General features: G+C 39.0%; 3 protein-coding genes across 7 annotated transcripts; 2 read left to right on the top strand and 1 right to left on the bottom strand.

The window, feature by feature from the left end:
- The first annotated feature begins 10,889 nt into the window (after window positions 1–10,889).
- On the top strand, window positions 10,890–66,269 carry ZC3H7A (zinc finger CCCH-type containing 7A). Of its 4 annotated transcripts, none has more exons than XM_072609456.1 (23): window positions 10,890–11,014; window positions 28,799–28,900; window positions 32,282–32,321; window positions 32,952–33,149; window positions 34,456–34,614; window positions 34,861–34,941; window positions 35,036–35,071; window positions 35,253–35,286; window positions 35,724–36,007; window positions 40,312–40,510; window positions 41,854–41,918; window positions 42,433–42,619; window positions 49,045–49,167; window positions 50,804–51,000; window positions 51,259–51,359; window positions 51,849–52,030; window positions 52,436–52,512; window positions 53,740–53,873; window positions 54,315–54,420; window positions 58,274–58,382; window positions 60,136–60,269; window positions 62,266–62,429; window positions 64,912–66,269. In XM_072609456.1, the coding sequence occupies exons 2-23, from the start codon at window positions 28,833–28,835 to the stop codon at window positions 65,099–65,101; spliced, it is 2,868 nt and encodes a 955-aa protein (XP_072465557.1). In that variant the 5' UTR covers window positions 10,890–11,014; window positions 28,799–28,832; the 3' UTR covers window positions 65,102–66,269. The 4 variants fall into 4 exon arrangements, with proteins under 4 accessions (XP_072465557.1, XP_072465550.1, XP_072465565.1 ...); XM_072609449.1 differs by having other exon boundaries at window positions 49,006–49,167; XM_072609464.1 differs by lacking the exon at window positions 49,045–49,167.
- Window positions 66,270–75,910: 9,641 nt separating this feature from the next.
- TXNDC11 (thioredoxin domain containing 11) lies at window positions 75,911–133,801 on the top strand. Of its 2 annotated transcripts, XM_072609403.1 has the most exons (12): window positions 75,911–76,258; window positions 79,835–80,051; window positions 81,960–82,057; window positions 86,975–87,104; window positions 108,996–109,089; window positions 118,107–118,219; window positions 120,041–120,241; window positions 123,679–124,459; window positions 126,815–126,957; window positions 127,134–127,243; window positions 129,208–129,288; window positions 133,060–133,801. In XM_072609403.1, the coding sequence occupies exons 1-12, from the start codon at window positions 76,011–76,013 to the stop codon at window positions 133,685–133,687; spliced, it is 2,844 nt and encodes a 947-aa protein (XP_072465504.1). In that variant the 5' UTR covers window positions 75,911–76,010; the 3' UTR covers window positions 133,688–133,801. The 2 variants fall into 2 exon arrangements, with proteins under 2 accessions (XP_072465504.1, XP_072465513.1); XM_072609412.1 differs by lacking the exons at window positions 75,911–76,258; window positions 86,975–87,104 and having other exon boundaries at window positions 79,915–80,051.
- Window positions 133,802–135,725: 1,924 nt separating this feature from the next.
- Window positions 135,726–154,020, bottom strand: SNN (stannin). The gene is made up of 2 exons (XM_072609434.1): window positions 153,894–154,020; window positions 135,726–137,062 (listed from the first exon to the last, which is right to left on the bottom strand). The coding sequence occupies exon 2, from the start codon at window positions 136,974–136,976 to the stop codon at window positions 136,713–136,715; it is 264 nt and encodes an 87-aa protein (XP_072465535.1). The 5' UTR covers window positions 136,977–137,062; window positions 153,894–154,020; the 3' UTR covers window positions 135,726–136,712.
- Window positions 154,021–243,793: the final 89,773 nt, after the last annotated feature.

The raw sequence follows: 243,793 nt of genomic DNA, 5'->3' as shown, positions 1-243,793 counted from the left end.
GATCCCAGAGTCTAACTTCTAGCTAGAGAAGTTACAGGTTCTCTTTCACTGAATATCTTCAAGAGAAAGTTGGCTCACAATCTATTGAGGGGATTTTTCACTAGGTAGAAGCTCTGGTCTTCCTAAACAGAAAATGTAAAATTCCTCTACCACTTAATATCTTGTCCTATTTTTTTCTAAAAGTCAGGCCACCATATTTTAAGCATTTATATTCTGTTACCACAGTAAGTTTTATATTTTTATGTATATATAATCTGGAATCATAGATGGGACCTTAAAAGACCCTGTAACACAACCTTATTTTATAGTTGGGATTAAGTGACTTGACCAAGATCATACAGGTAAAAAATGACAAAGCTAGGATTTGAACCCAGGTCCTCAGATTCCATATCTAGCACCCTTTCCACTGTGCCACATTCCTTTTATACAGGTCATATAAAGAAGAATGACAATAATAACAGCTAACATTTTCCTAATACTTTAAGACTTGCCAAGTATTTCACATATCTAACATTTAGAAACATGTTAAGAATTCAGAGGCTGGAATACTATGCTCCTTCTCTGTTCTATACTCATGTATGCAGTTTGGACTTTTAGGGGTGGGGAACCTCAGGCAGCCTCAAGGCTACAGGTGGCCTTCTAGGTCCTTGGGTACAGCCTTTTGACCTAGTCCAAGTTTTACAGAACAAATCCTTTTGTTAAGGGGATTTGTTCTGCGAAGTTTGGATTCAGTCAAAGGGTCCCACCTGAGAAGTGAGAAGGCCACATGTTCCCTAACCCCAGACTAGGTTGTATACTATACCTTGGGATCCCAAACCTAAATAAAACTGCATTAAGACCCAGGAACTGTACTAAGCTGTGGGGATACAAAGAAAGGCAAAGATACAATCTCTTCCTACCAGGAGCTCACATTCCAATGGAGGAGTTAATATAGAAAAAAAAATGTACAGACAAATTTTTACAGTGTAATTGAAAGGTAATCTCTGAAGAAAAGTAGATCAGCAGAGACAAAGAAGCCTTGGGAACAGAATATCAAACACAAACACATTACAGGAATTTACAACTTCTCTATCCTCTGAGAAGTTTTCATTAACCATAGTGCATACGCATGTGCAAACACACACATTTATCACATATTTGTACAGGTGTACATATATGTATATACATGCCATATATACATACATGTACATTCTACAAATTAAGTTTAATGATTATTATGGTGATATCTGAAACTCAACCCAAGAATGTTCACCATGAAATGTACATGCAAACTGGATTGCATGTTGATTGGTGGTCTTAATATGTCACATTTTAGGGTATTTGTGCCATCCTGATTCATATAGAAATTTATGTAGAAATGACTTGTATAGAAATCATAGAAATGCCACAAGTAAAAAATGGTATTTATTCAAGAGGATCTTATAATTTCAGGAAAATATGTTTCAATATTTCAGTACTTTGAGACTGATTTTTTTAGAAAATCTAGGCACTCTTTCAACCAATGTGAATTACATCCCTTCTACAACTTGGCAGATGGTCTCCCAGAGCTGTAAGAATGATCACTCATCACCCCATAACCAACCTGCTGATGAGCACCTCTGAAATTAATGAGACTGGTCCTTCAACAGCAGGCATTTAGACTGTTTTTGGAACTGTGCTCAAACCTTTCCTAGCTTGGTAGACTTTTCTAGACTTTTAGAATCCAGGATGACCTTGACACCACAGACATTGGATTAGGTCCTTAATAAAGATTATCATATTGAATATATGTAACTCTACATTTGTAATTCTTTGAATTTAATAATTCATTAGGTAAATAGGTTGATAAATATAGGGGTTGTGTTATTTTGCGTTATACATCAGGTCTATACATTACCCATTTTGTAACAAGCTGAAACTATATACCAACAAAACAAAGTTGAAAGATTACATAAATCAGTTAGACCTGACAAGATTATGAATTGATACAGAATGAACATAACAAAGGTAACAATTTATATAACAGCACCAACACCATAATGTAAGGTACATTATGAGTGTCCTTGTGGGTATATCTAGATATGGCTCCAAAAGAAGTATGATAGTTATCTCGAGTCTCCTTCACCTACCCTTCTCCAAGACAGAATGATTCTTACCAAGAGAGGAGCAAGAGATTGGTGCCACAAGAATGGATACTCTGCTCTCCTCAGAGAGGGATATTGGACTAAGATGATATTTATGCAACTCCCTAAACGTTGTTTATCTAGAAGGAATGCTTTTTAGGTTCAAGTCACTTTTCTTATCCTTTAACAGGGAAGGAGTACCCCAAGCTATTGTATCCAAAGGCTTGACTTTCTTCTTTCGAAATAAGAGAGAGAGGAAACACAGGTAAATTCCCTAGAGTCTTTAGTGAGGATAGCTACATGACCAAGTTGCTAGGAGTTTTTTTTCCTTCCAGGGACCTTCTCTCACAGAAGGCACACAAAAAACAACCTTTCTTCTCTCCAAGCTGGAAACCAGAAGAACTAGGATCTCTTCTCTCCCAGGCTCTGCCAATTCCTCCCATTATATAGGTATGGAGCACTGAGTGATCATTCTCTATCATTGAAGAGGGATTAATGCAAGCAAGTTGAGTTCTGGGTCAACAATTTTGAATATCTAAGAATTCTGACCAATGCAGTGACCAACAATGATTCCAGAGGACCAGTGATGAAGCATGCTACCCACCTTCTTGAAGACAGGTGATGGAATTGGGGTGCAGAATGAAACATACTTATACATATGTGTTTATATATATGTTTATATACCCTTCTAAATTTTCTTTGTGAAAACCCCCAAAGTTTTTCACAATTGGATAAACATAGGCAAGGGTCATTCTTTAAGACTTGCTTCCTCCCAAAGGCAAAGGTTGCCCCTACTTTTATTGGCTATACAATTTCCTCTCTTCCTCTGAGGTTTAGCTTTTATAGCCCATCTCCAGGGCTCCTGTTCCTCTGTCTCTCTTCTCAGGGGAAGCATTTGTTCATATGTACCTCATTCATTCTAACTGATATACTCCTGGAATGTAGATACACATTTGGACATGGTCAATGAAGGAATTTATTTTCCTTGGATATGCATATTTATTATGAGGAAGAGGCAGAGAAAATAAGTTTTTATTAAAAAATTAATTTAGAAAAACCAGTGACAATTAACTTATAGAATCCAGTAAGGACTGCTTTATAGGAACATGCTAGGGTTTGTTTAATGTTTCTTAAATAGCTCCCAGCAGGAACTATTGAAAAACAGTGCCTAATAAGTCTACATGGGTCAGTAGCTATGGGGGGTGTTTGCTGGTGATTTGGTACCCTTTGCCAGGATTTGACTTAATAACAATACGTGTCTCTGCTATACAAAAGATTTAATAGAATCACTTTGATAGAGGATCCAAAATGAGCTTTCCCACTGATCACTGGATCAACGATAAATGATCTTAAGTGCTTAATTTCAGTTTTAAATACTAAATTGACTTTTCCCCATTAATGCTAAGGGGATTTTGTTAGTTGCTTATTAATTTCAGTAGTAAGAAATCAATCAATGTTCTTGCTGGAAAAGAAGAGACCTCACTCATTTGAAAATGATGAAGGGTTAAGTCTGACAAGTCAGGGCAGTGGCAGAAGTATCATCTTTAGGACTTTCAAGTTTCTCATCCTCATGTCACTGTTGTTTAGTCATTTTAGCCATGTCTGACTCTTTATGACCTCATTTGGGGTTTTCTTGGCAAACATACTGGAGTGGTTTGCCATTTCCTTCTTCAGATCATTATACATATGAGGAAACTTAGGCAAATAGGAATAAGCGACTTTCCCAGGGTCACATGGCTAGTATTTAAGGCTGAGGATCTGAACTCAGGTCTTCCTGACTCCAGACCCAGCACTCTATTCACTGTGCCACCTAGTTGCCCCTAATGTTTTAATAGTCACTTCTATAGTTATAATACAGTCTCACATTGTTTTCTGGTCCGAAGTCCAAAGCTTTGTCTTGTGAACCTTTGTCCATAGTTCTTCAGGTACTCTTATCTACCCTGATCTAATCCCTTAAATCTCTTTTATCATTTCCACTTCATATTCATAAAGGATGTTATTCAGGTTATACCTATGCAATCTGATTGCTTTCCCTACTTTCTTCAATTTAAGTCTGAATTTTGCACTGAGAAACTCATCATCTGAGGCACAGTCAACTCCAAGTCTTGTTTAGATTGTTTAGGACTTAACCACCTTTAGTTGCAAAATATATAATCAATCTTATTTTGATACTGGCCATCTGATGTCCATGTATGTTCATGTCCATGATGTCCATGACTCACTTTTTGGGTTGCTGAGAAAGAGTGTTTGCTATGACCAGTATGTTATCTTGACAAAAATCTATTAGTCTTTGCCTTACTTTATTTTGTACTCCAAGGCCAAGCATGTCTATTGTTCCAATTATCTTTTTATTTCCTACTTTAGCATTCCAATCTCCTATAATGAATGTATCATCTTTTTTTGTGTTATTTCTAGAAGACATCATAGGTCTTCATAGAATTGAGCAACTTTGACCTCTTTGGCATCAGTGTTTGGAGACAAACTTGTATTACTGTGAGGTTAAACAGTTTGCTTGGATTCAAACAGATATTGTCATTTTTGAAATTACACCCTAGTACTGCTCTCATCCTTTTGACTATAAGGGCGATTCCATTCCCTCTTCTAAGGGATTCTTGCCCACAATAGTTTATGTACAGTTGAAGAAACTGAGGCATATGGAGGATTAGTGATTTGCCCATGGTTACATAGCTAGTAAGTATATAAAGCCAGATTTTCTTGACTCCAGTCCAGCACTCTATCCATTGCGCTATTGATGTATTTTTCTAATTTAGTATATGCATTAACATATTGTGCAGCCATACATACACAAACATTGAGTATTCCTTTGCTCTCTTGGTTTCTTTTAGTATAATATTTTTATTTAGCATATATATTTTGGTGTTTTTTTTTATTTTGAATTCAATTTTGTCTGATCTCATTGGTGTTGCTTTTTCAGTTTGGGAACTGCATGGTAAATTTTTTCATCTTTCCATTTTGGATCTATTTAGATATTTCAGGATTTCTAGTTAGAAAAGATTATTGGTTTCTGCTTTTGTAATTAATTTTTTTATTGGAGAGTTTAGTCCATTTACATTTAATGTTACAAGGAATAGATTTTTTTTTTCTTCAAAGGGAACACATTTTCTCATTATGTTTATTATCAATGCAAGTTAAACTGCAAGCAAAATTCCAGGGAGGAGCTAGGTGGCATAGTGGAGAGAGTGCCTGGACTGGAGTTAGGAAGACCTGAGTTCAAATCTGCCCTCAGACACTTACTAGCTGCGTGACCCTGGGCAAGTCTCTTCAGTCCCTCATCTGTAAAATGAGCTAGAGAAGGACATGGCAAACTCCTCTAGTATCTTTGCTAAGAAAATCCCAAATGAGCTCATCAAGAGTCAGACACAACTGAAAAATGACTGAATAACAACAAAAGAAAGATTCCTCTATATATTACTGAAACAGTGATTCAGTCAAACCAGTGCTCTGAGGTTTGTTGGCAACTGATTTGTCTTGATTTAAGAAGCTGTTTTTAATTTTTTGCAGGAGGCTAATTGTTCAAAGACTTCTTTGAAAAGATTTGTCTCTCTGAAAGATTTTAAATGTTTCTCAAATGTCCTTCTCTCACTTTGAATTTTCCCTAGTCTCTTGAAAAGCCCAAGGTGATATTATTATTCCTTAGTAAATGACAGGCAGCTAGGTGGTGCAGACGATAGTGTGCTGGCCTGGAGTCAGGAAGATTCATCTTCCTGAATTCAAATCTGGCCTAAGACACTTACTAGCTGTGTAATCCTGGGCAAGTCACTTAACCCTATTTACCTCAGTTTCCTCATCTGTAAAATGAGTTGGAGAAGAAAATGGTAAACTACAGCAATATTTTTGCCAATATAACCCCAAATAGGGTCACAAAGAGCTGGACATGACTGAAGAAGTAAATATTCCTATTTAGTTGTTTTTTTGTCTTAGCTTTTCTTCCCTCAGGGTTGGAATTTAACTATGATACACCTGGGCACATTGAATCTTAGGTTTTGCCTTGTTAGGGTGCTAGGGAATTATTGTGCATTTTTGTAGTTTGTGTTTCCAATTCTTGGAAACTTTTGACAATTTCCAGAAATGTAATATTTAAAGTCTTTTTCCTCCCACTACATTTTCTAGACTACAGATTTATAGTCTGGCCCTAGAGATCTAGTCCAGTCTTCTTCTTGTGTAGATGAGGAAACTAAGTCCTAGAGTGGTAAAGGTACTTGTTCTCTAAGGTTAGAATTTAAGATTCTTTGACTTCAGATCCAATACTCTTGACACACAATCAGTCAGCTTTCCTTTATGCCTGCACCATAGCTTTCATTTTCCTATTTTGGGAGAATCAATTTTTAAATTTCTAAAATGAAGGTAAAATTGTTATTGGAGGCTTCTACCTTTAGTGTTTCCATCTATGATCTTCCTATAGGATCTCATTTGTAGTATATAGATTGTTATATTGTAAGCTGCTCTCCAGGTCTATCTCTTGGATCTGTATGTTTTTCATAGTTTGGATAATTTATTGTCTTTCTCTGAAAACAGTATTTCCAAGTCTTCAGTATTGTGTGTGTGTGCAATTCTATTTTTCACTGTACTAGGTCTGCTATTGGTTCCCCGTGGAGTATTTTTTGAGTTTTTCTACTGTATTCCCTATTCTCCACATTGGTAAGTTTTATTTCCTCCCAATCCTTTTAAAATATTTTGATTTCCTCTTGTGATTTAAAAAAAACTCTCTTCAAGCTTTTACTGGTCTATTTTAAACAGCGTCAATTGGTATTTATTGAATGTGTCATTTGACCATTGGAAGAGGTTTCTATTGAATGTCTTACATGGTTAATTTTTTCATTTAGTACTTTAATTTCATTGCTCTATAGCATTTTTTAAATATTTCACTGGTATTTGACTTCACTCATTTTTAAAACTTTGATTTTTATTTTCGTGTGTTTTTAAAAAATGTTTTTCTTTTCGGTCTCTTTTTTAATAGGGTGTGTGAGAAGCCTTTTTCTCTTTGATTCTCCGACTTCTATCACATATCAATATTTTCCCTTAAGTCCTGAGATGCCACACTCCTCTGGTGGTTTTTGTTTTCTTCCTTTTGCTGGTGCCACTTCTTCCTCCCAATCTCTTAAGGTGGATGGATGTTCCCTAAAATTCTGTTTTCAGTTTTCTTATTTTCTAGATCTATACTCTCAGCTTTGTCAGTCTCATTTACTCCCACATTTTCAACTATTATCTCTGCATAGATGACTCCAAATCTATATTTAAAGCTCCAACTTCTCTTTCAAGTTCTACACCCACATTTCCAAAGATTAAGAGAACATTTTCACCTGGATTTCTGACATCATACCAGAACATTTCAAATCTGAACCACTTATTTCCTTTACCCCCAAATCTGTTCCTTTTTAATAGTGGGAGCATTTAGTTTCTTATAATATTTTTGGTCCTTCTCTTTCTCTTATATCTCTTTTCTAATCAGTATCATCCTCTTGTTTATATCACTACCCTATTTCTTGAACCTGTTTTTTTCTCTTTCCTCCTAACGTGACTGAGTACATGCCCTGCCTCAACTATTATAATAGTCTAACAGGTCTTCAAGTCTTTAATCTCTTCCCTCCTTCAATCCCAAAATTTCTGATATAATAGCTAGAATAACTTTGTGTTCAAAATATTTTATTCACTTCCTAATGCCTACTGAATAAAATATAAATGCCTGGTCCAAATTTTCAAGTTCTTTCACAGTCCACTACTATATTTTTCTTTTTAATGAACTTAACCTTTATCATCAACAAACATTTCAATATACAAAGAACTACCTTTGTGATCTTGGACAAGTTACTCATCTTCTGTAGTCCTCATCTCCTCATCATGAACTCAAAATGCAGAATGAGGCACATATTTTTGGACATGGACAATGAGAAAATTTGCTTCAATTGACTATGAATGTTATTGGGAGTTTAAATTTTTTGTTGTTTTATGGGGTAGAATTAGAGAGAAAATGCTTAATTGAAAAGAACAGATTTTAAAATGAAGGGCTTAGACTAGGTATCTTCCAGCTCTAAATCTTTGATCTTATAGACAAATAAATATCTTTCCATTAGAAAAAATGGTTGTCATGTTCTGAAAATTCCTTCAACAGAACCATCTCTTATAAGGAAAATAAACTGAAAAACTGATTATGACATTTAGCATAGTCTTTTACCATTCTACTAAGAGGAGGAATGTAGTTCATCATTAGTCCCCTGAAGTCAAAACTGACTTCCATTACTCTGATTCTGAAGACTTTTAGTTTTTTCCGCTGTATATTATGGTTATTATGTACATTTCATTCTTGGTTCTGCTTTCTTTGCCACCCACCCCCATCAGTTTATACAAGTTTCTCTGGATTCCACATTTTCATTGTTTCATATAGAACAAAAATATTTTGAAACACACACACAAAATATACATATACACATATATACGAACATATACTTTCTGTCATAAAGGAATGACCAGTAACCATCTTGGAAACTGTATATCCCTGCCTTTACTTTTTGGTCAACTTGGTCCCTATGAATAAGCATAGTGCTAAATACTGAGGATACAAATACAAAACTGAGATAGTCCCCTTGCTGTACAAGCTTACAATCCAATAGGGGGATACACATATAGGGGATTAGAACCCAGAGAATTGATTTTTTTTTTTAAACAAGGGGAGGCACTGGGATTATGAGCAAAAGGGCAGTAGATTGCCTCACTCTTTCTAGTAGCAATGATTTCACTACTGTTTCTACAGTAAAATCAAATAGATAGAAAGGAAAATGGTCATGGTGGTATGAGAAAGGGCAGAGATATCCATGCTCATAAGTTCCCAGTTATCTGGTGAATGGTACATGACATCTCTGGATCTGGTCTCCTTTGTTCCTTCATTCCTTTTCTTTCTTTCCCAAAGGCTTAAACCCAGTGCACTCTGAAGCCCATAGATTGCACAGCAATAGGTCCCAGTCCAAACTTCACTTAATGGTTATTTTCTGAACCCTCCTGGCTTAAGAGTGATTATCAGTAGTAACTGTTGCTCTTTTCCTCCCAGATTGATCTACATATATATTTTTTTCTTTTGCTCATTAAAAGGGTCATTTCCTGATTACTTCTTAAAGGGGCCTATTCCCTGAATGGGCATTACCTCACTCTAAGTAAGTTCCTGAATAGGGCTTAGCCAAAAACGGCCAAGGTTGCACAATGCATCCTGGGCCATCTCCAGTCATCCTGATGAATATCTGATCACAGGCTCCAGATGGCTCAGGAGGAGAAGTGAGGCTGGTGACCTTGCACAGCCCTCCCTCACTCAAAACAAAGTCAAGTGAAAGTCACATCATGGTTTCTCTGATGTCATGGTCTTCTTCAAAAACAAATAAAAAAAAACATTCAGGTTTGGGATAGATATATAAAGCCTGAAGCATTATATTCTCTTATTTCTTAAGTGTCTACCTTTATACAGTCCTTTAAGGTGTGCAAAGTACTCAGCATTTGTAATAATCATTTAGTCATCAGTTTCACTTTACAGTGTTCTCACACCCATTTTATACTTTTCCTATGGATTACTTCTCTCCACTCAGTGTAGAGCCACCATAATAGTCCACACCCTGTTTAACCTCTAGCCCTGCTAACGGCATCTTCCCCTCCCCCCCAAAAGTCCTCCACACAGCTGCCTGATGGTCCTAAAGTCTATGCTGCTCTTCTATTCAAAACTCTTTGATGACCTCTTATTTCCTCTAAGACAAAGTGTGAACTTCTTAGCCTATCCTATAAAACCCTGAGAAATCTGGCTTCCCCATACGTTTCCACAATTATTTCCTATCACACCCTTTCCCACTACTTTGCAGTCAAACTAACCTAGAGGCTCCTCGCTGGACCTTGGAAACACGACCTCCTTTTGCCCAGGACCTCCTCCATGCCTACTCTCCCTTCCTCATTTTTGCTTTTGCTATTTCTTGCCTCTTGGCATCCTACCCCTATCAAACTCAGGTCAATTACCACCTCCCACAGAGCAGGAATTTCTTTGTATTTACTCCGTATCCCTACATTTCCTATCGTCCCCTCCAGAACAATGTAAAAGCTCCTTTGGGGCATAAACTTTCTTTTTTTTCTTTTTGTAATGTGTAATTCCCAGGGCCTACCAGCTTGCCAAGGACCTAGTAGGCATTTAGGAGCTGTTGGTTCAATCGATCGATGAGCAAACATTAACTCCCACTACGTGCCAGGCTGAACGAATGAATGGCCCTTGTGCAACTGAAGAACCCGAGGCTTACACGGGTAGCCCGCGGTAGATTCGGATTCGCACCCGGGTCTCTTCTGACGGGCAATCTTAGCCGCGTGCCCCTCGCCCGCCCCGGCACCTCGGACAGCAGCGGTCTGCGCGTCTCCCCAGCCTCATCCAGCCTACTTTGGGTTTCAGGTCATTTGTGTACACGTCTTCCGCCCTCCCCCCCCCCTGCGGCCCTCGTCTCCCCCAGCGCGGGGCCAGGCCTTCAATGCGAGCGCCGGTCGTAGTGGCTGGAGATGGGGAGAGCCAGGTGGGAAAGAGCCAGGCTTCCTCCCCCGGCCTGGCCCGTGCGGGCCAGGCGCCAGTGTACGTGGGCCGGAGACCGCAACATGGCGGCGGAGCCTCTCCAGGGCCCAGTGGCTCCCTGGGTTCCGCCGTCGTCCTTCAGCCAATGAGGTGGTGTCTCGGTTGGCGGGAAGCGGCCTCCTGCCGCCAGGGGGCGTCTTGGCAGGGAAGCCAAAGGCCAGGAGTCGTAGTCTCCGCAGCCGCCGCCGCCGCCGCCTTTGGGGTGGGAGCCGCCAGAGAAGGCACCGAGGCGTCCTGCCGCGCTCCGCCCGATCCTTCGCCGTCCCGGTCTCCGGCTCCGTCCCTGGACCGGCCCGCTCGAGAGCAGCAGGTACCGCGCCCCGGCCGCGGCTCTTAGGGGGCGGGGGCGGCCTAGATCCCTTCCCCGGGACCCTTCCGTGTACCGGGACCTCCAGCCCCACCACGCCTTTTAGGCCGGGCCGACGTCTCCGTCCTCCCCTGGGCTGCGATTCCAGCGCGCCCCCTCCCTCCACGCCGGAGCGCCCGCCGGGAGCGGTTAACCGTCGGCCCTTCCCCGCCCCCCCCTCCCCCCCCCCCCCCCCCCGGTCTGGAGCTCGCGCCCTGGGGGTGGGCTCCGGGCGCCGGTGACCCGAGGCGGGCCTGGCGGGGGTGGGGGTGGGGGATTACAAAGAGGGACGCCTCGGGCCCTGCTCCCTAAGCCGCTTTCGATTTCTGTGTGTGTGTGTGTGTGTGTGTGTGTGTGTGTGTGTGTGTGTGTGTGTGTGTGTGTGTGTGTACGTGTGTGTGTGTCTGTCTGTCTGTGTGTGTCTGTGTCTGTGTGTGTGTGTGTTGTGAAGGTGAAGGGGCTGTGAGACATTGGCAGGAGCGAGAAATAAAGTTGAAGTCCAATTACCCGGCGTTTATCTATCCGGCGCCTGCTATGTGCGGGGCATTGTGCTCAGCGCTTTGGGATGGAAAGAAAGGCGAAAAACTGGGCCGGTGTCTTCCGGGGGCCCACGGTCGGGCCGAGGGGAGGGGCGGGCCTTGAGCTACACAAGGACCCCCGTGTGTAAACAAGATTGATGCGGGATAAATAAATGAGAAGTCCCCTTTTTAGCGGGCCCTGGAGGACCTCGAGGAGGAGGAAGTATTCTGCTTGAAGAAAAGGACAGAACACTTGTGAACAGTGCATGAGGAGGGGGATACCTACCTGCTATGGAGGCTGGATGGCCAAGGGAAGGGGCTGGAGTCCAGGAGACTGGTGAGGAGGTTATTGCCCAGAGACCAGCTGAAGTGATCAACAAGCTTTTGTGCCTGGTGCTGTGCGACGGTGACAGAAATGAAAATAGGCTCTCAAAGTTAACATTCTGTGGGGCTGGAACCACAACACGTACATTACGAAGTGTGCCAAATGCATACAAAACAAACGGAAGGTAATTTGGGGAGGGAGTGCACTAGTAGTAGTAGGGGCTTCATATACACCATAAATGTACTAACAGATACACGCATAAATATATGTGTCCGTGTGTGTCTCTCCTGACGTATAGCATACACACAAAACCAGGGGATTCCAGGAGGTGGAGATGCTGTGGAATAATATAGGATTGATTGTGTGGAAGTGGAAAGAAAAGAGGTAGATGAGAGGAAGAATTGTCTGGAAGATTCAGCAGGATTTACTATCTTTGCATGTTAAGGGTGAGGGTTCACCCCAGCTTCCTCTTGCCAGGAGAACCTGTTGTCTCATTTGGATGGATCCACCTCATACTTTCCCTTTTCCTCTCTTCCCTCTGCACTTTTGATTAAGAAGTCATTTGCAACAGACCAAAGTCACAGGGTTATGCACTTTCTAGCTGGAAGGGATCTTGGGGAGTCACCATTTATGTCAGGCCCCCTCCTTTTACATAGGAAGAAACTGAGGCCTAGAGAGGTTGCCTAGTGTCACACAAGTAGTAAGTCACTGGGATGTGATTTGAAGGGATTTTTTTTCTCACTTAACATGTAGTGTCTGTTTCATTTTACTAGACTGAAAAGTGTTTAGAGCTACACTTTCATAGGGGGAGGGGTAGAAAGGAAAAAGAGGAAAAAGTTAGGGGCTTGAAAATTAGAGAGCCGAAGAGGTTGAGATGCTGGACAAAAGTGACATTCCCCAAGATTTTGAGGCCTTTACTCTGATTTTCCCTAAGTTGTGACAATCATGTTTGTTAAGCTAACATAAAAGCTAAGTTTGTTAAGAATTTTAGGGCTTGTCCCTCTAATTTTTTTATTATTTCCATTAGCTGTGATCCTACTTGACTAATTATGTTGGTTACTAAAAGATGCACTGTCTCTTTGGAATTTTTTGCTAGTTATTTTGTGGCAACTTTTTGATTTTTCATTTAGCATCCACTTTTCTAGGGCTGCCTTTACATACTTGGGGTTTGGGTGATCACTTACTAGATTTTTTTTTTACGATTTATGTATTGTGAAGACTAAAGTTATCCTGACCTCAGTCAGTTACAGATAATTAGTCCTATATTTTGGAAAGATCACTCAAGGGGAATGTTAAAGTTGTAATGTGTAGTGAAATTATTAGATGTGAAATTGAAGATGAGTTCTCAAGAGACTTTTGTCACTTACTAGCTTTGTGACATTAGGCAAATTATTTAACCTTTCTGAGCTTCAGTTTCCTTATTCATCAGATTCCTATTTGGCTTGTCAGGGGGAATACATAAGACAATATTTATAAAGAGATGTACCTGTAACCTAACTATTATTAAATAACAAGACCTGCTTTGGTTAATGTTGAGAATAGCTTCTTGAACAGTCAGATCAGTGTTTTTGTTTGTTTTCTCGCTTTAAGGTGTTGTAAGTCCCTTCTCTAGTTAAAGACATTCAGCTTGTAGATGATTTGAATAGGTGATCTCCCACTTCCTTCCACTTATCCATTTCCATTTCTTTGCTAGAAAACAAGGAAACTAGGTGTTAAGCCAAATTTTGTAAAACAGGCTAAAAATATACAGTCAAATTTTAAAAATAAAAATATCTTTCCTTTAATACATAAGACTAGACTTGAATTTGACTTTCCATTTTGGTATGCTTTATGAACCAAAACATTTAAAAAGATATTTCAAATGGCAAAAAAATAAGACAAAACAACAAGTTGTCCAGTTCAATTTTTTCATATATGGATCGTTATGAGAATTTCTTTTGAGTGGTTTTGGATTTCACTGAGAATATTAAAAATATTCTGGTATTTGATGTAATCATGAAAATGTCATCTCTATAAAATCTTTCTGAGGATGGTCTGTGTCTACATCAAGGATTTAGTAGAAAGGGCGGTGGAGTTGGAGTCAACAAATCTGGATTCAAATCCTTGCCTCTGCCACTCATTAGTTGTGTGATCTTGGACAAATTATAACTTCTCAAGGCCTCAGTTTTCTCATTGGCAAAATGAGGTATTTATCTGTCTATCCCTGCAATTCTAATTATGATCATAAGGATAGTGTTCTTAATGGAAAGTGGTAAATGTTTTAATCTGCTGAAAAGGTCAAACAGTGAATTTTATACATTGGATTTTTTTTTCTATATGAAAAGAGAATAGGATATCATATTCTAAATTTGTTCGGTTATTTTTGATGTCTCTCCAGAAAGAAAATGACTCTGTTTTAGTCTAGAAAAATCAAACAAGCCAGGAAATCAGTGGTCACATTTACTCATATTTTACTTTACTCATATTGATTGCTGTAGGCTTAGTTCGAAGTTCCGAAAAGTGACTCAGTTATTCTCATAGTACCTTTTGAGATAAAAAAAAGATTACAAAATAAATTTGGTTGTCAGTACAAGAATGTTGAATAATTATAGTGCCCCTTATTTCCTATATGTAACATTTTTAGTTGTATTTTAAAAAAATCCTAAATGTAATTAAGCCTTCCAAAATGTAGAGTTTTGAGAAGTAAAATTGAAATCTGACTTAAGGTGTTATATAGTAACTCATCAATAATTTAAAAATCATTGCATCTGTAACATTTTGAAATCTTTATGAAAGCATAGTGTATTGGGTAGAGAGAAAGCTCCCACCTTTGAAGCATACTGGGTGTGTGATCCTGGGCAAATCTCTCCTTGCCTTAAGAAAGTTGTAAAGAAGGTGCTGATTGGCATTGGTAGAGGGAATTTGCTCTTTGAGGAGTTTCCTATGCCAGTGAAGTCACAGATCTAGCCACTGCCCTAAGTGATTACAAATCACTTTTTTCTGAACCGTATTATTCAAAAAAAAGGGGGGGAGAAATCACACATAATATCTGTAAGTATCTTGAATTGTTGCAAACAAAATAAAACAGTTCTGTTTCAAATCAGTGTGTTGCTACAATACCTGCTTTGTAGTCTGTTTTTTCTCTTCTAAAGGTTACATTGTGTCCTAAAAGTACTTTGCAAGTGTTACTAGAGTAAACTAGCAACGTTGCAAGGCTTAGTGCTGCTACTTTGGAATTTCTTTGCATTTTCTTAACAATTTTTACAATATGTAACTTGAGGCTCGAGTATAGAAAAAATATTTATAGACCAAGTAAAACTTACATTAAGTTTTATTTCTTCTTTACTTGGGGGTTATGAATACCTTTTTTGAACAAGTAATAGTCTGAGTTTTTTTTGCTTCACAAAATCATTACACTGAAGCTGTTTGGGGTTGCTTTTAAAGTAAGACTTTTATATTTTTGGTTTTGAGATAATTTTGATGTTTCTTAATTAAACTTTTGTGGATGGGATCAGAGGGAGACAGGTTTTTTATATTGACTCCTGCTTTGGAGCCAGATGATCTACATTCAGATTTTTAACTCTGCCACTTAATACCTATATGACCTTGGGCAAGTCACTTAATTTCTCTGGGCCTCAGTTTCTTCATCTGTGAAATGAGAGGCCTAAGGTGGATGGTCTTTTTAGGTCCTTTTCATCTTTTAATCTGTAATGCTATTTCCTATAAAGAATAATATTTATTGCTTATAAGGTAATGTCCCCTTGTTTATTCTGAAATTAAGTCCCTCCATAACTACACACCTACCTATGTTTTCAGCCTTCATTTCCCAGCACCATCCCACCTGAACTTTCCATACAGCCAGATTTGTCTATCTCCTCTTTCTTGATGTATTTTGCTCCATCTTTCCATCTTTGTTTCTTCCAACAATCTCAGGTTTATTGAAAGTGGCTGTCTTAGGAGACTCAGCTCAAACGGCACCTTGTTCAATCCATTCTTGATCAGCCCAAGCCAGAAATGATATTAATTGTTTGAAACACTTAAATTATTGCTTTTTCATCTGGGTGACTCTGTATTTGACATTTATTTGCTCCTGTTGGGGATGGATGAGATTCATTTTTTCAAGACATTGCTCTCTGACTCAAGTACAAACTTATAATCATTGCCGTCAAACTATGTCTCACTCTAGGTTTGATGCCAATACCTGTTATTCTGTTTAAGTTATCCTTAGTTAACTTCATTGTGGGGGGGTGTCTGGACCTTATTTCCTAAGTTTCTCAGCTTTTGCACAAAGTATTCCATACATAAAATATTCTTCTGCCCTTTGCCTTTCCTTTAACTCAGGAAATTTTTTCTGATCAACCCTGCCATGACTGTCTTGTTACTACTATCCCTCCCTCCCCCTCTTCTCCTGTCCTTTCCAACTCCTGTAAGTACTATACTAATAAATTGCAGATATAGAGCTGGGTCAATCCTCTACAGTCATCTAATCAAACCCCTTTTATTTTAAAAATTAAAAAAAAAAAAACCCTGACAAGGAGACATGGGGAGATAGATATGTGAACTGAAGCAAAGCAAAATAAGCAGAGCCCGGAAAGCCATGTACGTGACACCACTAATGGAAATGGAAAGAACAACAACAAAAATTCAAACACTCAAACTGAACCCTGTTAGTGTAATGACAAAACTTGATGCTGAAGAAAAGGTGTGAGAATGTCCTTCCCTTCCTTCTTGGCACAGTTGAGGGACCGTAGGTTGCACGCAGTATTCATATACTGTTGGACTGAATTGATATTATTTTGACTATTTTTTCTTTCTATTCCTTGTCATGAGGGGTACTTTCGGTGGGGGGATATGTTGGGAAATGAAGATTTGGTAAAAACAAGATTTTAATTTTTTAAATAAAGTCAGAGGTGACTTGTGTAATTCACAAAGGGAGTCAGAGCTGGAGTTGCATCCAAGTCCTTTGATACTACATGTAGTACTCATTCCATTCTGGTATGCTTCTTAAAAAAAAAGGATTTGTTGATATTTTCTTTTTATTACATATTCCTATTCATTCTTTCCCCCCAACCCCATCCTTCCCACTCCTTGAGATCCATCCCATATGACAAATACTATTTTTGAGAGAGGAAGAAAGTCAGCACATCTGATGATACATTGAAAAAGTCTAAAAACGTGTGCAATGTGTAACTTGTGGATCTCCCAACTCCACTGAAAGGTAGGCTGGGGGTGTTCTTACACCTCTTCGTTTGAGTCCCACTTTATCTTTATAATCTGTTACATTGACTTGATTTTTTGGCAAGTTCTTTCCATTTATGTTATTGTAGTTACTGTGTATACTTGTTTGTTGGATCTGCTGATTTTACTCTGTATCAGTTCATATAAATCCATGTTTCTTTGTATTCATCACACATCATTTCTTACAGCACGGTAATATTTCATTACATTAATGTCCCACATTTTATTTAGCCGTTCCCCCGATTGATGAGCATCTACTTTATTTCCAATTCTTAGGTATCACAAAAAGTGCTACTTAAAACATTTTGAAATACATAGGAGGATTTTTTTTTCTTATCGATGGCTTCCTGGGGGCATAAGCCCCAAAAGGACGTCTTTGTTTCAAAGGGCATGGGTATTTTAGTCACTTTATTTGCATAATTCCAAATTGCTTTCCCAAATGATTGTACCACTTCACAGTTCCATCACCTAGGGAGTCGGAGCTGGAATTTGAATGAAGGTTTCTTGACTCTACATGCAGTACTTCTTCCTTTCTACTATATTTCTTCATGTTTATTTAGAGTCACTTGTAAAGGACTTATTTTTGTCTCTTTTAATACGTGCTCCTAGTACCTATTGCATTTTTTGTATCTAGTGTGGATTCTTTAAATACTTGCATAACTGGCAGAAAAAGCAGCAATGCTGTAAAAAGAGAATGGAAAACTACAGTATAAGAATTCCCTGAATAACTCAATAATTGGTTTTAAGTGTAAATGATTCCAAGAAACCTTAATCAGCTATACCCAGTAATGCCTACAGGAGGTTGAAATTTTCAAAGATGCTTTTTTCTTTTAAAGAAAAATCTTTATTTAGATTCCAATAATTCTTCCTCTAATTTCTTCTCTACTCACCTGAGTTATGATTCCTCCCCTCCACAGTGAAGCATTTGGACTGTCTATGAGAGGTAAAATTTCCAGATTTGGTTGAACATTTTCTGTGAAAATCCTTTGTCTTATTATTAAAGAACTTATTCTATTTTGTGGGAGCCCCTTTTCTAGGCTTTAGGTTTGCTTTGGCATTGAACTGATTTCTCAGTTTTGGGAGAATGGTTTATGATTGAAGGGAATGTAGAATTATTTTTTATTTAGACTTTTTTGTCTCCTCCTAAATGGTTGAACCTTGATTACCACTGTCACTTCCTTAGGATATTGCCTCTCTGCCCTAGTGAAATTAGTTCCTAAGTAAATAATATTTATTGATAATTGTTTTACACAACAGACACTCTTGACCCAAGTGAGTGCCTTCACAAAATGTTTTTTTTTTTAAATGGATGAATGATTATTAACTGAGTGGAGGGATATATAACTTTAACTTTGGCAATTACGATTAATATCGAGTATTGTATTTGACCAACATTTTGTTGCCTTTTCGTATTGACTTTGTGTGAAGACTGTGGAACATCTTTTCCTCTCTACTCTGCAAAAACCTGTTCCTTTTTCTTGCTGGACACTGTGCCTGTCCTGTACACCATATTGGTTGTTGACATTTAAATGTTTCTCTTGGTTTCTGTTTTTTTTCCCCATTGTTGCAGTCACATGTAATGTTTATTTGGCTCTTTTTTCTTCTCAGTGTCACTTCATATGAACCTTCCCATGTTTCTCTGAATTTGTTAGTCTGTTCTTTAAATGTGGTAGTAGTGTAATACATTGATGTGGTATAATTGTTATCTTTTTATTTAAAGATCTTTATGTAAATTTGTTTATACATCATTAAGTCATTTTAGGTCAATTCAACAGATGTTTATTAAGTACCTGCTTTGTACAGAATTATGGGACTAGGGAGGGGATTAGGAGATGCAAAGATTAACTGAAACAAAATCCCTGCTATGTAGTTCATAATCAAGTAAGGGGATATTCGTATCATAATTAAGTCCATTAGATAGACTGCATCCCTGAAATGACATTCCTTTGAAAGAAGAAAAATACATAGATAAAAATGAAAGAATAATATTATAAGTTGCACTATGGTTTTATATTAACTGAATTTTAGGAACAGTTCAGTTTGTATTCAGACCAATAGAATAAACTTATTTAACCAAGAATGTACCTTAAGTAAAGGACTCTGATATTATTAGAAAACACTGTAGTATCTTTCTAGTATATAAAGCATTGAAGTATTTTTGTATATGATGATTACATAATAGGAGAAAGTGTCTAGAGCTCCATCTTAGGATGACAGGGTTATACTTCCCTAACACTTTCCATAAGAATTACTTTTCTAACCTTCAAAACAATGGGAATTCACACTCTTCTGCTCTAGTTTACTGGTACTGGTTTCTGTGCTTTAGGGTAGGAACTGCAGCAGAATTGAATTAAGGTAGAGGAGGAGAGCAGGATGCAGAGAGAGATGACAGAAGTGACTAGGAAGCCAGAGAAGTCCCAAGTGAGCGCAGCCAGGTGGGAAGTGAGTGTCCCTTTGTTAGCTGGAACTAATACTACTTTATTTCCTAATTTAAAAATCTGCCATAAAAGAATTGCTCCCAATATCTTAATAATTATGAAGGCCCACTTTCCCCATCTTTAACTTCATTGGCATATGTTCAGCAGTGGAATTTTTTGTCAAAAGGTTTGGTCATTTTTAGTCATTTTCTTTATTAAGGAGACATTTAGTCTTTAAGGCAAAAGGTGCAGAGAAGGTGCGAACTAGTATTGGTGGAGGGAGTTTCTTCACCCAAGAGTTCCTTATACCAGTGAAATCACAAGTCCAGCTCCTATCCCTTTTTCCTTTCCAAGGAGAATGATCTTTGGAGGAAAGACAAACAATGATAGCCAATAGGAAGTTGATAGGCAAAATAAACAAGGAAACAATAAGAGAGTGCCTAGTTCCCCTTGATGAATTCAAGATACTGGCCCTGATGAATTACATTGGTAAGAAATTGAAAGAACTGGCTGATGTGATTATGAAGAATAGGAATCATATTAAAGAACTGGAGAAGCGTGAATGTCATGATTTTCTAAAAAGAGTTTTCAAACCGTAGGTCAGGGAGCTTGACTTTAATTTCCAGCAAAACTCTAAAGCAAATTATTAGAGATAAGGTGAGCGTCTAGAAAAGAAAATGGATTATAAATAGCTGCTTGTATTGCTTCATCAAGAACAACTCATGCTAGACTAATTTATTTCCTTTTTTGACATGATGAATAAATTGATTCATCAGGGAAGCACTGGATAGTTTATATAGGTTTTTTTCAAAGCATTTTTATAAAACATCTCATACTATCATGAAAATAGGGACAGATTTGGGCTAGGTGATAGTATAGTTAGATGGATTTGTCATCTTGGAAGGAAATCTCCATTGAAGTGTGTCAGGTATTTGTGCTTGGCCACTTTTCTAACATTCTAATGAGTGACTTAGATAAAGGCACACATGGCGTGTTTATCAAATTTGCAGATGACACAAAGTTAGGAGGGATAGCTAACACTGGATAATAGGATGCAAAAAGTTCTTGACTCTCTTCATTGAGTTCAGTCTAATAAAAGTGAGGTTTATTAAGGATCAGTGGGCAGTCTTGGTTTTAAAAAGTCAGTCTTGCAAGTATGATATGGGAGAAGTATATTTAAATTTTTAAAATGTAAATTTTATTGAAGCCTTTAAAAAATATCACATTTGTTTCCAAATCTGCCCCTTTCCCCTCACTCACTTTGTAACAGACTTTTAAAATAAAAAGCAGGTTAGAAAAACCAACCAGACATATCTGATATCACATACCAACCTTCCATACTATGGTGTACCCACCTCTACAAGGAAAATAGGGAAATGCCTCTTTCTCATATCTTCTTTGGGGTCAAGATTGTTATAAGAGGTACAGTTTCATTTTATTTTTGCTTATACTTAATCATTGCATATTTACATTTCCTGGGTCTGCTTACTTCACAAAGTTATCTAATCCAGCGTTATCACTTTACAGATGAAGAAACTGAGGCTGCGAGCTGAAGTGATTTGCTTATATTCACAAGAGAAATAAGGGGCAGAATTAGGATTTCAACCTTAGTTCTTTGACTTACATATCAGTGCTATTTCCACTGGACTGAGACACCTCAAAATTTCTCTGAATTCCTCATAGTTGTAGTCTCCTATAGAGTAACAGTATTCCATTATATCCCTGTATCAAAATTCATTTATCTATTTCCCAATCAATACTTACCTACTTTTATTTCCCTTGTTTTAAACTACACAGAAATATTGCTGTAAATATTTTGATACTTATAATATCTTCCCCCCTCCCCCATTAACCTCATTGGCATATTTTCAGTAGTGAAATCTCTGTCAGAAATTATGGGCATTTTTGTCAAGTCAGTAAACATTTATTAAGTGCTTTCTGTAAGGTACTAAACACTAAACACTAAACTAAGGTACTAAACACTGGGAATACAAATACAATCTAAAAGACAATCTTTTCCCTCAGGAGCTTACATTATAATGAGGAAGACAACACATAAAAGGAAATGGAAAATGTGAGAGGGAAGGTATTGGGGCAGTGGCATGGTGGAGAAAAGTCTGCATATTCAGTAGTGAAGCTGTTAGAAAAATGAAGGTATGAACATTGTGGCATAGGCACTTACTTTCTTTTATAATGGTGGTTTCACCTGGGAAGGCAGAGTGAAGTGAGCAGATAGTACATAGTAACAGCGAGATTCCAACAATGATCAACTGTGAACGTGCAAGATTTAGCTGCTGTGATCAATGCAGTGATCCAAGACCGTTCTAAAGAACTCATGATGTAAACTGCTATCCACCTCCAGAGAGAAAACTATGAACTTCGAGTGCAAATTGAAGTGCAATTATCCCTTCCACATTATGATTTCCCCTACCTCAGTTTCAATATATTGTGGGTTAGCATAAGAAAGTTTTTGGAATTTTGGGGGAGTTTTGCAGAAACTGCAGATGACTTGTCAAGGCAACACAGGAAATGTTTAGAAATGAAGAAATACATAAAATATATGTATAGTATTGTATAATATCAACACAAACTTGACAATAAGGTACTGTAAACACCCCATAAAAGAAATAAAAAAGATTTTTGACACCAAGGGAGGACCAAAAAATTTTACTTAGATTTTCCAGATGGAGATGTGTGTGTGGTGCCATGCCCCTAATCCCTTTGATGTGGAAGGGATAACTGTATAATACTTTGACTTTCTTTGTTTTTTCTACGGTAGCTAATGTAGAAGTGTGTTTTGCATGATTTCACATGTATAATGGGTATCATATTTCTTGCCTTCTCAAAGGGTAAGGGAGAAGTTAGAGAGAGGGAGAGAACTTGGAATTCAAAATAAAAAAAATGCTAAAAATAAATAATAAGTTGGGAGGGAAATCATGTTTTCAGGAGGAGCTGTCCAATTAGAGAAAAGGGCTACAGGAGCAGAGGGATCTTTCAGGATGCTGATTGTATAATCACTTTTTTTTTTAAAGCATGATTCCAGATTTGTTTTCGAGAATCATTGGAATCATAGTTTAGTGTCTCAACATGTTTGTCTTCTCACCACTACCTTTCCAACATTGACCATTTTTATTTTTTTTTTTGTTACCTTTGCCAATTTACTAGATGAGATGAAATGAGTTATTTTAATTTTTAATTCATCTTACCAGTGATTTGAAATAATCTTTCATATGATCATTAGCAATTGGCAGTTCATCTTCTGAGAACGATTTGTTCACTTGCTTTGACCACTTATCTGTTTGGAACTGACTTTTGCTCACATGTTTAATTCTGTACATACCTTGACTGTGATATATCCTTTATCAGACATATGATGCAATTTTTTGACAGCTCTGTTGGATATTTCTTTGTATCTTCAGGGTTTACTCTAGTACTTTGTAAATCATTGTGATTTACAGTGAATTTTTAGTTCTCTGGAAAGCAACTATTTTAGTAGGCCTTTTAGCTTCAGCTTCAACACATTGTTCCTGTTGTGTGCCAGGAAATGCCATACCCCTACTTTGAAAATCACTGGTATAGAGGGCTGAGAAAGATTGTATGAAGACTTGTCAGGAGGCTTTTAAAGTGATCCAGGCTGGGGGTCCTGACTGTCCCTAATAATAGTGTGGTAGTAGGAAATGATTTGATGGAGACTGTAGAGCTTGAATCAATAGGACTTGATATAGGGATATCAGGGGTGAGAGAGAGTAAAAGTCAGGGGTAAAACCAAAGTTTCAAATATAAGGATCTGACAGAAATTATGAAGTTGGAAGAAATAGTAAGTTATGGGGAAGAGGTACTAAATTTTAATTGAAATATATTGAGTTTGACCTTTAAGTGGGACATGCAGGTAAGGCACCCTTGGAGGACAGTTCATTTGATAGAAAAGCAAGGGCCTAATCTCATTTGCTGCCATAAATGGTTAAATCCTTTTCTTTCATCTCTTGACATCAATCAATCAACAAACATTTATCAAGTACCTACCGTATGCCAGGTACTGGGTATACAATATGAAAGTGAAGCACTTCTTATTCTTAAGAAGCTTACAGTCTAGTGGAATGATTCACCACATATAAATATAGGCATATTTGCAAAATAGATACAAGGTAATAGGGGTGGGGGAGGCACTAGCATCTGGGATCAGGAAAGACTTCCAATAAAAGGTGGCACTTGGGCTGAGCCTTGAAGGGAACTAGGGATTCTGAGAAATGGAGATGAAGACAATGCATTCAAGGCATGAGGATAGCCAATACAAAGGCATGGAGATAAGAAATTTAGCACTATGTGTAAGGAGCCATAAAAAAGCCAGCAAATTTTGCTGGAGGATAGTTTGTGTGAAGGGTAGTATTGTATAATAAGTCTAGAAAGGTAGGATGGGTATAGGTTGTGAATGCCAAACCAAGAAGTTTATATTAGATCTTATAGATAATAGGGAGCCTTGGAGTTTATTAAATAGGGAATGACATGACTAATCCTATGCTTTAGGAAAATCACTTTGACAGGTCTATGGAGGATAGATGAGACGGGAAGAGATTGAAGGAAGGAGACCACTTAGAAACCAGGCAAGAGATAAATAGGACCTGAAATCAGGTAGTGAGAGGATAGAAGAAGGGGAAGATGGGAGAGATGTTGAGGAGGTAGTAATTACAGGACTTGGCAACTTCCTGGATATATGGGGTCTATGAAAGTGAGTGCTTGAGGATGTTGCAGATCTGAGTAACTGGAAGGATATTTAAGCCCTTGATTGAAATAGGGAAGTTTGGGGAGTGGGGTGGGATTAGGAGAAAAGAATGAATTATATTTTGAATATATTGAGTTTGAGATACTTATGGAATGTCCAAGTCAAGATATACAACAGGCAGTTTGTGATGCATATTTAGAGCACAGGAAAGAGACTTATCATGGATATATAGGTCTGTGAATCATTCATAAAGGTAATTAACTTCCTGTGAGCTGAAGAGGTCACCAAGTGATAGAGTACATAGAAAAAAGAATTCCAGGATAGAGTCTTAGGGTATACCTGCAGTTAGGTGCTGTGATATGAATGATGATCCAGCAAAGAAGAATAAATCAGATAGGTAAAGAACAAAGAGAGAACAGTGTCATGAAACCTAAAGAAATGAACACATCCAGGAGAATGTAGTGGTCAACAGTGTCATGTTACAGAAAGATAAAAAATAAAGAGGATTGTGAAAAAGCCATTGGATTTGGCAATGAAGATATCACTGGTAACTTTGGAGGGAGCAATTTCAGTTGAGTTGATGGGACTGGAAGTCAGAAAAGTTTTAAATAAGAGAAGAGCAGGATGATATCCAAAAAAATATTAAGGTATGAGAGAGAGGAATGTACTGGGAGAAAGAGAAAGAGAGAGCTAGAATGGGATAAATTATCTCATACAAAAGAGACAAGAAAAAGTTTTTACAATGGAGGGGAAGAAGAGGTGGGAGGGAGTGAATGAACTCTCATCATAATTGGCTCAAAGAGGAAATAAGATACACAGGCAGTAGGGTATAGAAATCTATGTTACCCTACAGGAAAATAGAAGGGAAAGGGGATAAGAGAAGTTAAGGAGGGCAGTGACAGAAGGGAGGGCAGATTTGGGGAAGAGGTAGTGAGAAGCAAAATACTTTTGAGGAGGGACAGGGTGAAACAGGAGAGATAGAATTGAATAAATGAGTTTAGGGGGAATAAAATAGAGGGAAATACAGTTAGTAATAGTAATTGTGAAAAAAATTTGAAGGCTCATTTCTCTAACATTTAGAGAACTGTCAAATTTATAAAAATAAGAGCCATTCCCCAATTGATAAATGATCAAAAAATACAATCAGTTTTCAGATGAAGTAATTAAAGCTATCTATAGCCATATTAAAAAATATTCTAACTCACTATTGATTGTAAAAATGCAAGTTAAAACAATTCTGAGGTAATACCTCATACCTTTTAGATTGGCTAATAGGACAGAAAAAGTAAGTAACAAATGTTGGAGGGAATGTGAGAAAAATGTGACATTAATGTACTGTTGGTGGAGTTGTGAATTGATTAAACCATTTTATAGAACAATTTGAAACTATGCCCAAAGGGCTGTAAAAATATGTAATACCCTTTGACCTAGCAATATTACTACTAGGTCTATATCCCAAAAGAGATAAAAAAGCAAAGAGGAAAAGGACCTATATGTACAAAAATATTTATAGCAGCTCTTTTCTGGGGGTAAAGAATTAGAAATTGAGGATATGCACATCAATTGGGGAATGGCTGAACAAAAGTTGTGTATGTAATTATGATGGAATACTTTTGTACTATCAGAAATGATAAGCAGGATGCTCTCGGAAAAACCTAGAAAAACTTGTATGGGTTGAAGCAAAGAGAAATGTAATGGGTACAAAGTAACAGAAGTATTATTGTAAGGTGATCAGCTGTGAATGACTTAGCTGTTCTCAGCAATACAATGATCCATGAGAACTCTGAAGGACTTAGGATGGAAAATGCTATCCATCCCCAGAGAAAGAACTAATGGTGTCTGAATAAAGATTGAAAGATACTTTTTTAAATTTTTCTTGAGATTTTTGGTCTATGTTTTCTTTCACAGCATGATTATTATGAATATGTTTTGCATGATTACACATATGTAACCTATATCGAATTGTCTGCTTTCTCAGTAGGAGTAGGCATGGAGAGAGAGTAAAGGAGAGAATTTGAAACTCAGAGTTTTAAAAACAAATGTTAAAAATTGTTCTTACTTGTAACTGGAGGAAAAATTAGAAATGTTTAGAACAATTTTTGGAAAAATTAAAAATTAGAAAAATTAGAAAAAAATGAGAGGAGAAGAACTATATAAATGCAGAATAAATGCAAAATAAATATAATGTAGTTCAGACAGGGAGGGCACTAGAAGTTTCATGGGTATAGGTGGTGGTGGTGGTGGGAATGAGGAAGATATGTAGAAGGTGGTACTTGAACCAAGTCTTGAGGATGTAAGAGATTTTTTGAGGTGTAAGTGAAGAAAGTATGCTCAGTCATGGGGCATAGCCAGTAGAAATGGAATGCCACATGTGAGAAAGAATAGACCAGGTGGCCTCAGTTGTAGAGTACAGGAAGGTGAGTAATATATAAAAATGAAGCTGGAAAGATAAGTTGGAAGAAGGTTGTGAAGGTCTTTAAAAGCCAAATAGAGAAGTTTATATTTTATCCAAGTAATAGGGAGCCACTAGAGGTTTATTTAACAGGAGTAGGATGTGATCATACCTGCAATAGGAAAGTATTGATGTTTTATTAAAGTGTCTTTTTTCTTTTATAAGATTTTGAGTTCTAAATTTTTCCCCCTTCCTCCCCTCCCCCCCTTCTCCTTTCCCCAAGACAGCATGCAGTCTGATATAGGCTATACATGTACAATCATATTAAACATATTTTCATACTAGTCATGTTGAGAAAGAAGAATCAGAACAAAAGGGAAAAATCACAAGAAGAAAAAAAGAGAGAAAATAGTATGTTTCAATCTGCATTCAGACTCCATAGTTCTTTCTGTGGATATGGATAACATTTTCCATCATGAGTCTTTTGGAATTGTTTTAGATCATTTCATTGCTGAGAAGAGCTAATTCTATCAAAGTTGGTCATCGAACAGTGTTGCTGTTACTATGTTTGATTTTCTACTGGTTCTGCTTACTTCACTCACTATCAGTTCATGTAAATCTTTCCAGGTTTTTCTGAAGTCCTCCTGCTCATCGTTTCCTGTGGAACAATGGCATTCTGTTACATTTATATACCTCAACTTGTTCAGCCATTTCCCAATAGATGGGTATCCCCTCAATTTCCAGTTATTTGCCACTACAAAAAGAAGTGCTATAAATACTTTTTACATGTGGGTTCTTTCCCCTTTTTTATGATTTCTTTGGGATATAGACCAAATAGTGGTATATCTGAATTAAAGGGTATGTACAGTTCTATAGCCCTTTGGGCATAGTTCCAAATTACTGTGATGCATTTTCTTTTGCCATAGCAGTCAATTTTCAATAAATACTTCCCAACATAGTATCTTCCAGTAAAAAAAAAAAATGAAGCATAATCAGTTGTCTAAACGGCAATTGCAAGTGATAATATATAAAACTTTTTACCCTTAAAGTTTACCATTTGTAATAGCAAGAAAAAATATTTTTACCTCAGTACTGTGGAATCAAGATTGGCCATTGTATTTTACTTAAATTGTATAAAATTTTAGTGTTTTTATTTACGCTGTTATACTCATGTACATAATAGCAGCTAGGTGATGCAGTGAATAAAGTGCTGGGCCTGAAGCCAGGAAGACTGTCTTCTGAGTTCAGATCCTGGGCAAGTTACTTAAACCTATTTTCTTCAGTTTCCTTATCTGTAAATGACCTGGAGAAGGAAATGGCAAACCACTCCAGTGTCTTTGCCAAGAAATGGTGTCATGAAGAGTTAGACACAACTGAACAGCAATACAACCCAAATATGGCATTCATGTATCCTGGGCCTTTCTTGACTAGCAGTTAATATAAACCTTTCCACATTTTTCTGAATTATATTTTTATTGTTTATTACAGAATAATTATATTCCATTACATTCATATGCTATAATTTTTAGCCATTCATCAGTCATTGGTCATATAAATTGTTTCCAGTTTTTTTGCTATTAAAAATAGTACTGTTAGAAATATTTTGCCACATTTTTTATTTGTCTGACATTGACTTCCTTATGGTATAAAACCAGTAATGGGATCACTGGCTCAATTTAGGAACTCTGTTTGTCTAATTCCACATTATTCTCCAGGATACTGGATTGATTCACAGCTCTGCTGATAGTAAATTAGTATTGTTGAATGAAAAAATAAGAAAGTATTTATTAAACACTTATTGATGAGAGGCACTGTGCTAAGCACTGGAAATAAAGATAGAAGCAGATAAGATGACCTCTGCCCTTAAGTAGCTTACATTTTAACAGGAAAGGACAAAACATAAGTTCTAGTCACTGAGCGAATGATTCTGGTTTTGCTAATTTCATTTTCTGTCATTTCATATTGGCCTTTCTATATTTCCAAGTATTTGTTTCTCCCTTCTTCTTAAATTATAAGTTTGAAATTGTCATTTTAACTTATAATTAGAGGATATATTGGTTTTAATACTTTATCCCATAATCTCTTAATTTAACTCTGGATAATTACATTAATCAAACCCTGATGACCTGTGTGATTATATGCATTCATTTTTATTTCAGAGGGTGACTCTAGAAATTGAATGTGCAAGATAACATGTCCAATGTTTCTGAAGACAGAAGAAACAGGCAGCAGGATATTAAAAAAGGACTGCAGTTTATACAGTAAGATCTTATGCCTTAACATTATTTTGAAAGGCAACGTATATGTGTATGTCATAATTATAGTGCTTCTAATAACATACATTTGTGTTTATTCCTAAGAAGTAAATGTAAAGTCTGAGTTTATTCTGTGACTTCATGGTAAAAATGTTCAGTGCTTGATACTTGTCTTATAATTTTCTTTTCTTTTTCATCTCTATCATAGGAGATAGAGGTCCTTAAAGATCAATCATCATTGAACTCCATTATTTTACAGATGAGGAAGCTAAAGTCCAGAGAGTATTAAATGGCTTCCCTAAGGTTATACAGGTAGTAAGTAGCAGAAGCAGCATTTGAACTCAGTTCTTTTGACTCTTAATACATTTTTCTGTGCATTTTATCATCACCCTTCATGACTTTAGTATCTGAATTTATGAACCTCCCAACACTTTGGCCGTATGGTTCCTTGCTTTCAATTCTAGTTATATCTTTCTTTTGTTTACTTTAGTAGAGAACTACTAGGAAAGCTTCATTTCAGACCTTATTTGTTATCCCTTGGTTTTCCATCTCCTCAAAGATTTGAATGCTGAAATTCACTTCGCTTGTCTTAGTCTTCTGATCTACCCTTTCTGTGTTTTGACTTTTACTGAAAACTGCTTATCATCTTTATCATGATCTCTAAATACTTAACTTTTCTCTGTTCTCCAAGATCATCACCCCTGTTCTGTCTTTACTTTTTTTTAGTAAGTTGATTCAATTGTCAGACTTCAGAAGTTAAAAGTTGCTTCGGTTCATAATCCTTTACTGCTTTACCTGCTTTATTCCTGCCACTAATTCCCGCATTTGGGTAGCCTTCACCATTAGCCTTGTCTGCTCCTGCTACTGGGTCATCGACACTTCTGGAGAAAGTTACAAGACTACACAGTCTGGGCTTATTACAGATTCATGTTTTCCAGCTTAAGTGGGTTCCTCATTGAGTGTCAAAGCAGTCTTTTTAACTCCCCATTTATTGCATTCTCCACAACAACTGTTCCAAACCCTTTTCTCTCTTCTGAAACCCTTAATTCCTGTCTCTCTGACTGACCTCACCTCTCTTTTGCTCTGTTACCTTTTCTTCCCTACCCCATAAATGAAAACATTCTCTAAAACTCTGTCCTTGACATTTTCTTCTCTCTGTGCTTCCTCCATTAGCAATTTCATCTCTTTCCAAAGCATCAAAGATTGCCTTCTGTGCAGGTGACTCAGTTCTGGATATAGGTCCACCTCTTTCCTGATCTCCAAATGCACATTTCAAACTGTTCAGTGGCCCTTTCTAAACTGAACACATCTTTTTCTCATAACTTCTCTCATCCTTACTTCATTGTTTGTGCTAATGGCACTACTATTCTCCCAGGTACCCAACTTGACAACTTTGAAGTTGTTTTGATTCCTCCCTCACTGTTATCCTCCATATCTAACCAGTTGTGAAACCCTGTTAATAAGCCTTTCATGATACCATTTGCCATCCATCCCCTCCTGGTTTTATTCTTGCTGTTAGCTTAATTTAGGTGCTCATTACTTTAAACCTCTAACTGGTTTCCTCGTTCTAATTTCCCTTCTTCAGTCCTTAAATTCTACTACCAGAGTAATTTTGCAAATAACCAACTTTATTGGTCATGTTGTCTGTCTGAAATAATTCAGTGCCTCCTCTAGCACTGTTTCATAGACTTGTGGAATCTTAGCATTAGAAGGGATATTAGATGTCTTTAGGTCCATCTTTTGTCCTGAATGTAAATCCCTTTTAAAACATCCCTTATAAATGGGCATCCAGTCTTGTTTCAGTCACTTTCATTGGTGAAAAACTACTATCTCACAAGAGAGAAGGGGAAGAGAATAAGCTTTATATAGCACCTACTTTGTGCCAGGCACTGTGCTAAGCATTTTTAAACAAATATTATATCATTATTTCAGATGGTACTCTATTACATTTTTGAACAGCTCTGGTTGTTGAGAGATTCTTCTGTTATTGTGCTAAAATTTGCCTTCCTGTAACTTCTGTTCATTGATCATCCAGATCCTCCAGTTTCTGTCCTCCAGAACCATGTATTTAAATGTCTCATTGTAAATGCTTCACAGATATCTCACTTGATGCTCACAACGGTTTTGGGAGTTAAGTGCTATTATTATCCCCATTTTACAAATGAGGATACTGAAGCCAGCAGAGGTAAAATGTCTTTCTCAGGGTCACACAGCTAGTAAATATCCGAGGCTGGATTGACCAAGTGTCTGGAATTTAGTCAGGTCTTCCTGACTCCAGGCCCACTGCTCTATCCACTGAACCACCTAGTGTTTTCAGTACTAAATGCTTTTGCATGAAGTCCTAACTACTGAGTTTGGAATTAAAGGCTCTCCATGTTCTGATTCTACCCTATACATCTAGACTTGTTTCACATTATGCCTCATATATGCTATTCTCCAAGTAAAATGGACTGTTCAGCCATTGCCTGAACTTAATCTTATCCTCTCCTATCTCTATATATTGCATACGTTGTCTATCTCTTTGTATTCTAACTTATATTTCTATTTATGTGTGTGAAACCTACCCATAGACTGTAAATTACTAGAGGGCAAGACATGTCTTACCAAAATACCCTGCATGTAGTAGATGCTTAGTGTGTGCTTGAGTTGGGTGTTTGTCCATTTAGGAATAGTACTTTTAGACGTTATTGTTCTTTCCATTATTTACTTTCTGTAATCTCATTCGTTTTAAGTTGAAGTGGAGCCTTCCTTCCCTATTTTAGTACTTAGAGTTGGTCTTTTTGTATTTTCTAAAATATTGGATTGAAGAATGTAAACATGTTCTAGTAATTCATGAAAGCAGTTTTACTGAATAAACTTTAATGAAATTATTTTTGAAGTTATTTTCTTTTTACTTGCTAGTGTAAGTCTTATATTCACATAACGACAACTTGTCAAAGCATAGGCGATCAAATTGTTCGTTGAAAGCAACCAGATGAATAGACCATTATTAGCATAATGAATTATAGTCTGATGGACTCTTACTTGTAATCTTCTAAAGTTAAAATCTCAGACTTAGAAATTAATATGAAAGCTGTTGGAGCAAATAAAATGAATGTATGATTTTACGCTATCTTTAAAATTTTTCTTTACATTTTAAAAACTAGCCTTTTCTTTTAATAGTTGCTTCTGGTATAATTTGAGAGACCCAAATTCTACATTCTTGGAATATTTGGCTAGAGGTGTGAAATGTGAACGGTGATTGAAAAAAAGAATTTAGTATAGTTGTATTCTTAACATAGAAAAAACCTAGCAATTTTAATGTGAAATTGAAGACTAGTGAAATAAATGCTGGAATAGATTGGTAATGAAACCTATGGGGAAATTAATTTTGTTTCTCTTTCTTAGGTCACCTTTGCCGTACCGAGGGACCCAGGAACAGTATGAGGTAAGAGATGCCTTAAAGCTTTGAGGTTTCATTGCTTTATCCTTCAGTGTTGAGGTGTTGGGATAATTTTTTTCATACCAAATACTTTTGTATAAATTGGGAAGTAAGCTGAGGAAGATGATAATAGGGGATGAGGGGAAGAGGAAGAGACCATCAAGGAAGGGGACTTAATAGTTAGAAAAAAGAAGAAAGCAGTGATATAAGGGAGCACAGTCCACATAAATACTGCCTTTAAAGTCTTATTGGTCCAAATGTGGATTTTTCTGTTTTTGACTTTTTTCATCCTTTTAAGTGCCATGTATTTTTTAGGTGTAGGAGCTATTCATAAGATTAGTAGACTCTTAGGAATCATTGGTAAAGCAATGATTAGTCTTTTCCAATTTACTCATTTTGTAGATTGGAGAACAGACCTGTAGAATCTGAGTGACCAAAGTCACTTATAGTCTCTCTATAAGCCAGATCTCCTTGTCCACATTGCCATCAATAATTCACTCAAACAAGCTTGATCTTTTTGATCGTTAATAAAGTTCCTGTAAATTTTTTATGTGCATGACCAATTTTGTTAAGTTGTGCCCCTTTAAATATTAATCATTACAAAATATTGCCATTTAAAATTTTCTCCTTTTTTAGGTGTTTTTATGGACACTTATAAGACATCTTTTTAATGAAGGAAATGATATATATCAAGAATGTGACTGGAGTGGCTCATTAAGTCAGTATACAGAAGCTTTAAACATAGCTGATTATGCACGGTCTGAAGAAATTGCAATTTCTAATGAAATATTGGAAAAGCTGCATATAAATCGTATTGCATGCTATTCAAATATGGTAAGTTGTTAAATTTTCCAAGGTGGGAAAAAAATAACCAGTCCTGTGGAAAGCTGATACAATATAAAATACTTTTAGAAGTAATACAGAAACTCTCAAAAGTAAGCCTATTTTCCCCATTTTCCTTATTTCCTTTCTTCTCAATGGAATTATACTAGCTTTTGTAGGCAAAGAAACTTAAAAAAAATTTTGGCCATAATGTTGAAAGATTTTATATTATACATGTCTCTTAACTATTATTTCACTCTGGAAATGGCCCATATGTAGGGATTCTGAGGATGTATTTGTATGGGGAGACACATTAGAACATTCTCCTAGTTCAGCATTGATTGTTTTATTTTGTACCTGATTGAGACTTCGTTTAACTTAATGATCTATTTGGTCAGCTATTCTCACTAGGAGTTCTTGGCATATCAACAAAGGTATCAGCAAAAAACAACAAAGAACAATTAATCTCATAAACTATTAGTCTCAAAATGTCACCATTTTAATATATATAGCCTCGTTGTTTAACTAGTTAGGTCATGCAGTATGTAGAGTTAGACTTGGAATAAGGAAGATATAAGTTTGAATCTTGTCTTAGAAATGTTCTACATGTGTGATCCTGGGCAAGTCATTTAACCTCTCTCTATTTCCTTATCAGTAAAATAGGATTGATAATAGCATCTCTAATAGGGTTCTTTTGGGGATCACATGAGACACCATGTAGGTGTAAAGTACTTTTCAAATCTTAATCTTATAAATGCTATTTATTAACTAAACCATGAATTGTATAAAGAAATATGTCTAATATTTTAGTATTAATAGACATTGATCATTAGATGAAAGATATTTAGTATAATGGAAAAAACACTGAATTACAATCTGAGGACCAGGATTTAAATTCTCCCACATCCTGCCTCAAGTCCTTTAACCTTTTTGAGTCTTAGCTCGCTCGTGTCTAAGTTGTGAGAAAGTTAGATTAGTTGGCCTTTTAAGTACCTTCTAGCTCAAAATCTATGATTGATTCTGTGTTTATTACTGAAATTAGTACTTAATGATTTTCTTGGCTTCATAAATAGATCAGCAAGTGGATCCGTCATATTGGTTCTTTGTTTTGATATTCAGCCCCTTCAAAGAATAAAAAATAACTTTGAAAGAAAAAAGGTGTGTGACAGATTCAGATGTTATTCAAATGTAAATATGTAGTTGACTGACTTTTTAGTACTTTAACATTGGCGTTTTATAAATTTAGTGTTTTATGAATATTTTGGTGAACATAAGTTTGTTGTTAATTTTAAATACCCTTTCTCATCTTGTCCCTTAGGGATTGAATGATAAAGTTCTAGAAGACTGTGATAAAGTTTTAAGTTTAAATCTTAATAACTGTAGAGCCCTGTATCGGAAAGCTAAAGCTTTAAGTGATTTAGGAAGATATAAAGAAGCTTATGATGCAATAGCAAAATGTTCTTTGGCAGTGCCTCAGGTATGGAATTTTTAAAAAATTTATTTGTTTATAATTAGAAAAATTCATTCCTCATAAAAGCGTTTTTCACACTAAGACTGCTTAAATAATTTAAATGTTAACAGTTCACACAATTTTTGTTTGTCACAAATATTAAAGCAAGCATATTACTGGAAAATGGTTTCCAGTTATTTTTCATGTTTCTCATTATCTTGTGTTGTTTCCACTCCTTTCTTTTCTTTCTCAGTTTACTTCTTGTCTTTTCAGGATGAGTGTGTAATAAAATTAACTCAAGAACTAGCCCAGAAATTAGGATTTAAAATAAGGAAAGCGTATGTCAGAGCAAAGGTAAGGTATAGGATTGAACTTTTGTTATTTTGGCTTTTGTTTTCTAACTTGAAATCAATTTTGTTTTAAATGAAGTATATTTAATTTATTTCAGTTCTCAAATTCAATTCCGGGCGAAGTGACAACCAAGGTAAAGTTAAAGCTTATTCCAAAAATAAAGTGTCTTTTTTTTACAACACCCTATTCCACAACTTTATTTTCCAATGTTTTCCTATGACAATTGCATTACCATACCTTGTACATGGAAAACACTTCAAATAATGAATGAATACTCTTTAAAATATTAATCTATTGTTTTCTTTGTTTTCCAGGGTTCAAAGAGCTCTGTAGAAGATATAGAGTTAGGTAAGCTTTGAGCTATTGTACCAAACTGAAAGGAAACAAATTTTGCAAGTCATGTGAATTACAAAGTATTATCAAACTAAATTGCTATATTCATCCTTATATGTTATATATTTTAAATTTCATAATCAGTTTTGTGCTACTAGGAGTTAAAGAGAGTAATTGAAATCTGACTTGTATCTTCTTTCTCTGGTTTGACCCTGTTTTTAGTAGTGGTATTAGCAAACACTTAGCTATATGTCCAAAAGATAGGTTATCCACAAGTGAAATAATCAACTTTTGAATGTATAAGAATTATCTTTTTATTGTACTTTCCCCCCCGTCATTCCATTTATTTTCTGGCACTTGTCTATTAGGATAAATGATATGTAACATTAGGAATATTTACTAATGAACAAAAAATGAGATTAAAAAAACCCTCAACTCTTTTACTATTACAGATTTATCGGATCCAAAGCAAGAAGCTGCTCCTATTATTTCTCTACTTCCTCCTGACTTTGCTCCTGAATTATCAAATGAATTGGCTCCAATTCCTATTACACCTTTAACTCCTGTTTTACCATTACAAATGGAAAAGAGTCCTCTGCCTTCTGCTATGTTGGCAAATGGAGGAAAGATTTCCTTTACTTTGCCTGGAACATATTTAGATGATGGAGATATTGTCCTTGGTGATGAAATAGATGAACTACTTGATTCTGCACCAGAAACTGATGAAACTATTTTGGTAAATTTCAAAATTTTGCTTACCTTGTTTCTCTAAAGGTGGGATCAGTAAAATTTTTTGGCAATACAAATTAGCAAAAATCTGTATATCTTATCTTTTAAATTACTTCTCTTTAATAATTTTAGTATTTTTAGACTTTTGCAAAAGACTCATTACCTATTATAGTCATGTTTTTAAACCATGTGACAATTTTATGTGGTCTCACTTGTTGAATGGTAACGATCAAAACAGTATGAACACCATTGGAAGCACAACTTTATTGGTAACACCCCATCAACCTTAATCAGAAATGCCCAAGATAGGTTTGTAAATCTTAAAGTTTTCATTTTAAAACTTTTACCGTTTTTCCTTCTTCCATTTTCTGGCATTCCATCTTGTCTAATACTAATTGTCCTTTCATTCGTACTTAGTTTCCACTCTCCTTCCTTCTCTGTATCATCCGCTTGGTGAATCACTTCAACTCTAGTATCCTCTACTTTAGACTGACTAGGTTCACTTTAAATATTTTACATTACCTCATTTGGGCCCTCAATGCCCCAAGACCATACTTTTAGACCTCTCTGATCAATTTGCTATCTATTTACAAATGGCAGCTGTTCTGTACATTGTTATCTCTCCTCAGTCTGCCCACAGCATTCCCTTTAACTGCCCTCTCAGTCGAGGAACTCCCCTCATACTGCACTGAAACATCTCCCTCTCCTACCTTCTCCCTTGTATCACATCAATTCATACATCATCACCCCTATTTCACATGAAGAAGTGGCTTTTTTTCCTTGCCAATATTCTAAACTCTCTAGGCAGCTGGGTGGCACAGTAGAGAAAGTGCTGGTCCTGAAGTCAGGAAGACCTAAGTTCAAAAGCACCCTCAGACACTTATTATCTCTGTAACTCTTGTTAAGTCATGTGACTTCTGTTGACCTCAGTTTCCTCAGCTGTCAAATGGTAATAATAATAATAATAATAATAATAGCACCTCCCTGCCAGATTGTTGTGAGACTCCAATGTAATAATATTTGTGAAGCATTTCACTGGATCTTCATCCAGGTTGTGCCCACTCACTGGTCATGCCTCTAGGTTCTGGCCTGGTCCCACTTCTCTCCTCCCTCGATATCAGGGGGTCTTAAGCTAGGGGGTCCATGAACTAGTTTTAAAAAATACTTCTATTTCAGTGTAATAGATTTCCTTTGTAATCCTATGTATTTCATATTTTATGCATTTAAAAATATCATTATGAGGAGGGGCCTGTAGACTTTATTAGACTGCCAAAGTATTCTATGATACAAAAAAGGTTAAGAATTCCTCTTCTATTCCTTTTCAGTTAGTGATCTCATTGACTCCTGTGGGTTCAGTGATTATCTCTACTCAGGTATTTCCCTTAGCTAATATCCAGCCCTATTCTGTCTCCTGAGCTAGTCCTGTATCACCACCCGCCTTTTGGACATTCTTTTCGGATATTTGAATGTCCTGTTGACTTCTCAGACTTAACGTGTCTCAAATAATGCATTATTTTTCTCCCCTAAACTTTCTCCTCTTCACAGCTTGCCTGTTAATTCTGAGGGGAAAAGCCTTCTCATCCTCTGTTCCTCACTTGCATGACTAGTCAGTTAAATCTTGTCATTTGTACCTGCACATATCTCATATATGACCCATTCTCTCCACTTACATAGCCATCGCCCTGGTTCTGGTCCTCATCACCCCACTTTAAGTCTCTCCTCACTTCAATCTATCTTCCATTCAGGTGCCAGGATGATTTTCCTAAAATGGAAGTCTGATTATGTCTCTAGGATCAAATATAAAATCTACTGCTTGGAATTGAAAACCTTTTTGCTTTAATATTCCCATTTCTTGACTATGATACTTAAGCTTCCTGACTCCAAGTCTTTTCACTTGTCCTTCATGCCTAGAATGTCCTCCTTCCTCACTTCAACCTCCTGCTTTTTTTTTTAGCCTCTTTCAAGACTAAGCTTAACTACCAGTTTCTACAAGAAACCTTTCTTGGTCTCCACTAGTGCCTTGCCTTTGCACATAGTAATTTATAAATTATCTCCCCCATTAGACTGAGTGCTTTGAAGATAGAGAATGTATTCTTGCCTTCTTTGTATTTTCAGGGTTTGGCTCATAGCTTAAGAAATGTTTAGTGAAGGACTTGTTTGTAACAAACTTGCCAGGAAAGCAGCTCTTCTCTCCAGAGTTTGTATCCCCATCATATCTGCATTTACATTTCTTTTTTTTCTTGTTATATCTCAAATGAACAAGGCTTTCTCAGTCTCTCTCATATATTAAGATTCAAATCCACGTGTGTCAGGGAGTGATGCCTTAGAGGCCTATTGGAAACAAAAGGGAAAACATCAAGCAATGGCTCTTTTGAGAATTGGAGTTTAAGGACTTCTATATATCTTTGGTTTTGTCTCTTTTTCCTAGGTCCTCATTTACTTTCCAGACATTTTAGATATAAATTGGGGATGGCATTTAGAATATTTAGAATATTATTTAGAATATAATCTCAAAGTGTAGAGCTACAGCAATAAACTTAGACTCTCCACGTAAAACATGAACTTACAACTAAATCTATCTGAATGTTTTCCTCAGATGCAACCTCTTTGCATAAGAGATTTTAATACTGCATGCTATTAGTACTTCTGTGTCCTTATGGGCCTTCTTCAACTTCACAGAATTGTTCCCAGAAGCTTTTTTTTCCCCCTCACATGAGCTCTTTAGGGAATATATAAATGACCCTATGTAAATGTTGTTATTACAGACAAAAATGAATTTAACTTTTGGATAAAGTAACATTTGCATTCCATTAGACATTCCCATAAATCCTTTGTGATCCTTTGTGTAAATTTATTAATATTTTAAATCTGAATTTCAAAAGAAAACTCAAACTGGGTCATCTGATATATAATTGGTATTCTTTGATTAAGCTTTATAGCACATATTCTTAATCTAATGACTGTTAAATGTTATGCTTCTTACATTCAAAATTATATGCTATAAAGTATATGTAAGCACATAAATATAGTAGCAGCAATTCCCTTTAAATCATCTTCTGATCTTCTTGGATAAAGTATTTCAGACTATTCTTGTGGAGAAGATGGAGATAAATGAATTAGACAATAATACAATTAAATGTATTCAGAAATGGTTAGATGGCTAGACTCAAAGAATAGTTGTTAATGGTTCAGTGTCAGTGTGACAGTAGGTTTCCACTGGAATGCCATAAGAATCTGTGCTTGACCTTGTTCTGTTTTATATTTTTGTTAATTACTTGCATAAATGTAATTTGCAGATGACAGAAAGTTGGATGAGATAGCAAACATGTTGAATAATAAGACTCAGAATCCAAAAGCATCTTGGTATCAGGTGAAATTGAATAAGATAAAATTAAATCAGTGACAAATGTAGAATCTTGTAGTTTAGTACCAAAAAAAATAAATACCACACGTAAAAGATGGGGAAGGCATAGTTAGATAGCAGTTAAATACTAGGTTTTAGTGACCTGCAAGCTCTGTGGGTCAGCAGTGTTATGTGGCAGCCAAAAAAGTAGATGTAGTCTTATGCTGCATTAAGAAACTCACAGGTTTCAGGAAGAGAATAGTGTCCCTGTATTCTGCCCTCAGTCAGGCTTCATCTTGAGTATTGCATTCGGTGTTGAGTTCAACAGTTTAAGAAAAACATTAATTAACTGTATGTATGTATATAGTTTAGTATTAGAGGATTGTTATGTCTTTCTCATTCTTTTTTTTTACTTCATGTTATTTCACATGTACCTCCAAATTTCTTCCTATTTCTCATTTGTCATGCTTAATAGAGATATACAGCTCTGTTATATCCATATACCACAGTTCAGTCATTTCCTTTCTGTTGTCTAGGAAATAAACAGGCTATAAATTAACAGCTTTTCTGTTTAGATAAAACAACTTTGACACAGTTTTCTTTGTAATTATATCCATGGTATATGTTTCTAATAGTGAGATTACTAGAACAGATATGCAATCAGTTTGGTAACTCTTGTTCTGGTACCAGGTTGATGGAAGTCAGTGCAGTCTTTTTGTAGACCAATGTATGACATCTGCTTCTTTTCTCATAGCCTTATCACTATTGAGTTTTGTCATTTTCATTTGTTTTTGTCAATTTTATTGGTGTAAAGTATTATTTCATGATAATTTAAATTTGCATTTCTTTGTTTTTGTGAGGGTGAACACTTTCATATATTGCATATCACGTTTCAAACAGTTAAGTCTTAAGTATTTTTCTTTGTGGATACTTTGTAAAAATATTTTTCTTTTTGTTTTCTCCTTTAGACAGCCACAGTAGTCAGAGGATCCATTCCAACATCTAGTGTAACTCCTAGTATACCCTTTTCTGCACCTTTATTAGGAACGTGTGCAGGGTATGTTCCTGCATCTTCCTTTTCAGAAATGTATCCACAGCCTTTGACTTCATCATTGGAAGATTTTTGTTCTTCTTTAAATACATTTTCAATGAGTGACTCCAAAAGAGGTAAACACTGAGTCACATTTGAAGTATTTTAAGTTTATTTTCTAAATAATGAAATTGTTGTTTGGTAACTTTTCCTCCTGGTAGTAGATACTAGGGAGATTATTCAATTTTAAAGTATAGAGACTTAGACCTAAGTTTTAAAGTTCTTTTTTTTGAAATGCTAATTTCCAGTGTAGTTATTTGAATTAAATTATTGTGTAGCTAATATTTTGTTTTTATCATTTCTGCCTTATTTCCCCAGAACAATTTATTCTGAAAAGTGAATAGAAGTGATTTAACAATTTATGTGTACTAGTTTGAATTAATCCAAAAAAATCACTTTATTTTATTTAATTCATTTAAAGAAAAAATATGAAGCAAATAAAGTCCAGAAAAGTCAAAATAAAGGAAATAAAAAAAGGTCTGTTTTACTTGTTTAGGATAGCAAAATTTTAAAGCTTTGGTATTGTGTTTAGAAAAACAGGGAACTTATAGATTTTTCCCTTCAAGCAGAAGACTCTTCATAGTGAGTTATATAGGTGTTATGTGTACTATAGGTAATTTTATAAGTTGCTAAATTAGGTTACAAATTAGATATCACTAGTAGAGAGAAAAACTTACTACATGAAAGCAATGTATTTTAGACTTCATTTGCATTTAGCTAGCAAGTCAACCATGGAATTAGCTGCTGTAGTGGCTGCTTATCTATCCAGGAGCATGCTGTCTTTGTCCTGACTGGGATTGTATGAATATAGGATTTAGAGCTGGAAGGAACCTTGATGACCATCTCATCCATTTCTCCTCATTTTATAGAAGAAGCCAAGTACTTGCCTCAGTTACTTTCAAAAGACTTGAGTTACAATATTTTTATATACATCGATAAAAATTAAACTGACCAGTCTTGTAGAGGGAAGAAAGGAAATAGGGCTTCACCATTAATGAGAGAAGGAAAAGGAAAACAACTATGAACTTTATGCACTGTTTGTTACAGAATACATTCATGCTTAATGGTTTTTAGAGAGGCACTCTTGTACTTTCTACTTTTGCCATTTTGGGGTTGTAGTTCCTAATGGTATATCAGGTACATCCTATAGTTTTTGAAAGCATACCAATTACATCTGGAAACTGCTACTCATTCATAAACTATTGGCATGATTTTTACATGATTAGGTTCCAAAGGAAAGGCAATAGTTATTAAAACAGGAAGATTTAATTACTTAGAAATCTGTAAGACTCAGTATGTCTTAGATTTCAAATACAAGAAGGCAAATATGAAAAGAGATATCTGCACTGAATTAGTATCACTGTGTTCTTATTGCATGATAGGAATAAAAAGTCCATTGAAGCTTTTTAATTATTTTTAGATCTGCCCACATCAACTTCTAGAGAGGGAGCACTGCTTAACAACAATAATTCTTCCATTTTACTTGTAAGTACTTTTTATAAATGTGTTTATTGTAGAAGAATAGAAGGAGCTTAAATAGTTGAATAAGTCATTAAACACACTGGAGTTTGTTTATGATATGGACAACAATGTAAAAATCGTGTTGTTTGAGGATTTCGGTAGTAAACCCTCTTAATGTAGGATAGTCCTATTATACTGAATTATGTACTTTACTTAAAGGCAGAATTGTTTAAGCACAAACTTTAAAGTATATAAAAATTTTGTTCTTGACAGAAAATTCTCTCTTTTATTTTTCAAAGAGAATGAAAAGTTAAATGAAGTAATTATTTTTAAAAAAAGGGAACAAAAAAGTAAGCCCCTATAATTATATGAGAGTTTGAAGTCTAATTTCAAAAGTTTAAGGGGCTTAGTAGTTAGCATGAGGCATTGACAAGTGGACTATTCATAGAGAATTTGGTTTATTTTAGTGCTTTTTACAGTGACATTGAAATAATAAGCAGATGACAGTGTATCCTTAAATTCCTTATTTTTCTCACAGATGAATGGACCAGCTAGTTTGTTTGCTTCTGAGAGTTTCCTAGGAATTCCAAGTCAACCTAGAAATGATTTTGGAAATGTTTTTAGTAGTGGGTCTCCTAAAGTATCTTCATCTGTAGCTGGAAGAAATCCACTTGAAGGAACTCATGAATTGCGACAAGCATGTCAACTCTGTTTTATAAAATCAGGTAATAATTAGATTATGGAAGAAATTGTATTCTCTTAGAAAAATTAAAACTTGCTGATGAAAACTGAATTGATTTAATTAATATATAGTAAAAAGTACTGAAACTGTTCTCTCCAAAGTTATCAGTGACCCCTTAGTTACCAAATTTAATGTCTTTTTCTCAGTCCTCTCTCTTCTTGACCTCTCTGCAGCCCTTGACACCACTGATCCCCCTATTTTCCTCAATACTTTTGTCTCTCTATTTTTTGGACACCACTCTCTCCTGGTTATCTTCCTTATTTAATCGATTGCTTCTTAGTTTTCTTTGCTTCATTCTCAACCAAGTTAGGATCTCTGGCATTAGGTGTCCCACCTGGTTCTGTCATGGATCCTCTTTTCCCTCTACACTGTTTCGCTTGATAGTTTTATCAACTCCCGTGAATTTAATTCTCATCTCAATGGTGATGATTCCCAAATCTACCTTTCTTGTCCCAATCTCGCTACTGATCTCCATGCTAGAATCTCCAATCTGCCTTTCAGACCTCTCAAGCTGGGTATTCAGTATACATCTTAAACTCGACATGTCCAAAACAGAGCTTATTATCTTTCCCTCCTAACTTCTCTATTACTTTTGAAAAAAAACACTATCCTTCAAATCCCTTAGGCTGGCAACCTGGGTGTCATCACTGACTCCTCACTCTCTGTCCCCATTTCCAATCTTTTGCTAAGGCTTGTTGATTTTACCTTTTCAATGTCTCTCAACTATGACCCCTCCCCCTCCTGTAATGTTACTATTACTCACTCTGCCTGTCTCAAGTCTCTCTCATCATTCCAGTCCATCCTCTATTCAGCCACCAAAGTGATTTTCCTAAAGCACAGGTCCAGCCATGTCACACTCCCTCTATACAGTAAACTCCAGTGGCTCCTCTTCCCAAATACAAAATCCTCTATTTGGCATTCAAAATCCTTCTTAACATAGACTCCACCTACCTTTTCAGTCTTCTTACTTGTCTTACCGTTCTTGTGACACTACCCTCCTTGCTGTTCGATGAACAAGATTCTCCATCTCTTGACTCTGAGCATTTTCTCTGACTGTCCCCCATGCCTAGAATGCTCTTCCTCCTCAACTGTACCTCTTAGCTTCCCTGGCTTCTTTCAAGTTCCAACTAAAATCCCATCTTCTACAGGAAGCCTTTCCCAATCTTTCTTAACTCTAATACTTTTCCTCTCAATTATTTTCCTATTTTCCCTGAATATAGCTTGTTTGTATGTTTCTGTTTGCTTGTTTCCCCAGATATTAAGCTTCTTACGGTCAGGGACTGTCTTTGTATCTTGATCTCTTAGCTAATTAACGTTTATCAGCTAACTATAGTATAATTGGGAATAACAAGTAACGTTCATGTACCATATGCTTATTGTATTCTTTCCAGTCAGTTCTAGGTAATCATTAGGCTTTTTGACTGAAACAACAGTTATTTACTTTCATCTTTTAAGTCTCCTTTACTTTTTTTTTTAAATTTACTTGAGGCTTAAGAAGCTAGTCATGAAAGATACTGTTTTTATTTGATAAAATATATACATGATGTATATTTTAAAGAATTTAATTGATTGAGACATTGTCAAAATATCTCCTATTTTGGTTTTCTTTTTATTCTAGATCTATTAGTGATGCCGCTCTTATTAAGTGCGTCATGTCAGGAATGATATAGGTTTTAGGGAGGAAAGGACAAAAGTGATAAAAGGACAAAAGTCTTTGCTCTTGAAGAGCTTATATTCTCTCAGGAGAAGTATGTACATGTATAAGTATATTCATAATATTTACAAATAAAAATCAGGTGATTTGTAGACAGTATTAGCCGTTCTGGAGCCTGTGATCAGGAAAGCCTTCTTGGAGAAAGAAACACTTGAGCTGAAACTTGAAGGAAGGTAGGGATCCTGAGTTGGAAGTGAGGGTGGGGTGCATTCCAAGTATGGGAGAAAGACTGCAAAGCCATGGAAATGAGGAATATATTGATGTTTGTAGCAAAAAGTCCATCTGGCTAGACCACAAAGTTCAGGAAGGGTAATAATGACTGCAGCAAGGCTGGAAAGGTAGGTTAAGGCAAGGCTGTGAAGGTCTTTAAATACCAAGCAGGACATTATATTTGACACTAAAGGCAATAGGGAGCCACTAGGGTTGGTTTAGTTTCAGAGTTACATGGTTAGACCAGAACTTTAAGGAGTTCACTTTGGTAGCTCTGTGGAAGATAGATTGGAGTGGGAGAGACTTCTTCGGCAGCTATTGCAATAGTCTAGGTGAGAAGTGATGAGGTTCTGAACTTGGGTGGTGTCTATATGTGTGGAGAAAAGGGAATGAGTACAAGAGATCTTGAGGAGAAACAAAAATATTTGGAAGCTCATTCTCCATACAGGGTAAGAAATTGAAGATAATGTCAAGATTGTGAGCTTAGGTAACCAGAAAGAGGTACAAGATAGAAACAGTGAAATTTAGAAGATGGGTACAGTTTGGGGAAAAGATTTGAGTTGTTTTGGTCATGTTAGTTTTAGATGCCTTACCAGAACATCTATAGTGTCCAATAGGTAGTTGCAGATGTGCAACTGAAGCTCAGGAGAGAGACTTGGCTGGAGAGATGGGGGTGTGTGTGTGTGCAAAAATCTGGCAGTCCTCTATATAGAGGTAATTAATTTCCTATTACCTGATGAGAACACCAAGTGCACAAGTATAGAGAGAAAAGAAAAGAAAAGTGGACTCAGGACAGACACATATAAGTATATACCAAATATGTGCAAAATAAAAACAAGGTAATCAGGGTGGGAAGGGGGCCACTAGGAGCTGGAAGTGTATGATCAGTACACACTGCACACCACCATACAGTGTATGTAGAAGGGTATTGAAGGAAGCTAGGAATTCTAAGAGCTGGAAATGAAGAAAGAGTGCATTCTAGGTGTGGTGAGAAGCCTGCTGTAAGAAAGGGTATGCCCCATGGATGATGATCCAATCAAGGGGACTTCATAGGAGTAGCTCATCAGGTGAAAGGAGAACCAAGAGGAGCCCTGTCATGAACATTCAGAGAAGAGAGTGTCCAGGAGGAGAAAGTGGTCAACAAGGCGGAATGCTGCAGATAGGCTGAGACAAATGAAGCCTGAAGAAAGGGTGTCAGATTTGGCATGTATAAGAAGAGAATGATGTCACTGGTGATTTTGAAATAAAAAATAACCTAAAAAGCAGTATAGGAACTAAAGGACAGTCCTGGATATATAACTGGTTTCTTGTCATAACTACATTACACATTGCTTTTAACTTATTTTCTCTACTTTTTTCTGAAAAAAGGTAGTATAGTTTTTGTCTTTCCTGGATTGGAAGTTTTTTATCACCAAGAAAAATATGGGTAGATGATAGATATTTCATTTTATTTGTCCCTTATTGTATTATATCAGGTGTATGAATTACTTGTTAATTTTTCATTTCATAGGATCATATATTTAGAGCTAGAAGGGACCTGAAAGGCCATCTACATCTAGTCCAGCCTCCTTCATTTTACAGATGAGGAAACTGAGGCCCAGAAGAGGTTAAGTGACTTGCTGAAGTTCATATAGTAAGTGGTAGTGCAGGATTTATGACTGGATCATGAAGTGACAATCAGCGAATTTACCTTGTTTAAAGACGTGGTTTTGAAGGGATATAAGCATAATTAAAACATATATACTTCGTCTGATTATGTTCTATAACCCAGTCTACTTGAAAGAATTATTTTAGCAAAATTGTGTATCCGACCTAGTCACAGACATTGTATAAAATAAGAGCCATATGTCCATAATCAAATTTAACACCTGCATGCCCTTTGTCAAATTTAATTTTTTTTATCGTTTAACAAAAACCTATTTTTCTCCCCCCTCCCTCTTCCTAAGACTCCCCCTTCCAAAAAAGAACCCATTTATAACATATGCATAGTCTAGTAAAACAAATTTCTTACCATATCCCAAAAATGTATATCTCAATTTGCACTGTGATTCTTTGACAGCTCAGAAGGTGGGTAGCATATTTCATCTTGCTTCCTCTGGAATTGTTGGTCACATGTGCCCATTGTCATATATTAGATCTCTTAAGATTTACAGGCAGTCTCTGAAGTAAGCAAATGTGAGAAGCACTTGTGTACTTTGCTGATAATCAGCTAAGTGAGAGTTTTCACAATAAATTAATCATACATGATTCACATATTTGGCAGGGAAAATATCAATAAAGTTAGTTTGGTTGAATTTGAATTGAATCCAGAATAGTTCATTTAGAGTACACATTGATATGTCTGGACATTTTTTACTTTAAGTAGTAGGCCTTTTTCTAGGAATATTTCCTTATAGTTTACATTTTGGTTATGTTTTAATAGCTTCTCATCCAATGCTTTGTATGTTATATTTAGGAATAATTCTTAAGTATTAGAGTGTTGATGAATTGTTTACTTCATCTATATGAATTTGAATTCTTTTGATCCAATTCAGCAAACATTGCTTAATTGTCAGTTGTGTACAATTCACTGTGCAGAGGCACACAGGTTAGATAAATCAGAATCCCTGCCCTCACGGATCTACCATGGTGCTTTTGACACTTACTGTTTTGTGTGGTGGTTATTCTACCATATGCTTATTAATGGGTAAACAGTATTATATGTACTCTGGTTTGAGTAATGATCATTACCAACTGTAGAAATTGGAAAATCTGTCCTGGCAGAGCTGGCATTTGGGTTGGACTTTAAAGGAGGATGTTTAGAAATAAAAGAGTGGGGTTCTTAACTTGGGGTCTGTGAATTTGTCCAAAATATTGGTAATTGTATTTTGAATTGGTTTCCTTTGTAATCCTATGTGTTTTAATGCATTTAAAAACATTCTGTGAAGGAATTCCTAGAATTTACTAGATTGCTAATGGGGTCCATGACACACAGAAGGGTAAGAACTCCTGCATTAGTCTGAGAGTGGGAGATTAAAACAAAAGAGGAGGGTCAGGAAAATGCATGCTGTTTTGGGATGGTTATTAGATGTTTCAGTTTGGCTGAAATGTGGAAAGGAAATAATCCTAAAGGAGTCTTAAAAATACAGGGTGCTAGCAGATTGTGAGAAAATTTTGAATGCCTGGCCAAGAAACTTATACTTACTTGGCAGGCAATGAGAAGCCATTGTAGGAATCTGAGCTGAGGAGTTACATAACCAGATCTATGCAAAAAAGTAGATAAGGAGAAAAATCCTTAGGAAGAGAAACATAGGGAAGAGCAGTGGGAGACTTGTGATAGATAGTACGTCATACATAGCCTGACTCACCTTGTTGGTTTTATTTAACAGTTTTTCTCCATTCAGAGGGATTGTTCACAATGTAGGGGGGATGGGATGGATATCTGGAAACAAAAGATGTCATTTAGCCTCAGTTTTTTTAAGAAGAGCAAGCAGAGAAGCACCAGAGGGCAGCACCTCTCAGACCCCCCTCCCAGCCATAATCTATGTGTCACCTGTGCTTAGCATATACTGAGCATTTAGTAAATGGCTTTTTCATTTATTTTTTCATTTACTCAATAAGGGACCACAGGTGTTGATGATGGGGCTAATTTATTTTTAGCTTTAGTATGTATCCTGTGGAAGAGAACATACAAAGTGATATGCTTCCCCAAGCTCCCAGAGGGAAAAGCAAGTGAGTGGCAGCTTGGTTGGGGATCAAGTAGAAGGAGCCATGTGGCGCCAAAACTGAGCAGGTAGAAAAGTGACAAGTACACAGCAATACCTTTAGGAAATAGAATTCAAATTAAGTGTAGAGGATGACTGATTCCAAGCAATCAGGGGAATATATTTAGGAAGTTTTTTGAATGCTTTCTCATGCCATTGATCTGAGGCATTAGTCTGTCAAAAAGTACAAGAAAATACTTGGTTTTCTTCAAAAGAATATTGAAAATAAAACAAAAACATAAGCTATCCTTATTTAAAAGATGCTGTGGGAAATTCAGGTTTTTGTATCGTAAGAAAAGCAATGTAGTTGGAGAAAATTAAAATGGTATGTTAAGTAATCAGTGAGATGGTGGTGCTGTCATGTGAGAGCAGACTTGAATTCTTAGATAGCAGACTCATATTGAGCTTTATCCCATTATGTTTAAGTTGTTGAGGACTGTAGAACATGAACATTTAATTCGTTTTTTCTTCATACGTAAGGTGGAATGATGTTGTAAGGTGTCCTGTGTAAATCTGACATATATTACAGTCATCGTTTAGTTTGAGAGCTGTTTTTTGGAATTTCCATTTGGGAGTATTAAAGATAATTTGGGTATTTTCAATGGGAATTTCACAGTTGATATGAATTCTACCTTTATGTCAGTTTGTGATTGTAACTAGCTTAAACCATTTAAAATCTTATATTTCTCTTTGTTTCTTTAGGTCCTAAATTAATGGATTATACCTACCTTTCTACTTTAGATCATAAATGTAAGAAAGACATGTTAATTGGTAGAATAAAGAATGTTGAAGATAAATCATGGAAAAAAATACGTCCACGACCAACAAAGACAAATTATGAAGGGCCTTATTATATATGTAAAGGTATTTTGTTAGGTTATTATTATTATTCATTGGGTTGAATGAAGAGAAATGAGTGTTCAGTTACTGATGAAAATGATATTGTGTTTCAGAGTTAGCAATCCAGACATTTTGATTACAGTCTTAATTAGCATTAGCAAACAGAGAAAGAAAAACAGCTGTGAGGTAGTGCAGCAGACAGAGCACAAGACTTGGAATCAGGAAGACCTGAGTTCAAGTGTGGCCTCATTTATGTGCACTAGCTGTGTGACCCTGCCCAAGTCACTTAATCTCTAGCAAACAGAGAAAGAAAAACAGCTGTGAGGTAGTGCAGCAGACAGAGCACAAGACTTGGAATCAGGAAGACCTGAGTTCAAGTGTGGCCTCATTTATGTGCACTAGCTGTGTGACCCTGCCCAAGTCACTTAATCTCTGTCTGCCTCAATATTCTCATCTATGAACTGGGAATAATAATGGTACCTACCTCCTTGAGATAATAATTGTAAAGTACTTTGTTTAGACTCCAAGCACTATGTTAGTGCTAGAGATTGCTACTACTACTGCTACTACCACCACCACTACTACCATTACTACTACCACCACTACTACTACCATTGCTGCTGCTACTGCTACTTATTATTATTGTCACTATCGTTGTACTATCCATCGTTTGCTGGCAGAAAAGCACCTTTGTCACTATTTTAAAGTTAGTAACTAGAAGCAAGTTATGTGAAGTGGGTTTTTAATATTTCTTTATTCTATTTGCCATGGTGTTTAAGTTCTCTTATGTGTTTTACAGTCCACATATGTTCACTGAGTCCTGATCTACTTCAAGAATTATCTAGGAGGAAATGGGGGTGGTCGTACGTGGCTGTAATCGCAGCTGTTAATGAGGCCGATGCTAGTGAGCTAGCGATGCTAGTGTTGAGCTCAGGAGTTCTGAGCCAGTCAGATATCTGCAGTACACTGAGCATAAATACGCCAAACCCCCAGGAGTGGGAGAGCTTCCAGCCAGTCTTAGGAGGGGAGAACCAGCCTGGGTCACAGCTCCCATCCTGACCATCATGGGACTGGGCCTGGGAGTAAGGCCTTTCCATTTCCATCCAGTATGAGGTAGGGAGACCCAGCCCTTCAAAAATAAATCAGTAAAGAGAACTATCGAAGTCCTATTGCCTCTGACTGGAACTACGCTGAATAACATCTGTGAAATGGTTTGAGGTATTGGTGAAACTTAGTAGCCGTGAGACCTTTGTTGTTCAGTGTTTAGGGAGAAACACTCCTTTCATAGCCTTTATTTCTTGTCAACCCTCTTTTGAAATGTATTGTCCCTTCATATCAAATGACCCTGAGTAACTCTTTGAATTTGCATAGGGCCAGTAACAGTTAGGATTTAGAGACTTTCTTCTGACATATTTAACATGTAAAATTGTATTTAACATATTTAAAATATAAACACTTGATTCCATTATGGGGAGCATTTTTTAAGACTTGTTAGTGTCATGCTTGTGAAATATATGGGGGTTGTATGTAGGTTTAAACTGTCTCTGGACTGTTCTACAAAGTCAAAAGGTGATGGTGTAGTGTTGGAGGTTTGTCCTGAATTACACTAAACTTCTATAAGTTGTTTTAAACTCTTACAGTTTACTACTTTTAATTATAGATGTTGCAGCGGAGGAAGAGTGTAGATATCCAGGTCACTGCACTTTTGCCTACTGCCAAGAAGAGATTGATGTGTGGACACTGGAACGAAAAGGGGCCTTTAGTCGAGAGGCTCTTTTTGGTGGCAGTGGGAAGATAAACTTCACCGTGTTCAGACTTCTTCAAGAACATCATGGAGAATTTATATTTCTTTGTGAGGTATATTTCTAAATTTTTCTTCTGCTACAAAACTTGGATGAGGCCTCTTGGCAATCATCAGTTTAAATGTCCATTTTCTTTGCAAGCTTTTATAAAATTGAATCTTTTTTTTTTTAAAAAATATTTTGAATGGAAAAATTAGTGAATATCTACAGTGGGTCATTGGAAATACTGTAATGATAAAATAAAAATCCTAGGTAGGGAATTTTTATTTTAGATTTTGTCTTTATGATAAACCCTAATTCTTGTCTCTTGCAGAAATGTTTTGATCATAAGCCTCGAATAATAAGCAGGAGAAATAAAGATATTTCTTCTTCTTGTTCTCATCCGGTTACAAAGCACGAATTTGAAGACAACAAGTATGTTGGCAGTTTTTCTTCTCATTTCTGTCGTGGAAAAGTAGAAAGTACTTAAAGTTTCTTTCTCACTACCAAATAGAAGCAGTAGTACTGTCATACTATTTTGTTCTTTGTTGGTATTATTTTGAAGAATAGTCCATAGAAAGGAATTTTTAGTGACTTTCCCAGGTGAAGAAAAAATTAAATTGATTTTTCACTAATACTTTTGTATTAGTGAAAATATTGAATCTTGTTATAAGTGCATGAATTGGGATATGCCATAGGTCAGAGCATATTCTTTAACCTAACTACTATATATAATAAAAGCATTACGTGACATAGATTGCTTATTTTTAAGGCGTTCAATCAGACAGTTGTTTTTAAGTTGACTTTTCTTATAATGACTTGAAATACGTTCTCAGTAGAGACTTTTAATTTTGCTTAGGATTTATTTTTCAAATATACATACTTTTGCAGAAAATTGAAATATTGCCTTCTTTTTCACATCAGGTGCCTCGTTCACATTTTACGAGAAACTTCAGTCAAGTATTCTAAAATTCGTGCTTTCCATACTCAGTGTCAACTTGATCTGTGTCGGCATGAAGTTCGCTATGGCTGCTTAAGGGAAGATGAGTGTTACTATGCACATAGCCTTGTAGAACTAAAAGTCTGGATAATACAAAAGGAAACAGGTGTGTGAGAAGTGGAAGTATGCTTCACCAGAAACAGTAAGGCCACCTTATTAAATATTATGTGAACATCCATATAATTGTAGGTTAGAATTTAAGAACTGTGGAAGTTGTCATTTTGGTAAGTTATACCATTGAGTTATGTTTTAAAAAAATGCCTTCATTAAGTCTAATTTAAGGTTATTGCTACAGATGAGTTTATGGATTTCTTAGGAGGAAAGATTTCTCAGGAATTCATCACGATTGCTGAATCTTTTTCCCCCAAATACAGTACTTCCTTGTTTGCTAAGCGTTAGGTGAGCAAGTAACTATAAATGAGCATTTAATTGGTTGATGTATTTGAATTTCTGCTAAATAAGTGGAGGTTATTATGGAAATAATTAAAATAAAGGCTTTTGTACATCCTAGGCATAACACATGATGCCATTGCTCAAGAATCTAAGCAGTATTGGCAAAACATGGAAGCAAAAGCACATGGAGCACAGGTATTTCCATTTGAATACTCTGCATTTGACATCCTATTTGGGACTAATATAAGAGAACTCTCTCATTAAATTGGTTTCAGTATAGGATAGAATGGGAAGCAGGATGGTACAATGGAAAGACCATTGGCTCTGGAGTTGGAGAACCTGGGTTCGCCTGCCTCTTCTGATGCCTACTACCTGTGTGATCTTGGGCAGTGAATGAATGAATGAAAAATCACTTCTCTGTACTTACTATGTGCTATAATAAGCACTGGAGATGCCAATATGTACAAGAAGGGCAGTCCCTTGGGGAACATTTATAGGAGAGCTAGAGTGAGAAAGTGGGCAACAAACTGGATTTTTGTGTTAGGAAGGAGGACTGCAGGCAGTAACTACTTAACCTCCCTGGCCCACAGTTTCCTCATTTGTAAAATGATGTCATCAGACAAGATCGCTCTGAGTACCCTTCTAGCTCTGAAGCTATGATGATGTGGTAACTAACATTATGTTATTTTATATGTTATATTAAATTAAATTAAACATATATTTAATATATTATAGTAAAGTCAAGTTAAAAATTCATGTGAAAAAAGTTGTTTTTAGTTTACTATCACGCAGAGTATTTCTTGAGCATCTACTTCTGTTTGTTGCGTTGGTGTTTACTGCATTAGTTTTATTTCCTTATAAATGGCAACACATCTTCTATACCTTAGAGATGTGGGTAAAGGTTGTATTTGTGGTTACTTATAAATAAATACATTTTACTTTGTAAGAGCGGCAGCTAAGTGTACAGATTGCTGGACCTGGAGTCAGGAAGACCTAGTTAAAATCCAGTCTCTGATACGTAGCAGCTGTATGGCATTAGACAAGTCATATAATCTCTGTCTCAATTTCTTCAATTGTAAAATGTATATAATAGCACCTACCTCCCAGGGTTGTTGTAAAGATCGAATGAAATAATATTTATAAAGTGCTCAGCACAATGATGGCACATAGTAGGTGCTCTACACGTACTAGCCGTTTTTATTGTTGTTACTGCTGCTGTTATTATAATACAGAGGACTGTCATATCTAAATGTTTTTCTTTATTTTAGGGTGAGTTATAGATGTTATCAGTGTTATTAAAAAATCATATTGTTTAGTTTGCATATGTGGTGGTATCTTATTGATTTGGGGAAAAATTCTAATAATTTTCCTATAATTTATTTTTTGTCTTTGTTTTTCTATAATTTTTTTTTCTTACTTAAGGTACCTGGAAACCAAATAAAATATGGATCTCTTAATTTAAAGATAAAGTTTGTATGTGCCCAGTGTTTGAGAAACGGCCAAGTCATTGAACCAGATAAAAATAGAAAATACTGTAGTGCTAAAGCAGGGCACTCGTAAGTAACATGTCCAAACCAAATGTTAGTTTTATTTTTATCCACTTTATAGGTTGAGAGATACGTTAAGAAATTTTGGGAGCTACAGCATAGGAAGAAAAGTTAAAGCATGGAAGAGGGCAAGGGGAAAGTAAATAATTTAGGAAGTCAGAAATAAAGAATTAATTTTTAGGACTGTCACTTTAAAGTTCTTAAATTTGATTTTTTTGTGTGTCTAATTTTTGTTTTTCCTTTAATTTTAAATGCTCAGTAGCAAAAGTTTTCATGTAAATATCAGTATAAAGTGAGGTATTATTTTTAACATTGTGAAATGTCACAAATTTAAGCAAAATAAATAGATAAATTCTCTGATGGCCCTTGAGGTACAAACCATGTATCTATTCCTATATGTTGTACCTATTGCCAGTGTATCTTTGTTTTTCTGAACTCCATTTTTCTTAGGTGGACCAAAGATCGTCGAGCGATGAGAGTGATGTCTAATGAACGTAAGAAGTGGATGAACATCCGTCCTCTTCCCACAAAGAAACAAATGCCTTTACAGTTTGATGTACATACGTAATTTTTAAGCCACTTTTTTTATTAGGCACCTCAAATAATTGCGAAATGACATTAATTTGAGGGAACTTTAAACCTTTTAAATAGTAATCTTTATTAGTGGACTTACAGTGAAATTAAAAGCTAACATTATTTGTTGTTATACCTTTTTAATTCTTATGAAATTCAAAAACATCTTTAAATAATGTCTTAAATATTATTTAATCAGTTTACTTAATTTATCAAGTAGTCAAATACTTTGACAGTGTATTTGGTCACGGTCAAGTCATTAGCTCAAAAAATTAGCTTGGTTAGTGAGCTATAAGGAACTCATTAGACAATATGCATGTAAGAACAGTTTATTTTACAGGGCTGGCCTTGAAGTCAGGTAGACTTGGTTTCAAATTCTGCCTTTGTCATATACTGTCTCTATGACCATCAGCAAGTCACTTAACCTCTCAGTGCCCCAGGCAACTAATATTGCAGATTTGGATCTATCCCCTTCTGTCCCCACCCCACCTCCCATTAAAAACATTCCAATTATCCTAAAAACAATTTTTGGAGGGGAATAATTGAGAGGCAGCATAGTGTGGTGGCTGCAGAGCCAGGCTTGAGAGTCAAGACCTCTACTTTGTTGCTCCAGTTGGCTGTTTAAGACTGAAGCTGCCCACGTACAGCATTGGTAGAGAATTTCTTTACTGTGAGTTCCATACAGCAATGAAATCACAAGTTTGGTTTCCTCTCATTACCACCTTTCCCCCTACCAAAGAAAGGTAGATAGAAAGAGATATCAAATCTGGGAGGTAAAGTTATCAGATAGCCTTCCCATATTAACTATGACTTAACTTTTAAAGGAATTACTTATGTATTCTGAATCATGTCTCTCACTTGGAGACAATGGATACTTGCTTCGAGATACACCATATTAGGATTCTGAAATTTTGTCCTTTGGTTTTTTGTTGGTTTTTTTTTTTTTAATATCAGAAACATAATTATCTAAAACTATTATAATGAAAAAAAAAAACAAACTGACCTAAATAGAGCTGGGTTAATATTTCATTCAGATTATTGTCTAATGTCCCTTTCAACCTAAAAACAACTTTTAAGTTCTTTCTCTTTGTGGTTTTAATTCACCTATGCTGTATCTGGTAGACAAGAGCTCTTTGTCTTTAGGATTATTAAAAGGATTTTTTTGACAATATATATTTTCAGAATCAGATTTCAAGTATTGTTTATATTTAAATTACTGATACCACACAACTTTAGCTATTTGGGTTGCATATTTTTTAATCTAAGAAGATTTGGTGTGGTCCAGTTTTGTCACAATCTGTGTAATTTGGAAAAGAATTTTTAGTAATGAGAGAGGAGTACTGTCTGTGAGAAGACAGCATGAGACAATATGTTGTAGAGTAAGCTGGTATCTCTGGGATTGTAGGTTCATAGCTTGCATTTGAGAGTGAACTTGGGAATCTTCTAGTCCAACACTTTCATTTTATAAATGAGGAATCTGAGGCCAGCTGAACCTTAGAAGGGTTAAAGGGCTTGCTCAATATCAGGCAGATTTTAAGTGGTGCACCTGCACCTAGTATTGAACCCAGGTCTTCTGACTCCAAATGCAGTTCCTTTTCCATGGCGCTATGCTGTATACAATTCTCAGTATACTGTGGCACGAGGAAGAGCCTTTTACACAGTAGAGATGCTGTTAGCAAATTAAGTTGTAGTAGGCAATAGATGCTGAACATGATAAAGACTGACTTTTCATTGTTTTATAGAACTTTGCAGTTCTGTGACATTTATACTTTGCAAATTATGATATAAATCAATTTAGGTGTTTATTGAGCTTTTTCTGGTGTTTTACCTAGAACCATTCTGTGCTATAGACATCCAGTGAACGGTTGCTGAATTAATGAACATTGCGAGTTTATTTAGTATGATAGGAAAAACCTTCAACATTTGTCTGTGTTTAAAGGATAAATTTTAGGTGAAAAATAGTGATTGAATTGGATTCGTAACTGTCCCAAGTTCCTGTGACAGCTAACTGGAAGAACCACTTACTCTTTATTTTAGGAGAGATGTTCCCTTATCCAACATTTATCGCTAATTTTTCCTTCTCCTATAATAAACAGACACTTCACACCCACATACATAGTACATCTGTGTATATATGTGTGTAAATTTAGAAAGTTATTCTATACATGCGTATATGTGTATATACACACAAAATATGGCAAAAGAGTACTTTAAAGTACTCTTCTGTGAGCACGTTTTGGTGTATTTTATGAGGCAGATGCATCTGTTAGTAAGAGGTTGCAGAAGTGAAGGTCTTATCCATCTGGCTCTATGATAAAGGAAAGGATAAGACATGGACAGATGTTGAAGGCACCCTTGTGTTTATCATGTTCTGTCTTCAAACAGACACAAACCTATAGCAGGAGGTAGGCAGTTGATCTTTAAACGTACTGTTACAGGTGGGCATGAAATTGATGAACTTGTTTTCTCCTAATGCTGTGGGCTTGTTCATTTTCAACCCTTAACCACTGAGGTCATTAGGTTTGTTACTGTCCAGTCTATAGTTTTCAATCACAGAAATGTGGCTGATAATACTTTATCTATCTGAAGGCAGGAGGTTGGACTGATTCATTGAGGGCTTGTCCAGCTCTGAGATCTACTTAGGAGACTATCCTTATTCTCTGAATATCGCTATCCCTGAAATGTTTTTTCTCCTCACTGTCACTGTTGATAATCTTGAAAACAAACTGTTAAAACACACCCTTGTGGCATCTGGCCATCGTATTTATTTATAACCAGTAATAGAATGTAATGTGGCCCAAGTGAATGATGATACTCAGCGTGGAAAAGTAGTTTTTCTGTTGAATAATATGTCCATGTTGATTTTAACTAATATTTGTTAATTACCCTTCATCCAAGTGAGTGGGCATAAACAGTTAAAAGTTTGACAACTGAAACACTTTTAAAATTCCAGATAAGCAAGTTATATGCTTTTAAAATAACAGGTTAAATAACGTATTAAGTGATGTGGGCACTGATCTTTCTTATTCAAGCAAAAAATAAATTGGCGTAAACTTACCAGTAGTTGTATTAGAATGTATAACATAGAAAAATGAGCATAATTATTTGATAGCTTTTTAATTCAGGTTTTTAAATAATGGCAAATATTTTCTTGTTTCTTAACAGACATGATTCTAAGGCAAGTCTTTAGATTTGTACCTGTCAGTATAGCACCTATATGTTCTACAAAATAACAGAAAATGGTATTATAGGAAAGCTATAATGTTCTAATTAATGTAATAATTATCTTCAGATAATGTACATCTAGTGAGATGGAGGTCATCTGCTATCATTTTAAGTAAGTTAGTTGGTAAAGGTTTTCTGAAAACTTATTAATTAGTAATTTTGGGGCTAGTATATTAGTATTTCTTCACTACCCTGATATATTCAATTTATATACTAACAAGCTCAATTTTCTCATTGTTCAAATAAAGTCAGAAAAAATAGTGTGTTGTAAGGAGACTTGGAACTATAAAACCCTAATGGCCAGATTGTATTAATTGTTAAAGTGATATGCTCCCTGGAAAACTAAAACAACAAATTTGAGGATTTAGATATTTGCATGTAAAAATAAGCCCCATAATTTGTGGCATATTTGTTTTAAAAAGCTGGAGACTTAATTGTACATTTTAGATTACTATTTAAAGTTAAACTCTCACCTAAAAGTTTTTATTTTTTCAATGTTATTTCTGAGTCTAGAATAGAATATGTAGTTATTGTATCCTGACTGAATGTAAAAAATTAAGTAGTTTTGCTTAGAGCTTCAGGCTTAAGGAATATTTTTTTCTTTCATGTAGCTGTGCAATCATATTGCGTCTGGCAAAAAATGCCAGTATGTTGGAAATTGTTCCTTTGCGCATAGTCCTGAGGAGAGAGAAGTTTGGACTTATATGAAAGAGAATGGAAGTGAGTAAAAATGAAATTTAACTTAAATATGGCCTCAGAACTAAGGTTTCATTTCTTCTGAGTTTTTTAAAGTGTGCTTTCCCCCTTTAATTATATTGTAGTTTATTTCTTTTTGCATATAGTAGATTACCAATATTTCTTCTGCTTTCATTTTTTTCTTGTGAGGTCATATATTAAGCACATTAGGAAAACTCACTAGTTAAAAGATACCAGAAGTAAACTTTTCAATAAATCAGAGCATCTAAATACATTGTTCTACAACTGGATTTTTATGTCTTAGAGTTTCAAAAACCAATGCATTCTTTTAATATGCCAAGCTAAATTTTTAAAGATGTCATTTTACCTGTAATGGTCACAGTTTAGTTTCCATAATTAAGTTCAACATATATTTCCTGAACACTTACTTCATGTGCAAAAGACACTGTCCTAAGTGCTGGGGCTAAATATAGTGACAAAAAGAAACCCTTCTATTGTGACTAAGAATGTTTAAGAGAAAACTCAGGTTGTATTTTGATATTTAACTGCAAAAATTGCAACCATGAAGTTCATCCTATTAAGTAAAAATCCTCTAGTAAGCAGACAGAATTTTATCAAATACTGAAGACCAACAGTCTACAAGTCACCATTTTCACTTCATTAAAATATTAATTATTCTATTTCAATTCTCTTTGAATGCTGGAAAGTACTGAAATCCTACCATATCTTTTTTAGAAGGTAGTGCATTCTAGCCTCTCATGTTTAGAAGAAGGTATTTATCAAGGAATTAAAGACAATAATAGAATTCTAGACCTATTAGAAGACACTTCTTCATATACTTGAGTCCTTATAATACTTCCTTCTGTTTTTTTTTTTAAAAAAAGCAAGTTATTCCTAGGTGCCATTGGGGAGCTAGGAGGTATAGTGGATACAACACTGGGCTTGGAGGCAGCAAAATCTGAGTTCAAATCTGTTGTTAGACACTTAATAGTTGTGTGACCCTCAGCATGTCACTTGACCCCCATTTACCTCGGTTTTTCTGTAGAAGGGAGATACACAGGAGAAGAAAATGGCAAACATTCCAATCTGTTTGCCCAGAAGGTCCCGTGGAGTCACATGTGACTGAACCACTGAGTAAGAGCAGCAAGGCTGCCTGACCTTAGTCTATCAAACCACTTGGGAGAAGGACTTCATGAAACTCTGCTAACTTGTTCTCACTAGATTGTGTAGCATTTGGCAATAAGGCCAAAAATAGGTATTTTTTTTGCCAGAGAAAGTGACTTTCAGCTACTGCCCAAGCTCATTACTGATGGTTGTTATGATAAGGTACATTCCAGTTTTTGTCCCTTCTGGGAATATTTGTTTGATTCTTGGATTTCAGTCAAGTTCAGAAAGCTGATCAGACTTCAAACCATGTTAAGTACATTTGCCTAGGTAAGGTGGTGATAAGAGCTTTTAATATCAACAAACATGATATAGTGCTGAAGTTGTCATTTATGGTAGTATCTCCTGACATTTTCTGATTTGAAGTCCAACTAATTATTGGAAAGTGTCTTGCAAATGCATGGAGGATTTTTAACATAGGAAGCTAACTTTCGAAGTCCTGACAATCTCAGATTTAGTTTTTAAGCCTGTTAACTTATTTATTACTTTCTATTTATGCTCTTCCAAAAGTAGAGTCCATTATCAATCCTTATGCTTTTCTATTGTTATATGCTTAAAATTGTGTGTATTTCCACTGTGGTGTGATTGTCAAATATGCTTCTCTTTTCTTCAGTACAAGATATGGAGCAATTTTATGATATTTGGCTAAAGAGTCAAAAACCTGAAAAAACTGATGATGTAGCTGGCCAGTCAAACAAGGAAAATGGGAAACAAATTCATATGCCGACAGATTATGCTGAAATTACTGTAAGAACTACTTAATAACTATAACCTTTTTAAGTGTGTGTGGGGGCTCTGAATCTGTGATTTTATCTGTAGGGAGAACTTTTAGTATGACAGCTCCTTTCACCAATAAAAATCAACAGTTCATCTATGACTTGGAGTCTTAGAGTGCTAGCTAGGGATGCTGAAAGGTTAAATGCTTTATCCATGTTCATAGAAACAGCCAGCCTATATCAGATATGTCTGAAACTGTCTTCCTCTCTACCTATTCCCTTATATAATGCTGCTTTGTAATGATAAACAGCATATTAAAAAAACATTGCTTTAATTATAGTTTCAATTTCAAATTATTTGCATTACTTTTAAATTGAAACAGATAAATCTAGTATTGGCAGAATTGGAAATATACTGGGTGAGCAATCAGAAGACTTTTGCTCCTCATTCTAATGTTTTTATCTCACTTTATGATTTCAGGCCAGTCACTTTTTTGATTCTGATAGTTTCTTTAACTGTAAAAATGTGGACAAACCATTACAGCGCTCAGGGTATTTTTATGAATACGGTTTGACGATTACCTTTCCATTGAAGTCCTATTTGATACCTCATTGTATCAAGAAAGTAATCCTGTATTTTCAAAGACTTAGCCCAGAGTACACAAGCTTGGCAGCTGGAAAGTGTTCAGGCATTGGCCCAATAAACTGACTCAGCTGAGAACTAGTTAAGTTGAAAGAAGCTCTTCCCCAGACAGCTGGTTGAAAGAGGACCAGTTTTCTTGTAACGCCTGTTATTCAAGCACAGAAGGATTGCTGTTAGCCTGCGTCAGCGTGTCTGCATTGATAAAAACATAAGTCCTTGAACTACTCAGTTACCATTAAGTACTTCAGTGATACCTGAAAGGGTAAGAGTCAGAAAATCAAACGGTGACATAGCAAACAAACTGCTGTGTGGTTCTAGTATCAATTTTTTTCTGCTTGAGTGCTCTCAAATAACAAATATACATTTTAAAATAGCATTTCTGCTCATTATCATAAATTTAACTTTTTCCTGTCTTATTTTTTTAGAATTCTCCCTTTGTCATTTAGTCTTTCTGAGTAACATTGATCTCTGTATCTAGTCAATTTAAATTTCTTAGTTTTTCTTAAGTTGGCATTTTGTATACTTTTCCTTGTCTTTAGAAGAACATTTTTGTTCTAGGACTTTCTGGATGGTTGTGAGCAAAAAGTACTTTTAAAGGTCTATACTTTTTATCTTTGTTTTCTCCATTATCTTTCTTACTGTCATTGCTTGTTAAATACTAGGAATTGACTTCCTTTTATGAGAAGTGTAATACTTTTGCTCAAATCCTTTGCTCAAATCCTGTTTCATGTCCTAAGTTATTTTTGTATATAGTGAGTATTATATCTGAGTGACTTTTACTGTAAATTGACTCACAGTAAGGGAGAGAGTTTAATAGAGATATTTCAATTGGACCTTACTAGGGTTCTAATTTATCACTAACCAGCATATGTTAAGGGTGTTTAGAGTTGATAATGTGAGTAGCCTTCCAAAGTTGACTAGAGTTCTAGGTTGGAGTAGATCACATTCTGGACTTAAAAGTCTTTGAGAAGCTTGTATGTAGTATTTTCTTTTTCAACAGGATCATCTCTCATAATTGACCATGTATACCTTATAAGTTGAAGATTAAGTGCCAAACATGCCTAACTCATTCTCATCTTGAGGGCTATTTAAGATTTAATAATATATCTTAGAACATTTTCTTAAAGCAACAAACTTTTTCTTAATGCTCATAATTCTTTAGGGAAGGTAGAGGTTGGGAATTAGACTAGAGCAAAATGCTTTAAATTATCTTTGAACGAAAAGAACATTATTTCAACATCTAAGCCAATCACTTTTGCTTGGGATAATTAACATAAAGCCTGTTTGAATAGATTTCTTTAATAAGTTTAAACTTTTTAAAAAAGCAGCTTTTATGTTATTGAGGCTAACTGGGTAATAACTTTCATTATTTTTCTGTAAATAGGTAGACTTTCATTGCTGGATGTGTGGGAAAAATTGCAATAGTGAGAAACAGTGGCAAGGTCACATTTCTTCAGAGAAGCACAAAGAGAAGGTTTTCCATACAGAAGATGACCAGTACTGCTGGCAGCATCGTTTCCCAACAGGATATTTTAGTATTTGTGATAGGTATGTAGGTTTTAAAATTTCAGACCTGAAAATTATTCATCTCATAGTTCCTTTCTTAATTTATTATTTTTCTTTTTTGTTTTCACATCACCATTATATCTGAATATACCTTTTCCTCTCTTCCAACCCAGCAAACCATCCTTTTCAACAAAAACTAATAAAGAAGGGGGGAAAAGCACTTCAGGAAAAGTTACCAACATATCAGTTGAGTTTGATAGTTAATGTTCTTTTCCACATCTATAATCCTTCAGCACTGCAAAGAAAGGAGGAAAATGTATTCTTTCGTCTTTTCCGTGCTAAGCCTATCATTATAATTACATAATATTCAGTTTTGTTTAGTTCTTTCCATTTATATTGTTTTTTAATGTTTATATTGTTTCCTGGTTCTGCTTACTTCACCTTACTCCAGAGCTCTAATAGTTGGAAGAATCAGGGTAGAAAATGTAGAAAATGGTACTTGAATTGAGTCTCAAATGTTAGAGATTCTGTGAGGCAGAGTGAAGGAAGGGAGTGCATTCCAGGCATAGGAATTGGTTAGTGCAAAGGCATAACAATTGGACAAAGAGTATAGTGTATGAAGAACAAAAAGGAGGCCAGTTTTTCTGGACTGTAAATTTCAGGAAGGAGAAAAATAAGATTGAAAACAGGTTGAGATCAAGTTGTGAAGGGCTTTAAAACTCAAACAAGAGTTTTATGTTTGATTCAAAAGGCAACAGGGAATCACTGGAATTTATTGAGTAGGAGAGAAAAACAGACCTATGCTTAAAGAAAATCACTTTGACAGCTGTGAAGAGGGTGGATTAAAGCAAGAGAGTGGAGACCTGGAGAACCATAGGAATCCATTGTAATAGTTCAGGTGAAATGAAATGAAGGTCCGAGTTAAGGTGGCAACTGTTTAAGGAAGGAGAAGGGATTAAATGCAAGAGATACAGAGGTAGAAACAGCAAGATTTGATGTTTAATTAAATATGTGGAGCAAGGGATAGTGAGGCGTTAGTGATCATGCTAAGATTATGAACCTGAGAGACTGGAATAGTGGTTGTCCCTTCCTCAGAAACAGGGAGGTTCTATAAATGTGGCAGGTTTAGGGGGAAATGTGAGTTCTATTTGGATATATTGAATTTTAGATGGATTTGGAACTTCTGGTCTGAAATGTCTAATAGATAATTGGTGATATGGGACTGGATGGAGCTCAGGAGAGATTTGGTCTGGATATATAGATATTAGTCATTTGCATAGAAATGCTAATCAGACATATGGGAGCTTGACGAGGTCACCAAGACTGCAGAACAAGAGACAGAAAAGAAGTAATGTGCCCATCTTTCTCTAATCCCTCTATCATTAAGCATTTCCATTTTTTGTTGATTTTGCTTATTTTCTGGGTGTGAGATAAAATATCAGAGTTTTCTGATTTGTATTTTTCTTTTAGTGATTTAGGATAGTCTTTCATTTGGTTAATAGTTTGCAGTTCTTTGGAGAATTGTTCATATCCTTTGACCATTTACTACTGCTGAATGGTCCTTGGTCTTATATATTTCTGTTAGTTCCCTGTGTATCTTTGATATCATATCCTATCAGAGCTATTTAATGCAAACATTTTTTTCCCCAGTAACAGCTTCTTTTATCCCATCCGTTTGATTTTGTTAATAGAAAAGATTTTCAACTTCATGTAATTGAAATGATGACCAGTATTTAATGATAGAGAAGAAAGAATGAATATTAAGAAATCAGAAGGACCTGGGACCATTTCCACGATTGATATAAATTGAATCAGAACTAGCAAAACAATATGCATAGTGACCACACCTGTGGAAACAGAACAAAAATCCCAAACTGAACACAGTGTAATTGTAGTGACCAGCTTTGCCCTTACAGAAGAGTTTAGAAAAATGCCCATCCTTTCTTTTGTAGAAGTGAGGGACTGTGGGTGTGTAACTTCATATATAAAGATGCCTGGTGGATATATTGGTTGTTTTTCTGAAGTGTTTTTCCTCCCTCCTTTTTAATTCCTTGGTTCATAGGATGGTGGAGGGGGAGGAGGGATATATTAAATATGATGTAAAAACAAAAGTTTTCAGTTAAGATGCCAGGAAATATAAGTAGGATATCTTTTTTTGGAATGTTTTATTCTTTACCCATTTTTATCTGGAGAGTTCTCCAGGATAAATATATGTATTTTATAAAGTATTCTCTGGGGTGACTTTTTATATGCAATTTCAAAAGCTAGAATATTGTGGTATAGATACACTAGAAAATTTAAACTGTTTAAGTATTTTATGCCCTAAGTATCTTCCAGTCTATATTATGTGTTTGAAATCAAGATCACAATAATTTTTAAGCAGTTCATTAAATTTTTGAGCATTAAGAATCTTTGCTAAAGGTCTTGTACAAAGGAAGAATGTTAATTATATAAATCCTTATTTGACAATTTGACATTAGAACAAGAAATTGATTAATTTTCAAGCACAAACTTCTTTTAATAGATATGTGGCTGGTACTTGCACAGAAGGAAACAACTGTAAATTTGCCCATGGAAATGCTGAACTTCATGAATGGCAAGAACGAAGAGATGTTCTAAAGATGAAGCTTAGCAAAGCAAGGAAAGACCACTTGATTGCACCAAATGATAATGACTTTGGAAAATATAGTTTTTTGTTTAAAGATTTAAACTAATACTAAAAGTGATATGTATGTTTCCTAATCAAAGCATCAACCTGAAAATTTCAAAGTATTCAAAAGCATGTAGCAGAGAAGCTGCAAGTTTTCTGCTTGTATTGGCATATATATTGTTCCTCCTGAACAACATTCTACAGTGGTTATGAAAATGGGGTGTTTAACAGATCTGGCTGAGCCGTCATGAAACCAGATGGTAAAGTGACAGGCTGCCATAAAGTATACCAGATTTGCCATCTGTTGAACATAATTTTGGATGGAAGGTTGTTAGGGGGGAAAGGATGAGGAAAAGGAAAACCTCTCTTGAGTTGGTCCTTAAGTGGAGACCTTTAAGGTAAGATAATAAACAAATGTTCTGGAATAAGAAGAAAATGATGGATGAAATTCTTTGTTTTAATGGAAAGAGTTTGTTTAAAAAGACATAAAGTTTGCTACTTATCTGTATGTAGGTTGCTAAAAAGGATTTTCTTAATAAAGATTTTAAGTAAAATAACCATTTAACACTAGTTATATGTTGAATGGGGTATTTTTTCTCTATTTGTATGTTTCACTATCACTTACTGAAAAGAATCATGGAGAAAATGTGCACTAAGAATTTTTGGAAAATCAATTGGCTGAAATTTTGATTTTTTTGGTCTTTGCTGTTAAATGATGATTTTGAAAGATTTTACTTGTATTGTTGGTATTGTGTATTGTATGGACCAATATTGCCTGTAATAAAACTTTATATAGATGCCTTTTTGCGGGGAGGGGGGTCAGTCCTTTTTAATGAAAGAAGTATTGATGAAACATTTTATTTTCCTAATCAACATTAAGGTTCCTCAGTTTTTTTTGTAGTCAGTAAATTATGTACTAAATGCTTAAACATTTAGCTTCCTCTTTGAATGGATACTTTTTCTTTTGCTGTACACTTTCCTTTTGGATTAATAAGAATCTTGTGTGTTATTGACTTACTTGCTATTTCTTATATTAGCGCTAGTGCTGTTCCATGTTTTATCCTAAAAGGAGTGCATGACGTCTTCTGAGGAGGTGAAACTCAATATTACGTCGTTCTTAGCTTTTTACAGTACCAACTTTCATATCACTTTAGGAGGCCGTCCTATCCATGCTATTTTGAAATACAGCAGTAATGTAATTAAAGAATAAACTACTTCTACTCTCTGCTAAATTGCTACTCTCTTTCTTTATAAATAGATGATGGTTGTATGTAGTTCATGTTCATGGTTGTATGCACATTTTTAGTTAATGTTTTGAACCCAATAGTGTTTTCAGTCTGTCAGCAGCCATTTTAAGTTCAGAGATTACAATTAATTTGAGGATACTGAGGAAATATTTCACCAGTATGTGGTTTCTGTTGAAACTTTTGTTCATTAGAACAACACATTCTTTTTTTTTTAATTGAATTATTTTATTTGTTTTCAGGGTTCGGCAATCACTTTCACATATCTTAGATTTTTTTCCACTCCCTCTCATTTCCCCCCTTCCTCCCCCTGTTTCCCCCTTACAATTTTATATAGATTCTACACATACATTCCTATTAAATACATTTTCACCTTAGTCATGTTGCATAGAAGAATTAAAATGAATGGGAGAAATCATAAAACAAAACATAATACAAAAGAAAACGGTCTGTTTCTATCTGTGATCCAATTCCATAGTTCTTTCCCTGGATGTGGAAGGCATTTTGCCTTAAGAGACCATTGGAAATTATTTAAGTCCTTGCATTGCAGTGAAGTACTAAGTCTACCAGAAATATTCCTTGCACACTGTGGTTGTTGCTGTGTACACAGTTCTCCTGGTTCTGCTCCTTTCACTCAGCAGAAGTTCATATAAGTCTTTCTAGGCCTCTCTGAAGTCTTCCTATTCATTGTTTCTTATAGCACAATAGTATTCCATTACATTCATATACCACAATTTATTCAGCCATTCCCCAATTGATGGGCATCCCCTTGATTTCCAGTTTTGGGCCACCACAAAGAGAGCCGCTATAAATATTTTTGTACATATGGGACCCTTTCGCATTTTTATGATCTCTTTGGGATAGAGTCTCAGAAGTGATATTGCTGGATCAAAGGGTATGCACATTTTTGTAGCCTTTTGGGCATAGTTCCAAATTGCTCTCCAGAATGGCTGGATCAGCTCCCAGCTCCACCAACAATGAATTAGTGTTCCAGCTCTCCCACATCTTCTCCAACATTTATCATCTTCCTGTTTTGTCATGTTAGCCAACGTGATAGGTGTGATGTTGTACCTGAGAGTTGTTTTGATTTGTATCTTTCTAATCAAGTGATTTAGAGCATTTTTTTATATGATTATAGATAGCTTTCATTTCTTCCTCTGAAAACTGCCTGTTTGTATCCTTTGACCATTTATCAATTGGGGAATGACTTGTATTCTTGTAAATTTGTCTCAGTTCTCTATATATTTTAGAAATGAGGCCTTTATCACAGACACTAGTTGCAAAAATTCTTTCCCAGTTTTGTGCTTCCCTCCTAGTCTTGGTTGCATTGGGTTTGTTTGTGCAAAAACTTTTCAATTTAATGTAATCAAAATTATCCATTTTGCACTTCATAATGTTCTCTATCTCTTGTTGGGTCATAAATTTCTCCATTCTCCATAAATCTGACAAACACACTATTCCTTGCTCCCCTAATTTGTTTATAGTCTCAATCTTTATACCTAGATCATATATCCATTTGGACTTTATTCTTGTGTATGGTGTCAGGCATTGATCTATGCCCAGTTTCTGCCATACTGTTAACCAGTTTTCCCAGCAATTTTTGTCAGATAGTGAGTTCTTATCCCAGAAGCTGGGGTCCTTGGGTTTATCAAACAGTAGATTGCTATATTCATTAACTACTGTGTCTTGAGTATCTAACCTATTCCACTGGTCTACCTACCCCTCTTTTTCTTAGCCAGTACCAAGTGGTTTTGATGATTGCTGCTTTATAATACAATTTGAGATCTGGTAGGGCTAGGCCTCCTTCCCTAGCATTTCTTTTCATTAGTTCCTTTGATATTCTGGACCTTTTGTTCTTCCAGATGAATTTTGTTATTTTTTCTAGCTCTAAAAAATAATTATCTGGTAGTTTGATTGGTGTGGCACTGAATAAGTAAATTAATTTAGGTAGAATTGTCATTTTTATTATTTTATCTAGGTCTAGCCATGAGCAACTGATGTTTTTTCACTTACTTAGATCTGACTTTATTTGTACTTAGAGTGTTTTGTAATTGTGTTCATATAGTCTTTGGATTTGTTTGGCAGGTAGACTCCCAGATATTTTATATTGTCTACTGTAGCTTTAAATGGAATTTCTTTCTCTCTTGCTGTTGGGCTTTGTTAGTAATATATAGAAATGCAGATGATTTATGTGGATTTATTTTGTAACCTGCACCTTTGTCAAAGTTGTTTATTATTTCAAGTAGTTTTTTATTTGAACAACACTTATTCTTGAGGCATGTACAAGTCTAGTATTTTTCCAAAGGCTGGACAATAGGGGCACATTTTTGCCAATAACTTTTTGTAACTGAGTTCATCGAATGTAGTATCCTTGTTTGAGGTCCCCATTTTGACGTTTTTCCATGAAGTATTTATATTTATTTTCTGTGAAGGAAGTCTAGAAAGTGCTTTGAAATTCTTACAAGAAATATACCATGTAAATAAATAACACATTTCTGTTCAACCAGACAGAATAGTCTAGGCCAGTGTGAAGCAGCTAAACTGTGTAAGGGATACTTCCATGGACCCGGAGTCAAGAAAACCTGACTTCAAATGTGTCCTCAAACACGTACTAGCTGTGTGGCTCTTGGCAAGCCAACCTTTGTCTCTTTCAGTTTCCTCATGTTTAAAATGAGGATAATAATAGGAACTATGTCTCAGAGTTGTTGTGAGGATCCAATGAGAGAATAACTGTGAATTGCTTTGCAAACTTTAAATTTCTACATTGTTATCATTATGCCATTAGCTTTGTTCTCATTCTCATGATAAAATACATACCTCCCTGTAGAGTTGTGCAACACTGGTGTCAGGCTCAAAACATTTCTATAGGAAATAATTTTTAGTGATAAAGCAGAAAAACGTATAGGTCAGGAACCAATGAGAACATAAGGTATATTGAAAGCAGTGGTATGATTTGATATGGAAAATAGTCAATTCCCAATTTAGTTGTTTTGCAAAACTTCCAGTGACTATTGAGGCTGTGATGAAGCCACTATATAATGCTATGATATAGTATTACATATATATTATCATTAATGATGCTTGCTATCTTCAGAAAAACCTCAATAACTGTTCTTTCATTCCGGCTTAGTGACCCTTTGCCTTTCAAGATGACTGCCTCTCATTGTGCTCCTAAACCCTGAGGGAACTGCATAGTAGCTTAATGTTTGATATTAGAGTAATGATTATGTGCCTTTATATCAGATATAGTCATTATAGGTACATTTTTAGTAATACCTCAATTTCAATATTAGATCCTTGAAAGCAATCAGAGGATCTCACTTCAAATCCTAGTTTTGCCGCTTAATACACCTGTGTGAAGTCACTTCTCTAGACCTCAGTTTCCTCATCTGTAAAATGAGGGGATTAATGACTTTTGTGGTCTTTTCCAGCTTTAAATATTTGACCCTATGATCTTTCAACATATTGGTGATCTCATTCATGTGGAGTACTCCTTCCTCCAAGACAGATTGCAACCAACTCATGAACTCATGTTCCTAAATCTTGCTTTCTAACTTCTTTCCTGATTATGTATCTTACATATTTTACACTGCTTCCCCTACGTGTAATTCATTGTTTGTAATATGTTATAGTTTATTCATGCCTACTGGTGCCTCTCCGTTGTCCTTTGAGTGACCCTTAACCTTAAACTTTGTGGATGATAGTAGTCCCTATCACTGTAGAAGTCATAAAGCATCACTGAAGAATATTATGAAATAAGATGGGGCCTTTTGTTTATTGCATAGTTAGCATTAGTGTATTCCAAGCCACAATTACACCTCCATGAAGAGAAGTTTCTGTTGCATTGAAGTGACTTTGGTAGGGAAAGTAGGGTTAAGGGGAAAAAAGTTTTTAAAAATCAAAATACTAAAACTCATAAGTAGTACTATTAGAGGGCACAAGCAATAGATAGCTTACATGGTAGCTTTGACATAGGCCTCAGTAAGGCAAACAGTGGAGAGAGACAGCTCTGTGAATTATTGCTTTTTTTTTCAAAGTGCTATCTCGTGTGTGTGTGTGTGTGTGTGTGTGTGTGTTCATCCTTCATTCCCGAAGGAGACCATGCCATCAGAGAAATGATGACATGACTTGCACTTGACTTTGTTTTGAGTGAGGGAGGGCTGTGCAGGTCACCAGCCTCACTTCTCCTCCAGAGCCATCTGAATCCAGTGACCAGATATTTATCAGGATGACTGGAGATGACCCAGGATGAGGCAATTGGGGTTAAGTGACTTGCCCAAGGTCACATAGCTAGTGAGTGTCAAGCTGCTCCTAAGTAGCAATTAGGGAAAAATGAAAAGATTGCCATTGAGCAGATGTAGATCCCTGAGACAGAGATTGGATAGCAAGTTTGTTTGGAGGGGGGTCTCCTGTATAGTTCCCAATCTCCCCTGATATTATCAGTCACCAAAGTAGGACTGGCCCCACTCCACTTTTCACATATACCTAGCAGGATATATGGTGCCCCCTTGTAACTCTGTTTAAGGCAGCTTTGTCTTTACTTAATCTTATTTTATTTGAATGCTAATGATGGTTCGAAGGCATAATGGTTCTTTCAATAAAATTTGTTATTCAAGAATTAAGTACTCATTTTCCAGGCACTAGGTTTATGTGTTTGGGATTTAGGTACAAATAATGAAATAATCCCTACTCCCACATTCTAATGGTACTTATAAGATACACATTTACAACAAAAATAAAGTTAGTATATACATACACACCAAATAATTAAATATAAGCAATTTTAGCATAGAGGCACTAGCAGTTGAGATTAGGAAATGCTTCATTCAAAGGTGGTTTCTGACCTGCATCTCAAAAGAAAAGACAGATTTAATTATATATGAAAAGGGAGTGTATTCCAGGTAGAGGAATGGCCTGAACTAAGGCACCAGGCAAGCGTTAGTGTCAGTCAAGGTGAGGAATGAGGAGATAAATTCGGCTAGTTCACCAATTTTAGGGGGGAAAATAATTACCAGTGAGGCTAGGAAGGATGGGTTAGAGCCAAGATATGTAGGACTTTAAAAGCTAAACAGCTTCTATTTTATCCTCGAGGCATTAGAAAACCATTGGATTTGACTGAATAGGGGAGTTATATGTTCGAACCTGTACTTAATAGAAATTACTTTGGCAGCATAGCGTAGGAGTGGTGATATTGAAAGTAGGGAGACCAGTTAAAAAGCTATGGCAATGACCTCTAGGACAAGTGATGAGGGCTGGAACCAATGGGAGGGGAGAAAAGGCATCTGATTTGATAATGTGGGAGATGTGAAGGCAGAAATGACAAGATTTGGCAAACTGGCTGGATTTGTGCGGTCAGAGAGAGTGAAGAGAGCAGGATAATGCTACGATTATGAATCAGAGATACTGGAAAAATAGTGGTGCCTTCTACAGAAATAGGGAGGTTTGTTGAGTTCAGTTTTAGACATCGCTTAAGTTCAGCTTTAGACATTTAAGTTTCTAGGATTATATGAGAATAATACTTGCCATACTACCTCACAATAAAGTTGTAAGGGTCAGATGATATGAAGGTTAGGAAATGCTTTAAAAAGTATGTCTATACACATGAGATAGTATTTTTTGAAACCAGCAGATAACAGCAACTAAATGTGAATCTTAAGACTTTTTGTCATCTTTCTTAGGGTATTGTAAAAAGTTCTGCATTTGTAGTCCTCCCAACCACTCCCTACCCTCCACCCCGCTCATATTGACTTGCTCTGGACCCAAGAATAAATCACTATGCCTTTGTTTATTTGCAAAATGGAAGTAAATACTTGCCCTCACTACTTCATAGAATAATTGAGGATAAGATGAGATAATGTGTATAAAAACATTTTGTAATTTAAAAATGGTTTATAGACATGAAATGCTTTTATTTCCTTGGAAGCACATATTTATCATGCTGTTTGATTTTTCACTTATTTTCAAAGGGAAATTGAATCATGAAATTAGGGGTATCCTGTTGTACTTTGTTCAGTCGCTACGATCTCTGTCCCCTTAATTTAGTGATTATACTTTACATTTCTGAACAATATAATCTTCAGTTTTTCAAAATCTATGTGTATTTCTCATTTGATCACATGGATTTCTCTGACCATCTTTTTTTGTTTTTCATTTAACAATCTTTAATAGAAAATGCATGGAATTATGGAGAGAGCATTGTTTTAGGAGGGTAGGGCATGGATTCATGGCTGAGTTCTGCCAAGATTACTAGCTATTTGACAGAATGGCCTCCATATCCTCATCTGTAAAATGGGGGGAGTGGTAGAGTTGTGCCAGAATCCAACTGCAAATGATCTCTAAGTTCCTTTCAACTCTGACATTTCATGATTTTTCAGTGATGAATCTTTAACACTTTTTTTTTTATTTGGACCCTTGGTGTAGGAAACTTCCAAGGTGGAACCCACCGCCTTCCCTCCCCAACCAATGTAGAAAAAGCAACTGCTGTGCTACCTAGTCCCATATGGTCGTTTGGGGGCACTGAGAAGGCAGGCAACCAATGTGGATCTATTATTTTTCCTCCTTTCATAATATCCACTTCCCCTAAGTGTTCCTATAGCCAAGACTTTATGAAGCATAACCTGCCATCTAATAGTACTTCTAAAACTATGTTCTCCTAAGCCTAAATATATTTGCATTTCCATGCACCTCATTTACGCAGGCAACGGGAAAATGTGCCAAGTGTTAAATTGGTTCACAAATTATCTGGGTCAGCTATGGTGAAATCCCTTTTGGCTCCGCGCATCGCTATTCGCTATTTGTACTTCCCTGCTTCCATCTGAGTTCAGCTTGTCTTACTTCCCAGCCAATCTCCAGGCAGAGATTTAAGGATCTATGCGAATTTGTCGGTCAGCAGAAAACATCCCCGGGAGGTCGTGTAAAAATAAAACCCGACACTGGTCGTATAATAATCCTGCCGTATGGTGTGCCTACATTTCATTAATAGGACTTGGGGGAAGCTTAAGTTTGTCGATCAGTTTAATATCCAGGCTTTAAAAAAAACTTTTTAAATACCTTAGTCTCAAAAATATTTCCCTTTACTCTTTAATACAAAAATACTCCCCTATAGCCTTCGACTCGGCACTCCACAAAACTATCTTTTTGTCCTCTTACGTTGTAGAGGTCTCCAGTCGTAATTGTAAAATGTAATGCCGATCTGCATTAGGAGCGAGACTTCATGAATCAGAGAAACCACAGGCTTCGTCTCACAGGGTTAAAAACTTAATTTTTTTTGCTTGTATTCTCTAGCGTTGGGTGTTCAGGGCTTCTGTGAAAATCTTAGAAAGAGGGTGTCTCAAAAGTTTTAGTTCATTTTCAAGCACTTTTGGGGGGAACACCCTGTCGAGGTGGATTTAGGGCAACTCACTGAAGGGGTCCCGCTTTTTCATCCGCAAAACCAGGACTTCCCAAGTCCCTTCTGTTCCTGACCATAAAGACTCCGCGCCGTTCTCCAGCTTTAGCTCCGGTTATACCTTTCCCTCTCCCCAAGTCCCTGAAGGCCAACGAGCCTCTTCTGTCCTGGGGGCACCCCGGCTACGAGAGGAACGGAAACAAACTGGGGGAAGGGCGGAGGATCCGGGCACAAACCCGGACAAGGAAGCCTTACGAGGGAGGGCCCGGACATCCCCGTCCTCAGAAGCAGCCCAAGGACCACCGGGCCGAGCTGGGGACCCTCGCTCCCTGCCAGGCCACACGACCCCGGCCCGGCTTTTCGCAGGCTGCCTTCCCTCTCCCGGGGCTCCGGCCAAGGGGCCACCCTCCGTGGCCCTCCACGTCCTCACTACTAAACGGACGCCTGCAGCGTGCGGGAAGTCCCTCACACCCTTAAAACTCCACTCCTAGGCCTCATTTCTAGAATATATAGAGAACTGACCCAAATGTATAATCATACAAGTCATTCCCCAATTGATAAATGGTCAAAGGATATGAACAGGCAATTTTCAGAGGAAGAAATTAAAGCTATCTATAATCATATGAAAAAATGCTCTAAATCACTATTGATTAGAGAGATGCAAATCAAAACAACTCTGAGGTACCACATCACACCTATAAGATTGGCAAACATGACAGAACAAGAAAATGATAAATGCTGGAGAGGATGTGGGAGAGTTGGAACACTAATTCATTGTTGGTGGAGCTGCGAGCGCATCCAACCATTCTGGAGAGCAATTTGGAACTATGCCCAAAGGGCTACAAAAATGTGCATATCCTTTGACCCAGCAATATCGCTACTAGGACTATATCCCCAAGAGATCATAAAAATGGGAAAGGGTCCCACATGTACAAAAATATTTATAGCAGCACTCTATGTAGTTGCCAAAAACTGGAAGTCAAGGGGATGTCCATCAATTGGGGAATGGCTGAATAAATTATGGTATATGAATGTAATGGAGTACTATTGTGCCATAAGAAATGATGAACAAGAAGACTTCAGAGAGGCCTGGAAGGACTTATATGACCTGATGCTGAGTGAAAGGAGCAGAACCAGGAGAACTTTGTGCACAGCAACGACCACAGTGTGCGAGAGTTTTTTCTGGTAGACTTGGAACTTTGTAACAACACAAGAACTTCTTATAAAAAAAAAAAATCCCAAAGGTGGACCTCAAGGCAAAATGCCTGCCACACTCAGAGAGAGAAATATGGAAGTCACTCACATAATGTAGCAGATCATGTTTGTGCATGTGTATCTGTTTGTGTATCATGTTCTGATTTGTTATACGGATTCTTTCATTTATCTTAGTCTGACTACATAGCATGACTATAGTGAAAATATACTCAATAGGAAAGTATATGTAGAATCTATACAGAATTGTATGCAGTCGTGGGGAGGGAGGGGGATAGTGGGGGGGTAGATGGGGGGGATAAAATCTCAATTGTATGGCAGTGATTGTTAAACATTAAAAAATAAAAATAAAAAAAAAAAGGAAAAAAAAAAAAGGAAAAAAAAAACTCCACTCCTCTAGTAAGCCTGGGCAGTGCCGCTCCGGCCCCAACGCCGCCCCGCCCAGGCGCCCGCTGGGGGCGGGGCTGGGGCGCCCGCTGGGGGCGGGGCTGGGGCGCCCGCTGGGGGCGGGGCTGGGGCGCCGGACGGCTGGGGACGGGGCTGGGGCGCCGGCTGGGGGCGGGGCTGGGGCGCCCGCTGGGGGCGGGGCTGGGGCGCCCGCTGGGGGCGGGGCTGGGGTCGGCTGGACGTAGACGCTGTTGGGGCGGGGCTGGCCCGGGGCGCAGGTTCAGTGGGAGCCGGGCCTGGCTTCGAGACTAGCGGCGGCGAGGCCCCGGCTTAGACTCTGTGGGGGCAGGGCCAGGCCTAAGTTCTGAAGGGGTGGGGCCGGGCTCGAGGCGCAGGCTCCGTGGGAGCGCGGTCGGGTTACAAGTTTAGTAGCAAGGCCTGGGTATAGAGTCTGTGGGGGCGGGGCCGGACCAGGGGCGCAGGCTCAGTGAGAGCAGGCTTAGTTTCAGGTTCGGGGGTGGGGGCGGGGCCGCGGCCTAGGTTTCCGTTAGGGCGGGGCCAGGCTCGGGCTCGGTGGGGGCGGGGCCCGGTGCGGGCGTGATGGCGGGGCTGACGTGGCGGCCCCGGGTTAGCGAGCGCTAGCCGCTGCGCGCTAGGGGAGCGGAAGGCCGGGCTCGGCCCTCCCTGCCCGGCCCCAGGTGGCAGCGCCTGAGCTGTATAAAGCCGGCGGCTGGGAGAATGTAATGTCGTTATGCGGAGGCCGCGGTGGCGGCAGCGGCGACCAAGACGGCGGGGACGGCGGCGAGGGCTCCGAGGGCTCCGGCGGCGGCGGCAGCGGCGGCTCCCCCAGCCCGGCCCCTCCCGGCCCCGCGGGCCAGCTTTGCCGGAGGCTGCGCGGCGCCTCTCTGATGGCCCGGCGGAGGCCCGAGCTGCTCTGCGGGGTCGTGGCGGTGGGCTGCGCGCTGCTCCTGGCCCTCAAGTTCACCTGCAGGTGAGGCCCGAGGCTGCGGGGCCGGGGGAAGGGAGGCGCCCGGGTGGCCCCGGTGACGGCCGGGCCGGGGAGATAGAGCGAGCGACCCCGGAAGAGGCGCCGAGCCTCCCCCCGTGCCCCTTCACCTGGCAGCAGGTGGCAGGAGCGCTGGCTGACAGTGAGCCACTGGCCGCCCAGGCCGGGCACCTGGCTGCTCTCCGGACCGACCTCAGCGGGACGGAGAGGAGCGGCCCCGAGGGTCGTCCGGCCGTGGTCACCTGCCTCTCGCCTTATCTCTTCCCTCTCCGTCTCCCTGGTACCCTCTTCTGTTACTCTCCCGTCTCTTTGCCATGTTTCTCTATTGCCTCCCTCCCGATGGTGCCCCGTTCCCTGTTGTCTCCCCTTCTGTTGCCACCCCTCTGTCTCTGTTGCCTCCCCCTCTGTCTTTGACCCCTTCCTGTTACCCTCTTTCTCTGTCTCTCTCAGTTGCTGTCTCTTTCCGTGTTTCCCCCCTCCTTCTGTTTCCCCATCTGTCTCCCAGTTGCACCCATTCCCTGTTGTCTCCCTTTATTGCCCCCTCTGTCTTTCTGTTTCCCCCAGTCTCTGTCACCCATCTCTATCATTGTTGCTCCTCTTTCTGTTGTCCTTCTGTCTCACATACACTCGTGTCGTTCTAAATCAGGAACACCACAGGATTCCCTTTGCTCTTCCCTCTTCTGGTCACCCCTCTCCCCCAGCTAAGATCGCTGTCGCTCGATTTACCTTCCCTCCTCTGAACTTTCTTTCCATATGGTGAATTAAGACTTGAATGGAGGAAGTAAGAGTTCTTACGTTTGGGGAAGTAGAAATCCTGCACTTGAGACTTTCAGACTTCTATTCAACGCTTGTTCATGTACATTTGAGGTGCATGGGGTTGCCTTTTTCAATGGTTGGGGATGCTTCTCTAGTCTGTTTTTCCACGTCAAATACCAAATATTCGTAAGCCCATTCTTTTCTCCAGTATCATGCCCACTTGTATAATCTTGTCGTTATGAGCCAGGCACGTTACTTAACCATATTCGAAAAAAAGCAAAAACAGCCCCCAGAACTCAAGAACCTTACATTCTAGTAGGGAAGAAATGTAAATAACCGGGTATATACAAGATATATGTGGAAAATAATCTCAAAGAAGAAAGACCAAAATGTGGGTGGAGGATAGAGGACACCAAGAAAGGACTCTTGAGGAAGGTGGGATTTGAGCAGAGCCTTGAAGGAAGCCAAGTTGCTTAACTTCTCTTTGCTTCCTGTTGGCAAAAATGAGGCTTAAGAATGCTTGTCCCCTGTTAACTAAAGATATATTTTGAAATAATCGTGTGCTACAGTGGAAAAGAACCGACTGGCTTTGGACTCAGAAGACCTCAGGTTCAAATCGTGAGGGTGAGGACGTTTGGCATGTTACCACCTGACCTCCCTGTAAAATGAAGAAGGAGGACTGTGGTATCTGAAGTCCCTTCTAGGTCTTAATGTATGAGCCTGTGAAAGCACTTTAAAATAGGGAGAGGAAAGGTGCTTATAGATCTAAGGAACTATGTCATAACAAGCAAAGTCTGCATTTTAAAAAATACATTAACATCTAGTCAGCAATTTCTGTGATAGAAAATTAGAATAAATAATTATCTTAATTCTTTTTTGTTCTGGAAATAACTTTAGTGATGCTTTATTTGCCAGCCTAATCCAGGAATACAAATGTCCTATACACACAAATTGTTTAGGGAATTGAATACCTCATTTAAATACTAATTTTTAAAAATCATATGATTTACCCATTTTTGATGGAAATTATCTGCTAAAGTCCTTCTCCAAAGTCTCATCATGATGTAGGAGTTACAGTGTGTTTTAAGGCCGTGTCACCAGAGCACAAACTCTAACAACCCTTACCCAGCTGCAACATCTGATTATGAGCCCAACGATGGACTATATCTAGACCTGTGTTTGAAGGCCCAACCTAGCTAGGTTCAAAAAAATTGCATTACTAGATTGGTTTCAGAGTAAAAAATTTTGCCTAACAGCAGCTCTTGCACACCATCAGCTTAGTTGTGGAGCATTTGAGACCTGCCTTCTTGAAAGGATTACTGACTCAAAGAAATAGTTATATCCTAGAAGTATTGACAGAAATACCTTAGTACAAATGTATTACTATCTTTCTCTGCCTCCTTAAACAGAGTATAATGAATGTAACCAACCATGTTTTGATAATATAGGGTAACATCAGTTATTTTAATGTGCTATAATGTAAGAATTAGTGTGTGGGGAACATTTATTTGTGTTTTAATGGGCAGGAATGCTTTATGATCCATTTTGAGTTCTTATAACCCCTGTCTTACAGTATTTCTATATCTTCTTGATTTCTGGCAGTTATTTCCCATTTCTCAGGGAGTCTGCCTCTAATAGCACCTTTTCATTGATTAAGTATGGACTTATAAGCAAGCTGCATGATCCAATTTGTCATAATTGTAAAATAAAGATGGCATTTGGGAGGACTTGAAAGGGATACTTTTAGGAGTAAAGTATGCATAAGTTTTTATAACACTTATTTTGACTACCCACAGAACATTTTGAAATTTTGGAATTGAGAATCAGTTGGCAAATATTTATTAAATATGTATTACTACTAGGCACTGGTAAAAGCTGGGAAACTTAAGTCTGAGTGCTATGTAAGTGGGGAATTCCTATCTATTAAATCTCTCTTTTCAATCTTAAAACATAATACCTTGAATCTGGAATGTTATATATTCCAATGTAATCTTGCCACCAATCTTCATCTAATATTCAGTGTAAATGGTTCGTATATACTGAACTTCTTCATAGGTATACTGTTTGCAAAGATGAACATTTGTGATAAAAAATATAATTTTTTTATTGTACGCTACAATAATGTTCCTAGTACTGGTATTTTGTAGTTAATTGACCTTTTTTTCATTTTCTGAGATAGTGTCTCCTCAGGTTATCTTCATTGTCTGTCTTGATTCTGATTAGCATGTGTGAGAGAGAGGAGACATGAGTTAACCATTAAAAACTCTTCTAGCCTTTTAGAATCTATGGAGGGAGAAAGAAGTGAAATGTTAATCATACTACTTAATTCCAAAGAATCATTTAATAAATAATCATTAATGGCAGCATCATGTTGCCAATATTGACTTTAAAAGATTTGTGATGAAGCATACTCTCTTTTCTTGACGGAAAGTAGTGGAATGTAGGTGTAGAACGAGACATATATTGTTAAAGTTGGCCAATATATTGTGTTTGCTTGTAAATCTTTGTTACAAAGGAAGTTCTCTTGTGGGAGAGAGTCATTTGGAGGTGATACAATGTTGTTTTTTTAAAAGTATCAATAAAACATTAATTTTTTAAAAGTTACATACTATTCTCAGTTACTGTTACAATATAAAATATTAGGTTGGTTAGTAACAGTGCCCCTCCATAACTTCGTTTACTTAGTCCCAACTGAGGGCACCTTTTTAAAGATGGAATTTATTTGAGATTGTTTTTTTGAAGCTAAAGTTTATTGAAAGGAAATATTCTAATTTTTTTTTTTGATGTGGGGATTTTTTTTTTTAGTCGTGCAAAAGATGTCATAATACCAGCAAAACCACCAGTAAATTTCTTCTCTTCAAGATCTCCTGTCCTTGACCTCTTCCAAGGGCAGCTGGACTATGCAGAATATATTCGTCAAGATTCAGAAGTGGTGGTGTTGTTTTTCTATGCTCCATGGTGTGGACAGTCCATTGCTGCAAAGGGAGAAATCGAACAAGTTGCAAGCAGGCTTGCAGACCAGGTAATTCCAGTGAAGGTATTTTGGGAAAATAAGAGTCATAGAATTTTAAAACTTGAGCTTTAAAGAGACTTTACAGACTTTAAAGGCCTTAGAGAAAATCTTGCCTTCACTTTATTAAAAACAAAAAAACAAAAAACGTGTCAGTAGTTAATCCAGCATCAGCCTTAGATGGCAGAGACACCATTGGATAGTTGGGTTTGGAAGAAGGGAAGGGAGATATACCATGAGTAAATTAAAGATTTTCTGTAGCTATCTAGATTAGAACTCCTTAGGTATTTTAAACTGAGGAGAAAAATGGCATTTTCCACAAGGAAGAAAGCTCTGGTTTGGGACTGCTCTTACTCACATTTTGCCTGTATAAGTTGTTTGTAAGTTAAGTATTTCTAAATAAAGGACTTCTGTACCTCGAAATAAAAGTCCCCTTGCATGGCTGTGCATTATAATGATGCTACCATTCTTGAAACATTGTTAAAACTTTTGGAATTGTCTTCAAGGTCTTAGGAACATTCTTTGGAATATTCAGTGGTAGCAATTTGTTGTCTTTTAAAGATAGATTTGATTTTTGGAATGTCAAAAGGCATTTAGGAATCAATCAGCATTAAACACTTGCTGTGTGTCAGGAACTGTGCTAAGTGCTGGGACTGCAAAGACCAAGATGAAACAGCCCCTGCCCCCCAGGAGCTTAAATTCTATTGGGGTGATATGTAGGCGTGTTGTAATTTGGGGAGAGAGAAGGCTGGGGAGAGCAAGAAAGATTTCATGTACAAGGTGAGGCTTGAACTGAGCTTTGAAGGAAACCACAGAGATTCTGAGAGGCAGAGTTGCTGAGGGATTATATCCAGAAATGAGGGGAGGAGAAGATGGATGAACAGCCAAGCGAGGGGTGGGAAACCTGCTGCCTCGAGGCCACACAGGGCCCTCTAGGTCCTCCAGTGTGGCCCTTTGACTGAATCCAAACTTCACAGAATAAATCTTTTTATTAAGCCAGTACAGAGGCTTGGAGACAGGCATGGAACATCCTTTGAGGAAGAGCAAGAATGCCTGTTTGGCTGGATAAATTTGGTGTGAGTGAAGGGGATTAATGCATAATAAATCTGGAAAGGTAAAGGTTGGAGACAAACTGGTGAGTGAAGTTAGATGATCACACTGAATAATACTTCTATTGATGAGTTCTTCTAGAACCTCCATTTTTGGGAAAGGGCCTCAAGGGAAGAGGAATGAACCATCCTTCATTTTCTGGACTTTACCACTGTACTCTCACCTGGGTATCTTCTTTCTCTCATCCATCCCTTTTTATGTGTTGCCTTCTCTCATTAGAATGGAAGCTACTTGAAGTCCAGAACTATATTTTTGCTTATATTTGGAACTCTAGCATTTAGCAATCTGGCATATAGTAAATGCTTAATGAATTCTTGCTTACTGACTGACTTTTAGGCCAGAAAAGGATCTCAACAAAGCAATGAAAGATTTTTTTAACGGGCAAAAATATTCTGTTTTTAAAAGTATGTTCCTAATAGAACTTTTTTCTAATCTCAGATGCAGTTTATTTATGTTCTAATGTATTTCCTTGGTATGAGATGTATTCCTGTTTATAGTAGATTTCAGTATATATTAGAAAATCTGATCATAGTAGTTTAGCTTTTAAAGATAAGGCCAGTGGTTTATTAAAAATAGTAGAACAGTAGCAATTCTTCTCTGAGCTACCAGTCTCTAAAATGAATGGTCTTTGAGTACTCAGGACATGTATGTTTCATTAATTTTTCACCAGTATATGGTCTTGGAACTGTTATTCCCTGCCAGTTGAGTGGCAGAATATTTTCATTTTTTTAAACTTCATTTTCAAAGACTTTCTTTTCAGATGTTCTAGTTCATTTTTTCTAATTCAGCTTGAAAACTGTTGTTCCACAGGTGTTATTTGTGGCAGTTAACTGTTGGTGGAACCAAGGGAAATGCAGAAAACAGAAACACTTCTTTTACTTTCCTGTGATATATCTGTACCATCGGAGGTAAGATTTTCATGTAAAGTTCAATTGGAATTAGTTTTCTAATATCAAGGTTATTTTGGTATTTTGATAATATTTTGAGACAATAAAATATATGGGCATATATCCTTCATAATGATACCCTGACAGCCTTTCACACTAACATCATTAGTACATTATGTAGTTGCTTGCACATAGTATATGATTAATAATTATTTAATTATAACCAAAACTGTCTGTAATATTATGAGACTCTCTTGGAATGTCATTTGAGTGCCTGTTCATCATACAAATCTGATAGTGAGAGACAGTGCAAGACAGTGCTCAAGCCCAGTAACATTACCTTTCATGGGTATCATTATGTTTACCATTCATGCCATTTATAACATGATAACTAACTGTCCTTGTAACATTGTTTATGATATTCTGTTGTTTTTGAAAGCAACAAGTAATATGAGACAGGCTGTCTTTATGGAAATTCTAATCTTTCCATCTGTGAGTGCCATTGTTAAAAGTATTTTATTATGCTTTCAAATGTAATGCTTTCTGTTATACTTACTAAAGGCTTAGGTAGTATGAAACTTATTGTTGAGGGTGGTATGCTTAAAAGTAAAATTAAACTGGCAAATCATTTTTAGTTTTGTCCTGATTTTTTTCCACTAGTAGTAGTTTATTATCTCCTATAAGCAAAGTCTCTTCTAGAAACACTGAGTATTAGTTTGGTATTTTTCATATTTGTATACTCAAGGTTCAAGTATAACTTTTTATTTTAAAAAAATATTCTATGGAATATTATTGTTTTCTGAAGAATGATAATAAGTGAGAAATGGATTTGTTACCTCTCTCATCATTTCTCTTTAGCTATTTAGTCATGCAGTTAAATTTGTAAAATGATTTGGCTACAGTCTTTATTTTGAGGTTGTTGGCCAACTCTATTTTCCTGGTCCAGTATTCTGACTTTCAGATTAAAGTGCAAAAAAGGAATGCTTTCTTAGGGGAAGAGTTAGTCATTTGGTCAGCAAGCCTTTATTAAGAACTTGCTATGTGCCAGGCATTGTGCTCAGAGTATGCAAATAATTATATACTTATAAGATGAAAGATAACCTCAGAGGTAAGACACCAGCAGTGGGTGGGTGCCGGGGCTAAGGGAAATGAGTAGGGGCAGGAACCCCAGGAAAGATCACTTACAGAAGATAGCATTTGAACTGAGTCTTGAAGGAAACCAGGAGTCAGAGGTAAGGAAGCCTTGGTCAGACCTGTGCTTTGGAAAAATCACTTTGGCGACTGACTGATAGATTGGAAAGAAAATTGAGGTTGGAAGACCAATCAGAAGACTATTGCAATAATTTAGGTTTGAGGAAACGAAGGCCTGTATAAGGATGGTGGCAATGTCAGTGGAGAGAAGGGGATATATAGGAAATATGTATGAACATAAAAATGACAAGTCTTGATAATAGCTTAGTTGGATATGTGAAGTGAGTGTGAGAGAGGGGTTGAGGTTGACACTGAGATTGCAAGCCTGGGTGACATGGATGATGGTGGTACCTATATTTCTGTGAGGAAGTTTGGAAGAGGGAAGAACTTTAGGGAATTGATGAGTTCTTTTGGGTAAAGAGTTTTAGATGTCTTACAAGATGTCTTTAGATGTCTTACAAGATGTTCAAAAGGCAGTTAGTGATGGGACTTTAGCTCAGTATGGAGGCTAGGGTTGGATAAATAGATCTGGAAATCACCTGCATAAAAATTATACTTGAACCCATGGGAGCTAATGAATTCACCAAGCCATAGTGAGAAGTACAGGATGAGAAGACAAGAGGACCCACGATTGGGTGTGACCTAGATGAAGATCCATGAAATTGTATCAGATCTTCAAGGTAAAATCCAACGTATGATACTTAAATTACTAAGTAAGTATTACTTAATCCAGGTTTAGCAATAAAAATGGAGGCTGAATTGTATAGCTTTGTAATCTTTCGTGTGACAGCAGTATATGAATTTCTGTAGCAAGTTCAGGAACATAACCTGTTAGAAATATTGTTTTAATAGTAATTAATATTTACATGACACTTTCTAAGTTTGCAAAGTACTTTTCATGTAGTATCTCATTTGAGTCTCACACCTTTGTGTATTAGGTATAGAATCAAAAGCGATAATATTTGTAAAATGCTTAGTACAGTGTCTGGTGCGCAATAGGTGCTATATAAATGTTGATTCCCTCCCCATCCTCCTATTATTAAGTCCGTTTTACAGATAAGGAAACTGAGGCTCTAAGGTTTAGAGAGGTTAAATGATTTGTATATGGTCACATAGCAGTAGTAGTAGTTGGGATAGTAGAAGTGGGATTGGAACTCTGGGTCTTTTTTTTTTTTTACTTTAGGTTCAACCCTGGATTCACTCTGCCTTACTGGGTCAAAATAGTTCAGTTTTGAATAAATAGTGTGGTGGTACTCATTACCCTTTATAATAGATTCAGATGTTTTTGAGCTGGAAGGATGAAACATGAATTTCTCTACATTTAACTACAAAACTACTTTCTTATTAGTATATAGGAATTCTTAAGAACCTTAAGAACCAGTCATTTTAGTTCTGTCTGACTCTTCATTACGCTATTTGGGGTTTTCTTGGCAAAGACACTGAAGAGGTTTGCCATTTCCTTCTTCAGCTCATTTTACGGATGAGCAAAGAGTGTTAAGTGACTTGCTCAGGGTCACGCAGCTGGTAAGCTCTTAGGCCAGAATTTGAACTTAGATGTTCCTGACTGTCTCTGTATAGTTACTTTTACAGGTAACCTTGTACTCAAGATCTCAGGCTTGTTTATTTGAAACTAGATTGTCCAGGGCAGTGTTGACTGATAGTGATTGCAAATATAGCTCCTGATTAGCTAAGAGTACTGGAGTCAATATTTCTAATGAATCTTGTAGCAACAAATGCTCCATGTGTGCATGTGTCTACATATGTGTATACATGTACACACATACACACACACCTCCCACACACACAGTGGATAAATTTTCTGTTTTATTACAGCAGAAAAGCATATTGCTAACTTTGAAGGAACTCTATAAATGCCACTTATTTGATTTTCTTCTCTGTAAGATGGGGATCATAATATTATCTCTACCTACCTCACAGGGTTGTTGTGCACTTGATGGTGCTAGATGTAAAGATTTAAATTGGGCTGAAGCAAAAATTTGTTTTTGAAATTATTCCTTGTGAGAATTCTCCTTGGAGACAGTTTGGTCCCATGGTATGGTAAATTTGGTAAAACAGATGCATACCTTGCATTCTGGGAGTTCTCTCAGTTTTGCAATAAGACATTCAGATTGTTCTGATATACTGTTAGATTGGAAAAAAAAATCTATTGACTTGAAAGATGTTTCTAGATTAGATGTTAAGTTGGTGTTGTTACAGCATGCTATTTCATTTTCACATTTCACTTTTTTCAAATTACTGTTTTGAAGTCTGAACCATAAACATATCCAACTTACATAAAAGCAGTTAATAGGTCTTCATATATGTAAACTTATATTTAAATGTTCTAAGTCTTCTTGTGGTATACTTGGAATGGTATTTTCACTTTAGAAATTTCTTGATACACAGAATGTGTTTAATATGGCATTATTTTGTGTAATGCTAATAACAGTATGTATATTCAGAGAATAGTCAGAATTTATCTTTTTATAGTAAGTTTGTTTTCTGGTAATGAGTTACAGTGTGATTTCATCATATGTGTGCATGCTAATAAATCAGTTTGTTAAGTTTATTATGACCTATTAATTTTTCCTCCCAGTTTGTGTTTAGTTAGTGGAAGGGCTTTGGAATTGCTGATTTTAAAGTTTCAGAGTCTTTAGTTACGTTAGATGAGTATATAAGATTTATGATAACTGTGTGAGGAGCCCAAGCGTAGTCCAGGAAAATAGGCTGTTGAGTAATTGTACAGGCTAAAACATAAAAAGAAAAAAATGGAGGTCATCAAAGTTCCATGATTGAATGCCAGAATCAATTTCACTTTTTTTTTTGTTTCAACAAAACTTTAAGTAGATGGTAGACCTTAAATATCCTGGCCATTCTATGTATGTAGTTGTAGAAATATCTACAATTTATTAGTTTATTTGCTGACTTTATTCTTTCGTTCAAAACATGTTGTAAAAGAAAGATTTGTGCCTATTTTATTGAACATTGTACTTTAAAAAATATATGTTTCGAAATCTTTGTTAGCACGTACTGTGTGGCACAGTAGCTAGGATTCCTTAAAGAGGGACATGGCATGGTGGATTTAGTGTTGAACTTGGGATCAGGAACACTTACATAGTTATGTAACCTTGGGGAAATCTCTTAATCACTCTCTGAGCCCATTTCTTTGTCTCTAAAATAGGGGTGGTTAATAATAATACCTACCTCCTGAGGCAGTGGTGAGGATCAAATGAGAAAACGGGTAAAATGTTATACAAACCCCTCAAGTGCTATATAAATATGAACTCTTATTTCTAGGTTACATGAAGTAACTTGCATTGTATACATTTTGTTTTTGCTTTGTTACATTAATATGAAAAAATTTTAAATGAAATTTCTGAAAGGGTGCTATAAAATCCTCCTTCCTTGGAACAATTAGTTGGTTATTTGCTGGTGCTATATTTCTTTAAAGATGAAATATTTTAATAATTACTTACGAATATTCTTTCATTGGAATTCAATCTTCATTAGTCCATTTCATAGTAGAGTCATAGCTACTCAGTTAAACAGTTAGTACCTCCTCTTATACATAATATTCGTTATTTATAAGGTCTACACTATCCCATTATCTCATGGGATAAAGCAGGTTGCCTCTCCAATATATGCCTGCACCTCAAAGTAAGAGCTTCTCCTTTTATGTTGGTGATTTCATTTGTGCTTCACAGGCTTAATACTTAGTATGGTTTTTTTCTTCCTTCTTGGTTCTAGTTTTGGACCAATTGAATACAAAGGCCCCTTGCGTGCTGTTTACATTGAGAAGTTTGTTCGCCGGGTGATGACGCCACTTCTCTACATCCCCACTCGGTCAGAATTACTAGATTTTCTATCAAATTATGAGGTATCTATTTCAAATTGATTTTTTCCTAATTTTAAAAGTCTTTACTCTCTCTTACTTGTTACAAAGTAATATCTGTTCATAGCTCCTGTTTTGCAGCAGTTAGAAAACACAACTGCATTCAGAATAGATAAATAAAATCCCATTTAGATAATTCCAGAAGTACTAATTTTTGAGACTCTCTTCCAGTTCTAAACTTTTTGGTGTTTCATAATAGGACAGTTGTAAAATCTCATCAGAATTTATTTCTGACAGCTTTTAGCTTGTTGACTTCTAGAAGTAAAGCAGGTTATATGAAAATTGTTATGCAGTCTAAAATTTTGTTAATTTACTCTATAGAATTTTGTTATATATCTAGATTTCTATGTGTGAATTATAGAATAGCTGCAATTTTCATAAAAAATGCTTTTGTTGCATTTTTTTTAACTTTGGGGAAGTTAATCTCTACTTAACAAATTCCTAGAGTGGTTGACATATATGATTCCTTCCCCCCCCTTTACATAGACATTTTCTGTCGCTGATGAATTAACAATATCTATGTGATAATTAACCACTGGGAGACATTTTCTAACAAGCAATTCATTAAGTACCTACTTTGTGCCAAGGACTCTACTATGTATGAAGGATAGCAAACAAAACAAAATAGTCCCTTCTCTCAAGGAGCCAACATTCTCTTTAGCTAAACAACATATACACATATAAGTAAATGCAAAATGAAGACAAAGTAAGTTTAAGATATAATTGAGAGGAATCAGGAAGGGCTTCGTGTAGGAAATGGTCACTGAGCTGAATTTTGAAGGATGCTAGGGATCCAGAGAATTGGCAGTGAGGAAGAAGTAGGGTACATTGAAAGCATGAGGGAGAAGCAGGGCAAAGCCATCGAGACAGGAGATGGAATATTTGTTTGCAGAACATCAAGAAAGTCAATTTGGTTGGACTATAGAGTAGGTGAAGGGAGTAACATGTAATAAACCTGGAAAAGTAGACTGGAGCCAGATTATGACAAGGAGTTTGTATTTTGCCCTAGAACCAGTGGGAAGCTGTTTGAGTTTTTTGAGCAGGGGAGTGATATGGTCAGACCTGCAGTAGTAGTACTTGTTGTATGGAAGGTGGATTAGAGAGGGAAGAGACTTGAAGCAGAGGCATCAGTTAGGTAGGACCTGAACTAGAGGGCTGGCTATGTGAATGGAGAGAAGGGAACTGGTGCACGAGGTTTTGTGAAGGTAGAACAGATAGAACCTGGCAACTGCTGATATATGTGAAGATGAGGTGGATAGAGAAGTCAGGGTTGTGAACCTTGGTGACTAGAAGGATAATGGTACCCCGGACAAAAATAGGAATGGTCAGAAGGATGAATTTGGAGAGGAAGGAGTTCTGGTTTAGACTGGTTGAATTTGAAATACCTAAGGCCATCAGGTTTTAAATGTTTTGTAGGTACTTGGTATGGCTGCATCTCAGGGATAAGTCTGAATGAGGATAAGGATAAGGCTTAAGGCTGCATATGTGTTCCTAGGACTCATCTGTATAGAGATGATAATTAAACCCCTGGGACATGATGAGGTTACCAAATGAGAGTGTAGAGAGTGGCAGGACAAGGATGAGGATCCAGCAGAGGAGACTAGAAGGAGTAGCTAGGCAGGTAGAGAAATAGCAATGTCACGAAAACTCAGAGAAGAGTGAGTATCCAATAGAAGAGGGTGATCAGTAGTGTCAAATGCTGTAGAAAGGTCAGGAAAGATGAGGACTGAAAAAAATCCTGTTGAATTTGGCATTGTTAGAGACATGATGAGAGCAGTTTCAGTTGACTGATGAGGCTGGAATCAAACTACTTGGGATTGATAAGTGAATGTGAGAAAAGGAGACTTAGAATAGAGATAAACAGTTTTACAGAACTTAGATGCAGTTAATTAAAGACAGTATTAATTGTAGGGTAATGGAAAAAAACATTGGATTTGGAGTCATGAAAGTGGATTGGAATCCTGTTTGTGACATGTAATCTTGGCTAAGTTACTTAGTCTCTTTATGCCTCAGTTTCCTCCTGTATAAAAATTAGGGGGTTGAATTAGATGGTCTCCAAGGACTCCCTGCTTTAAAATCCTATGATCCCATTCTAAATATAATTGGTAGATGTACTTATGTACCAGAAATATACAGAAATGTAGACTGGGTAAAAACCTACAAAGTTTCATAGAACCTCACGAAGTCAGACCCCCTACTAATTTACAGTTTATGATAAATTTAAACTTTTTATTGTCTTTAAACTACAAGTGAAAAAATGAGTTTGCTACGAATATTAAGCATTTTCTCCAAAATTTCCCTAGTTTTCAAATGTATATTAACATACTAATTACAAATCATTCCTATCTATTCATTAAAGAAGTTATCCTAAATAACTGTCTTAATAGTCACCCAGTTGCTTGTACTCAGTGCTTGAAAGAAAAAACAAAAAGCTACCATTCCTTTAAAATTTATTTTAAAAATTAAAGTTTAAGATTCTATAATAAAAAGAATTTCATTAATTCATGTTTGCTTTTCCCAGTTGAGATAGTAGAAGGATTTTTGCTTTAGGATCCAAAGATTATATAGTGTTTTACCACTGGAAGGAATCTTAAAAATCACTGTCTCATTTTATAGATGAGAAAAGTAAGGCCCAGAAGGGTTGTGAATTGCCAAGATTACACCACTAGTTGGTGGTGGAATGATTCACAGTCAAGTGCTCTTTCCTCTACAGTGTCTAAACAGCAAAAATGATCAAAGTGAGAAGAAACAGGTCCTGTCAGGAAAGGTTAAAGAAATTAGGATTATTTAGCCTAAAGAAGAGAAGACTGAAGGGTGAGTGACATCGTTATAATCTTCAAGTATGTGAGGGGACCTGTGTGAAGATGATACATGCGTTTGTACTCTGTCTACAGAAGAGGTGGCATGGTGCAGTGGAAGGAGCATTAGACTCTAAAGTGACCTGGGTCTAATCCTAGCTCTGTCATCATCTTGTGCATCTGTGAGCAAGTTACTTAGCTTATATCTATAGTCCTATTTCATCTATAAAATGAGAAGACTTGACTAGATGATGTCTAAATATCCCTTGCAGGTCTAAGGGTCTATAATTTTGTGATTCCAAATGTAATTAAAGCAGGAGAGATTTTGGTGGCACATAGGATAGAATTCCTTCATTATCATGTTGAAGGATAGACCTTAGTGGAAAGTGTTAGTCACCCTTCCTATGTACCTTCTGGAAGAGAACATACAGTATTCTGTCTTGATTATTTAGACATTAACCTGCTTGTAGACTAGACCAGAGGTGCCAGATATGTAGTCCATAACACTTCCAAGTACTGCTATAACCATATTAAAATGTTAATTGGGAAATATTTAGCAAAATAAATAAAAAATATAATAAAACATCAATAATGCTAATATGTATTTTTCTCAGGCAGTATCATTTATTTCATCTTTTGGTAAAACAAAAATTTAATTATATATTCTATAAAGTTGCTTCCATTTCTAAAATTTAATAACAGGTTTGAACTACTGTTGAGGTAGGGAGGAAATAAAGGTAGAGAGGTTCATGAGTGCCACCTAAAGAGAAATAGTAGGAGGAATGAGCTGCCAGCCATAAATACCAAAAGAGCAAAATCTTAGATGTGTTTAAGGAATTTCCTGGAGGACCTAAAAATTTTGAATGTTTTTTTTTTTATAAATTGGAATTTGGCATATTAATTATATTTCTGTTATCACTAAATGTTGGTGAAATAGCTAATGTTTTTTAGAATATATTTCACCAAAGAAGAAAATAGTCTTTTGTCTTTTTTTTTACATTTAATTATTTTCTATTTTCTCAGTTACATGTAAATGAAAACATTTAACATTCATTTTTTAAAATTTGTAGTTCCAAATTCTTTCCTTCCCTCTCTGCCCTCTCCCTTCTTTGAGAAGATAAGCAGTTCAATATAGATTATACATGTACAGTCATTTTTGCATTTCTTATTAATGATTTATTTTTCAATAGTGCTTTTAAATGTTGCTTTAAAATTTTGTTGGATATTTCTATCAAGTTGAGTTCATGTTAGCATGTGATAGGTAATGCAGTGACAACAAGAACAAAATATCACTGGCTTTATTTAAGATCTTTCTGTACTTTGATTGTATAGTTAATTAGAATTCTGAATTGTAATTGTTAAGGATTATTATTATCAATAATCAAGATTATGCCTTTTTCCTTTTAAAAAATTTTTATTTTATTTATTATTTTATTTTCCCCATTTACATGTAAAAATAATTTTTAACATTTGTTTCTAAAACTTTGAGTTCCAGATTCTCTTCCTTCCTCCTTTCTCACCCCAACCCCCCTCATTGAGAAGACAAGCAATTTCATATAGGTTATAAATGTGCAGTCATGCAAAACATATTTATAATATTGTAAAGGAAACATAGACAAAACCTCAGAAATATAGTTAAAGAAGTATTCTTCAATCTGTATTCAGACACCATCAGTTCCTTCTTTGGGGATGGATAGCATTTTCCGTCATCAGTCCTTCAGAGTAGTCTTGGATTATCGTATTGCTGAGAATAGCTAAGTCGTTCATAGCTAATCATTTCACAATATTGCTGTTACTTTGTGCACAGTACATTTCACTTTGCATCAGCTCATGCAGTTCTTTCCAGGTTTTTCTGAGAACATCCTGCTCATTACAGTAGTGTTCCACCATAAATTATTCTTTGTTCTTAAGGTTGGTTTTAAAAACCAAAACAGAGTTCCAGTTCTATCTAGATAAACTCATACGTGGCACCTGTAATCTTGCAAAATGCTTGCTAAAAATCATGGTTTTCTCTTGTAGTCTTGTTAGCATTTCTTCTTGCTGTAATTCAAAGAAAAAAATTATTTGGTTTGGATGGTTAGCATGGCATTTGTGGTAAGATCAAGATATAAGCAACGTAAAATCACAAAATTAGATTATAGTTCCATCTGTGGTTCAAAGTGTGGTAGCAGTGGAATAGGAACTTCTTTGATTTTGCTATAGTGCAGTCAGATGAAGGGCATTAAATTGCGTTGGTCAAAGGAGTTGGCTCCTAGGTACATATTGTTTATTTGAATTTCCTATTAAATAAGTTTTCCGAAGGGAAGTTAAGAATACATAGCATCTTCTCACAATCATGGAAGCCAGTAGCAAATGTTCTCCACATCTTTCCTAGTATGTTACATTGTGGTCTGGCTGTGTTGAAGATGATTGGTGACATGCAGAACCAAGAGAACTCTTTTGACAGCCCAGTTCTAGTATGATACCTATGGCTCTGTGGATTCAAAAGTAATGTTGTCGTTAAAGGAGCTACCCTATCACTAAGTCTTTGATTTTTCTCTGTTATGTGGTGATATTCAGAGTAGCTGTCTCTTTGCATGTTTGCATATATTCTTGGGGGCAGAGCCAAGATGGCGGAGTAGAAAGATGCATATACACATAGCTCTGAACCCACAACCCATACAACATCAGTAAAAAGGAACTCACGGCGAGATCTAGAGTAGTGGAGGCCACAGCACAGTGGAGCAGGGGAGATTTCTGTTCCAGAGGGACCTGCAGACCTCTCGCGGAGGGTCCGTTGCGCTGCGGACGCGGAGCCCAGCCCAGCCCTGCCGCGGCCGCCGCACGGAGAGGAGCAGATCTGAGCGGGCTTCAGGGATGGGATCTCCAGCGGCTGTGCAGGTCCCTCCACCCACAGGTGGCGGGGGTCAGTGAGAGGGTCTTCTTGGCGGGTCGAGAGGGGAGTGGGGTGCCCCCATGGCTCAGGCCCCCTAGGGAGGCAGTGGCTGGCGCAGCGGTAGACCAGGGCTCCCCAAGCAGGCAGGAGCCTGGATCCATTGTTGAAGGTCTCTGCATAAACCCCCTGAGGGAACTGAGCCTGAGAGGCGGCCCTGCCCCGACCTGAGCACCTGAACTTAATCTCACACTGAATAGCAGCCCTGCCCCTGCCGAAGCCCCGAGGCCGGGGAGCAGCATTTGAATCTCAGACCCCAAGTGCTGGCTGGGAGGATCAGGAGGAGAGGTGGGTGTGAGGAGAATATTCAGAGGTCAAGTCACTGGCTGGGAAAATGCCCAGAAAAGGGAAAAGAAATAAGACTATAGAAGGTTACTTTCTTGGTGAACAGGCATCTCCTCCCTTCCCTTCTGATGAGGAAGAACAATGCTTACCATCAGGGAAAGACATAGAAGTCAAGGCCTCTGTATCCCAAACATCCAGACTAAATATTCTGTGGGCTCAGGCCATGGAAGAGCTCAAAAAGGATTTTGAAAATCAACTTAGAGAGGTGGAGGAAAAGCTGGGAAGAGAAATGAGAGATATGCAGTCAAAGCATGAACAGCAGGTCAGCACACTGCTAAAGGAGACCCAAAAAAATGCTGAAGAAAATAACACCTTGAAAAACAGGCTAACTCAATTGGCAAAAGAGGTTCAAAAAGCCAATGAGGAGAAGAATGCTTTCAAAAGCAGAATTAGCCAAATGGAAAAGGAGGTTCAAAAGCTCACTGAAGAAAATAGTTCTTTCAAAATTAGAATGGAACAGATGGAGGCTAATGACATATATTCTTTCATTGACTGAGATTGAAGAAACTGCTTATTTTTGTATGAGTCCTGCTTTAGGCAAAATACAAGTATAACTTTTGAGAAGTTACGGGTAAGTAAATTATTTTTCTCCATAAAAGAGATAATAATCTGTTTTAGTGGCTAAAGTGCTGGTCTTGAAGTCAGTAGGACCCAGATTCAGATTCTGAAGCAGACGTTTATTCGCTGTGGGACCAGGGACAAATTACTTAGCATCTTTGACCCTTGATTTCCTTCATTTGTAAATTAATACCTATCATAACCTACCTGATAGGATTGTGAGATATAAATGGGATAATATATGTAACTTGCTTTTTAAACTTTAAAGCCATACTGAATATTGCTGTTAGTTCTTGATAAATTGATTTAAGTTCATTAGGAAGCTTGCTATTTAAAGCCATCCTCTTAACTTTTTGTTGTGCCTAGACATGCATTCCCTGATTTCTTTTTTTGCAAATCTGGATCTTTATGTAATAGGTATGCTTAAATTTAGGCATCCTGGGAAATAAAAAAATAAAATAAAAAATAAAAACTAACTTTTGCTAATAGTATATACTCTTGTGGTTTGTCATGGTTTCAGTTTTGGGGCTTAATTTACATTTGTAGTTATATATAATACTTTCAGGAATACATTTGGTCTTGTTTCTTCTTATTTTTAGAAGATAATTTGTTTGCTCATAATAACTTGTAAACAGTTTTAGAAGGTAAAAATTATCCAACCATATCTTTATTACATGAGAAGGAAAATAATCCAAACTAAATAATTTTTAATCACATCAGATTTTTGTTTTAAAGTTTACACAGACTGACAAGTGTTCATTCATACTGTTCTTTAAAGTAGATTGTTTTTAATTGAACACGTTATATTTCTTTGAATTCATTATATACTTTTGAAAATATAAATCATGAAAAAATATTTTAATTGAATATTGATGCTTCTCGGCATTGGTGATGCTTCCTTATTGGGAGCTTCCAGTACTCACCAAAAGCATAGATCTGGTTCAATACTTCACTTTAATGGCACTTACCCAAATCAGTTCTCTAACCAAAGACTTTTGTTTTTCAAATATGATCAGGAGTTCAGATCCAATTTATAATCATTTGACCTTTAACTTATTTAAATATTATAAAAACTGTCAACAAATATTTATTAAGCACTTGCTTTGGGACAGAAACTGATATCAGAGAGTGAATATTGCTGTGCTGCTTATAGGCTCATAGATAATTTCATGATGGGTACTAAATAAAGTGCTCAAGGACACTGTATTAGGACCTACAATATCAGTTTGTAAACTTCAAACCTTGTACATTTTATATAGTTTTCAGGTTTACATAGTTCATGCATATAAAGTTAAACAGTGACAATTTTCTGAACTTTGGCCTATGAATTATCAGTTAGGTAGTGCAGTAGGTCAACCTGAACTGAAATCCTGCCTCAGACAGCTGTGTGATCCTGCTGTATATTATTTAATTTCTCCTAGTCTCAGCTTCCTTGATATAAAATGGTATTTACCTTACAGGGTTGTTGTGAAGATAATATAATATGTGTAAAACTCTTTACAAAAATTAAAATTCTATATAAATGTTAGCTATCACTTTATCTTTGCATCTTTGCAAAATTATTTTTATGTTGGATTCAAATTTTTTTTTTGGAAAATTAGTGGAGGTGGATGACTCTTAGTCTAGTTTTTTAAAAAATTAATGAATTTTTAGTTTTCAACATTCAGTTTTACAAGCTTTTGGGTTTTAAATTTTTTCAGCCTCCTTCCCCTCCTCACCTCCCCAAGATGGCATGCAATCTGATAGAAGCTCTACATATACATTCATATTAAACATTTTCACATTGATTATGTTGTAAAGAAGAATTGGAACCAATGGAGTGAACCACGAGAAAGAGGAAACAAAACAAAACGCTAGCAAACAGTCTGCTTTAATCTCTGTTCTGCAGTCAGGTCAATCAGTCTGGTTTTTGTAAGACTGATATTTTCTTCCTCAATGAAAGAGTTGAAAGTATTCCATAGCGTCCTGAATGGTAGGCGCATCCATGGATGTAAACGCCTTACCGTGATGCTCTTGGTGGACGCTGCAAAGGTAGCTGTTATTGACTAGTCCTCATTCAAAACCATGTAAGAAATTTGTCTTCCTTCAGATTATCTTCCTTGGATTGAAATGCGCATGTCTTTTCCTGTTGCTTTTCCCATCTAATTAAAGCAGAGATGGACAAGTTTTCTTTGAAATTTAGGATATCTTAGCTTTCAAAGACATCAAGGGCAGTATTTTGTAGGAGGGCATTAGTTAACCAATTTCACATGAAGTCCCAAATTAGGTTCATTGTGGGGCAAAAAGAATAGTTAAGAAATTCTCTGGAAAGGCTCAGAGAAGACAGTGGACACATCTAGCCAGGGTTATCCTGGACCTTGGTATAGAGCAGGTAGAACCTCCCCACAAAGATCCTGTGATTCTTCCTGCCATCCTTTCCTTTTGTACAGGTCATGGAGCCTGATCTGAAGCATGTGCCAGTTACTTAAGGAAAGTTGCAATGAATCTTGCTTTTTGGTTCTTTGGTCTTAAGAGTTAGGTAAATTTAATGGTGAGAAATTAAGTTTTTGAACAAAGCCTACTGGAGTTTCTTAACCCTTTAGCCTATCCTACACACAGATTCCAATGTGATATTCCTCAAGGATAAGTCTCCTTTGCAGTGGCTTCCTATTGCTTTTAAGCTGAAATGCAAACTCTTTTTTTTGTCATAGAAATTCTTAATCTCTTTCTATCCTACCTTCATTGACTTACTACACATCACTCCCTTTCCACACTCTGAGGTCTGCTTGCTGTTCCTTGCACTCAGCCTTTGCACAGGTTGCCCCCCACTTTTGGAATACTCATCCTTTTTACCTTCACTGGCTAGAATTCCTGACTTCCTTTAATGCTCAACTTAATTGCTGCCTTGTACATGAGGCCTTCCTTGATTTCCTTCCTCTTTTCCCTCCCCTTCCCACTAGTGCCTTTCCTCCAGAGACTATTTTGTTTATGTTTTGTGTTTTCTTACATGTATATATGTTACTTGATGCCTGTAGAATATTTTGCCCAGAACACACACACACACCTATTCATTCATCTAACCATCTGTCTTTCTGTCTTGTCTGTCTGTCTATCTATCTCTATTATTACTTGAGGTCAGGGACTATTTTGCTGTTTTTTTTATTTGTATCCTACATACCTGGCACATAGTAATTTAACAAACGATTTTTAATTGAAATAACCCAGTACACTGTATTTATACGTTATCTGTCAGTGCAGTATTGCTCTAAATGCTGGACAGAGGGTGGTAGCATAGTTATCTAAATTTGAAGTTAAAGTTTAATAGTGTTGGTGAATAAAATGACTTCATACTTTTAAAAATGTGATGTGTAAGTTTAGTTAGGAGTGACAAAAACTGAAAGTAGAAAAAAAGGCCAGGAAAAGGTGATCTATTCCTAGACCACAAGAGGGTGTACAAACCATCTGCTAAAATTTACAAATAGCTACAAGTATTATACATTCAAGAGAGAAGTTTTTTTGCTAAGCTATAATAATGAACATTTGTTGTCCTGGCAAGCTTTAATCCTTATAAAACAATCAATGCATAGTAATGGCTATTTTTTATCATGTATAAGTTAAATTTTTAAGAATTTTAAATATGAAAAGTTTCACATAAATTTGAGTCAATATATACAGTGGATATTTTGGAAGTTGAAAGACTATTTTACCTGTATTTTTGCAGCTAATAAAGTAACTGTTAATGGATAAATGAATAGAACTGGAGTACGGAAGTCAGATATGGATGATTTTGACCCATTAGCACAAGATTAAGATGAGGGTTAATCTCATAGCTAGTATAGCCCAAAGCCTAATTTTTTTTAAAATGAAGAAAACAGTAGGTTGACATATACCTGAGCAGTCTGATTTGTTCTTAGACTAATGTTCTAAGATACAATTAGTGTGAAATTGAGAAAGAATTCATTTTGCTTTTTTTAATTCATCAGTTTATAGATATTTGCAATTGAGCATACAAGAGTAATAGAATAATCTGCATATTTTGTGGGTGAGTGTGTTCGCTTTTTTTCACATCCCTCTTTCTCCCAGGGGAGGATAAAAAAAGAGCATTTGCCAGAATCTGTGATATATGTTTTGAAGCTGTTGTTTTCATTTCTCAAAAATAATCTAGCCTCATGAGAGGGGCAGATTTAAATCTGGCAGAGAGTGTTGCAAAATATAGACTTCCCCAAGGTCCAAGTAGAACAAACTCAGATACTTCTTTTGTTTTCAGGTATCTTCTTTGTATATTTGGTCTGATTATAGGTTTGATTTCCTTGATCTTTTTCTCTATTCCACCCCAAATATGTAATTTTGATGGTTTTTGTTATTGTTGTTGTTTAGTCATTTCATTTGTGTCAGATTTTTTTCTTATAAATAGTATTTCATTTTTTTCTGATTGTTTATAAAGGCAGTTTTTAACATTTTTTTAAATAAAAATTTTGCTTTCCAAATTTCTCCCTCCCTTCCTACCCTTAAGCAGTTTGATATAGGTTATATATGTGCAATCATGTAAAACATATTTCCATCTTCGTCATTTTGTGAAAGAAGAAACAGAACAAAAGGAAAAAAACAAAAAATTAAAGTGAAAATAATGTGCTTCGATTTGCATTTAGACTCCCTCAGGTGTTTGATTGGTTGTGGATAGCATTTTCCATCATGAGTCTTAGAATTGTCTTGGATCATTGTATTACTGAGAAGAGCTAGGTCAATCACAGTTGATCATCTCACAATATTACTGTTATTGTGTAGTGTAGTGTTCAGTTCACGTAAGTCTTGTTCAGCCATTGCCCAGTTGATGATTGTCCCCTTAATTTCCAGTTCTTTGCCACCAGAAAAAGAGCTGCTATAAATATTTTGGTACAAATAGGCTTTTTCCCCTTTTTTTATGATCTCTCTGGGATACAGACTTAGTAGTGGTATTGCTGGATCAAAGGGTGTGCACAGTTTAATTGCCCTTTAGGCATAGTTCCTAAGTGCTCTCCAGAATGGTTGGATCACTTCACAGTTTTTTCATATCTTCTCCAACATTTATCATTTTTTTTCTGTCATATTAGCCAGTCTGTGAGGTGGTATCTCAGGTTGTTTTAATTTGCATTCCTCTAGTTAATAGTGATTTAGAGTATTTTTTCAATTGACTATAGATAGCTTTGATTTCTTCATCTGAAAACTACATTTTTATATACTTTGACCATTTGTCAAATGGGGAATAACTTGTATTCTTATAAACTCCATTCTCTATATATTTGAGAAATGAGAACTTTAATTGAGATACTTCCTGTGAAAATTGTTTCCCAGCTTCAAACTCAGAAACTTTTAATGTTGACTTACCAGGAAAATAAACAGACCTTTGTCTCTTCCCCCCTCTTGTATTGCCCTCTTTTTTATGTCTGTATTATGTTTTAATCTCAGAACTGTTATGTTTCAAAGCCACATACAAATATGACATTATCATGAATGTTTGCCAAATAGTCACCACTTAAAATTGTACAGTTAGCATTCTTAGTTATTAGTTAAATTTTATGGAATTTTTTCCTACTGTTTTTAACTCTCACGCCCTGTGAAGCATCTAGAATAGTTATTTAATCTTGCTCATTATTGTCATTTCTTTGGCAGTGAAGAGAATATGGCCATGGGGTGCTCTTTGCATGTACTGGCTACTGAATTCACTAATTTGAAAGTTTTAGCCCCACCTAAAGATGGTTTCAACCGCAATATGAAGTGTTATTGAATAATAAATGTGTTATCTGTTTTGAACTGTAGCAGCTTTTTCATTCATGCATACCTCTCAAGCTTTGCATTGTAGCAGTATAGCTGTTAAAAATCTATTTTTCATTTAACAAAGAGAAATGGAGTAGTCTCTTTAAAATTTTACTTGGGACTTGGTAATGAAATATATTCCACTGTTTTCAAATGAATATAAGAAAATAGATACCATTATGATGCTCTGTTTGGTCATAGTCACGTTGATGATGTAAAGGAGATAATCTTGTTTAATGTCTAATCGTGATATTTTTATCATTATTCAGAATGAATTTAATGGTTTATGTAGACCTGTAAAATGAAAGCACAGTAGTTTTGCATTTTGGGGTTATCAGAAGTCTGAGGAAACTTTATTGTTGATCTTGCTAGGTTTAAAGTAGGTTTCTCTTCTCTTTCATACGGAGTACTAGTAATAATTGTTTACATTTAGGTGGATAGTCTGCAGGACAACCTAGGTTAAAGTCCTGCCTCTGATGTGTGCTGGCCATGTAACTTTGGATAAATCACTTAACCTCTCTAACTCTCTAAAGACTGTAAGTGATAGAACAGCTGTGGGTCTGCATTGATAGAAGTAATTCCCTCACTTGGAATCCCTAATACTAATGAAATTACAGCTCTGATAAAAAGTAATTTTAGATTAGATTCCTGGACAGCTCTCTGAACCATTATTTCCTGTTTCCACTGAATGATGATAGCTGATGTTTATATAGTTAACCCTGGGGCTCTACAAAAGCATAAAATGCCCTCTAAGTTAAAGAATAAATTATGTAATTTTAGTTTTAGTGAGAGTTAGTATTGCCTAGTGGGTAGAATGCTGGCCTCAGTAAGGAGGTGTTGGTTCAAGTCCCACCTGTGCTACGTGCTGACTGTGTAACCCTAGCTAAGGCACTTGAACCTTTAGTGTCCCCTCCCCAATAATTAATCAACACTCTTGAGTCACAGAGCAGGTTCCTTCAATTACATCTTATTCTCATAATAATCTTGAGGGAGTAGACAGAGCTGGTAATATTATCCCGATTTTACAGATCAAGCAACTAAGACTTATAGAGCTTAAGTGGTTTGCTCAAGTACATGGTTTCAAACCTAGGAATTCTGCCTGTAAATCCAGAATTCTTTCTATTCTGCCACCTCATTCTGTTGAGGTGTGACTAGTAGGCAATTAAGTAGCAAAGGGCCACAATATGAACTTAATATATTAAATCAGTGGCTGATAATTTTAGGTAGCTAAAGATCCTTTGGGTTTCTTTTCTCTCCTTCACATGGCCTTTGTACCTTGTTGTAATGGTGGGGATGGTATCTGAAGCCCCAAAAAGGAAAAGCCCTTGGACTTTCCCATGTGGCCCAGGTCTCTGGCATTCACCTGGGGCACCTGGACCTTCCAGGTCCTTCTCTGTTACTTCCCAGTCACTCCCGGCTACTTGGCCACTCCTAGATCCTTCTCACAGTCTTTCCGTATGTAAGGTCCATCTTCTCCCCCATTAAATTGCTCAGATTCTTAAGAGTCTTGCACTAGCTATACAAAGACAGACTCAGTCTAGCCTGCTTGTCAGTACAAGCATCATAGTAGTGTGGATTTTTAAAATCTTGCCCAGCCCGATCAGTGTTCAAATAAATAATATAATAAAAAATAAACGAACTTGTCTTTGGCTGAAAGAAGGCTTGGGCCGAATTCATTAGAGGCAGGACCTGCATTGCTTGCCCTTGAATTTCTGGGTCCCAGCACCTCTAAACCTAATAGTACTATGATGCTAGGAGGCAGTAGGGAGCACAGTGTATAGAGCACAGGAGCAGGAGTTCAGATATGGTCAGATCTTTCCACAGATATTTACTAGCTTTGCAACTCAGGGCAAATCACTTAACCCTATTGAGCCTCAGTTTGTTCATCTAAGAATCAAGAGATAAAACAGAAAAAGTGCTTTGCAAACCTTAAGGCACTATATAAATGCTATTATTATGATCATTATCTATTCAAATACTGCCTCTGATATATAGCTATTTAAATGTTATTATTGTTATTACTATTGCTACTTCTGGGCTGCTAGCAGAAGGACCTGAGTTCGAATGTGGCCTCAGACACTTACTAGCTGTGTGACCCTAGACAAATCACTTAATCCTGTTTGCCTCAGTTTCACATCTGTAAAATGAGCTGAAGATAAAAATGGTAAACCACTCTAGTAACTTTGCCAAAAAAATCCCAAATGGGTTCAGAAAGAGTTGGACACAACTGAAGACAATTGGAACACTACCACCACTACTATATAGTTTTAAACTAGTTTGTCAGCTCCATTAAGGTATTGACCCTAACGAAACTTTCTCTCCCCCAGCTTCTAGCATAGTATCCGTGGTAGTATAGCAATGTATATAATAGCAAACCACTTAAACTCTATAATATGTAATAGTAAATGCTTGCTTAAATGAATTGAATTTAGAGCCCAAACAAGGACTTAATCCTAAATGAATGTCAGGTTTACTCATTGGATTTTTTTTTAGGTGAGTAGACTTGAGAAGTTAATTCTTTGAATGCGAATGTACCTTCCTAATTCCTTTAGCTGATCTGGAAATTCGATAAATTTCCAGACATTTGTGATTGCTTGTATTTGCACGAACATATGCATGCAGACCTTAAATGTATTTAAAAGAAGCACATGGTTTGCTTTAGAAGTGATTCTGGGCTCTGTTACAAATCAGAATTTTAAATTATTTGTAAAGTAGGTCAACAAGTGCTAAATTGTATGTGGCTGCTGATTTTTATAGGAATTCATTTGAGCTAGGAGGGATAATTAGTGCATGAATTGGAAGAGAAGGGAAAACATTATAAATTGGAAAAATCAGCCTAAACAAAGGTACAGAGGTGGGAATAAATGTGATGTATTATAAAAGAGCATGGCTGGAGAGACTTGTGTTGAAATTCATTCCATGATACTACTTTTGTGATCTTGAGCAAGTTACTTCACCTCCCTGGGCCTTGGTTTCTTCATTTTTCTTCATCAATCATTTAACATTTATTAAGTGAATACTATCTCCTATCTACTGTGCTAAGTGCTGGAGATGCAAAGAAAGGCAAAAAACTGCCGTTGCTGTTGAGGAGCTCACAATCTAATGGGGGAGACAACCTGTAAGCATTGATGTGCTAACAAGATCTAGATTGAACAAATTGGGGGTAGTCTCAGAGGGAAGGTACTGAGTTTAATTAGGAAAAGCTTCTTGCTTTTCAACCTAGGGTCTTTAACTTCAACTTGAAGGAAGCGAGGAGGGAGAGTATTCTAGGCATGGGGGAAAGCCAGTGAAAATGCAGAGTCTAGGAATGGAGCAAGGAGACCAGTGTTGATATATTGCATAGTATGTAGAAGGTGGAAAAAGACTAGAGAGGTAGGAAGAGATCAGGATATGAAGGACTTTTGAAAACCAATTATATTTAATTATAAGTAAAGCCATTATATTTAATCTTGGAGATAATAAGGAACTACTGGAATTTATTGAATGGGAGAGGAAGGAGAAAGGTCAGATCTGCGCTTAAAATTACCTTGAGTAGAGAATGGATTGGAGAGCGTAGAGACTTGAATAAGTGATTTCAACCCTGAAATGATGAGAGCCTGCACCAGGTGGTGACAGTGTGGGAGAAGAGTAAGAGGTGTAGGAGATGTTGCAAAGGTAAAATCAGCAGGACTTGACAACTGATTGGGCATGGGGGAGGTGAGAGTCAGGAGTTGACTATGATACTTAATTATATGTCAGGGAGGATGGTTGTACCCTCAACAATACTAGGCAAATTCAGAAAGGAGAAGAACATTTGGGGGAAAGATGAAGAATTCAGTTTTGGACCTGATGAAGAATGCATGACCCCCACCCTTTTTCCCAAATGAATTTGGGTGCCTACTTCTGGAGAGGGGAAGATGATGAGATTCAAATAGGGTCAAAATGGGTACAATGAGAAGCCCATTATCTTAAGTACCACTTAAAGACACTTTAGGAGACAATGAGATTGTAGTAGGCAGGTCTCTGAAGTACCAAACTAACCTTGACCCCTCCTGGGGTCCCTCTGACTAGGGCTGAACTATGGAATAATGGTAGTGCTGGAAACTCTGAACTGTCTCTGGTTTCCTCATCTCCCTGCCCACATAAGGTTTTACTCTGTAAGAATCCCTAACCTCTCTTGGTTGGGGACCACCCTCCTTAAGCAGGGGGCATTCCCCTTACTTGGACATCTCTCATTAGCAAGTATTCCCCATACTCAGTGTCTTCCTGAAATGGCCAGCTTCCTTGGGAGGCACTGCCCCCTCTTAAACTGGACTCTCCATGAAACTGGGTCTCCCTTAAGGGGTGGAGGAGCCTGCTTCGTGTCTATGTTATACCCTCAATAAATTCCTTTACGTTATTTAGAAACAGCCTGAGCAAATTCATTTTTCTTTTTTTTTTCAATTTATTAATTTATTTACTTTTAGTTTTCAATATTTACCTCCATAATTTCAAATTTTCTCCCCCTCCCTCCCCAAGATGACATGCAATCTGATATAGGCTCTATACATAGATTCCTATTAAACACCTTTTCACATTAGTCATGTTGCATAGAAGAATTACACGAATGGGAGAAACCGAGAGAAAGAAAGCAAAATAAAACAAAAAAAGAAAATAGTCTGTTTTGCTCTGCATTCTGACTCCATAGTACTTTCTCTGGATGTGGATGGCATTTTCCATCATGAGTTCTTTGGAATTGCTTTAGGTCCTTGCATTGCTGAGAAGGGCTAAGTCAATCAAAATTAGTCATCGCACACTGTGGCTATTTCTGTGCACAATATTCTCCTGGTTCTCTGAGTAAATTATTTTGAGACAGCCTTGTACCTCAGTATTTTAGGGTGTACCCTGAACCTCAGCAGGCCTGTTGAGTTGAAGATGTCCAGGGAACATACGGCTTGGGATATCCTGTTAGCAACTGGAGATGGGAGACCAGAGGTCAGGAGAGAATATAGGTCTGGACAAGTAAATCTGAGAATCATCTTCATAAAGATGATAATTGAAACTGATGGGGTACAGGCTCTGGGACCCCCCTTGAACTCTCCTTGAATCTTCCCACTTGATTTGGCTTTTCATGTTCAAATCTGTTACCCTTAACCTAGCCTACCCCTCCATTGTCTGTTACCCCTGTATTGCCTCCGGCTATTTCCCACCCTTGATCCTATCAAAATACCTATGCCATCTGTTACCCTTAAACTAATCCTAACCATTGTCCACATCAAGATCCTCCTTAAATCCCTCCTCTAGTTACCCCAGACTAGACTACATGGCCAACCCTAGATCCCTCCCACAATTTTTTTGTATATAAGTTCCATTTTGCCTCCATGAAAAGGCTCAGATTCAATCTAGTTCAGATTCTGTCTGTTTCTGGTTGTCAATACAAGCATTACAAATGCTCAGATTTCTTAAGGGCCTGGCCAGTATGGCAGATCTTCAATAAACTTTGTTTTTCTTTGGCTGAAAGAAAGCTTGAGTCTAATTTATATGAGCAGGACCCAGCATGTTGGTCTTTTGGGATCCTGAGCACCCTTAAACCTCAAAAAAACCATGAGACCATCAAGTCAAAAAGTAGATAAGAGAAGAGGATCCAGGACAGAGTGTTGGGAGATTCCCATAGTGGGCATGAAGTGGATGAAGATCTCTCAAAGAAGACAAAGAAAAGGGCTGTCAGAGGGGTAGGAAAATTAGCAGGAGAGAGCAGTGTCACAAAACCCCAGAGAGAAGAGAGTATCAAGAAGAGTGACTGGTAGCGTCAAAAACTGTAGAAAGGTCAAGAAGTGTAAGGACCATTAGAAAAAAGGTCCCTTGGAGCTCTCGATCTGTGATTCTGTGTAGGGGATGTAGATAGAGCAAACGGGGGCACAGCATCAGCAGGGGTCTTGGGGCATCATTGAACAGGGAGGAAGACTGGCTTAGATAGCATTATTTAGTGGAGGCCCATGAATTTCAGGAAGAAGAATTTTGACCTGATTGAAAATAAAAACCTACCACTTTTGATAGCAAGGTTATCTTAGAGATGACAATATTACGATTCAGAATGATCTTAGAATATTGGAAGATGAAACAGTGAGATATTTAAGCTTGGCAAAGGAAATAGAATGATATAGTTAAAAAAAATAAGTAAATTGGACTTGGGAATCAGAAAGCCCTGGATTCAAATACTGCCTCTGATACTGATGTATACAGGCCTTGTAACCACCCCCCTGCCCACCTCCTCTTGAACTTTCCTACATGGCAAGTCTCTGGTGTTCACCTGAGGCATCTACCCATTCCAGTGATCCTCTCAACTGGCCTTTCATTGTGGCCTACACGAAATCTCCCAATTCTCTGTTACCTCAGGATTGCCCAGGCCACTTCCTACCTTTGATCCTATCTAGAACTTATTTTCCCTTGGACATGTGATCCAGGTTCCTGGTGTTTTTCAGTCCTTCTCTGTCACCTCCCAATCACCCCAGATTATTTGGCCACTCCTAGATCCTTCCCACAGTCTTATATAAGATCCATCTTGCCTCCATTAAGGCACGTAGATTCCTTAAGAGTTTAGCCAGTGCTTATGTTCCTTAAGAGTCCGGCAATAATGGTGGATTTTTAGATTCATGCCCACCTTCTATTTGTGTTCCAATAAACCTTGTGTTTTGGTGAAAGAAAGCTTGGGTTGAATTCATTTGGGCAGGACCTGTGTGTCGCTATTTTGGTGTCCCAGCACCCCTAAACCTCAACAATACCTAATTACTGTATTACCTTGAGAAGTCTTTTAACTTCTCAGAGCCTCAGTTTCTTTATCTGTAATATTTGTATTTGAAAAAGTGCCTTTGAGATTTGGGTATAAAGTGCATTGTAAACCTTAAAATGCTATTTAAAGGTCAGTCATTAAAGAGGGAAGTTAATGGCAGTCCATGGTATCTATGTTTAAATTACTGTCCTTTGGAATAGGCATTAAATTTATTCTGTGTTGCTAGAAGATAAGTAAAATAAGATTTGGCTCTGTATAAATAAGAATTTTCTTGTGATCAGAGTTCTCCAACAGAAAAGTAAGCTGGCTTATGAATAAATGACTTTCTCAACATATACATTTTGAAACAGACTGGATGATCATCTGTCAGGAGTATTTTGGAAAGAGTAGCTTACTTTATTGAATGGATGATTGCACTATGTATAGTCTCCAATTCTCTGATTCTGTATACTCGGTAGATTTTTAACTTGACTCTAACATAGTGATGTCATTTTGGTCCTCTTTGTTGAGGTTTAGGGGCACTCAGGACCCCAAAATACCGACATACTGGGTCCTGCTCAAATGAATTCGACTCAAGCCTCTTCCAGCCAAAGAAAAAGTTTATTGAAGATCTGCCATATTGGCCGGACTCTTAAGAAATCTGAGCATTTGTAATACTTATATTACAGTCGGAACTGATAGAATCTGAGCTAGATTGAGTCTGAGCCTTTTCATGGAGGCAAGATGGATCTTATATACAGAAAGATTGTGGGAGGGATCTAGGGTTGGCCAAGTTAGTCTGGGAGGAGTTTAGGGAGGGTCTTGATGGGAGTGGTCTGTAGACTAGGGTAACTAGGGAGAATTAAGAAGTAGCTGTAGGCTACCTGGAGATAGCAGACAGTGGAGGGCTAGGCTAGGTTAAATAATCGATGATGGAAGGCTTATGGCCAGATCAAGTAGGAAGATTCAAGGAGAGTTCAAGTGGGCTCCCAGAGCCCATACCCCATCACTCTTAGAGAATAAAGGACAATAACCAACAATCAGAGGAGGAGCATCATCAAGGAAAATTAATCTGGAAGCCACGTACAGGAACAGCTAACCCAGGGAGAGCAGTAATTCAGAGATGAGAAGAAAAAGCTGAACAAGGAGGGATGGAGCTAGGAAGGAAGAGCAAAGTATGACTCTTAAGACACCGATGTCACACTCACTGCTCACATCCAGAGAAGGATAGAGTCCAGATTAAAATGTCACTGGGAAATGTTTAACAAAATGAATAAAAATACAATACAACATAGGTAATGTTAAGTTGTGGTTTTCTAAATCAATATGTGGCCTCCAGGAATCATTTTCTAAATTGTAATCTTTTTTTTTTTTAAAAAGAAAATTGGATCAATGATTTTATTATTTTTTTGAAACTGTCTTTGAGCAAACTCACTCTCCCAGTCCACTTTGCAGCTTAAAAAGTCTTAAAAGTTACTTAAAATACTAACTAACATATTAAATAACTTGCTCAGGATCACACAGACAATATGTGTCAGAGGAAGGACCTGAAGCCAGATCTCCCTGACTCCAGAGGCAACTATCTCTACCTACTGGATTACCCCATGTTTCTATTAGGTTATATAATTTTAAAGTTAGAGTATTTCCATGGGAGAAGCAACACACACACACACACACATATCCTATTTTGGCCTATATAATGAAATACAAACACGTCTTGGTATTTAAGACTTTCTACAGTCTGTCTCTAAACTATCTTTCTGGCTTTATTTCACATTATCCTGGCCAAGTTGTTGCCTACATTTGGCATGCTATTTCTTGCCTTCATGCATTTCATGGAGGGTCTCCTCCATGCCTAGAGTATACCTCATCCTCATTTTTCTTTAAAGTTCAACTCAAGAGTAAGTCTTTCTATAACCCATCTTCCTGCATGCAAGTGCTCTTTTCCTCTTGAAATTTTTGAGAGCACTTTTGTCTCCTTTTGCCTATATTACAAGGGAACAGGGCTGTGTGTGGGGGTTGGGGTGGGAGGGATTAATGCCACTTGCCACCTACTACCCCATAAACTCCAGAGGTTCCCTGTTACCTCCAAGATAATGTATAAGGTCCTCTGGCATTTAAGTCCTTGTGTTTCAGTCATTTTGCCAACTATGTTCTGTTGTTTTGGGCCCATCTGCCCTCTTGCCTGTCCCAGTCTGTCCATGCACATTTGATAAAGCATCTTTTCTCAGAGCTCACTATGGTCTTTTCAGTGCTTTGCTTCTCTTCTGGGTCTGATCATTTATTTCTTTTCGGTTTCGCAGGAGAAGCAAGAAACCTAAATGTGGCTAAATGTCGTTATCCTCCACCTCTCAGTATATCTTGGCTTCTTGCCAAGTACTTGAAAGGGGCCAAAAGCCTTGGAAACCTAGGGGATTTTAATGATGCCCATCCACAGGCATTCTGCCAGCCCACCACATCTCAACAGCAATGTCTCTGGAGGAAGAGCAGTCCAAACTCAGCAGAATACTTATATTTATGTGATAGTCCTTCTAATAAATTTAAGGGGAAACACTATGTTGTATTTTATCCCTAAGCCTAAATGCACACAGTGCCTTAAAATGTAGTAGTATGTGCTTAATGAAAGTTTGTTGAATTGAATTGTGCATGGTTCTTACTTTAACAATTCCTACATTTTCACATTAAATGTATTTATGATACTATATGAGTATCTAGCTAACTAATTTTCATTCTTATTTTTGCAGCCTGGAGTACTTGGATATTTTGAATTCAGTGGTTCTCCCCAGCCTCCTGGTTATTTGACATTTTTCACTTCAGCTTTACATTCATTAAAGAAAGGTAAAAAGTTTAATATAAGACATTAAAATACTCAGAGTGATGCCACTCTCCTTTTTATGATGTGCTCTAATTATTTGATTTTGAAAATTTGATGGATGATTTGTTACTTCAAATGATTAACTGGATCTAAACGTGTCTGTCAAATAAATAGCTGTTTTGTATGCAATTACTCAACAGTGAACAAAAAACAGTATAGTGATAACATCTGACTATAATACTTCATTGACAAAGTACCTATTTTTACGCCTTGCTGTTGCAGTTGTGTTCAATCAAGTTTCTTTAAAAGTGGGAAAATCTGTACCATCAAATAGTTATCTCTTCTGATGGTTTTTGATGGGATAGGTGTTAAAAGACTTTAAGATAATAAGCTATAATATAATAAATTATATGTATATATAATATATTATAATAAATAATAAAAATGTAGTAGTGCCAGATCAAATCAAGTAAAGAAAAGGTTTTTAAGTCTCATTATATGTAAACTTAAAGAGACATTTCTAAGTGGATAAAATTAATTGAAAGCCATATATAAATATAGGCTAGTGTAATGTTAGCTGTACAATTATTCTTTTTCTGTTGCTAAAACTTTTTTTTTTTTAAGGATTTTGGAACCATGGCAACCATAGACAACCATACCTAATAGGCTGTTGTGTTTATTTTTTACAAAAGAGAAAATATATGTCTTGAATTATTTTCATTGATTATCTTTAAAGGGGTTTTCATTACATTTAATTGTAATCCTGTTTTAGGAAAGCTTTTCAAGTGTAGGACAGACTTTTTCTTAGGAGTAGTTATAGTTTTGTACTATAAAGCATTTACATAAATGACTGTTTTCTACACTATAAAACGCACCTCTTCAGTTAAATGATCAATCTTGAAGAATCCTTTATTATAAGAAAAGTATTTGATACTTTAGAGCTTTAAGCTTATTGACATGGGTATTTACAGATTCATAAAATTTAGAGTTAGAAAGAATCTTGGCATCCTTCTAGTCCAACCAGTATCTAAAAGTAATCCCTGTGGTAACTCACTGGATAAATGGTCATTTGGCCTCTGCTTGAAGACCTTTAGATTAGGAAAGAGGATCTTCCCTCATAAGGCAGCCCATTCTACTTCTGGACAACTCTGAATGTTAGGACATTTTTCCTAATAGCGTCCTGAACGTATATCTTTGCAGATTCTAAGCATTGCTTCTGATTCTGCTGTCTATCCAAAGGGAGCAAGTTTAATTCCACTTTCCTACAACAGCCCTTTATGTGTTTGAATATAGCTATAGAGTTCACTTTTACGGGCTAAATATTCCTAGTTCCTTCAACTAATCCACCTATGACATGTACTCAAAGCCTTGACTCTTCTGTTTCCTGTCCTTTTCAGTTTGTCAATATTCTTCTTAAATGTGCCACTCAGTACTGAGGAGAGTGTTCCATATGTGTTCTGACGAGGGCAAACTACAAAGGGACTGTTCTCTCCTTATTCCTGCTACATAAACCTCTTGTAGTGTAACCCAAGGTGATGTAGTTTTGTTTGGCTGCCGTATTGACTCTTGTTGTGCCTGTGGTCCATTAAAATTCCCAGACATGTTTCAGACAAAATTTTGCCTAATTAGGTCTTCATCCTGTACTTGAAAACCTAACTTTTTGACCTTGAGTGACAGACTTTACATTGATATCTTATCAGTCAGCCCCTTGTTCTAGACTGCAAAGATCTTTTTGCATTTTCCCTTTTTCCTTCAATAGGTTACCTTTCCCTTTGGTTTTGTGTCATCTGCAAACTGGATAAGCTTGCTATCTATGCTTTTAATCAGGTCACTGACAAAAATTTTAAGTAGCCCAAAGCCAAGGGCAGAAGAACTCTGGGCCACCCCACTTCTGACTTCCTGTCCCATCAGCATTGTGCTGTTGCTACTTTTTGACATTTGAGACCAATTGACATTGCTACGCTTTGAGTTCAGCAGTTTAACAGTTCAGAATCTTATTTGATTGTATTACCACCTGGTGGACATCTTTCCATCTTCACAAGGACTGTGTAAGGATATTTTATCAAGTGCTTTGCAGAAATCTAGGTAAACAAAATGTGCGTGTGTGTGTGTGCGTGTGTGTGTGTGCGTGTGTGTGTGTATGTGTGTGTGTATCTGTATGTATATATATCATTCCCCTGACTATTGGTTTTGTAAGCCTGTTAAAAAAAAACCATTAAGGTTAGTCTGGCATGACCAGAAGAAACCGTGCAGGCTCACAATCATCATTTCCTTTTCTTCATGTTCGCTAACGATATTTAAAATTGTCTGTTCAAGAATTTTCCCAAGATTAGAGGTCAAGTTCACTGGCCGATACTTTGTATGTTTTCACTGCTGTCTTTAAAAATGAGAACAACTTTGATCCTCTCATTTCATAGTACCTATCCTGTTTTCTGTTACCTTTCCAATATGGCACCATCAGTCACACCCACTAAACTCTTTCAGTGCCTGAGGATGTAGTTCATCTGGGCCAGATGCTTTGAAGTCATTAAGAGCAATTAGATTCTCTCTTCATTATTATAGTTATGGTGTCAACGCCAACATTTTTGTTTCATCATTTCTAGTGCCAAAGCCATTCTTCTTGGAAGAAAAATGAGTAGCCAAATGAGGATTGAGGGTTTTTTGCCTTTTTATTCCTTGTTTTAATTATCCCTTCTACTTCAGACAGTGGTAATGTCACTTATTTGATCCTCCTTTGTCTCCTGGTATAGCGAACAGAAATTTTTTTCTCTCTTTAGTGTCCCTTGATAGCCTTTAATCATTTGGAACTCTGAAATTCCTGACCCTTTTTATAGCACCAGGCCACAGTCTTGTATCTATCCTCTTTTAATTGCCTTTGCTTCTGTCTTCCCAACGTAGCTTTTAAAAGTCCAAGTTGGTTAAGAAAAGACCCTATGGCTCTACACTGATCTCTTCAGACAACTTCTCACTGGAGGTTGCCTCTCTGTCCTCAGTCTTTCAGCCTTTCACTCGTGATGAACTCTTCTGTCCCACGCTGATTCATTCCTCCTCCGCTGATTTTCCTTATAGAATTTGAGTCCATGATTTCTTGCTTGTCATTCCTCTGAGCCCTTGGAAGCTGTTTTCCAAGCTGAATCTTCCTTACTCCAGACCTGGCACTGTATGCACTGCACCTCCTAACTGCCCCGAATAATCATCCTACCACACTACTCGGACCATGTATCTCCTGTTCCGAGGTTTCCCAGACCTACCATTGCTTATGAAATAAGCATAAAATCCATGTTCTTACATTTGAGACCTCCCATGGTGTGGCACCAGATGACCATTTCTTAGGTTATTTCACATAGGCTGCGTTCTAGGCAAAGTGACCAATCTTTTATTTTCAGTTCCAAATTCTCTCCCTTTCTCCACCCTCTCCATCTACTTATTGAGAGGACAAGAAATGATTCCCATAAGAAGTCACACAAAACATTTCCAGAGCAGCCGTGTTGTGAAAGAAAAGCAAGAAAAATAATGAAAAAAATGCTTTAACTGCACTCAAAGTTCATCAATAAGAATTGCCTTTTTTAGAGAGAAATGAAAAGTGTGATCTTTCATGGAGTCTGTTCAGTTGCACTGTGACCTGTTTCCAAGTAGCTCAAAGTACTATTGAATTAAAATCTAGATATAATGCAAAAAGTTTTTGAATTAGGTTTTGGTATAACTAGCAAAGCATAATGTCAACATTATTATTAATAATAATAATCATAAATTGTGTTTGTTCAGGCCACTTCTTGGACCTTTGATTTCCCTGCCTTACTGAGGTATGCAGTATACAATAGAAAGCCTGGGGTATGGAGTCAGAGAATCCTGGCTATCAGAATTTGGCAGTTTGTGTCTAGGCCTCCATGACTGAACAAAATGTATTCTTTGATTCAGAGGGTACTTCGTGTTCTTAGGGTGCCTCAGGGTTATTTTTATGGACATCACTTACTATTCATAGGAAACAAAGTATTAGAATTTCAGAGCAGCAGCGTTTACTGCTAACTTTTTACTTTATCTTCAATCTTTTAACATGGATAAATGAATATAAACATGAAATGGGGCATTTTTTCTGATGGATTTGATACTGAATTATATTTAAAAATTTTTTCCAACAAACCAGCTGTATTACAATATTGAGGCTTCATTATTTTCAGAACTGAATATCTTAACTCGTTTAAAAAGCTGCTGTTGTTTGAAAGCCCTGGAGCCTAACTTATCAGAGTTCACCGTTAGGAAGATGAAAATGCCCAGTGATGTTTGTTGGTATCACTTTTCTTCGTTTAAGAATGTCCTGGCTCTCTCTCGCTTCGGCCCCTTCCGGTCAGTGGAGCGCCTGCTAGCACAGGCTGTGGTATAAAGATGGCCAAGTCTAAGAACCATACCACCCACAACCAGTCACGAAAATGACACAGAAACAGCATCACAGAGATACGAGTCTCTGAAAGGGGTTAACCCCTTTCTGAGAAACATGCGTTTTGCCAAGAAACACAACAAGAAGGGGCTGAAGAAGATGCAGGCCAAAAATGCCAAAGCCATCAAGGCCCGAGCAGAGGCCATCAAGGCCCTGAGCACCATTGCCTCCAAGGCCAAACTCCTCAGGCCCAAGATCCCCAAGGGCAGTGCCCGGAGTGCAGGCCGCAAGATGGCCACAAAGCGTCCAGGCTCTAGGGTCAGCATCAAACATCCAAAGCCTGACTCTAAGGTTGCCAGAACGATTGACCCCAAGACCGCCAAGCCCACTGACCCCAAGGCTGCCAAGCCTACTGACCCCAAGGTCACCAAGTCTGCCACTAAGGTCAGTAAATCTGATCCCAAGGCTACCAAATCTGGCCCCAAGGCTGCCAAGTCCAATCCCAAGGCAGCCAAGGTCACAAAGCCCAGTGATTCTAAGGCTGCTAAGCCTACTGACCCTAAGCCTGCCGAGTCCAAACCCAAAGATGCTGGTGCTAAAGCTGGTAGTCCCAAACCTTTAAAATAGATGTTTCAGGACAGAAGGACTTGTTTAAACCCTAAACCACCAGTTTTTCCCAACTGGGGTATGATTATTCACTATTTTGTACAACTAAAGGAAATGGTGAGTCAAAAAAAAAAAAAAAAGAATGTCCTGTACTCAAACAAGAACTATTCACATGGGATTTTGCAAATTTGAATTTCCTTCTCCAATAAGAATTCTATTAAAGATATTCTAAACCATATTTTGGGACTTGCTAGAGTTTATTAATTTCTCAATGTATGAGGAAACCAAAAGACTTTGCATGGATAATAACATAGCTGAGCTTTCTGATTTTGGCCTAATTTAGATGAACTATGAGAGTTAATTAGTAGAATTAAGTTGTTTAGTCATTTTTAGTTGTGTCCAGTTCTTCATGACCTCTTTCGGGATTTTCTTGGCAAAGATAGTGGATTGGTTTGCCATTCCCTTCTCCAGCTCATTTTACAGATGAGGAAACTGAGGCAAACAGTTATGTGACTTGTCTGGAGTCACATAGCTCATTTCTGAGGCCAGATTTGAACTTGGGTCAGGAAAACTTCTTCAAATCCAGCCTCAGATACTTACCAGCTATGTGATCCTGGGTGAATCACTTAACCCTTGTTTCAGTGAACTCATCTATAAAATGGGGATAATAACACCAAATTTGGATCATTGTATTCCTGAGAGTAGCTAAATCATTCATAGTTATTCATTGTACAGTATTCTCTTGGTTCTGTTTACTTCACCTCATGCATCAGTTCATGAAAGTCTTTCCAGACTCTTCTGAAATCTTCTTGCTCGTCATTTCAATAGTATTCCATTACATTCATGTACCATAACTTGTTCCGCCATTCCTCAATTGATGGGCTTCCCCTCATTTTCCAATTCTTTGCTACCATAAGAAGAGCCACTATAAATATTTTTGTACACATAAGTTCTTTTCCTTTGTTTTTTTAATCATTTCTTTGGGATATAGACCTAGTAGTGGTATTGCTGGATTTTGATCTAAACTGTGCGCACAGTTTGATTGCCTTTTGGGCATAGTTCCTAATTGTTCTTCTGATTGGTTGGATCAGTTCACAGTTCCACCAACAGTATCCCAGGTGTCCCATATCCCCTCTAACATTATCCTATTATGTCATATCAGCCAATCTGATTGATGCGAGGTGGTACTTCAGAGTTGTTTTAATTTGCATTTCTGTAATCAGTAGTGACTTAGAGCTTTTTTTCATATGGCTGGATGCTTTTATTTCTTCTGAAAACTGTCTGTTCATTTTCTTTGACCATTTATCAATTGTGGAATGATGTGTATTCTTACAAATTTGACTCAGTTCTCTATGTATTTGAGAAATGAGGCTTTTATCAGAGATGCTTGAGGTAAAAAAAAATTTTTTCTCAGCTTTCTACTTCTGATTTTGGTTGCGTTGATCTTGTTTATGCAAAAACTTTTAAAAAATATAATCACAATTATCCATTTTACATTTCTTAATGCTCTCTATCTGTTGTTTGGTCCTAAATTCTTATCCATATATCTGACAAGTAAACTATTCCATGCTCCCCTAATTTGCTTATGGTATCACTCTGTAGGTCTAAATCCCATACCCATTTTGACCTTATCTTGATATATGGTGTGAGAAGTTGGTCTTTATTTACTTTTTGCCATACTTTTTTCCAGTTTTCCCAGCAGTTTTTGTCAAATAGTAAGTTCTTGTCCAAAATCTGGGGTCTTTGAGTTTAATCAAACACTAATAAATGACTATAGTCATTTACTACTGTGTCTTGTGTACGTAATCTTTCCCATTCATCCACCACTGTTTCTCAGCCAGTACCAGATTGTTCTGGTGATTACTACTTTATAATGTATTTTGAGATCTGGTACACTAGGCCACCTTCCTAATTAATTGTTTTTTAATACATATAAAATCTATATTTAAATGTGTGTAAAAATCTTTATTTAAACACTCCACATTTAGGGTCTTTGTACTGACTGGGGAGTCCATTGACCCATTTATTGTGCTTGTTTTGGGAATAAATTGTTTAGCTAAGATTGTTTCCTTATTGTCAAACACACAGTCTAAAAGTTGAAGTAGTTACCTTCAGTCCAAGGAAGGAACTTTTGTGAGGCCGGAACAGGGAGAAATCAAGTAACCAAAGGTTTAGAAGAAGGGAGGCCCAGGGACAGCCGAGGAGAGCCATGTAGCTGTCACGGCTGTGCTGTGAGAAGCTGCACCGTGCAGCCTGTGCTGTCTTCGGGATAACCTTTCTCATTCCCTCAGGCTCTCCCCCACCAACCTTTCACTGAGTTATTGAACCCTACTGACCCGCCCCAACATTTCTTAGATTTGACCTTCCTTTTCATTGCCACCATCCTAGCTCCCGGACCCTTATTACTTCACACTTAGATCACCGGAGCAGTTTCTCAGCTGGTCTTCCTCTCTCCAGTTTCTCTTTATTTCATATTATTCTCCGCACACGACAAATTAGTTTGCTGGAAAAACATTTTTTGTTACACCAAGAGCTTAGCATATCGTTGATGTTTATTTCTGCTTTATCCTGATCCTAAACTCTTTGTGCATTAAAAGGACTCTGTTGCTAGAGGACTAGACTTACTTGAGGGTAGATTGGCATGTTTCAGAAATTTGCATCTGGTATGCTAATATTTATATCTACACATTTGGACATCATTTAGCATGATTAACATATATAAAATATAGTTTCTGTTGGTCTCATCTCAAAATGACAGGTTGAAAATGAGGCTAAGAAAATCAACCATGCTTCTGTTTTCCATTCTGAGTGTGTCTGCTTATCTTTCAGAGTGAGAATTTGAACTAAAAATTGCCTAAACTTGGATTTATACATTACGGTTCCCCAAAAATATAAGGCATTTTAGAGCACATGGATAAAGAGAATGACCAAGTGAGAAAAAGATAATCAAAGTGCTGTGAAAACTGCTGAGAACAGATTCAACCAAAAAGCAGTATTGTTACTTTTCCATCTGAGAAGAGAGTGGCAGTAACTTAGAGATGAAGTGTGTGTGTGTGTGTGTGTTGCAGCATTATACCCCAGTTGAGTTATTAAATAGCAGTTGCTTATCTTAAATTTTTTGTCCTCAGATTTAAATTTAGAAATTGACCCTGGAGCTTTTAATCATGCATTTAAATATGCATACATGCATACATATATATGTACATGCACATCTTATGTAAACATTTACATAGGCGTTCAAGTATGTGTGTATTTATATACATGTGTAAAATCCTGTTGTGTAAGGAAAAACAACTTTAAAATGTGAATGATTGCTCTCCAACTGGCCACACATTGGTATTTCTATTAAACTGTAGTTTAGTTTTGCTTCTATGTTTTGTTTAGTTTTTAAACATTAAAAAATTATGTGTAAGAAGGAACGTGTCTGTTAAATTCAGTATTACTTCTTTGTGTGTGTGTGTGTGTAGTATACTTGTTTTTGTGTGTATATATTTATTTCTGTTATACTATATTTTTGCCTCTCTGGTTTACTTTTAAAATATTTGTTAAATAGATTTATTAATAGATTTGTTAAATTCTGGAAATATTGGCTATGGCCATAAAAATATCATGGCTTTTTGGTTTTCTAAATATTTATGGAACTTCATATTGGCTTTTATTTTCTTGCTGTATTTTTTCCCCAATCAAAGCAACTGCAGTAGAATATAATCTATTCGTTTTACTCTTAATTGTTTAGAATTTGGATAAGAGCACTAAATGTTAATTATTGTGGTTATGCTATAAGAAATAATGCCTAGGATATACTCCAGTGGGAACTTAATTGCCAGAGGTGGCCACATACATGGATGTGTTTTTGTCATAGATTTCCTCTCTAGACTGCCTGCAGTAAAATACCTCTGCTGCCACTCAGGGACCTGCAGACTTCCGTTGAGCTCAGGCCCATTTTATTAAAAGCAGCTCTGTTTTTAAAGGATCCATTCATCCAGATGTCACTATTCTTTCTGGTCATTTTATTTTTTACATGCATTTTTTAAAATAAAAGAATACCTTCTGTTTTAGATTACCTAGGAACATTGCGCTTTGGTGTTATCACAAATAAGCATCTTGCCAAACTGGTGTCCTTGGTGCACTCTGGAAGTGTGTATTTACACAGGCATTTCAACACGTCACTTGTAAGTATTCAATATTCATTATTGATGCATTGAGGTGCCTTGATTTTTATTGAACTTTGTATTTTTGTGCTCTTGGGATTTTCATGAAGCCTTGTGTTTCATTTGGGGCATATAATTGCAAAAATCTGTGGAACCTTTTGTGCTTAAATTCCCAGGAGTTATTCCCTAGTCTTTATGAAGAATAAACTTTGTGCCATTTATCAATAACAATAAAAGAACAAGCTTTTCTCCCAAGATGGTCTGATAGACTTTAAGCCTTTTCAGTTCACCCTAGAAAACGTCTAAAGTTTATGGCTACTTGCTCTGTGGACAGCTTTAAGGAGCCCTTAAATTTGCTTTTCAGCCTAATGTTTCTCAGCCTTAGCTGTATTTTGGAGAGACCACCTCAGCGTAAAGTTATTCCAGAGCTTTGACGTAATCTTTCACAGCTATTGTTTTATTTTTATTTGCTACTTCACTTAGTCTTCTTATCCTGCAGATAGTACAGTTTTCATTTTATTTTTCTTAGAACTGTGTAATTCTGTTAGCTCTATTGACATTTTTACCTTAGGGCATAAAGATATTTCCCTGTATTTGTTTTCCTATGTCTTTTACCAGCCGTCTGCTTCTCTTTCTCTACGGTAATCTTTGTTTCCATCCCTGTTAGTATTTTTGTATAACAGTAAGGATCAGATTATTTTTCTGCCAAAAGATTCTGAGATAAAAATTCATTATTAGAAGGTATTGACACAGGCAGAATTGAGAATAACTCTAATAAAACTGAACTGATGGAGTAAAGCTTTCATCACTCAAGACTATTTTAATTTACAGTTGTTTAAAATGTATACTTCTTTATTCTGAAAAAGAATTGCAAAATATGTATACATTTCCCCATATTTCATCACACATACATTTCCTGTAAAGAATATTCTGTATGAGTTTCTGGTCCTTTGGAGAGTTTTTGAGGATTAGGATAAAGATGTCAGCTAGCCTGATGGTTGTTCTGCGCAGTATATCTTAATTCTGTACCTAAGAACCAACAGGCGGGAGCCCCAAAGGTGGGGAACCACATGTGGCCTTCCAGGTCATTGGGTGGAATCTTTTGATTGAGTCTAAGTTTTACAGAAGAAATCCTTTTATTAAAGGGATTTGTTCTGTGAAGTTTGGATTCAGTCAAAGGGCCGCATTTGAGGACCTAGAGTGCCACATGTGACCTTGAGGCCACAGGTTCCTCACTCCTGAGTCAAACCATTTCCATCTTCCCTGCAGCTGAACCCTGCTATATGTGTTGTCTCCTCCAGTTAAAATATGAGCTCTTGTGATCAATGATTGTCTGGCTTTTCTGTTTGTATCCCCAGTGCTTGGCACGCAGGGAGATTGAACAAATGTTTTTCTTTCATTCATTCAGTATAATCAGCTCTCCACCTGCAAATGCTCTGATGTTATTTGTCCTATTTCTAACACTGTTCATACGGAATTAACTTGCCCCTGTAATGTTGTTTTGCCTAAAATTGTTGTAGAACAATAAAATTAGGAAAAGTATCATTGGTTTTATTTTCTTAGATGTTATAGAGATGTTTATTGGTTCATTGTGCATACTTGACAACTTTGTGAAAATTGCATCTAGGTAAGGTGTTAGAATAGTTACCTGTAATATCTGATAAAAATGTTTTAATTTTAATAAGAATCAAGAGTGAGATAATCAGTGTGAATGAATACACCCTAGCACTATCAAATTTACGTTTTCAACTTTTGAGATAAGATTTAGTCTCATGTACAGTTTACATAATACCTGATAACGATATTTGTTTGGTTTTCTCTCATGTATCCCTTTATACAAAGGTCTTTCCCAGAGAGGTAATGAACTACACCGCTGAAAATATTTACAAATGGGCTTTAGAAAACCGAGAAATGCTTGTGCAGTGGCTGCGACCACATGGAGGGAAGAGTCTTCTTCTGAATAATGAACTCAAGAAAGGACCAGCACTTTTTTTATTTATACCTTTTAATCCCTTAGCAGAAAGTCATCCTCTGTTAGATGAGGTAAGACGCGTGATATCAAAGTATAACTCAGTACTGTTTTTTGTATAACAAAACATCACTATTTGTACTTTATTTATTTGTAATTTATAATAATTCAGTGAAGTAGCTGATACGGTGCCAACAAGAGTGTCCATGGCTTTTCTCTGTCTGGTTAAAAGACTGGGGATGAACCTGAACCCAAGGCCAGTGAATAACAATTCTTGGGTCAACTCCAACAATGTAGCTCAGCAATGGTTAGATACACAGAACTATTTGGTAGTGGATGAGGTTAAAGGAAAGCAAAACCATTCCTAATTTCCCTCCTGAGAAGAACTCAAGCTAAATAAAGTGATTGAGATTATTATTCTTGCCTTTTATTATGAATCATTCCCAGCACTATTGCTGTTATGGCTGAGAAGATGGACAAGAAGGACAAGCACAGAATAGATATTGGGATACAGAAGAGAAGGCTGCAGAGCACAGCAGGAGTGGCTTGTTTTCAGTTCCACTTATATATCCAGAATGAGAAGTACAACCTTAGCACCAGCGGCAGCAACAATTTCCTGACTTTTCAACGTTCAGATCAGACACCCAAGCCCGTTCTCAGGTGGCTGCTGACCAGCAGCAGGGTTAGGTTTCCACTCTCCCACCTGCTTGGCTTCACCCAGTTTATTCCTTTTTCTGTAAGTTTATTTTATACACGGTTCGTTTGCAGTCAGTTATAGGGAGCAATAAGATGTTGAAGAAGGCCTGGGGATAGTTACTAAATTGGATTTACTGTCTGTTTTATTTTCCTCTTGCCTACGGATTGCTTAATTGGTTAAAACAGATTTCAGAGAGTCAGTATACTTTACTCTAAACTATCTACTACCTCTGTGTCTTCAGAGTGAACCTAATTTATCCCTCCAAGAAAAGCAGAACTTAATATTTCTTGTCCAGCTAAGACCATCATTTTGTTTCTGGAATTTTCTCATTTAGATCATTTGTAGGGATCAGTTACATTGTGTGGCACTACTTTGTATTGTGTGAAAAATGAGAAAGAAATGAAAGAGGAGCAAATGGAAAGCTTCCTTGTTGTTTGTGCCACTGTGATGGATTGATCCATGAGTAATAAAATTTAATTTCTTCTAAATATTTGGCCATTCAAACTTTATATGCTCATCTATATACTTCCGCCTTCTGAATTAACTAAGATTTTATTCATTTAGACCAGCAGTAGCACTTTGAAGAACTGTGGCAGAAAAAATTATATGTTCACCTAAGGTAGTAGCAGTAGTTGTAGGATGTGGATATACCTAGTGACACAGTAGAGCATATGTTGTCTAGTAATATTTTTTCTCAGACAAGCACCCTGCCTCTATTTGTGTATCTGCTTTGCATTATAATTACTTTTCCTATCGAATTTTTAATTAGAGCCCACAACATTCCTGTGAACTTAATTAACCCCATTATATGGGGTTGGAAAAACAGGCTTAGAAAAGTTGTGATTTATCCCTGGTAATGTAGTGCATTGTGGGTGGAGCTCAGACTAGAATCCAGATTTTGTGAATCCCAGTCTAAAGTGTCATTCACTCAATTCTGCTGCTCTGTTCTCAAAGTGTCAGTTATGTGAGCAGATTTGATTGATAAAGGCTATACAGCTAACATCTAAAAGGAGTTAATTTGTTAGCCCTCATGGATGAAACTTTTCCCTTTAGTTGTAAGGAGCCAAAAGTTATCTTCATGTTTTAGTACCTTGACCAAAAAAAAAATATAGGCTTAGCCTAATCCAGTATAGTATTTAGCAATTTTTTTTTTTTGCAAAGTAGGTGATAATTTCTTTAAAAATTTTTGGATATATTTTGTTTTTAATATTCACTTCCAAATATATCCCTCCTTACTAAAGTGAGGTATGCTTTATTACAAAAAAATTTAAAAAAGAAGAGGGGGGAAAAGTAGTTAGCAAAATTAACAGATACATCAATAACCTCTGTGAATATGTGAAATATTCTACTTTAACAATCCCTCTCCCTCCCTTTACAAAGAAAGGAGGGTGGGGCATTTATTTTCTCAGTTCTTCTCCAGGCCTGAACTTGGTCATTATAATTAGACAAAATTTAGCTTCCTTTGTTTGTCTTCCCATTTACATTGTTATAAGAAATGTATATATTATTTTCTTGGTTTTCTTTTATTCACTCAATATCAATTCAAAAATCTTTAAGGTGATGTGATCATTCTTTCAGTCAGACCTTGCAGATTTCACTAAAGTAAATTGGAAACAATAATTACAGTGCTAACATTTTAAAGTTGCCAAGTCTTCCTTATTTGTTCCTGTGTAATAAAATATGGCGTCAGACACTGACATTAGATTCATACATATCATCGTTTAACCAAGATTTTAAAAATACTGCTTATAAAATAGGACAAAAAAAAGAATCTCCTTTCCTTGTCCATTTTCTTCATTTTATTCCATTTTTTAAAGAAGAAATTCCATGTGATTTAACATCTTAATATCTTATCTAACTTGCAAGATTTAGTCCATGTTCACATCTTTCCCATTACTGTAAAGTGATATCCTCCATGTTGAGTTATTTCTCTTTCTTTCATAACTAAAGAAAAGCAAGATTCATTGTGCTGTTGTATCTTATCTACAATAGGATGCATTCATGTTGAGCCAGCTCATCCAGCCTATCACTTCTTAACTAATATTTTGTATGTGTGTATATATGTGTGTGTATATATATATAATTTATGTATACACATATACATATGTATGTATGTGTATAATTACTATAAATGAAATTGAGTAATCCTTAATTCTAAATTGCTGGCATGTAGTATTATGGTGATCATAAACAAGTGACATAGGAAAATAAGAGAAGTAAAATTACCAAATCAATTCACACTGTCTTTGTGAAAAGGAACCGAATTGAACTCTACTTCACTTGTTACTAGTGTTTCATTAGGAGTTATGAAAATGTTTAGGATGAAGTTATTTTGGAGTATTAATGGCAATTAAGATGAAGAATATAGCTCTCAAATTGTAAAATATCCTGTGTAACTTGAAGCTTAACAATACATGTGAAGAGCCTGGACAGGATATTTGCTGCTAATTTCCTCTGTGACCCTGGGCAAGCCACTCAAACTCTCTGGGCATTGATTTCCACACCTGTAAATTGAGAAGACTGGAGTAGATCTCTTCCAGTTGGAAAAAATATATGTGATTCTTTGATAGTAGCATGACATGGGACCTTAAAAACAGTCTCTTCTGGAGCCTGCATATTGTCATGTTTAGTAGGTTTTTGCACAAGTGATAAACATATACTTTCAAGAATTTATATTCAAGGCAGTAATTCTTACCAAAACTTTCTGATGGAACTTAATAAATGTTTTGTTTACACTAAAGTTGGAAGGGGCTTTATTGTAAGTCCATAGCATATATCTCACTGATGCTTTTTCTCCCATGACTTTTCCTTTAGATTACCGAAGTGGCCTTGGAATACAACAACTGTAATAAAAGTCAGGTAGTTGAACAACTACTTCAACACCTGAGACATGTGGATTCATCAACATTGGATTCTCTGGTATCCAGCCCCCCAATCCAACCGGCAGAATCATCTTCAATAACTGAGTCTCCATGCTGCAATACTGTGGTGCTTCCTCAATGGCATTCCATCTCAAGAACCCACAATGTCTGTGAGCTTTGTGTCAACCAGTCAGTTGGGATTAAGCCAAGTAAAGTCAATGTGCCACAGTGCAGTTTTTTTGAGATAGCAGCAGCTCTGGACTCCTTCTACCTCAAGGAACACACCTTCTATCAAGTTACATCAGATAGCATAGAATGCAGCAATTTTTTAAGTTTCTATAGTCCTTTTAGCTACTACACTGCATGTTGCAGGACTATGAATAGGGGCTTGACTAATTCTGAAGAGGATATCTTTCAGTCCCCTACCATCGCATTTTCTTCCCATGAGGAGAAATGCAAGGTTGATAACCCAAGTTCTGTTCCTCACATTGAGGAGAGCATCCCTCTCTTTCCTGATGTTGATATCAATAGCACAAGTATCACAGGCCTGAGTTGCAGGACCAACAAGACCTTGAACCTTTATCTCTTGGATTCCAATTTGTTCTGGTTGTACGCAGAAAGGCTGGGTGCATCAAGTTCAACTCAGGTTAAAGAGTTTGCCGCTATTGTTGATGTAAAAGAAGAATCTCATTATATCTTGGACCCCAAACAAGCTCTTGTAAAGCCTGCTCTAGGTACTGTAGGTAGTTTTACTTCTGCAAATATTTTATGTAATACTCCTGAATAGAGGTGATCTCTTAATGTTGTTGGTAATGTACTGTTTCTTAACTCTATTATGTTGATGTTAGTTAAAAGGATGCTGTCAACCTTTACATAGTTTTTCACTTTTCTCTTTTCTTGTAACGTAGTGTCGCTTGCTAAATGACTAAATTGGCTTAATACTAAGGTGACAGGATTTGGTAGTGCTGGAAGGGACATTACAGGTCTGATGATGACAACAAACCCAGAGATCTTAAGGGACATTCCCTTGAACACCCAGTTAATAAGTGGAGAGATAGCATTTGAGGACAGGTCTTCTGAGGCCTAATCCAGTGTTATTTCCATTGTGTTACGCTGCTTTGAAGCTTCCAAATTCTGGGCCTATTTGTTACTCAGTCCTGTCTTTCATTAATAATTAAACCAATGCATTGACAGTGATTGTGAAGGAATAAGGTTTTGTGAAAATTTTCTAAGATGATATCCAGTGGGAAGAGAAGACCCTCGTTAATTAAGAGATACCAAGACTGGCAAAATAAACAGAACCTCTTTTGGTGGGAATGTCATATAAATGAGAAATGTAACCAGCTACATCAACTTCATTCCTCAGAAGAATAATATAAGTACTTTGTTCAGGTTATCTTTTGTCTCTCTTTGCCCAGAAAGCTCAATTTGTAATAGTCCAGACAAAACTATATCCTGACCTGATTTGACCAGTGGCTATGTTTATAGCATTGCTTGCCATTAAGTACCCTCCTAGATCATAAGAATAAACTCCTCTCGTGGGAAGTGGACAAGCAAATAGGAGTCATCCTTTTCAAAGATCTAAAGAAGAAGAAATACTTAAATTTAGCCTATCTCTAGCACCAGTGAATTCATCAGGCCCTGTGTGTAGGACAACATTGTTACTAGTATTCAAACCTATGAATTCCAAAGCTATGTTAATTAACTTCATTGGAAAGTCATCCTTTTCCTGAGTAGACAGGGAGGAATTTGTGAAAGAGAGCTTTTAAATTTTGGTTCTTAAGTGCTAGAGACCATAAAAGACCATGAAGAGTAAAATTAAGCCTTTTCCCCATAGATGGTAGCCATTTTTAGTAACTTTCTTTAGGCATGTTTGTGACACGTTGTATATATTAAACTTTTCCAAGCAAAATATAGTTTAAAACCCTTTAATCAAATACTTTGTAAAGGGCTTGAAATCCATTAGTAATTAAAATAACAATCCACTAATCATGTTTTCTAAACTATTTTGGCATATTAAATTTTATTAGAGTAAAGAACACCTATATAGTTTTAAGAATCAGATGAGTGTTCAACAGTGAGACCCTAATGTGCTAACTTTGAAACAGGTTCTTGGACAGAATCCTTAGGCAGTTGTTTCCTATTTTCTTGCACCTACCCTAAACATGCCAGCTGACAGCTGATGGCGTAGCTGACAAAATCAGTAGTGAGTTATGGGAGGTCACATGTTGCACAACATTATTACATGCTCAAAGAATTTATTTGGAGTTGTAGAATTTGTGTTTCATTCAGATTTTTTTTGTTTTTGGTTAAAGTATAGTCATTCAGATTCTGGGAAGCTACTCTATGGAGTATTCATCCTTTCCTCTTCATCTTCTTCCTCCTATGGCTTGTTTTTGGATATTTTCACTGAAATATGGAGTGAAATAGATACTTAACTCTCAGAATGAAAGAGGATAGAGAGCAAAACTGTTCGATAATGAGTTAATAGGGTAGCTACTATTAGCTAAATTTAGGTGTTTGAAATATTTGTGGATTTCATTTACCCGTTTTATCTTTTAATCCTTAGGAAGTGTAATCAGAAGTTTAATTTGTTTCACCAAGCCAGAGGTTAGGGAGGGAAAAAAAATCCAGTGTTTTTAAAAAAAAATTTTAACCCCCAAAAGCCACAACTAGAAGACTTATTTGATTTTATGCATTGTCATCGTAATGCATTTGAAAGTCGTTGTATTGTAGGTTGACGTATCTTAGAGATTGTGTTATTTTGGAAATTCTTTTATATCTTTGAATTTGTGAATTGACCAGAAAATGGCAGAATCCCTAATCCTAATCCCTAATTGACAGATCATAACTTTATGGAAAATGGTCTTATGTCAACTACTAGTACTCATATTGTGCTACAAGGTAACCTTGGTGCCATTAATTCAAAATTATTATCACCTTTATGAATTTTCAGGGTGGGGCAGTTTTAAAATCTGAGCCTAGAAATATATTTCAGCAATAAAATTTGTAAAGTGTCAACATTAACATAGACCACCTATTGATATTCAAACTGTGAAAAGGAATAATCTTATTGTTTCTTTTTATAGAGTCTTTTATTCAGAACTTCAGTGTTCTCTACAGTCCATTGAAAAGGCACCTTATTGGAAGTGACACTGTCCATTTTCCTTCTCAGCACCTGATCTCTGAAGTAACAACTGATACCTTTTGGGAAGTAGTCCTTAGAAAACAGGTATTTAAGTGCAGCATTAATTTGCTGTTTACTCCTCTATTAATATCCATACAAAATAAAAATTAACCTCCTTTTCCCCAAAGGTTGAGATGTCTAATTTGGGATGATTTAGTGAAGGAGATGAGGTTTATGTGTCTTTCTCTGGTTTTAGTAAATCCTGTATTTCCTTCTCTTAGGATGTTTTGTTGCTGTATTACGCACGTTGGTGTGGCTTCTGTGCATCTCTCAATCATATTTTCATCCAGCTTTCCCGTCTCCTGCCTCCAGATAAATTCACTGTGGCCAGGTAAAATAAACTTGTTTTCTAACATGTATGCCTCTTAAGTTTTCTTTTTCAATTTGCATATGTTAAGTTGTAGATTCTGTTCAATTTCCATTGTTTATGCTAATTTATCCATTTAACTGTAGTTTGTTTTAAAAAAATTGTAGTTCTGAGTACAAATTCATTATGACCAAGATTATTATAACAAAATATGCTTGATTTCTAATACTGTACGTTTATGTGGCCATATTTGCCATATTGTTTAATGTATTTAGGAAAAAAATCCAATTTAGACAGCTCAGTTCTGAGTTATCTACCCTGCCATGTTGTAAGCATCACGAGGGCAGGCACAATGTACTTTGTATTTACCCCAGTACCTAGTGTAGTGCTTTGCACATAGTAGGTGCCCAATAATGGTTATTATTGAGTTATTATGAATAAAGTAATAAAGATGAAGGGGATTAAAAAGAAGCTTTGCTAATATATAGTGCCCTTAGTTTACCTTAAAAAAAATAGATTGAATATTAGTCTCTATTAAATTCAGAGTACATCATTTAATTTATTTTATTTTGCATATCTTTAATTGGGTTTACTTCTTTTTTAAAAAAAATGTACTTTAAGACAAAAAATGTAAGACCAATTTCTTTTTAATATACTTTGCTACACTTAGAGAGATGGCTACCTTAAAAATTTTGTTCTGTGTATAGATTGTAGAAGCTAATGGAGTGAAAAAGCTTGTTTTTAGAAAAGGAAGGAACTTTTTGGCTTTCTTGATATGCATCTGTATGGTTTACTTCATTTATTCAGCAAATCTGTGAACTGTCTGCTACAAGCATAGCTCTGTCATGAATACAAATAAATAAGTATACTTCAAGATCTGCAGTTTTGGTTGTATGGGTCCTCTTTCTGCCAGAGCAGACTGCAGCTCATCATCAGATCTACTAGAGCTTTTGTGGCCAAAAATGCCATCATTCTACAGCCAACGTGGTGTGCATTTGTCTGAACTGAGTTTGAGTTTGTCTAAATGAAAGCTGTATAACCCATCACCAGGCCCGTACAGACAAAGCGTTTTAGATTGGTACAGAATCTAACCGGTTGTGGAGTAGCCCATGCCACAAGGAAGAATCAGAGTGGGATTCTGATGGAGGACATAAAGGGCAGTTCTATTTATTTTCTAAAACATTTTAGATGCTTAGTAGTAACAATAGCTACATTTGGCAACTAGGTGGCGCACTGGATAGCATACAGGGCCTGGAGTCAGGAAGACATCTTCCTGTGCTCAAATCTGGCCTCAGACACTTAGTAGCTGTGTGACCCTGGACAAGTCACTCAACCTTGTTGGCCTCAGTTTCCTCATCTGGAAAATATGCTGGAGAAGGAAATGGTAAACCACCTAGTATCTTTCCCTAGAAAACCCCAAATGGGGTCACAAAGAATCAGATTCCACTGAAAGATAACTGAACCAAAGTATTTACGATAGTAGCGCCTTCAGTTTTGTAAAGCTCTTTTAATATATGTTTGTTTTCTATTTGACCTTTAGTTGCAAGTCAATTTCTGTATAAGAGAATGAATCTGGAATAACTGATAAAGAAATGACTTTGCCAACCCATGTAGATTTATCAAATACGTGGTGATTTTGCTTTCTAGTTTTTCTTAAATTGCTAAATATTGATGTAATCATACACTATTCTAGAGATATTTAACAGGGGAGAATATTGAGCCAGATCCTACCAAGTGAGTATAAGAAAGGCATTAATGGAAGTTAATTTATACTTACGTGGTACTGGGATCCTTCCTAAATTAGGTTTATATGGGCACACAATAGTATTAATACCTAACTTCTAGCTAGTTGTGTTCTCACTCATAAGGATCTGGCACAGCCTTTTTACTTCTCCATATTCTTAAGGTGTGTTAGGCGCTTTTTTGTTGTCTTTTTTTCTGTTCTTTTATTATTTTTCTATTCTTTTTCCCTTTTTCATCACTAACAGGATTGATATAGCTCAGAATGATCTTCCCTGGGAATTTATGGTTGACCATCTCCCTACTATTTTGTTTTTCCCACGCAACAGGTAATTTTTTTTTTATTACTCAAGGTTGATTTGTTTGGTGTAGTCTAAAAATCGATTGTTGAGATACTTTTGAAGAAGCTAAATTAATAGCGATAAATATTTTTGTGACTTTTTCTAAGATGGTATTCATAAAGTACACCTTAGGAAAAATCAGAAATTGAGCTTTAATCTCATCTTTTGAGTTTTTACATACAATTATAATTTTATATGCACAATCTTTACAGTTATGCATCAGAAATTTATCTGTATTTCATTAGTCCAGTTTTTTCAAATGTGTTTCCCTATTGAAGTTGTTAATCATGGTCTTGTGACATTGACCTGTATGAGATAGTAATAATTTCTAAGAGCAACAGCTTGATTCCGTTGTGAGCTCTAAGGAAGGGAAGGAAGGGAATCTTTGAAGAAAAAGCAGTAAAAATACTTCTTCAAGTAGAATTAGCAAATGTCAATATGTTGTGGCTCATATTGAGCCAGCAGTCTCTTACTCTTTACTGTTCTTACTGTTGCTCGTATAAGTTATAAGCATTTTAGGATAAATTAGTAGCCTTGTGTATGGAGTTAAGTTACAGGGCAGCACCTTATTTGTGGAATAAAGACACAGTGTTATTTTGGGTCAGATGTGCTAGTGAGACTCACATGTGAACCATTATGTGATAATTTCCTGTGCTCTTAATGTGGTAGTAGAAGTGGTTACCTCAGCTGTTTGCATCCTAATATTTTCAAATATAGCAAAGTCATCATATTTTTGTAGAATTATTTCCTTGCTTTGCTCATGTACTTCTTTATTCTGAGTTAAGCTCATCAGGATAATGTCTGCATAAAGTTACTTTGGGGAACTTTGGAAAAATATATGAAAAGAATATTTCTTTCTAAGGAGTTTTTATATTGTGATCTATTTAAAATTAAAATGGCATTACCTGGAAAATCTTTCAGTAATATGAGTTTAACAGAACTACATAAACATTTATTTGAATGAATATGGAGAAAAATTAGGAAAAGAATTGTTTGGAACCCACAAGTATGGACTAAATGGCTTCCAACTAAAGAGTTTTTGATAAAATATTTACATAACATCAATATCTAGTCATAATAAATATCATTTCAGTATTTTTTTTTCCTATATGAACTGAATGTGAGAAGGCTGTCAAGTTCTTTTGCAAACCTTAAATTTTAAAGTTTAATGTGGCAGAATGATTTTCTTAAAATTATGACCATGGAGGTTTTTTTTTAACTTCCCTAAAGAAAAAAAACAAACCTTAATAGTGATAAAGTGGATTATAAGGAAATCCAGAATGAATGTGGGTAACTTTAATGAGGCGAGTGTCCTTGTGGCCCTGGCTGTGCCCAAGTTAAGGTTTCCCTTTCCTTAGACTTTTAATGATTATAATTCTTAGGGAGGAGATTGCATCCTTGTTGTCACAGTGATGATAGTTATCATCTTAAATTGTTTTAAGGCTTGCAAAGATACAATGTGTGTTTCCTCTTTTGATCCTTGTGAAGTGGGTGCTGTTATTATATCCCCATTTTAAGACATAAGAAACTGAGGCTAAGAGAGGTTAAGTGATGTGCCAAGGGCCACACAGCTAGTAAATGTCAGAGGCAGAATTGGAATGCAGGTCTTCCTCTCTCCCAGTTCCGCACTGTGCAGTTACTCATTTCAGGAACTGTTTGCAGATTTACTTACCGTTCCTGGGGTAGGTACTTACACCACATTGGTAAAGTCTCTTATACAGTATTATTCATTCTAGATATGCATTAGAATGATGTATGATAAATTTGTCCATCTGAGATAAACAGCAGAATCTTTTTAGATGAAATTTCCATAATGTTTGGCCTTATCACCCATTGCCTTCCTAAGGAGAATGAGTCTGCTTGGAGCAGTAAACTCAGTGGGATGACAGGGGGCTATTAGACTATATAGTAAATATGGCATTTGAGTATTTCCTTCCAGCTGTTACCTTAATATTTATCAGTTTTTCTATTGATAGCAATGCTTTACTTTAAGAAAAATCTTTTTTAAATCCCATACTTACAAAAGAGCTACAATAGGTGAATATTCCATGTTTTAAAAGAAAATCTGTACCAGATGCTTTTATAATAATGCCATTCATTTAACACAGTTCATTTTGCATAAAACTCTTAATGAGACAGCTGTCCTTTTTTGCTTATAATTTTTGTTTATATTGTAGGGTGATTAGTTTCTCCTATATGATGTCTCCTCATGATGCATTGAATTTCTCATGGTTTCTTACGAGGTTATTGGTTTTAATAGTAATTGGCATTTGACATTTCTTTAAGATCTTGTATGAATATCACTTGATAAAAGTACAGTTTGACTCCTAGTAACAGCTTTATACAGTGTGGATAATTTTTACAGTGATTTCATTAATTGAAGTGCTAAAGTTAAATACATATTTATTAGAAATGGTGATTGGCAAAAAGAAAAAAGGTCTAAAAGGAACCTTCATAACAAGTTTGTGGAAAATTTCAGGGAAATTTATGTGTGTGTCATTATTTCTTATTTGGCATTCTAAAAAGAGAATACCTTTAATACATCATGGTTTGTTTTTCTAAAAGAGAATTGAAGATGGGATCAATGGATGTTAATGACTTTTTAAAAGTAATGAATAGATATCTTAATTCCATGTGGTATGTGTGGTCGGTGCCAGAAAATTCTAAGGTTTTCTCTTGTTTTCTGTTGGGGCTAGGAGAGGAAGCAAGTGTGAGAGCTGTTTGCGTGCTTTCTGTGGGCTTGCACCTAAGTTCGTTTTGCTCCTGCAGTGGGGAGCAGGGCGTGTTAATGAATAGATCTGAGATCTTCTAACATGATTGCTCTAGAAACAGAGTGGGAAGCTTTTCTGAGCTATCTTCTTGAGCGATTTTTAAAAAACTTCTTAGCTTTATCTGAAACCATAAACTCACCTCCTCAGCTCTATTAGGAGAGATAAAGTACTGTCCTAAATGGGTTGTGCCCCTGGCTGTAATAAGTAATGTCCGGAGACCTCACACTGTGGCGTTAGTGTAGATGCGCCTTATGCTGCTTAAGTGTGTTCCTAATAAGTTACATTTTAAAAAAATCTGGATCGTTGCCCTAGGAGAAATTATTGCTAAAAAGAATGCAGCAACAATCCTTTATTTTTCAGATTCTAATTTTCATATGCTTGGTGCTCCTTGACTTTACCTAGAAAACTGGTAGCTTAATTATAGCGTGACACTGTGAGGCCTCCTAAAATCCTGCAGTCCTCATGTCCAGGGATCATCCTAAAGAGGTCTGATTAATCATACCAGTTCCACCCCCGACCTCCCCCCAATGTGGTGGAACAGGAGGCTCCTTAAGCCAAAGCCCAACGGCACTAACCCCATTATTCATAGGAGCAAGATTATAAACATGTGGTGTGCATCGAGATATAATAGGGTAGAAACAGACACTTCAGAGAAAATTAAAATTGTTCTGTTGCATTAACTCACCACTGTCTAGCAGCATCTGCAACATTAATGTGTATCATTAATAACTTGTATGCTTTGGTTTTGTAACCTGGAGAAACACTTTTGTTGGAGAAGCTTATATCATAATTTTTTTGCTTATATAATAATTAATAGCACAGCACTCACACTGTGGAGGGTCTGTATCTTAAGGATTTTTGCCCCCAATTATCAAGTGTAAACAAGAAAAAGTTTTAAGTTCTTAGGTCAAGTAAGTAAACTTTAATGGCAGGTTGACTTTAGGTCTGTCTGTGTCAGCTCTAACACAAATACTTCCTTCTTTTCTAGGAAGGACTTGAGTGTGAAGTTTCCTGAGGACTCTCCCATAACCCTTCCCAATCTGCTAAAGTTCATCTTGCATTATTCAGATCCCATTCCTGCTGCTGAGAGCACAGCTGACCCCCAAACCAAAGAACGTCTTCAGAATGAAGCAGTGTTACAGAAAGGACACATATCCCACCTAGAGAAAGAGATTCACAAATTAAGAGCAGAAATCACTGCTCTTCACCAGGCTCAAGCCCAAGTGGAATCCCAACTTTCAGATGCCAGGAGAGATAAACATAGACTTCAAAAACAAAAACAAACGCTGGAAAAGCAACACAGCGTTCTTCAGCTTCACAGTGAGCAGTTAGAGGCCCTCTATGAGCAGAAAACCCGGGAGCTGGAGGAGATGGCGCTGAAGCTTCGAGAATTAGCGGATGCATCAGAAAACCTTTTAACTGAAAATGCTTTACTGAAAATCCTGGTAGCAACAATGGAAGGAAAATTAGAAAATAAAGAAGAGTCTGAAAAATCTAATACTCTACAAGAGATACTTTCCCATGAAACTGAACTCCAGTCACGAGAGAACAAACTTGCCACTAATATGAGTTCTCCTATGGCTTCTGAACAGAATAATGAAAATAGGACAGATTGATTTTTAATTTAATATGAAGAAATCAGAAGGGACAGTTGTATACTGGGAAGATAATTTATGCAAATTTTATTGAAATTCATTGTAAATAAAAATTTTTCTCAGTGGTCTAGAAAATCAAAGTGGATGATCATTCAACTCGGGGAAACATTCCCTATATAATTTATTGCACAAACTTGGTAGGTTTGAGACCAAAACAGTAGTACAGGTCCTTGAGGATAAGAAACTGAAAAAAAAAAGTTCCTATTTGTGACAATAACAAACAATTCTAGCATTTCCCCTACTATGGTTTTCTAATCATTCCTTGTCACCTGTTCAGGAGGTTTTAAGATGATAAACCATTTAGAGTTGCTTTGGGAGGTTAGTCAATCCTCAGACTACGCAAGTGATTGAAGGGCTTACAAGCTAAATATTTATTGATTGGTGAGCATGGCAAAAGCTGCTTTTTTTTGCCTGGCCTTTTTACTGGCCAGTTTTATTGGTATTTCCATTAAGCAGAGCTTCAGTCTAGAAGTGGTAATGCTACTATCCATGAAATACTGTCTGTATTTAAGAAGTCTGATTTTAAAAATAAAAAGCAAAGGTAAAACTTCTCTCTGGTGAGCAAGTGAAAGAAAACAAAGTATATCCCTAAAATCTGGAGAAATGAACAGTATTTTGAAAAAGCCAGACATGGTTTTAAAAAACAGAGCAGTTAAAGGAATTTGTTAGATGACCTCACCATGCTCCATAATATGCAAATATGAAGTTGCCTTTGGATTACCTTGCTAGCTACCTGAATCTAGGGACTGTTTTTCCCTACAGAGCAAATGACGAAGAGGTAGAAAGCTTAAGAAGTTTTTGATGTAATAAAGTAAATGGCTCTCCATTCTAGGATTTGCTCATCTTCAGCTTGCACACCTCCCCACCCTTTTCCTTTAATCCTTGGGCTTGGATGTTAGTTCTGCCTTTAATTCATGAGCCATAAGTAGCCATTATATTTGCACTTACAGTTGTTTCTCTTAAACCTAGAGTACTTTCCAGCATCCCCAACTTGGGACTCTAATGAAGTGTGACTCTATTTGACTAGTATCCCAATAAAGCCTTTACTGCAAACAGGAGTTCTTAACCATGAACTTTAAAAAAAAATTTATTTGGTAACTATTTCTATATAATTAGTTTCCTTTGTAATCTTATGTATTTTATATTAGGCATTTAAAAAAATTCTGATGAAGGATACCAAAGGTTTAAAGAGACTTCCATAGGGGCCCATGATAAAAAAGGTAAAGGACCCTTGCTCTAAAATCTCAATCCCTCCCATCAAAACAAAATTTTAAAAACAAGAAGGAATGATGGAAATCCATTTTAGTTTGATTTTTTAACATTACTACTATTTGCTTAGTACATACTCAGCCTTCCCCACCACAGTTCTGTGCTCAGGTCACTTTCACATTTTTATTTGCTTAATTCATAGTGGCTAATCTTTAGTGATTCTTAAAAAATAAAGTTGGGCACTGATTTTTTTTAATCACTAATGCTTAAATTAACACTAACATTAAAATCCTCACTGTGCCTGGTCAAATCTATACTATTCTACTGCAAAATTCACACCAGTGTACATAAAGTGACTTAGACAATGGGTTAAAACTTTGTTTTTTTTTTTTGTTGTTGTATTTTTTTTTAAGGCGGGAAGCTGGTTAGATTGTGATTAATGTCATTATTTAGAGAACAGAAATCTTTACCTCCTAAACTTCATTAGTTATCCCTATAGTACTTGATAAGCATTAAATTGCATATACACACACAGAAAAGTGGTTTCTGAATGAACATCAGGATGCTTGCCTGTAGCTTATCACATGCTTACTGAATATTTGAAGCCTGATTAGAGAATCCCAGCCATGCTTATGCTGATTTGCTGAGGACAGTAAAATTCAATACCTATTGGTGGGATAGTAATTAGAAATTTTGTTTCTGAAAAGAAAAAAAGACTTAAGCCTCTTTTGCCATTCCCTTCCAGTTCAGAAAACATTAAATAGCAGGAAATAGTTTGTTGCTGTCTATACTGGGACAGTTGAGTTTGTTTAGACTAAAAGTAGATTTCCTATCTTCACATGTAAATTATAGTAATTAAAGCAGGCTAGCACTAAGTAATGCCTGTTGTAGGGAAAAGACATTTCTGTACTTTTAACATGCTTTGAAAAACACACAGGAAAAACTGCTCTGCTGCTCTAAATTAGCCTGGTAACCTTCTGGACTCTCCTTGTGTAGATTACATCCTTCACTGGCTCCCAGATAATACAGCAGCTTCCTTGCAATAGTTATACAGCGAACGTTAACAATATTCATAGTTAACAGCCTAATCTACCCAATACAGGAGAGAGGCATGTTTTTTTTTGTTTTTGTTTTTTGGCCCACTGCTTCCTGCAAACAGAAGCCAAATTCTAATAATAATAAGCATCATCTCTTGTTTTCTACAAAGTTACCCACGGGACTTATAAACAACAGCTCTTTCTTTACATATTTACATGTGAATCCTAACTAGCCAGCCGATGGCAGCTTGGGCTCTCCACGATTAGAACCTTGTCCATGGTCGTGGGGCTCAGTCTTTAGTACTGAGTTTACCATTACAATAACTTCAGACCAGCAGCTCCATGTGCTATATTATTTTTTTAAAAAAAGGAAAAAAACCCAACCAAACCAAGTGCTTCTGGTGCCTATTTGCAGTTCACAGCTTTGTTAGCTAGTTCACATTACAGTAGTAACTCCATCCAAAACGGCTCAGCTAAACATTCAAGTAACAAAAACGCTTGATTCCTTTTACACCAGCAGGGCCTGGTCTGGCCACTGCCTGCAGTGGCCAGCACCCACCAGGAAGGTTAGCCAGCTCCCAGGGTCAGGACGCAAGTCTCAGTGCATGCAATGACAAAACCCATAATGTGAAATTGAAACTCAGTTCTGAGAGAGCAGCACGTCCAGATTGTGGTTCTCCACTCTTTCTGCTGGTTGTATGCAAGGCTTAGTACCCACGAGCATCTGTGCCAAGGTTAGCTTAGCCATGGACTTCTGTGCCATTAGGGGTCAGCTTCGCTTTTCTCTCCACACAAGGACCTTTAGCTGAATACTGGACCAAAAGGAAGGGTTCTTTGGTTTCTCCATCACCTACGATGCTTTCTTCGTCTTCTGACTGGCTGATACGCTGTAGGCGCAAGTAACACCAACAGCCAAGGATCAAGGCCCCCAGGGCTGCGATGGCGATGAGAATGACGATAACAGTAACCACTCCAGTGGTGGGGCTGTGGTCCATAATAGACATGGTCAGTTCTTGGTCAGCTCACAAGTTAAAATGGTAGTCCTACCACTTCTGTGGGTTTAACGTGGTCCGGTTTGCATAAGCATGTCCTGAAACAGAAAGCAAGATAGGAGTGAATGGAGCTACATTTGCATCCCATTAATTTCCAAATGGTAGCAAAAACTATTACAACAACTGCCACTCCATTACTCCAAGAGTCTTGATTTGAGTCCAGCTTTATAAAATAACCACTTTCTAATCACAGCTATCCATAGTAAGTTGCTCCAGAATGACTTGATTTGAGTCCAGCTTTATAAATTAACCATTTCCTAATCCTGGCTATCCATTCACAGTAGGTTGTCCTCACTATGGGTATCAGATGATTTGGCTTTTTTTTTCCTCTGGAAGAGAAATCCTAGTCTTTAAACGATTAGCTTTCCCATTCTACCCAAATGCCATTTTCTTCCTTCACTCCTGTTTTAGTTTAAGGGGAATAAAAAGCCAGCTGTTCACCACCAGAAGCAAGATTGTTCAATCTACTTGGTAACTTGATCACTTTTAGCTAAATAACAGACCATTAAAAACCAGATAACTGGAAAGATCTGATAGCTGTGGAAGTTTTCTGTGATTTAGTGCAACCATGCAGCTAGCTTCAATAAATGGAGACAGTGATGGTTTTTACATTACATTAGACATAAATAAAACTTTGATTCAGTGGCATTTAATGTCATAAGGAAAAAGGTCAAACTTCTGCCTTTGGTCCTAAAATAAAGCTACATGTAAAATTTTTTTTTTGCAGATCAGTCAACAAGTAATTTGAGTATCTGGTACATCATATACAAAAATAAAAAATATAGTAGTGGCCATAGTCTGACTGGAAACACTAGGTTTGCTAAATCAAACATTTATAGAACACAACTGATGTGATACATTATCACATATAAATATATAGTAATATGAAAGTAATATAAATCAGGAGAGTAAGGGAAGGCTTCCAAAGGAGTAGGGTTAAGAAGTCTGACTGAAAGGTAGGTAAATCGCACCTATAGATAAGCAATGAGAGGATGAGAGCATTATATTCAATGTATCATATTCAAGCACAGGGAGTGACAATGTCTGAGAAGAAAAGATGTCAGTTTGACTAGAACTGAAGATTCATATTAGAGTGTGGAAAACAGGTTTGCCAAAATTTCTGATATTAGGTTGTTGAGGCAGCATGGCATAGTGGATAGAGAGCTAGCCTTAGACAGGAAGAACTAAGTTCAAATCCTCCTGACATACTGTGTGACTCTGAGCAAGTTGATTAACCTCTGAGGATAGAGTTTTGTCTCCAGAGAATAAGGAAGTTATTTCCTATCCCCTGGTTTTTACTGTAGGAATCGAAGCAAGCAGGGAAGCAGCCAGTTTCCAATCACTGTTCAACAGGGAATTTCCCCTTAACCAGGAAGTAAAATTACCCAGGAGCTTGAATTTGCACTAATAGAATCAAGAAAGGGACAATCAGTCAGGAGCCATTAAGTGTCTACTGCGTACCAAGTACTTTGCTAAGCACTAGGAATGCCAAAACAACAGTAACAAAAAATGAAAGCCCCTACCTTCAAAGAGCTTACATTCTATCAGATGAAATAATAATACATACACACAATTAAGTGTGTATATAGACCAAGTAAATACAAATAATTTTCCAGAAGGGGATGCTAGAAATAAGAGAAACTTCAAGTGGGAGATGACACCTAAGCTGAACTTTGAAGGAAACCAGGTGTCCCAGCAGAAGGGAATGCATTCAAGGGATCCATGTAGTATTGTGTGTGAAGCACAGCATGGTTAACCCCTTTGGCTAGTCTTTAGTGCACAAAGAAGGGCAAGGTATAAGAGGTCTAAAAAAGTAGTCTAGCAACAGATGACAAAGGGATTTCAATGCTAAATTGCAATATCTATTTCAGTAAGAGAGAGCCAATGGAGGTTTTGGTTGAAAGAGCGACATGGACTTGTGCTTTAGAAATATCACTTTGGCAGCTGTGTGGAAGATAAACTGAAAAGAAAGTGACTTGACAAGAAGACGAGTTGGGAGGCTGGCATAATAGCTTAGCCAAGAGGCTGTGTGAGTGCAAAGAAGGGGATGCATTTCTTTGATGGCATGAAAGTACAATCAACAAGAATGGATAATTGACTGGATGGAGGAAAGAGTTGAGGGTAAACAAGGTTACAGACCTGGAGGAATAAGAGTCAGTAAAGTTAGGAAGATGAATATGTTTCTTGAAATAACAGCAAAAGTTGGTATTTTAAGGCTTAACTCCAAGGAACTGCTGCTGTAAAATATTCAATATTTTAATCAAATCATTTTCATATACCTCAAAGAGATCAAAGAGAAAGGATCCATATGTACAAAAATATTTATAGAAGCTTTCTGCACAGTAGCCCCAAACCGGATGGCTTGGGGGTGTCTGCCTATTAAGAAATGACTAAGCAAATTATCATATATGATATAATACTATTACACCATAACAAATGATGAAATGGACAGTTTCAGAGGAAACTGGAAAGATTTGTATGAACTAGTGCAGAGTGAAGTAGAACAATTTAGAGTGACAAAAACATTTCAAAGAAAAACAATTACAAAGAAAAACAACCTTGAAAAACTAGGACTGTGATCAATGCAGTTATTAAACACAAGTAGAGAGGACTGAATATGAAACATGCTCTCCACCTCCTGTCACAGAGGCGAGACTTAAAATTCAGAACAAGCATATATTTTTGAACATGGGCAATTTGAGAATTTGTTTCGATGGGTTATGCATCGTTGTTATCAGGGTTTAATTTTGCCTTTTTGTTGCTTAATTGAGTGAACAGTGGGACAGAGACATAAATACTTGTATAAATAAATTTTAAAAAACAACCCAAAAATCATTTTCACATCCACCATCCCCATTTGATCCTCACTCTGTCCCCACTGTTTACTCAATTAAACAACAAAAAAGCAAAAGGGGAGACAGGGCAATGGGGTTCTCAGTAGGCTTCCTCACAAGGACCCTGTGAAGGTAATCTGTTCATTAATTGGTCTCATTTTACAACTGGGGAAACTGAAGCTGTGACTTGTCAAGGAAAACACAAGTATCTAAATTCAAGCCCCAATCTGATTCAATCTGGTGCTCTTTCCATGGTACCACACTGTCTTAGTTTCTGACCTGTCACACATGGTTGCTGTGGGCAAAAACCTAAGATAAATATAAGCTGTTGTTTCTTTACCAAGTGCCTCAGGTTCTGGAATCATTCCTGCCCTCAAGGAACTAACATTCTGCTAGGGAAAAACAACATGAAAACTGGTATAAATAAGACATAGTAAGACATATTCTTTAATATTAGAGCAAAGTAATCTAGGAAAACTTGAAGGAGAATGTACTAACAATTATTGGGGTAAAGACATGGGGAAATGTGGTACCTGAACTGAGCCCTGGAGGAAGAAAAAGGGAGTCCAAATGAAAGAGATGAGAAAAGAGGATGTGTACTCCAGGAATGGGAGAGAAGTTTGTAGAGAAGGAGACTGAAATGTTAAGTCAAATCGTGCAGTCTAACTACAAATGGAATGAGCAGGACAGGCGATAGATTGAGACCATCTGGAGAGAGCCTTCTATGCGAGGCTGAGGACTTTTGTATTTGATCCTAGAGGCAACAGGGGAACAATGGAGGTTTTTGAAGAGAGAAACTCCATGCTTAGACATAATCTTAGGAGATCACAGGGTGATGTCTATACTCATGGGTGAACTGAATTTAAGCGAGGGAAAGCTGCACAAAATTGTCAGTCTCATTCTTTTTTTCAGAGTCATCAAAGTCCACTGGCAAGGTAAAAAGTCTTGGAAACTGGTGATGGCCCAGGATGCAGCGGATGACCTTGGCATCTTTGATCTCTGACCAAGCACTAAGCATTCCAGAGCATAAGCTTCTGCTGCCTTCATAACTGTTGGAACAAACTCTTCTCATCTGTCCAGGCCACCAGGAGAAGTCTTCACATGCTTGGGGGAGACACCTCTCCAACTCACTGAGGGGTTTTTGAGGCCTGCTGATTATTTTCAACTTGTTTTAGCCTGTCTGCCAAAAGAGTTTTACTGCACATGCAACACTTCCTGGCGTCACAGGTGAGAGCTGAGTGCCAGGTAGACACCAAAGATGGATGAGCAGCCCTGAGAAGGACTCAGCAAGCCTTCACACCAGAGGTACTAGTCCTCCCTGAGCACCCCATACACACCAGGAAGTTACTGTATGAGCTGCACGAAAGGTGGACTAGAGAGGGGCACATTCCCCTAACAAAAAAGGTTGACATATATATGAAGAGGAGGGTGTGTTTCCCTTTCCCATGTGAAAACTGGAGGAAGCCTTTTCATTTCCCCATCATCACATATAATCCAAACACTATTTTTAAAGCATCCCCTAAATTCAAGGCATTATGGGTACAATGAAAAAAATGTTTTAAAAAGATATTGTTCTTACCCTCAAGGTGTTAATCTTGAGTGGAGTCCTTCCTAAAAGCAATAGAAGTAGTTATGTAGGGAAAGAAGTGTTGATGCTAGTGACTTTCATTAATAGTGGAGAGACCTACTTTTGGAGGTAGAAGTATTATTGTATGCAGTAATTTTTCATTTAAAAAGGCTTACTTTGTTCTCTTTTGCCCTAAAGCGTCCTTGACCCCCTTTTATTCCAGGGAATGCGCCATCCTTCCCCCTCTCCAAGGTTCTGTCTGTATATTTCAAGCCCAAGGATTCTGAGGCCAAATTAGTTTTGGAAATGCTGAGCTACATAAACCCCTTCTGGGTAGCTGGTAACAACAGTCTCCAGTTTACCACAAAAACACAATTTGGAGCTCACTTAACTCAAGTCAAAAGCATTATGGGCATCATGTGTAATAGTTGATGTCCAGGATGCTTTTGACTTAAGTGAGCTCCAAATTATTTTTTGGATTTTTAATCCATGAAATTTAAGAAAAAAAAATGGACAGCGTTAAATTAGACATGAGGCAGAACTTCCCAGTAGGGTTATCAAACCAGATAATGGATAACATGCTGACTTTGAGACACCTATAGGACACCAAGCAGCCAGCTGGGACTGCAGAATTACAATGCATGACAAAGATTAAAATTACATAGATTCAGATCAACAAACCCATGGGAGCTGATGAAATCAATAAAAGAAGGTGTAGAGTACCCTCAATTGTTTCTGCCTCTTTGACTGGAGGGCTGTAAGGGCAGAACAAAAAATTCCTTTTATAGCCTCTTTTTATAGAAGGCTCAAAATTAAAGCCTTCATTTGGAATCAACTACTCTGCTTGGTTTCAACTCCACCACCACCTTCATCCAGGGTCCTCCGTAGCCACTTTTCTCCTCTCCCTTCAACTTCCTTTTTCCTATTGTCTTCCCCCCATTCAACTGTAAGTTCCTCGAGGGTGGGAGCTGCTTTTTATTTTCTTATTTGTATGCTCAGTGCTTAACACAGTGCCTGGTAAATAGTAGGTACTTAATAAATGTTTATAGTATGTAAGATGAAGCATTCTAAGAGGTGCCAATGATGAGGGAGTACATTCTAAGCAGAGAAAATGTTCAGAGCTGGGAGACAGTAGTACTATGCCGGGGAACAGCAAACAGGCTAGTCTGGATGTGATGGAGAATGCCTGAAAAGGAGTCATGTGCAATTACATTTGGAAAGATAGGCTTGAGCCAGGTTTTGAAAGACTTTAAATTCCAAGCTAAGGTATTTGCATTTTATTCTAGATGCGGTAGGGAACCACTAAAGTTTCTGGAACTGGGTGTGGAGTTGACACGTTCACCCTTGTGCTTTAGGAGTCTGGCAGATGCATTAGAGGAGAGAGACTAAAAGTAAAGACAGCACTACTGCTTTTGCAATATGGAAAAGGATAGCTATGTAAGCTGAGAAAAGAGGACAGACAGGAGATTATAGAGGTACAAGGAACAAGGTTTTAAATCCAACTGGATGTGGTGGTGGTGGGGAAGAGTGGAGAACAATTCAGGGAATTTGGGTATCTAGAAGAATGGGGGTGTCTTCAATGAAAGAGTGAAAGGCTGGAAATTTGGAGGAAAGGAGGAGCAAGATAACATGCTGAATTTGAGACATCTATAGGACACCAAGCAACCAGCCGGGACTGCAGAATTAATGCAGGAGAAAGATTACAATTAGACAAGATTCAGATCAACAAACCCATGGCAGCTGATGAAATCACTGAAAGAAGGTGTAGAGTCAAATCAGATCAAGTAATAGACATTTGTTAAAGAACCTACTATATGCCAGGCACTGTGCTAAATGCTAGTGATACAAAAAAATGGCAAAAAGCTGCCTAGCTCTCGAGGAGCTTACAGCCCAGTGAGGGAGACAGCATGCAAACTATGTACAAACAGGGTGGAGATGCAGTAACTTGGAGATGACCTTGAAGGGAAGGCACTAAGATAAAGGAGGACTGAGAAAGTCTCTTGGAGAATGTAGGACTTTAGTTGAGACTTGAAGGAAGCCAGGAGGTGGAGATCAGGAGGCAGAGTTCCAGCCATGTGGAACAGACAGTTAAAATGGCTGGAGTAGGGAGGAGTGCTATATTCAAGGACAAAGGTCAAGACCAAAGTTTTAGGGATCAGGACACAGATATGATCCAGCAAAAGAAACTGAGGAACAGAGGGTAGGAAGACTAGGAGGGATGACTGTGTCATAGAGACTGAAGGAGGACAGAGAGAATCCAAAAGGTCAAAAAAACAGAGAGGTTAGAAAGAGGGGGCAGGTTTCCAGGGAAAGAGAATGAATGAGTTCTGTTCTAGATGGGTCCAACGTAAGATGCCTGGATGACAGCCAGTTGGAAATGTCCAATGGGCATTTAGTGATAGATGCCTAGAGCAAAGGCTGAATGTTTGGATCTAGCTATTGTCTACATGGAGATAACTGAACCCAAGAGAACTGATGAGGTCAGTAAGAGGGGATAAATAAAACATGAGAGGATCTAGAAATAGGGCCTTAGGGATTACAGGGTAGCATAGAGAGGTTGATCTCACAAAGGAGACAGAAGGAGCAGTTAGAGAGGTAGGAGACCCAAGAAAAAACAGTGTCATAAAAATCAATAAGGAATAGTCAGTGTCAAATGTTAAAGAGGCATGGACAAGGAAGAGAAATGAAGGATAAGGATTGAGAATTAAAATTAAATTAATTAAATTAAATTAATTAAAAGATCACTTGTAACCTTGGAGAGTACAGAGATTGGTTTTTTTTGTTTTTTTTTGTTTTGCCCTTCTTGGAATCCCTTAATAAATACTTGCTGAAGGAAATTTTCAGAAGAAGAAATCAAAGCTATCAATAGTCACATTAAAAAAATTGCTTAAAATGAGAATTAAAACTCTGAAATACCATCTCCCACCTTTCAGACTGGCTAACATGACAGAAAAATAAAATGACAAATGTTGGAGGGGATGTGGAAAAACTGGGACACTAATGCACTGTTGGTGGAGTTATGAAGCAGTCCAACCATTCTGAAGAACAATTTGAAACTATGCCCAAAGGGCTACAAAACTGTATATACCCTTTGACCCAGCAATACCACTATTGGGTCTATATCCCAAAGAGACAAAAAAAGGAAAAGAACCTTTATGTGCAAAAACATTTATAGCAGCTTGTTTTATGGCGACAAAGAACTGGAAATGGAGGGGGTACTCATCAACTAGGAAATGGCTGAACAAGTTGTGGCATACAATTGTGAAGGGATACTCTTGTGCTTTAACGAATGGCAAGCAGAATGGTTTCAGAGACACCTGGGAACGTTAATATGAATTCATGCAAAGAGAAGAGCGCAGAACCAAGAGAACAGTGTACACAGTGACGGCGATACTCTAAAATCAACTGCAAATGACTCAGCTATTCTGATCTACGATAATGATCCAGGACAATTCTAAAGGACACATGATGAAAAATGCTGTCCACCTCCAAAGACAGAACTGATGAACTCTGAACCTAGACTGAAAATCTTTACTTTTCTTGCTTTTTTCTGAGTTTTCTTTTGCAATGTGGCTAATATGGAAATAAATACATTTTGCATGATTTCATATATATAATAGTTATCAAACTGCTTGCCTTCTCGAGGACAGGGGAAGAGCGGAAGGGAGACAATTTGGAATTCAAAATTTTGAAAACTGAATGCTTTTTTTTTTACATATAATTGGGAAATATTTAACATAATAAAAATATATTTAAGAAATGCTTGTTGGTGAGTGATGAGGTCAGATTTCCACTTGGACCATGAGGAAAGTAGAGAACAACTTTCAGCAGCTCTGTCTTTGCTCACTTGTGACAGGAAATTCTCCTTGGGAATCCCTTTCGGATTCTCTGCTTCTACAGGCCAGATGGCAGCTGGGTCTAAAAACTGAGATGTTCAGCCAATCATGGGCTGAATGGCATTAAGGGCTCATTTCACTGCTTTGCTTAGGTCACCTCTGTCCTCTTTCCCAAAGCTGCTGGCCCTAAATTTCACATACACAGCTCCAAACCAGAATAGCTTGCGGCTAAATATCAGGTGCTTTGGAATCTTGGGATAAGGAAGGGACACTAAAAAGACACCTCTCTGCAGAGCTACCATCAACCTATGTGGAACAGCTTTTTACCAATTTGTATAAAACATTATTTCCTAGTATCTAACCCAAGTCCCTCCCCCAATACTTTATACCCACTTCCTTTTATCTTTCTTTTCTTGGCCCCGAAGCAACAATCTTTTCACATTTCACAGAGACAATCATGACCCCAATCTTTCTTCTCTTTGCTGGGCTCACAAAAGCAGTGCCAGGCCTTGCCTTCAATAGCACGACAGGGCATGCTACCCACCCCCCTGGAAAGAGAAGCAAGTTAAACACCAGCCTGTTTCTATTTGGGAGGCAAAGGCGGGGAGGGAAATCAAGCATCCGTCCCAGAGCTGGCAGGAAATGGGAAATCAAACAATGGAAATAAGATGGGCAAGGACAGGGGAAAACCTGGCCAAAACTGTCTCCAATTAAACCAGTGTCTTCCATGTCACTAGCAACTAGCTGAAAGATACAGGCATCATCTAAGGAGCTAGGGCATGGGGGAAGAAAAGGAAGGGACTCAGTGGAGGAGGGGAAAGGAGGCATTCAGTCAGGCAGCACGGCTTGGATCGGCTTCCCTGGAGTCAGGAGGGATGTGGACTCAAGCAGGGTTCAAAATAGACTGGAGGATTCTCATTACATCAAGTCTCACTGCCGCCTCCCATTTGGAGGGAGAGGAAGGGAGCATTCCACCATCCCATAGGGAGCTGGAAGGTGAGACTTTTGAAGATTTATCCTGACCCATCTGACAACCCCAAGCAGCTCAGTAAAGGCTAATTCCTTCAAAGTAGGGATGCTTAACTTCCTTCATATCATGGTGGTCTACTGAAGCCTATGGACCCCTTTTCTGAATGTTTTAAAATGCCTAAAATAAAATATGGTTATCCTTTCCACATTGAGACTTTCCCCATCTTGGTTTGATATATCATGGATCGGCATAAGAAACTTAATGGGAATTTTTGGGAAGTTTTGTGGAAGTTGCAGACAACATGAAAAGGGCAGCAGACGACAAAGAAAAAAATCTGGAAACTCAGAAATAAAAATATATGCATAGTATTTGTATAATATCAATTCAAATTTTACAATAAGGCACTGTAAACACCCATAAAAGAAAAAGAAAAAATTCAGATTTCTCTGGTATGAAGGACCAAAAAATTTTACATGGATTTTCCAGATCTAGGGGAATGTCACATCCCTCAACCTTTCGATGTGGAAAACATAACTGTACACAGATTACAAAAGAAAGTAATTATAATTGATTATAGTTATAAAAAAATATATTTTTTTAAATTCATGGATCCCAGATTAAGAACTCCTAATTTAAAGATTCTATCTTGACTATCATGACAGGCATCTGAAGGGTGGGGACAAGGAGAGCTCAGGTTTATGCAAAATAACCCTTTGCCTTCCAAAGCCAGGTAACATAGAGGGTTGATATTTGAACTCCAATGCAGGTCCCAGCTGGCTTTGGGTTCCCTGCTAGCAGAGGGCTGGGGGTGGTTTCAGGAAACCTCTCTGATCTCCTCTCTGGACAAGGTCCTGTGGCTAAGTGGGCTTGTCTGCACTGGTTCCCTTCACACAGAGGATGAGGCAACCATTTAGAATCACGCCTTGTGGCCTTGTGTTCGCTGAGGGTCCTGACAATCTGTTGCTACAAAGCATCTTAAAAGAGGAAGAGGGGGTGTGAGGCACTAAGAGCTAAGCAGCCTTTTGGCAAATGGCTTCTTGAAAAGGCTGCCTGAACAGCAGGCAGAGGAACTAACCACAGGCAAAGCTAATTGGAAAGCTCAATCAGCTGTTTCTCCCAAGAGAGAGAAAGGGAGAGCACATGGCCTTCTGTGAGAACCTCTGAAAAAAATCCTGACCCTTCAGAATCAATGCTGTGGTGGGGGAGGGGAAAGGGAAGTGGCAGAAGCAGAAGCAGGCATACTGAGGAGGTCACCACATAGCTTATCTCAAAGGCTTGCCAGGTTTGAGATGCTATTAGCCATCACCTAAAAAGCGAAGGTGACTTTCTCTTCCACCAGGGCTTCCATTCGGAGTCAGAAGATGTTGGTTTAAATAAGTCTCTTTATCCCTCTGGGTGTCAGTTTCCTAATTTGTAAAGTAAAGTTAGATGGTCTCTAAGGTCACTTCCTGATTTAATAAAGAATAACAGGTAGGATTTTTTTTTTAGCACTTTTAAGATTTGCGAAGTGCTTTACCTCATTTGATCTTCACAACAACCCTGCGAGGCAGGTGATATTATCTCCATTTTACAGATGAGGAAACTGAGGTACAGAGAAGTCAAATGAATTGTCCCAGATTACATAACTAGTGTTCATGGGGAGAACTGAACTCAGTTCCTCCTGTAATCTATCCTCTATGGAGCTGCCTGCATTCCTCCACAGTGAAATGTATGCCAAGTATACATTTGGAATTGGAGGACTCTGGTGAAAATCTCAGCTTGGCCACAATGTGACGTGAGGCAAGGTACTTTTACCTCAGAACCTCAATTTCCTTATTTATAAAGTGAGGGTTTGTACTGCATGACTGCTCCAGGCCTCTTCTGTCTCTAAATCTAGGACCCTGACCCACCCCTTAGTCTGTTATTGCAAAACCCTTGTAAGACTGGACTTCAGGCTGCAAACAGTTCCCGAAGGACCTGGAAAACTGGGGCCTTTTTCTGGAGAGACTGCAGAGATCAGACCCTGAGAATGAAAACCAAACTTGACACCTGGGCCTGCTCAGAAAAGACACCAGTCAGAAACAGACACCACAGATTCTAACTCAGGTTGCATTAACTACATAGCCTGCAGAATTGTTTTAATGTGAGTTGTGGCTTTTTTAAACTGTGAAATTCTGTGCTGCCCTCCTATCCATTTTATCTTCATGAGTTGCAAAAGAAAAAACATAATTGCATCCATTTTTAAAATGTGAACTTTTAGCACCTGAGTTATTTGCATGTGGTTGTATTCCCCACCCCCTCATTAGAACACGAGCTCCTTGAGGACAGGAACTGGGTTTGGTTTTTTTTTTCCCCTTTCTTTGTATCCCCTAGAGCTTAGCAAAGTAGCTGAGCATTTAATTTAGTTGGTGGCATGCCAACTCAGGTTTAAGGATAGTGGTAAAACTCACCACCACAGAGCTGGCACAGGAAAAGATGAATCTTGAGGAACCATTTATCAGGGACTCTGTCTCTCCGTTTTCTGTCTTCAGAGATCAGGACTCTCCCTGCTGAATGCAGGGGGGAGTGCCACTTCCAGCCAAGCTCAGGACTGAGCATATATATTCTCTGGAATTATGAACTCAGGACACTATTGCAGCAGAGGGGGACAGATTGAAGGGGGAGCCCTTTGGCTCTCATGACTCTCTCCCAAGTTTCCTGATCCTTTGGAAGAAGACAGTGTGTGTTCGTCCTTCGTTGCCAAAGAAGACCATGCCATCGGAGAAATGATGACATGACTTGCACTTGACTTTGTTTTTGAGTGAGGGAGGGGTGTGCAGGTCACCAGCCTCACTTCTCCTCCAGAGCCATCTGAATCCAGTGACCATATATTCATCAGGATGACTGGAGATGACCCAGGATGAGGCAATTGGGGTTAAGTGACTTGCCCAAGGTCACACAGCTAGTGAGTGTCAAGTGTCTGAGGTGAGATTTGAACTCAGGTTCTCCTGACTCCTGCACTGGTGCTCTATCCACTGCACCACCTAGCTGCCCCATAGAAGACAGTAGATGTAGTAGGGAGGAAGACAGCCCAAAAGACTAGGGTTCTAGCACTGGTGCCTGAGGCCCAGGTAGTTTAAATGCCTGGCCCAAGATGCCACTGTTAAGTGTTAGAGGTGGGACTGAAACACACACCTTCTCACTCCAGAATCAGTTCTCTTTCCACCACAGTGCACTGCCTGCAAGTATTTGGGTGAAGAAACCACAGGGCAAGGAAAAGAAACAAGTTAACAAATACAGAGGGGTTTTGATTGTTGGATTACTTTGGATAAAGTGCCCCCCTCTTCCCACTTTTAGAACATTAGACTGTAAGGTCCTTGAGACCAGCCTCTGTTTGTATCCCGCGCACCAGACATATTTTTGTTGTTCAGTCATTTTCCAGCATCTCTAACTCTTTTCATTTGCTATTTCCTTCTCCAGTTCATTTTACAGCTGAGGAAACTGAGGCAAACAAGGTTAAATGACTTGCCCAGGGTCACACAGTTAGTGTCTGAGGTCAAATTTGAACTCAGGTCTTTCTGACTCCAGGCCCAGATTTCTAAGCACTTCACCACCCAGCTGCCCCTCAGGCACATAGCAGACACTTAAGTGTTTGTTGACAGGCTACACTATACTAGCAACCAGGGTCTCCCTCTTCCCGCAGGAATGGAAGTCCAGGAATGGCCAGTTAGGATGTAGGTGTAGATGGCACATCACCAAATTTCAGAGTTAGAAAGTTCCCCCAGCAGCCCTATAGTTCAACTTATGCTTGTTAAAAAACTCTTCTACAATAAACTCACCCAATACATGGCCATTCAACCTTTGATTGATGACCTTTAGTGATTTTTCCACAAAAAAGAGCATTAGACTTTTATTTTTTTTAAGCAAAGCATTGGGCAATCTAGACAAATCTTTTCTTTACAGAGGTAAGGGACCTTAGAATATTTTTATATATTTTCAAATTGTTGGTGTTGATTGGTTTTAAGAAATGATTTCCTCCTCCTCCCTTTATTCCTGCTAAAAGGATGGTTCAGAAATGAAGGTAATATAAAAACAAAAGATATCCAAGAAAATAAGATAGAAAAAAACTGTATCTATAGTATTCTCCTGATCTACTAGTTTAAAAGGTTTGGTACGACCGTTCTGGGTCAAGCCATGCAGGCTCTCTGTGATTACTTTATCCTATGCTAGATGCTGGTGGACCTAGGTGTAGCAGTGGATAAAGCACTAGGTCTGGAGTCAGCAAGACTCTTCTTCCCTGAGTTCAAATCTGGCCCCAGACACTTACTAGCTGTGGGACCCTGAGCAAGTCATTTAACCCCATTTGTCTCCCTTTCCTTACCTGTAAAAGGAGATGGCAAACCATTCCAGTAATCGTTGCCCAGAAAAACCCCAAAGGGGATCACAAAGAGTCAGACGGGACTGAAACATGACTGAGCCACAATGCTAGATATTGATTACCATCTCTGTAATAATACATTCTAGAATTCTGTCAGGATTCAAAGTCAATCTCACTGGCCTGGAGTTTAAAATGTCTTTTTTCTATCCTACTCTGCCCCTCTGCTAATTTAAAAATTATGAAACAGAGTTATGACTTTATCTGTCAATTTCTGTGAAATCCTTCTGAGGAATTTACCAAGTCAATTGGAACAGGGGACAGAAAATGGAGTTTTGCAAGTCACACCACATCCATCATAATAGCCAGGGTTAGATCCCTATGTTTCCTGGGGAAGGACCAGAAACGATGGAAAATATATACTTATGCTACGTACTTCATAGGACTGTTGTGAAGAATGGCCTTTATTAAAAAACTACTGTAAAGTGCTTCATCTATGTGAGTTATTATTAAGATATCTAATGGTATATGTTCAAATTCCCCAGAGGAGCTATAAATCTAGTCATAGCAACCAAGAAGTTTGAAAGGAAAAGGGATTTCTTCAAGCCAGGCCAATATTGAGAAGGAAAGCAGTTTATCATTCCCTTCACATTGACCCGAGTATCTTCCTTAGCCCCTTCCTCTAACTGCTCCCCCCAAAAAACTAAAACAAAACAAAATAATCCTAATGTTCAGGACTTCTCAGGGTTACTATACACGTCCTTTCTCCTACCTTTTCCAAAGCTTTAGAGTTGGAATGGATTTTGCTAGGAAATGTATCCCTAACTGTGAAACATAGTTGCATTTTATCTGGGGGCTCCAAGAGACAGATTGAATAGTTGTCTGAATTGCTGGAGGTTAACGAAAGATATAATTGGGAGAAGAGATGGGGTCTGACACCTTTAAATACACAAACTACTCCATTTACATGCTCAGGACTATTCCTCACGAAGAGCCCCAAAAAACAAATCTTCTGGATGGGCCTTAGTGTCTCTAGCCACAAGCTGCACAGCCAGTGAGTTTGCAATTCACACCAGATGCACCAGCAAAGGGCCTTTCTCCTCATTCTCCTTTCTGGCAGCTTCTTCTTCTCCCTCCCCTTGGTGCTAGTTCATTAGAATTAATCCCCAGGAGGTTTCCAGAATGCTAACAGAGGCTAAGTTCTGCAAAGAGAATTCTCCATCCCGGGAGCTTCCACTGTCATTTTAACTTAGCTCAGCCCCCACCAACATGGCTTGCAGCAGGCTTCTCTCTCCCCTACTCCTTCCCCAGGGTTTTTAAGGGGGCACTTTCAGCCACAACACTGGGTACATCTACTGTAAGCAAGCCATTTGGGGCTGGTTTGTCTTAAGTAGTTCACTCATTTTTATCCACAGTGAGGGGTGAGAGTGGTGGGGGTGCTGGAACAGATTTTACAGTGAATAATCAGGAATTATTGTTAAATTTTAGCACAGTTCCAAAAATCAGATGTAATTTACCTCCAGATTCTTGGCATTCTTTGAATGCACACAGACGGACAGCAGTAGGAGGTCCAGAGAAAGAGCCTATGGTTCACATTTTCCCATAGAAAGTCCACAAAGTAGATAATATAAAACTGAATAGGGAAATTTATACACAGATCCTCATCCAAGTCACTTGCCCTCCTTTCTCCCTTTGTTTCTTCAAGCACTTAAATCTGAGAGTTACATGATGAGAGTTACAGCAGGAAAGAACTGTTACCTTAGACTAGCTAAATTGGACTATACCCTGTCACGGGAGGAGGGTTCTATAGTATTTGTCTAACACATAGCACCCTCACGTTTATTTTTCCTTCTAAAAACCTTATTATGCTGTATTTTATACCCTTAGAGGCAACAAGGCGCTTCGAGGATATAAGTCTGCTGTTGGAGTCAGGAAGACCTCGTGAGATCTACCTGTGACTTCCTGGCTGTGGGATCAGGAGCAAGTCACTCAGCCTTTCAGGGCTCCACTCAGTAAGACCAAACTGCATCATTGGTAGGAGTTTCCACACCAGGAAAAGGGCCCTTATAGAGGTGAAATCACAAGTCTAGACTTCCCACCTCCCTTCAAAAAAAAAATTCCCTTACGAATGGAAGCCAGGTGGATTATTTTAAGCTACACAAATACTTTCAAACTTTCTCTTTCAAGTCAGCTCAGTTCCATCCCCCAAATCTTAACCTGAGCCTTCCCCCACTAGAGACACCTAGTCTATAAGAAGGAACCTGACCCTAAAGTAAGTTTCCTGGGCCTCTGGTGCAAATCCTACTCCTAATCAGCCTGACTCGTTAGAGGACAGGACAAGATCACTCCGGCCCCGCTCCCTACCTCCAGCACCAGCAAGCATCGAGCATCTCCCAGTCTCTCTCCTCCCACTAACCTTTCCCGGACTCCACACACTCCGAGGCAATTGCTCAAGAGCCACCAGCCCCTAGTGAAAGACGGGGCAGCCGGTTTCGGGGGTGAGGCTGCCTCTCCCTTCCTCCCGAGGCTGTTTGGGGATTTTTAAAGTGTCCCATTAAGCCTCGCCAGAGACAGAGAGCAGGCTGAGCGCCGAGGGACCGCTCACACTGCGAGCAGACAGAGAGGCGCGTCTGCAGGGGAGCGCAGCCTCTGCAGGAGGGGCATCTCTACTTTAGGGGACGCAGAGCCGAACCGCAGCGCTCCGGGGGACTGGGGCTCTGGGCGCCGCTCCCGCCGGGGATCGGCTCAGCCCCAGGGGCGAGATGGTGCCCCCGGCCCCCGGGCACACGGTGGCGTCGTAGCCCCCGGAACCTCCCGGGCACACAGCAGCGTCGCAGCCCCCGGCCCCCCGGAGCCCCCGGGCACACAGCGGCGTCGCAGCCCCCGGAACCCCCCGGGCACACAGAGGCGTCGCAGCCCCCGGCCCCCCGGAGCCCCCCGGGCACACAACGCCGTCGCAGCCCCCGGCCCCCCGGGCACATAGCGCCGTCGCAGCTCCCTCCTCTCCGTCGCCGCCGCTTCCTTTGTCCCGATGCCTCCGCAGAGGAGTCCGGGGCCGCGGGAACAAAGACGACCACCCCAGTGCCCGCCGCGGCCGCTCCGGGGAGAACTGCGCGCTCCCACCCTAGCACTACGCGGCGCAGCCCCGAACCCCGGGGGGCCGCGCCCCCTGCCCAGCTCCATCTCGTTAGCGCGAGCGAAGGCTCCCCAGCACCCCCAGGCCGTGCCCCCCGCCGCTCCCCCTCCGGTCCCCGCCACCGTGCGCTCCGCGGGACGCTGCTGGAGCCCCCGCCGCCCCCAGACTCCCGTGCCCCGTGCCAGGCGCTCACCATGGCGCTGCTTAGACGCGGCCGCCCCAGCGCTACCTCCGCCCCGGTGGCTCAGTCCCAGCCGTGCACCGTCCCGGGAGGGGCGGGAGGGGCGGGGGCCGGGCGGGGGCAGAAAGGAGGGACAAAGCAGACCGAGAACTGCTCTGCGGCTGGGAAGCCGCCCAGCACCGCCTTATAGAGGGGGGAGGGGCGGGGCGGGGCTGGGGCCTCGGCCAATGGGAGCGAGGGAAGGACGGCGGGGCGGGCGCTGCCAGGGGAGCCGGTCACGTGGGCTCGGGAGAGAGGGGGTCTGAGCTCCCGAGCTGGAGTGCAGGGCTGGGGGCGGGAGGCGGAGCCGGGAGAGGAGGGGGCTGGGGCTGGGCTGGGGCTGAGCTGGGGCTGGGGCTGGGGAAACAATAGAGGGAAGAATTTGGGGGAAGGGAGAAGGAGGAGGAGAAAGGGGGTGGGGCTAAAGGGGGGAGCGCCGAGAAGGAGGGACAGACAGCGGAATGGAACGTTTGACTGGCCCGGGCAGGGGGAGGCGGGGCTGGCTATCAGGTGGCTAGCCTACACATGCACATACACGTACACACACACGTACACACACATACATATACACACATGCACATACATACACACGCGTGCGCACATACACGTACACACATACATATACACATGCACACATATACACACACATGCACACACATACATGTACATACACATATACGCACACATACACATACACACATGCACACACATACACCCATACATATACATGCACATACACGTACACACATACACATGCGCGCACATACACGTACACATACACATACACGCATACACATGTACATATACATGCACATACATATGCACACATGCTCATATACCCATACATATACACACATGCACACACATACTTACACATACACGCGCACATACACGTACACACATACACATGCACACACATATACACACATGCACACACATACATATACACACGCACACATACATATACATACACATATGCTCATACACACGCACATATACACATGCACACATGCACGTGCACGCATGTACACATACATACATACACATATAGTACGTGCATATATCTGTTCAGACCTTCATAATAACAAATAACTAGGGGGCTGGAGGGTCCCTCCGGACCTCAGAAAGAAAGGCAGGAGGAGCGGGGTGCTTTGCATGGCCAGCCAGAACCTCCCCTTCCCCAGACGAAGTGATAGAGTTTCTTCTCATCCCCTTCCACAAAGGGATTTTCCCTTTAGGTTCTCACCTTCTCAGCGCTTACCCGCCTAGTGGGAGAGAAGAGAGGGACAGAAATCACACGGGAGGTCACAGCGGGGTACCCAGCAGACAGGAGTAAAGCAAGTTACAGAGACTGGCATTTTCAGAATTTATGGTTTTGTGAGGAGTAGTCAGAACTCGATTACCCAGATCACAGGATAGTCAGGTGAAACTTTACAGTCAGAAGGCCCCTCCTGCTCCCCTCCCCAACACTTGATTCTTGAGATGCTAATCTCAGGTCTGCAGCTAGCTTCAGTGCATGACCTTGGACAAGTCACTTATCTTCCCAGGGGACCACTTCCTCTTCTTTGAAATGAGAGTACTGGATTGGATGATCTCAGAGGCTCCTTCCTGCTTTGACTTTCTCTATAAATCCCAATGACTCAACCTCTTTGGTAGACGGTTCCTGCCAGGTACTGCTATCATCCTTTGTTCCTGCCTTGAGGAACATGTGAGAGAGTTCTAGGCTTTTTGGACATAGTTCCACCAATGAATGATTTCTTATCCTCTTGTGGTTGGGGAGAGGTGAGTATTACATGCAAAAAGAGTTAGAAGGAAATCATTAGGGCCAGCTTCTTCCTCCCCACTGGGAATCTGGAGACAGGAAAGAACAGAAACCCATTTCATTTTGGAAACCTAGATTCCTCTCCTTTTGAGGGAATTAAATGGGGCCTTCTTCTAAAAGTAGATCTGTATGGTGATGGGCAGAGAAAAACTGTCCCGTCTGGTACAATTCATCAGGGGTGGTAGAAAAGAAGGTGGAGGTCAAAAGAGGAGGGGAGATGGTAATTGGTTAGAGGAATATTTCTTGTTTGGAAAGTATCAATTTAGTCAGGATTCTGGTCAAAGGGTCCCTGAAAGCCAGTTTCCTCATAATGTTTCTGGACATCTTTCAAGAAACTGGTATCTTAAAACCTCCTCTTATCTAATATGAAAAAGAAACCCTTGGTACTCAACTTCAGTGGAGACAGGTGAGAGACCTCTGGGCTGAGTTATTGCAGAGGATATGAAAAATTACCCTAGGCAGAACCTCAAATGGAAAAGAGCTGAGGGGAGTTCAGGAGTTCCTACAGAATCCCCAAGCAGAGAGGAGAAGCAGGTCAGGCCACTCTTTGACTTTAAAAGTCTCAGAACTAAAGCAGAAGGGAGAACAGAGTGGAGAGGTTTTCAAAAATGAGAGAACCCCTTATTTTCCATTCACAAGAGGTGAAAACCTCCTATCATCCACAGCAACCACTGAAATAGGCATCTCTAACTCCCTAATAGCTTCTAATAGAAATTGCTTTTGAGGAAATCAACATGGAAAGGGCTCTGATCAATACAAGAATGATTTGTGACTTCAGAGGACTGGCAGGCAAGTATGCCTCTTGGGAGAGGTTGTAGCAGAATGTGGCATACTTTTTCAGACATTACCAGTGTTATAGGTTCATAGATTTAGAGACCTTTGAAGACATGTAGTTCAACTCCTTTATTTTACAGATGAGGAAACAGAAGTTGTGAGTTGCTCAAGGTCGTACAGGTGACAGAGACAAGTTTCATACCCAGATCCTCTGGCTTCAAAACTCTTTCCACTGTAAGAATATAATTTTTAAAAAAGAGAGTATAATTCCATTGTTATTTCATCTTTCAAAATAAATCTGTGCTGATGTATTTTGGCTAATTGTATTTGGTTATAAGGGAGAGTTCTATGGGGAAAGTGAAGTTATAGCCAAGTGATAGCAGTAATGTTAGAAGGGAAAAAAAAAGCATTAAGACAAATTAAAAAAAAAAAAAGAAACTGCTTTTGAAAGCATGAGAAGGGAGATCTATGCATCTGGATTTCAGGGGAGCCAAAACAGAACTCTCCAGACTTGAACAATCCCATAGACAACTTCAGTCTCCCAGTTTTCTTTTCAACCTGGTTTTCCCCCTCTTCTCCCTTTGGAGTTCCAGGAAGGAACTGAAACAGGTTCTTCCCAAAAAGTTCTCTTTAAAAAAGGTTTCTGAATTGCAAAACCTCCCCCAGGGTTAGGCCTACACAGGACTCAGTCCTTTCCAGAGCCTTTATTAGTGGTGTAGGTGCCAGGTTTTCTCAGTAGATTCAGGCAAGCCATCACAGAATTATAAGATTTTTAAGCTGATCAGGACCTTAAAAACCATTCAGTATAATCCTCTTGTTTTATAAGATGGGGAAACTGAGGCCAAGAGGCTAGAAGGGACTTACTCAAATCACATAACATAGAGGCAGAGCTAGTACCATAAGTCAGGCTTCCCGATGCTGTCTTTGATATACGACAATGTAGTACCATTCCCCAAAACTAAGGAACCGAGGAATCAGCATAGCCCTGGATCCTCACAACCTCCTGACATTGGTACTTCAGATACTGTTATCCTCATTTTGCAGATAAGGAAACTGAGACTTGGGGAATTTAACTGAGTTATCCAGGGTCACACAGCTAGTAAGTGGCAGAGCCAGCCTTTGAACTCAGGCTTTCCTGATTTCCATTCTAGTGCTCTACCTGTTATGAAAAGAATCTTGGAGGAATAGTTAGTGGGTCACAGGGCCTTGAGAGAGATAGGAAGCAGAGGTGGAAATCACAACCTTCCCACACAGACGGTCTAGGCTCATAGGACCTCATCAATCTTCTCTTGTGGCTCCTTAGGATTTCGTAAGGACTGAGCAAGCTACAGGCCAGTGTCCATGCAAAAGAGGCCCAGGATAATGTTCTAAGGTAGCCAGATGTGCATCTTATATAAGCACTTCGTATCATTGACCTGAAAATCCTGCCATATTTAAGTCAGTTCTCTTTTCAAAGTGAGTGCCCAGTGGTGTTTGCATACTGATATACACCCCATGTCTCTTGGGAAGTATTGGTCTCAGCTTCAGTTAGGTAGGGGAAAGGGTGGCAGGGCCCCAAGTCCTTTGTTTTCTGCAACCTTCATTCTCAACAAAGGGAAGCAATTTCTCTCCCCCCCGCCCCAATCCCTGGGGACCTTTCCTGCCCTCCTCTTATAGGTTTTTGGCTTTACACTCTGGGTCACACGCATCTGGCATTCTGTGGCCAGAGCAGCTCTGGCTGCCAAACACAGTCACGAGGTCCTGATGAGCCGACAGGAATCAGTCACCAGGTCTTGGGGAAAGGCTGCCAGGAGGTTGGAATCTAGGAGAAAGAAAAGGTTGAATCTTTGCATCTCTAGTTATGTCAGAACAAGACAAGAAGGGAGGAGGATGGTGTGGGAGGGAAGGGAGTATGCATTTGCCCCCTCCTGTGTCTGGCTTTCTATGAAGCTGTTGACCACATGTTCGCTCCTATAGTGCAACACAAGGAGAGAAAACTCACAAGCCAAGGGGGAAAAGAAAGAAATTCAGCAGCAGTGGTATTATGGGGTAGAAGTGAAAGTGCAGGGAAGATGGTGCAGCTCAGGTTTGGCCAACTGAACACAAGGGGAATTGATTTGAGAGGGAGACTCCAAAAGGCACGCTGGACCAGTTCCCGGGAAGCCAGGTTTTCTCCTGCTGTTGGCTGCCACTGCACCCCCATCCCCCACTGGAAAAAGGACAAAAAGTACCAGTTATCGCTCCAAGTTTCATTTCATAATAGATACAACACAGGGATGGAAAAATCTGGATTCAAATACTAGCTCTGATACAAGTAACGGTGTGACCCTGGGCAAGTAATTTAACATTTCTGAGCCTCAGTTTTCTTATCTGTCAAATGGAGATAATAATGCCTGAAGTATCTTCCATACATGGTTGGTGTGAGGTTTAAATAAAGGGACTGCATAAGGCACTTCACAGATTTTAAAGGGCTCCATTAATGTCCATCAGTACTGTACTCACTGTGCTAATGTCCATCAGTACTGTACTCACTGTGCTAATGTCCATCAGTACTGTACTCACTGTGCTAATGTCCATCAGTACTGTACTCACTGTGCTAATGTCCATCAGTACTGTACTCACTGTGCTAATGTCCATCAGTACTGTACTCACTGCTGTAGGACCTTTCCTAATACTAATAATTTTTGTTCAGTCATATTTGATTCTTTATGACCCCATTAGGGGTTTTCTTGGCAAAGATACTGGAGTGGTTTGCCATTTCCTCTCCAGATCATTTTACAGATGAGGAAACTGAGGCAAACACTGTTAGGTGAGTTGCTAAGAGTCACAGAGCTAGTGCCTGAGGCCAGATTTGACCTCAGGTGTTTCTCCAGGCTTGGTGCTCTATCGACTGCACCACCTCGTTGCCTTTATACTAATAATACCAGCTAGCATTTATATAACACTTGAATGCTTACAAAGTTCTTTACATATATCGTGTCATTTGATTCCCACAATAACCTACTATTTTCCCCATTTTGTGGATGAGAAATGTGAGGTCGTATTTTAACTCATGTCTTCCTGACCAAATCCAGTGTTTGGAGTCCATTGTACCTCTAGCTGTTTTTCCCTTTTGAGGGAGCCCCCTTCAGTTTCTACTCCTAAGGGCCCAACTCTGCCTTAGAAAGCTTCTCCACCTTAGCTTTTTCCTCCCTTAGAGGTTCCTAGATACTAATTATTCAGAGAAGATAAAATGGATAATGGCATTACGGCTCCCTGGATGCTGGAGTTCTCTACAGGCAAGTTTCTCTACAGAAAATTGGAGACAGCTCTTGCCTTCTTTCAAACAGGTCGGAGGCTGTCAGATGGATATAGATCTGGGGTAGGGTTCGAGTTGGAGATGTCTAGACAGAAGGAAATGGGGATAGCTAGACGGTGCCATGGATAGAGCACCAAGCTTGGAATCAGGAAGACTCATCTTGCAGAGTTCAAATCTGGCCTCAGACACTTATTAGCTGTGTGAGTCACTTAACCCTGGATAAGTCACCAGCCCTGATTGCCTGTCCGCCCGCCAAAAAAAGAAGCAAAGAAATGCTTGATGCTAGCTTTTTGGGCTCCCTTCACTCTACATCACTTCTCTACCTGATCCCAACTCCATGAGACAAGATGCCCCTTGCAGCCTCTGCTCCACCTTTCCTGTCTCTTTTTCTGTGTGTTGTTCTCCCCTCCCATTATTGAATTTTAAGCTTCTTGAGAGCAGACACTGTTTATTAATTATATCCCTCCCACTTAGCATAGTGGCACATACAAGTTTAATGAATGTTTATTGGATTGGAATTATTAAATTAATTAATAATTAGTAGAATATTATAATATAATATAATAATTAAATTAAATTATTAAACCTGCTGAGCTCCAGTCTCCCAGACCCTTTGCAGGATGCATTAGATCCCTCCCTGAAGCTAGCAGAGCACATCCATATGATGTCATACAATCTAGCAACTCAGTCTTCTACTGCTCCCTCCTCCCTCCTGACATCACATGTACAAAACATGCTGCCTTTCATGAAGGAAGATGACCCGCCATCATTAGTCAATTATTCTTTTCTGGTCATGATGAACTCATATTGAATCATCCACACTCTTTCATTCTGTCCCCCTTGTGATGAATGATGCATATTTGTAACATTGTGGATGGCTTAGAAGTCACCCACAGAGCAGAGCTTTTCTCTATGTGTAGCTAACTGACCTGAATGGAGATCAAACCTACCCAAGCTTGGCCTCACTACATTAACACAACCTCCAACCATTTTCTGCATTTACTGGTAAAAATAATGATTAAGAACCCTTGCTTGTTAATTCCCATCCAAATTTTCCTCCCTCACATGAGGCTTGTCTGGGCTTCTTTTAGGATGGGGAAGGAATATGTGCTAAGCGCTTTTTTACAAATATTATCTTATTTGATCCTCTTTGACAACTCTATGAGGTATCTGCTGTAGTGATCACTTTATAGTTAAGGAAACTGCAGCAAACGAAAGTTAAGTGACTTGCTCAGGATTACATAGGTAGTAAATGTCTAAGGCTGGATGCGGATGGCATTCTGGAAAAGAGCAACTCACATAATATAAAGATGACGAGTAATGTGAGTAAGATCAGGGGAATGCTATCTACTATAACATCAATATCGTAAAAATGGACAATCGAAGACTTTTATGAACTGAGGGAGAAGGAAATCAATTTGTACAACACCACCGCAAAGACAATTTTGAAGGCTGCAAGAATCAACACAATAACTGTCCACGATTCCAGGGGACCTATGAGCAAACATACTGTTCACCTCTCACAATGAGGTGAAGGGTTTAGGGCACATAATGAGATATACATACACACATAAACATATATATTAGCTGCATGCATGTATATATATATATATATGTGTGTGTGTATATATATATATATATACACACACATATGTATATGCATAATTAAGGAGTGTATGGGATGTTCAGGAAAGACTAGCGCCTCTGGTGTTCAGTGTTGCTTTGATGTCTACCTGGCATCTCACCTGTAGCTCCAAGAAGCTGTAGCATGAGCAGCAGCCACACCCTAGAAAACTGTCCTGGCAGACAGGCTAAACCAGGTTGAGGATGACCAACAGGCCTCAAACTCATCGGTGAGCTGGGGATGTCTACTCTAGTCATCTGAAGACTTCCTTGGGTAGAATGAGCAGACGAGAACAGTTTGTTCCAGCGGCCATGAAGGTGAGTGAAGCAGGCGCTGTGGAGTGCTTACAGCTTGGTGGGACATCAAAGATGCCAAGGTCATCTACTGCCTCCTGGGCTGTCACCAGTTGTCTTGACTTTTTTCCTGCCACTGGACTGCAGCGACTCTGGAAGAGAGAGTGAAGCTGACGACGGTGCAACTCTGCCTCACTTAAATCCAATTCATGAGTCAAGACCCATGACATCATCGATCCTCTTTGAAAATGGAGGACAAACAATGACAACATGTATAATCAAGTAAAACGAAATCTCCCATTGGTTCCGTATACACAGACACATACATAGGTACACACTTCTGTATTGGCTGTATGCATAGATGTCCGTGTGTGTGTATGTGCGCGGTATATGGGGCGCAGAAGAGAGAAAGGAAGTACCAATGAAGGATTTTGCTTTGCTTGATTATATATATTACAAGTAATTTGTTTTTCTTTTTTCTAATGGATGAGGAAGATGGGAGTTAGAGAAAAGAGATTTGTATTATTTATTTTAAATACAGAGAAATGTGGGGGGGGGGTTGGCTACAGATGTGGAATGTTGCATAAACTCTCAGATGAGGTCATTATATTGCAAGTTTTGCTTAATTGTTTTACATTGTTATAAAAGAACTGCTACAAAGAGGTGGGTAATCTGTAAATGTTTGTAATATAAAAATAAAACTTGAAAAGCAAAGATCCAACGACAGTCCATTGGCTCAGACCAATGGACTAGTAATATCTGTCTTCCTTCCTCTTTTGCCTTCCTGTCCTCATACCCCATTTCTAGCCCTGCTGAAGGATACTCGGAATCCTTATTTCACTTCAACCCTTTGTCCATTTACCCCCTTCCTGGAGGTGTTGGGTTGTTCCCCTCCACAAGTTATCAAATCCACATCCCACATTTTACAGATGAGAAACTGAGGCCAGAGAGAAGACTTTTCCAAAGTCACGTTGGTCGTCCTCAGAAGAGCCAGAATTGAAAACCAAATCCTTCCCTGCCAAGAAAAATCTTCCCTAGCCTTTTTAGTAGGTCCCCCTGTGGCTGCGGAAAATAGAGCCCTGGGGCCATAAGCCCGAATGTTCAGGTTCCTAAGACCTGCTCCTCCCTTTATGATTTATTTTTTCCTTTCTTGGATATGTTTGTGTTATGGCTTCAGCCCTTTACTTCCAGGATAGGAGTGTGACCAGTCCTTGATCACCTATAAAATTATGGTGCTTGCCTGACAAACTAGACAGCATCCAGGAAGGAGATAGGGCCCTTGTCCATTCAGGGAGAATGAATGAACCCCACTCTCTCTTCCTGCCCATCCCCATTTCCTCCCCTTCCCCCCATTCAACGTAGCATGCAATTCCACATCAGTTCTCGTCATGGCAAACGTCATGATAGATTATTGTGTCCCCAGGGCCTTTCCAAACTCAGTTTGTCCTTAAGAAAGCTTGAAATGCTTGTGGTCAGTGAGAGGGCAGCCTTTCTGAAACCAGGGCTCCTGTGTCCAGTGGATAGGCTAGCTGTGGAAGAAGAGAGCATGGTTCAAATCATTTCTTTTAACTTTGGGCAGCATGTTGTAATGGATAAGGTATTGAATCTGGAGGCACCTCAGACATTTACTAGCTGTGTAACTCTGGGCAAGTCATTTAACTTCTCAGTCTCAGTTTCCCCTTCTGTAAAGTGAAGGTCCCTTACAGTTTTAAATTATGATCTGGCTTCCCTTTCTGCTCTTGTACTTGCTTTGTACTGTATTTCCTTGAGGGTTTTCTTTTTTTTTTTTAAATAGAATCTTCTCTGATAAATCTTACATTCATTTTTCTGCATTTTCATAGGAATTCTTGTAGGGGGAAAGGAGTCAAGCTTCCCCCATCAGACTGGGAACTTCCTGAAGGCTTAAACTACATCTCTTTCCCTTTTCTGTATCCTTTTTACAATGCCCAGTGCAAGGCTCTTTTTCCAAGTGGGGAAGGGAGAGGACACACTTTCCTCTTGATAAGATCAATGTTCAGAGGTGGTCCAGGTTGCTCAGGGTTAGAAGAGGACTTACATGCCAGAAGATTCCGCCCAAGAATTTCCTGAGACCTGGGAAAAATTCTCATCCCTAGAATGACTCAAGAGGCAGAAGAATTATCCTGAGATCACCTGGGGACCTTTGGGCAACAGGAGAAGGGAAAAGATTAATCTGATAAATCCATGTCTACACTTGGCAAGAGACCTGGCATGTGTACAGCTATCTTGGTCAGTTTTAAAAACAGCCATGGAATTTCCTTGCTTTCCCAGGAGACAGATTTGCCCAGTTTCTTTAGGGTAACCTTTATGATGCTTGATAGACTTTGGCAGAGTGAAAGGTCTTGCCCCTTGAAAGGAAATTTGCCCCTCTAACAGACTTAGTGGACCTAAGGAGACACAAAAGGAGACGACATAGGCGGAGCCCCAGAAAAGTCAGTGAAGACATGTACAACAAGGGAGTTTGGAATCTGAGCAAGGGGTGTCTAAAGAGATTTTAGGACTAGCAATTCTATACTTTCCCTGGCCTGGGAAAAGGTGGTAGGATAGAAATTACAGCTTGGGAAAGAGATGAAAACAGATGTCTGTGTGAATGGAGAAAGTCCTTGGGGAAAGTGACTTTGACAGATGAAACCTGGGATCAAATGACTTCTTTGCCAGTGGGCACCCTAGGATTAACAGACTATTTTTTCTTCAGTCCCTGGGCCCCGCCTCACATACATAGGGGCTTCTGGGTAATGGTTTTGATGTCTTTGGACCAAGTAGGATGAATGAATATCCTAGAAGTGAAATGAAACTGCAGTAATCCACCAGGGTCTGCTTTTGCTTCCAGATAAGTCCAGCTGGACTGGAGCCTCTGGAAGGAGAAGTCACTTTGTCTTGTATATATATATGTGTGCTCTGGAATATTGTCTACCGATGACAGAAGACTTTTTCTGTATTCAAGGGTTCATAAGTGTTCATTTGTAATAGACAAGTCTTGGCCAGCATTCCATCTATCCCAGGTATTAGTGTTCTTGGGAAGGGGGGACCCCTCAAATCATACTGTTTTTATTTCTTTGTGCATATATTGATAGATAGCATAGAGTGAAAAGACCATCAAACTTAAAGTCAGAAGACACTTGGATTCGAATCCTGCCTCTGAAATATACTAGTTTTGTTATAATCAACAGGTCACTTAACCACCATCTGCCTTATTTTTTCATTTGTAAAATGGGGATAATCATACTTGCCCAAAAGGGTTTCTGGTTTCTGGTTTCTGGGAGAGTCAAATGAGGTAATGTATGTAATGCACTCTGGGAACTTGGAATTGCTAAATAAATTAATGTTCTGATGAAAAGGATAGCTAGTTTTTATATCATTCTTGAATATTTGCAAAGCACTGTGCAGATATTATCTTATTTCAAACTCACAAAAACCCTGGGAGGTGAATGTTACTGTTTTCTCCATTTTATAGATGAGACCAGGAAAGTTAAATGACATGAATAGGATTATACACAACTAGATGTGTCTGAGGCAGGATTGGAAACTTCCTGACTCCAAGAAGTCAGAATTCAACACACTGCTCCATGGAGGTCACCACCTAAATAAGTTATTCCCTATAGAATGAGAAGCCCCTTGAAGACTGAGACCATTTCATTTTTGTCTTTTGATGTCCAGGACCTACCACAATGTCTTGTACACAGTAGGCATTTAATGAACATTTCTTGAACTAGCTGTCTGCAAAGTTTTTGCAAATGGCAGTGCTTGTCTGTGCTAGCTCGTAATGGGTACATCAACAAAGCAGGATTAACCTCCTCCATTAAATTATATGTTTAGAGTTTCATTCCCTTGGCTTAAACCATAACCACCTGAATGGAGGGGTCAATTTTTACACTGTTCTCTGTTTTTGAATCAGAAGAGCTCTCAGTGACAAAACCTCAGTCCTTGATTATTTCCACCACAGCCTTCTTTGCTTCTACTCATAAGGCCATTGAATAAAGCTGGAGGAAGTGTCATGACTGTACTGACTGGGAGCATTACAAATGTATGTTTTCAACTTCAAGTGGATTCTCACTGCAGCAAGGCAGTCCTTTGATTCTTCCCTAGCTCACTAACTAGGGAAGCTCTTCCAAACCTTCTCTAATCTCCTGAAGCCCCTCCACATTGGGGTGTGCTGGCAAATGTTTAACAATTAGCTCCCCCCCAAAAAAGTACACATGACACATTTTAAAACTTAATCTACGTTATTAACATTTTCTCCATTACTTTAAGCCCAGACAATCAACAAAGCACAAATTAAGCCCTAATTTGTAACGTTTTCTGACTTTTGATGGGTAAATGTTAACATTCAAAATTTAACAGTCAGTTTTTGGGAGCCAGAGCAAGCTGGTTCAAAATACTCATGCCCCCATGCTTCCTCCTAACACGCCCTCCCCCTTCGACGGAAGACCTTATCTCTTAGTGAAAAGAAAAATTAAAGCCAATGTAAGCTGCCACCTTTTCTAATCTCTTCATTCTAAAACCCTTTGACATCTTCCATTCTCTTTCCTTTTCTCCAGTCCCTGAAAAAGAGGCAGCCCTTCTCCTTACCAAAGCCAGTCTCTCTGCATATGTACTTCATCTCATCACTTCCTTCTCCAGAAAATTTTACCTTCAATTAGTTCTCTCCTCTATCCTTATCAACTAGTTTGTTTCCTACTGTCTTTAAAACATGCCCAAATCTCCCCTTCCCTAAAAAGCTTCACTAGATAGAGGGGATGTGGGGAAATTGGGACACTAATGAGCTGTTGGGTGGAGTTGTGAACTGGCCCAACTGTTCTGGAGAACAATTTGGAACTATGCCCAAAGGGCTATAAAACTGTGACACAGCGATACTACTACTTGCTCTGTATCCAAAGAGATTTTTTTAAAAAGGGAAAAGGACCTTCAATCATGAATTTAAAAACAAACAAATAATAAAGTATTATTTTGAGGTGCTTTACCAGACTGCCAAAGGGACCCACAGGACCAAAAAGTATTAGAAGCCCTGCTGTCTTCTTGATAAACTCATCAGCTCCCTTGGGTTTAGCTATTATCTCTATGTAGACAACTCTTAGGTCTATATTTCCAGTCAGCTTGTTCCCCTGAGCTTGTCCTGTCAATTACCTAATTCAAACTGGATGTCCCAGAGACATCTTAAACTCAACACGGTTAAAATTAAACTCATCTTTCTCCCTACAGCTTCTCCTTTTCCAAGCTTCTCTGTTTTTGTTGAAAACACCTTTCCCCTGCCTCAGGTTCATAATCTCATCATTATCCTGGATTCCTTACTTTCCCCCAGGCCCTGTATCCAATCAATTGCCAAAATTTGTCATTTCTACCTTCACAGCATCTCTCAAACACCATCCCTCCTCTCCATTGGCGTGGCGGCCCCCTTAATTCAGGCCCTCATCACCTCTTACCTAGATAATTGTAGCAGCCTTCTCATTTGTTTCTCACCACTCATCATCCCACATACTGCTGCAAAAGTGATTTTCCTTAAGTGCAGATCTGGCCATGTGATTCCCTTCTCAAACAACTCTAGTGCTTTCTATTGCCTTTAGGACAAAATAGGAACTCTTCTGTTCAGTTTTTAAAACCCTGAACCTAGCCCCAGCCTATCTTTTCAGCTTTAATGTACATACTCCCCCTTCCTACATTTTCCCAGACTGGCGTTCCTTCCGTTCCTCACACAAGACACTTCATATCCCATCTCTGTATCTTTGTCCTGAATGTTTTCCATACCTGGTGCTTTATTAAGTGGTGCGCTGTGCGAGGCACTAGAATTCACTGGAGGGAACTTCTTACCTCTCCCTCATAGAGTCCCTCTCTTTCTTCCAGAGGAAACTCAGGTACCATCATCACGTTGACATGAAGCCTTTCCTGATCCCCCCAGTAGTTGACACCCTTCCTCCCAAACTACCTTGTTATTTAACTATTTTGTATCTATATGTATTTATTAACTTTTTATTTTTGCTGTCTATACTTACATATGTATTTGCTTTTTCCCTCATTAGAATGTGAACTTCTTTCAGGTAGGGATTATTTAATTCCGTTTTTTTATCCTTAGTACTTAGTTCCTGGTGATTAAAAGATACTGGTTAAATGATTGAAGGACAGAACCTTATTTCACTGTGAGTAGGTTATCAGAACCTTTCCAAGACTTTAAGGCAGATTTTATAGGATAATCAAGAGGGAGATTGAGTATTTTGAGTGGAGGGTGGAAAGGAGAGGGAAGGTAGGAAGGAGGGAGAGGGAAACTGAAAAGGGCAGGAAGGATGATTAGGGAAGGCATAGAACTCTGGTGCAGTAGTTAATCTTTCATTGGTCTATGCAATTACTGTTATGGGATCATCCATCATGGCCCAGGCTCAAGATCTTTTTAGACTGTTTGTAGCAATTTTTTTTTTACATTCTGTGAAATAAAGCTGTCTCACTTTTATAGAATACAGAAATAACTAGGCCAGGGAACAAACTGGCAAGAAACAATGCAGATGTGTGTGGTGTAATGAAAATAGTCCTAGACTGGAAGTCAGAAGACTTGATAGCTTTGGTAATGGCTAGCTGTGTGACCTTGGGTAAATTTCTTAACCTCTCTGAGCCTCGGTTTTCTCATCTGTAATATGACCACAGGGTTGAAAAATTCCTTCCAGGACTGAGATTTTTTTTTTGGCTTTTTTATAGTCCACTGACTTTAAGTATTTTTAAAATGGTATTTATGTGCCTCCAAAAACATTCATTCATTCAACAAGCACATATTACGCATCTATTATGTATATACTGCTGTTCTATGGATTGAATGAGATAGGAAATTTAGATAAGATACCATACATATCCTCTTGAAGATCATAATGAAAGCAGGGAATAAGATGTAAACATTCTGCTTGTTTCCGGATGAGCAGGATGAGTACAAATCAGGAGAGAAGGTCAGGATGGTCTCTTCCCAACTTTTCTAGTTCAACTTTTTACACAGGGTACTTCTTTTCTTCAGAACTCTTTTCTCTATGTGGCACCCTGATACAGGCTTACCTTTCAGTGCATTCAAAGAAGAGAGCCTGTCTCTGTTTGAAATTCACTTTCCTTGATTGGCCTGAGTAGGACAATGGAAAGAATTCTAGACTCAGGGGACCTGGGCCCAAATTCCATCTCTGACAGTCTACCCGTGAGATCGTGGGCAGGTCACCAAACCTGACTGTGGCTCCATTTCTTCTTCTGAAAAATGAAAGTGTTGGATTAGATGGCCTCTGCTCCTACGACCCAGCCATGGACTAATGGGCTGGGATTTTGCTGCCTCTCCCAGCATCTCTGCACTGCTGACAGTGATCTGGACCCCTGGTACTTGATTGCTACCTTCTTGCTTCAAGATAAGAGGATGGGTGGAAGGTGGGGTTAGTGGGAAAAGGAGGTTCAGGCAGACACATTGAACTTAGAAACATTTACTGTTTTCTCCTTACCTGTTTTGGTCTGACAGAAGAGAAAGTGAAAGGGGAAAAAGAGAGCCTGTAGTATAATTCCTAGTCTCTGGGGAAATTCTCCATTTCTAACCATATCAAAAGAATCAACCAAACTATAGAAGGGATATATTGTGTGAGGCCATTGGTGCTCTTAGTTATTTACAGGGCTTGCTCTGAAGAGGTCTGGGTTGCATCAGGGTCTGGAATACATTATTCATAGAGGTCTGGTTCCTGCAGGTTTGTATTATCACCTTGAGGCTAGAACTCAAAATCAGCTGCCTATCTAGGGACAGGTTCCTGTTGTCACCAAGGGCAGGCATCTTTGCATCTTCTCTCCAGGTTTCAGTCTCAATGCCAGCTGATGTCTTCATAACAGTGTGGGGATGACACAGATGTTTGGGATGGAAGGACAAGGACAAAGGAGAGGTTTTCAGTGGGTGAGGGTAATCAGGTGACTTCAGAGATGAAGGTATTTGGGGCTGAGACTTGGAAGTCAGACAGCTTGGAAGAATAGGAAATGGTATGAAGTCCAAGGTTTCTGTCCAAGGGAGGGAACAGTATAGAGCCTGGGTCTAAACATTGTAGGCCCTAGGCTAAGTTTAAAAAAAAACCCAACACTTTAATTTATTATTTACATATTTAACATTTTTCTTTTTAAATTTTGAGTTCCAAAGTCTCTCCTTCCCTACTCTGAAAAGATAAGTAAAATGATATTCATTTATACATGTGCAATCATGCAAAGTGTATTCCCATTCCCATGTTGGCCATACTTTTTTAAACAGTCAAGAAAAGTAAAGTGAGAAAATTGTACTTCAATTTGTATTCAGAGTTAATCCATTCTCTCTCTGGAGGTGAATAACAGTTTTTCATCATCGGTCCTTTGGATCATTATATTGATCTGAGTAGCCAAGTCTTTCACAGTGGATCATCATGATAACATTGTGCTTACTGCGCATAATGATCTTCTGGTTCTCTTTACTTGTTTTTGCATCAGTTTATGTAGTTCTTGCCATGTTTTTCTGAAACCACCCCCTTTGTCATTTCTTAGAGCAAAATAGTACTCCATCACAATCTATCCCCCAAATGATGGGCATCCTTTTGATTTCCAATGCTCTGCCACTACAAAAAGAGCTGCTATAAATACTTTTACACAAATAGGTCCTTTTAATTTTCCTTTAATCTTTTTAGGATATAGACTTAGTAGGGGTGTTACTGGGTCAAAAGGTATTCACAGTATTATAGCCCTTTGGGAATAGCTCCAAATTATTCTTCCGAATGGTTGGACCAGTTCACTACTCCTCCAGTAGTTCACTAGTGTACCTATTTTCCTCTCATCCTCTCCAGACTTTGTTATTTCTGATGGGTGTGAGGTGGGACCTTGGAGTTGCTTTAATTTGCATTTCTCTAATCAACAGTGATTTAGAGCATTTTTTTTATATGACTGTAGATAGCTTTAATTTCTTCTTCTGAAAATGCCTGTTCATATCTTTGACCATTTGTCAGTTGAGGAATCGCCCTTATTTTTATAAATTTGACTCAGCATATATAAATATACTTAGCATATATTTGAGAAATAAGGCCTTTTGCAGGGAAACTTGTTATAAATTTTCTTGATATTACTTAATTCTCTATGGTACCTTTTGTTCCCTTGGACTGACCAGCAGACCTCCTCTCCATCCTGAAACTATGATCTAGAACTGTGTATGGGCAATAGAGTTGCCAGTCAGCACCAGCTGTATCTGTGCTAGCTAAGGGTCCACTGTAATTTCTTTCTGACCAATTATCTGACCCCCTTACTGTCTCAGGGCTTAGAACTTCCAAAGCTGTTGCTGCTGCTGCTGTTACTGTGTGTGTGTGTGCTTCCTTGTTTTTCTCCCTTAGCCTAGGGAATGAAGTATTTCATCATCTGAAAGACCATTGGTTTTGATTCAGAGGAGCTTAGGCTAAAATTTCATTTTTAGTGCTTATCACCTCTGTAAATAAGTCTTTTAGCCTCTCTGGACCTCAATTTCCTCAATTATAAAATGAGAAGGTTGATCTAGATGGCTCTTGAGGTTGAGTCAACTAGTCAATATTAAGCACCTACTATGTGCCAGATACTGTGCTAAGCCATAGGGATACAAAAACAGGCAAAAGACTGTCCCTGTCCTCGAGGAGCTTATCATCAGAGGTAGCAAAGAAGGCATTATGTACAAGACAAAGCTATATACAGGATAAATAGGAAATAAGTAACAGAGAAAAGACAATAGAATTTAGAAAGATTAGGAAAGACTGAATGTAGAAGGTGGAATTTTAGTTGGGAATTAAAGGAAGACAGAGAGGTTAGTGGGTGGAGATGAGAAAGGAGAACATTCTGGGCTTGGGGTCCAGCCAGAAAAAATGCCAGGAGCTAAGAATTGGAGTATCTCGTTTGAGGAACAGCCAGGAGGCCAGTGTTGTGGATCAAAGGGTGCATGTCTGGGAGTCTGGAAAGATAGGAGGAAGCTAGGCTATGAAGGGCTTTGAATTCCAGACAGAGCATTTTGTATTTGATCCTGGAGGTGATGGGGCATCACAGGAGTTTGTTGAAAAGGAAGGTGAAAAGATCTGACTTCCTAGGGTTCCTATTGGATTTCTAATCTTTGGCAAATCCTCTTCACAAACTTTTCCTCTTTAGGGTACAAGCAGGGGTGTGCCGGTAGTATGTTTAATAAATAGGTCTTGGGGGGGGGGAGTATTCATGAAACACTTTTAAGTCTCATCTGCATTATTAAAATTTTCTTCATCACTTTATTTTTTTTCCTTTTGGAGGCAACCAGGCTTAAGTGACTTGCCCAGAGTCACACAGATAGTTAAGCGTCTGAGGCTGGATTTAAACTCAGATTCTCCTGATTCCAGGGTCAGTGCTCTAGCCGTTGCTCCACCTAGTTCCCTTTCCATCCCTTTTTAAAATCTAGATGAGCCACAGAGCAGCAATCCAAACTCTGATTTGTGGCATCTTCTGATTTCCAAGGTATAAAGGCTCTCACTGAAAATTTAGTAATCAGTTCTAGCCAACCTGTAGGAACCAGTTCCAGCACACTCCTATTAAGGCACAGGACAGGGAGGCCATGGTAGATCAGGGCTGAGCAAGATGAAAGAGAGGAGCTCATCTGACTTTGCAGGGATGTGCGGAGGACAAGGGCCTCCTCTTTCACTCTGCCCCTTAGAGTGGGTCTCTGGCAAAGTGGTGGAGGTGGTAACTTTGGTGCTTGATCACTTAGCCTTCCCTTTTCTTTGCCCCAAGCCCTTCTCATCAGAAGGAGTTATCTGACAGACTGTTCTAGACTAATGTTAATTCTTCCAGAAAAGTTTGTGATTTAAGAGGACAATGAAAAATGAGATAGAATTTTGGGTATCAGTGAGGATATATTTTTTTTTTCCAAAAGGATTATACATTTAGAGCTGGAAAGGGGTCAACTAGTAGTCTCCTCCTTTTTTACAGGGCTATTGATTTTCCTGAAGTCATCCAGGTAATTAACAACAGAGCTGGGTTTTGAATCCAAGTTTTCTCCAAAACCAACATTCTTCCTCCTCACCCCATCACCACTCCTTGAATCATGTGACCTACGAGATCATGTGTTTTACCTTATCAGATTGGTCCTGTTAATGTTTGCACCTGGAAAAATACAAATATTCCCTCTCATCAGGTTCGTTCCGCTAATGTAAGCACTGGGAAAATACAAATGCTTCTTCCCATCAGGTTGGTTCTGTTAATATGTGTACCTGGCAAAGCTCAAATATTCCCCTTCTATCTCTATTTCCAGCCCACATACCAGCTCCCATTTAAAAAAGCAACTCCTACTCCTTTGCTCTCCTTCCTGCTGTTCTCTAGATGACTTTTCTTCCCTTCCCCCCTCTCTGGTATAATCCACTCAACTGGCTAAGTACCAGTTAGTAGTACCAATGTCAAAAGCAAGAGGTTCATTATACACAGTAACAGCCACAGTGTGTGAGGACTGTTTTTTCATATGCTTAGCCCTTCACAGCGATACAAGGACCTAAAACATTTCCAAAGGACTCATGATGCAAAATGCCATCCACATCCAAAGGACTCATGATGCAAAATGCCATCCATATCCAGAGAAAGAACTCTGGAGTCAGGAACACAGAATGAGGCAGACCATTTTCTCTTGTGTTATGTTTTGTTTTTCTCATGGTTTCTCCCATTGGTTTTAATTCTTCTATGCAACATGACTAATGTGAAGATGTGTTTAATAGGAATGCATGTGTAGAACCCATATAAGATTGCATGCCATCTTGGGGAGGGAGGGTGAGAAAATTAGGAACTCATGGAAGTGATTGTTGAAAACTGAAAACAAATACATTAATAAATTTGGGGGCAAAAGAAAAATAAGGTTGCTAAGATAAAGTATGGAAAGCTCAATCAAATAAAATTTTTATTTTGTTTTCTCAGGAAAAAAATAAAAATAAAAAAACAAGAGCTTTTTGCTTCCCAGTCTCCTTTCTCCACCTCCTCCTACCCCTAGCAGTAATAATATATGGCTTTGCTGAGTATTCAAGGTAAAGCAGTGAGGGGCTGGGAGAGGAGAGGAGAGGAGAAGGTTGGCTTTGGGTCCAGGTCACTAAGCTGAACTAGAGGGTCTGAAGAGTTTATAACGACCAAGAACAATTTGCTCTGTCGCTTCTCAGACAAGAAACTCCCAGGGTTCGTGGTAGCAAGAGCCTAGGTTCTCAGTTTCCAGCCTGGTCCTTTCCCCTCTCCAGCCCTCTGGAGGTGAGCATATTCAGAATAGACCCTCAGAATAAATGGAGTCAGCAATTACTTACATGGAATGTTCTAAGATTTAGAAAGTGGAGGATGCTTCAGTTTCAACCCCATACCTCTCTATCCCCAAATCTCTCTCTCCAGACTTTCAGAAAACTTGAAATTCCCTCCATCCGAGTCACTCTGTTTAGTTATGGCATCGTATTCTAGAAGACCTCTTGGTCAAATAACCTGCCTAGTCTTTGTGTCAAGAAAGGTCTTCCTCATTTGAACTGGCTGAAGCCAAGCTGTGTCCTCAGAGAAGCTCAGAGACTGCCAGTCAAGGGAAAGGCAGGCTACAGGCCTCCGCTAGAGAACACGTGGCAAGTGTCAGGCACATGGGGCTGCTTTTAAAAGGACAAGTGGAAACCTTCTCCTTTGTGATTTATTGCTCACTCTGGGAACTATATTTTAGTCTAGAAAGCAGATAATTTACCCATCCTCAAGTGCTAGGCTTGTCTCCTATTTTACTCTGCATTCCCAGGGTTGTTTTTCTCAGTGAAAGGTTGATAAGGACGGCTTTGCTGTTCATTCTGCCTGAAACTGAGTCAGAGACCAGTAACCACCTTTCCCCACTCTTTTTAGTCATCCTGCTTAATTCTCCCTTGGGGCAGCTAGGTGGTGCAGTGGATAGAGCACCAGTGCAGGAGTCAGGAGAACCTGAGTTCAAATCAGATCTCAGACACTTGACACTCACTAGTTGTGCAAGTCACTTAATCTCAATTGCCTCATCCTGGGTCATCTCCAGTCATCCTGATGAATATCTGGTCACTGGATTCAGCTGGCTCTGGAGGAGAAGTGAGGCTGGTGACCTGCACAGCCCTCCCTCACTCAAAACAAAGTCAAGTGCGAGTCATGTCATTGTTTCTCTGATGGCATGGTCTTCTCTGGCAACGAAGGACAAACACACATTTAATTCTACCATATGAATTCCCTTATTTCCCTAAGGTATTATAGTGCCTTAGGCCTTTTCCATAAGTGTCTCACTCTCCTCCCTCCCCAGCTCCCTCCTTCTCAATCTTCAATTGTTTCCTAAAAGAAAGTCTCATTTGTACTCCCTACTCTGTGCCCAGCTACTATTGAATACAAGGTGTTTACTCATCTTGTACACGATACAAATCCCTTCTCATCTTTACCACCTAAAGAGACTGAGGAAATACCTGATGTAGCATTAGACTCGTTAGTTAGGAGTCCTAGATTAGAATCCTATCAGATCCTGTGACCTTGGGCAAGTCACTCAGCAAGCCTACTAGGTGCCAGACACCATGCTAAGCACTGGCAGTACAAACATGAGAGAGAGAGAGACAGAGAGAGAGAGAGAGAGATGGAGAGACAGAGAGAGAGACAGAGAGAGGCTGCTCTTAAAGAATTTACTTTCTATCACAGACAAATACTATATGCATAAGGTAATTTGGGGAGGGGGGTAAGGTTAAAGTACCAGTAACTGAAGAGATCACGAAAAGCTAAAAGCTTGAGCTAAGTCTTGAAAGAAACTAGGGGTTCTTAGGTTAAAGAGGAGGAGGGAGTGCATTCCAGGGATGAGGAAGAGCTGGTGCAAAAATAAAGGTAGAGGCAAAAAGATGGAGTGTCTATGGAGAACAGAGAGGAGGTCCTTTTGGCTGTACATTAGAGTATGTAAAAGGGACTTAGGTAATTAAGGCTGCAAAAGTTGAAGTCTAGTTGTAAAGAGCTTTGAATGCCAAACAAGAGTTTAGCATGGGGTCAGAAAGATCTGAGAACCAATCTTGCCTCTGACACTAGCTGTGTGACCATGGGCAAGTCACTTAACCTCTCTCTGCCTCAGTTTTCTCATTCACAAAATGGGGACAATAATAGCACCTACCTCCCAGGGTTGTTGTGAGGATCAGGTGAAATAATAATTGTGGAACACTGAGCACAGTGCCTGGCACATGGTATGTGCTATATAAATGTTAGCTATTATCACAATCATGATTAGTAGTAGTAGCATATTGGATCCTCAAGACAAATAGGGAGCCCCTGGAGTTTATTGAGTGACATGATCAGAATCCAACTCAGAGCTCCAGTTTTCTCATCTGTAAAATGGGGATAATAATACTTGCATTAGCTACTATATAGAATTGTTGTGAAGAAAATGCTTGATAGACATTAAAAACATTAGTTAAATGGAGAATGTTCCTGTTAAAATGTTTCTATCATACCAACTTCAGCTAGTCAACAAGCATCTTGAGGTCATGGTCCTCTTCAAGAACAAAGGACAAACACACCACAACCACAACAAGCATTTGTAGCAAGGCTCTCTGTGTGTGCTGAGGGACATCCCCTCAGTGTAGTCTCGGGGATGTTATGTGGCTTCGAGGAGCAGTACACATCTCTAGCTTCTTCTACCCTCCCTACGCCCTTCCACCTTCTCCAAGTAAGACCTTCATTATTGCCAGGAGAGGAATTTGCATAGAGTGAAGGAGCAAAGTAACTAAGTTCAAACCAAAAAAGAATCCTAGATCTCTCCCAACGGGATAATCCCACAAGTCCCTTCTGTAGCCAATTGGGAAAAGGAATATTATGGAGACTACTAGCTCCTCTCATGTCTTCCCAAAGTCTTTTCCTTCAGGTACCTGAAATGGAATGGGTCTCTTCCAAGCGGGTATCCAAAAGTGCCCAAAATGACTCAAAGCTTGAAGAGAATTTGAAAAAAACTTAAAGAGAATGAAGCTTTTTTACTCCATCAGCTCTGATCTGCCCCTTACTCAGGGCAGGGCATTCATTTCTACCAATGAGGAGAGGGTCTCATACCAATGTGCTTTTGGGGTTACACATTTATTAAGTGCTTGCTGTGTGCCAGGAACTGTGTTAAGTAAGAGGGATACAGAGAAAGGCAAAAGACAGTCTCTGTCTGCTCTCAAGAAACTCAGTCTAGTGGGGAAAACAACATACAACCAACTGCATCCAAACAAGATATCGACAGGGTACGTGGAGATAGTCTCAGGGGGAAGGCGTTAACACTGACGAGGATTGGGAAGAATTTCTTATAGAAGGTGAGATTTTAGCTGAGACTTGAAAGGAAACAAGGGACGCCAAGAGACAGAGATGAGGTGAGAGAATTCCACAAAAGTGCAAAAAACTGTCCTTTGATATTTTCCATTACTGGAAGCAAAAAGACCATTTAACTCACTGGATTTGAAGTCAAAAGACCTGGGTTAGAATCCAGTTCTGCTATTTATTGTTTATGTGATTTGAGTACGTAACCTGGGCAGTTAGGGACTCAGTGGGTAGAGAGCATCAAGTCTAAAGTCAGGAAGACTCATCTTTGTGAGTTCAAGTCTGGCCTCAGACATTTACTAGCTGTGTGACCCTGGGCAAGTCGCTTAACTCTGTTTACTTCAGTTTCCTTATCTGTCAAATGAGCTGGAAAGGGAAATGGCAAACCATTCCAGTATCTCTGTCAAGGAAACCCCAGAAGGGGTCACAAAGAATTGGACATGACTGAAAAAGACTAAACCACCACGACAATCTTGGGTAAATTTCTTTATCACCCATTAGAATGTGATGGCAGAGACCATGTTTTCATTTTATCCTCAGTTCTCAGCATAATGCCTGGCACATAATACTTAATAAATGATTATTGACTGACTAATTCAGGGCCTCAGGTATTTTATCTGCAAAGTGAAGAAAATTGGATGGATTAAATTACCTCTAAGATCCCTTGGAGCTCTGAATTTTATGATTCTATAAGGAATGTGCTAATAATGATGAGGAGGATAGCTAGCATTTGTATAAAACTTTAAGGTTTGCAAAGAACTTCGTAAAAATGATTTCATTTGATCCTCATAACAGTCTCGGATAGGTGCAATTGTTATCCCCATTTTATAGATAAGGAAACTAAGTCAGGCAGAGGTTAAGTGACTCACCCAAGGTCCCATAGCTAAAACATGCCTGAGGCCAGAATTGAACTTATGCGTTCTTGTCTCTGGGTCTAGTTCTCTAACCATAGTTTAACTTACATATATGTTCAGGCAAGCCACTGAATAAAACCATAAAAAATAGTAAGTCTCTCAAGGTACTGAAGTTTTAAGTGTAATGGGGGTGGACTGGCCTAAGGGTACCAATTCTTGGCACATCCCAGATATTCCCTGACTGGTTCCAGTCCAAATTACCACACAGAAACTGGGGGCAAGCTTGCTTCAACTCATGGTGAGTCAGGGGTTTGTATGGTGCGATGATGAAGAATCCTCTAATTGGCTTCTGAAGCCAGAAGAGATGATGACTCAGGGTCTGCTGAAAGGGGCAGTCCACCTCAGTTTTGATCTTTTTCTTTTGTAGCCTCAAGAGAAGCAGGACTACTTTGAACTTCCTCCCCTAGAGCTGGGGGGTGGTGGTGAGGTAAGGAGGGGAGGGCAGCTACCCAGGCTGCTACTGAGCCTTGATGACTGTGAGTACATGGTTGGTTGTCTCTGTCATTTTTTATTTCTTCCTAATGTTATGTGAAAAAGTATTTCAATACCAAAGGATCTAGGAAACCTTGAGTGTTTGGGAAATCTATTATTTGTCCTTCATTCTTGGAGAGGACAATGACATTACGAAGGTGATGCCATGACTTGTAAGTGAATTGTATTTAAGTGAGGGAGGGCTGGCAAAGATACCAGCCTTACTTTCTCCTCCAGAACCATCTGGGTCCAGTGGTAAGATATGGATCAGGACAAATGAAGATGGCCCCAGTGTAGTGGAAGAGCTTGCCCTTTTTAAGCTAAGGTCTTTTTTGAGTTCTCGCTTTGAAAGAGGCAACACCCATTCAGTGACTAAGGCTGGGTAAAGAAATGAGTCAAGGAATGGCCCCTTTTACCTAATAAAAAACTAAATCAATCTGGGAGGGGAAGACCTTCTGCTCTTCTGGCCAAAACTGAAACAATCGCTATTTATATTGATTCTGAGTCATCAGGGCCCAAAAAATGACCACTGACCTATTGTTGGTCAATCAGTGAGGGGCCAGAATGAATTGGGTTTAAGATATGGTCCTTAGGAAAGAAATCTAGCCTGTAAACCCCAAGATATCTTCCTAGGTTCCAGGAACCAAAATTTACATACCTTTGGGCAGAGTACTCACAGATAAGGGTATGATACCCAGTGTGGACAGAGGGAGAGGAAAGAAAGGGAAGGGAAAGATTCTAGCTTAAATCCTACATCCCCGTAACCTCTGTCTCTTGGTGCCATTTCTACCCTCTGAAATTACACAAATAAATCTAATCTCTCACATCGCAGCCCTTCAGATATTTGAAGATAATTATCTAGGAGGCAGCTAGGTAGCACAGAGGAGAGTGCTGGGGACTAGAATTGGGAAGACCTAGGTTTACATACGGCCTCAGACATTTCCTAGCTATAAGTCTGGGCAAGTTGCTTGAACCCCTGTTTGCCTCAGTTTCCTTACCTATAAAATGGGGATGATGACAATCCCTACCTCACAGGATTATTATGAGGATCATATGAGGTAATATTTTCACAGTACCTGGCATATATTATTGTTTCAGTTTTGTCCAACTCTTCATGACTCCATTTGGAGTTTCCTTGGCAAAGATATTGGAGTGGTTTGCCATTTTCTTCTTCAGTTCCTTTTATAGCTAAGGAAACTGAGGTAAATAGGGTTCAGTGACTTGCCTAGGGTCACACAGCTAATAAGTGCCTGAGGCTGGATTTGAACTCAGGTCTTCCTGACTTTATCCATTGTGTTACTTATCATGATAATGTCATTCCTACTCTTAGGGGTATAGGAATGACATCTCATACCCCTAAAGATGTTGGTGGAATTGCCTTATCTTCCACCAAGCCTAGTGTAAGTTTTAGCCCCTAGACTAAGTTCAATCCCCTAGGGTAGGGGCCTTGAGCCTACTCCTTGGTTAACCTTCCTAGTTCTTTTCATTATTCCTCCTAAATCATCATTTCATAGCTAGAAGGATCGAAGAATTTTCTGGACTGTGTCAGATTCCTTGGAGAGTCTCCTCAGCATCCAAGTCATTTTCCTCTGACCACTTTTTTGGTTCATTTTGTCCATGTTTCCTCTCAAATGTGATGCCCAGATCTGAGCCTAGTACACTCCAGATGTAGTTTGACCAGGGCAATCAATGAATCAATTAATAAACATTTATTAAGCTCCTACTATGTTTCAGGCACTGTGCTAAGCACTGGGGATGTAAAAAGAGCCAAAAGACAGTCTCTGCCCTTGAGGAGCACAGCTGGATGGACAGAGGACAGGGAGATGATTCTCTGTCTCCCTTGCTCTGGGCACTTGATTGCATCATGTGATGACACATAAACTTTAAGCTTGCAAGAACCTTTCTGGCAGTCACATCACACTTCTGCTCACCATCTCTAAGGGCCAGGACCATGTCAGCATTTAATACCAGTCTACTCAGTCTACTCTAGGACTTCCTGACTAATTTCAGTCTACTCCAGGTCATACAGATGTGCAGTCTTTCTATGAACAGGAAGGATCCAGGATGAATCTTCTAATTTTGTTGAAAGGAGAGCAAGCAAATTCACCAAGTACTATAGGGGAATAAATCAAAGAAATTGGGAAGTAGGAGAGAGGAGGAGAGTTCAGATTTCTGCAAGTGTAGGCACAGCCTTACCCTAGAGGGTAGGTGGGCAGGGGGAAAGCTGCTCTGTCTCTTTCCTGTTCTCTGGGCCTCCACCCAGCCCCATCCAGTAGACTCTCTCCTTCTCCAGCTTTGAGATCAGTCAATAGACCCTATCTATGTCTGTGCTTCTATTCTGTTAATAGCAAGGGAAGTCTGGCCCAGGCCTTTTCTCAGGCTGTTGGTCATGTGGTGTCATAGAGCATTGGACCAGGCCTTGGACAAGCACCTAAAACTCTCTGAGCCTCTGTTTCTTTCTCTGCAAAATGGGGAGGATAGTTTATACCTGCCCAACCAGGTAGTTAGGGAGAGCAAATGAGATAATGGTTGTGAAAGTACTGTGTGTGTGTGTGTGTGTGTGTGTGTGTGTGCATTTATTTGTATATTGTTTTTGTATCTTTGGTACCAAAAAGATAGGAGTTTGAACCTCAGTTCTGTTACTTCCTATAGCTCTGTGAACTTGGGTGAGTTACAGAACTCTTTTTTAAAGGAACTGAAACTTTCTCCTTTGATGTTATTCTTTTAAAGGTCTTGAAACTGAACCATTTGAGGGCAAAAAGGGTTAAAAAAGAAACCCCTGAGTTCAAATCTGATCGTAGACATTTACTAACTGTACGACCATGGGTGAGTCACTTAACTTCTGCCTGCCTCAATTTACTCATCTTTAAAACAGAGATAATAGTAGCATCTGCCTCCCAGGATTGTTATGAGGATCCAGTGAGATATATGTAAAGTGCTTGACACATAATAGATGCTTCCCTTGTTCCCTAAGAAAGCCCTCCAAAACAAAAACCCAGCATTTGTCTAAAGATAAGCTATATTCCCTTTTGTTTCATTAAAGAGACTGGGCTATTACCCTTGTGGCCATTCATTGCAGGCCAAGAATACACATTCTGTATTTAAATGCAAAGTAGGAGCCTTGAGGTTTTTGTACAGGAGTGGTGTCTAACACCCAAAGCGAAAAGCTAAAATGAGCTGGACTGTGATTTTCCCAGAGACAGTCTGGGTAAAGGCAAAAGGCACAAAGAGACCGTAGAGAAAAGAGTCTTGTTCAATATTAAGCCTTCGAGACTGACCCTGGACCCATGTCAGTTTAGCTCTCTGGTTCTGGTTAACTGGTGAGAATTGCTATTTGTGTATATGTCACAACTGCTCTTGAGGCAGCTGGGTGGTGCAGCAGATAGAGCTCTGGGCCTACAGTTCAGATCTGACCTCAGATACTTGCTAGCTGTGTGACCCTGGGCAAGTCACTTAACTTCTATCGGTTTCCATTTTCTCAACTGGAAGTGATAATAGGACCTACCTCCCAGCATGGTTATAAAGCTCAACATAGTGCTTGGCACATAGTAGGCCTTAAATAATTCCCCCTCCCCTCCCCCCATTTCCCTTAATTATAAGCTCCACGATGTCAGAGATGATGTAAACAGTTAAACTTTATATCTCATCCAGTCAGCGTCTAGCATAGTGCTGTGCATGTCATAGTGACTTAACAGATTTTTGAAAATTGAATTAATACTTTAGAAATGAGATTCAGCAGGTCCTGGCCCCACACTAGTTCTCTCTTGCATCTCAGAGCTGTATCTAGGAAAGGAGACATCATCGTCTCTGAGGAGGCTAGGCAGACTCCTCAGGCCCACTCAAACTTCCATATATTTTATCTCCTTTATCGCTGTCCTTTGCTCCTGTCACATCTTTCTGTCTCCACTGTCCATCATCATTCATTACTCCTCCCTAGAAAGGGAGTTGGAACTGGACCTTTAGTCACCATCTTTAAAAATATGGTGAAGCGGTGGGAATAATTGGTCTTCTTTCCCAGATGCAGATGTCTGCTCTTTGCTGCCCCAGGAAAGATGATTCTTTCCATCATTCCCAACAGAAGTGGTGTGGAATTGGAGGAAGAAGAAGGAAGAGAAAATGTTGGCTTGAGTGTTGTAGAAAGAAGTGAAAAAGAGTCTAGGACTCAAGGTTCCATATTTTCATTGCTGAGTTACTGACTGACTAGGATCAGAGGTTACTCCACAAAATGGATTAATCCATCCTTCCTCAAAACCTGTTCTAACAGGACTCTAGTAGAATAAAGGTTAAGCTCTTTACTTTCTACTGTCATTTCATGCCTGCCTTCTATGGAGACCAATCCTAGGGAGGAGACATGGAGACCACTGTTTCTTCTTCCCCTTTCCTCACTAACTAACATCAGAACCAGTCTACCTGGGTGTCTATGCCCAGAGGCTGATTACGGGGTTTGGCTGGGAACCTGCGTCTCCCCTGGGATTTTTCTGCACAATGAGTCACTGAGCTGCTGAAGGACAGGCAGGAAAGCATGAAATGATTGTCTGGGCTTGTGTTCCATACCCCCTCCCCCAAATTTTTTTCTTTTTTTCTTTTTAAATTTCAAACTTGACAGACATCAACAAGAACATTTTCATATCCAGAATAAAAGGATTTTATTTGGAACCGTGAATCTATATTACATATAGATTGTTGCTTTTTAAAAGTAGATATTAGATTTTACATGGTAATATTAACATTGTCCTTCTTATCTGTGTCCCCTTTTGAAACTCCTTTTGTTGTCATGCATATTTTTAAAACGTTTCATTAAATCTCCTCCTCCCCTCTTCTCCTTCCTTTCTTTCCCTTCTTATTTCCTCCTCTCTTCTGTCCTCTGGCTTCTTCTTCTCTTTTCCTCTTCTCTCTTCTCCATTCATCTCCTCTCTTCTCCCTTAAAATCCCTTCTTTAAATCCTTCTCTCCCTTTAGTTCATCACTACCCCTCCGTTCTTCCTCATTGTTTGGGCTCCTTTAAAATCCCTTTTAACCTCACCCCATCCCCTTTCCTTATCAGGAAGTAAGGACTTGAACCCTTCTTTCTGACCCTCTCTACTGGGGTTAACTCTTCATTTAGGCATTCCCTTTAAATGGAAATATTCAAGCAGAATTTGGATGACCACTGCTCAGGAATGTTGCAGGGAGAATTACTGCAGCGTTTGGGAGGTTGGACCAGATTCAGTTCACCCATGTAACAAGTATTTATTAAACTTGTATTATGGGCAATGACCAGTGTCAAGCAAAACCTCCATCACTGCCCTCAAGAACCTTACAGTTTAATTGGGAGGGGAAAATGAAACATGTACAAAAATAGGTAGGCTGTAAGAGAATATTTTTTTAAAAAATAGTGTCTTATTTATTTACAATTACACATAAAGACAAATTTTAACATTCATTAAAAATAATATTGACTTTCAAACTTTCTCTCTCCTTCCCTCACCTTCCTCCTCCCCAAGATGGTCAACAATTTGATTTAGTTATGTATGTGCAGTCATGTAGAATGTATTTCCATATTAGTCATGCTGTGAAAGAAGAAACAGACAAAATAAAAAAAAAATCCCACAAAAAATAAAGTGAAAATGGTATGCTTCAATTTGCATTCAGACTCTATCAGTTCTTCCTCTGGATGTGAATAGCATTTTTCCTCATGAATCCTATAAGGAAAAATATGATGAAAGCAAGAAATTTACAAAAAAAAAATTACCACAAGGAATTTAAGTGGGGGAAGATATCAGAAATGACTTTTTGGAGAAGGAGGAATCTGAGCTTGGCTTTGAAGGAAGAAAGGATTTCGCCAGCCAGAGATGTATTCCAGGCATGGGGTAATGGTTTTGGGGAATGCATGGAGGTACAGGACAACATTTGGGTAGAAGCAGCTAATAATATAGTAATGAAGGAAGAGCATGAAATAAAGCTGGAGAAACAGGATGGAGTTTGACAGTGTAGAAGCTTAAATGCTAAGCTGAGTCTGTATTTTGTAGGCTATGGCAAAGGGGAGCTGTTGAAAGTTGGCGATGACCTCTGAAGTGTTTTTCAGCACTCTGATTACAAAATACAAGCTGGAGAGTATCCTCCTGGATGTTTTAGGTACAGTCTTTGTGTATCACTTCATTGTCATGGCAGAAAGCTTCCCATCACAAGAAAGAAGAGTGCCTCTGGTTTTGTGGCTATTCTAAGCATTGCCTGTCTCTTCTCATTTGGGAGCCTCCTTCTTTCCCCCCCAGGTAATGGCTTCTGAAAATTTTACCCTGACCCTTCAGGACATCAGGCTAGTTCTGATTTTTCTTCCCCTCATCTTTCCCTAATATTTAAACAGCTTTTTGGAAGTGTAGAAAGATGTTCAAACTTCGCCTTTATAACGTTTGCATATTTTTTTCAAATGTCCTTCTGAAAGAAAAAAGCCCAACTATTTAGTTTTCAGGGTTTAATTTGATTTCCTTTAGTTTTCATTTAATTCAATTTCAATAAGCAGTGTGGTTCAGGGGAGACATTATGTCACTATGTATTTTTATGTACTGATGTCATTTTGTATTATGTCATTATATATTTTCTTCACCAACAGATGCTAATAATGCAACCACTATTATGTGGTAGTCCATGACATTTTTAACCTAAAAAAAGGACTTCTTATAATCCTTTTCTAAGCAAGTTGTGAAGCACTAGTCTAGGTTGTTCCCTTGCCCTTTCCTTAATCAAAACTTGCCCACGACCTGCCTGAGTCCTTTAAAATCCTGCTCTCTGCTAGGTAACAATGACCGGCAATGGGGTTTTCCATAATTGTAACTGAGATTTATAGAGAGATAATTGGGGCTTTGTGGATAGAGAGCTGAGCTTGGAGTTGGGAAGAAGGGTTCTGGCCATATGACTCTCAAATGGCATTTAACTTGTGAGGCAACTCTCTTAGACTGAAAGTTGAAGAGAATGTGTTGATCTGCTTTGGCAGAGGATGTTTTTTCACCTAGGAATTTCTTACTTCGGTCTCACCAAATTCAAGCAGAAATGAGGGCCACTAAATCATACATCAGGATCCCTGTGGGCTGCAGACTGAAAACTATATAATAATGATGTTTTGTGGCATTTTTATTTATTTTGATAAATATTTCCTAATTACATTTTAATCTCATTCTGACTCCACTGGAGTGTGTTATGGGCCAGATTTGTATGTTTGATACCTCTGTCTTATACCAGCAAAATCAAAGGTCCAGACCAGGGGTGGAGAACCTGTGGCCTTGAGGCCACATGTGGCCCTTTTGGTCCTCAAGGATGGCCTTTAGATTGAATGCAAATTTCACAGAACAAATTCTCCCTTAAAAGGATTCGTTCTGTGAAACTTGGATTTAGTCAAAGGGCCGCACCTGAGGACCTAGAGGGCCACATGTGGCCTCGAGGCAGCAGATTTCCCACCCCTGGTCCAGACCTAATCCCTATCCCTTAAAAAAAAAAAAAAAGTCCCAGCTCTGCTATTAACAAACTGTAGGATTTTGGGGAAATTATTTAAGTTCTCTGAGTTTCACTTTCCTTACTTGTAAAAAGAAGCTAGTCCCTGGGTGATATCTGAAGGTCAAATGAGATATATGTGATAATACTTTGACAAATGTAATATGCTATACACATATGAGGTAATTTCAATAAGCACCAATTGTGTGCCTCCTCCTGCTCAAGGTGTAAATGGGCATAGGGGTGGGGTGGGCAAGACTCCTTGCTTGCTACCAATCATGTGAGTTTGAGTCCTGCCACATTAGTCATGTGACTGTGAACAAGTCATTTGACCACGCAGAGTCTCATTCCATCACCTATAAAATTGAGATAATATCATGAACTGCCTACCTTGAAAAATTATTGTAAAGAAAGAACTTTGTCACCTGAGGATATATTAATGTGAAATATTATTAGATGAAAAGATAAGACGCCAATAGGAGAACGATTCCAAAGCAGTCTTTTGGGATCTCACGTTCCTACTTTTTTTCCTTTTTCTTCATGTGTACAATATCCCAGATATTTGACAATCTCTCCAGTCCCTTGCTGGAAGTGCTTGGGCAGAGTCCTATTGATTGGTGAGGTAATATGGCTGCATAGAGGGCAGTGAGGTAGAACTGTGGATAGAGCACCAGGTCTATAGGCAGGATGACTTGACCTTGGACACTTCCTAGCTGGGTGACCTTCGGCAAGTCACTTAACCCTGTTTGCTTCAATTTCCTCATCTGTAAAATGAGCTGGAGAAGGAAATGGCAAGCTCTGTTATCTTTGCCAAGAAAACCTTAAAAGGGGTCACAAAGAGTTAGAGTAGAAAGAGCACTGGGTTCAAATCTCATTTCTTAAGCTTACTAGGTAGCTTTGGACTAGCCACTTAGACTCATCTCTAGTTAGGAGGTTGAATTAGCTGTCTGAACTCTACTAGCTCTATGATCCACTGCCCTTTTCTAGCCTCCTACTTTAATTCCTCAGTTTCTGGGCAATGTTACAATTCCCCACTTTGGTATCTCTTTCTTCTCCCCAGGTGCCCTCTCTGGAAAGCATCTTCCTCTTGTCTGTGTCCATCCTTATATTTCTCTCCCTCACTGGTTTTTCCATCCTTTCTCTGCATATGGCTGGCTGCAGCCTTTGTCAGGTTCTCTCTCACCAACAGGCACATGAAGAAAAGATGGCACGGTTCCGTTTAAATTTTGCCATGCTTGGGCTGCATGACTGACTTAAAACAGATTTTTTTTTCTTTTGCCACTTAAGAGAAGAACATTTTTCCAAGATCCTGAGGAGGATTTACTCAGAGTTTTGGGAGAGAGGAGTATGCAGATGAGATTTAGGAACAAAAATTTTGAACTTTTGTGATTCTTCCTCCTCTTCTTTTTTGGGGGACTCCTAATACCCATTCCCCCTATCCCCAGTGCCCATTGCCTACTGTGACCTTAGCGCTAACTGCACTATGGTCTAGTAGTCTCAGACTCTCTATGCAGTTCTCAAACTGTTTGGTCTTGGGACCCTTTTATATTCTTTTTTTTTAGTTAATTAATTACATTGTAGTTTTCAACATTCACTTTTATAAGATTTTGAGTTCTAAATTTCCCTCCCTTCCTCTCCCCACTCCCCAGGATAGCTTGCAATCCAATACAGGCCATACATGTATAATCATATTAAACGTATTTCCACATTAGTCATGTTGTGACAGAAGAATCAGAACGAAAGGGAAAAACCATGAGAAAGAAAAAAAAGAGAAAATGGTATGCTTTGATCTGCATTCATACTCATGGTAGAAAGATGCAACCTACTCAATCTATTTACAGGGCAGGAATCTCAGAGAGAGCGGCCAGTCCTAAGAAGGACGCCGCTGAGATACCCCCTAGAGAACAGTGTATACATTTTTCTCTTTCCCCAAAGTTGTCTCCATGGCTTATGGCTTTATGTCCTGATGGTCAGGGAAACCAAACTGGAGTCACAAGATACCTGCCTGCCTACAAATAGGAGAATAAAGTCCCTATGGAAAATGAAAGAACTCCTAGACAAGGGACGGGGAACCTGTGGCTTTGAGGCCACATATAGATGTGGCCTTTAAACTGAGTCTAAGTTTAAAAGAACGCATCCTTTTATTAAAGGGATTTATTCTGTGAAGTTAGGATTTAGTCACACTTGAGGACTTAGTGGGCCTGCAAACCACAGGTTCTCTACCCCTGCACTGGGTGATACTTCAGATACTTCCGAATGCGAAAGGTTTATGCTCTCCTCGCTTCCCTCTTCTAACTAGAAAGGGGGTACAGTGGGAGTCCATACAGATCACTCCTCTCACTGCCTTACTATGCCATCCCAGATGAGGAACTTTCCCTGCTAATCTCTCCAAGCTCCCCCTTCCATTTTTCTAGAAAAATGGGGTACAGTGGGGAAAGAGGGTATAGTTTCAGAGGTCCTCAAGAGGTCTTCAAGTGAGCCTGATAACCTATGATAGCAACTAGCTCATTCTTCTAAGGCCAGTGGTTCTGAATCATTTTGTTTTCATGGTCCCCTTTGGCAGTCTGGTAAAGCATAAGGAAAGTAGAAGTGAGCCCTTAGTTCATGTTTTTAAGGTTCTATGGCTTGAAGGAGTTATAGAATCATTCAGGAAATTAATCTGTAAATTCTGGAGGAGTCTCTCCCTTTCCCTCTCCCTCCCTCTCTCCCTCTCTCTCCCTCCCTCCCTCCTTCCCTCCCTCTCTCCCTCTCTCTCTCTCTCTCTCTCTTTCTAGAGGAATCTCTTAAACACTGCTCCCCCAATCCAGAACTGGAGGGTCAAGTTCTAGCTCCTCTTCTAAAGATAACTCTCCACCTCTATTTCCTCCTCTTCAATATGAGGAGGTTGCAGAAGTCACTTCCTAAAGTTGATAATACCTCAGTTCAGCCCCAGTGTCAGTATAAGCTGAATGAGTCATTTTCTGTTAACTTAGGCAACAACTTTTCCTTTCTGGGGCCCCAATCTTCTTCTCTATAGAATGAAGGAGTTGGACTAGATGATTCCCCAAGGCCTCTCTTCCGGCTTTCACTTTCTGTCATGACGCTTTACAGGTCTACAGAAAATTAGGTTCAAACCTTTATTCAGTCCTGTTCTCCACAACATTCATTTCTTAGTTATAGAGATTACCATTCCACTGCTTTCATCCCCCCAGTAATTGGGTTTTTTGGATGCTGAGTGTGAAAACAAAACAACTAATCTTAGCATCTAGTTATTCATAATCATTAATTGAAATAGAGAGCTTCCTAGTGTCATGCTTCCTCTCCCTGGGGGTTGGGGAGGTTGCTTCCTGGTTCTCAGTTTCCTCTCAAGGGGTGGTGTCTCTCCTTCCCTCCGCAAATGAGGAAAACTTTCATGTTGTTTTCCCAGGGCAAAGTCTATGGTGCTTGTTCAAGGAGCAAAACCTGGTCTCCAGGAATTGGGTCTTTTATCCAGTACTATTTTGATCCATGATTCTAATCCTGGGATTGATGGTATTTGCAGATGATACAAAGTTGGGAGGGAAAGCTATTACATTGGATGAGACAGCTGGAATCCAAAAGCACCCTGGCAGGTTAAAACAATGGGCCTAATCTAATAAGAGAGACAAGTATGGTCTTTAATATGGATTCAAAAAATCACCTTCACAAATATAAGATAGAAGAGTCCATCTAAATCACATCTGGGGGGTTTTAAATGGATTGTGAGCTCACTATGAGTCCAGCAATGTGATAGGAAAGCCACAAAACCTAATATAATCTTAGGTCTCGTTAAGAGAGGCATAGCATCCATGAATGAGTCCAACAGTGAGTCAATAAACACCTGCTGTGAGACAGGCACTGTAGAAATTATGGGGATAGCAAAGAAAGAATCTCTGCTCTCAGGGTGCTCATAGTCTACAAATAACTGTTTACAAACAAACTATACAGAGGATAAACTGGAAATAATCAATAGAGGGGTGACCCACAGTTAACAGGAATCAAGAAAGTTTTCCTGAGGAAAAGGTAGAATTTTAGCTGGGATTTAAAGCACACAAGGCAGAGATGAGGAGGGAGAGCATTTCAGGCCTGGGGGACAGTCAGTCAACATTCCTGGAGTCAGGAAATGAAGTGCCTTGTGAGAGGAAAAGCAGGGAAGCCAGTGTTACCAGATCTCCTAGTACATGGTGGGGGGTGGGGGAGGAGACATGGTATAGGGTATAAGAAAACTGGAAAGGTGTGTGTAGAGGACTTTGAATGCCAGCCTACAAATCTGTGAGCTTACAACTTGGATAGAACAAGGAACAAAAGGTGGTAAGTTGGAGAGGAAGATTTTGGCTTCACTAAGGAAAACCCCAGCCATAGTCAGAGCTTTCCTAAAGTGGAATGAATGAGTGGCCTTTTGAAGTTATGAGTTCCCTGTCATTGAAGGTCTTACAGGGAATATTTTTTTCAGCAATGAGTCAGTGTATATGAACCTGCTGCTCTCTTTCCTCTCTGAGATTCTGTGTCTGAAAGTCTTTTTTTTTTCTCTTTCTTCCTACCGCCTTTTTTTTCTGTACTTAGGTGAGAATCATTACCCTGCTGTCAACACCTACCATCTTAACTCGACTTCCCTTTTTTTTTTTGCATTTAGACAGATAGTTCATAACATGTTATAATTCTCAAGTCTGCCTATTCTTTCTCTTTGAGTCTGTTTGAGGGTGGCTGCTTCCTGGTGACATATAAGGAAAGCTCCTTAATCTCATCTGCAGGCCGGGTAATGGAAAGGCCGTGTGCCAAGAGCGCACTTTATAGTTAGAAGTTAAACAATAGCCCACCTTTATATAGCATTTTTAAGAATTGGGAAGTACTTGCTTCCTAGGAATTCTCTAAGGCAGCTATTTTTAGTGGTTAGTAAGATGACTTCAAATTAGACAGACCTAGATTCAAGTTCTTCCTTGGATACAGCATGTGTTTTCCTGGGCAAGTCATGTAACCTCTCATTCTTTCAGGCTTTTTTTTTTTTTGGTGAGGCAGTCAGGGTTAAGTGACTTGCCCAGGGTCACAAAATTTTCTAAGCCTATAAGTTGCAGAGGGTTATGGTTGTAATTATTCATTGGGCTTTTCTTATTCCAATGAAATCCTGGTCCTGTCACCACAAACAAAATCTTGTGAGAAAGGCAGTGTTGTGTGTGATCCCCATTTTACATAAGAAAATAAGTTCAAGGGAGTTCAAGGGCCTGGGGTAAGGAAGTCCTCTGTTCAAATTTTGCCTCAGACACTTAATAGATACGTGACCTTGGGCAAATCACTTAAACAGAGAGAGAAAACTATAGACCAGTTTTCTTAATTAATATTGATGCAAAATTTTTAAATAAAATCCTTGTAAGGAGGTTACAGTAATGTGTCACAAAGATCATACAGTATAACCTCTCAAAGGGCTATAAAACTGTGTTTACCTTTTGACCTAGCAATACCACTATGAGGTCTACATCCCAAAGAAATCAAAGTAAAAGGAAAAGGACCTATTTGTACAAAAATATTTATAGCAGCTCTTTTTGTAGTGGCAAAGAACTGGAAATTGAAGGGATGTACGTCAGTTGCAGATGGTTGAACAAGCTGTAGTATATGATTGTGATACACTATTATTGTGACATAAGAAATGATTAACAAAATGCTTTCAGGAAAACTTGGAAAGATTTACATGAACCGATGTGAAGTAAAGTGAGCAGAACCAGAACACCGTACAAAGTAACAACAATGTTGTATGATGATTTACTATGAATGACTTTGCTATCCTCAGCAACACAACAATGCGAGACAATTTCAAAGGACTTATGATGAAAATTGCTATCCATCTCTGGAGAAAGACAGAGTCTGAATGCAAATATGGAAATATATTTTGCATGACTGCACATGTATAGTCTATATCAAATTTCTTGCCTTCTCAGCGAGGGAGGATAAGAGAAAGGCAAGGAGAGAATTTTGGAACTCAAAATTAAAAAATATTCATGTTAAAAATTGTTTTGCGTGTAATTGGAAAAAAATTAAAATATATATTTATTAAGCACCTTCTCCATGTGCTTATTCATTCCCACTGTTAATACCTGGATTCAGGTTTTTGTTGTTTCCCTCATAAGACTTGCGTTGTTTTTCTCATCTGGGCAATAGCTTCCCTACCAAGTCTCCTTCCCTCTAGGGTCTCCCCTCTCCGATCTGTCCTAAACCTCATTGCTAGATTCACCCTCCTAATATATGATTGTCACCATATTACTCCTCATCTCCCAGATCTTCACTGGTTCCCCTTACCTACAAAATGAACTTTCAAGGCCCTCTACAATCCATTTCCAACATACTTTTTTAGCCTTATTTCATACTACTCTCCTGTCAAAATTGTAGCCCAAGGGGCCACTACATTAGACTCACACTGGATGAGACAGATTGAAATGGCCCCAAGTTGATAATAATTCTGCTTTTGGAGGTATAGTTATGAAACACATAAATGGCTTGTGATTATGCCTGCTTTTAAAGAGTAAAACTCACTAATATTAAGCTAAAATGAGTGAGTGTGTGCGTGCGTGTGTATGTGTGTGTGTGTATGTTGCAGAGAGATAGTCGGAATCCCAGTCCAGTGCTAGGTAAGGTCATTCTCCCCTGCGTAGTTCCCAGAGCTGTCCTGGGCCCTCATGCCTTGAACAAAGAGACATCAGGAAATGCAAGGACAGTGTGTACCACAAATGTTTAACAGAAATAAGATTAGATCAGTCAGATGTCTTTTTTAACAGAATAAAAGGATGTGATTAGAAATATGTTCCAGTCACGCTCATCTGAAGTAAAACGGAGATGGGGATTTAGGACTGCCAATTTCTCATGTCCATTTTCTCTCCTTAGTGTTCCAATGGTTTTCATTGTTCAGTCATTTCAGTCATATCTGACTCTTTGTGAGACCATTTGGGGTTTTCTTGGCAAAGGTACTGGAGTAGCTTGCCATTTCCTTCTCCAGTTCATCTTACAAATGAAGAAACTGAGGCAAGCAGGTTTAAGTGACTTGCCCAAGGTCACACAGCTATGAAATATCTAAGGCTGGTTTTGAACTCTGGCTTTCTTGTCACCAGGCCATGATTTTGCTGCCCATATTGGCAATTGCCCACAATTTAAAAACCCCAAATTGCCACATGCCACTCCATTTGTCTTTTTAGAGTTTATCTCTCACGGTCTCCTGTGGAGGCCTGAGAACTGCAAGTGTAGCTCTGAGGGTCCATCCTTTTCTATACTGGGGATCTCCAACTCTAGCCTCTTTTCCTCTCACCTCTCTCTTTCTTGAGAGATCCTCATAAACTCCTACTGTAGGAGGAAAACCGCTCTCCAGTCCTGATATCCTGTTAGCGTTTTCTTTCCCTGTTTTGGGACAAAATACAAGTCCTAACATCTTCAACAATTTAGGCCTCCTTGTTGGCAGCCAACCCAAGCCTTCTATGAGGGGTGTTTCATAAATATATTGTCTTCTAGCCAAACTGACTTGTTTGATATTCTCCATACGTATGCTGCATTTTCCTAGCTCTATGTTCACATAGTTCCCTACGCTTGTAGTAATAGTCTTCCCCTGAGGAAATCCTATCTGTTCTTGATGGCCAAGCTCAAATGTCACATTTGCTTTAAAGAATAAGTTTTATTGATGCTTTTTGAAGAGCATTGCTTTCCCTCCTCAACATCATCATCCTAACAACCCTTGATTGTAGCAAAGTAGAGTTAAGCAAAAACAAACATATTGATAGTGACTGAGAGAGTGTGCTTCATTAAACACCCATAGTACTCCACTTCTTGCTGAAAGGAGGTGGAACAGCAAACACCCTGGCACAGCTGGGATGATTTACTAGCCCAAGTTCTTGGACCTGCTTTTTGTAAAGGAAAGCAACTATTAAGGGGTCAGCAATCTTCTTTAATTACATTCACTGGTTCAGGGGAAAAGTCAGCACCCTGAACATTACAGAAAATACAAGCTGAGAAAATATAAAAAAAAAATATAAGCAGAGAAATTAATATAAAGACCAACAGACAGGGCTCTGACTGCCTGAATCAAAGCAATATTTCTATACACTTTACATATAGCATTGGCTCAAGAGAGCCTTTACATCTGAGCAGTTGGGGGTCTGGACATATGGCTACTCAGAGTCAGGAAATCAAATGGTCCTTCTCATAGGCAAACCCACAAAGCAAAATACCAACTCAGAGTATATATACACTTCTCAGATTCAGAAGGCATCACAACCCTTGTGACTCAGTGCCTAATCAACTTAATACCAAAAGGTGTGGAAGGCTTTCTACAAGCAAGCTCCTCCTTAGGCAAGTCCCTCCCCCAATGGGCTCCATGTGAGGCTTATTAATGGGTGGGGAAGATCTTATTATCCCATTAATATTACAGGAGGGAAGCATATTTCACAAGTTCTTTGGAGTTAAGGTTGGTCATGGTACTGACCTGCGCTTTGATGTTATTTAGCACTGTTTTCTTTTATGTAATTATGGCAATTTAATCTTGGTTCTGCTTATGTTACACTGCACACAAGTCTTCCCAAGTTCTTCTGAATCCTCATCATTTTTATTTCTTATGGCATAATAACATTCCCTTTTACTCATATATCACAATTTGTTCAGCCACCCCCCAATTAATGGAGACCCCCCCTTAACCCCTGGAACAGCTAGGTGGCACCATGGTGCCTAGAGGACTGGGCCTGAGGTCAGGAAGACTCATTTTTCTGAGTTCAAATCCAGCTTCAAACACTTAGCAGTTATGTGGCCCTGAGCAAATCACTTAACTCTGTTTGCCTCGGTTTCCTCATATCTAAAATGAGATGGAGAAGGAAATGGCAAATCACTCCAGTAACTTTGCCAAGAAACCCCAACTGGGGTCACGAAGAGTCAGACACAACTGAAATGATTAAACAATCAATGTAAATCAACTGTCATAAGAAGTAGACTAAAAGAGACCTTTGTCAGAAAAACCTTGACTTGCTTACTAAAGAGATGTGGCAGCTTAGCGCAAAACTAGATTCCAGTATAAGCTAATTTGTGAAATCTTACATAGATGAATACTGTAGGATTATGAATAATAATAAAAGCAGAAAGAAGCAGTAAGGAATAAAAAAACAGTTTAAAGAAAGGTTGGTAAAAGGACCTGGAATGAAATGTCATTCCAAGGGCATTTAAGGCTGAGAGTAAAATGAAGAAAAATGGAAAAGATCAGCCAGGATTTTTCTAACAGACTCTTTTTTGCCTTCAAGGAAAGAGAAACCGCGATACTTGGATACTATATTACAGCATCAGATCTGCTTATAGAGAAGGAAGAACGGGAAAGAAGATGGGAAAAACAGCTGCTTTAGACGAAGTGTGCACAGAAGAGCTCTTTGTTGGAGAACACACAATCGTGAATGTGTTGAAAGGTCGATTCTCAAAGTATCTGAACCATGGAAACAACAAAGGCAGAGGAAATCTGAAGCCTTATTACTATGAAATAAAAAACCCAAGAGGACATAAATAGCTATATTGAGCTATATGCCTACTTTCCTATGTATATAAAATTTGTATGAAAAGAATCTATATGCCTGTCAAGATTATTCTTGATGAGAGTATTAGAAAGGAAGAGTAGTAGAAAGAAAAGAAGTCTTTGCAAATGATATTCCATACTAGACAATATCTTTACTAGCATAAAATTGAGTAAATATCTATGGAGAATGCATGCTATCTATGTGCTCATTTGTTGACACATTTTGATTTTGCAGAGCAAAAATAACACCGTAGAGGCTCTTCTTGAAAAGTTATCTTTCGCATGCATATGAAAGTGATACGAGATTCTTGAAAAATATAACAACAGAGATCCCCTCTGTGTCAAGATAAATGAAGGAAGGCCCTATATAGATTAGACAGATCCCCTGAGGGAGAACATACAGAACATGTGGGATGGGTGAGCATGTAGGGACCGAAATCTGCAATACTGGAGAGAATAACCACATTGATGAGATGGTCAGTCAGTTAATATAAAATGCCTACTATGTGTTAGGCATGGTGCAGAGGAGCAGTGTGAAGACATTGGAGAAGTCCAAAGGCCAACAGGAAATGGATTAAAAATCTATTTATGTATTTGAATGTAAATACTTTGACCTATATGGGACTTTTCTTACCCTTTTTCTTTGACCTTCTTGTGGTCTTGGGATCATTAGGGCAGAGAAAATGAATGGTTTAGTTACTTCCCTATTATAATTTTTATCAGTTTAGTCACTTCCAAATTATTTTCTAGAACAGTTGGGCCAATTAATAGCTCCACCAACAGTGTATTAGTGTGCCTGTTTTCCCATAGTCCATCTATCATTAATAATTTCCATCTTTTATCATTTTTGCCAGTTTGATAGTTGTGAGTTGAAACTCCAGAATTGTTTTAATTTGCTGTTCTCGTTATTAATGATTGGGGCATTTTTTCCGATTTGCTGACAGTTTTCATTTATTCTTTTGAAAATTGTTAATTTACATCTTTTTAGCACTTACCTAATGGGGAATGGACCTTGGTCTTGTATATTTTTATCAGTCTCCTATATATTTTGTATATCATACTTATCAGAGATATGAAATTTTCCAAAAGCTTTCCCTTATATTAATTCTAACCTCTCTTTCCTCTGAAGTCTCAGTCTTTTAGTGATACTTCTCTTATGATATTCATCACATCCTGCTTTGGATTATAAGAATTTTTTCTTGTCTGACTCCTCCTTATTATATTATAACCTCCTCAATATGTATATATTATACACATAATATATATTATGTACATGTTTATGCATGTATGTATGTATGTGTATACACACACATGTTTATGGAGAGAGAGGGAGAGAGAGTGAGGGGGGGGGGCAGGGAGGGAGAGAAAGCCAGCCTGGATCTCTCTATGTTTCCCAAGCTACAAGTACAGGAGTTGTTTACTGACTCAATCTCACCTTGATTAACAAGGAAGTTTTGACCTTGATTTCTAATCTGGGTTGGTTTGCCCCTCCTTAGACAACCTAGTAGGTCCCTTCCTTTCTACTCCTAGGAGTCCACCATATTAATGCTGAACTTAGTGCATACAGATGATTCATTTAGACTTAGTGAAGTCTAGAACTCTGAGCTTAGTATCTGTCAGTCTCAGCCTTCCTGGTAGCAGGGATTACAGGTGTCTTTCATCACTCCCAGCCTTCATTATTACCTTCTAAAAGGCAAAGCTTCTTGTTTTTATCACTTTAGAACTTGGCACAATGCCCTGCACAAAGTAGATGTGCAATAAATACTTATTAAATGAATAAATGAACAAATGTTTTACATAGTTAATTTCATCTTTGTATATTCTTGTTACTTCAGTCTCAGAGCTACCAAACTCTTCCTAACACATCAAGAGAAAGTGTTACTTTGGGAAAACAATTATATTGAAATATGTCAAAACATTTTCTGAAACAAGTTCACAGACCCCAGGTCTAATCGAATTCCTCAGATCAGACAATTTGGTTTGACTTTGATCACTTGGGAACAGACACTGTAGAAATCCCCATCCCTTCTTCTGGCGCTCTTGGTACTTTCCTACTTGGGTCAGAGTTAGGAATATCCCTCATCTTCCCTCCTAGTAAGGCCCCTGGGAGTTCTCAACATGAGGAGTGTCTCAGTTCCCTCTTCTTCCCATCATTAGCTTGACCCAGGAAGCTATTTCAACAAATGACACAGTAATGTCATGGTTACAAAAATCCATCCCTCTCTCCTGAATATGAAAATACAGAGTCTTTTCCAGATGTTAGCACATTTGAAGGCAAGGAAAGCTGGGAGCTAGACAGCTAAGCTAAGAGTAGAAAATGAGAGTTGGGAGATCAAGGATGGACAACTTGTTTAGGGTCATATGTTGCTTGTTCTAGTGGATGATCTCTGATCCAAGTTCCCTGCCCTCATGGACAACCAAGATGTCCTGACTCAACTGTCCATCAGTTTAGAAGTTTTTTTTCCATCTTCAGAGACACAATGCTGCTATCTAAGCATCCATGATCCCATCTTTCTTTGGTCTTTGTTTTTGCTGAATGATGAGCCTCACCAGCGTGCTTTCTATCCCTTACCCTCAGAGGACTGAATAAATAATCATTAATCTCCCAAGCTATTCCCACTGGGGAGGTGGCTCATTGCCCAGTGCTCCATTTTACAGATGAGGAATAAGACACTGAGATTAAGCCAGAGCAGCATAAGATGCCCAAACTAAAAGAGCATCTGTGATATTTCAAACAATCTGGCTTTTGTCTTCTGATCTCCCTCCCGTTCATAAACCTCACTTCCCCCCATCCCAGTAGCCTCTTTTAGTGATATGTCACCATATTCTACCCTGGTCTAGCCTATCTTCTCTGGGACAAATCTTTCAATGTGAACTCTTCTCCATGAACCCTATGATCCAGACCTCTCTTTGTGAACTCTGCTCCCACATCTCTTGTATCTGTCCCCTTCTCTTTATTCACTGACACTTTTTTGTTGTTGTTTAGTCATTTTGTTAGTCACTTATAGTGAGGCCCCTGGGATTCCCATATTCTTTCACATGAATTGTTACGATAGTCTTCTAATGGGTCCCATGCCTCGCTGACCCATCTTCCACATACAAAATATGTCAAGTTCACCCTATGTAATAGGCCCCAGACTCTGGCTGCTCTCTGCCTAATTTCTTACCACAATGACCCCTCCCCCCCATTCCCCTTTTCTACCTCTAGTTCTGACTCTGGGAACAGTAATCAGACCAACATAGCTTTTCCTAGAAGGGAAATGTCAATCAATTGCTCTGTGACTTCATTTACCATCCCTTGACTTCCCAGTTCAAAACACCACTTCCTGACTATCACTCCTTATTTATGTCATATTTTCTTACTAGAATAGAAGTTCCTTGAGGGCAGAGACTATTTTTTAGTCCCTATATTTGCATCCCCCACACTAAACACAGTAAGCCCTTAAATATATTTTCACTCACATTCGTTCATTCATATATCTACCAAAGTGATATTCCTAAAGCACACGTAGGATCATGATACTTCTCTGAGCACTAAGTTGCAGTGACTCCCCATTGCCTTTGGGAACAAATACAAACTCTTTTGGACACTTAAAGCCACTCCTAACCTGGCTCTAACTTTCCAGCCTTATTATACAAATATCTTCTCCCTTCATATACTTTGCGGTCTAGCCAAATTGGCCTTCTTGAGGTTCCTCATAAATGGCATTCTGTGTTGTTCAGAGTTTTGGTTGTGTCCTAGTCTGTGTGACCCCATTTAGGGTTTTCTTGGCAAAGATACTGAGTGGTTTGCCATTTCCTTCTGCAGCTGTTTTATAGATGAGGAAACTGAGGCAAACAGGGTTAAGTGGCTTGCCTAGCTACTAAGTGTCTGAGGCCAGATTTGAACTCACAAAGATGAATCCTCTTGACTCCCAGACTGGTACTCTACCCACTGTACCACTCAGTTGCCCTCCATCTCTTTGTAGTTGAACAGATACCCCCTTACTCTGTAATAATCTGATCCTCACTTTCATCTCTTAGTATGCCTGGTTTCCTTCAAAATTCAGGTCAAGAATCATCTCCTGGGATTTCAGAAAAACCTGGAAAGATTTATGAACTGATGTTGAATGAAGTGAGAAGAACCAGGAGAACATTATACGCAGTAAGAACCACGGTGTGGGAGGATTGTATCTGATAAACTTAGCGCTTCACAGCAATGCAAGGACCTAAAACATTCTCAAGGAACTCATGATGCAAAATGCCATCTACATCCAGAGAAAGAACTATAGAATCGGAATGCAGAGTGAAGCAGACTATTTTCTCTTGTGTTATGTTTTGTTTCGTTTGGGTTTTTCTCGTGGTTTCTCCATTCGTTTTAATTCTTCTATGCAAATGACTAGTGTGAAAATGTGTTTAATAAGAATGTATGTGTAGAACCCATATAAAATCCTCGAGGATGGAGGCGTGAGGGAGGGGGAGAAAATGTAAAACTTATGGAAGTGATTGTTGAAAACTGAAAACAAATTAATTATATAAAAAAAGAGTCATCTCTTGCATGAGACCTTTCTTGATGACCTCAGCTATGAGTGCCTCTTCACCTCCCCAAATTACCTTCTACTTACTTGGCATATACTGATATGCATATATGTTGCTTCCCTCATAGATTATAAACTCCCTGAAGGTAGGGGCCATTTCATTTTTTTTTCTTTGTATCCCTAGTGTTGAGGGCATTTAATAAAGATGAATTGAAATAGGGTCTGGAGTTAGAACCCAGATCTCCTTTTCAAACTTACATAGATTACAAATAATACTGATAACTTTCAAAGGGAAATCTACAATTAAGCACCCTTTGCCAAACTTGTATGTACTTGTTCATTTTAAGTTGTGACAACAGCAAAATCTGAATCTGTCATTGTGACAACTGGAAATCTCTAATAATTGGCTCTAAACTAGAGAATGTGGTGCTGAATAAAGTTGATGAGGTTCATTCTTTGATGGTATGGGAATATCTTTTCCAGGTGTAGAATAGCAGAGTGAGTCTTTGGGTACGTTCCAGGGTTTCTACTATCCAGTCAAATACCAGGACATGGATATGCTTAAACGCATCTAGGCTCTCACTTAATGCTTGGGTGACCTGGGCAAATTCCCTTTACCTCCCTGGATCTGACTTCCCATATCTGTCAAATGAGGGAATGGTCCTACATTATGTTTAAGTTTCCTCCTAGTTCTCTATCTTATAATCTTCAGGTTTGTTTTCACCTTCACTGATTTTTGCCTCTTTTTTTGAAGGGGAGAAAATGAAGCAATTGGGGTTAAGTGACTTGCCCAAGGTCACACAGCTAGTATGTCAAGTGTCTGAGGCCAGAGTTGAACTCCAATCCTCCAGACTCCGAGGCCAATGCTCTACTGACTTCACCACCTAGCTGCCCCTTCTTTTTGTTCTTTTGTGAGGCTTTATTGTTTACATCTGCTTCCCAGAGCCAGACCAGCAGGGGTGGGGGGAGCTAGGTGGTGCGGTAGATAGAGCACTGGCCCTGGAGTCAGGAGGACCTGAGTTCAAATCTAGCACCAGATGCTTACTAGCTGCATGACCCAGGGCAAGTCACTCAGCACCGACTGACTCCATATATAAATGAATGAATAAACAAACTAGTAGAGGGGAACCCCAGGCCCTGACATCTGGTGAGTGAGGTGAGCTCTCCCTCCCCTCATACACTGAAAGTTACCTGATGCTTCACCCTTCCCTGGGCTGCTGCCCTGAGAAGAATTTGTGTTTCTTAGATGCCTCTTCACCTCGAGCTGTAACTGATGTGAGGGTGAATAGATCTTTTTTCCAGGGCACCAAATCGAGAAGGAACTGGCAGTACTTGAAATTCCTTAGCCATGGTTTCTCCCAGGATCCCCTTTCCACCAGGGCAGACTGACTCCATCTCACTTCCTGATCTGAGGACTCGTATCCCCTGAACGTCTAGGATCAGCATGGGTTTGGTGGGGAAGGCAGCACATGCCAGGCACTTCCTGCTTTGCACCTTTTTTAACTCTCTGAGTTCAGGAACTGACAGTGACTCACATCTCTTACTGCTTTTTCTTAAGATGGAATACAGTACCCTACACAGAACAGGAACTTGATAATGTTCGTGGATCAGGATGTTAGCATTTGTGACTGTTTTACATCAAACAAATAATCTCCCCTCTCCCTCTACACACACCATAATCTTCTGAGGGAGCTCCATCTCAGAGTCAGGATCTTCAGAGCTATTAGCATACCATTCTAATTAGAACCTTGTGGCTGATTCATCTGCTCTATTTACTGCCCATGCATCACAGCTAGCAAATTCCTACCTCCTGCTCCTCTCCTCCCTGTAGTTCGGAATTGCCTTCTGCCTAGATGAAAACGCTTTCCCTCTGCTATCTCTCCTTCCGTAGCTGTTCCTAACCTGCTCTGCCCTAGCTTTCCTCAGCTTCTATTCTACTTTAACCTTCCTTTTCCATTGTACTCTCTGGAATTTCCTCTACCTTTTAACCTATGTCTCTTCCTTTCACATTCTTTTCATATTCTGATATCCACTGAAAGCTAGTTTTTTTTCCAGATGACATCGGATCTTTTAGAGCCTAGCTGTTCCTTCGTTCAAATCCCCTGATGCCCAAGACCAGGAGACAGAATTGTCCTTTCTTAAGCTTTCAGACCCTGAGTCTGCAATAGTCAGTCAAAAATGGCTACTTTGGCCTCTTCATTCTGTCCTGGCTAGATCCTTATTGCTGTCATCTATGGACTTCCAAGTCATTTTTCCTTTTCCCCAATAGACTCACTACCTAACTTACCATTTTCCTTCCTATCCCAGTCTTAGCCCCCTTTCTAATACCTGGAGCCACCCAGGTCTTCAACCTCAACCTTTGTCTCTAATCTGTCTCTATCACCCACAGAAGTGGTCAGACCTTAAACATGCTTCTTTGGTCCACTGAATTTACTGGAATTCCCATCTTCTACTATTGTCCTTGGTAACATTATGTAAATGAACTTGTACCCCAAACTGGTTCCCCTAGCTTCCATGTAGGGATGGATAAGCTGGGAACAAGTATATTTCAAGCACATGTGTCTGCACAGAGTTTTACCTCTTTTCCTTTAGAGTTATTACATATGGTCCTGGGGAGAGATTGGGGGAAGGAGTTATCATAATTGACATAAATGGTATTAAACTATAGTTGTGACACTAGGGATTAAGAAGCTGGTACTGTCCCTAGTATCATCCCACTGCTCTCTGTCCATTTCTCCTGATGCCCTGGTACACAAGGACATATATCAGCCATGTGGTCCTGGGGCTGCCTTCCCTAGGATATTGGGGCCCCTTGCACTGGGCTGAAATCCAGGAGAACTCTCCATTGCAGCTGGGAAGGTGAGGCCCTTGGGTGGGTTAGATAATCTTTTATTTCCTGCCAACAAACTTTTTGTACCATGTAGGTTACATATGCTGAGGTGCTTCAGTAATAATGGGGAAAAGATGTCTTGGAGAAAGGAGGGAGAAGTCTTCATCAGCTGAGATTTCATTGGTCCACATGCAACCCCAAGAGTGTATTCTGGTCTCCTCAAGCTTACACATTCCAAAGACAAGAAGGAACTTTGAAAGATTTATGCAATGGCATCCTATTGCAGGGCAGGTTTGTACTAAATCTTGCCAGATAGCTAGGAATTCAACCTCCATTTCAAGATATATGGTGGGAATTTGCAAAAAGTAAGCACCCTGCTTGAAGGGACGGTCCCAGAAGCTATGTATAGCACTTACAGCTGGTTGAGCTAATTCACAGCAACAGCAGCAGTCAGCTCAGGCAAAGACTGACATCAAAGGAAAGCTTTGTGGACCATATTTAGATTTAGATTTGGTTAGTCTTAAGTCCCACTACAGCAGCCCCTCAGATAGGAGGTCTCTACCCAACTCTACCATCTAGATAGCGAAATCAAGTCTTTAAGATCCTTCTTGTAGATGTGAGACAGATCCCCCATCCCCTCCTGCCTCTTTGCACTAGATATCTGCTCAGTGGTCTGGGCTAAGAGTTACCAGCCTTCCTTTCACAATCTATTGTTGGTGGAGATTTCAGTACAGGGCTGACTGGAACTCTGGGTCATCCCCTCTCTCCTGTCCCCTGTATTCAATTAGGGCTTGGTCCCATTAGTTACTTGCTGCCTGGATGGCAGATTGCTTCCAGCAGCAATTGTGGGCTACTGAAGGAGGAGTTCCTGACATCTATTAGTTAGGACTCATCTGAGATGAATCCGAGGCAACCCTGACTCAGAGTCAGATCCATACCAGGAGTGAGCTGAGTGTGTGTTAGCTGCACTGGAAAACAGTTGCTTGGTTGGTCGGCAACATGGAAGTTTCCAAGAAGCAAAAGCTTAGAGTATGTTTCTTTGGCTCCAAAATGGAAAAAAAAAACCCATAGCTGGCCTGGTGTTCCTGATGACAGTACCATTCTTTGACAAATTCCCTCCATTCCTCCCAGTACCATCTTTAACCTGGCAGCTTTGCTCTGAAACCCTGAGATACTACTCCAACTTGCCTCCTGACTTGCAAGTTCCTTTGTTGGCATGCTCTGATTCACTGGATACCCTTTCCTTTCCATGATTTGACAACTGCTAGTCTCTGACTCAACTATGGAGACTTAGGAGTGGAGGTGTGTGTGTGTGTGTGTGTGTGTGTGTGAGAGAGAGAGAGAGAGAGAGAGAGAGAGAGAGAGAGAGAGAGAGAGAGAGAGAGAGAGAGAGAGAGAATATATATCTGGCAGTGTTGATCACTGTGGCCAAAGAGTCAGGCTGGTGAGGGCCAATCAATCCCTTCTTGGCTAGGGTCAGGTCTCAATAGATGTAGTTGGAGTAGTAGGAGTGTAGTAGTACTGTAGTAGGAGACATGGACAGATGTTAAAGTTGTACATATCTTCCTTAATACTAATCCCATCCAGCACTTTGTTCTGGGTTTTATTCTTGGAAATCCTAGAAAGAGGATGGAGAGACAGGGTGTTGGGTAGGGAGGACATTTTGATGACAGGTTCCTTGATTTACAGGATTATATACTTAAAGCTGACTGAGGCCCAGGGACATTAAGTAATTTGCTCAGTGTCACATAGATAGCAAGTTAAAGAGTCTAGATTTAAACTCAAGTTAGTATTCTTCTAACCTTTAAAAACTTCTCCTGGATACACAAGTTAAGATAATATGCCCACTCCCTGGTCCGTGTCTACATATGTATGTATGTAGTTGTATCTAGTGCACTGTATCTAGTGCAGTGGTTCTTAATCTTTTTGTGTCATGGTTCCTAGTCTAGTAAAGCCTCTGAGACTCCTCAGAAAAATGTTTTTAAATTTATAAAAATAGGAGCATAAAGGAAACCAATTATGTTGAAATATAATTATCAAAATAGTTTCTTAAAAAGGTCATGAATCCCCCAAGATATGAACTCTTGACCTAATTAATTCAAAGGATGGGGTTCCCCTTTCTTCCACTCAGTGACTCTTAAAGCTTCACCCAGCACAAATTTACTTATGATTTTTTCTCAGCTTCCTCAAATAGGAGGAAGTAAAAATTTACTCAATGAACAATATGAATCAGATATGGGACAGGTAATTTATTTTTATATAAAAAAGAAATGCTAAATCTAAAGACCCACAATGAACATTATTGGACAACAAAATAGGATTCAATAATTTAACTTACTGGGCAGTTAGGTAGCACAGTGGTTAGAGTGCTAGGCCTGGAGCCAGGAACACCTGAGTTCAAATTCAGCCTCAGACACTTATTAATTGTATGACTCTAGGCAAGTCACTTAACCCTGTTTGCCTCAATTTCCTCATCTGTAAAATGAGCTGGAGAAAGAAATGGCAAACTACCCTAATATCTTTGCCAAGAAAATCCCAAATGACTTCACGAGAGACTTAGAAACAATTAAAATGACTTAACAACAACAACTTAGCTTGCTATTATAGCCTTCTAGGAGACTAGTCCTTAAAGACCATCAGAATATAAATCCATTTGTGAGATTGCTGATTAGGCATTGAACATTTCACATCAGCTCTGCACTCTCTAAACAATCCCTAGTATATACCTGCTGATAAAATGGCCAGGCTCGGGCCAGTCCTCTTTTGTATAGCAGTCTTTTCCAAGGGGCCTGGAGTAGTTGCCATGACCTCTTCCCAATCTACCATTCAGCTCTGACTCGGTAGAGCCCAGATCCTCCTGACCTCTGGAACTTACAAAGTCACATCCTTCAAGCCTGGCCATGTCACTCTTAGGCTAAATATTCTTTCATCAAAATCAGGAAAGAACAACTGCAAAAACAGAAAAAGGCAAAGTACAGCTAATTGAGTCCCTCCTACTCTAGCTGACACATAGGAGAGGTTGCCATGATGCTGGAGTGGAAAGGGCCAACCCTTCTCCATCCCTCACCTCTCTGTCTTGGAGTTATATCATACCATGTGGAATGCTGAATAGTGGAGAATCTCTTCTTTTAACTGATGCTACACCTAGTTCCCCTACATTGTCATGGGGCAAATATGGGAGAGAGGGAAAAGAGACCATTCAGGGCTTGCCATATTATACTTAAATGTCAAATTTCTTGCAGTGCTTAATCACCACATGGTTGGAAGCCAGTCTCCATTTTTATTTGGTCACCTAATGACCAGGAATGGCACCTCAGCTTTCTCCATGGGATGGTCCCTATAGGTCAATTCAGCCCAGTTACATTCTTTTAGTTATACTATGCTCATTCATTCATCCAACGACCATCTATTAAATGCCATCTGTGTCCCAGACATTTCTTGCCATTGGGTATACAAAGACAAAAAAAAAAAAGAAACAGTATTTACCCTTGAGGAGTTTATTTTGGTTGTCAAGATGATCAGAATGACACCACCATGTTGGGATCAAGGTACAGTGTGTCTGACTGTGGCTGATCAGACCAATATGAACTTGGAAGGCTCTACCACAGGTCAGGCACAAAGAGTTCATATGAACATGTAGAGCGGAGATGTCTCTAAATTTGCACATCTCACATTGCTTTTGAGCTACTGCAATTCTGCTTTGCTCAGAGAGCATAGAGCTTTCTTTGACGAGTGCATTCCATGCTGGGAGTTCTTGTGCCAGTGTCTCCCCTGTCTCACTATTGATTCCAAAGTTCTTCAGTGTTCTTGTGTTGTTTCTTTTGACCTAAGGACTTTATACACTACTAAGGTGAAACAATATACACAGCTAAGCCACTGCAGTATAGATATGTAATAAGTTGGGCTAAGAGGGTACTAACAGGAGGATCAGGAAAAACCTTGTGTAGGAGGTAACATTTGAGCTTAACTTTAAAGGGTGGTAGGGATTCTAAGAGATGGAGATGAAGAAGGAATGCCTTCCAGACCTAGCAGACACATGCAAAGACTTGGAGATGGAATGCTGTGTTTGGGGAACAGTACATAGGTCGGTTTGGCTTCATGTAGAGCATGTCCCAGGATTGGACTTGGAGAGGGTGGTCACGGTAGAAATTTGTAGGCATTTGGCCCACTAACTCCTCTTCTGCTGAGTTCTGATGCCACTGCCCATGTTTTCTTGTCCATAAAAAATTTAGCTTAACTTCATGAAGTAGGAACCAGGGAGATTTAAAGCTGGGAGGGTTGCATTGGGTTATTTCCCTGATGGTAAACAAGGTTCTCTGAGTCACAGAGGATGCTGTGTTACAGTGAGCGTCACCCACCACCCCACCCCAAACCCTTCTGCCTCCCTCCCTGTTCCTCTCTGGGGCTGCAGGATGACGCTCTCTGTACCAACTTCTGCATATGAGGATGACTCACTCCTTTGCATTGAGTGCCAGGATCCCACAACTGAGACCCCTCAGAGAGGTGGGCCCAGGAGAAGAAAACAGGTTGGGAAGGGGGGTGGGGTAGGGAGATGTGAATGGGGGGAGGTGTGTGGAAATGACAGCTCCTCTGGGAGCCTAAGCACTATCCTTCCAAAGGCCCTGCTTCTGCAGAGGACAGCTAGGCAGCTCAGTGGATAGAGCACCAGTGCAAGAGTCAGGAGGACCTGAGTTCAAATCTCACCTCAGACACTTGGCACTCACTAGCTGTGTGACCTTGGACAAGTCACTTAACCCCAATTGCCTCATCCTGGGCCATCTCCAGTCATCTTGATGAATATCTGGTCACTGGATTCAGATGGCTCTGGAGGAGAAGTGAGGTTGGTGACCTACACAGCCCTCCCTCACTCAAAACAAAGTCAAGTGCAAGTCATGCCATCATTTCTCTGATGGCATGGCCTTCTTTGGCAACGAAGGATGAACACACACTGTCTAGTGTGAAGTATTTAATAAATGACCATCATGACCCTTTCCCTTGCCCTGCCAGTGATGCCATCCTCTGTAGTCCTCTAGAGAATCCCTGTTCATATTCTGACCCTGGAGTCTCTGGGTCTCATCTCTTTCTTTTCTAGCTCCTGTCCTAGGCTTTATTATCTCAGAGCTGTCCCATTCAGTTCCCTTTCTCTCTACCACCATGTAAACTTCCTATCTCATTGGGAATGTGGATTATCCTGATGCTCGGTCATCACTGGAGTTTCCCAAGAGTCTTTGTTCGTCTGTGGTTCATGGTCATTGCTCCTCTGGAGAAGGCAGTCCCTAAATCTACCCTCCATCCTGACTCTGCAGCAGCAGACTTCTATGTCTCTTCACTTCTACAAATGCAAATCGTTTATTGACTTATTTTCTTCTTTTTGCAGTTAGTAACCAGGGCAACAGGGAATGGGGGAGAAGCGAGATCAATAATAAAGGGAGAGATGAGAATGATGTCAGGAGAATGATGGGGAGGATGGATGCAAAACCTTCAGGAAATCCTCATAAAGAAAGAAGGACACGATGCCAAGCCAATTAAAATGAAAGATAATCTGTGATCTGACCCCAGATATCCAGAGAGATAAACTGCCCTCTGACAAGGTCCATACACATTTCCAAGGGACATAATCTGCCCATCCACTGCACAGTCAATTCTGTTTCTGAAGCTACCTATAACTGAGTTGTTCTGGGCTGGGCTTGACTTAGGCCAGTCCTCTAGCAGTTTATGTTTGTAATTGGCATAGGATGAGACATGTCATTCCGCAGTTAACATAGAGATTGATTTTGCCATAGAAGGAGAATATGCATTGAAGATATTCTGAGTTGGCTCAGTTGAGGAAGGCTCCCTTCTCAGTCAAGCATCAGAGAGAGTCTAGAGCTGCCCATGACTGTCTGAGCCTTTAGTGCCCTGAGCCCATTAAATCTTGAGGATAGTTTCAATGCCTCATAAGGAAAAACTAGCCCAACTTGCGTGAGGGTGGGGGGATTAGGCTATTGTTCCCAGTACATACTCCCTAAATTGTCAGGAAATAACTGTTGGCATCCAGGATTTATCCTGTCCATGGACAGGAAAATTCAAGCATAAACAAGACTATTATTAATTTGCAGGAAATATGTCGGGAGGAAAATAATTTCAAACTCAAGCTAGAGATAAAACAGGAACTCCTTAAACTTCTGAATCCATCATATTGGAGGATTATGGGCTATGATGGTATGGCGTAGTGGAAAGAGAATTGAGCTGAAAGCCTTGGTTAACCTTAATTCTGCCAATAACTCAAGCGAGCCTTTACTTCTCTAGGCTTTAGTTCCTTCATTTGCACATTATCTATGGCCACTCCAAATTTTGTCCCCTGAAATCTGTAAGGCTTTGGATTATCATGACTCAAAACTACAGCTGATGAGCTGCCACTGAAGTTTTTCTTTTACCAGACTAAGGCAAGCAACACATTAATCCAATGCAAAAAATAAACCCATTAAATTAAAACAAAATAGCAAGTTAATTAACAACAAAACACCATCTCTCCTCCATTCCTACAAGGGAACACTCTTTCACAAGTTCCACAGGAAGGAATGGGAACACCTATAGGAAACATATATGTGCCCAGAGAACTCAGCTAACCAGTACACTCCTAGATATCTAGTACAGATGGAATACTTTTTTACCTCAGAATCTGACACTTGCTTTTTTCTCCAAAGAGTGTCTCATATTATCTGTTAGTTTGATGATGTAATTTTCTGGTCTAATTTCTCCACTTATCTGTAAGCCGCTTGCTCCACTGAGTTGCATCTGCTGCTGTCCATCTGCTGGACCATCTTTTCTGCTCTGCTGCCATATGTTGGTTCTCCATTGAGTTGTAGCTACTCTGTGGTCACTGTCTCACGAGGAAGTGGCCATGCATCTTTTGTGAAACAGCCCTGGGCTATCTCCTTGTGAGAAGAAGGAAATAAGTATGTGCCTCCTATATGTCAGGCACTCTGTTGAACTCTTGATAAATATTATCTCATTTGACCCTTGCAAAACCCTGCATGGTAGGTGCTATCATGATCCCCATTTTACATGGGAAGAAAGTGAGGCAAACAGGATATGTAATACTCCCAGAATTGCACAGCTAGTGAGACTAGATTTGAACTCAGGTCAAGGCCCAGTGTTCTATCTACTCTGTACTCTGCTACCTTGCTGTCTCTGCAGATTCATATTCTTACCTACTCTACAAAAGCTCTTATGTCAAGTCTGTTTTTTTTTTTTTTAATAACAGTTTTGTATCTGCCTTAGCCATCAGGCCTGCTTAGTATTGGGTTAAGGTGGGAAAATTCCTTTCAATTTCTAACTTGCTCCTGCTAAACTGCAGGGGTGAGGATGGTACTGGCTACCCTTTCCTGCAGTCATGCAGTTGCTCCCAAGTCATTTTTCTCCCTCCATATTGAATGAGAGAGCATAGTACTATCTTAACAATTATATAGTACTTACTGTGTGCTAAGTGTTTTACAGCTACTATGTCATTGGATACTCGCAACCACTCTGGGAGGTAGGTGTTATTCTTATCCCATTTTACAGATAAGGAAACTGAGGCAAGCAATAGTGAAGTGACTGGGTTGGGTCACAGAGCTACTAAGCATCCAAAGCTGGATTTGAACTCAGGTTTTCCTGATCCATGTTTCAAAGCATATCTCTGTAATGACAGATATCAAATGTATTTTGCATCAATTTCTGATTTACCACTATTATCCTAATAGAAGAACACATCTCACTTTAAATGAGACCACATTATAATTTAATTTCAGAACAAACATCAAAGTCTCTACTCCTTGTAATGTCTTGGGTGAGGCACCAAAGATTGTATATATGCATACGAAAAGGCCTGAGAGACTGTACCTTTCTCTTATGAACATAGTAGGTAGTTGAATGATAAGTTTTATATACATGAAATGATGGTCATTTCTAATAGTTGCAATGAAGGAAGGAAAAACTCACAAAAATTTGAGGTGTTTGGGTTCAAAGGGCGTTTACTAAGATGCAACTTAAACTAGGCTTTAACAAAAGAATCAATTTGGGTAGGAAAAGGAGAATAAGGAGAACATTCCAGAGGGGCAAATGATGTATGTAAAATCAGGGAGGTAAGAATGTGCAAAGTATGATTGGGAGGTGACGAGTTAGTTAATTTTGCTTGAACAGAGGACGGGTATAGGAGAGTAGCAAGAAATATGGAAATTTGTTATGTGCTATGACTGACATCTAAGATCCACAAGTCATCCTGAACTTTGAGACTCAGGATAAAGAGACATTGAAAGGCCTGAATGAAAGGGATAAACAGATGTAGCAGAAGACCCAAAGTATAGAGAGGGACCCACCAGGGACAAGGAGAAGGCTGTCATTATGTGGTTTAAAAGCAGACTGGCTATTATCTCTTCTCCCTCCATCCTTCTCCAGGGGATTGTTTTTCTCTTTGCTAGAAAGGGAAACAGGATGTTGGGGCCAGGAGGGGGACTGCTCTGCCCTGCTCAGACAGACAGGGTACCAGATTTGGAATATATCTATTTGCTCAATTAAATACTGTTCATCTATGAAATATGATTGGGGTCATCTAACTTCTGATCACCTTTCATTTTGAGGGGGACACCCCAAGTTCTATATCCAAGGCTTGACCCCTTTCCTACCAAATACTAGTTCTGATGGGGTTCAGACTCTGGGAATCTTCTTGAACTCCCCTTGAATCTTCCCACTTAATCTGGCCTTTCTTACTCAAATCTAATCTTCCCATTTGATCTGGCAGTCTCAGGAGGCCCACGGGCTTTTCATTATTGCTGTGCCCAGATCTCTGTTGCACTCCCCACCCTTGATCGTATCAAAATCCCATTCCCCAGGCTGCTGACCACTCTTATCAAGATCCTCCCTAGATTGAATCTGTCTTCACCCCAGGGTACTGGTCATTCCTATCAAGATTTCTGGATTGCCTCACCTGCTTCCCACCCAAACCCTCCATTGTCTGATATGTCCTGATTACCTCCAGCTGTTTCCAACCCTTGACCAGTCACCCCAATCCCATGGAGATCCTCCTTGGACTTCTCCTTAAGACCCTCCCTAAACCCTTCCTCCCATCACCCTAAACTACCAGACCACCCTCCAGATCCCTCCTACAGTCTTTTCTATATTTAAGTTCCATGTTGCCTCCATGATGGTGCTCAGATTCAATCCAGCTCAGACTCTGTCTAGCTGAGATTCTATCTGGTTTGCTTGTGAATACAAGTGTTACAAATGCTTAGGCTCCTTAAGACTCAACCCAATATGGTGAATCTTTAATAAACTTTGTTTTTCTTTGACTTTAAGAAGGCTGGAGTTGAATTCATTAGAGCAAGACCCAGCGTGTTGGTATTTCAGGCACCCCTCAGACCTCAACAGTTCCATAATGAATACACACAGCGAATAACAAAGCAACTCATTTATCCAAATCTTGGCAAAACAGAAATAAGGGAAGGTACATAAAGGAGAATATACACCAGACAATTCAGAATGAAGGAATTCTCCCATTGGGATCAAGATAACTCAGCTCAACCAAGAGAGAGTGTCTTGGATCTCACCCAAGAGGATACTCCCTGAAGTCTACTTGAAGTAGCAAATTGGGAACAGAGAAATGATGAAGTCTGCCAGCACCATTCATGTCTTCCCAGAGTCTTTTCCTTCAGCACCCTTAAGTGGGGTTGGTCTCTTTCATCTTCTCTCTTGAAGCTAGAAGCCAAAAAATGCCTGATATAACTTGGTGCTTGAAACGTCTGGAAAAGAGTCAAAGCTAAATGAGTCCCCAAAGGGAACTGAAGAAGACTGGAGCTCCCTTGATTTCTCTATGACTCCATCTGCCCATCACATAGGGAAGGACATTTATCTCTACCGATGAGGAGAGAGTCCCATGCCAATGGACTTTGGGTCAAGGGTTACACCAACAATGGACACATTCAGTACAGTCCCCAAGCCCTGTGGGTATCCAAAGTACTAGATCACTTGCATTCACAGGACCTGATAACCAAGACTTGATTATTTGTTCCATATACAGATTATCTTCTGGGTATACCTTTGGATCCAACATCTTTGGATGAGACTATGAGGCTGGTAATAGATGTGAAATCAGTATAGACTTGAATACCTGAATACCAGTTTTATACTGTCCTGGATGTCTGGAAAGAACTACTTTTATCAGATGAGTACAACCCTATTTCCTAAGTATTTATTTAGGAGATGAGGTATGGAAGTAGTTGCCACTGTCCCCACCTAACTACCATGCTCAGTCATCATGAGCTGCTGGATGATAGGGTTCCTGATGAACTGGTTCTTTCCCCAGCATATGGGTCCCAAACTTCTACTTTCTGCCCTACTTTTCCCTGTGATTCAGACACTGTCTACAGGAAAATTAGTATCCCCTGCTACCTTTCCTGATATTTTTATCCCTATCACTTTGACTTTCCCTTTTCTGGCCTTTCATGCCTTTGTGACCTGCGGAAGCCCTTATTGTTCACAAATTCATTTTCTTCCCAGATCTTGTCATCTCATACCCTTTCTGTCTCCTGGCACTCACTGAAATCTGGCTCCCTCTGGAAGATACCGTATCCCTGGCTACCCTCTGTGCAGTACTGGATGTTCCTTCTCCTTGTGCCCCCAGACACACAAGGCCAGGAGAAAGAGTTGGTTTATTCTTTGCTATCAATGAGGAATTTCTGTACCTGGGGTAAGGAGCAAGTTGCTCATCTGGTTGCAGCTGCTAGGAGAAGGAGCTTTCCATGCTCTGGAAGGGACTGGCCATTGTTGGGCAGGCAGTGGTGGGGGAGGCTGGGGGAAACAGCTGCTGGATTCAAAGCACCCTGAGAATTCTATCTCCTGAAGGACTGATCAGGGAGGTGGTGCTGATGGATTGATTGTTAATACAGCCTAAGATCGCATGGGCTTTTTTCTGACTACTACACATTGCTGACTCATACTGAGTTTGCAGTCCCTTCCAATACTCAGGTCTTTTTTGCATGAATATTATCCAGCTATGAGACCTCCACTTAGACTTATACAACTTAGTATTATTATTAATTATTCCAAGTGTAGGATTGTACTCTTGTTATGGTTAAACATTTTAAAGACACATTTTCAATGCTCAGTACAGTGCCTGGTACATAACAAGTCCTTAATAGATGCTTTTGATTGATTGAGTAAGGGACTTAGGGGCACAACCCCTGGGAGTGTGTGGCACTTTGGAAAAACCCCAAACAGTGCTGTCCCTATCTTCTAAATTTTGTCATCCTCTGGTTTCCCTATTCTGATGAGACCTTTGTTTAACCTCACCACCACATTCACACCTTCCCTTGGGCACCAGTGCTGTGTGGCTTCTCCTTTAGGATTCACTTCATCCATTTATATCACTGGTGTGATTACTTATCAGCCTTTAGGTCATTTGTTCTTCCTTTCTCAAGGACTTTAGTACCTGGTTCACAGTTGGTCTTCTTCTTCATCCTGAGTGGGATAGACTTAGTGAAGACTCCTCAGATTGTAATTTTTCTCCCAGGGGTGAGGTAAGGCCTAAAGGCTCAAGGTTACAATATTTTTAGAATAGAATAGTTCCATATAAGGATATAAAACTGTGTAGTGTATTAGGGTCTCAATGATTGGACAAAACTTACATAATTCCTCGATGTCTTCATTTCAAAAGGGATTGGTTAGATTTCGTGTCTAGAATGTAAGACCATATTCTCCGCTAATGAGGATAATGGTCAGTGGGGGGAGGAGGGACTTGCCTTAGGGTCTATATAAATCACTGTCCTGTTCTTTGTCTTCGGCTTTCCTACTCCTACAGGTAAGCCCCGCTTCTCGAGAATCGAATAAATCACTTTTCTGTCATCACTTTGAGAGGCCTCTGAGTAATTGATTTATGTAGGGACCTGAGCCATCCCACACAATCCTAATCCTTAGAATCAGACCAAAAACTTTAATATGCACATTAATGTCTCCTCAGCCTTCCCTGGGTTTATCACCTACTCAACTGCTATGACTTAAACCTTAACAATTCTCCAGCTAGTCTCCAGGATTGGTCACCATCTTGGTTCTCACTATCATCAAAAACCATGCTATCTCCATGACCTTAAAGTCTGAAAATTTCCTTTTTGATTCTCTCTTTCAGGACCTCCCTCTGCCACATTCATCCTAAACTGATTCTGTCTTCACTCTGACTTTCAGTCCTCTCCTCATTTTCCTATTTTATCGCCCCATACTTGCCTTGTTTTCTCCCTATCACAGCCTTGATTCTAGGGTGAATTCAACTCTGCATTCTCTTCTGTCCTTGAATCCCTTGGCTTTTGTCCTGTTGCTGCTAAACTTTACTAAACTTTCTGTTCACCATCTTTTGTTAGGGTTGTTCAGTTGTTTCAGTCATGTCTGACTCATTGCGGTTTTTCTCTTTGTGGTTTTCTTGGCAAAGATACTGGAGTAGCTTGCCATTTCCTTCCCCAGCTCATTTTACAGATGAGAAAACTGAGGTAAACAGGGTTAAGTGACTTACCCAAGGTAACACAGCTGGTAAGTGTCTGAGGTCAGATTTGAATTCAGGTCTTCTTGACTCCAGACCTGATGGTCTATCTACTTCAGCACCTAGCTGTTCTCTACCATCTGCCTTTTTTGTTCTTGTTTGCTTCCTTGCTGGTGAACACTACTGGTGAAAGTCACACAATCATGCTGACTGGTCAATATACATTTATGTTATTTGATTCCAACTGGGTCCTCACTGCCTCATATCAGTCCTAAGCAGCTATGTTATTTGTTGGCTGTAGTTACTCAGCTACATGGTTGTTTGTCCTTCATTTTCAAAGATGACCCAAAGACATCAGGAGACTGATGTCTTGACTTGCAAATAAATTGGATTTAAGTGAGTCAGAGGTATGCAAAGTCATCAACCTCACTCTTTCCCCCAGGGTTGTCTGAGTCTAGTGGCAAGGCATAGGTCAGGATGACTGGAAATGACCCTAGATACAGTGGGAGACCTTGGCCTTTTTAGCTAAGATCTTTCCCAGGTCTCAATTTGTCTGAGGCAACACCCATTCAGTGATTTAAGACTAGGTAAGAAATGAGGCAAAAGATGGCCTAGTTTGCTTATTCAAAAAACAAAACAAAACTGAGAGGGAAAGACCCTCAGGTTTCTGGCCAGAATAGAAAGAAGTGCTTTTTACACTCATTCTGAGTCATCAAACCCAAACAATGACCAAGTAAGACTTGGACTGGGACCTATTATTGGCCAATAAATTAAAGCCAGAATGATTTGGGTTTAAGGTAAGGTCAAATAGTTCCATTTGAATCCCAACAGGCTTTATCACAGCCTGGTTTTCCAGTGTTGCATTTCAAGAAATCATAAATGAAACTACATGAGACAAAAGAGCTAATTGTCCCAGTTAAAAAAAAAGTTAGAATAAATAAATAAGGAAGAGAAAAAAAAATCCAGCCCCCCAATCCCAAGCTATCTTGTGAGGTTTCAATGATCAAAATTTATATTCCTTTTGGCGGAGCACCTCCATGTAAGGGTATGATTCCCCATATGGACAAAGGGAGAGGAGGAAGGAAGGACAGAAGAAAAGAAGGAAGGACCATTGCCCAAATGGAACTGGCCAGTTGGATCCCCAATGGATCAGCTACTACTTCTCACAAATTATTGTCAGTTACATTAAAAGTAGAGGGGAAAAAATTTTAAGCCCCCATCAATGGTTGACTATTGTTATCAGCACAGCTTGTCTTTCATGTTTCCTTCCCTCCTGTCAGTGCTCTGCTGCACCCTGCCCAGTAAAAGACTAGCCCAATCTGTCCTTCTAGCCAGTCTCCAGTAAAATGAAATAGTCGTGTCCCCTAGCTGAGGGCCAAACTAGTTAATTTTAATCTAAGACATTCTTAACTTGAAATCTGTGAACATTAAAAAAAATGATTTTGATAATATTTTACCATAATTAGTTTCTTTTGTAATTGTAGATATTTTATTTCATGCATTTAACATTATTCTGAGAAAGGGTCCATAGGCTTCACCAGACTCTCAAAGGGATCCATGACCCAAAATAGAGGTAAGAACCCCTGTATTCGAAGCAAGTTCCCAGGATTGAACTGGGTCCAAGCTACATGCTAGGTGCAGAACAGGGAGTGGGTATAGTACTCCAACTTCTATATGCCCAACAGAGAGATTCCTCAAGGTTAGAAGAATTGCCTCTGGAATCAAAGATGAGATCAAGTGGCCTCCATTGACTTGCTACCTGGGTGGTGTAGTGTGGTGCAATTCACTTAACCTATCTGGGCCTCAGTAAAGGGAGAGTACTAGACTAACTGGCTTCTGATATTGTTTCTAGTTATAAGTCTGTGATCTATTGAATCAAGAGCTGTTGGAGGGGATCCATGATGTAAAAAAAAAAAATTAAGAACTCCGTTTAAACCAGTCCAGGCTTTTAACACATTATCCCTCCCAGATGACATCTGTATTTTAGCAGAAGCCTTCTGTAGACTGAGGACCTTAACCTAAAAGAATGTTGGGAATTTCAGGCACTTGGCTGGAGGGTGTTGGAGGACCTTTTGTGAACTTCTAAAACTGGAACCGAGAGACACTCCATTATTTCAACTCTGACCCATTTGTTTTACATAACATTTGGTCCAATAAATAAATTCCATAATAACAAAAGGGTTGGGACAGCCCTAGAGAGCACAGTCATAGAATTATCATCCAGAGAGCACCTCAATAACCATCTATTCTAACTTGCTAATTGAGAAAAGCAAGGGCCAGAAGAGGAAGGAAGGAAACGAACATTTATTATGTATCTACCATGTGCCAGGCATTTTAAAATATCTCATGGGATCCTTACAACATTCCTATGAGGCGGGTTTTGTTATTATATTCCCCATTTTACAATTTAAGGCAGACAGGTTAAGTGACTTACCCATGGTCACACAGATAGAAAGTGTCTGAGGCCAGATTTGAACTTGGGTCTTCCTGACTCTAGGGCCAGTGACCTATCCTCTGTGATATTTTAGCTGTAGGGGGCAAGGTGTGACTTGTTTATGGTCACCCAGCTAGTTAGTGGCAAAGTCAGAGCTCCCAGTTCAATGTTCTTATCATGCCATCCTGTCTTTTAGAAAGAGTTTTGAGCTATATTATCAGTTCATCCTCCCCACTGTACTGAGAGAACATTGTATGGGTGTCTACATTCATAGAAGAAATGTAAGTATGTTCCCTGCTGTTAAGTAGACACTATTGTGATAGGGAAGGGAAGAGGAAAAAGGGTTGAGCCAGGGATAATACAGAGAATACCACTTTAATCTTTGAAAATAAAAACAGTTTTAAAAAAAGGGAAGTTTGGATATGAAGGGACCCAAGGCTTACTGGGGCCATCTTGGTCCTGCTACAGTTGGACTTGTTCAGTCCTGTTCAATTCAATTCAACAAATATTTGTAAACTGTTTAATATGGGCAAGACACTAAATGCTGGGGTTACAAAAAAACCCCAAATAAAACAGAAAACATCTAAAAAAATCCCTGCCCTCAAGAAAGCTTATATTTTATTGGGGAATGGTTGAACAGTTGTGGTATATGAATGTAATGGAACACTATTGTGCTATAAGAAATGATGAGCAGGCCGACTTCAGAAAAACCTGGAAAGACATATATGAACTGATGCTGAGTGAGGGGAGCAGAACCAGGAGAACATTGTACACAGTTACGGCAACATGTTCTATGACTAGCTTTGATAGACTTGGCTCTTCTCAGTAATGCAAGATTCTAAGACCATTCCAAAAGACTCATGATGGAAAATGCTGTCCACATCCAGAGACAGAATTACGGAGTCTGAATGCAGATTGAAGCAGACTCTCGGTTCTCTCTTTTCATTTCTTCTTTCTTGTACCTCATTCCATTGGTTCTAATTCTTTGCAACATGACTAATGTGAAAATATGTTTAATGTGAATATATAGAGAACCTATATCAGATTGCATGTCTTCTTGGGGAGGGGAGTAGGGGAAGGAGAGAGAGGGGAAGAAAATTTGGAACTCAAAAGCTTGTGGAACTGAATGTTGCAAACTAAAATAAATAAATAAATTTTAAAAGAAGAAGAAGCTTACATTCTGCTTGGGGGCAGGGACATACAGCATGTAATTCCAAGGAGAGTACAGAGCACAGTTCCTGCGGCCTTCAATAAAGGCTTCATGAAGGAGGTAGCTCTGACCTAACTTTGAAGGAAAGTAAGTATTCTCTGAGGCAGGTCAAGGAAAAAGTTCATTCTGGCCAGGATTGGGGTGAATCACATTTGCAAAAGCATGGAGTTGGGAGATGTGATTTTATATGTAGGGAGCAGCTAATGGGCCAGTTTGACTGGAATAGAAAGTATGTGAAGGGGAGTGATATAAAATGATACAGAAAAGTTCCATGTAAAGTTTTCTTTGTCCCCTTTGCAGCCGGGAAAGTCAATAGCAAACCATGCTAACAGGTGCTTCGGCCAGGTGGATGTCATAGTATTGTAGAATCATAGAACTTTGAGCAGGAATGGGGCTTAGAGGTGATCCATCTTCCTCAAGTCCCAAGAGAGCAAGTGACTGCTCAAGGGGGTGGGTTTAAAATTCAAGCCGAGGGCCTCTGGCTCCAAATTCAGGGTTTTTCCCTGTGAATGTCTTCTACGCTGCTTCCTTACCAACTATTGCTACCTCCTAGCTGGTTGTCGCACAAGCTTCTTAGGAAGTCCCTTTTTCTCATCTGAATTTTTCTGGCCACAACACTCTAGCTGCCAAGCCAGCTAACGCTTCCTGGTTACCACCTTCTCCCCCATCTGAGCTGTTTTGCTCCGAATTGATTTTTACTGGTATTGGGTGGGTTGCCTCTGTTTGCTGTGGGGCCTCAGACAGCTTTGGGGATCTGCATGTTATTCAGTCCTAGCTTAAATGCAGAGAAAGTGAGGACCCTGCTGTAACTAGGAGGTTCCCCCCCTCTCTTACAAGTACCACAAACTGTGCCTGAGGCAAGTGGCGCAAAGCCAGACTTGGGTTGAAGAGGGGAGAGACTTTATTCCACTGGCAAAGGTACACTCCCCAGAAGAGGGAGGAGGGTTGTGGCTCTGGGTGGCAATGGGGATGGGGGTGGGGATGGGGGGTGGGGACAGAATGGGGGCAGGGAAAGAACTTACTCCAGCTCAACATTTGGTACTTAGTGCTAGATTTGAAGTGAGCAGACTTGAGTTCAAATCCTCACTCTGCTACTTCTTACCTCGAGGCAAATTACTATCCTTTCTAGGTCCCAGATTCACCTTAGAAGAGATGGCCTCTAAAATTCCTTTCAGATTGAAATCTGTCATTCTTGAGCTTCCTATATTAACTCATTCTCCTTGCTAGCTAGGTGCTTAGCTCTGTCATTTCTAGATTATTAAGGAATGCCAAGTATAATCAATGCCTCCAAATTCGGAGCCTTAGTCACCCCACCCCGAGTTACAGCTCTAGGGGGGGGGGGGGAGTCAGAGAATCCGAAGTATGTCCCGGGGTAAAGTCCAAGAAGCAATGACCCCCTGAAATCGAAAGAAGAAAAAAACATCATGTTTTCAACTTATCCAGATGTGTCTCATTGGAGTTCATGGGACAGTCAGCCAAACTATTTCTTCCTAAATCCTTAAGTGAGGCGATCCTGGAAATTTACTGCCTTTCCTTGCCTCTCCTGGTCTTTAAACTGAAGCTGGCATTAGTCAGTCAGGACTCAGTAAATAAGCACCCCCCTCCTCTTCCCCCATAGGCTCTCCTGACAGCTGAGATGTCTGGGAGTTATTTCTCTTTTCCTTCTCTCAGTCTCAGCAGCCCTGACTGCATCCTAGATGGTGCTGGGGAGTATGGGGAAGATAATGAGCGAGGCTGAAAAAAAATGAGAGGAAAACTGATTGAGAGTGGCTGAAAGAGGGTAATCATGTCATTCAAAAAGGAAAGGCAACTGCGATCTCAGAGAAAAAGGAAGGGGGTGGGAGAGGAAGTCTAGCAGGCGTGACTATGGAGGCAGGTGGCAGGATTGAGTCTGCTGCTGCAGAAAAACCAACTTACTGCCCAGGAAGGCAGAATCCCACAGAACCTTCCCTGCAGGGATGGGACCAGGGTTCAGTGATTGCAAATGGTCAACAGAGTATTAGAAAGTGACAGGCAAAGTGGGGTGACTGCAAGGAGAGCAGTGAATTTGAGAATTGTTGTTTCTCAAATCTCTTGGGCTTTGATCTTCCATTGGGAAAACTCTAGGTTGCCTGTTCCAGCAAAACCCATCAAAGATTAATTTGTATCTAACGCGTTTATGGGTTTTTTTTGGTTTGTGTATGTGTTCATGTTTGTACTTATGTGTGTATCTGCACCTGTGTGTCTATTTGTTTCTGTAGGTATCTACAGATTCTTTTTCTATGGTCAGATTAAATTAAAAATTTTATTCATTAATTTTAACATTCTTTTAAAAAAATTTTTGGAATTCAAAAGATTGATTTCCAAATTTTCTCCTCCCCTCCCCTTCTCCCTCCCCTCCCACCTTCTTCCATCCCTTCCCCTCTCCTGCCCTCTTACCCTCCCCTTCTCCCTCCTCCCCTCCCCCCTCCCCTTCCTGTTCCCTCCCCCCCTTTCCTCCCCTTTCCTCCCCTCCTCCTCTCTTCTCCCCACCTCCCCTCCTCCCCTCCCCTCCCTCTTTCCTCTCCCCTCCCTCCTCCCTCTGCAGTGATAGAAGAAGTTTCCTGACCTGGGAGTTCCGGATAGTAATGAAATCACAGGTCCAGTCCCCATCCTATCCTATTCTTTAAAATAACATTTTATTTTTTCCCCAATTATGTTAAAACAATTTTAAAAACATTTAAAAATATTTTGGGTTCCAAATTCTATCACTCCATCCTTCCCCTTTCCTTCTCCCCTAGATGATAAGCAATCTGCTATAGGTTATACAAGTACAATCATGTAAAACATTTTCATATTAGCCACTTTGTACAGGAAGACAAAGAAAGAAAGAAAAAAGAAAGAGAGAAAGAAAGAAAGAGAGAAAGAAAGAAAGAGAGAAAGAAAGAGAGAGAAAGAGAAAGAAAGAAAGAGAGAAAAAGAAAAAGGAAGGAAGAGAAAGAAAGGAAGGAAGGAAGAAGAGAAGGAGGAAGGGAGGGAAGAAAAGAAGGAAGGAGAAAAGGCAAGAAGGAAGGAAGAAGGAAAGGAAGGAAGGAAGGGAAAAATAGTATGCTTCGATCTGCTTTCAGCTTCAGTTGCTTCTCTGGAAGCAGACAGCATGGTTCATCATGAGTCTTGGATCGTTGGGATTACCTTGAATCCTTGTGCTGTTGAGAGCAGTCATTCGTAGCTCTTCATTGTAAATATTGCTATTGCAGTGTACAGCATTCTCTTGTTCTGTTCACTTCATTTTGCATCGGTTCATGGAAGTCTTTCCAGGTTTTTCTGAAATCATCCTGCTTGTCATGTCTTATAGCACAATAATATTCCATGACAATCCTACACCGCAGCTTGTTTAGCCACTTCCCCAATTGATGGGCATTCTCTCAATTTCCAATCCTTAGCCACTGCAGAAAGAGCTGCTGTAGATATTTTTGCACAAATAGCTCCTCCGCCTACCTTTTTTTTTTTTTTTAATCTCTCTGGGATACAGACCTCTTAGTGGTACTGCTAGATCAAAGGGTACGCAGTTTTACAGTGCTTGGGGCACTGTTCCAAATTGCTCTCCAGAATCCCATCCTATCCTATTATTATCATGCAATACTGGGAGCAGGAAGACTTTTGTACAATGACATTTCCCTTGCTCAGTAGTCATTTATTCTGTAACCTTTGGAATATAGTCAAGAAGGAGATAAAACTCCTTCCTATCATCATCTTTGTTGTTGTTCAGTCATTCTGTCCTCCACTATCTCTTGAAATCTGTCCATATTTGTTGCTTCCATATGGCACCATCTATCCAGTTCATCCTCTGCCATCCCCCTTTCTGTTTTTGCCTTCATTCTTTCCCACCATCAGGGTGTTTTCTTCCCCACAGTCCTGTGTTCTTGTTATGGGACCAAATTCTTTAAACTTCAACTTCAGTATTTGACCTTTCAGCGAAGTCTGAATTAATTTCTTTAAGTACTGACTGATTTGATCTCCTTGCTGTCCAAGGGGCTCTCGAAAGTCTTCTTCAGTATCACAATTCAAAAGCATCGATTCTGCAATGCTCAGCTTTCTTTAGAGTCCAACTCTTACAGCCATATCTTGCTATTGGAAAAACTGTAGCTTTGACTACATAGTTGACGAGGTGATGTCTCTGCTTTTTAGTATGCTGTCCAGATCATAGGATCATAGATTTAGCCAGAAAGAACCCTTGAGGCCATCTAGTCTAACCCCCTTCAATTTACAGATGAACCAAACCACACCAAAGAGAGTAAGCAAATGACAGAGCTGGAAATCAAACCCATATTCTCTTAATTGAAATACAGTGCTCATTCCTCTGTACTATGCTGCCTACTTACCCATTCTTTAAAGACTTATTATTTATTTTATCTTATTTTCTTATATGAACTACTCAGCAGCAGTTAATCTGAAAAAGATCTGGAGGTCATAGTGAATTTTGAAAACTTTTAAAGGGCAGGTGAGAATGAAGTGTTGTATAAGGACCAGTAGTAATTGGTAACCCCCTCTTACTTCTCTTAGACAATCATAACTATTTTTCTCACACTTTTGTTGGCTCAGATCCAGCTTCACATACCCACTGAGAGACCACTTCCTGCATAGGTAGGAAGTATATTGAAACTATCTCAGTGAGTAAACTCTGCCCCAGAATCTGTCTCATTTGTGCATTTTTTATTATAGATGACATCAAATGAGATAAAAGTGTGAAACACTTTAAACTCTAAAGTCCTATATAAATCATCTTCCCCTACCTGCCCTGTTGGAAATCTGGATCCTGGCCTGTCTTGCTCCCTGAGACTTGGTTGTCTTTCCTTATGGCTACTGTGACCCTATGGCTCCCAGACTCATTCATTTCTGAAACCTAATAATCCTGGTCTGCCTAATTCCTTATTTGCCAGAGCTACAAATGGATCTTTGTACAGTTTTAAGTTGGTTCCCACCCCCAACTAACCTTGACCCTCTTTCTGCCCATTCCTTAGTATGATACTTCAAGAATCCTGGGCTGATCATCAGCTAAATTCACCTAGGGTCCTTATTTTGGCCAAGGGCTACTCTCTTGAGTCAATCAGAGACCCTGGGTATACCGGGACCTCTAGCATTCACTGGGTGGGAGCTTTTCTGTAATGTATTAAGAAAAACAAGACTTTTGGAGAATAGGTAATTCTTCATGAACTGAGAAAAGACAGAAGATTGATGAGGGTGATTTGGAAAGAAGGAAATAGGGACTCACAAGGAAATGGGAGTATGGAGACATTTTTGAGCAGCCATGAACCTAGCATCAAATTGGAGCAGCCTGACTTCATGGACCATGGTCTGTTGTGCTGGAGAAGCCAGTGCTGCAGCCACATTCAGAGGACCAGAACACATGAGATCAACTCCACAGGGAGGGGCTGGAAGTCCAGAGTTGGAGGAGTGGTAAATCCAGCCTTGAGGACTGCAAGAGTTATCCATATCAGCCCGTGAGAGTATAATAAAAGGAGGAGACAAATGATTGACAATTTCTTCATCCCTGTCACTGATAAAATTATTAATAGTTTTCCCACTCCCTTGTAAATTTCCTTGGTAGGTTTCTTCCATATTTACCACCTTTGAAAGTTCAGGAAATGGTGCCCATTTGTGAATTGTACACAATTGTACTAAACTGTGAATCAAGTAGGTGGCTCAATGGGTGGAGCTCTGGGCCTGGGGTCAGAAAGACCTGAATTCAAATCCAGTCTCAGACATTTACTAACTGTATGACCCTGGGCAAATCATTTAACCTCTCTCTGGCTTAGTTTCCCCAACTATAAAATGGGGAATCATAATAGCACCTACCTTCCAGGGTTGTTGTGAGGACTAAATGAGATAATACTTAGAAAGTGCTTACCTCAGTGTCTGGCACAGAGTTGTTGTGTTTGTCCTTCATTTTCAAAGAGGACCATGACATCAGGGAAATGATGACATGACTTGCTTTGATTGAGTGAGGGAGGAATGTGCAAGGTCACCACCTTCATTTTCTCCTCCAGAGCCATTTGGATCCAGTGACCAGAGATATTCATCAGGATGGCTGGAGATGGTCCAGGATGCAATGGAAGACCCTGGCCCTTTTAGGCTAAGACCTTTTCAGGTAGTCACTTAGAGTGAAGTAACATCTATTCAGTGACTAGGCCTCTTTAAGAAATGAGTCAAAAAAAAAAAAAAAGAGAAAAAAATCAAGCCGAGAGGGAAGACCCTCAGGGTTGCTGTTCCAAAGAGAAACACTTACCATTGACATTCACTCTAAGCCTGGAGGGTCCAAAATACAGCCATTAAGTGGAACTTGGGCAGGGACCTATTGTAGTCCAATCTATCAGCTTCAGAGTGAACTGGATTTAAGGTTTTGTGAAAGAAAGAAAAAGAAAGGAAGGAAGGAAGGAAAGAAGAGAAAGAAAGAAAAGTTTAGCCAGTTAACCTAACTGCATCTCCCATTGCATCCTGGGCCATCTCTAGCCATCCTGATGAATATCTCTGGTCACTGGATCCAGATGGCTCTGGGGGAGAAGTGAGGCTGGTGACCTGCACAGCCCTCCCTCACTCAAAACAAAGTCAAGTGCAAGTCATGTCATTACTTCTCTGATGTCATGGTGTTCTTCGGCAACGAAGGACCAACACAACCCCTGTGAGTACTCCAAAGACGACTCTCATGCCTCACTAAAACTGTAGGCTAAATGTCCCCAGTTCCTTCAGCCAAGCTGCAGCTCTGTTCCATCCTGGTTGGCCTCTTGTAGATATAGTTCAGCTTAGCTATATTTCTCCTATATTATGGTGCCAGAAATCAATATGGTATCCTAGACGTGGCCTGACACGGCAGAATCCTGTGGGACGGTCACCTCCCTCGCTCTGATGCTACTGCTGTCTATGCAGACTTAGATAATACTAGCTTTTCTGTCGTGCTGTCCTTGCTCAGTTGATTCTGACTCTTCAGGACTCCATTTGGGGTTTTCTTGGCAAAGACATTGGATTTGTTTGCCATTTCCTTTTCCAGTGTGTGCCCATTTTATAGATGAGAAACTGAGGCAAATAAGGGTAAAGTGGCTTACCCAGGGTCACACAGCTGACAAATGTCCAAGGCTGGATTTCAAATCAAATCTTCCTGACTCCAGAACTGGTGTTCTATCCACTGTTTGACTTGAGATACTTACTAGTTATGTAACCCTGGGTAAGTCACTTAATTTCTGTTTGCCTCAGTTTCCCTATCTGTCAAATGGAGATAATACTTGCCTCCCAAGTTGTTATGAGACTCAAATGAAATAATTATAACGTGCTTAGCACAGAGCCTGGCACATAGGACATGCTACATAAATATTATCATTATTGTTGTGAAATCAAGTAAGTTCATTAGTTTATATAACAAGCTATTTTCATCCCTTCCATTGCTTGAAAGCCAAGGCATTTTATTCTCCACTTTTATTCTCTGTTTCAAAATCACCCTACAGCCTTGGTAAGGCTGATAGGAAGTGGGCTTCCAACCCTCTTTGGCCTCTGGGTGCTCTGGAATGTCAGTCGCCTGCTGGAGACACTTTCTTCCCTCAGCTGCTGGAGGTTGGAGGTGGGAGGTGGGAGGGAGAGGCCACTTTAATAATGGAAACACAGCAGCCAGCTGGTCCTGGCCCCTCCCCAGGAAAACATGCCATTTTGTTTTGCATTCACTCCTCTGACAGGTGGAATGTGATTCCCTCTGAAATCAGGCATCTGGACACCAGCTGATTCAGATAACCTGAAGAAACTAAGTCATGCTGCTTGAGACTGAACCATCTCTTGAGGTGGTCAGCAGCCCCGACCACACATTCTTGGGCCAGATCAGTGACTTGGTCCCAGCCGACAGGGTGTGTGGGAGAATATGATTGATGTGGAGCCAAGAGACTCTTCTTTTGGGGTCCTGGACCTGGCCAAGGGTGTCACAGCCCTGCTGTCCTCTGCCCTGGTCAGACCACATCCTGGAGCATTGTACTCAGTACTTCAGAGCTATATTTAAGAAAGGCCATTGATCCATTAAAGAGTATTCAGACTAAAGTAACCAGGATGGTAAAGACCATTAGGTAATGCCATATGCAGAACTGTGATTGATTTACCCAGAGAAAAGAAGACAGAGTTAAGACATGATAGGTATCTTCAAGTATTGGTAGATCTGTCACAGGGAAGAGGGATTAGCTTTGTTCTGCTTGACTCTTTATAGGACAGATATTGGAGCAATGGGAGGAGGTTGCCCAGAGACAGATGTAATGAAGAACTTCCACCATATAGAAGTGCCCTGACGTGGAACAGGGGTAGCTAGCTAGGTGGCATGGTAGATAGCATGCCAACTCTGGAAGCAGAAAGACTCATCTTCCCGAGTTCAAATCTGGCCTCAGACACTAGCTGTGTGACTTGGGGCAAATCACTTAACTCTGTTTGCCTCAGTTTCCTCATCCATAAAATGAGCTGGAGAAGGAAATGGCAAACCACTCCAGTTTCTCTGCCAAGAAAACCCAAAATGGGATCACAAAAGAGTTGGACATGACTGAAACAACTCAGCCACAAAGTGGTACCTTTGAAGGCTGTGAGTTCACCCTCACAGAAGCCCTTCAAGCAAAGACTGAAAGGTCACTTATTGAGTATATGGGGATGGGCTGGCTTAGATGGCCCAACCTGGAGATCCTTGGTGAGTGGCTTCACATCTCCAAGGACTTTCATCCTTTCTTCTCTGCCCTGTTTCAGTCTCTGCTCTTGTCTGTCTGGAGCACTACTCGAATTATTTCCCTGGAAGTAGGTTTTTAGTTCCACTGCTCACTCCCAGGCTTGTACCCACACAAAGAAAATGAGAAGGAATACCAGCCAATGATATGTGGGTTCCAGCTGTCAAGAGAGTTGGGTTCTTATTTATAGAAATGATTTTGTTGACCTGTTTTCTCCCCTGCTATTTCTGCTTCACCAACCCCCACCCACACAGAAGCAAGGCAACCATAGGCTCATGTGGGGAACACTCACAAGTATGTAAACATGGACCCATATACACAATGACTCACAACAATCAGAGAGAGCTAGACTTCAGAGAGAATCTAGGCCAACCCCTTCATTTTGCAGATGCCAAATCTGGAATATCCCACTCTCATATTTATGTCTATCAAAAAAGGTATTCCAGATACAAGGTACCTCGTGGGTCCACATCCTCTCATAACTCTACTTCAGGAGTCCCCACCAACGTGTTTACTTTTATCAATCAGTCAGAGAACACAATTTATTCATAGAAAAGGCATTTAATAAAATAACATAGGAAAAGGGGCAATAGAACATTTCCTCTACAAACCTGGGACATGCTGTTCCATAGATATGCATACCCTCGATGGAAAGATTTGATATGCTTAAGGAACAATCATAAAGGAGCACAGATGTAGGGAGCACATGTGACCAGGTTGAAAGTATATAAAGAGAAATTGTACCTCCAACAATTCTGGGCTGCCATATTGTCTAAGTGATGTCATCCTATTGCTATGGCTGGGGTTGATCTCCACTGATCTCATTTGGCAGGTAGCCCTGCCAGGTGGTGCTCTGCTTTGGGATATGATGTTCTATGATGTTCATTTTGGGGTTGTTTCCAGCTGTGGCTTTGTTGGGCATATGTTGGTAAAGGTTCTCTCTCTTTCTAGCTTCTGACTTCAGCTGAGATGCTACTTGTTCCCCACAAGAGAAAGAATGTCTTCTATCACCTGTCTTTTACTATAGAATCCAGAGGCTTAAGATTCAGTAGAGAGACAGACTCTTCACATGTCTGGTGTCATATTAAGGAACAACCTTCAGACACCTTTCTTTCTGATAAAGAAAGGAAAACTGCTCATTTCCCAGAGCCATAGGTGTGATTAGATTTTTCCCTCCAGAAAAAGATTCTTCCCCTCTAGAAGTGAAGTTCTGAAACACAGAAGAGCTAATTAAGCAGGGCCTCCAAGTGCTGCATTTATGTTTAAATCTTATTTCTTTATGCTCACTATGAACAAGGCAGCATCTCTGCCCCAAGTCTCTAAGTTAGGGTAAGAAAGCCCTTTTAATTTTGGCTTACTTCCTTTTTTTTTCACTATGAGTAATCTTTCCAGGGGTCACCATTTCAACAAACCAGTAAGGGCTGCTGATTATCTCAACCTCCCAATCAATCCCCCAAGATCCTTCATAGCGTGGCATGGAATTTAAGACAGGACTAAGTTAAACGAAAGGGTGTGAAATAATGGCTCTCAATGAGCCAGGTCTCATTCCTTCCTTTATTATATATAAGTAGCCGGTAACAAGCTTCTCAAGGTTTGAGTCTCTGTATAAAGATGAGGTTCAGAAAAGTATGACCATTTGCTCAAGGTTACATATTCAATGAATGTTAAAGCCAGCTTTAGGACTTTTTAGAGGGAGAGTTGGACTGACAAAGGAAGGGAAACAGGCTGTATAGTCTTCAACTCCCTCTTCACGGTTACAAAGCAAAAGTAGAAGGTTGATATTCTGGAGAGTAATTTGGAACTATGCCCAAAGGGCTCTAAAACTGCATACCTTTTGATCCAGCAATCCCTCTACTAGGTCTGAATCCCAAAGAGAACATAAAAATTGGAAAAGGATCCACATGTAACAAAAATATTTATAGCAGCTCTTTTTGAGGTGGCAAAGAATTGGAAATCGAGGGAATGCCCAGCAGCTGGGGAATAGTAGAACAAGTTGTGATACATGACTGTAATGGAATACTAGTGTCCCATAAGAAATGATGAGCAGGCAGATTTCAGAAAATCCTGGAAAAACTTATATGAGCTGATGCTGAGTGAAATGAACAGAACCCGGAGAACATGTACACAGTAGCAGGAACATCGTGCGATGACGAACTTTGATAGACTTAGCTCTTCTCAGCAATGCAAGGGTATAAGACAACTCCAAGGGATTCATGATGGACAATGCTGTCCAAATCTAGAGAAAGAACTATGAAGTTTGAATGCAGTCGAAGTCGAATACCATTTTCTCTTTTTTTTCTCATGGCTCTTTCCTTTTGCTCTGATTCTTCTTTCATAATATGACTAATGTGGAAATATGTTTCATATGATTGTACACATATAGCATAGATCAGACTGCATGCCTTCTTGGGGAGGAGAGATGGGGAGGGAGATAAATTTAGAATTCAAAATCTTATAAAAGTGAATGTTGAAAAGTAAAAATAAATAAATAAATTTAACCACAGAAACAAAAAAGAAAGTTGATAGTCTCCTCAGAAAACCATCCCCAGTGGGACCCTGCAGAAAAAAGCTTTCTTTAAGATATAGTCTGTATGGAAGCAGATACTCTTGCCTGTGCACCCGCTCCCAAAGATTCAGCAGCATAGTCTGCTCTACTCTGATAATAGGTGTCTGTTTTCTCCAAGGAGGCTGCCCTTTGGAAAGTCCCAGTCTAGGTTCCACCAGCTTCTGAGAGTCCCCTTCTCCCCTCCCCCAGCTCCCTCAAAATGCTAAAGATTCTTTAGGAGAGCTTGCTCCTTAGGGAGCTGTGGGAGGGAGTGAGGGGGTGGTAGCCGAACCTAGCCCTGATTCATTGGCCTGATCTGGGGGCTTGATTATTTTTTTCCTTCTCTGCAAATCTTCGAAAGGACTGCCATTCCTAGAAGTCAGGCAAGGACAGGCTTCTTGCCTCTTACCCCACTGTCTCCCATAAACAGGAAGAGACTTTGCACAGAGGAGCAGGCTTGGAACATGGTTTGTATCCCTTCCTTTAACAAAACCATTTGGGCACAACAAAAATCACGTGATCATAAGCATCACAGACAATAATGAGATATATATGTGATATTCAGCTAGCATTAATATAGCAGAGTGCTTTAAGGTTTGGGAAAAAGCACTTTACCTATGTTATCTCACAACAAACCCCTAAGGCAGCTGTTATTCTCCTCCCCACCCCCATTTTATAGATAAGAAAACTATAGGTGCTATTATTTTCCTCATTTTACAAATAAGAAAACTGAGACAGATGGAGGTGAAGTGACTTTGCCCAGAATCACACAGCTGGTAAGGACCTGAGGTCACAATTTACCTTAGGTCTTTCTCACTGTAGGTAAATTGACCTAACTGCTACTCACTCACGATAGTGAAGGGGACTAGGGAAAGAGCTGACCCCTCCTCCCCTTCCCCAGAGTGAGCCCCATACCGTACCTGCCCTAAGTTCACAGACTTCATCCCTCTAATCCTTCTCCTTGCTCTTAGAGAAAGTAAACACTGACCCTTCCAGCCTTATCTTCAACTTTCATTTTGGGGTCACTGAAATGGAATGGATATGCTTTTTCTCTAGGTCTAAACTTTGATCCCCTCCCCACAAATGCTCCTGGGGATTGATAAGAGCTTTCCCAGCCCTTAGAGTCCCCTTTAATGAAAACACCTGCTATTTTTTTCTTTCTCGTGTTTGCACTGAACCGAAGTCTTAAGCACATCTGTTTAAGTTAGCAAGACAGGGTCACTTCCTCTTTCTAATGGTGCCATATCATCGGATTTGGGACTGAACTGGTTTTGCTCTCTCCCACTTCTTTCTCCCCACTGAAAACTAAGGACTCTGGGTACGTGCTCTGCCTTACTCCCACAATTCAATTTAATTTATTAAACATTTATTAAGAGTCAACTCTGTGCTGCTTATTAACTGTGTGACCTTGGGTAAGTCACTTAACCTCACTGACCTTAGTTTCCTCACTGTAAAGTAAGCTGGAAAAGGAAATGGCAAGTAGCTTTACCAAGATAACCCCAAATGGGATCACAACTGAAAAAACATGGCTATGTGCCAGACACTCTGCTAAATCCTGGGGATACAAATAAGGAAAAGATAGTCCTCACCCTCAATGAGATTACAGTCTAATGGAGGAAGATAAAGCGGGAAAGCATATGGTGTGTGTAGGAGATACCATGGCATGAAGGCTTAATGTTCTCTAGAGTAGAAACCCAGCAGAACTACTCTTGGAAAATGGAGAATAACTAATTCCCTTTAGAGAAGTCACAAAGGCAACCCAGTTCTCATATATGTATGTATGTATATACATATATACAAAAGAAAACTGTAGGTACTATTATTTTCCCCATTTTATAAATAAGAAGATTGAGACAAGTGAAGGTTAAGTGACTTTGCCCAGAATCACACATCTAGTAAGGAACAGATATATCTATTTCTATATCTATCTATCTATCTATCTATCTATCTATCTATCTATCTATCTATCTATCTATCTATCTATCTATCTATCTATCTATCCATCCATCCATCTATCTATCTACCTATATGTATGTATTTATATGTCAAGGATCAGGGCAACTCCCAAGCTGAAGGCCCCCTGGGTTGATGTTGTCCAGTTGTATCTGACTCTTTGTAACCCTATTTAGGGTTTTTCTTGGCAAACATACTGGAGTGGTTTAGCTATTTCCTTCTCCAGCTCCTTTTACAGATGAGGAAACTGAGGCAAACAGGGTTAAATGACTTACCCAGGGCCACACAGCTAGTAATCATGGGAGATCAAATTTCCTGATTCCAGGCCCTGCAGCTCTATCCACTGAGCCACCTAGCTGCCCCAGTGGTACCTCATTCTCAGAGGTACACCTTTGGCTACCAACAGCCAAGGGACTTAAACCAAGAAGTGACAGTTTGAGTAGTTGTAGACATCTTACTTTCAACCTGAAACTGAAGGGACCAAGAAACCAAACAAATCAGGCCATCAGAGATTCTTAACCTTGTTTGTGTCGTGGACCCCTTTGGCAGTCTGGTGGAGCATATGGGCTCCTTGACAGAATAATGATTTTAAATGAATAAAGTAAAATCCATAGGATTACAAAGGAAATTGATTATAGAAAAGTACAAATAACTAAATTAAAAAACAAACAACACAAAGTAATATGTTCTATGTCCCCAGGTTAAGAACTCCTAGACTAAAGGCATGAGTTGGCCACCCTAGGAGGGAGACTTTTTATTTATTTGTGCTGAATTCAATACTCCCCCCACTGCTCCTCTGCCCCTCCAAATAATGATATTTTTAGGCTACTTGGGACAGGGTAAGGGTTGAACTGGGTTTGTTTGACAGTAGATTCCAGATTGAGAGGGTGTTAGTATCACCACATTGGCCTCTGTTTTTCCTCTGTTTTCTGCCCACCCTCTTTCTCATTTCAGGCATACTGGGATTTCCCCAGAACCAGGCCCATTCCCAGAATGCTGAGTCACTGGACAGAGTCAAGAGGGACTTAGGTCACTGCCCTTTCCTATCACTCCATCCAGTGGCAAACAGAGCAAATTCATTGATTTACCCTTAGGTGCAGAATCCATCCCCCTGGATTTCCCATCTTAGAGGAAAGAGCTTGGCCTTTGGTAACAAAGATCCTGACCCAGCCTGAGTTCAGGGATCATAGAATTTGATTGAGAGGTAGAAGTTATCTTAGATGTCATTTAGTCCAAACCCCTCATTTTACAAATGAGGCTCAGAGAGCCAAAGTGATTTGCCCAGAGTAGAACAGTAGGTAGTAAAGCCACAAGTCTGTTCTAGGTCCTGTGACTCCTTATCTTGTGTTTCTTCCACAAATGAGTCTGAACACACAAGGGATAAATTGTGATCATCCTTTCCTTCTTATATTACTTCAATCTTTCTCCCTAATTGGGTTTATTTCAGGATCTTACAGCCCTGAAGGGACAAATGAGTCAGGATCTCTTGATTCTGAGTGATGTTTCCCAAAGTCATGCCTTACAGATTTGAGGAAGGGAGAAACAGAAATGGCATTTGGGGATAGAATTCTCTGATGGGGCTGGACAAGCTAAGGTTTGAAACGACATTGGAAAAGCAAGTGACTCTCTATGTGACCATGGTCAAGTTGGAAGCTGCCATGAGTCTAACTAAGAAACTAAGAAGAGGGGCCCAGAAACAGTCCTTTGTTTATAAGAAGAGGCTGAAGGAATTGGGATGGATAAAAGAAGAGTGTAGAGGAATAATAATGTTTCTATAATGATCTCTCTCTCTCTCTCTCTCTCTCTCCCATTCATTCATCCATCCACCCACCCATCCATTCCCCCACCCACCCATCCATCCATCCATCTACCCATCCATTCACCCCTCATCCATCTATCTACTCACCCACCCATCTATCTACTAACCCACCCATCTATCCAGCCACTCATTCATCATCCATCCATCCATCCATCTATCTATCTATCTATCTATCTATCTATCTATCTATCTATCTATCTATCTACCTATCTATCTGAAAAGCCATTGGATAAATGACTTCCTGTTTCAGCAAGGAATTTGACTAAATAATCCAGAAGAACATCCAGAATCTGAGAGTAACTATATATTTTTCCCATCAGGAAAGATTTTGATTTTCATTCTGTATAAAGGAGTGAGATAGACTTCCAGTTTTCAGCTCCTCTGGTTCCTAGCCCCTTGTGCTATGTGCATGTATCTTTGAGGCCTTCCAAGAAACTGATATTGCTAGGAATGGAAAGGGAGACTAATGGGACCCTATGGAAAACTGTGATGTCAGCAAAATTTGTCTTCCAGGGCCCCATGGCCCTCTGTATTCTTTGCCCATCTCCACCTTTTCTTCCCCCCTCTCCCCTGCTCAGCTGGGGGTAGAAAATGTTTTCATGCTCTCCCTCCTCTCTTCACTATGAAAAGCTGAATTTCTCTAACAGATTTGACAGTCCCTGAAATAGGAATGACTATTAAGGCTTAATTTGTCACCTCTTGAATTTTTAACAGAAGCAAAAGCATCAAGCAGAAGGAATACGTGTTTAATTAGAGAGTTTTTAACATTGGAAGGTCTTACAAGATAAATGTAGGGATGGGGTAGGGACAAGGGATTCTCTTCAATACCCTTAATAATAATAATGATAATGATATCTATACTTGCCTGCCTATCTATCTGTCTATCTATCTATCTATCTATCTATCTATCTATCTATCTATCTATCTATCTATCTATCTATCTGGTCTGTCTATCTATCTATCTAATCTCTCTCTCTGTCTATCCATCCATCCATCTATGGATCTTTAAAATTTAAAAAATGCTTTATCTATATTATTCCATTTGAACCTCACAGCCACCTTGTGGCATAGGTGATATTAATGGTATTCCTATTTTATAGGCGAGGAAACTGAGGCTGAGAGAGGTTTAATGACTTGCTTGGGTCACACAGATAGGAAGCATCTGATACAAGATTAAAACAGGTATTCTGGACCCCAAATCTAATGATCTATCCATTACCCCAACACAACTGCTTTTAAAAACCTGTTTTTGTGGTTTTAAAAACCATATTTGTAGTTGGTGGGAACATTTGCCCTGAAGGTGAACAAATAGGTGAAAAAAGTGAATATTGTACCAGGCCTGGAGTCAGGAAGATCTGAGTTTAAATCTAACCTCAGACACTTACTAGCTATGTGACCCTGGTCAAGTCACTCAGCCTTGTTTGCCTTAGTTTCCTCATTTGTAAAATGAATTGGAGAAGGAAATGGCAAACCACTCCAGTATCTTTGCCAAGAAAATTCAAAACGAGGTTACAATTGAAGAAGTCTTTCCACTACACTGCACTGCTTTTACTGGATCTCTAATCTCTAATCAATCTCTAATCAAAGGTAAAACTCATTGATGGTTAGAGTGATGGAAAAAATGGTCAGCTTGCATGTTATATTAAATTGTATTGTTGTATTAAAATTGTATCTTGTTCTGGTCTACCTGACTACCCCAACCTGCTCCTAATCTGTGTAGTAACAAAGTTTGTAAGCGCCCAGAATTAAGTAGCGGTAGCAGGAAGTAAGGGGAACTTAGAAGTCAAGTACAAACTATTGCAAAGATCAAAGGAGCATAATTTACAAATTACATCATTTATTAACCAAAAATATCCTGGTAATATATTCTGAATCAGGGAAAGTCATCCAGGATTTGCTGTCAGAGCCTTTCGGTTATATGCTCCGTAAATCTCAGCTAAGTTCCAGATCTCTGCAACAAGGCCAGCAGAATGCCAAACGTTACTGATAACCTGGAGATGACCAATGAGGTTAACGTTAAAGTTTTACCAACAGCTTTGAGGTTATTTGGATATGTTAATGAACTAACTCCAAGTAGCACAGATGACAGTTAGTCTGTTTTCCCCAAAATCTATAAAAATGAGACCTTATACTATAGCAGTTCCCCTCCTCCCCTCCCTCTCTCCTTCCCCCCTTCCCCCAGCATTTTTCCATCTTCATCTGGGTCCATGGGGCGGAGGGCTCCCAACTCTAATCCCTGATTATGTAAGTGATTGTCTATGCCTTTCTCCCACCCCATCATTTTCCCCATAGCTGCCTGTTCCCACGCAGTCTGCCTCTATATACCCCCTTTGCTGCTAGTCTCTGTATCTTCTGTGCTGTTTGCTGATATATTTTTTGTGCCCTATCAAAGTGTGATTTCAGCCTCACTTCCTGCTGCCGCTGTCGTCTTTCTCAGTGTGTGCCTGCCTCATTTCATAACTTCACAAATTAATTAGCAATTCACATGTCCAGGCAGACCCAGAGTACATACTCAGTTTAAAAAAAAAAAATCATTCCTCTTATAATTAGCTATTTAGAAATTTCATGTGACCAAAGTCTTGTTGCATATAGACACTAGTAAAAGCAAACCCCCTGGAATGGGCATATTGGATGGATTGATGTATGGGGCTCTTATCTTTCTGAACACAACCTTCATTTAAAATATCAAACCAATAAATTTGTAGAGCAACATATTAGCTTCTGATTCATTAAATGCATCCTTCTTGATTTCTAGGGTAGCACTTAATGGATCCCTGATTTCATCAGGACAAATCCTCCATCCACAGAGACAGGTTACACCTTGATAGATGCATCTTCATGAGTTTTTGTGGCCAGAAACATTCATCACAAAGATAAAACTATCACCTGGTGGCCTGCTTTCTGGGAACAAGCCTCTCTGAGCTCGGTGAGGCTGGACAATTAAGAGACAGGTCCCTCCTTGGGGAATGTCACAATTCTTACTGAAGCCACTGGGATTTGAGCTCTGCTGTCATAGCTTTCCAGACCAGGGTTCCCACCACACCACAATGATCTGTTGGATGACCTTATACCTATTATAAGATGGATGTACTGGCACAATCACTTAAGAACAAATTGTTTCTTGAAAGAAAATAGAGAACATGATATTTTAATGACCATTATCCAAAATAGTAACTTTTAAAAAAAGTTTGCAGGAGGAAACAAACTACAAAAAGTCCAAGATTTTCTTTATAAACAAACCATTTTAGGTTAAAAATATGAATTTAAAGGAAATGGAATTTATAAAATTCTCAAGTTTACCCCAAATTACATGTGGAGGTATTAAATCTCTAATACAGAGGAAGTAATAGCAAGAACTAAATATGATAGAGACTTTATTAACAATAAATATAGGGGGAGAAAAGTGAATACTATTGAGGAGGGGAAGGGAGACGGGAGAGTTAAAAGCACAAATGGTGGGAAAGAGGGTGGAGGGAAATACACAGATTGTAATCATAACTGTGAATGTGAATGGGATGAACTCTCCCATAAAACGGAGACGGATAGCAGAATGGATTAAAAGCCATAATCCAACAATATGCTGCTTACAAGAAACACATTTGAAACGGGGGGATACACATAGGATAAAGGTCAAAGGATGGAGCAGAATATATTGTGCTTCAGCTCATGTAAGAAAGGCAGGAGTAGCAATCCTAATCTCAGACAAAGCAAAAGCAGAAATAGATCTAATCAAAAGGGATAAGGATGGAAACTATATCCTACTAAAAGGCACCATAGACAATGAAGCAATATCATTACTAAACATGTATGCTCCAAGTGGTATAGCATCCAGATTCTTAGAGGAGAGGTTGGGGGAGTTGAAGGAAGAAATTGATAGCAAAACTATACTAGTGGGGGACCTCAACCTCCCCCTCTCTGAACTCGATAAATCCAACCTTAAAATAAACAAGAAAGAGGTTAAGGAGGTAAATAAAACTCTGGATAAGGTAGATATGATAGATCTTTGGAGAAAATTAAATGGGAATAGAAAGGAATATACCTTTTTCTCAGCGGTACATGGAACATTTACAAAAATTGACCATGTACTAGGACATAAAAATCTCACAATCCAGTGCAGAAAGGTAGAGATAATCAATGCATCCTTTTCAGATCATAATGCAATAAAAATTACATGTAATAAAAGGCCATGGAAAGAGAAACCAAAAATCAATTGGAAACTAAATAATCTAATTCTAAAGAAGGATTGGGTTAAAGAAGAAATCATAGAAACAATCAACAACTTCATTCAAGAGAATGACAATAGTGAGACAACGTACCAAAACTTATGGGACACTGCAAAAGCAGTTATTAGGGGAAGTTTTATATCTCTGAATGCTTACATAAATAAAATAGAGAAAGAGGAGATCAATGACTTAGGCTTGCAGTTGAAAAAGCTAGAAAAAGAACAAATTGAAAATCCCCAAGTAAATACCAAATTAGAAATACTGAAAACCAAAGGAGAGATTAATAAAATTGAAATAAAGAAAACTATTGAATTAATAAATAAAACCAATAGTTGGTTTTATGAAAAAACTAATAAAATTGATAAACCTTTGGTTAATCTGATCAAAAAAAAGAAAGAAGAAAACCAAATTACTAACATTAAAAATGAAAGGGGTGAACTCACCTCCAATGAGGAGGAAATTAAAACAATAATTAGAAACTACTTTGCCCAACTTTATGCCCACAAATTCGACAATCTAAACGAGATGGATGAATATTTTAAAAAATACAAATTGCCCAGATTAACAGAAGAGGAAGTTGAATACTTAAACAACCCCATCTCAGAAAAAGAAATTGAACAAGCCATCAATGAACTCCCTAGGAAAAAATCTCCAGGGCCAGATGGATTCACAAATGAATTCTATCAAACATTTAAAGAACAGTTAATTCCAATACTACATACACTATTCTTGAAAATTGGGGAAGAAGGAGTCCTCCCAAATTCTTTCTATGATACAAATATGGTTTTGATACCCAAACCAGGAAGAGACAAAACAGAGAAAGAAAATTATAGACCAATTTCCCTAATGAATATAGATGCAAAAATTTTAAATAAGATTTTAGCAAAACGAATACAGCATCTTATCACGAGATTAATACATTATGATCAGGTAGGATTCATACCAGGACTACAGGGCTGGTTCAATATTAGGAAAACTATTAGCATTATCGACCACATCAACAACAAAGCTAACAAAAACCACATGATTATCTCAATAGATGCAGAAAAAGCTTTTGACAAAATACAACATCCATTCCTACTAAAAACATTGGAGAACGTAGGAATAAAGGGAACTTTCCATAAAATAATAAGCAGTATCTATCTAAAACCTTCAGCAAGCATTATATGCAATGGGGATAAGCTAGATGCATTCCCAATAAGATCAGGGGTGAAACAAGGTTGTCCATTATCACCACTATTATTCAATATGGTACTAGAAATGTTAGCTGTAGCAATTAGACAAGATAAAGATATTCAAGGAATTAGAATAGCCAAAGAAGAAACTAAGTTATCACTCTTTGCAGATGATATGATGATTTACCTAGAGAATCCCAGAGATTCAAGTAAAAAATTACTTGAATTAATAAACAACTTTGGCAAAGTTGCAGGGTACAAAATAAACCCACACAAATCCTCTGCATTCCTATATATTAGCAACAAAGTTCAACAGCAAGAGATAGAAAGAGAAATCCCATTTAAAGTTAGGGTAGACAGTATAAAATACTTAGGAGTCTACCTGCCAAAACAAACCCAGGGACTATATGAACACAATTACAAGACACTTTTTGCACAAATAAAGTCAGATTTAAGTAAGTGGAAAAACATTAGTTGCTCATGGGTAGGCCGTGCTAATATAATAAAAATGACAATTCTACCCAAATTAATATACTTATTTAGTGCCATACCAATTAAACTATCAGACAATTACTTTCTAGAGCTGGATAAAATAATATCAAAATTCATTTGGAAAAACAAAAGGTCCAGAATATCAAAGGGACTAATGAAAAGAAATGCTTGGGAAGGTGGCCTAGCGCTACCAGACCTTAAACTGTACTATAAAGCAGCAATTATCAAAACCACTTGGTATTGGCTAAGAAACAGAGAGGTAGACAAGTGGAATAGACTTGGCACTCAAGATGCAGTAGGCAAGGAATATAGCAACCTTCTGTTTGATAAACCCAAGGACCCCAGCTTCTGGGATAAGAACCCATTGTTTGACAAAAATTGCTGGGAAAACTGGATAACAGTGTGGCGGAAATTAGGCATAGACCCATACCTGACACCGTACACAAGAATAAAGTCCAAATGGGTACATGATTTAGGTATAAAGATTGATACCATGAACAAACTGGAGAAGCAAGGAATAGTGTATTTATCAGATCTATGGAGAAGGGAAGAATTCTTTACTAAAGGAGAGATAGAATGCATTATGAAATGCAAAATGGATAACTTTGAGTACATTAAACTGAGAAGTTTTTGCACAACCAAACCCAATGCAACCAAAATCCGGAGGGATGTAGTAAATTGGGAAAAAATTTTTACAGCTAAGCTCGGGGATAAAGGCCTCATTTCTAGAATATATAGAGAACTGACCCAAATGTATAATCATACAAGTCATTCCCCAATTGATAAATGGTCAAAGGATATGAACAGGCAATTTTCAGAGGAAGAAATTAAAGCTATCTATAATCATATGAAAAAATGCTCTAAATCACTATTGGTTAGAGAGATGCAAATCAAAACAACTCTGAGGTACCACATCACACCTATAAGATTGGCAAACATGACAGAACAAGAAAATGATAAATGCTGGAGAGGATGTGGGAGAGTTGGAACACTAATTCATTGTTGGTGGAGCTGCGAGCGCATCCAACCATTCTGGAGAGCAATTTGGAACTATGCCCAAAGGGCTACAAAAATGTGCATACCCTTTGACCCAGCAATATCCCTACTAGGACTATATCCCCAAGAGATCATAAAAATGGGAAAGGGTCCCACATGTACAAAAATATTTATAGCAGCACTCTATGTAGTTGCCAAAAACTGGAAGTCAAGGGGATGTCCATCAATTGGGGAATGGCTGAATAAATTATGGTATATGAATGTAATGGAGTACTATTGTGCCATAAGAAATGATGAACAAGAAGACTTCAGAGAGGCCTGGAAGGACTTATATGACCTGATGCTGAGTGAAAGGAGCAGAACCAGGAGAACTTTATGCACAGCAACAACCACAGTGTGTGAGAGTTTTTTCTGGTAGACTTAGATTTTTGTAATAACACAAGAACTTCTGAAAAAAAAAAAAAATCCCAGTGGTGGACTTCAAGGCAAAATGCCTTCCACACTCAGAGAGAGAAATATGAAAGTCACTCACATAATGTAGCAGATCATGTTTGTGTATGTGTATCTGTTTGTGTATCATGTTCTGATTTGTTATACGGATCCTTTCATTTATCTTAGTCTGACTACATAGCATGACTATAGTGAAAATATACTCAATAGGAAAGTATATGTAGAATCTATACAGAATTGTATGCAGTCGTGGGGAGGGAGGGAGGTAGTGGGGGGTGGGTGGGGAGGGATAAAATCGCAATTGTATGGCAGTGATTGTTAAACATTAAAAAAATAAAAAAATTAATAAAAAAAAAAACAATAAATATAAAGGATAGTTTTAGTGCTAAGAGTATAGAAGTATTTCTTAAAACAAAGATATTTAAAAAGCTTCTTAATTTGTACAAAATCAGTCCCAGATGTATACAGTTGACTCAGTTGATCTATGCTATGAATGCTTGAGATCTCACATATCCACTCCTCCCTCCCCAACTCCCAATCCAAATTGACAGGGATACAAAAAAGAAAAACTAGAAACCTGAAGCAGTTTTAAGGAGCAGAACCTCTGGAAGTAAAGAAGAGAGCTAGCTATGAATTCATGAGTTATCTCTAATGATCTTTGGTTGCAAAGAAAATTGTAGAGAGAAAAAGAGTATTGAGACCCTATGTTTTGGAGTTGTGAGTTCCCTCTGTTATGAGTGTTGCCTACATGTTTACTTCACTACCATTATATTCTTTGGACCCACATGACATATTCTGTATAAATTAATTAAGAAGAACTCCTCAGGTTTATGAAGGGATGTTTTATAGTTATTATTTTTACTATATCTTCTTAGTAGTTGCCTTTGCTTTGTCTGTTAATGAGAAATACACTGATGGGGGCTCATGACCTCCTAGAACCTGAAGTTGTAACTCCCATAGGAACTCAACCTGCAAAGATGAGTGCTGAATTGGGGGAGGATAAATCACGGTTATGGGTATTTCCTCTCTGGCATCCAAGACTTTCCTCCATGCCTAAACATCCCTCTTTCACATTATGTAATTCCTAGTTCCCTTCAAGATTCTCAAGCACCAGTTCTACAAAATTCTTCACTTCCCTAGTTCTTAGTGCTCCCCACCTTTACCTAGTTACTTTGTATTTGTTTCAAATATACATTTTATATATGTGTTATTTTTCCTTAGTAGAAGGCAAACTCTTGAAGTATAAGGATGTATCTTCTTTTCTGTCTTTGTATTGCCAGCTCTTAGCTGCCTCATAATAAGGATTTAATAAATACTTGTTGAATTGAACTGCCTTCTTTTTTCTAACAGTAAAGTCAACCCTCTGAAGGACCCTAGACAAATACGTGGATAGGTAACAACACTGCCAATAGTTAATACAACGGTCCCCTGAATCATTTGCTCTTAAATGAAATCTACCTCTTGACATCCTCCCCACAGATAGTGGCGTTTTGAGCCTCGTGATTCACAGTGACATTTGTTCCCTACAAGTGGCAAATTTGCAGGTAGGGAGTATCATTTTGCAAGTCATTTTCCATGACTCAAGAGTCATGAAATTCACTTATTTCCTGCCAGGAATCTGACTTCAGTTTCTTCCTTCCTGCCCTTTTCCCCACCTGCTTAATCCCAGTATCCATTCAGCAATCTAGATCCCTGGACAAAGGCAAAGATGGGGGGAGGGGGAGGGGAGAGGAAATGATGTTAATTGGTGTTCTGGGACAAATTCTAAATATTCCCCATTTCTTGGGCATATGAAAGTCTACTCCTCACTCCCTGTGGGTGAGGATGGGTTTCTGAGACAAGAGGCTGGTACCCATCTGAGCTGTATTTACTCACCCCTTCAGTTACACTAGGCAGTCAATTGGGGTTTATTAGCTTTACATTTAAAGGGAGTACTCTGAGAGGATGGTCCAGATGAGAAGGTACCAATGAGAGAGACCTACAGCTGTCTCAGTCTTTTCTTCTCTTGAGTTCCCACTCTTTTATCTATTCTAGCTCTCCACTTTCTCCCTCCCTAACTGGTTTGGAAAGGCAGGGGTCACCATCTCAGTTGGCCTCTGGTGGTGGTAGAAAGACTGCCAACCTGGTTGGAGTGTGAAAAATTCCCTTTTCCTATTCAGATGAGGCTAGGTAAGGTGCCACACCAACATCTTACCCAACCAATGCCCCCTCCCCCTTCACTACACACACACTTTGTGTCATGCTTTGTGTTGCTTTGTGTCACCGGCGTTCTAGGGAAAACCATTGGAAGCTTGGATTGGACTTGTTTCTGGGCATTCTTTATGATGAAACCCTTCTTTCCCACCCCCCTCCATTTCAGATCATTCACAATATATTCTGCCTATTTTCAATTCAACATGAGGAACTACTCTGCCCCCCCCCCCCCCAATCATAAGTGAGGGAAGGGTTGATTCTATGGAGTGAAGAAGAAATCATCTGACTGAGGCTCCAGAAGGATTGATAATGTAGGAGTGGCTTAAAATCTGAAAGTTCCTAACAGACTCTCTCATTCTTACCTCTTTAGTTGCCTTATGTAAGGAAGTCTAAAGTGAGCTGCTGCATGGCAGGAGGTTAGTGGCAAGCTG

Source organism: Notamacropus eugenii, chromosome 1, assembly GCF_028372415.1.
Source record: "Notamacropus eugenii isolate mMacEug1 chromosome 1, mMacEug1.pri_v2, whole genome shotgun sequence".
In the NCBI taxonomy this organism is placed as follows: domain Eukaryota; kingdom Metazoa; phylum Chordata; class Mammalia; order Diprotodontia; family Macropodidae; genus Notamacropus; species Notamacropus eugenii.
Note: the sequence above shows the minus strand (reverse complement) of the source record. Positions and strands in the feature narration are given on the sequence as shown.

Coding starts and splice junctions, on each gene's coding strand:
- ZC3H7A (XM_072609449.1), top strand. CDS start 28,833: ATGTCCAATGTTTCTGAAGACAGAAGAAACAGGCAGCAGGATATTAAA. Junction 41,919..42,432: donor ATAATTCTTCCATTTTACTT/GTAAGTACTTTT, acceptor TTTTTCTCACAG/ATGAATGGACCAGCTAGTTT. Junction 49,168..50,803: donor GCCTTATTATATATGTAAAG/GTATTTTGTTAG, acceptor TTTTAATTATAG/ATGTTGCAGCGGAGGAAGAG.
- TXNDC11 (XM_072609403.1), top strand. CDS start 76,011: ATGTCGTTATGCGGAGGCCGCGGTGGCGGCAGCGGCGACCAAGACGGC. Junction 126,958..127,133: donor AAGTAGTCCTTAGAAAACAG/GTATTTAAGTGC, acceptor TCCTTCTCTTAG/GATGTTTTGTTGCTGTATTA. Junction 129,289..133,059: donor TTGTTTTTCCCACGCAACAG/GTAATTTTTTTT, acceptor CTTCTTTTCTAG/GAAGGACTTGAGTGTGAAGT.
- SNN (XM_072609434.1), bottom strand. CDS start 136,976: ATGTCTATTATGGACCACAGCCCCACCACTGGAGTGGTTACTGTTATC.